This window comes from Ochotona curzoniae, unplaced genomic scaffold (genome assembly GCF_017591425.1).
Source record: "Ochotona curzoniae isolate NIBS_2020 unplaced genomic scaffold, NIBS_Ocur_1.0 contig_908, whole genome shotgun sequence".
NCBI lineage: Eukaryota > Metazoa > Chordata > Mammalia > Lagomorpha > Ochotonidae > Ochotona > Ochotona curzoniae.
In genome coordinates this window covers 10,942,621-11,186,413 of record NW_024466607.1, presented here as the reverse complement: position 1 = coordinate 11,186,413, position 243,793 = coordinate 10,942,621, and the positions used below count along the sequence as shown (strand labels likewise).

The 243,793-nt window shown below is 43.8% G+C and overlaps 1 long non-coding RNA gene and 1 pseudogene across 1 annotated transcript; both read right to left on the bottom strand.

The window, feature by feature from the left end:
* Positions 1 to 897: 897 nt before the first annotated feature.
* LOC121165613 lies at positions 898 to 158,377 on the bottom strand. Its single transcript, XR_005885301.1, has 7 exons — positions 158,202 to 158,377; positions 119,737 to 119,897; positions 119,273 to 119,364; positions 105,512 to 105,677; positions 16,216 to 16,277; positions 1,597 to 2,335; positions 898 to 908 (listed from the first exon to the last, which is right to left on the bottom strand). It is a non-coding gene; the product is annotated as an uncharacterized LOC121165613 (long non-coding RNA).
* LOC121165612 lies at positions 86,184 to 86,498 on the bottom strand (annotated as a pseudogene).
* Positions 158,378 to 243,793: the final 85,416 nt, after the last annotated feature.

Genomic DNA, 243,793 nt, shown 5'->3' with positions numbered 1-243,793 from the left:
TAATCAACAACTTTCAAGGCATTTACGTTGTGTTAGGCACCACTGGCCATCTAGAGAGGGTTTAAAGCCTCAGGGAAGACATCCACTGGAGAGACAAAAATACTATGTCATTTGGTAGATGGGACACGAGCGCCTGTGGACTTGGGGAACTACAGAAGTTTTTGACTCAATTCCCATGGTGGGGGGGAGGGTCACTAGTTGGAAGCGGCTTTCTCAGATGTGTAGCTGTGACTGCTCACTACTTTTTGAGGTCTGCTCGCTAGCAGATGCCAAGGTGAAGGTGGGGAGGCAGGTCCCAGGGGTGGCGCATGTTAGCTAGAAGCTGCTCATCTTATTCTCTCCTTATTCTCTTATTGCTGAGGCAGGGCAGGGTCACAACCACCTTGTCTGGTTTCCTTGAAGACCATTCTCTGGGAAATCACACTGGCCCACCCACTCACAGTAGCCCATTACAATTCTTTCTTGAATAACTATGTTAGAGGGATACTAGCGCCAGCTAAAATGGTGCCTTTTTACCCTATTCTACACGGGGTATAGGTGGGGATGCTGAGGCTCCATTAGGATTCCTTGCTGGATGTGATTTGGGAGCAACATGGAGAGGCTTCTGAAGGGAGTTTCCATCACCCTCAGTCCACTGAAGAACGTGGAGATGTAGGAGAGCAGGGCTTGGCCGGCCAGGTGGCTCATCCTGCTGTCTCTCCCTAAAACTTGGGGCTCCTTCCCTCCCATGGCTTGCTCTCTGAAAGGGAGACAGTGGCAGCCAGGCTCCCATGCACTTGGCAATCTGTCAATTCGTTCTTTGGGGAAGCAGAGCCAAGAAGGCTGGGCAGGGCCAAAGTGCTGCAGAGTCAGCAAGTTGCATCTCTGCAGCAGTAGCCAGCCTAGCATGCGTTCCTCAGTTAACACACCTGCGGGTACGTGGTACCTCAAGCTCAGAATCCATAAAGTCAAGGCAATTTCCTTAACATGCCATCAATAAAAGATTATGGAAGGGGGAGGGTTTTCTTTAGAAGCTAATGCCTTACTAAAGTTCAAATGAAGCAATATATAGTAAAATAAATTCAATCTCTATTTTCACTCCTTGCAATTTTAGTGGAGGCTAAATGAAATGGAACTGTGTTGTTCCTAACCCGTTCAATATATCTTCACTTCCTAAGAGCCAAGGTCATCTCTACCTTCATTGGAAAGGAGGCAAAATATAAAATATCCACCCATACTAAACAGAAAAGCGTTTGCGAGTTTTTGAAAGCCAGGTAGATGACTGATATAATATGTCATTCATTTCATGGTGCAGCCGAACGTGGTTTATAGATAGCGTTTAACTTTGCCAATTCTGCGACGATATAATCCCCCTTCTGAGGATAAAAATCATACATTTCACATAAAAGGAGAGATTGTGGAAAGAAAAGCAGCAAAATGAGTTCTGTACAATGGATAACAGAAAGTTGCTTGCCCAGAGATGATCAGAGCAAGTTTGTGCAGGTGCACCTTACTGACCAACACTCATCAGGTGAGACAGTGACTACTGGGGTGACTGGGACAGGGTGCTGCTGAATGATACCAAGTACCTGGTTTCCTGTGTGTACTGGTACACACAGTATCTCGTTAAATCCTCTATGTAACTATGAATGTCAATGGTGTACTCACTTGTTTCATAAAGGAGAAAAACAGAGTTGCCTGGAGTCTACTAGCATAGCTGAAGGTTACTCCACTGGACGAAGATTACACAGCGCAGATCAAACCCAGCTCCACTATGAGGCCAAAGCACACGAGTGTACGGAACACCCCTCCACCCACTTGAAATTCAGGTTTGGACAGAACATGTTTATTTCTGCACTTCTTTAAGACCTTGAATAGGACATGTCTAAAACCAAATTCCTCTTTCCATCTCCCCGCTTCACGCCAAGATTCCCTACTTTCTAAGAACACTGTTTCCTTGAGCATCCACGTGGAAGTCTACGAGCCACGTTGGGTTCCAGGTTCCCCATCCTAAATCCCCAAACTGCTACTATCCCCTCACCAGGCTGAAAGTTCCTTTGTACAAACATGTACTTCAGGTCTTGGGGTTGCTTTTCCTGTTCCCGGATGCCAAGCACAGCCACCTGTATCACAGTTCCTTTCCACAGGTCCCCATTGTCCACCATTTCTTCTGGAATTCATTACACTGTCACCTACCTGCTCTCATCTGTCTGCCGTTGTATTTACCTGTTCATGTGCCACCAGAGCAGTGTAGAGCATCCAAAATGATCTTTCATGGTAGCCTTCCTATTTGCTTGAGCCTTAGAATCCATTGTAGTCTTTTGTTTCCCCCAACTTAGGTTCCTGACCAGTGCATCTGAAACAAAGATGAGAATTTGCCTTTTTAATAAGCACCTTTGGGCTTCTTGAACATGTGGCCTCTGCCTTACCCTGGGAAACACTGGTCTGGTATAAATGTTCATTCACAGCTGGAGGAGGAATTAGGGAGAACTGCCTGCAGTACGCAGAAGTTCCAGCTGGCACGTGGCCCTCCTGCCTCCCTTGTGCCCTGCTTTCACTTCCTCTGATGCTTTCTATTAAGAGCTTAGCAATGGGTGATGGAATGAATGCATTACAGAATGAGTCTGAAACCTGTCTTCCTGATATCTTGGAGTTATTCTCTGGTTATAAATTTGTGATTCCTGTGATGCTGCCTGAATTCTCCCTGCTACTAGGGCATCTTGGGTCAAAAGTACTACAGCCGAAGGCAACTGTCTGAAATACTTAACCAGAACTCCTTCCAAATGCTGAGGTCACCCAAAACAAGGTAAATCTGAGAAACTGTCATGGTCATCAAGACACTTGAGGAGATGCAACTAAACATAACATGGTAATTCTAGACAGAATTCTGGGATAGAAGAAAATGGTCACAGGTCAAAAACCCAGAAAATATGAACTTTAATTAAAATTAACTGAAGAAGTGATGGGGCAAGAATCTAAACTACCTTCCCTTTAGCACAATCTTACATCCTAGCCTTTTCAGAGAGTTGATCCTAGAGTGTTTGTGAAGATTAGTGCTAATCCAAAAGAGTGTTCTGCCTTCCGTTTAGCACAAGGGAAGGCTTGGGGACATCTGGCCAACATGCCAGGAGCTACATCTTAGCCTTTTCAGAGAGTTGATCTTGGAAGTGTTTGTGAAGATTGGTGCTAATCCAAAAGACTGTTTTGTCCCCTCTCCATGTCCATCTGCTAGGACAAAGAACTGACTGGTCTGAAGCTCTGGATGGGGCACTTACAGTATCACTTAGAGTAAGGCCTTGGCATTGGGCCAAGGACAACATACTTATTTCCAAGGATCTGGCGTGACACCCAGCTCAGATACCCACCTGCTGGTGACTTGGCATGTGTTATTGGCCTTCCCATTTGATGAATGCAGATGAGAGCACCCTCCTTACAAAGCTACTGTAAGTGTAGAGTCAGCTGGTTCTAACATAATACCTGGAAGACAGCATCTCACCGAAGGTGCCCTGGTTGGACACTGGGAGTTTCAGAATGGCTCAAGGTGACAATTTTGAAACTTGCACAACTTCTGCTCCCAATTCATTTTCAACCTTGGGCTCTATTCCATAAGTGCCCCTCTCTGGCCACACTTGGCTGGAACAATCCCAATTATAACTCAAATTTCTAGTTCTGTAGAAATGAAACCATCATTTGACTTGGTCCCAGATGTCATTTTTATTGGTGTCTAAAAATAAAACTGACAGTAATTTCCTAAACAGTTTATAGCTTCAGCATAGGCAGCTAGATTCTTCCCCTGGGCGTGCCATGAAAAGCCACGCACACCACGTCTGGATTGCAAACCTCTGACCCATGCCAGCCTGTAGTGTCAGCACAGCCCCCAGGAGGATGACACAGGCCAGCAGTCCAAGGAAGAAGTGACCAGCCTGTGCCCAGCTTCATCTCAGAACTTGGGAGCTTTCCCTTCTTTGGTCTGCCCCTCTGACATTGGCTGAGGACACCCAGAGAAGGGGGAGAGTGTAAAAGGAGAAATGGGGAGAGAGAGGGAGAGAGAGAGAGAGAGAGAGAAAGAGAGAGAGACCCAAACCCTGACTGCATAAATGTAAAAAAGGTGGCTCTCTAGCAGATAGGTCATATTGTATGAACTATCCATGCAGTTGATTAGATCTAGCATTGTCTAGAACATTCTCTGAAGCACTAAATGACATATGAAGGAAGATTTACAAGTGTAGTTCTCGGAGACGCTGTGCTGGGGAGTTATGGTGTCTCTGCCCAGTGTCACCGGGGGAGGCCAGGAAAGTAGTTTACAATTAAATCCATCCCATAGATCTTTCTGGACACCTTCTGGATAAATCACTGTAGTTGTTGGCTATTGCAATGAGGCAAGGAAGGAAGGCGGGAACTTTGCAAGATGCAGCACTTCTATATGGTCTTCTACTTGGGTCCCCCAACTCAAGCAGGCAGGTTTGGGATCCTCCTTGGATCAACATAGTCATGGCTCCAGAGACCTGGATCCCCAGAGACCAGTGTGCTTTTACAAGTTTTTAGCTACATAAGTCATACTGGAATGTTTTCTTCTTATAGAAAGGAAATCAAAGCAACACAGACCATTTAAAGCCCTGCTTAGGCCTTACCACCACACTTACCACTGCCACCTTTTGCACGAGATTTGCCCAGTACTTTTTGACACATACATGTATATGTGTGAATGTAAGAAAAACATGTTCATGTGTGTGTGAAGTTTGCTTCTTCCCTTTCCTCTCTTCCTCCTTCTTCTCCCACTTCCTCTCTGCTTTCCTTTCTTTTTCCACATTTAAAAAGTACTTAATCATGTAGATTTTCAGTTGCCTTTGCAATGGTCTCTCTATAATATATATCTGGTGCTGTAATTTGTTGTTTTCATCATCAAGGGCTGTTCCAGGTTGGGGGTCATGTGGAAGGCACAGGAGGTAGCAGCATAGTTAGCTCCTGGGGGTGAGGCCAAGGAAAGACAGAGGGGAGGCAGCAGGCATGAGCTGGGAGACAGAACTGTGTGCAACAGACCTGACCAGCTCTGCCAATCCTGTGGGGAGCTCAGTGTTAACACTGTGCCTTGAAGGAGCAGCTTACTATGCAGAAATCGCCAGGCTTTAATACCTGAACCATGCTTAGCACTGGATGGGGGACTCCCTGGAAGAGCATGGCCTCAATTCAACTGCTGTAAAGGGGCTGAACCTGGAGGGAGTCAGTTTGCTGCAAGAGTCAAGTTCTTTGGAGAGCAACTGAAGGGCAAAGCTTCCTCTTAGATAGATCTGGGGTTCTTTTCGTGTAAGGTATGCTATTTGGTTGTTGTTGTTGGAGTATATTCCTCAGTATGGGTTTATCACACTTATTTGTTCTCAAGGAACACTCAAGCTATTTTGCTATCATGAATAATGTGGCATTTCACACCCTTGAAAAGAACTTCTGGTCAACCTTCCATAGCCAGAGCTGATAAGGTAAATACGGAGAGGAGAAATTGCTGACTCTAAAGATACCTGTTAAGAATTCATAGATTCTTGGTAAAATGTCCTCTCAAAGGATGGTATACCATGGCTCTTACTCTGTAGGATAGGAGAGCCTGTATTTCCTACCCACCCTGACAGGTCTTGGATGGATAAGGAATTTCAGCCCTGGAGGTCAACCTTTCTGTTGGACCTCTGACCCTGTTCGTTCAAAGGCTCCTGACACCTGTACCACAATGCTTTACCTAAACCATTGTTTGCATTGCTGGCAGTTAGCCAGATGTTTACAGACTCTGGAAACAAACTATGGGGCTCAGTCCCAGAACCTCTTATTGCTAATTGTGACACAGACTCATTACTGAACCTCTCTTTGTTCCTCAGTTTCCCCGTGTGCATAATGAGGACAACAATAGCACATACCTCCTAGTATAGAGTTGATAGATGCTTAGTTCTTGGGACCCCGTGTGGTACACAGGAAAGCCAACTCAGTGAGCATTCACTGATGTCAATATCTGACCACCTTGCTTGGACCATCATGCTCTGCTTTCATGAAGCCACATTTCTGATACTGCTTCTCAAGCTCCAAGTGTCTCCCTCCCCAGTTTCCCCAGGCAAGACTATTTCCAGTCTGGAGTTGTCCCTTTCCTGGAATCCACTCTGGCTCTCACACTCTGCATATCCTCCCAGCCACGTAGGTGTGTCCCCTGCCATGCTTTTAGGGTGACTTAGTTGAATAAAAAACATATGATTCTCAGCCTTTTTTCAGACCTTAGTTTGCATCGACTACATTAATTCTCCAAAACACAAAAAGGACTTAATTGTTCCAATTGTAGCTTTATAACTTGTGATGTGTCTTAACAGTGCTACTGTGAGGTTTAACGGATTAGCACATGTGAAGAAGGTAGAGCTGTGGACCTAGGGATAACGCCTCTTTTTAATGCTATTCACCTGTACCTCCTGGTTAACTAAAATTCAGTGTTTCCATGCTCATTGAAAGCCAATCTGGCTTATGTTTAGTTGAGTTAGGTACCTGATAATGGGACCTGGTATAAAGACATGAAGAAATTCTGAAAGAGACAGAGATGGCAAAAGTAAAGAAAGAGAACTGCTGGGCTGGGTGCTAGGGTAAAAAGCACGGTTTGGGATGCCCACATCCCATACTGGAGGCCTTCGTTCAAGTCCTTATTCATCCAGCTTCCTGCTAATACACCTTGGAGGCAGCAGATGGATGGCTCAAGTACTTAGGTGCCTGCCACCCATGCTTTGAGCGCCTGACTTTGGCCTGGTCCAGTTCTAGATATTGTGGGCATCTGAAGAGTGAGCCAGTGTATGGAATATCTCCCTTTGTATGTGTTTAGGCACAATCTCATTGTTACACACTGAAAAGTCAGATGGAATAGAATATCTCTATGATTGTTCCTTGTCTCTCTGCTCTTTCAAATAAAAGGAAAGTAAGTAAACAACTGAGAAAAGAAGACAGAACATCAACAGGAGGGACGGCTTATCAGCTCTAGTGACACAGAGTTCATCAAGACATCAGCATAGGCAAAGGTGACACAGAGCAATGAGCTCTGGGTTGAAGGAGCCCATTGTTTGCTAATATTTTTAGCATCTTGAGCCCAACACTCTCAAGAGATTTTCAGGAAAATAAAACAAAGCAAAGCAAAGCAAGAAACACGGATGTCAAAGTTCATAGGTGAAGCCTGCCAATCTCAGGATCCTGTCAACCTACTCCAATGAACCCACCCAGCCATTTAGTGCTTCAGACTTAGGGCATTCTGCAGTTTGTAACCTGCTAGGTCACTTCAACACTGCTGGAGCCTTTCTCAAGCACACTGTAGTTTTACGGGTTGGTAACATAGAGGCTGGCACTTCGGAATGCCAATGGCCTGCATTAAACATTTCCTTTTTCAGTTTCCCCAGGTTTGTTTCTCCCGGGGTCACCTTTGATTTCAGTTCACTGTGGCCTGCCTACCCCCTTTTTGTGAGGGCAGGTGATCGGTGGGCTTCCTGGCCCATGGTATTTGTTGAACAATCCCCATTAGGAATCTAAGGACTTCCTTCACCCAGCAACCCTCTCAGGTTATGTCTTCCTTCTTGGAGTGAAATTAAAACTATTTTTTCAGCAACCTGTTCAACCAGATGGAGAGCCAGTCTTCTCTGGCACCATGAATCTCCCTGCGGTCCTCTTTTATCACTGAGGCTTTATTTTTCACTTGCAAGGGCTCTATTAACCAACTGCCAAATCTCCCCTTCTCCCTGCCTCTGTCCCTTTGTATGTGTTTGGGTGCGATCTCATTGTTACACACTGAAAAATCAACTGTGTTTAGTGTATATTTTTTCTTTTGTTACACACTGAAAAAATCAAGCATGTTTCATATGTATTTTTTCTTAGCACCTCCCACATCATTCAGTGGGAATGTAGCTGGGGCTGTTGAGGGCTCCGAAGCTCTAGCTTTGAGGAAGTACAAGAACAGGAGGAGGGTGCTCATCAACGGTTATTATGAATGCTGTCCTGGTATAGGGGTGATGGTCTCTCCAAAGGGTCACCATGACCAATTAGCATCTTGAGTTAGTCTACCCACCTTGGAGGGGATAAAGCACTATCAGAGGGGGCAGGCATTTGACTCAGTGGTTACGACACAGCCTAGGTTGCCTTCATCCCACACAGCTGACTGCCTGGGTTTAAGCCCAGATCCCATTCTGATCCCAGCTTCTTGATAGAGTGCATGCTGGGATGCAGTAGGTAATGGCTCAAGCATTTGGGCCCTGCCACCCACAAGTGAGACCCACAGACTGTATCTCCATCACTCTCTCTCTTTGTCTCTCTACCTTTCAAACAAAATTAAAAAGAAAGCAAATAGATAAAAGTGTAACAGAGAAAGAGCTGGGCCCACATTGTGGTTTAGTCAGTTAAGCCATGGCCTGTGACACCCGAATCCCATGTGGGTGCAGTTTCTGTCCCTATTAATGAGCCCAGAAAAGCAGCGGAAGATGCCCTAAGTGTTTGAGCCCCACCACCAAGGGGAGGGACCTGAATGGAGTTCCTGATTCAAGGTTTTAGCCTGGCCTACCCCTGGCTTTTGTAGCCACTTGGGGAGGAAACCAGTGAATGGAAGCTCTCTCTCTTTCTTACTCTCTTTTTCTCTCTCTGTTTGTCCCTTCCCCACCCCCTAAACTATACCTCTTGAATAAATAAATAAGCACTTTTCAAAAAAGAAAGCCCTTGTAGCATGGTTTGCCAACTTATTAGCTGGCAAAGACTTTGATGATCTGACATTGATCCTGGAAGAGCAACAGCTAAACAAAGGAAGCGGTGTAGCTCTCCGTGGAGGTCCTGGCATGCTGAGCCTCTCCTCTGCCCCCTCCCCGCTGGAGGGTTCTCCAGATGCCAAGGTCTCATGGAGGGAACTGGTTCACACCCAGATGGTTGCCATGATGGCTCCTTTGCTTTGTAGACATTGATTTGTAACTGGTGTGAACTTTGTGCTGTGCCCCAATCCATTCAGATCCCTTACCAGATCTGTATGCCTCTCCCTAGCTGTACTGCCTTTCAGTTCTTGAAAGCCTTGAAAAGCTGGAAAGGCCACAGAACTGACCTCCTCCGAGGGCAGCTAGTGACTGCTGATAAGCTAAGGAAGGGTTACCAGACCCCAGCCCCTGTCCCTTAGAGACAACCTTGAGCTCCAGCCTAGACTTCAGAGTTTCCCTGCAGGATTGGGATAAAAGGGACTCTGCCTATGTGGGTCTTGCTTGGGACAGTCCTAAGTCATCAGGCACAAATGAACCCACTCACCAGGGCCTTTTGGGTTCCAGGCAACCGGGTGGTTGGGCCTGCAGCCATTTTCTCTGCTTCGAGGAAGCCAATATTTGACTCATCAGATTCGTTGTTGTCTTGGAAACTTGCAGCTAGGAGCCTGGGGACACAGGCAGGCCCTCTCCTGAGGAGTAGAGGGGCAGCTTCCTGGGGGGCTCTGTCAGCTTGGGGCGCTCATGTTCCTCTCCTTTCATGTGGCCATGTCCCCTGCTCAAAATTGGATGCTCATTAGAACTTTGGGAATATGCCTTTCAAGCTTTTGATGAATAGGCTGCTTGATGAATCCAAATTAAGGCCAGCACTCTCTCCACATCTCTCCTTATGCCAAAGAGCATGGCAGGAAATGGCTTTTCCTTAAAGCCTTATGTCTTTCTTCGTTTTTATGAGGTTAACTTCTCACATGCACTTCTCTCTGGATTAGGCAGAGAGACAGAGACACAGTGTGTGTGTGTGTGTGTGTGTGTGTGTGTGTGTGTGTGTGTGTGTGTGTGTGACAGAGAGACAGAGAGAGAGAGAGAGAGAGAGAGGAGCAAGAGAGGCAGCAAACATTACCTTTGAGTGCCAAAAGTCTTTCTTGGCCCCTAACCAAGATTGGGTAAGAGCCCCTTCTGGATGCTTCCACAGCCTCCTGCTATATCACTTCATATACCGTCTGACATCACCTATTTACTTGTCTGCTTATTGAGCTTGAAGGAAAACAGATCAGAAGAATTTGAAGTCACTGAATAAGGCTGTTCGAAAACAATCACTGCGCTGTCATCAAATGGTATGCTTGTACTCACTGGCTGTGCCCACTTGGCCACAGGGGAGCAGCCCTGGAGCGAACATGAGACTGCAATTTGGAGACTGAATAAAATAGGCCACTCTTCATATTCACAGACTGCAATTTTTTTTTTTACATCAAGAAGTGAGGCTACAAAATACCATTCGTGTTGGTGGTCCCCATGAAGGGAATAACTCTAAATCCGGAATGGATTGCTCTTGTTGGTAAGTGGGCTTATATCCAAGCTCTCCTACCTCAGCCGTGGTGATGGGGACTGGATCTCTCTGGGAGCTGACAGGTAGTTGTCCTAACACCCTACAGCTTCTTGGCCTACTTGGTTCTCTTTTCTATGCTGGGGGCTCCTCTGATGTTATCAGCCTCAGCACTGCTCTGGACTCCGGATCTGCTACTCTGAGCTTGCCCACCCAGGCTGTTATTTCCCAACTTCCACCACATCTATTCTGTGACTTCTTTGTGCTCTCATGTGCGTGTGTCGTCTCTATCTGCCAGTCTCCCCCTTGGCTTTGCTTCTCCCTTTGTCTTAGGAGACAACATGTCATCTTGTCTTTAGTCAGTACCCTCATTTAACTGCACCCCAGTCCGTAGTTCCTGCTCCGCAAAATGGGCCCATCTTCTCCATTCTTGTCCAGCTTCAGGGTGCTCTGAGGCATCCCAGCATCATCACCTGAGTCCTGGATGCTCCTCAGTGTGTGTATGTGTGTGTCTCATTTTTTTTGTTCCTTCATTGTAGCTGTTCCAAATCATATATAAGCATCAGAAGTCCCCGGCAGATTCCTCCACTTTTTAATCTCACTTATTACAAACTTCATTGTATATCATCTCCCCTCGTTCCTCATTTACTAACTTACAGCCTTTCCCCTGCCTAGGGGAACCAGGTGTAAGGCTGGAAATCACTTCTTCTAGAAAGTCTGCCCCCAAACCCTTGTAGCTTATCCAGCAAACACCATGCTAGGATCCCCCTCTGGGTTTCCTGACAACTTTAAACTCTGTCCCATCACACTGGACTGTGGTGTGATGTCCTGTGCACCTCTTCTAGGCCGTGAGCTCCTATGGACATTGACAGTGCTTTTCTCACTCTCTTTTCCATTTCTTAACACCTAGCAGAGTGCCCAGCACAGAGGCAGTGTTTGATGCATGTTGTGGAATGAATGACTACAGTCAGTCCACTGACCTGCGTTCTGCGTCCCTTCCCTTCCTTTCTAGCCTTTCCTGCGTCATTAGTTCTTCCTTATTCAGGTTGTGTCAGCAACCTGCCTTCCTCTGGTGTTTTGCATTCAACCATTATTGCCATTATCAAGAATATCATTTTTATAGCCATCTTTACTGGGAACTCACTACATTCCAGGCACTTTGCTGAACATTTTACATTCATGTGCTAGTTTAGTCCTTATGATAGTCCTATGAGGGTAGTATCATTATTCCCTTTCCTGGTGTCATTTAAACATAATTATGCCTCCTTTATTTAAAGCACGGCTCTCTCTAGACCATATGCCCCTCTACTTCATGTCATATGCCTCCCATTATGTCTACACCACGATTCCAGCATATTATCTCCAGCAGCTGTCTCTCCATTTTGACCTCCCTCTTAACTCTTATCTCCCTGCACCCTGAGCCCTATCTGACTCTGGAAGCTCCCACTGACGTCACAGAGGGTGACCTCCAGACAGCAAACACAGTGACTGTTTCAGGCTTATCTTCCTGGCTTCGCAGCAGCAGATGACACCGATGGCCACTGCCTCCCTGTGGTCCTCTTACCTTTCCAGCTCGCATTTCCTCTGGCCTCATTAGGTGTTTATGTTCCCTGGAGCTCTGTGTCTGATGCTTTTCTTCCTTGCTCCCTGCCCTCTCAACAAGCACTCTCTACCTCAGCTTAACTACCAATCCCACTGTCACTCCAGGACCTTCCAACCAAGGTGTCTGTTTCCATGTTGATCATTCCTCCAGTGAGCCAGTCAGGGCTCATCCTTCACCATCCTCATTCCAGCGAGTTCTTCTGCTTTCTGCACTTTGCCACTTGCCCAATCATCAACATTTCAGGTTCCCTCCTTTCTTTCGCTCTTTATATCTAATAAGCATTATATCTTATGCAAGGCTTCTCTTTCATTTTCTTCCTTTCCATCTTTATTGTGATTGTCTTAGTTTAGACAGTCATCATTTTCTAATCTCATGGATGCCTTGCATTCATCCATTGAGTGGTATGGATATATTTCCTATAAAAGCAATGATATATTTTTGCTTATCTTCAATTCCTCAATATCTCCCTAATTTCATTCCCTTTTTAAAAAACATATTTTTAATTTATTAGTAAGACAGGCAGACAGCCAGAGACCACCTATCTGATGACTCACTCCCTAAATCCATTGGGTAGATGGAATCTGGGGGGAAAAAAGGCAGGCATGATCTGTCAATGGGCAGATCTGCATTTGTTCCATCCAGCATCTTAAACCCTGCGGACTTTTGGACTTAGCTGAGTGGAGGCCATCAGCTCTGAATGGTAATGTCAAGTCTTTGTGTTGAAAAGCTCTTTGCTGTTGAAAAGCTCACATTTTGGGCTCTGTTGCTGCCATCACTTTCCAAGGAAACCTGATCCGGAACATTCTCAGAGATAAGATGCTTGGTCCAGCACAGGTGAGTAACTGGAGTTTTAACCTCTGTCATGCCAACAGGACACATTGGAGCACCATTGCCTGAGACTGCACTAAAGTCATTTTCTGATTGCTCCAAGTTCTCCTGTCTCCCCCGAGGAGACAGAATCCTGACTGGAGTCTGGGCGTGATGAGATTGGAGCAGAAGATTACAGATGAGTCAGAACACTGCAATCCTCAGAAGGTGGAAAATCTCTGCAAACTATATATTTCCGTTAAGATGTTTACCTGAAAGCTACACTGCAAAGTGTTTTTTTTTTTCTTTGTCTTAACTTGACCATTTAATGCTTAGAAATGGTCTGTCAACTGTCTTGTGCAGGTGCCACCACTACGTGATCATGGATGAAGGATATGGGTCCCAAACACCTTGTCGCCCAGCTAATAGCAAGTCTACCCTGTGGAGAAGGGCTTCTGGAATGACTTGCATTGTCTGCAGACCCAGGAGGGGGACCAGCTGAGCCTGCTCTGAATAGATGCCCCCTAGAAAGAAGAGCTAAGTAGCTGTTACTTTTACACCACAAAGTTTGGGGAGGGCTGCTTTGAAGTCAAAGCCAGTGACTGATATCTGTGCTCCTAATTTTTCTGCCACGGCTCAGCACACAGAGATAGAAGCAGCACATGAAAACCCCCATGCAACAGGGAGTGAAGCCAGGTGTTGCCCACATAGGTCACCCTGCTGGAGAGACGGAAGGAGTGAAGTAAATGGGGGCTCCCCAGGAAAGCCCCAGGTCTGTCTCCTTTCCCTTCAGGGGCAGGGCAGGCAGATCCTTTTGGCCTATTCTAGACAAAACAGCAAACAGGATTTTGATTTGCAGCCAGAAAGGAATTTAGCCTCTCACAAGGCAGGGCTGAGTCTTATTACAGCAGTGTTTCAAGTGTGCAGTTTAAGGGGTCAGATGGGAACAACAAGACGAGGAAGGTGTCTTCTGAGTGAACCCACTCAGGGGTGCTGTTTGCCTTCCAGCTCTGAAGGACAAAGAAGGGAAAGCTATTATTGGCTCTGACTTAGCTCAGGGGGCAGAGTGTTAACTAAGTGTTCACCTTGCAGCGCTCTGGTGTGGAAGCCTTTCTGGCTGGTGTACATGAGAATTTCAGATCTGGAATGGGTCTTCAAGATTTTCTTGTGGGAACTCTTACCTTCACTTAAGTGCTTCCATTTATTTTTATAGTTACTGTTTTGATCACGCAGGTAATGCCTGGATGTCTCCTCGGTGTGAAGTAGAAGGCAGACACTTGCCCTCTTGGTGCCAGGGGGCCTTGCCCTCCAGTGCATAAGCAGGTAGTGGTCGGAGGCAGCGGGCATCCTTCCAGCTTCCCTCCTACTTATTATTCACATTGAGTTGGACAGAAACAGTTGTGTTTCCATCGTTCTATGTTCGGATCACACTGAGTATCTTGTTCTTAAATTTTCTTGCCGGGAACGATCTTAGAGAGATCTTTTTGGGTCTACTCAGAGAATTCAGATCCATCAGGTTGCAGACTATTTCATTCATGGGAATAGCAATGCTCTATTAACTATTCCATTCAAGACTGTCATTTGAAAGGTAAGGGAACAGACAGGCACATGCTCACTGCTTACAGCACTTGGTACTGGGTCATTCGGAAGCCCTGGGATTCAACCCAAGTCTCCCAGGTGGGTTGGCAATGACCTAGGTACTTATGCCCCCACCTGCTGTCTTCCTCCAATAACAGGAAGTGGGACTCAGGGAGCAGAGTTAGGGCCCCCATCGGACACTCTGAAGTGGAATGAGGGCATCCTGAGCGGCATCACTGCCACTATACCAAACGCCTGTGCCAAGACAGTCTCCTCTTCAGGGGAGATAAAGATGGCTTCCATTTCTTTGCCTTTTATACATCTTGGAGCAAGAAGCATGCTGGTGATAACTCTTTGAACATCATGATGTCTTTATAGCTAGATTCCTGGAAACAGTATTCCTAAAATAAAGGGCATATGTATTTCTAAGTCTTGACACAATTTGCTTTAAATCATCTCCACTTCGTGTCTGCCATAGGAAAGTATTTAACTGCCTTTTTTATTTTTGGCAGTTGATGGTCTACTCAAATTTTGCTTACCTAACTGACTTACAAATTTTAATTTTCTTTCCCAGGAAATCACTCATGATCTATAGATTTTCACACTTGCTGATAATTATATTTTAAATAATGTATTTTAGTTTATAAAAATACCTTGGATTCATGTTCCAGTTTTGTTATTAATATTTGTATCTTTTACATTTTTCTTGAGCTCTATATATCTACAGATCTTTTTTTATAAACAGATTTATTGATTATTCTGTTTTAACTTAATAATGGCTTTTATTATTATTCTATTTTCCTATTTCTTTGGGGATATATTAAGATTTTTTTTATGTAATTTTTCTGGATATAGCTTAGTTCATTTAGTCTTATTAGTGTCTTTTTTTCTTTTTTATTTAGTATCTTTTTTGTAAAGATTTATTTATTTTTATTGGAAAGTCAGATATATAGAGAGGAAGAGAAACAGAGAAAGAGCTTTCATCCGTTGATTCACTCCCCAAGCAGCCACAACAGCCTGAGCTGAGCCAATCAGAAGCCAGGAGCCAGGAGCTTCTTCTAGGTCTCCCACATGGGTGCAGGGTCCCAAGGCTTTGGGCCATTCTCAACTGCTTTCCCAGGCCACAAGCAGGGAGCTGGATGGGAAGTGGAGCTGCCACAACTAGAACCGCTGCCTATATGGGATCCTGGTGCATGCAAGGTAAGGACTTTAGCCACCAGGCCACCACACCAAGCCCTAGTATTTTTAAAGCATTAATATAAAGTTATATCTTTTCCTTTAAGAACTGATTTTGATGTACAGTATCCTCATGTTTCCTGAGTCTTAATAACTCCCATGTTAAATTGACTCCAAATTTTATATATAAAACTGCTTTGTATATAAGTAAATGTATATATATGTGTGTGTGTGTGTATATATATATATATAATGACAGATTTGGGGGGATAAGGGATATCCTTTTAATGTGGATTCTCTGATCATGGCTGATAAAATTTTTACTCTGGAAAAAACTTTTTGTGATTTGTGTATGACTGCAGTATGTGCACGTATATATCTGTGTAAGTGGCTTAACACAAGAAAACTTCATGAGTGTTTGAAAAGAGAGCTTATTTTGTTTCTCTTTCACACTAAGTGGGTTCTTACAGCATTCAAATTCTCCATGTGTAAGGTCTTTCCTAACCTTTGAGCAAGATAAGCAAAATACTTTGGTGTGTTTGTAGATTTCCTATCCCCTAGAATCTCTGTCATCTTCCTCCCTGCCCGTCACATTGTAAGTATAAAGGTTTCTGGCAGTCTGAGCCTTTTATCACTACCAACTACTTCCCGTTTGGTAGCTTTCCCTTCACTTTTACTTACGTGTCATTTCTATGATTTTTGATTACAATTTTCTTGGATTATCTTTTCTGTTCATTCATTGTAAACATCTCTATGTAGGTAAAGCAATACTAAGCCAATGGTTGGGGTTCAGAGCTTACCTGTGTCACCATCCGTCTCTGAAATCTTCAACAAGTAACGTGATCCCTCTGCACCTCAGTTTCTGGAAAATGAGAATTCATGTTAAGCCTGTTTCATGAACTTACTGTAGGAATTGAACAGCACAGAATAAATGATGAATGGACATTAGAAATAACTATTGTCCTTTTATGTGTTTCATCTGAAACAATTAGAAAAATTTGTGGGAAAAGTATTTAAAAGGTAAATTTGTGGGCAAGTGTTTGCCCTGGTGTCTATGACTAGGCAGGGATCCTCTGGTTACGATGCCCTTGTCCCACATCAAAGCGCGTGAGGCTGCTTCCTTATGTCAGCTTCTGATTCCAGGACCCTGCACCTGTGCACCCCAGGAGGAAGCCATCATGGCCTACGGCATCAGGTTCCTCACACCCACACGGGACACCTGGATTGAAATTCCAACTCCCGGCTCAGGACACCAGTCTGAAAAAGTGAACCAGAGCATGAGAGCTCTCCCTGCTCCATTTCTCTCTGTGTCTCTCACATTAAAAAATAAATAAATAAATAAATAAGTAAGATAATTTTGGTAGGAAAAAAGTTTATGGTTAGTTTTTTTTTATAATATGCATTTACACAAACTCTTTGAAGACCCCACATATAGATGGACGCTTAAAAATAAATCTGAGTATTGAATACGTGTAAGAGATAGGTTTAGCACATACATATTTCCAGTGTTTTAAACAGTTTAAAAATTCATTCACTTCAAGTTCACTTCAAAGCAATTAATTGCTTTTCAGCAAATGTATAGTTGTGCAATTTCTTCATCTTATTCCTACTGTAGAACATTTTCATCACTGCCAAAATAATCTTGTTCCCACTGTGAGTACTTTCCCACTTGGAGGCAACTGATGCACTATCTGTCTCTACAGATTTGCTTTTTCTGGAAATCTCTCAGAAAGGAATCATATAATATACAAGCTTTTGCGCAGGAGTTGTTTTACTTAGCATAATGTTTTTGAGGTTCATTCAAAGTGGATTATTTACACTTTTTTGATGTCACAAATGTTTGAATATAAACATGCATGGGATCAGGTGTTTAATTTTGTGTAGATTTTCTGGGACTGCTATTGCTGGGTTATAGAGTGTAGTTTATATTTGACTTTTTAAGAAACTATCAAAATTTTTCCCAGTTTTTTCCTACTGTTTCATACCCAGCTTCTCACATTCTTGCCAACATTTAGTATGCTAATCTTCTTAATAATTCAATTAAGACTAGGTAGAATAGTTTAATTTTTGCTTTAACAAAGACTATATTTAAATAGCCAATACACATTCATATAAAGATGTTATTATGGAGGTACTAATGAAAATCACAATGAAATCCTATTTTGTCTTCACAGAATGGCAACGGTAAAATATTTGGTCATTTTAAAATGAGGTTGAACACTTTATAACTTCTTCTATGAGGCCAGTGTTACCCTGGGATCTAAACTGTAGATCCATCTCTCAATCAAACTATCAATCGATATCTCTGAATCACATAGACCCAAGGAGCCTCAGTGAATCCTCAGCAAGCTGAATCTAGCAGTATACATGAAAAGATTACACACTGTGATCAAGTAGGGTTTATCCTGGAAACACAAGATTGTCTTAACGTCTGAAAATGTACTCATGCAATGTACTATGTCAATGGCCTATAAGTCAAAAACCATATGATCACCTCAACAGATACAATAAAGGTAATAAAAAAATTCAGTGTCTTTTTGTGATTAACAACAGCATCAAACACACAAAAATGGCTACATGGAAGTAGGAATGGAAGGGAATTCCCTTAACCTGCTAGAAGACAACTGTGAAAACTCACGACTGAAAGCATTTTATATGAAAGGGTGAAAATGTGTCCTGTAAAACCAGCAGCACGACACGGATATATTGTGGCCTAGCGGGGCAGTCGTGGAATAAAGAAGGGAAGGCATCCAGACTGGAATGAAAGGAACAGAATTATCTTTGTGAGTAAACCCCAGGGACTTGATTCTAACCACAAATGATGATATACAAATGTATACTCAAGAAACTACGAGCACTGATGAGCAAATTTGAGAAGGTTGCAGGATGCAAGATCTATTAAAAAGATCAGGGTTTATGGTGTGGGATAACAGTCCAAAAGCATCCTTCTGCATGTGAATATCAAATTATCTGAGAAACACATGTTTAAAAACATCACCCACTGAGCTGCCTCAAAACATTTCTTCCATATCCGCTAGCCATAAATGTAAGGACTCATTTTTGGATGCCCAATTGTGTCTACTCTTACGCTTGTATTTTACTATTTTGGTTACTTTAGTGTTATAGTAAGTTTTGAAATCAGAACATGCAAGTCTTTACTTTTACTCTTACTCAAAATCTTTTGGGTTATTCTGAGTCATTGATATGTCTATAAAATACTCAGATTCAATTTAATCATTTCCTCCCAAAAAGCTTTTATGGGAGATTTTGATGAATGTTGTATTATCTATAGATTTGGTGAACAATTGATATCAATTTTTTTTAATGGTGAAAACCATATATTTAGAATTAGGCAGCTGGATTCAGATTAGATGTTCCGTGTTGTTGGCGACATCCAGAGCCTCATCATCAGGAGCCAGCCGCACATGTACCTTCTTTCCTCCATCAGGCCTGGTCAGGGCGTGGACTTGGGCCACATCCATGAGCGTGTTGTTGTCTTCTGTCTTCTTGCTAGCCGCCTCTGTGATGGGGGAGCTTGATGACGGCATAGTGCTCAAGCTTGTTCCTCCTGGGGGCGCTCTTCACAGGGCATCTGGGTCGCAGGTGCTGCGTCTTGGGCCATGGGGTGGTGGATGATGTGCAGATCTTCTTGTGGCTGTGGTGCCTTTCAGCACCGCCTTCTTGGCCTTCAGAGCCTTCCTTGGGCTTTGGCTCCGTGAGGGGCAGGAGCTTCCATCTCTGCCTTGGGCGCCATCTTGGTGAAAAGGGTTTCTCAGGGCTCCTCCCATGGGCTTATCGATATTTTCTTTAAAAGTTTCTTTGGGATTAGCTAGTGAATCCATATATCTGGTCCTGTACCTTTTTTTTTTTTTAAATTTTGGGCGAGAAAATTGTCAATTACTAACTTGATCTCTCTGTTCTTTAAAACCCATTCATATTTTCTATTCCTTCTTCAACCCTTTTAAATTTATTTGACAATCATCAATTTATTGTGTAGTCAACCTCCATAGTCTTTAATTGATCGCTTACTACAATTTTGTTCCATTTTATTGTCCTCTTCGACTAAAGAATTTTCCAAGCTCCTTCCTCCTCTCATATTTACATTTATTGAATGGAATTATTTGTTTTAACTGTAAATTTTATTTTTTATTATGTTTTCATGTTCTTCTTCCCTCATGCTTTCCTTTTAGTGAAGCAATTGCATTTTCTTTTATCCTGTTCCTTCTTAATGATTGGAGAAGTTACATACTACATTTTGCTTTCTAGTGGCAGCCTTTTACACTTAAATACTTCTAGGCAATTTTCTTTCAGTGTCCTAAATTTTCTTACTTACTTATTTGAAAGGCAGACCGACAGAGAGAGGGATAGAGAAAGAGTGAGGAGAGAGTAAAGAAAATATTTTCCATCTAATTGTTCACTCCCCAAATGCCCACAAAAGCTGGGATGAGGAGTCAGGAATCCATGTGAGTGTCCCAGACGGGCGGGAGCAAGCCAAGGCCATCACCTTCTGCCTCCCAGCATGTGCGTTAGCAGGAAGCTGGACGAGAAGCAGAGGCGGGCCTTAATCCTGGGCACCCTGATAGGGAACACAGGCCTCCCAAGCAGTGGCTTCATCGATTGTGCCACAACATCTGATCCCATTTTATCTTCAATGACTAACTTTTTAGTATATACCTTTTTGTGCTGTGAATCACGTTGATTTCCTTGTCATCACGCTTCCTGAGCTGCAGACACCCACCATGTGAGGTCATTTTCTGGTCTAGACTTCCTCATCTGTAACAAATGAATTGTGACCTAGTTTTCCACTGCAAGGACCCCACTCGATGGCTGCCTTTCCATCTAGCTCACTACTCTGGCTCTCTCCGTATGCCTTACTTAGCACAATCCTTGTCTATTTGTTTCTTTCCCTGCTCTCTTTAGCCAAGGACAACACAGTCTAGTTATCCCCTTATAACAACATACTTTGACTCTTCTCACCTTCCATTCTTTCTAAATCCAATTTTCTGTTTCTGCCATTTTTAGCCATGAAGCTGAGTACTACCGCAGGAAAATTACATAATTTACTTTGAATTTATGAACTTGGATTTCAAACGGACATTCAATCCTCTGGATATTCCTACTATTCTTCCCCCAGTATGTTTACTTTCCTGCCTTCCCAAGGAGCTATTTTACATATTCTTTCCCCAAGACTCCGCTGGATACTCATTTCTCAATGTCAACTTCATAGGGAAAATTAACAATGAGATGAGAAATTATTTTATCTATCAAGTTTCTGATGTGTGTCTTAGTCTTTGTGATATTGTAAAGGATACTTGAGGTTAAGTAACTTACAGAGAAGAGAAATTTATACTTATTACATATTTAAATGAGCAGAAATCCAAGATCCAGACCCTAATATGACTGGTGTCTGGTGAGGGACTCTGGCTTGCTTGGATCTCTTCCTCTAGAGAATTCTATATCCTCACATTGCAGAACACGGAAGAGCCAAGGAGAGGAAAACTGACTCATCTAACTCTTTTCTAAAAGACACTGATCCCGTTCAGCAGGAACCCTCATATGATCAGTCAGTCCCAAAGGCCATGTTGCCCAACGCACTTACACTGGGGACTGGGCCACCAAAATACAGATTTGAAGGGGCGAGATGGTAGCAGTCTAACCCTCTGCCCAGATTTGTCCTATGAAGTTACAGGGGAAGGTATGGGTTACCTTCTTCTGGGGCCTACAGTTTACCCTGGTTCCATTCCTTCTCTGAGCACACGTGTCCTATTGCACTTACACTCTTCCTGTTCTGAACTACATACTTTCTTCCTTTAGATTATTCTCATTAAACACACACCTAAGTCTTCAACTTCAATGAAAGTTGTTTCCTTGTCCTGACATTGCCTTACATAGCTCCTTGCCTTCCCCACCAACACATTTTTCTGTTCCTGTTCACAGCAAATCCCACTAAAGTATTTGAACATAAATTTTCATATGGCACTTCTTTCAATTTGGCAAAACTGAACTAAGTAACTAAATGGACACATCCCAGAAAAACAGTAAGAGTTTCATATAGATCCCTTGTATGGTTGCAATACTAAACCCTATTGTTTAATAAATCTTAAAAAATTGTCTATTTGGGGGCTTGGTGTGATGGTTCAATGGCTAATCCTCACCTTGCAAGTGCCATGATCCCATATGGGTGCCAATTCCTGTCCTGATTGCTCTGCTTCCCACCCAGCTCTCTATTTGTGGCCTGGCAAAGCAGTCTAGGATGGCTCAAAGTCCTGGAACCTTGTACCCAAATGAGAAAACCAGAAGAAGCTCCTAACTCCTGATTTGGATCAGCTGAGTTCCAGCAGCCATTTGGGGAGTGAATCAGCAGATAGATCTTCCAGCTGTGTTCTGCCGGTACACCCTGAGGATGCTCTGTGTCCAATCTCTTCCCAGAAAGTGTCCAGCCCAGTACCTGGGAGGTTAGGAAGAAGATGGCAAAACAGCTGGACTGGACTGCGTCCCCAGAAGTTAGAAAAGAGAAGTGACCACTTGGTTGGCCCCACTACCTCCTCTTGGAGTTGGGCAGGATTGGCCCTGGGGCCTGCTGTGAACTGGAATTTGTTCCAGCAGGAGCTAGGTATCTTAGCTTTTAATTTGGATCTGTGAGAAGGTTGGAGTGATTGATGTCCAGGAAGTGGAGCTTGAGGAGCAAGGCAGACACCCAGGTGTGCTGTTTCTTTCATCTTCACATCAAATGCTACCTGGTGAGTTACAGAGCACAGACTTTGGGGGAGGGGCAATGCGGGGAGGGAGAGGGAGCCCAGGGGTAGGCAGCTGCTGCTCCAAAGCAGAGGTAGGCCACAGGCAGATCTTGGCTTTCTGTCAAACAGTTGGCTGGGAATAACGGACTGCAATTTCCTGGGAGGGGCAGACAGGTAAAAGTTTCTTAGTAGATAAAAGAGCCTAAGTTGATGAGATACATGATGGAATTAAACCAATTAATTTGGCTCATTATTCATGTGCTTAATTATTTATCCGTTGGTTAGGTAACCAGCTTCTGCAGCTTTACTCTTCCACCTCTATAGCTCATGGACCAGTGACATGAGTGCCACTGGGAAGAACTTGTCAGAGAGCAGAACCCGAGGCCTACCCCAGGCCTGCTGAGTCACGGCCTGCAGTTCAACAAAACTGCCAGAGGATTCTTAGCCATGTAGCAGTTGGAAGCCCTGGTCCTTGGGAGAGCTGTGGCATCCACTACTGGGTAGGACCCTCCAGGGATGATGGGGGAGTGGATGTTGCACCTGGCAAACATCACCTCCCCTCCACCATACTCAGTGTGAGGTGCTTGGAGGAGGGGGGCCCAGGTGCATGTCCTGCAGGCTTTACTTCTGAGAAGGCACATTCCACAACTGGTTTGTTCCTTGCCAAGTTCATGTAACATCTGCTTACTTCAATAGGGTAGCAGCACACAGCACAATGTTCCAATGCAACATAGCATTAGAGGGATAAGGGTCTCTTCTTGTTAGCACTTGAAACAAGGCCACCCAAGACCCCCAGTCATTTTGCGGACCCTCTTCTCGCCCCCACTGAAATTCCCACCAAGCACACCTCGCCCCTACTTTGCTCCTTTTGGTCTGATTCTACCCACTATCCCAGGGACACGTCTGTGTGAATGTAAATCAATGACAATTTGCATTTCTATATTCTCAGAGGACTCTGAGCTGTGCCAGAATGCAGGGATCCCTGGGACAGGCCTTGGTGGGCAAGGAAGTCACACATTTCGGATTAGCTCTGCCAATCTCTACTGCTGGCCCCCAAGACAACGTTTTCAACATAGAAACACACACACACCCTTTACAGTGTATAAAATGCTTTCCATAGACACCTATTTAATAGGTGAAGAGACTCAAGTTCAAAGAGGCTTGCCCAGAGTCACATAACTAGCAAGTGCTGAGATAGATTTTTTAACTTAGCTCTTCTACCAGAAATTCCATTTTCTTTGCACCTATGGGCTGGTTCACATTAGGAGGGCTAAAGCCCAAAGTCCTTCATTCCTTTCCCCCATTTAACTAATTCATGCACAAGGAGAACTGATGGAGTAAGGGAAGAGAATAGGAGCAAGGAGTGTGTGTACGCGCGTGCACGCACAATTTTCCCTGCGTGTGCATCTCTATCTCTCACTCTCCTCACCCAAGGAAACTCATCACTACCAAAGGAGTAAAAGGTCTTCCTAAGACAGCTTGGATTACCCTCCCACAATGTCTTTTGGTAGTCACTAATCTTGGTTTTAGCACCCATATTCTTGGCCCTGTGAAGCCTGATTCTCAGAGCTCATCCCCACTTGGGGCTCTTCCCTATCGGTTCCCGAATCGAGCGCACTAGCATTTTGTTCTGCATCGGTGGACACATGCACGGAACTGAGCTCCTGTCCCACAGTGCAGGAAAAAAAGCCCAGTGCCAAGCTTGCTGTTCATGGCTCCCTGTCTTGCTGCAGCACCATCAGTGAGTGGCGGTTCGACTCGTCCCCACCCTGGGAAACTCCACTTCTTCTTTGTTGAGACATGCAATTCGACCTGAAGTTAAAACCACATGTATCACAGTGCTCAGAACAAAAATGCAAAGAAAAAAAAAAAAAAGAGGACTCTGTGGTATGAGAACTTTAGGCCACTACTGGCAGTTTATCTTTTGACAGACTGCTGTGCTGACATGTAATGTACACCTGCAGAGGGAGCATACTCTGATGGTCTCACAGGAGGAGCACAGCTGTATCACCCAGTCGCCAGACTGAGAAAGCCTTGAACAACATCCCACAGCCTCCGGCCTCAGGAGACAGGTGCTCATTTTACTAGAACGCGTTTCTTCCTATTGTCAAAAGCAATGAGAGAAGCATCCAGAATGTCACCGTGGGGGTGGGAGCAGAGATTTTGCCTGAACACAAAAGAGAATTGTGTCTGGCTTAGGGGAGCAAAGCTTTGGAACTGGGTCGTGCAGATGGATGGCATGAGGTCCAACAGAAGGGGAGTGAACAGGTGAGGGAGTGTGTAGGGCTGGCAGGGACAGAGGTGCATGGGGTGTTCCAGAGGTCGACATGGAACCCGGTTTGGCTTCTCTGTCTTGGTGTGTAAGGCAGAGGGCTGAAGACTGGAGAAGTGATAGGTGGGACCACAGAGAAGGATGCGAAATGCAGTCTAGGTGTTACCCCGGGCTGCTGTGCAATAGGCAATTTAGTTATTAATTGTAGCCTAGCTATTTTGTCATTGTTGCAACTGACAAGGAAAAAAATGCAGATTTGTTTAAACAAAAAAAGAAAACAACAAAGAGTAATAAATGGCCTCAGGTATTACTGAATCAGGGTTCAAGTGATGACTAAGATGAGGTCTTTTTTATAGAGTTATTTTGTATCTGTCCTTGGAGTTATCACCTTTTTAATCTGGGTTTTTCCCAAAGCACAGCCCAAGGCAAAGATTTGGCTGAGATTTGGGAAATGCCGGAAGCATCTTTGGAATGTGGGGCAGTGAAGCAGGAAAGGGAAAACACCAAAAACCACATTATCTCTCTAGGTGCCTGGGGCTCAACCCTGAGAGGAGCTCCGGGGAGCCAGGTTACCCCACTGCAGGAGTGTGCAAGCTGGGGTCACAGCTCTCATGGTAGGCTCGGGCTGTTCTGTGGAGCACTAATTCCTTGGGAGTTGTCAGCTGTCACCCTCTCAGAGAAAGTAGCCTTTCATGAATTTCCAGAAAGCACAGATATAGAGATTGGGTGGGAAGTGGTTGGAGGCCATGGCTAATGGCAGGGTCTTAACCACGCTAACATTGAAAAAGTGGGTGGAAACTGCCAGGGTTTTCCCTTGGTGAAGATGCAGAGGCACTGCTCAAGCAGACAGATCCCTAATGCAGCAGGTGCCACCTGCCCCAGATGGAAAAGCACCCCCTGGTGCCCCAGCACTCATGGCCAGCACCCACAGCCAGCCTCATGCTCTGCTCTGCCTTCTCTGTTTGGGTCAGGGTGACTTGCTCTGAGAGCTGCCTTCCCTTTGTGTCCCTTAAATCTCCATGTGGCAAAATGGAAATTGTTCAGTTCCCCTCCTTTGGCCCTCTCCTGGGCACTTGACCCAACAGCTGCAGGTCAGGACACATGTTTGACTATTCTACGCACCTACAGAATACATGAAGAAGCCAACCAGAGTCCCTGCAGGGAGAGCCTGTCCACTAATTTGAGAGAAAGATCTTCTGTCCTTGGAGAAAGCCGCTCCAAGGACACCAAAATCTGCCAAGGAAATGAAGACTCGACACAACCCATCTGGTGCATTCCACTCCTCACTTTTGATGCTAAGAGAATGCAACAGTTCTGTCAGTTCTGTGCACGATCTGGTATGAAATAAGGTAGGGGAATAAATGAAGAAATACTTCACAGTGTCCGTTATGTATTGGCTCTCCTCAGTGCTTATAGAGGGAGTATGTTTTCAGAGCAGTTTGTAAGTAATTCATCTTCAGGGACTCACTGTATGCGGTACACATGTTTGTTAGGATCGCTCTGTAATGGGATTTACTGAAGAGTGGAGAAAAGATTGGAGCGGTCCCCAGAAGAAGTATTAGAGGAAATGATAGTATACTTTCACACCACACTATACACAAAAATATCCCTGTGAGGATTAAGAAGTTAAATCTAACAACAAAAATGCAAGGATATTGCATTGAAACACAGAAGTGTCTTAGTAAGACAACGTTTGGAGGATGGGGTTGTAGTGCAGCTGGCAAAGCCACTGCTTGTGAAGGTGGCAGCCCACATGGGCCCTGGTTTGAGCCCTAGCTGCTCCACTTTTGATCCAGTTCCATGCTAATGCACCTGAGAAAGCAACAGAGGATGGCCCAAGTGCTTGGGCCCCTATAAACACGTGGGAGACCTGGAAGAAGCGCCTGGCTTCTGGTTTCAGCCTGGCATAGCCCCGAGTGTTGCAATCACTTGAGAAAGGAATCGGCAGATGTAAACTAGCGTGTGCTCTCGTTCTCTCTCTCTGTTCCTCCCTCCCTCTCTCCCTATTTCTCTCCTTCTTTGCCCTCTGACTTTCAAATAACCAATAGTTTTTCAAAAAGTTGAATGAGGAGGGCTTTTTAATATTGCAGGATACCAATGCAGTGCACCAAATTTAATCATCAGGACCAGGGTTTGGCTGCTCCCCACAATGCTGGCATCTCATATGGATGCCAATACAAATCCAGGCTGCTTTGCTTTTGATCCAGTTCCCTGTGGATGGCCTCAGAAAATCAGCAAAAGATGCCCTAGTATTTGAGCTCCTGCCACACATGGGAGAACTGGATGAAGCTCCTGGCTGTTAAATTCCACCTGGCCTAAGGGTGGCTCTTTTGGCTATTCAGGGAGTGAATCAGTAAATGGAAGCTATCCTTCTCCGTAACTTGGACATTAAAAATAAATATGGTGTTGGGGGGAATCCCAGCCTATACGAAATTTCACCACATAATTCAAAATTCAAAATAAAAAATATATTTAAAAATAATAAGTAAATAAATATGGTGGCCCAGTGGATAAATGCTTGCCTTGAACACGCTGGGATCCTATATGGGTGCCAGTTCGTGTCCTGGCTGCTCCACTTCCCATCCAGCTCTCTATTTTTAGCCTGAGGAAACAACAGAAGATGGCCCAAAGCCTTGATACACAGCACCCATGTGGAAGACCTGGAAGAGGCTCCTAGCTCTTGGCTTTGGATTGGCTTAGTTCTGGCTTTTGCAGGCTTTTGCAGGCATTTGGGGAGTGAATCAGTGGATGATCTGTCTCTATCTCCTTCTCCGTAAATCTGCCTCTCCAATTAAACTAAATAAGTCTTTAATAAATAAATAACTCCTCACTCTTGAAAAAAATCAATCTTACTGCTTCTTAGTTTGATGTGGTTCCATTTGTTTATTATGACTTTAACTGCCTGTGCTTTTGGTGTTTTTTCTAAGTCTTTGTCTACACCTATTCCTTGTAGGGTGTTCCCGATAAGTCTGCGCATAAGTTTACATCCTCGATCCATAAGGAGGTGATTTTTACATAAGGTGAGAGGTAGGGGTCTTGCTTCTTCTGCAGAGATCTAATTTTCCACAGCATTTGTTGAAGAGACCATCACTTCTGCCCTGAGTGTTTTCAATTCTCTGGTTGAAGATTGGGCTCATTTCTGAGGTTTCTTTTGAGCTTCCCTGCTTTTGTAACAATACCAGTCCATTTTGATTACCACCCTGTAGTATGTCTTGAAATCGGTTATTGTGACTTCTCCAGCTTTGTTTTTAATTTTTAAGATTGTTTTTGGCTATTTGGGGTCTCTTGTGTTTCCTTATGTATTTCTGCATCATCTTTTTTTAGCTCTGAGAAGAATGCCACTGGACATTTGATTGGGATCACATTGAATTTGTATATTACTTTTGGTAATATGGAAATTTTGATGATGTTAATTCTACTGGTCCATGAACACATCAAGCCTCTTCCAAACCTGCCCTACAAATGATACTTCAAGATATTCTCTTGACAGAGAAGAGGAATAGCACCAAACAAAACCAAAGGCAAATGGGAAGAACATCCCAGTAAAATGACAACAGAAGACTAAACCAATGAACAACTCATTCCTAAAATGACAGGACCAAAGTACCACCCATATATATTAACCCTGAATGTAAAACCCTGAATGTTTGATTGGCTTAAGCTCATTCAAACGGCATAGATTAGTAGACTGGATTAAAAAACAAAATCCATCTATTTGTTGTCTAGAAGACACACATTTCACCAACAAAAATCAGTGGAAAATATATCACATGGGTTTTGATGTTTTTTGTTAGTGTTTTGAAGAGATGGACCTTTCTTCTGATTAAATTATTCAATGACTCATAGATCATAGAATAGCATCATTTTCTGCAAGAAGGCTCTTGATTTTCATTTCTTCAGCTACACATTAGTCTTAGTAGCATGTTGTTTAGCTTCATGGTGTTGTTAATTTCTTTTTCTTCCTGATGTTGATTTTGTTCTGTGGCTTTTCATTCAAGGGGATGTATAGTAGCTGTGTAATGGAGACTGTCATATCTAATAACATGTTATATAACTTCATGGCATTGTAAATTTCTATTTTTCTTTCTATTGTTGATTTTGTATCATGACTTTTCATTTAAGGGGATGTTCAGTAGCTGTGAAATGGAGACTAACATCCAGATATGAGGATGCAGTGTAGCATGCATTTCTGCTTCCAGACAAAGATGGACTTACAATGAAACTGTTTACTATATCTTGGCAATAGGATGCTGGACTCTCTGCCATTGTTCATGCCTGCGATGATGGACATATGACTGTGTATGAAGAACTATAGTAATGATACGGAGGAACTAGGTGGTGGGAGGAAATTGAGGCTGGGATAAGGGAAATACCAGGAGCCTATGGAACTGTATCATAAAATGATAATAATAATAATTAATAATTTAAAAAATATTTTAAAAGCATCAAATATAAAAGACTTAGACACAAACTTTATCAAATATTGCAGGATAGATGTGTATAAAACTAGAGAGCATTAATCAAAGAAATGAAAGATAGCTTAAATAAACAGAAATACTTTTTGGTCATGAATTTGGAAGACAGTATAGGATTTTATATGCCAAGTATATCTAAGCTGATCTATACATATGGTGTAATTCTAATAAAAGTTTCAGCAGGCATCTTGGTAGGCAATAATACAATAACTTTACATGATGGCATATAAAAACAGCCATGGGAAATGGAATTTTAAAGAATGTGTGTTTTCTATTAACTTTTCAGAGACTTGTCATTTATAGAAATGTATACAAAGTGAAAGAACCACAAATTTGAAATATAATGAGTTTGGAGGGACTCACACTCCCAAGTTTCAGACTTACTAGAAAACCACAGTGATAGAGTTGTGTGTGTGTGTGTGTGTGTGTGTGTGAGCTCAATGAAATGGAAAGTCCAGACATAGATTTACATTTATATGCTTGATTGATTTCAAAAAAAATAATTGCAAAGGCAATTTAATAGGCTAAGTCTAGTTTTTTTTTTCAACAAATGTATAAACATACACAAACAAAAATTGTCCCATAATTGCAACCGCAAAGTAACTAAAAACTGATCACAAATCCACATGTAAAGCCTAAAGCTGTAAGACTTCAAAAATAAAATGCAGGATGAAAACTTTATGAGGATTAAGAAATATTTCATAACTACAATATCAGAAACAACACCCACAAAAGAAAAAATAATGCCTCCACAGAATTAAGAACTTCTACTTTTTGAAAAATATTATATCAGAGAATGAAAAGACAAACTGTATGCTTGGAGAAAATATTTGCAAATTACCTATCTGATATAGTAGGGCACTTCCAAAAGTTCATGAAAAATTGAATTAGAAGATGTTTATTTTGGTTCAAAATTTTTTCAGAATTCAAGCATTTTTCACAACACTCATTTTTAAAAACTTTTGGAAAACTGCGATAATTTTGAATATTTTTGCACCATAATAAACTTCTTTAAATTTTAATTTCTGCAAACCTTTTAAAGTATCTTAACTATGTATTATAAACTCTCAAACTCTTAAAACAAGTAAAAATTGAACAGATGCTTTATCCAAAAGATGTACAGATTGTAAGTGCAGTACATAGTTAGGCACGCGAGACATGCAAATAAACAGCATAACTTCTCCCTATAAACAGAGTGGCTGAGAAAAACAAAAACAAAACAAATACACCAAGTAGTAGTGAGTCTGGGGGATAATGGAAACTCTGGTATTTTTGTGAGTTTGCAAAATGATGACAGCCACTTTGGGAAACAGTTTGGTAGTTTCTTATGGAGTAAAATACACTGATCGTAGGCATCAACAATATCATTTACTCAAATGAAATGAAAACTAGGTCAACACAAAAGACCACACGCAGATGCTCCTTCATGGTTATTAAAAAGTGGAAGGAATGTGCATGTTCTTCAGTGAATAAACTATCATCCTTCAAATTAGTAATAAAAATGAGTGGGCTATTGATACACCAGCAATGAATGAACCTCAAGTGGCATTATGCCACATTTGGGAAACCATACTTGAATGCTTAAAAGCTCACAGAATGGCTCTAAAGTGAATGAATCCCATCATTCACATGTAACAATAACAACAACAACAACAAAAGAAAAGCTGAAGACTATAGAATAACAAACCTCTTTGTATAAGAAAACACCAGTATCATCCCAAACAAGGAAAAGGGAATTCAGACACAGGGTCAGCCGGAGCATCAGTTGGTGGGACGTTCTTAAAGTTGGCAATTCTAAGAATGACTTTTACAGACATCCTCATCCATGTGCATCTGGTATAGGAAGACTTCCAGGTCAGTACAATTTCCCTCAGCCTGGGGACAGCGGATGTGTCCTCCCTGCTGTGGGTGTTGGTGAGGCAGGCACCCAGGCACCCCACTCACACCCTCTGGGCTTTAGTACTGCAGAGCACCCCCTGCAGCCTTTGGGCTGCCAGGGGCTGTCTCTGAACTCATTCTGTGGCCACTTCTCTCAGACACATTCACTGGCTTTGCAGATGCTTGGTGGCTTTCCCCGGCCTGAATGAAGACTCTGCCCCCAGCAGGTCTCAAATCATGTCTGATGGCGGTTGCAGGGCAAGAGCTCTGAGAGCAACGCTGAGACGTGCCTTCCCACGAAGTCCTTTATGGATATGAAGCCCAGCCACCAAAGATGACGATATGCTTAACACACTATTTGCTTCCTTCATGTTCCAAGTTGATTCTCTCTTCTCACAATAATATCTTCAGGAAAAAAAATCTTTCTTGAATCCTGGTCTTGAGGTCTGCTTCCATGGAAACTGAACTAAAACAAGTGAGTTGGAAGAAAGGCAATGGTGGGTACTGTGCTGAAGTGACTTCCTCATTCATGAACAAAAAATCCCATGGGGCCAGAGAAGAGGACAAGATGACTTGCTTTGCACACATGGGCCTCTTGCAGTTTGTAGGAGCAGCAGTGAGCGGGATTAGCAGGAGGCATAAGCTTGTGCTACTGAGATGGAAATTGGTGCTACCAGTGGGACCCCACTTTGTTTATCTTGCTGGCCGGTGGGACACAGACGCATGCCATGTTGAAGTTACCCACAGTCTTGCTCCAAGAAGATGAAGACAGCTGACTGTGTGGGATTCCTGAAGATGTACTTTGCCCAAGCACCATCCATCACTGTGCAGAGACTTAAATCCAATGGAATCTGCAGCCTACGAACTACAGCTGTTTAAGTTGGGTATTAATAATTTGTGCCCCTTCTACTACTCAAAAAGAGATTTGAGAAATTGCTGCTTAGGTTGTGAATTTTAAAATATCCTGGGTCAATTCATCTTGTAAAGTTACCTGGCCAAAGAAGAATTTATTCATAATACCACAGTTAAAATTTCTTCACTGTCCTTAGAGGACCAGATCCAAACATGAGACATTTTAAAGCCCATTGATTGATAGCGCTCTTTCACAGGTGGCAATGGTTACTGGATCGGTTCAATACCAACTGGACTCAGCGAAAAGGTCATTTTTTATGGAAAGTGATACAGGGTTATTGCGGCCCTGGAAGACATTTTGTAATCTTTGCAAGCTTGCTGAGTTTTGACCATTGGCTGAAAGGCATATTAGAGCTCATGTAGTTCTGGCTCAATCAGATGATGCTGACCCACCTGCTGTGCTCATCTTACATCACATTGGGCTGGTTTCTCTAAGATACAGCTAAAGGATGGCCAGTGTGGCTTAACACTGCCGACTTTGTCAATCATCAAGCCCCTTTGTAAGGGTAGGTGGGTGCAAGAAATGAAACATGTGTCAGCAGTTTGGCTTTTTAGTAAGCTGTACAAATGACTTGTCTTCCCTTGAAAACATTTAAAGGAGAATTCCATACTTGCTCATCTAATTCCAGGGCATCAGGGCTAGATTCTGATTTTAACCTAACTAATCTAACGATTTGGATGAGAAACCCACAGAAGTTCCTGCAGAGTGGACGCAAGGGAAGAATCTCTTGATATCGATGCATGTGCACTGACCACTGTTATGGTTTGAATGTGTCCCCCGCATGTAAGTACTGGAAATTCAATCCCCACGGCAGCAATGTTGGGGGCCAGCACCTTAAGGTGGAGATTTGGTCAACTGTTGGCTGAAGGGTTATCATCACAGAGTATATCTGTTGTATAAACGATTTCTGTCTTCTCTTCCTTTTTCGCCCTTCCACCTTCTGCTGTGGAATGACACAGCAAGAAGGCTCTTGTCAGATGCAGTTCCTGGATCTTAGACCTGCAAGCTTCCAGATGGTAAGCCCATAGTTTATAAATGGTCCAGTAGCACAAAATGGACTAAGGCATATGAGCTTACACTGAGAAAGGATATAGGTTTTTGTTAATAGCTGGGTCAAGTAAATATTAGAATTATAAGGTACAGAGATATGCAGGGCCTCTGCGTTAAATAAACCTAAACTTGGGAAAGGTTTTGGGCTTCAAGAAAGGTCACAGTGGCTGGGTCTGCTGGGATAGAATGCAACAAGCACTTGCCCAATACTAGTAACTCTCCTTTGAAAAACAACCTTTTGTTCCCCCTGGCTGCTAATTACAAGTTTCTTTGCTTATGAAAAGAAATCTAGGAGTGATCTCATCCCTTTATAGCATCTAGCCCAGACACAGAGCAGGGTGAGAGTGGCAGGTGTCCTTTGTAAAACTTTAGATGAACTTGGGACGAGATGCATGAAAACCTCAAAAACATAGGCTTGCTGGAGAAGAAAGTCAAGAGTCAGGACTGAGCTAAAGGACAGAGCCCTAGGGCAGGGACCTTCCAGGTGACCCAGACTTGGCATGGAAAACAAGTGACATGCAGAAGCAGTAGCTGGTACTCAAAACGTAAGTGTTGAGTTCACTTTGCAGAACCCATTGGTCGGGCTAGCTGGCCACTTCCAAGTTCTTAGCAGATGGGGAAATCTGGCTCCTCTCCAGAACAAAGGTGCCATGGACACTCAGCAGGTCCAGGGCTTAAAAAACGTGAAACCACGCTTATAAACAACAGAGCACAGGGCACTGCCTCCACCCAATGGAAACCCTTTAATGAAAAGCTGAGGCAGAGGGCCCTTTGGTGGTCAGGGGACCAATCAGAGTGCACAACAGGCATGTCCCTGACTGGCCACACCATGAGCCACACATCTGAAACGACATGGTCTGCTCCCCAGAAGCCCCAGGTACACACATGGGGTTGCCTGTTGAAGCTGGCACAAGCTATGGTGACCCTGAGAATCCCCACTGCCTGCTCTGCCCCTCTGATTTTCCTCCCTCAACTGCCCCCACACCTTCTTCTGCTCAGCACACAGACGCTTGCTCAGCCAATCCCCTTACCTTACTCCCGTTCCTACTCTAACAAACCTTCGAAGAAAGGTCTTTCTAGATCATTTTTACTAAAACAGCACCTTATATTTCTCTGGCTTCTCCATCAATTTTCTTTTTTTCTTTTTTTTTTCCCTTCACATCAGTGTTCATTGGTATTCCATCATCTACTTGAATAGAACTAGACTTGCCATCATGTCTTCAATGTGTAGAACCAGGCTTGGGGCAAAGAGATGCTCAGAAAAAAATTCGCTGAGTGAATCAATAAACAAAGAAATGGACAAACTATAGAATTATTTTATAAATTTCAAGGTAAATTTCAAACTCTTTATCATAACCAATACTTACCAAACAAAAATACCACCAACACCAAAAACAAAAAAACTACAAAAACCTTAAAACAACAAACAAATCCTTCATCCAAACCCCCCCTCTTTTTCTCCCCCTATTTCAACAAAACCACTTAATAACCACACCCCATTACACCCATAATTATAATCTCCTACATCAGTCCTCTCCCTTATACAACCTTACACACCCTATCTATCCTTCTTACCCCCTAATTTACACCAACATCATCAACCCCCAAACCACTATCATCCTCTCCTCTTCTCCTCCCCACTAATTCCACCTATCAACTCTTTTCATTCATCTTCAAACTATTCAACCCCATCCCATTTTCCTAACACATCCCAATACACAATCCCAAAAATCATACAACAAAAAAAAAAAAAAACCCCCCCCCCCCCCCCCCCCCCCCCCCCCCCCCCACCCCCCCCCCCCCCCCCCAAAAAAAAAAAAAAAAAAAAAATATATCCCCCCCCCCCCCCCCCCCCCCCCCCCCCCCCCCTTATTTTCCCCCCCCCCCCCCCCACCCCCCCCCCCCCCCCCCCCACACTAGAGTTTCAAGATTTGTCTGCACCAAAATAAACTTCATTTTTAATATTTACTTCCATGAGCTGTCTGATGCATCTTCTTTGCAAAAAATTTAAATTATTTTCTTTTAAAATTACATATTTCCAAATTGATTTTTTTTTTTTTAATGTTTGAGGCAGAAACACAAAGAGAGATAGGAGGTCAATCCCCAGATGTTCACAATGGCGAGTTCTGGGTTAGACTGAAGCCAGGATCAGAAATGCAATTCAGGTCTCCCAGGTGGATGATAGGGACCCAATTCCTTGACCCATCATCACTGCTGCGTCCCAGGGTCTGCATTAGCATGAGCCTGGAACTAGAAGCAATTTGTGACACACACTCAATAACTCCAATGTAGGATGTATGTGTCCCAAACTGAGATCTTAGCTGCTAGGCCAAATTCCATTCCTGAAGTCCATTCTTTGCATCTTTATGTGTGCTGAGCAGTCACCGTGGTAACCATCAGCTCTCATGTGGCTTGGCCAACACAGGGAATGAACAAGGTTTGCCTGGAATTGCCAGTGGCACTAAGACAATTCTAAAAAAACTCCATAAAACTTGGGGTTGCTCAGCATGAGAAGTTTCTAGCTCACCAGAAGTCACTCTCTTGTGTGGTTTTTTCTCCCCCTGGTTTAGCCATCTCTGAGGGACAGCGGTGGCCTTGGCTGACACTAGAAGTTCCATGTCTGTGGCAGGGACTAGATTCTGGCCACTTCTAGGACAAGTTACAACATTGGGGGCAGCCTGGAAGTTATCTCTCAGGAAACAAAACCCTCTAATTGGTATTCTTACTAAGACTCAGTAAAAGTGGTCACTGAGCTGATGAAATAAATGTGAGATTAGGATAGATTGCCTTCTGATGAAAAACATGAATTCCTCAATTTAGAAAACCATTCTGGACGGTATGAATAGTGCTGTGAATAAGGTAGAAAAGGACTCATTGATTCTGAAGGATAATTTGATAAATTGCCTGATAATTCAGAAATACAAAAAGATAGCCTATAGTGTAAGAAGAGTGAGATCATGAGTAGAAGATAAAGAGTCATACAGAGAGGATTCAGGTGGGGTAGTAAAAGCCATTTGCCCAGTCTTTTTAAAGAATGCAATCTTCAGATTAAAAGAGCTTTCCAAGACTCAGAGAAATTAATATCCTCTAATATCCTGTCAAATTTAATGTAGTTTAGGGAATATAGAAAAAAATGATAAGTAACCATGTACACATCATAAATAAAATAATCAAACCAACAATCGTATAATTCTTTTTTTTTAAGATTTATTTATTTTTATTGCAAAGTCAGATATATAGAGAGGAGGAGAGACAGAGAGAAAGATACTCCATCTGTTGATTCACTCCCCAAGTGGCCACAATGGCCAGAGCTGAGCTAATCCAAAGCCAGGAGGTGAGAGCCTCTTCAGGTCTCCCATGCAGGTGCAGGGTCGCAAGGCATTGGGCCATCCTCCACTGCTTTCCCAGGCCACAGAAGGGGGCTGTATGCAAAGCAGGGCTGCCGGGATTAGAACCAGTGTCCATATGGGATCCCGGGATTAGAACTGGTATGCCCAAGTTGAGAAACCTAGCCACAAGGCTACCATGCAGGGCCCAGTCCTACAATTCTAAAATCAGAGGAAGGGGTATGAGTTTGGCTTAGTGATTAAGATCCTGGTGAAGCCACCAGCATTCCTGACTCCAGATCTTGACGGCTGTCTGCCAGTGTGGCCCTGGGAGGCAGCAGGTCAAGTGGTAGGGCTCTTGCCACCCATGTCAGAAACCTGGATATTAAACACCTGGCTCCCAGCTAAGGCCTCTTGCTTGTTGATGTCATTTGGAGAGTAAACCTGCAAATGAAAGCTTTTGTGCTTTCTCTCTTTCTCTCTTTCTTCCTCTCTTATAAACTGATTAAACATATAAGGGCCCAGCGCCATGGCTTAGTGGAAAAATCCTCAGCTTGTATGCACTGAGATCCCCTATGGGTGTTAGTTCATGTCCTGGCAGCTCCACTTCCCATCCAGCTTCCTGTTTGTGGCCTGGGAAAGCAGTGGAGAATGACTCAAAGCCTTGGGACCCTGTACCCATGTGGGAGATCCAGAAGAAGCTCCTGCCTCCTGGTTTTGGATTGGCCTAGCTCTGGCCATTGCACCTACTTGGGGAGCGAACCAGAGGCAAAACCTTTTCCTATCTCTCTTCTCTATATACCTGCCTTTCCAATAAAAAAAAAATCTAAAAACATATAAAACCTGAGGAAAATGGAACAATATTACAAATGGCACCAGAACAATTCTGAGGAAAGCAAAGAGGGGAGACCTTCACAACAGAACAGGACTATAAAAGGATGTAACTCACCTTCCTTTCTTAATTCCATTTAATATCACAATATAGAACTCAAGAATGAGGAAATGTGATATAAGAGAAATGGGGTAAACAAGGCTGTACCTTAGAATTATCATGTCAGCAGTTTTGCCTCATTGAGTAAGGAAATGATGCCATGTAAAAATAATCATGGACAGAAAAAGATTCACAATGTGAAAATATTATTCGCTTGCATTGAAAACTGAAGATCATACTGGAAAATCTTGAGGAACAGGAGCTGGACATAAGCGGGAAAGAACTGAAATGTGTCTGCATCTTTCATTTCCCACAGAAAGTGTCAGCAAATCCTGTATTAAAGAATAGAAGATCAAATATATTTTGAAGCATAAAGGTCACTGTTAGCCCAATAAAAATGGAATACACAACTTGCAAATCACTTGGGTGAAGGGAACAAATAAAACAAAGATACCTGGCAAAAGATAGGAAGAAAAGAAAGCAAGAGGCCAAGGAAACAAATAATGCATAAACTATGCAGAGTAAGATCAAATGTGTCAATCTTCACAACAGATGTGATAATGAGTAAGATAAAAGCATAGATTCTCAGAATGGATCCAAACACAGATGGTTTATAAAATCCCTATCTAAAACAATGGCAAAAGAATTAAGTGTGTTGGGTAAGCAAATAAACAAATAAGGAAGTGTTTAAGTATACCAGGGTGGGTACATTCACACATACATGAAGACACAAATATGTATTCCTTTAAAAAAGAAAGAAAGAAAGAAAGAAAGAAAGAAAGAAAGAAAGAAAGAAAGAAAGAAAGAAAGAAAGAAAGAAAGAAAGAAAGAAAGAAAGAAAGAAAGAGACAGTCATTCCCACCATGGCTCTCAGCAAGAACACTCTGTGCGGAGGAAACATTAACTCTTGGGTTAATGATGGAAATCCAAGGGGAGTTGTAAGCCCAAGAAGATGCTTTTTAATCTGTTGCATGAGACCTAGATCTCCAGAGAAAAGCAGATACAGAAGACACGGAGTCAGCAAGATGCTGGCTGGCCACGCCCTGCGCCCTGCAACTTAAGCTGGGTCAGCACAAACCCTGCCAACCCTGGACACCAGTGGGTTTTTTGCGGGTATGCGTGAAGGAGCCTGATTTCATGCTCAATTTGATGGAGGGTACAATATTTAAAGCCAACCCCAGATGCAGAGGGGACCTAAGGAAGCTCCCAAAAATTGCTGCAATCCTAAGGAGGCCTTTATGATGTTTCCTAGGGCATGGATCTGAGGATTTGCCATGTATTTGCTGAAGCTGGGTTATCCTAGTGAATGTGCTCTACTGGGGACTGGGGAGACACACAAACCAGACTAGGGCACAAATTGAGGCCTGGAATGTAACAAATGCAGGCTGTAGGCTAGCAAAACCAAGATTCATACTAGGGCACGGTGGGGTAAAAAACCACAGATTAAAAAAATTGGCAGCTGTGCTGGGGACATGTAGGGACACTCCATAAATGGCTGGTGTTGAGGCTGGAACCACCTTCTGTAGAAGACATGTCTTTTATCCAACCAGATCCACTCAGATCCTCCAAAAATTAAGCATGCATTTGTGTTTGCTCCCTGTTTTTGTACACTTTCACTCCTGTGTTAGCTTGTTGCTATTATTTTTTTTAAAGATTTATTAATTTTTTTTATTACAAAGTCAGATATACAGAGAGGAGGAGAGACAGAGAGGAAGATCATCCATACGATAATTCACTCCCCAAGTGACTGCAGCGGCCGGTGCTGCGCCAATCCGAAGCCAGGTACCAGAAACTTCTTTCCAGGTCTCTCACGTGGGTGCAGGGTCCCAAAGCTCTGGGTTGTCCTCGACTGCTTTCCCAGGCCACAAGCAGGGAGCTGGATGGGAAGTGGAGCTGCCGGGATTAGAATCGGCACCCACATGGGATACTGGCGTGTTCAAGGCGAGGACTTTAACCACTAGGCCACGCTGCCGGGCCCAGCTTGTTGATATTGTAATGAAATACTTAAAGGAACTGAGTATTTCAAAACTTTTTTTTTGTTTTTCGGTTGGGGTGGAAACTCATAATTTAGGGGGTTGTTTATAGGCCAGGTCAGGGCACACACCATCGACTGGTGCAGCCTCTGGTGCTGGTTGTGCTTCTGTCAGAGTTCCAAGGCAGAGTGGAGCATCACATGGCAAGAATTCATGTGTCTATGCCCGTGGGGTCACTGATGAAGTCTCCAGGATTGAGTCATGGAGGCCCTACCCTGACAACTCAATCCGATCACCTACCAAAGGCACACCCTCAGATACCAGGATTGCATTACATTTATGCTCTGCTAGTATTATTCACACCAGACTTTGGGGACCAAATATTTGAAACGTGGACCTTTTGATGGACACCCAATATCCAAACTAATATGCAAACCCTAGCATTGTCCAGCAGCTGGAGCCTGTGGTATTTGCATGGAGAATCCCCTCCCCTTGCAATGCTGGAGCCCACCTGTAGGCAAGGCTGGAGGTTCCTGGGAACTTACTCCTCCTCCACAGCAATGACACATGGGAGAGGGAAATTCTGGTGCACTGTATCTTCTGGGGTGTCATTATGTCCCCAAGTTCTCTGTGGGAGAAAAGACAGGCTCAGACTGTCTTTTGTGGGACCTTGTCCGGGATGGCTCCTTTCTCTGTCTTCTACTCCATTATCAGATTCTCATTTTAGCTTCTACTTCTGCGGAACAGTCTCATGTTAACATTCTGCTTCTGGGGCACCTGCTAATGAGCATTGCCACTCAGCTGTGTGAAAACCTGTGAAGCTACAGTAAAGCTTTTTAGACACTGGAGTTCTTCACTTAAATAAAGGTCCTTCTCAACTATGCAAGTGTCATCAAAAGTAAAATAAAAATTTTAAAAGAAATAAATAAAGGTCCTTCTTCCTGGGATTCATGTTCATTTTAGAATATTTAGGAGCATCCCTGGCCTTGACTCAATGGATGCCAGTAGTGTTTCCACTGTCCTCTCGAGTTGTGATAATCAAATATGTTTTCAGACAGTGGCAGATGTCCTCTGGGACAAAACTCACCCCTGGTTGAAAACCACTGATCTGGCCTGGTCACCAGGGCTTTGACTGGTTCTTCTATTAACTCCTCCTTTCACTCCAGAGTGAAGACACTTCCCACTTGTCTTTGATGATCACATCTATTATTAGTGGCATGAGGTAGTGTGTGTGTGTGTAAGTTTTAACGTATTTACTGACAGAAGAAAGAGGGAGAGAAAAGAGAGAGAGCTCTCACTAACTAGAGTTTATTCCTCAGGTTCCCACAGTGACTGAAGCTAGAAGGCAAGGATTGAGGGCTGTAATCCACGTCCCCCAGGTTGGGAACTGGTGCCCAGCCAGTTGAAGCATCACTGCTGTGTGCCAGACTCTGCACTGAAGGAACACTGGGATCAGTAGCAGAGAAACTCAAATCCTAGCACACAAACGTGGGACAAGGGTTTTCACCACTAGGCTAAGTGTCCACCCCAAGGAAGGGTTGCTTCGATGTGAAAACACAGATGATCTCAAAGCCTGGACCTGTGAGCCAGCCTATCAACCTTTTTTTACACTCAGTTACGTCTGATTTCAGGTGCTCTCGCTTATCTTCTGACCAAGATTCAAAATGTTCTCCCCAGGGTCAGGTGTAGTAGCCTAGTGGCTAAATTTCTCAACTTGCACACACCGGGATGCCATATGGGCACCGGTTCGTATCCTGGATGCCCCATTTCCCATCCAGCTCCCTGCTTGTGGTCCCTGGGAAAGCAGTCAAGGATGACCCAAAGCCTTGGGACCCTGCACCCACATGGGAGACCATAAGAAGCTCCAGGCTCCTGGCTCAGATCAGCTGAATTCAGGCCGTAGCAACCACTTAGGGAGTGAATCAGTGGACAGAAGATCTTCCTCTCTGTGTGCATCTGACTTTCCAATAAAAAGCAAATAAATCTTTTTTAAAAATGTTCTCCCTAATGAGTGACCATGCTCTGAATCGAGTCTCAGATTTTTCTTTACCTTTTTCTTGGTACCAAGGGGAGTAATTTCCCAATGGCGACCTATAGTATTGAGGACCAACCACCGGGATGATCAGAATTGACTTTTGATTTTTTTGCAAGTGGATTCCAGCTCTACTCATTTAATGTAGCCATCTCTAGCCAAGAATGAGACCCTTCCCCACAGAGGAACAAAAATTAGAAATAGGAGGGAATTTCCTCCATGAGTCAGACTGATCACATATCTGGCAAAAAATATTGTCTACACCAGTGTCATTGTCATTTCCATAGGAAATACTTTAGAAGTTCTGCACCACTCCCCAAAGCCATCAGGATTTGCAGAAAGCACTGGGGATTTCAAAGAACTAGAAGCTGTGTGATTTTGGAGATGTCTCAACTTTTCCGAGTCTCTTAACTGAAGTTCAAAGTGGTAGCTCAAATCTTTGGAAGTGAGATGTGAATCCAGCAGGATACACGGTATATCTGTAGTATTCTAATTTCAAGAATCAGGACTGCTGTTATTCTAGAACTTAGGTCCAGAACATCGGAGGTACAGGGGAGAAGACAGGTTCACTTTTCTCAAAATAAGATTATCTTATCAACTAGAGCTGTACCTAGGGGAGCATGACTCCCTTAGGTTAGGGAACACATTTCTGTTGTAGAAATTCAAGAATCACTGAATAAATAACCATATGACACTGCTTTACCAGACTGGAAATGTGCCAGGAACATCACATTTTAGACTCTGGAAAACATCAGACATATGGAATACAGTCTGTGTAAGAAAAAGCATCCTAAGTATAAAAGTAGGTTATATCTGGAAAAGATAACAGGGTTGAATTTAAATGAATCATGAGAAGAACCATTTTTAATATAAGGAAATCCAGGCTAAATAGATGGAAATGCACACAGGCAGGACAGGAGCTGAGGTAAGCATCGAGACATTCAAGACCTTGGGAGGCCCGTGTGTGCAAGGTGCATTTCCAACACAGGAGATCAATGTAGACACATGGGTCTCCATTCATTCTCCTAGGATAGGCAGGAGTCAGATCCCAGTTGATGTGTCAAACTAGGATACTCAAGATTTGTATTTCAGGCAAAGAGTAGCCACATAATGACTGTAAATAAGTTGCCTCATGGTGACGAATTTAGTGAGTGATGAGTGATGTGGCCAGCTTATAACTACGTATCTCACAGAGAGGCTTCACTATTTCTGGCCAGATAATGATGCTTAACAGGCTGCTCCCTGGACTATTACCTGATACTCCATTGACTCATCAGTCATCGGCCAGACTGGATTTGTCCCAGCCATTCCACTGACCTGTTGTTGTTGAGCTCATTAGTGGGTTTCATTCCGCCATACTGTAGGTGATTTCCTGTCCAGACCCTCCTTAGCTCCGCAGTTTTTCAAGTGTTGATCCTATGACTTCCATGACACCGTAAGTGTCTAGATTCTTTTCTCTTTACATTAAAATATTTCACACATGAAAAATACGCCTCATTTCTTCCTTCAGGATTATATTTTTCTTTAACCTATAAAAGATCCTTAGCTCATGCAAGAAAAAAACCTTCAGGGAGGAGATTCTCCCCATTTTTTTTTTTTTTTGGTCTGAAAATTTCTTTATTTTGCTGTATTGTTGAATGATATCTAGCTGAGTAAAGAATTTTAGATGAACAGTGAATTTTTGCTTGGTTAGTCCATCACAGCACACCAATCTCTTGCTGTTCTTACAAAGTCCATTGCCTGGATAAAATTCTCTGGGAAAATGCTTTGGTTGCTGTTCTTTGTTTTTGGTGTTATATAGTTTTACAACAAACTGGTACGTGTGGATTTATTTATCCTGTGTGGAAACTTCTGAGAATTCATGTCTTAAATTGTTCTTAATTGTATTTCCATCAGTCTCCTAATTTTCTCTTTGGAATTTCTTTGAGATAAACTTTTAATGTTCTAATCTTGTCCTCAGAATCTTTTAGCACTCCTTCATATTGTCAATATTTTTATATTTCTGCGCTACAGGTGAGTATTTGCCTTACATCCATCTTCCAGACAACTAATACTCTAGCCAGCAATTTATCATCTGATCTTTAATATATCTTTTGGGTTTTTATTTCAATTGTGCTACTTTTTAATTTAAAAATTCCATGTGAATACTGGACTTCTGTTTCTACTTCAAATAAAGGAGCAGAGACCAGATTTGCCTGTCTGACAGAATAAACCAAAACACATATACAGACAAAATTTATGAAAACCAGACATTGTAAGAACTCGGACATGAGGTAATGATGGGCAATGATCCAAGAGGGGCAGAAAATGAAGGAGGTAAGACCCTGTTTTGTATCTGGAGAGAGTTTCTTCAGGGCAGAGAGAGGAGGCAAGAGGGAACCTGGCATTTCCTTGAATTGAGGAGCTGAAGCTGAGCCCAAATAGATTAAAGTGTCTGCAGTAGGCAAGATAGAGGACTGAGGAGAGGTGAGATACGCACAAAAAGAAAACCCTAAGAGATCTTCGGGGTTGCCTGTGCCCTTCCCCAAGGTTTCTCCCTTCCCCCCGCCCCATTAATTTCCCCTCTAGGATTATAATGGATGTCCTTCATGAACAGTCACAAGTCCATCTTGCTGTTATTGAAGTATTTCCTGACAATGTAGGCACAGACATGGTAAGAGAGTCGACCATCTTACTGTTAGGATGTTCTCAATTCCTTCACTGGAAGGTCCCTGTTGAATGTTCAGTAGACTATCAGTCAGTGCTTTAATGCGGGGAAAAGATACCCTAATCCATGGTTGGTAGGTATGTGAACACAACCATGATGAACGACAGTTTGGAGATTCCTCAGAGATTTGAAAAATAGATCTACCATATGACCTAGGCATCCCACTATTGGGGCTATCCAAAAGTGAAATGAAATCAGCATATGAAAGAGTTATCTGTATTCCCATGTTTATTGCAGCTCACACAAAAGTTAAGATATGGTATCAAACCAGATGTCCATCAACAGGTAAATGGGAAAAGAAAATGTGATGCGCGCGCACACACACACACACACACACACACACACACTATGGAAAACTACTTAGCCATAAAAAAAAAAATGAAATCCTGTCTTTTGCAACAAAATGAACGCAACTGGAAACCACAATGCTTAGTGAAATAAGTCGAATCTGAAAAAGACAAATAGCAAGTTTTCTCTGTTCTGTGGTTCCTAAAACACAGAGCACAAAACAGGCCATCTTTGCAAGCAAGACTGACATTTGGAGATTGGGTCATGTTTACAGCCTTTGTCTATAGTCTCGAGGAACAGTATGTTTTGGTTTGTTTTATGTTGCGTTGCTTTGCCACCTACTAGCTGTTGAATTCCTTACCTAATGGAGTGTTAAATATTTTACTGCAAAGTGATCCGAAAGTATGCCATTGTAAAAACCAACTAAAAAAATAAGGAAGGGGGAGGGTGGGAAGGGAACGTGAGAATGAGGGAGGGTAGGTTACTCCTAATTTTTATTGTGACATACATGACATTTGTTCACTTTACATAAATAAAGTAAGTTAAGATTTTAAAAGTGTGAGGGACATAACCAAGGCTGAGAGGACAAATACTTGGAAAGAGACAAAACGTTCTCTAGACTCACTTGGGTTGAGTTTAGTGCCTATGCTTACCAGCAACGCTGGAAAATGCAGGACAACACTGGCATCAAGGCTGGCAGCAGAGAAACTGAAGCAAACTATGATGAAGTCCTATGACTTGACGTTTGACCATAATAACTGACAGAAGTAAAGCATAGACACCAAAAATGAAATAAAGTGAGAACACTAAAAAAAAAAAAAAATTAAAAAAAAAGACCAAAAGAAAATTAAAGAAGGGGAACAAATAAAAAATAGGATAAAGAGAAAACGATAAGATGACTAATTTAAAATCAATGATAATGGCAACCAAATAAAGTAAATGGCCCAAATAATTCCACTAGATTGTCATAGTGGATAAAAAGAACAAAATACAGCTAAATGCTTCTTCAAATAAATGCATTTAAAATGCAAAGGTATGTACAAATAGCCTCTAGTCCAGTTTCTTGCTGTTGCTTCTCTCTGTCTCTCTTTCAAATAAAATGGAGACAAATTAGTGCTTTAAAGGGAAGGAAATAAGTGAAAATAAAAGGCTAAAGTGAGCATATTAAATATTACACAAAGTGACTTTAGAACAAAGGATATATCATAATGATAAAGTGGTCATTTATGATGGTCATCTACCAATCTAAATGTTTGGAAACCTTAGGACTGTGAACATATAAAACAAACACAGAATTTCAAGGATATTAAGGATAAAATCTACAATAATAGTTGAAGATTTCAGTAAATGTCAATAATAGATAAACAAACAAAATTACTAGGGATATTGAGACTTAAACTGCACAATGAAATCAATCAGTGTTTAAAGAACATGACATTCAATAATAGAAGATGTGTATTTTTCCCAGTGCACTGGGATTATTAATATGGACAACAACACAGGTGAGTTTCATTAAATTCAAAAGGTTTCAAAACATATAAACTGTCTTCTGAATCATACCTAAACTTGAAACTAGAAATCAAAAAGGCAGATATTTGTAAAATTCACAAATATTTGGAAATTAAGTAACTCACTTTTTTAACAACTCTTACAGCAAAAAAAAAAATCAAAAAGAAGAGTTAATATTTTTATTTCAATGAAAAACTAACTAGCTGCTGCACGATGCACAATGGCACGGTAGTTAGATTCTCACCTTGCATGTGCAGGGATCCCACATGGGCACCAGTTCATGCCCCAGATGCTCCACATCCCATTCAGCTCCCTGCCTCTCGCCTGGGAAAGCAGTTGAGGACGTCCCAAGGCCTTGGAGGCCTTGGGACCCTGCATCCATGTAGAAGATCAGGAAGATACTCATGGGTCCTTAGCTCCAGTCACTGTGGCTACTTGGGAATTAAGTCAGCAGATAGAAGATCTTTCTCTCTGTACCTCCTTCTCTATATAAATCTGCCTTTCCAATAAAAGTTGTGCTCAGAAACACATTTGAACACCCAATGCCTAAATTTAAATAGAAGAAAGGACTTAACTGATCATCTTAGCATCCACCTTATAAAACTAGAAATATAAAAGAAAACTGAACCCAAAATAAGCAGAATAAAGAATAACTGACTTTAAGTCAATAAATGTGGCAACTTAAATGAACTGAACAAATCCCTCTAAAGATAAAAACTGCTCAAGAAGAAACAACATAACCTTAATAGCTCAACGTATTTTTAAAGACTGTTTTGTAGGATCCTTGTACAATGGCCTAGCAGCTAAAGTCCTTGCCTTGCATGTGCCAGTATCCCATGTGGGCGCCAGTTCTAATCTTGGCAGCCCCGTCTCCCATCCAGTTCCCTGCTTGTGGCCTGGGAAAGCAGTTGAGGACAGCCCAAAGTCTTGGGACCCTGCACCCACTAGGGAGACCTGGAAAGAAGCTCGTGGCTTCAGGTTGGCTCAGCTCCAGCCACTGCAGCCACCTGGAGAATGAATCTTCTCTGTTTCTCCTCCTTTCTGTATATCTCATTTTCCAATGAAAATAAGTAAATCTTTTTAAAAAATGGTTTTGTAGCTAACAAGTTTCCACAAAGAAAATTCCTGGCTCTGATGATTCACCAATCATTCTCTGACCCAGGCAAGGAAGAAATAGCACCATTCTACACAAATGCAAAACTTACGATAATGCAAGAATTCACAACTTCTTTTATCAAGTCAACCTTAGCCAGAAACCAAAGTGAGACAAAAACTTTCAAGCAAAGTAAACCACAGACCAATATCTCTCATGAACACAGAAGCAAAAAAATCTTTAACAGAATACTAGCAAAATGATTCCAGCAACATACAAAACAAACATAAAACCAACCAAGAGATATTTATTTTGCTCCTGGTTATTACACAAAACCATTTATCAATAGCAAAAACCAAATAATATAACTTCTCACATTGACAGGTTAAAGATAATCCTCCCAGTAGATACAGTAAAAAAAAAAAATGCATTCAACAATATTCAATATTGATTTGCAATTTAAAAAAAACAGCTCTCAGCAAACTATAAAACTTGAAGGTGACATCATAGTTAATGCAAAGAAATAAATCCATTTCCCCAAATAGGATTAAGGCAAGAACGTCTGTCCTTACCACTTGTATTTAGCAGTGTGCCAGAGATATCAGTTAACGCAAAAAGCCAGAAGGAAGAATGAAAGATATGTGAATTAGAAAGGAAGAAATAAGATTATCTTCATGCACAGACTGTATGCTTGTCTGCATACAATCTCCAAAAATACCCACTGACACCAGTGATTGGGGTTTATCACATTGACATGGTGCAATATTAATATATGAAATCAATTACAAGTCCTTACACTAGCAAGAAATAAATGGAAATTCAAATTAAAAACATTGTTTACAATACTGTCAAAAAGTTAAAAAAAAAAAAAAAAAAAGGAAGAATAAACGAAGAAAGAAGGGGGAGTTCTTCCGGATTGCCTAGTGGTGAAGGATGGGGAGTAGGTAGCAAGTTTCAGGGGGGTGTTGGGTCAGTTCATTATCTTGAATATGGGGATTGTTTTACTGGTGCATAAATATAACAAAAACAGTAGATTGTAATTTATTTGCATATGGTTTGTTGTGTGTCAATTTTATCTCAAAAGAATTGTTTTTAAAACTCTTCACCTTTTCTTTCAAATGTTTGCGTTCTTTGTATCACTGTGTCTTAACCTCAGAGTTTCACATTATCCTTTTATAAGTCTCATAATCTTAACATACATGTGCATTATTTCCTTCCAGAATAGAGTTTTATTGCCTGAACTTGGGGAGGGCTGTAATCCTTGTGTTGTGTGTTACCTCTTGCTAGTGCAAGCTTTTCTCCCAAGCGCTCTCTTAGGATTCCTTCTGCGGCAGTGATTTGGGACCAGTACAAAGGTAAGAGTTCAGATGTCAGCTCTTCTGCCTGCTAATGGTGTCACCTAGGATAATGATGCTGGCCTACCTAATCCTCAGGTGCTCCTTTTGAGGCTGGTATAATAATTTCCCTAACCAAAATGTTGCTTTTTTTTTTTTTTAACTTGAAAGGCATACTTAAAGAGCGGGAAGGAGGAAGAGAGAGAGAGAAAGAGAGAGAGACTATCTCTCATCCACAAGTTTACTACCCAAAAGACCACAATGGCTGGGGCTGGGTCAGACCTAAGCCAAGAGTCCACACCTGTATTTCCAGATGTCCCACTTGATTGGCAACGGCCCAAGCACTTGTCCCATCCTCCACTGCTTTCCCGAGTGCATTAGCAGGGAGCTGGATGGGAAGTGGACTGGACTGGAACTCACATTGAATACCAGAGTTTCAGACAGAAACATAACTTTATGCATCACAATACTGTACTCCTTCTGCCCCCAACCAAAGCATTAGGGCTTCCTGTTGCATGTACACTATCAAAACCTAGTAGATACTTACACTTGTTAGAATCCTTTTCTCTCTTTCCCTGCAGAACTTTTGAGTTCTTAGACTTAAACCCTTGGCATTCATTGGAAAAGCTGTCTTGTGTACACCTTTTAAAAGGTCTTCTAATTTCTGATGACTAAATTTGGAGTCACCAACCCCAAATTTCAAGCCCCCAAACCATTCTGCCCATTCCTGTACAGTAGGTGAGGGAAATTTCAGACAGGAAGCAGACAAACTTCCCAGTGTGAGGCATTCATAAACAACTGATCAAATGCCCATCACATGGTAGAGACCAAAAGAATGTCATTTCCCCCTCTCTTCCTTCCAGAACAAGAATCTGGATAAACCGCATGTAAATCAAGTTGCCTGCCACACTGAGCTTTCAGCTCTACAGTGCAAACCAGCATGAGATTTGCTCCCTGCAACTGCTCACATGTCTTTCTTGGACGGGTAACCATGCCCACAAGTGCTGTTTGGGTTCTGATGGAATGATGAGGAACAGTTTCAGCCAAGGGGAATTTCATCTCATTACCACTAGCTGATGACCCTGCTGTAGGACTGTAAACCCTATCAACAAGATAAGGTGCATCATTTTGAGGGAAATGTATGATGGCTACTACAAAAGTATTTTTAGAAAGTTGATTTTCCTACCCAGAACATTCACCTGCAAACAGCTCTGAATGCTGTGAAGGCGGAACCTGGCAGAGTCCTCAACTGAAAGCTCAAGCCTGAAGATTCATGGGCAGATTTTAGCTCTCATTCTGAATTTCATATTGATACAAAACATACTTATAACAAGTTACAGCTCTAAGAAACTTGAGAATACGATCCAAATGCAATTTACCCCTGACCTTTTATCTAGGAAGACTCTAACTCTTCTATTCCTGGAGACAGGGGGTTAGGGGAACAATTTTTGCTTGCTCCCCTTCATGATGATACTGAACCATTTCATTGCATATTTGTAACTTGTTTCCTGTTTCCCCTTGCCAATACAGTCCTCATTTTGTTCAAGTCCTAAGTGGTGTGAGCCACAGTTGCTTCTGCTTATGATTGATCTAGGGTGGGCATGAGGGCAGGGCTGAGCAAGAAGATGGAAAGGGAATGTTCTAAGATTTCTTAGGGTATACACAAAAAAACAGCATCACAAACACAACAGCTCCTCCACCACCTCTTCCATCCACTTTCAAAGCATAGCATGAAGATGCAATTCCGGAAGCCACAGCATCCAAATTATCACGAAAGACTAAAGGAAGTAGAAATGAAGCCAGCACATTGAAAAATCAGAGTGGATGCTTTGGTCCTTCATGACATGATGCCCTACTCAGTCTGTCTGTTTCTGGACTTCTTTATAATTAAAGAATAAAAATCTTAGTGCTAAAACACATTGAAGACTGGGATTTTACTATCTGTTTAAAAACTAAAAACAATCCTTAGGGTTAAATATCCAGTGGTTTCCCTCAACATCTATTTTCCTAATCTTTCTTAGCAAAGAGACAAAGGACCAGTGGGTCAATGTTTTGTTTCTCAGATGTTTTTACAACATGTGTTTATGCAACCCATTAACAGGTGTGCCATGTGGCAACTACTGGGAACAATCCTGAAGAGCAGTTGGTGCAGACCCATGGCCCCTGTCCTTCCTCTTTTCATTAATACACATACCTAGATTGTGAAGGTCATGGCTGGCACTTCAAGTGCAATCTTGGATGTGGAGATGAAGGCTTCAACCTATGGAGGAAGAGTGGCAAAATGAAGGACCCCAGCACTAGGCTATGTGTAGTGGGGGGTGAGGGGGTCCCACCTCCTGAGTCAAATGAGAGAAAAATAAGCTTCTCCCATGCTTAACCTATTATTTTGATTTTCTGTTTATGTAGTCGAACTTGTTCCTGACTGACATGCGAATGAACAGCTGCTAAGAGGATCATGACCCTAGTGGCCATTATATTCTGGAATGTCCAGAGGTCAACAGCTTGTCACCAGCAGCAATCAGGATGGATGAGGAAGAAAAACTGAAAGAGAAAATGGCAGAGACTTGTTGGCTAAAGAAAGGAGAGCTGGAAAGGCAAAGTCAGCAAGAAGACTTTACAAAGAAGTGACATGCTACAAATGCAAAGCTCACGGCTTTCTTCTTCTGTTTCCTCCCTCTTCTCAAAAAAAAAAAAATTATTCGGAAGATTTTACAGTGAGAGAAGGAGAGATAAAGAGAGATATACTTCTTCCATCTGCTGGTTCACTCCCCAAATGGCTACCATGCCCAGAACTGAGTCAATCTGAGGCCAGGAGTTTCCTCTAGGTCTCTTGTGTGGGTGCCATCCTCCGCTGCTCTCCCAGGCTACAAGCAGGAAGCTACATTGGAAGTGGAGCACTTGGATCTAGAACAGATATCCATATGGGATGCCAGTGCATGCCACAGGCACAGGAGTAGCTTGTCATGCACCAGTCCCTTCTTGTCCTTTTTTTATAAAGCTCTGAGATCTGAGCTGTGGGGATCCAGGAGATCCCATGGTAATCACCTACTATGTGCCCAGGGCTGAGTACAAACTCCAAGAACCCTTGCCCAAAGATGATGAAAAAGACCCACATCAACAGCCAGAAAGGTGTGTGAGGGGCAGCTGTGATTTGGGATGAGATGGCTGCCAAGAATTATGGCATTCACAGGTGACTACTACTCTGTGCCTCACAGAAGGACAATGGGGTAGATGCCACTCAAGCAGAAGCAGCATTCATTAAGCATCAATGATATAGCAGGTGTTTATAAAGTACGGTTTAGGTCAGACATCAGAAAGTATTCCCTGAAAGAGAAGCGACAGTAAATACATTAGACATTTTGGGCTTCGTGGGCTCTGTTGCAGCTTCTCACTTCTACAACCACACAGAGAATGTAAACAAATGCTCATGGCTAGGTCTTGATAAAACTTTATTCATTGAAAACACAGGCTGATCTGGATTTGGCCTGCTGGTCAGATGTAGTTTGCTAATCCCTGTTTTTAGATGCAAGCACTCCGTTAGATACTCTAAAAATTAGTGTGCTTATCAGGCACCTACAATACACCTGGCATGGTCCTAATGAGAATCCTGCAAGCTTTTGTGGATGAGGATACTGACATCTGGAGACAATGCTAACATGGCTCTGGGCACACAGCCAGGAACAGGGCTGGGATGTGGACCTACATCTGCAACTCAAAAATCTGTGCCTGCATGAATACACCATTCTCATAGTATTTTCCGCTAATGCGATTCCTTGTCCGCTAACCGTTCCCCATGCCTGCGAGGCTGCCAGCAGGCCCACCTGGTCACCTTTCACACACCCCCCAAGCACCACAAGAGAGGCACAGGCCAACAGAGCTCCCAGAATGAGGCACCAACACAAGCGGGGCCTCATTTAACACATTTCCTGCAGACAGAATAGTCAGCTTCAAATCGTGGGTGGGGAAGGAAGAGAGAGACAATTGGAGGAAAAAAGAGAGGCATGGACTCTGAGGAATTCCACAGCAGAATAGCCTAATTATAGTGTCTAACTCCCCGGCCTGAGAATCCAGTGGGCAGGAAGTTAAAAACACCCACTGGGTAACAGTGGCCCGTCATGGGCTGACCCCCATGGTCAGGGCTTCCTTTCTGTGATCTTATTTAATCCTTACAAAATCTCCCTGGTGTTGGTGCCGCGACCCCCACGTTCTTGCGGGGTGGGGGGCGCAGCAGAGGCTCAGAGAACAGAATAGACTGCACAAGATCGCTGGCTGACAAGGGACAACGCTGAGAAGTGACGGACGTCTGAATTACTCTGATTTCCTAGCCCTCTCTTGCTCCCTGGCTTTCCAGAGCCACTGTCAAGGTGGAAGAGTTTACAGAACAGAGGCCACGCCCACACTGGTCATGGCACGTGTGTGGACAGGGTCTGCTTCCCCTGGGTCCTTTCTTATCTGGGTGGAGCAACAAAACACGCAGGAACAGGGTAAGCAATGGCCTCGGAGGAAGGGGTCCACAGCAAAGCCACAGAAAGGAGAACAAAGACCCACCTCCCATGCTTTTTTTGTGGGAAAGGAAACACTTGGCATGGTACTTGGCTCCTAGGTTGGAATTGCACAGTGGTGGGCTCAGTCTTACAGTCTACGGAACAGCAGTGGATGTTCAGGAAACATCGTGACCCACTGGCTGAAACTTGAGCCTCAGAGCATCAACCAGATGCTGTTGCTGTATTCGTTACTAACATTTTACCTAGCAAAAAGTCACCCAACCCATCAAGGCTTCATTTTATTTCCTGCAAAAAACAAAACACATACTTGCAATCACACCCTTGGGTTCTATTAGAAGATTAAAAGAGAAAAATCTCAACAGGGCACTCCCAGCAATTAACATGCCCACATTCTACATCAGAGCACCTGGATTTTAGATCTGCCTCTGGGTACTGACTTCAGCCTCCTGGTAATCCACAGTGGCGGCTCAGGTAACTGGGTGTTTGCCACCAATGTGGGAGACCTGGAATGAGTTCCTAGCTCCTGACGTTAGCTCTGACCACACCTTGGCCATCTGTAAGCATTGGGAATGAACCAGTGGATGTGAGCTCCGACTCTCCCTTCTCCCAGGGGTGGCGGGAGACTGCTGAATAAAGCGCAGTAACGGGAAGGACTGTGGCTCGTGGTTCAAGGGAGGCATTTGGCTTGCTTCTCTCTGAACTTCCTGACTATACCCTGTCCTGACACAGCATTGAGTTGGAAGGGCTGCTCAGAGTCAGTGGTGGACAGACAAGAATTGGAGATGGGAGGGTGGGGAGGAAGGCAGGCTAGGTTCTCTTGAGAGAAATCACAAACTAGCTTGCTTTGCTTTTAAAATTGGTTTGTTCGGGCCCGACACGGTGGCCCAGTGACTAAAGTCCTTTCCTTGAATGTGCCAGGATCCCATATGGGAGCTGGTTCTAATCCCGGCAGCTCCACTTCCCATCCAGCTCCCTGCTTGTGGCCTGGGAAAGCGGTCAAGGATGGCCCAAAGCCATGGGACCCTGCACCCATGTGGGAGACCTGGAAGAAGCTCCTGGCTCCTGGCTTCAGCGGAACACCAACCATTGTGGTCACCTGGGGAGTGAATCATTGTACAGAAGATCTTCCTCTCTGTTTCTCCTCCTCTCTGTATATCTGACTTTGCAATAAAAATAAATAAATAAATCAATGTTTTTAAAAATTCTCTTGTTCATTTAAAATTTATGTATCCTCTCATCCGGCAGCTGCTTATTGACCATTCAAGGCCCTTCATCTGTTGCTTCCTGCTCCAGATGCCTTCAAACAATTCCTAGGAAACAGAATTAAAAAGATGTGTACATTGGTCTAAGATTTTTTTGAAATATAGGCACACCGGGGGGGTCTTCTTTAAACATCATGGGACATTGATATTACAGAAAACCTGTATGGCTGTATGCATGGCTACTTTGCAGGGGTTTGCTGGCGCTATGAGATTCTATTCTGAAGCCACTGAAGGAGCTTGGGGCCAAGGGTTGATGAGCTGTATTATGCTCTGTGCAAGGTCGTATAGGTTCTCTTGTACTGAGGAGTCTGTTATGGATGTGAGTCCAATGGTGTAAGATGGAAGTGGAGGGAGCTATGACTAGGAAGATGGCCTTGGAGAGAAAAAGTGGATGGATGTGGTCATGGTCTGAATGTGGGTGTGAGAAGGAGAGAGACTTGGGTAAAACCTTTAAGTCTGGCTTAAGTAACCTGTGGATATTGGATGAGAGGAGTGGGTTGCCGTATTCCATGTGACACATAAGCGTGAGACTTTGTGACAATTCCAGGAGTGGGATATGACCTCATGAGCCTTGAGCTAGGAAGTGAGGTCTATGCTGGACCCACACCTCTGAGAGTGGTCAGCCTCTGCACTGTGTCTAAAAATCAAAGGAACAGCGCAGTGGCCAGGCCTCTACTAAACCCCCATCCCTAATCTTTCTTTTTTTGGGTCAATCTCCCTAGAATCTTGACAGTGTCTCATAGCAAGCCCTGCCTCTGTGTGACTGCCCTGTGGCCCCTTGGAGTGTAACAGGCATCCTTTTCTCTGCAGCTGTCTTGTGTTGGCAGGGGCACTCCAGTGAGAGTGGCACCAGAGCACTGTGCTAGAAAGGCCCTGGTTCTGAGTGCAGTCCATGAGAGCTGGAGACAGGGTAAAGAACCAGGCCTGTCAGGACTGTGTTGCCAGGGTAGCACACCAGGCTCTCTGTGTGTGTTCTCTTCTGTTTCTGATTCTGAGACCCTGTGGCTCGGCTCCTGGGCTCTTGCACCTGGGAGCTCCTTAGTGCCCCTCGCTGAACTCCCAGTTTGTGCACTGCATGCTCAATGACCTTTGGCAAATACTCAACTCCCAAAACATGTCCAATTCACCTCACCTGTTCACTGTCTTTCTTTGAGAAGTTACTTAAAGTTAGCAGAATCAGGCTCGCTTTGGGGGATGTGGCTGAAATATTATGGTTTGTAAGATGTAGTATCCTACTGTAGTCACGGGCATGCTGCGAATACCTGGCTCAGGTGAGGGAAAGATGCTGCAGTTGGGCAGTTGTTCTCCGCTGTGGGGGAAGACTGCTGCTGGGGCCATGAAGTCAAGCCCCAACAACTCCAGTTCAACACCAGGCTTCAGCATGGCATTAGCTGTGTGACTCAGGGCATACCGCTAACCCTCTGTGTACTTCAGTTTCTATAAATAGTAATCATTTCAGGATTGTTGTTAGCTTACAGGCAATATATGGGGAAAGTGCTTTGTATACAGTGTGAGTAAAATCATAATCACAACACATCATTTCCTGTGCACAACACTAGGCAATTTGGGTAATTGGAGTCTCTTACAATGCTATTTCCCCTGGTCACTTTAGATCACAAATGTCCCAAGGCTTAGGGCAACTGTTGGGAGGTACAGGGTTATAGTTTCTGTGCAAAAAATGCCTTGTACTCTTATGTTGTTATGTATTGTAAGCTTTTCTTTTTCTTTCTCCTGATTCATGGGAAGATGAGGGGCTGTGGGTGTGTATTAAATGTAACAGGCAGAAGTTAGACTTGTGAAGATGTCAGGAGTGAAAGGCATGCGTGCTCGCCTCTTGTTTGGCCTCTTTTTGCCCAAACAAACAAATAAGAAAAGCAGTCTATTTTTTTTTTTCTTCCTTGCCTAACCTTCCTGCTCCTCCCTGGGCCAGGAATCACTGGAGGAGGAAGCAGCATTAAGTGTAGGGCATCTGCTAGCATTCTCCCCACCTGCCCCATTCCAGAGATGGTGCGTGGCTGCATCATGCACTTGGGAAAGACTGCCAGGAAGTTCATGGTTCATCTGTGCCTAGGCCTGAGAGAGCTGGCCGGAAGCCCTCACGACGTCTGAGGAGACTGGATTTCTCTCACCCGTTTCCTGTTCACCTCTGTCCTCAGCTGTCTGGGAGACCTGACTCAGAGGAAAACACAGCCAAGTCACCTGGTGGTCTGAGACACTGACCCTTGGAAGATCTCTTTCTTAAACAATGAGAAAGACAAAAAGTAGGTGACTAAGTAAGTATAGCATTTTGCAATAGGTTTCAGCAAAGTATTGCTTTAATGGGTTAGTGCAGGGAATTTGTTCCTTGTGCCAGATGACTTATCTTTGGCAACTGTGATAGAAACAAATCATTTCATTTCCTAGCAACCAGCTTTCCTCCCCCTTGACACGATCTCTCCCTCCTTTGTTTCTTTTTTTTTAATTTTTATTTTTAATTTTGAATTTTATGATACATTTTCGCTGTTTCTACCAGCATTTGCAGAGAACTCACTGTGCCCCAGGTACAACATGGAATCCTGGGCATGGAAATGAGACAAGGATTGGTGTTTAGCAGGTTCCTGATGCAGGCAGAGCACTGGCCAGTAAACATATCTAAGAAAGTCTGACAAGTTGGGTTCAGAAGATGTATGTGAGTGAGCCAGGCAAGGTGGGCAGGGGAGCTGACTAGGCAGGATCATACGATTCTCAGCCACTTTCCACTGTGGCCAGTTGAAATACTTTCTTAAATGCCAGTTTCCCTGGGACCAGTTGAGGTTCCAGAACTCTTCTCAGGCACGGGAATGCTCAGAAGTGAGAGCGTGTGGGTTAAAGGGTGTGTCAGAGGAAGATGAAGGAAGGAGGGCTTTTGCCCAGAGCCTGAATGCCAATCAGAGGAAGCTAACTGCTGCGACTTCCAATTCCGGGTGTTGCAGAACAGACTGTCAACAGCTGGATGGCCCACTGGCTGGGGAGTGTCCCATAGAAACAGTGGGGAAGAGCAGGTTCAGAAGGGACACTGTGTTTGCAGCCAGTGGTTTTGGTACTGACATAACCCCTTGGCCCATCTATGATTTCTGCCATAGATCTCATAGAAAATTCAGTGCAGCTTCATACAACGTCCTGCTTGAGCATAAAGCAAATCTTCCAGTTTTTCTACTTTAGCACTGTTTCTGAAGGGGGCCACCCCTTACCCTCAGGCAAGTCAACTTGGAAATACATCAAGGTGACTCCTTAGGAGCTATCTTGAACCAGTACTGTATGAGAGCCAGTAGACAAGTGCCTAGCTTCTCATACTCTGGATAGAGCATTCTAGAAGACATAGTCCAAAGGTCATGACAAAATGGAGTCCCTGCTGCCTGCAGCGGTGATTGTCATGGCTCATGTTTGGAGTGCATTTTCCTCCTTCTTGGTCCCATACTCCCTCTTCCCCTTCATCCCGACTTCCTTGGGTCTCCTTCCAAATGAACCACCTTAGTCAGGCTCTTGCCTCAGGCTGTTTCTGAGGGATCCCAAGCCAAGACAGGAATATGATTAGCACCGAAAGGTATTTGAAGGTCTGCTATCAGCCTCTCTTACCTTTTGGAACTGCCATTTATACCTGAACTAGAGGAAAGTTCCAGGCATGGTTTTGAAAGTCCTCTGCCCCCCACAGGAATAAGGCTATCACAGATTCAAGCTGCACAAAGAGCTAAGCATTATGGAAAGCTCAGGGGGCCTGATCAGGTCCTGTTGGGGTGACTCAATTTAGCATGTGAAAAAGCATTCTAGTCTAACTCAGGGGAAAGCTACTGGACATTAGTCTTCCCCTGGCAATGTCATTATCCTTTTTTTTTTTTAAGGCCTTAGTATTAGGAAGCTTAATGACTGAAAAAAGACTGGAGATGTATAGAGACCTAAAATATTTTTACATCCACAAAGCACATGAAAAAAAAAATGGAGCTTTAAACCTCAAACTTGAAAATACAAGCTAATGGACGATGCTTTTTTGTCTTCAGTTTCAATATCATGTCTAATGATAGGTGATATAGGAAGGAAAAAGCTGGCCACGAAGGGCCATTCTCAAGGCCCCTGGGCCCTCTGAGCAATTTTTAAAAGAAAGTAAATACACCACAAGGGAGAGAGACTCCTGTACTGGGGAAGATGAGACAATTCCTTGGACACTCCTGCTTTCTATTTACTTCAACTCTTCTCGTTGTGGAGCCAGCTAACATGCTGAGCATGCCCTGTGTGCTGGGAACAAAGGCTGGTACTTTGTAGGTACTTTATAGGTACTCATGCATTCTTCACCCCATTTCTATACAATACTTCTGTAAGGTTGGTAAGATTGTCCATGGCTCAGGCCTGCCGTGGTAGCCTAGCAGTTCAAGTCCTTGCTTCTCGTGTGCCAGAATCCCATGAGGGTGCCAGTTTGTGTCCCAGCAGCCCCACCTCCCATCCAGCTCCCTACTTGTGGCCTGGGAAAGCAGTCAAGGACAGCACAAAGCCTTGAGACCCTACACCTGCATGAGAGACTCAGATGAAGCTTCTGGCTCCTGGTTTCAGATCAGCTCAGCTTCAGCTGTTGTGGCTGCTTGGGGAGTAAATCAGTGGATGGAAGATTCTCTTTTCTGTATATCTGACTTTTCAATAAAAATAAACAAATCTTTAAAAAAATTATCCATGGCTCTATAGAAGAAACTGAAGCTTGATGAGCATGCAGTACAATCTGATTTAATTCTAAAGCCTTGGAAAGCAGTGTATGGATTTTTCATACACTGAAAAAAAATGTGTACAGCAACATAATGTTTTTCCATTAAGTAAGATGATCATTTTAAAAGATTGGGGCAAATGCAGTTCAAAATTGACTGAAGTCAAATTTGTATTTGCTAAGTAAGATTTATTCTCAGGTTAGCAAATATTGGGTTTTTTTTTTTTAATAAAACGTTTTAATAGACTTTTCGGTTACAAGTAAGATTTCTAGACCTTCTTAGGGCAAAATGAAAGAAACTACACTGCTTAGACAAATTTTTATTGAGAGAGTCTGGATTTGCCCCCCCTGCGCTCCACAGTTAATTGCTAAGATGCACCCATGGCGAAGATGATCAGTTTCATTGCTTTTTGTGTTATGTAAGTAACTCCCCTCCTGACACTCAGACCTTCAGAACCCCATTACTCATTCAGCACTGTATTAGTGGTGCGCTGGGAAATAGGACGATTGAGGGGGAGGAGGCAACTATGTTAATATTGGAGGCAAAGTAGTGCTGAGAGAATACAATTTAACTACCAGAAGCAGAAATGACATTATCAGGAGTTATTGACAAAATATTGAAAACCATTTAGAGCAGGAAGACACGTCTGAAAATCTCCACCTTCAGAAATGTTCAAACCAGGAGCGCTAGTAGGGGACGGGCGAGCAGTGCAATGGTTCAACTGCCTAACCCTTCATCTACAAGCACTAGTATCCCATATGGGTATGCTGGTTCATAACCCAGCTGCTCCACTTCCCAACCAGTTCCCTGATTGTGGCCTGGGAAAGCAGTAGGGACTCTGCACTCATGTGGGAGACCCAGAAGGAGTTCCTGGCCCCTGGCTTCAGATCAGTTCAGCTCTGGCTGTTGAGGCCACTTGGGGAGTGAACCAGGAAACAGATCTTTCTCTCTGTATCTCCTTTTCAATCTATCTTTCCAAATTTCCAAATCTGTCATTCCAATAAAAATGAATAAATCTTATATTTTATTTATCCCATATGGGATCCCAGTACATACATGGCAAGGATTTAGCCACTGAGCCATTGTGCTGGGCCAAAAGTAAATAAATCTCAAAAAAAAGAGAGAAATGTTCAAGGCGTCAACATTATGATTAAGCCACCTCTTACAGCGCTGACATTCCATATAGGTACTGCGTCAGGTCCTGGCTGCTCCACTTCCAATCCAGCTCCCTGCTAATGCACCTGAAGCATGGAGTGGAACATGGCCCAATTGGGCCCTGGAACCCACATGGGAGACACAGATGACGCTCTAGGCTCCTGGCTCTGGCTCTGGCTTGCTCAGCTCCAGCCACTGCAGCCATCTGGGAAGTGAATTAGTTGATGAAGAACTTTCTTTCTGTGCCTTTCACTCTCTTTGCAATTCTACCTTTCAATAAATAAATTGATCTTTACAGACAATGTTTCAAACAAATGAAAATAAATAATAAATAATTTTTTAAATACAAAAGAAATGTTGGTGAGGATATGGAAAATAGGAAAGCTTTGCATAATGTTACCAGGAGAGTAAATCTGTAAAGCTATTATGAAAATTATTATGAAGGATTCTACACAATGTTTTAAGTATTGTAATTCTTATAATATCTAGTCATTTCACTTCTGAATGTACATCCAAAGGAGATGAAATCAGTTGAAGGAAATATCTACTTGAGCTCCCATGTTCATTGTAGCATTATTCACAAAAGCTAAGCTATGAAAATAATCTAATTGCTTATGAATGGATGAATAAAATGGGATTTTATGTAATAGGCATTACAAATCATATAATAAGCTCTAGAATATGTGAAGCAATATGTATAGAACTAAAGGGAAAATAGACAACTCTACAATTACTCTTGGAGAATTCAATATTCTGAATGTTGATGCAATAAGTACACAGAAAATCAGCAAAGACACGGGACTCAACATTCCCGCCAATTTGCACGATTTGTTGACATGCATGAAACACTCTGCCCAGAAACAACTGAATGTGCACTCTAAGCAAGTGCACAGAGTGCATGTACCAAAAGGCATCACACGATGGGTCACAAACATGTACCAGAAACATCACATCACGGGCCAAAACATTTTTCAATCTCAAAATATATAACTTATTTTCTGACCTCAATGAAACAAATTTCCTATCAACTGCATAAGATAACAAGGAAATTCTCCAAACACTTGAAAATCAAACAAAATAATCTCTAATGTGTAGGTTGAAAAAGAAGCCAAAAGAAAAAGTTTGTTTGCAGGTAAGACTGTGAAAGAAGGGAATTTACAGCCCTAAATGCCAAGATTAAACATAACTGCAATCAATAATTTAAGCTCTCACATCAAGAAACAAAGAACTAAGTGAAAACAAAAGTGGAAGGAAATATGACCCAAAATCAATGAAGTTGTAATCAGAAAAGCAATAAACAATATCAAAGAAAACAAATTCTACTTCCTTGAAAGTATTAGTATAACAGACAAGCTTCCTGAAACAGGAATTATACACCATGACTAGGTGTTTATTTCATGGATGATGGGCTGGCTGAATGTTAGAAAATCATTCAGTATAACCCTTGATATAAGAAGGTTATATTAATTGCTACAGAAAAGAAATTTGATCATAATTAACAACTATTACAAAAAAAACTCCAGAAACTTAGAAATAATGAGGAAATGTCCTCAACTTAACAACATCTACTCAACTACAGCCCAACATCTTATTAATCAAATACTTAAAGCTCTTCTTCTGAGGTCATGTATGTGACAGAGATCACCACACTCACCATGGCTGTTCAGCATAGAATTGGAAGTTCAACTCAGCATAGTAAGGAATGAAAACTAATGGGCCAGTGCTATGGTGTAGTAAGGTAAGCCTTGACCTGCAGTGCCCGTATCCCCTATGGCTGCTGCTTTCTGTCCTGGCTGCTCCACCTCCCTGCTCATGGCCTGGGAAAGCAGCAGAGAATGGCTGAAGGCCTTGGGCCCCTGCACCCTTGTGACAGACTTGACTGAAGCTCCTGGATTCTGGGTGCAGACGGGCCCAGCTCCAGCCATGGCAGCCATCTGGGAATGGATCTAAATAAATGAACCAGTGGATGGAAGATCTCTCTGTCTCTCCTTCTCTCCGTAACTCTGCCTTTCAAACAAACAAACAAAATTTTTTTTTTTAAATGAGCAAATGAGAAAGGAGGAAATCAGACTGTTCTTATTTGTGGAAAACATGATTATCTACAAAGATACTTCCAAGGAATTTATAAGACAACTCTGCGCTGGAAGTGAATTTAGTAAATCCTCAAGATACAAGAAGATGATGTAAAAATCAACTATATTTTTGCTACACTAGTAAGGAATTCATAGAAACCAAAATTAAAAATTCAATATTATTTACATTACTCAAAACACTGAAATATCTCACTACAAATCTGCTAAACCACAAAAGAATTCTTTGTTACAATTACCAAATAATGGTAAAAGGAAACTAGAATCTAAATAAATGAGACATGACACATTCATTAGAAATCTCAACACAATAAAGACACACAATTTTCCACAAACAATATACAGGTTTATCTATCAAACTGTTAACAAGATTTTTTTTCCTGGCTACAAATAAGAATATGCTAAAGTTTACATGGAATAATGAAAGAACTAGAATTTGGGGGGTGGTTTGAGTAAAATAGAATGAATCACTCTATCAGTTCCCAGATTCACTGTCTAACCACTCAGTGCTATCGATGAAATGATGACATGTGAATCAATGGAGCTGAAAACGAAGCCTAGAAATAGTCCCACGCAAGTAGGGGAAACGGAGTTTGGATCAGGGCAAAATGAGCTCAATGGAGGAAAAGCCATTCATTCTGACAAATGGCATTGTATCAATTACTCATCCAGAGACAAGCATGCATCTTGCTTTAACTTCACGCTGTGGCAAAAAGTGACTCCAGATCAATCATACATGAAGCTGTAAGACAGGAAAGCATGGAACTTTCTGATGATAAAATAAGTAAAACTTGTGAGACCCAGGTCTTAGTGAAGAATTATTAGAGAAATCACCAAAAGCATTGAGCTAGCTATAAGAGAAAAGAAAATTGGTTAATTGGGCTATATAAAGCTCAAAAACTCTTGCTCTAGGAGGCGCCAGGGAAGAGGATGAGAAGCTGAGCCGCAGACGGGGAGCATGCATTTGTGAACTGCTGATTTGACAGAGGCTTCTTAACTAAACTATGTGAGATCGGTCTATCAGTCATGAAACACAATCCAATTGAAAATGGACCAAAGACATGAAGAGATATTTCATCAGAGTGTCTGGTGGCAAATAACCACATGAAAAGTGTTCAAATCTCTAATTATTAGAGAAATGTATATTAGAACATGATGCCGAGATTAAAACAACTAAAATAGAAAAGTAAGGACGATTCAAATGCTAGCCAAGATGTGGAGAAATCAGATCGCATACATTGCTTATGGGGATGTAAAACAGCATTGTCACCTCTGGCAGACAGTTTAAGAGTGTCTTATGAAAACTACACATATGTTTACAGTAGGATGCAAGAACTACACTCCTAGGGAGATGGAAACCCACAGCCACACACTGACTCCCCAGAACAGCTTATTCACAGTAACTTCACACAGAAACAAAATGTCCTTGAACAAGTGAGTACATAAACTGTGGTACCTCATCATAATAAACTCATCCACCAATGGGAAGGAATAAAATATTAATTCATACAAAAGTGTGATGAATATCAAGAGTATTATGCTCAGTGGGGGGGAAAAAAACACCAATCTCAAAACATTACATCCTGCATGATATTACATCCTCCATGATCCCATTTAAGTAGTATTGTTTGGAGGAAAGAACATCCTAAAGATGGAAACCAGGTTAGCTGTTTCCAGGGGTTAGTGAGGGTATAAGGAGGGACTGGTTGTGAGCATAAATGCAGGGCTTGTTTGATGCAGCGCCTCACAGACAGGGAACGGTCCTCAACTGGGATTGTGCTGGTGGCTCCTGGGCCCTACACAGGATGAAGACACATTGAACTTGGCACACCCCTGGTTACCAACACTACCTTCCTGGGTTGGGGGCTGTACTGCAATCACGGAAGATGGAGCTAAAGCGAAAACGAGCAGAGTTGGCCCAGCACCTCTTTGTACTCTCTTTGTGAGTTTAAAAAGAAAATGAAAGAAAAACTCCATCCAAATTTAATAGGAGATGAAACTGAAAAAAAAAAAAGAACTAAAGTGACTGGTGCTCACGAGCTTTCCTGCATGTTTGTTGCCTCTTCTGTCCTGAGTGGAAAAACGGAGTGGGGTAACTGGGTGGCATTTTTCTAACTTGAGTAAGGATTGTCAGGGCCTCAAGATTAAATGCATTTGTTTGAATTCCTTGGTCTCCAACAGCTTTGAAGTGTTTGGTCTCTTGGGGGGTGCCAAGTTCAGCATTCTGTGGCCTAACAGTGCCACCCCTGTCAGCACGCGCACACACACACGCACACACACACGTTGCCTGCTGGCCTCTTGCGAACTCACCTTGCCACACTGTCAGGGAATGTGACCAGGACATTTAGGAAATCCCCCTTGTAAGAGGACAGTTTCCAGTTGAGTGAGAACTAAAGGGAGTGAAGGTATGATTGCAGCTTCATTGAACAGGAAACAAGGCACTGCTGTCTAGCTCTTGGCCGCATTCCACATCCTGTTCTCAGGAATTCTATTGAAGGTGCACATTGTTCAGATAGAAACCCTGCCAGTGTTTCTCCTCTGGCCCCTGCAAGCCACACTTCAGAGCGTCACACCCACTAAACTGGGGAGTTTTGTGGCCTTGATGAGTAATCAGTTGGCTGAGCCATATTGGTGAAAGGGCATGTTATCCCTTAAGATCTTGAAGTGTCAGGAACAAAAGCTTGAGTTTTGTTTAGCCTGGTTCTCTTGAGATCTAAGTTATTCAGCTCTACTCAGTACCCACACTGGCAGGCCTTGTGCTGGACGCTGGAGGCACAGCAGTGAATAAGGCACTTGTTCCTGCCTTCCCAGAGTTTGGTGGAGAAAACAGAGATTGAGCAAATAAACAGAGAAATATGTAGCAGCCCAGGCCTTCCAGAACTCACTGCCAAGAGACCAGTAGCAGAAAAAAAGCAAGGGAAGTGCCAAGAAGGTTAGGGCAAGCTGCTCTGAGATGTCCCTCAGCCAAGGGACATGGGGTAGGGGCAGAAGGACAGAAATGAAGCCTTGAATGCAAGACCAATGTGGTTGAAACGTGAAGGCGAGGAGGAGCTTGGAGCTTTCCATGCTGGGAAATGAACTGCTCTGCCTGGAGAGAAGGGGGCCGTGGGCGGTGGTGAGGTTGCTTCTTTGGGAAGGCAGCAGTCTGCTGCTTCCAATGAGCAGGCATCCACTGAGAGCCCATGGGCTGAGCTGTGCTTTGTCAGGTGCAGAACGACGTCGGGGCTCTGCCCTTAAGGAATGTACAAGCTCCAAATGCAAAGTATACTTCAAGGGGTGTGTTTGCTGCTTCTAGTCTACAAAAGGGTGAGCTGGCATTGGCAGACAAAATACCCTTGAAATGACTGACCAGTGAGTGCAGCTGTTACACATTACTTGGGGTCCAAAGGTCTGGCCTTGAACGTCCTTATTTTTTTTTTCTCTCCCAATATCCTTGCTTTAAAGTAGAAAAAAAAAGGCAACTTAAAAACAGTCTTGTTTACTTTATCCAAGATTAAAGAGCTTGAACTGACTTGGACAGTCTAAATGGATTTTTAAGTGGTTCACAGACAAGCCTACCTAATTGTTAAAATGCTGGGCTGGGCTTCTGTGACTCCGGGCAGTGCCTGGGCTATCTGACTTCACTTATGTACTCTCTTTGTCAGAGGTCAAAAGCTAAGTTTCAGATGAGAAGGGTTTAATTTCTGAAGCTATAGATTGGAACAAACTTGCTAAGGCCATGTCACATCATGAGCAGCGGCTTCAATAATTTTTTTTTTTTTTGCCCTTGAATAGGCCAGTCCAAGGGCATATCTGATCCCATGTTTCCCAGATGTGAAATGGGAAGACTCCCTGGAGCTCCCAACTTCAAGCATGAACACAGAACAAGAGTGTAGGAGAGGGCAAAGTGAGGGTCGCTTGGCCTCTGCTTCTCTTCTTGGCCAGGGGTTGGAAGCTCCCTGGGTTGTGGAGGCTCAGATTCCGAGTGCTAATCTTGTCACCCTCAAGGACAGGGAGAATCGCAGAAAGCTCCTTCATTGAAGATAAGGACCAGACTTCTGGCTTCCAAAGGAAGCCTATCAGAAGAGGATAGTAACAAATCAACTTAATGAAAGATGGGCATGGTGGCTCTTTTACCCCAGAGCTGGAGTTTGTACCTTTGCTTTAAATAAATCTGACTTCTCTGCTCATTTTTATTTTATTATTAGTTTAAAAAAATTACAGTGTCAGAGCAGAAACACAGAGGGACTCAAAGGTCAGAAGCCCAGTCATCCTAAGAATTCAGGCAATCAATGAGTGCGCCAAATGAAAACCAAGCGAGCTCAGAAATCTGAAGATTAGAAATAGCAGTGAGTACAATCCATTTCATTCACAAAGTAGCCTCTGGACGGATGGGATTCCAGGTGTGTGAGTCACACATTTACCACCACTCTGTCCTGTGACCCAGGAGACTTCTAGAAAAGAAAAAACCCTCAAGGTCAGAGAGAAGAGATAGCAACAACCAAGAAGAGTTCAATACGTGTTGGGAAATGCCAAGAGTGAGAGGAGCCTGGCAGGGCGTCTTCACGCCAGAGAACATGATGCAAAAGCACCTGATGCACACAGGGCCAGGCGGCGTGTGGAGCCAATGGAATACAGGGACAGCGCCACCCACTCCTTCATCCTGCACTGCTGGGCACCTGCCTCATCACAGCGGGAGGCCTGGCAGATGGTCCTTAGAAGGCAGAGGGCACCAGACCCAGTCAAGGGGATAGCAGGTGATGACGCAGGCCTGTTATAGAATGATTAAGTGAAAAACCTGGCCTTCCCAACCCTCTGCCACAAAAGCTTACGGCCAGGCTGCACACCCCAGAAAAATACTAACCGTAGTGCTAACCTCTAAAGGGGATAAACATCCCCAGATGGAAAGATACAGGGGACCTTGTTATCACCTGGGTATTAGCAACACATGCATTGCACCAGTTCAGAATACAGAAATTAGCATCTAATCAAGTTCTAAGGTGTTATTTGACACTTCGTCAAGAAAAGAAGAAAGTAAGATAGCATTCTGAAAATGACCTTCATAAAGATAGTTCAAATTCACTCTAATGCCATCTTTTTGGTTTGGTTTAAAGATTTATTTTTTTATTTGAGGGCCCAGCACAATAGCCTAGTGGCTAAATTCTCTCCTTGCATGTGGCCAGATCCCATGTGGGCACTGGTTCGTATCCTGGCTGCTCTACTTCCCATAAAGCTCCCTGTTTGTATTCTGGGAAAGCAGTAGAGGACAGTCCAGAACCTTGGGAGCCTACACCTTTGTGGGAGACCCAGAAGAAGCTCATGACTCCTGGGTTTGGATTGGCTCAGCTCTAGCCATTGCAGCCACTTGGGGAATGAATCAGCAGATAGATTTCTCCGTCTCTCCTTCTCTCTGTATATCTGCCATTCCAATAAAAATAAATAAATCTGTATACAAATATTTACTTATTTATTTGAAAGGCAAAATAGAGACAGGGACAGGAGAAAGAGAAAGAGATCTTTCACCAACTGGTTCACTCCCCACATGGCCACCAATAGCCAGGTCCGGGCTGGAACAACACCAGGAATCAGGAACTCAATTCACATTCCCCCAACGCAGTTTCAGAGGCCCAAGTTACTGCACCATCTTCTGCACCTCCATGGGCTCATCAGCAACAAGCTAGATCAGAACCAAAGCAGCTGGGACTCAAACGGGCACTCTGATATTGGATCCTGTGGGTTGCAAGTGGTAGTTTAACCTACTGCATCACAAAATTGGTCCCTCTTATGTCATTTAGAAACTTATTAAGAACTCTGGGGTCTAGAAATCAGATAATGAAGGCTTTGAGTATACAATACTTGTGCCTACTGTGTGTTTTGTGCAACCAACAATAAAGTGTCTTCATTATGAACCAAGATTTGAAAATTCTTTGCGCTATAAAAATGTCCATTTTAAATCATTCAACTGCTAAAAAGAGGCTCAGCATGTCAGGGAAGGTGGAGGGAAGAAAATCATTCTGTGTTTCTGTGGCTTAGGTCTCACCTCTTTGGAACATCTCTAACAGGAAGCCAAATTCACCTTCTTTTGTGGATAGGCATGTTTAAATCACAGGGAGATTTAGAATGTTTTTATTTAAAACATTTATGTATTTGAAAGTCAAAGTGAGAGAGAAAGAAGCACAGAGAATTGCCATTTGCCATTCATTTCCCAAATGGTTGCAAAGCCTGGGGCTGGGTCAGGCTGCGGCCTGGGTGAGGAACGCAGCCTAGGTCTTCCACATGGGCCCCAGGGGCCCAAGTGCCCTGGGCCAGCACCTGCTGCTCCGCCGGGTGCATGAGCAGGGAGCTGGATCAGAAGCAGAGCAGCCAGGCCGTAAACCAGTGCTCTGATATGGGAAACAAGTGAGCAAGCAGTAGTGTGCCAGTCCCATCATTTAGAATTAAGGATAGAAAGACATAAGAAAACAAGATCAACACATTAATATATTTTTGATAATATTTGAGATTTTTAGATGTTTACGATGCTAGCATTTAGCTATTAATGAAAACTTTAATTTCAAATTTAAGGGGTGTTTATTCAGTATTCACTGTAGACAGCAATTCTGGACGGAATGAGAAGATTTAAGATAACTTCAGATGATTTGTGTTGTTTACATGTTGTTTATATTTTGATATATTATTCATACTGGCCATTCATAGTGTATATTATTCATATATGTAAATATTTGTGAATATTCAACATGGTTACTACTTATTTTAGCCACATAAGAATTACTTATGTGCTCAAGGAGTATCTGCTCTCACAGTACTGGTTTGGGTCCTCGCTCCTACACGTCCCATCCATCCTCCTTCTAATGGACCTAATAAGGTGACGGAAGGTGGCCTAAATACTTGAGTCCCTGCCACCCACGTGGAAGACCAGGACAGAGTTCTGGGCTCCTGGCTTTGGTCACTGACCATATGTAAGGACTGAAATTAACAGGGGCGGGCTGGGTGGGGGTGGGGAGATCTCTTTCACTCAGCCTTTGCATACACACACCTTTTAAAAACATGAAAAAAAAAAAAAAAAACCTGCAAACAACGTTTCCTGTGACTAGGACCCACCCTTGAGGGTACTACAAATCAGGCAGCGGCTTGCAGACCTTCTGCAGACGCTGTCAGAACCGCCAAATCTCCAGCTCATCTTTCAGAGAAATCCTCCAGCTGACAACTGCTGCACCCAGGAACAACCAGACACCCAGTGTCTTGTTTTGCTACATTTGCCGACAGCAAATGATCTCGGGACAATGCCGGGTGCCGACATTTATTCTCCTGTCTTTCATGTGGGAACAGCACTTGTGCTGTCTGGGCTGCAAGGGACCCCGGCTCCTCTCCAAAGGCATTGTTGTTGGCAAGGGCATTCTCTTAGGAGTGTAAAAGAAAATTTCTGCGCCCTTGTAGGGCTTTCAGAAAAGCTTTATTGGAAGTACAGATTCAACCGCATGTACATTTTGTCCTGCACGCTTTCCTCCCCGCCCCTCCCCCTTCCTTGCTGTAACGTGCATGCGTGGAGAGAAGCAGCCGCCTTAGCGCCTTCAGACAAAAAGCCTATGAAGTGCAGCTGGTAGTCAGAAGGGGTCTGGAGTGTGATGTCTTCCTGGTGAGGATGCAAGGCCTTCAGCCGTTCTGTGTGGGAGAGGCACACACTCTGTGATTGAATCACTCCAGGTTGCTTCCTGAGGCTTCGCCCAGACCCAAATGGAAGGAGCTCAACTTTGTACAAGAGGAACGACATCAGACAAAACTCCCAAAGAACAGAACCTGGAGTTCCAAAATAATAGAAAGGGAAGAATTTTATTTAAGTAGTATTTATAGAGTGTCCTTTAAGTGCCTATTATAAAAGCTAGACAAGAGAGGAGATGAAAGAAAATGTGACATCTATAACAGGAATGGAACATTATGAAGAGATGAGAAAAATTTTTGGAAAAGGATAAAAGACCTTAGGAATAAATTTAAGATTTTGATAGCAAAATGAAAATGAGAAGATGGTTGAAAGCAAATGTTAAAAAATTGAAAGTACACATTTCTTCCTTAAAAAGACCAAAAGAAGGATTTGATATAATAAATTAACAATTTTCCTCTCTAACAAGAAACCACAAGATTTCAGAGCATTAGAGACCAATTTCTAAATCCTTCTCAAAAGAAAGAAAATAGGAAGATTAAAAATAGGTGGTATGGGAAGATCTTTCTTAGACCAATATTGGATGGTAGGAGACAAAGGAAAGAATCACTTGAAATTTTTGAAGAGAAAAAGTGCAACCTAGAATTCTAGCAGCATTATAGAATTATTTAAGTGTAAAGTAGGAGTAAAGTATTGAGAATGTATAAGGCATCCTTTCATGAGAAAGATATTGTTAGACGCACAGCAGCAAGTTAAGGAAGTAAACCAAGAGAGGGGGCAATACAGGGTCCAGGAGATGGTTCCCGACAGAGAAAAGCAGAGGAAAACTCTGGCTGAGCCTGGAGCAGCAACAACGAGCCAACCCCAGCAAGACTGGAGAGAAAGGAAAGCTCCAAAAGAGACTGAACAGCAATCAAGCGGAGCTGTTTGTTCACAGCTTACCTGATATGATGGAGAGTTCCGGCAGAAAGCACAGATAGGCACATGGTGGGATTAGATGCAACGAGTAGCAAAAACTATAGGTACCTAAAACAAGTGAATGAGTCACCCAAGAGGCCATTAATTTCAGGAAAATTAAAACCATGTAGGAAAAAATATATATATATAATTATCTCTTTTCCACTGCAAAGAACACTGTTTAAAAACTGCAATGCTGTAAAAAAAAAAAATGGTTTGTATTGAACAACAACTAGTACATGAAAATGTTCAGGAATATGAGAACAGGGAATGGAGTCTTGATGGTATTGAAACAAAATCTTTGCATTATTTTAACAAGAACTGAATAGATTTCAAAGTTGGTGATATGAGACATATTTAGAAATATGTAGGTTAACATCAGAAGAAAATAGTTCTGAGAGGCACACCGCTGGCAGCAGGTGTGGGGACCAGGAGTGTTGGAGAAGGGGTGCATTCTTTAAACTTTTTTTTTCTTAGTAAACATTTGTATTTACTTAAAAAAAAAGACAGATAGGCAGACAGAGACAGAGATTCCATGTGTTGGTTCTGGTTCACTCCCCAAATGCCTGCAACAGTTAGAGATGGGTCAGGACAAAGCCGGGGACCAGAAACTTCTTCTGTATCTTTCATGGGGGTGTCAGGTCCCCCAAATTTTTGAGCCGTTACCTGCTGAACCCCAGAATTTGCATTGGTGGGGAAGCTGAAGAAGAGAGTGCAGCAGGATTCAGGTCCTGGCATCTTGGTATGAGAACCGTGCATTCCAAAAGGCAGTTTAACCACTAGGTTAGACACCCACCCGTCTAAATCTTCAACACTGCTTTATTGCCAGCACCTTGCAGCAAGCGCCCTCTGTGCCCACTTCTGCAAGTCTCTGCTTCCTTTGTGTGGTTAGAACTTGAGCAGTGGTAACCAGTTCTACACAAGAGTTAACCAGCTTCAAGGGCCTGGCGCGGTGGCGCAAGTGGTTAAAGGTCCTCGCCTTGCACGCCCGGGATCCCATATGGGCGCCGGTTCTAATCCCGGCAGCGGCACTTCCCTTCCAGCTCCCTGCTTGTGGCCTGGGAAAGCAGTCGAGGACGGCCCAAAGCTTTGGGAACCTGCACCCGCGTGGGATACCTGGAAGAGGCTCCTGGCTTCGGATCGGCGTAGTATCGACCCGTTGCGCTCACTTGGGGAGTGAATCATCGGATGGAAGATCTTCCTCTCTGTCTCTCCTCTCTGTATATCCGCCTTTCCAATGAAAAAATTAAAAAAAAAAAAAGAGTTAACCAGCTTCCCGCAGGTGCAGCCTGTCAGGATCTTGCCTCGGGCATGAGCCCTGTGCTTCTTACTTCCTGCCCCTGGGCTGCTCTGCTCTGTGCCACGGTAGGAATCTGCTCATTTCACCAGTACATGTAAGTCCTGAAAGTGCATGGATGTGGGCACTTTCTAAGGCAAACCTTTGACCAATGGGGGTCTTGAGCTGATGGATAATTCGAGACAGGATTCACAGCTGACTTTAGGACAGAGTGACCTCCACCTGCAGCTGTGATGGCCCAGCCATAATGTGCCTTGCATTAGTTGCTTCTCTGCCTCACTCTCCTGACCCCGGGTCATGTCCCCAAGGAGGCCTTGGTCTCAGGCTGAAAATCCAAGGCAAGACTGAAATTCCAAAAATGTTTAGACAAATCAGAAAGAAAATTAATTAACCTACTTGAGAAAAATATCTAAGCAGAAGTTGATACTATAGCAAGGAAGTACAAGGTGTAAAGGTAGAATTTTTCAAGTACTTGGGGAGGAAAACTAATGATTTATAATTTACAATTATAGGAAACTACAGCAAAACTGGATGTTGAAGGAACAAGAAAATAACAAGCAGAGAATTTTTATTTTCTTGTTCCTTTTCAGTGACAGGCGAAGAAGAGTGTACTGCTTAAATGTCTCATTGGGAAAAGTAGAAGTACTATTTAATTTCTCATATCAGTGAGAAGGATATGCTAAAATATGATTTAAAAACTATTGGAAAGTATTCACCAGCAAAATATAGAGTAATAACAGGTACAAGTTAATGCAGGTGGTTAACACACACACACACACACACAATCTTGGGAAAACCACATGCCAGAAGAAACTATGAATCAGGGCAACACAAACACAAACAGAAAACATGAATAAAAGAAAGGAACTAAAAATAAATCTATCTAATCCAATAATCATAGATGAGTTGAATTCCCCTTTTAAAGTATGCAATATACAGGTTATAATAACCAAACAAAGGTTACATCTACACAAACCTTGTAATAAGTATAGCTATAAGTAAATAATGAATAAACAGTGATTTGGATGTTGACTTTTAATGACCAAATATAAACCAGCTACTGTAACCAATATGGAGAAAAAAGGAATATGATATTTCACTATTTAAATAGTTTCATTTAAGGTCTGAACCATGAAATGAAGAAAAAGAAACTAAATTGTTTGGGATTTAAAAAAAAAAGCAATCTTGAGGAAGAGAAAAACAGCTCTACACTTTCCCATCGGAAAACATAAAAATCAAAATTCATAGGAGAAAAACCTCTAGGGTTTTTTTATAAATAAATAAATAAATAAATAATCTCTTTTGTTATTTGGTATATTAAGAAGTTAAACATAAGCAACGCAGAAAGGAACTGACAATACACTACTTGAAATGGGAAGAGGCCTAGGAAATTGTTCTAGATGTACCACCACTGCTTTTTTCTTTAATAAAGTTTGGGAAATCATGGGGCGGGGGGCAGGGAGGAAGCTCTAGATGATTTTCCACCCTCAACACAGATTTAAAAATTATCATCTGCTTGACCACAAAGAAAACTTAAATACCTTCTTCCCATAAGAGCTTTTACAGGCCATATTTTTAGACCACATCCCTCACAAATTGCCTTGGTTCCTCTCCTATTTCCCCACTCTGAGGGAGGAATTCATTAAGCCTTGGTATAGTAAAGGGAAGGAGAACCAGCAGTGGGGAAAGGGGAACCATTGTCACCTACTGTTGTTCTGGAAGCTTCCATGCGCCGTTACATATAATTCCAAGCCCAATCCTGTATAGGGGAACTACCGATCCATTTTGCATCTGGATGATTGGATCCCTGGAAGGAAGAGCTGCATCCTCTGCTCTCAGATGCCAGCTGCTTCCCCATTTCTCTCCTTTGTGACGGTGGTAAAATGGGGGCTGTCACAGTGACCCACTTCCCAGCAGGGCTGAGAGATGCACCGATGAATCACAAAGGCTAATAAAATATTTACTGAGCTTACAGCACACTTTGGGAGTGCAAGGGCTTACTTAATAAAAATAATGACAGTGCAAGATAAACGCTGCTCAGTGTCTACCACCACTCTCAAGAAAAATAAACAACATGCCAGGGTAATTTCAAACTCTATTACATGCTTGCAACAAATATCACTGTTATCCAAGGGAAGAAAAAAATCTACCATGCAGGAAATCTTGACTGAAGGCTATAGCCCAGCCGTGCACCACAATGTGGTTTGATTGAAATGAGCAGTGACCTTTTTGTGCAAGTGTCTACCTCTCTGGGCTTTTTCAGGATTTAATAAGGTAGAAATGAGTTGGCATCATACAACCTTGGACTCAAGCTCTGGGGCCTTGCTTTCTAGAAATCCCAAGTCCAGATGGCTCTGGGTTTCCCAGGCCTATGAAGAAGATGAGATTTCCTGTTTGCAAGTGTAAGGTGTGTTTGGGATCTTGACAAAGAAAAACAGAAGTGCAAAGAAGCCTGGCCCATTTAAGTAACAGAGGAGAGCCGGTGTATCATCAGGAAGACAGAATCCATGCCAAGGGTTTGGTGCAGCCGACTAGAGAGGTAGTAGAAAATCTGACACGGGACACAGATCAGCAAAGGCTGGGACGGATGGAGGAATAAGGTGTATGTAATACCAGCGGGGCTCAGAAGATAGAAGCTAGGTCTGTGAAGGTGCCACCTCTGCCTGAGTCAGACACAGAAAAAGAGAAAAATGGTTTCTCCCCTCTTTCTTTCTACTCTGTGATCTCCTATTCATGTCTTTACTTCACCCAACCCAAGCAGAAATCCAAAGACAAAAACAACTAGAAAGTGTTTTTGTGTCTGTTTTGGTTTTGGTGTGGGGTGGGGGTGGAGAGTGGCATCTCTGGCAAGGAGTGGAGCACAGGTGGACTCTGAGGGTCACAAGCTGATACCCAGCATGGAACAGGGGCACGAGAACATGGGGCTGAGTGAAGTTGGCTCAGATGGGTGATGCAATGCTAGACTCTCCAAGAACAGTAGGGGCATACTTTCCAAGAACAACGTGGGGGGTGGTGGGAGGGAAATAACTGTCTTAATGTCACAGGCTAGGTACACACCGGGATGAAGACAGGGAGAGTATAGGCTCTGGCCTGCTAACTCCAAGTCTAGTCAATGGTCCATCACTGGGTGATGCTGGTGCTGGCTGTATTTACTCCTTGTGAGAACAAGCCTCATGGTCAAGGGATATGATTCTTAAAACCCAATGCAGGGTATGAAAATCCTAATGCTGCGACCCCAAGGAAATAGGCATTTGGACCTTCTTTGGACTTGTGTTTCAGCCTTTCACTGCTTCAAAGCCCTGTGTGATGGTCAACCTAATCCTTAATGGTGACCCAGAATGTGCCTAGGAGTGTGATTCCAGTTTCAAAGTCACTTCACTTTCACCACAAACAGGGCAAAATATGTAAGACGTCAGAGTATGCCAATCAGTTGGGTCATCCCAGAAAGCAATTTGGAGAAATCCAGACAAGCCTGCCTTTAAATTTCCTCCCCAAGAATGGTGTTTGAAATTGTAAACTGTCTTAGATTTCAAGCAAGCAGAGTTCAGTTCATGGGGTGTTAATTTAAGGGTTCATTTGGGGCTTTGACTAAGTTCATTCTTGTGACAGGGTGATAATGTTGGAAACTCCAAATTGGGAAGCAAAAATGAATTCCCTTCTACTCACTGCTTGTCCACAGCACTGACTTGTGCTGCAGTGACCCTATATGCCAGTGGCATTCAACAAGTGGAAATCTGAACTCCACCAGTGGCCAGAACTCCACCAGCAACCAGGTAGGAAGGGAAGTTCACTGGGAACGAAGGAGCTGAACCCAGACAAAGAACTGCCTGTCCTGCTAGTTTGATTTAACCAGGAGCAAAGACAGAGCAGCAGATCCCAAACAGGTAGTATGGGAATAGGGTGGGTTTCACTGTCCAAACCCCCACTACAGCTGAATTGGGCACCATTTTGTGTAGGGAAGCAATGGCTATGGAACAGGACTGTGCATGCCCTAAGCTGGAAGCGAACTCATTTCGGACTCAGTGAATTGCAGTGACATAGCATCCTTCAGGTTTCACCCAAAATAGGTCCAGGTAGCCCCCAGTTAGCAGATCAAGAACTCCACAAGTTTCACATCAGGCGCCATTTTGTACAGTGTGGCAAAAGCTTTGACACTGCAGGGATAACAGTGAGCTGCACATGCGGTATCATTCCGGGAATGTACGAACCAGAGCTGGGAGAAATGTCATACAAACAACAGTGCATTCATAGCACAGGAACACAGGAAGTGGAGTTTTGAGCCAGGAGCTGGGCTATGCAGACCATGGTGGATGTCTAACATAAGAGCCCAGATCTGAAACTCGATGGAGGGAGTGGCACAAATGACTGCAAACAAAGAATCATGTACCAACCACTATAAGTAAAATCGAACTTTAGGCCTGTGGGTGACACAGCTTGGAAACCAACCCTAAGGAGAAGAATCTGATAACCAGAAGTACAATGACTAAGAGCAAAAGAAGAGACAAAGGCACAATGAATATTACTGAAGACTCCCCTGCAAAGGAGCAAAACCCTTTGCCAACCTCAGAGTTAACTGAGGAATACACTGAGAAAATGGGGAATACAGAATTCAAAGCACTTGTTATAAAGCTTCTTATCAGCAATGAGAAACACGTAAAGCAGATATTCAAGGAATTTAAGAAATATATCACACAGGAAATGAATCAAATGAAAGCTGATATATCAGAAATGAAGAATACAGTGGAACAAATTAAAAGTTCAGTGGAGTGGCTCCAAAATAGAATGAAGGAAGCAGAAGAAAGAATCTCAGAATTGGAAGATATTTCCAGGGAGAAACAAACAAAAAACTGGAAGCAGAGCTAAAAAAAAAAAAAAAGTATTAAAAGGCCAAATATAAGAGTTATGAGAATTCCAGAGGGTGCAGAGAGAGAAGCTGGGATTAAAAAGGTATTTAATGAAATAATAAAGGAAAACTTCCCTAATCTGGAGAAAGAATTGGGAAACAACATCCAGGAGAAGCACAGAACTCCCAACAGGAAAAGAAAAAAAAGAAGAGAAAAAATAGTGGCTTCATCTGATGCACCAAAATGCTGGTCCTTCTCAGGGACTTTTTGATGATCCCTTGTGTTCATGTATTTCAAATTTTTATTTGAAAATAAGCATCTTTTCATTCCATTTGCCTGTGAACTTCTGAGTGTCCTTGCAGATAAGTGGGCCAGGAATGAATTAAAAAGTGTGGTCTTACAGCAGTCTGCTTAAGCTATTTTTCCTGCTGGCCAGATTTTCTTCCTTTATCTCAAACCCTGGTGAGAGCTATCCTTTGAAAACGTGTATTACAGGTAGAAATTCTGCCTTCAGTGCTGTCTGTCTGAACCATGGCCAAATGCTTAGGAACCGCAAGCTTCAGATTTCTCTTGGAGAAAGGGAGAGGAAAAAGACTTATCTTAAAAAGTTGACTGGGAGGGTGTGCATGTGGCACCATGATTGAGATGGTGCTTGGAGTGATTAGTCTCAGCTCAGAGTGCCTAGGTTCTAGTCCTGGCTCCACTGAGAACTCTAGCTTCCTGCTAAGATGTACCCTGGGTGGTAGCAGGTGACGCTTCAGTAGTTGGGGCCCTGATACCCATGTGGAAGACCTAGATTGTATCTTTTCCTGTTTTTGGTCTTGGCCCAGCCCGAACCATTACAGGACTTTGGGGAATGAACCACTGGACGGGAGCTCTATCTCTGCCTCTCTGTTTTTCTTCCTCCTTCCATGTCTATGTCTTTCAAAAAGATAATTTTTCAAAATTTAAGCTGATCTGAACATTAAACTAGATAAAACATATAAAGCTTTTAGCTAAGTAATGGTATCTAACACATGCTAAGTAAAAACAATATCACTTGGTCTCCTGATCTTAGTTAATTGTATTTCACGAATACCAAAAGCAAGGCAACCATTCATACATACATCCATGAACTGAATAAACATATATACAGTACTGAATCGGGCCCAGAGTGTGTAGTGATAAAAAACTTAATGAATCTTTTCCTCATACAGTCTGGTGGGAGAGGCACTCCCAGAGATACACACAAAGAAATATTTAATTATATGTGCTTTAGGAAGAAAAAAAAAATATGTCCCATACGAGGATAACACAGAAGTTGACAGGTTGCATACGGAAGAGGTCAGGGATCAGGTGTCAGATGGCATGTGCAGGAGGTCGGTCAGGGTCAGTTGGTGTGTTGCACACAGAAGCGGTGAAGGATCAGGTACCAGGGGCTGTATGTGGAGCAGGTCAGGAGAAGCATCTCTAATGAGGATCTGTTTAAGTTAGAAAGAAGGAATTATTCAGAGATAGCCCAGAAGAACCAGATGAGTGGAGGCCGGCAAAGAACCTTGGAGTACAAGATGAAGCTGTGTGAAGGTCCCAAGGCATGGAGAGAGCCTAGTCGGCTCTAGAAATAGATAGGTTGGTTGGGTGGCTGGACGGTTTCACAGGAGCTAAAGTGAGATCCTGTGGGAAATAGAGTTGCCCACTCAGAGTGAGAGATACTTCCAGTGTCCTCGCATGATGTGGAATGGTTAGGACAGATCATACACGGCCTTCAGTACCACATGTTGTAGAGATAATTGGCTCCTACCCGAAATCAGGCGAGCTGCTTCTGAGAAGTAGCTTTCTGGCCTGGCGTAGCAGCTAAAGTCCTCACCTTGCATACGCCGGGATCCCATATGGGCACCAGTTCATAACCCAGCCACCCTGCTTCCTATCCAGTTCCATGATTGTAGCCTGGGAAAGTAGTCAGGGACAGCCCAAAGCCTTGGGACCCTGCACCTGCACGGGAGACCTGGAAGAGGCTCCTGGCTTCAGATTGGCCCAGCTCAGGCTATAGGCGACTGCTTGGGGAGTGAATCATCGCATGGAAGATTTTCCTCTCTGTATCTCCTCCTTTCTATATATCTGACGTTCCAGTAAAAATAAATAAATCTTAAAAAAAAAAAAAAAGACAAAGTAGTTTTCCAATCAGGGGCCAAATTCCCATCCTTTTTGCTTTTTTTTTTTTTATGTAGTTGCTATGTAGTAACTGAAAGAATACACGTTGTTTTAAGGCCAGAATTTTTAAGAAACAGATTTATATTCTCATGAGCTCTTTCCCACTCTTCCAGCCCAAAGACGGTTAAGTTGAAGGATCCAGGGGGCTTTGGTTCCTTCCTAAGCTCAGGTTTGGACCCCCTTGCTGATTATGCCCACTCACCCCCAACAGTCATATTACCAGGAAATAGTATCCTGCTGTGCTTCAGCCTCTATACATTTTTGTTCTGTTTGTTACAGCAGCTAACATTACTCTCACTATAACATTGTGTTGTCTTGATGTTCTCAAAATGTTCAGTTCTATTTTACTCTGAGTGTAATAAGAAGTCGCTGAAGGAGTTTAAGCCAGGAAATGACATGGCCTGATTTTGTATGGACTGTTATGCTGACTAAACAAACTGGTGGAAGATTGGGAGGTTCACAATTCTAAATGAGACAAGAGATGGAACTGACTGTGAATGAATATGAGAGACGTTCTGGTGTGGGAGATCACTAGGACTCAGTGGTGATCAACAAGGGAGGGAGACAGACAGAGCGTTAACTCTCAGGATCTCACTTGAGCACCCAGGTAACAAGACAGAGCATTCTGGGGAGAGCCTGGAGTAGACAGGTGGCAGCGGGGATGAAGAATGAGTGGTGTAGAATAAAAGAGACTTCAGTGGAATACCAGCTCCTGTTTCCACCAGTCTTTGCTATAGAGTTCATCTTCATGAAATCCTGCAGTGATCCAAGTTACCAGATGGAGTCTGGGTCTGGTTAGCCCAGGGCAACTTGTTATACTAAGTAGCCATTCTTTTGTTTATTTATTCATTCAACTAGGACCCGGGATGGGGATTGGGAGGTTGGTGCAGTCTTGCTCTTGAAAACCTTATAGTCCTAATAGTTGCAACCTTTAATTGCTCAGACAACCCTGTCATGGTTGGAATCTTTAGCCAGGATATATGGCCAAGAGTACTAGACAATGAATAGAAATATTGGTCCTGGTATGGAAGAAAAGAGGAAGAGAGGCCAGTGTTGTGATGTAGTTGGTAAAGCTGCTGCCTGGAACATTACACATCCCATATGGGAGCCAGTTCATGCTCTGGAGGCTCAACTTGGGATCCAACTACCTGCTAATGTGCTGGGAAAAGCAGTAGAAGATGACTCAAGTGTTTGGCCCCTGTTACCCATGTGGGAGACCCAGATAGCTCCTAGCTCTTGGCTTCTGCCTGGCTCAGCTCTAGCCATCGCAGTCATCTCAGGTGTGAGCAAGCAGATCAAAGCATGCTCCCTGTCTCATCTTTAAAAAAGAAAAGAAGAAAAATTTAAGGGACAAGGGTGGAGAGGAAACAGGCAGAAAAAGGACAGTGAAGAATTATTTCACTTAAAAATTTACAAACTGGGATCTTTGTTTTTCCTTCCCTCTGTAAATATCTACCTTTCCAATAAAAATAAAATAAATCTCTTTAAAATTTTTGCAAATTTGGATATTTAAACCAAGATGGGAGGGGGCCGTTGAACCTGGGGTCCGATGGTACTCTTCTCCCTCCACCAGGATATTACAGTTGGAAGTCTTATGGCTCACAGCCCATTCTTGCTCCAGTGCATTCTCCCACAATGCCTCCCTGCCTGTGTTCAAAGAACAATGGCTGGAGGTGGTGAGCCAGGAGAGGCTGCAGCGATAGAGGGTGGAGTCCCACCCTTTCACCGGGACAGGTGCTGTGGCCTGTCTGGCCATCTATATCCACACTGGGTGGGTCCCAGCAATTGGAACTGGTTCAGTCAGGTTGCAGCAGGCAGCCAGAGGGTGACTGCAGGCTGTGTCTCCTGGAGCCCTGAGGGCTAAATGTTCTTTCCAATTCAGGGAGGAGAGTGTTGGGCTGGAAATGAGGACATGCTGAGAAGGTCAGCATGTGGTCAGGTGAACACATTGCTGAGGGCTTGTACAGATCCAGTCAGAAACAAGGCCATTTCCTCAGCGTCAAGAATGCTTAGGAAGATAGCCCTTTGAGTGTAAGTATGTGGTGGCATGTTGACAAGGCTGGGCACATATGCTCACAATCTATACACACTGACAAGTTCAGATCATGTCCTTTGCTATGGGGAGGTTGCAGTAGGTGTTGGGAATGGGGAGTCCACTTACAAGGCAGCTGGGACAGTTGGCTGGGAAAGCATGTGTTTCTTCCCTCCCTGGCTCTCTCTGCAGTGCTGGGACTTTGAGCTGTATTCCCAAGATGCAGCTCTTCCCCTCCCTGTTCCTACTTGCACTCCAGGGGATTTGCTGACAACCTGATACTGCTTCTAGCTCTTGGCAAGATGCTCGGCTCCCTGGAAGCACTTGCTACAAAGAGGACTTGGAGCCAGAGCAGCCCAGGTGCTAACAGCAGACACTCAGATTCCCTCTGCTAAACCCCAGTGTGTCAACGCACACGAATGTGCACCTGCACACCAGGAGAGCTCAGCAGATGTATTCAAGTACTCCCGTGTTCAGTTTGGGAATTGTGGCCTCTATCTCAGCTTATAATGAGAATGGATTCTTTGAGCATTAAGTTTGCCTAATGCTGAAACACCTCCCATGTAGCAGACAATGGAGAAATGCTCTCATCCTTTTCAGTATTGTTCCCATTTCACAGATGAGAACACACAGGGGTCCCATGAGGTCAGACACTTTGCCCAAGGTCACAGAGCAGGGAAACAGTACAGACAGGATTGGAACCCAGGCTGTGGGCTGCAGAGACCCTGCCTGATTGCATCAGGTAGTTAATAAGCTACCTCTGGCCCGATAGGCTCTGGGAGGCAGGAGCTGTTCCTCGTTTGTCCTCATCCCTTCTGCTGGAATGGAAACACACAAGAACAGAACAGGAAGGCTGTGATGCGTGTGCTGCTGGGACTGGGAAGGCTTGCCAAGGCAAGCTGCTCCATTCTCTCGCATCTGCCTCCATTGACGGTATTCAGTACACAGCCACCTTGCCCTCCCCTCCTTACTCTCATGTTGGTTTTCCCTTCTAAATAATCCCTCTGACAGGCTGAGGCCTAGTTCACATTATGGGCATCCGTCATTTCTATACAGGGCCAACAGGAAATGTGCCCACAGTGCTGAACAGTAAATAATTTGGAACCAGGCACAGGCCCCATTTTTTTCTGGGCTGGGCACCAAAGCAGGCCATGGATGCTTGTTACTTCCATAGCAGAAATCCCCACAGTTTCAACAGTGATTTATCCAGTGAGCTCACTGCCAATTTCACTGTGTTGCTTCAAACCATCCTCTTGTTGCAGAGGCAATGTCGGTAAAAACCCACTGGTGAGGCACAACAGCACATTATTACAGTTACTGGGTTGGAGGCAGCTGCTTCCTTTCATGGGAAAGAAATATTCTGTGCTGCTCGGGTTCCCTCCAGAAACTGCCCTGACACCTAATGAAAATGAGAAAAGTAGCTTCACCTTCTCCATTTCGCTGGTAGACTTGGAGAGGAAGGGGAATCGATGATGAGATCTAACAACATATTCGTGATGGTCTCTCAACTCAGAAAAAAACTCCCAGACGAAAGGGGCGAGGAGAGTGAAATGACTGAGTTCCTACTACATGTCACAGGTTCATCCGAAAGTCTCTGTATCTTATGAAGTATCTGAGGAGACTTGCCCAAGGTGGCATGGTTAGAGGGTCACAGGATTCGAATCTGAACCAAGGTCTGTGGGACCACAGAGTTCATGCCGTTCCCATCACCTGGTGCTGCCACAGGCCTTTGCTTTACTGAGCAACATGCAAAGAATGATTTTCTGAACTGCTGCAATAGATGCCCCCTAACCTTTAAAAACACCACGAGCATATAAATAAAATACTTCTATTTCAGACATTTAACATCTGCTCACAGATTTATGTAATAAATAGTATGGCAGTAAATAGTATGGCATTTTTGAAATATCATGTTTTTAAAAAGCTATCCTGACCTAACTTGACAGAAATAAACCACATCAAGTAAAAGAGAAGAAAGACAAAGATTAACACACTTCCACATTCTGTGTTTCAGAATTTTCTTTCTGACCAAAGCCCACAAGCTGCATAGTTCAACAGAGAGACAGAGTTAACCATTAACATGGAGGTGAAAAGTCAACAGTGAACACATTTTTTGTACTACCCTACCTGCACTCCAGCAAATATTAACACACATGAGCAAGGACACTTTCCCGTAACTATACAAGTATGTTGTATATACTCACAATTGCAAAACATTGGCTAATGCTATTTCCCTCTTACAGAGACCCAAACCCAGAAAAGTGACTTGTTTGAAATTCATCTGGCTGGTTAGATGTGGGATCCCAGAGAAGATGGTCTTGTGTCCCTACCATCATGCGATGATTTGGAGACAGAATTGCAATACATGATATGACAACTTTGATTTACAAAACCATGATGAGCTCACCATAAGCTTTAATCTAACATTATACCCAAAACAAAAGCCAAGTCCTCATGGGCCTGCTCGGTGCTTTTGTTTCTGAGTAGTACAGTTTGGAGGGCAATGGGCAGATAGCTGTTGATGCCATTACTTTCCAGGCTTGAGTTCGCAACACGGCTTTTTTTTATTTATTTATTTATTTATTTTTTATTTTAGAAGCAGCAGAGTGTGCCAGAGACAAAATGGGATTGGCATCAGACTGAACTTAGTCTACAACCTAACTCTTCCAGTTGACTGGCAGGGCAGTTGAGTGACAAGGTGTGTTCCTTCCCTTCCGGGCCTCAACTTTCCTTTGGTGAAATGGCAGCCATGAATTTAACCATTCCTACTTACAGTAGAATGAATATCTTATTCATTCTCTTGCTTCGTGTCTACCCAGAACCTCAGAACTTGAGCTTATGAGGAAAGAGTATCTTTGCAAACACAGTGGATTGATGGTCCTGATGAGATCTCACTAGATTAAGGTGGATCCTAAATCTAGTGACCAATGTACGTACAAGAAGAGAGGACATGGAGAAGATTCCATCAAGACAGATGGCAAACTGAACTTAGGTTCCACACACTACAAGGTTATAAAACCCCCAGAAGCTGAAAGAAGTGAAGAAGGGGTCCACCCCCAAAACCTTCAGCAAAAAAAAAAAAAAAGACAACCTTGCTAACATCTGGATTTTGAACTTCTCCAGAACCGAGCAAGAATGTGATATGGTGTTTCAAGCCATCACATTTGTGATAACTTGTTACAGTAGTTCCAGGAGACGAATGTACCACGTAAAGAGCTCAGCAGGTTGCTTACCATATGGGAAGTCGCTGATGAACACCTCCAATAATTATAACATATACTTCCTAATGCTCAACCAGCAGTTAGGGTCTGAAATCAGAAAACCCCAAAGTCTACATGGGTAAGGCTACAATCACTGGCTTTACTGAAGGGCTGGGCTGCACAGTATGGCAAGAGCACAAGTTTCATTTCATATGTGAAAGTCTGAAAAAAGCCTTTCTAGGGTGTGCATTTGGTGCGGCATTTAAGGCACCACGTGGGATGTCTACATCCCATTTGTAGTACTGGTTCAAGTCCCAGCTCCTCCCACCCGAACAAGCTTCCTGCTAATGGGCAATACTGGGAGGCAGCAGAGCATGGTTTGAGTACATGCACGTGAGAGATCTGGAGGGAGTTTCTGGTTTCTGGCTTCAGTCTGGCCCAGCCCTGGTTATAGCAGGCATTTTGAGGAAGTAATGAATGAAAGATTCTCTCTCTCCTTCAAATAAGATGAAGTCAAGTAAAATAATTAAAGTCCATCTGAACTTGATAGTGATTGCTAGAGTCTGAGAAGGGTGGGAAGAGGGAAGTTGGATAACCAATAACAGAACAGAAGAAATAGGTTTTAGTGTTCCACAGCACAGTAGGCTGACTGTAGTTCACAAGCCAGTATTCTGCAATGTATGCAGAAATGGAAGAAAAGAGCTCTCAGACTGCAAACAAAGCCAACAAATAAGGAAATGGAAGTGCTAATTGCTTAATTTGATCAATTCAAGCTATAAATGCTTGTCAAAATATTGCATTGTATCCCATAAAATAAGTATTACATGTTAATCAAAAAAACTTTAAAAAAAAACTAGAAAAGTCCATCTCAGAGTTAAGGGTCCTTCCATATGAGTGTGATACAGGCTCCTGCTGAATGGCTGCAGATGAGTTCAGTGGCTTGGCCAAGTCACATTAAAGGTAGACACTTTGCTGGTTCAAAACTCCACACTTCCACAGATCTGAGTTCTAGGAGGTTTAATCTCAATCTTCTTGGGGCTGATGGTTCCCCTATTTCTTGGAGTCCCTGTTCTACCTTAGTATTGTTCCAGCATATCCTCAGAATGTATCAGTTAATGGCTCCTATAGTTTGTACTATTCCCATAGCCGTGCCCTTTCGGTCACATACAATGTGAACAGTATGGGCAGCTGTCCATAGTCAGGCAAGGCCTGTGCCTGCAGGGAGAACTGGTAAATAAGCTAGGAAATGCATTGGCTGAGTGTCTATAATGAAGTGGAGAAGGTGGGGTTGTCTTAGCAACTGGCATAAAATTTCAGATAACACATTGGTTGTACATCGGTAATGAGGTGGGCAATGTAGAATTAGCCTAGTAACTGGCACAAAACTCCTCTTGAGAACTGACTATCTAAAAACATATTTTAATGCATTTCTAAAATTATAAACCTTCATAAGAACATATGGTAAAATTTCCCAAGCTCCTGATATCCCCAGGCACTGAAAAAATTATAAATATTGATAAAAGGTGGCTGGGATGAGGGAGAGAAGATATCAGTGCTGTGTCTGAATTCTGTAGCAAGGGACATAAGAGCTCCTTCTTGAAAGCTCCCCTCCCTCAACTGTGAGCAAAATTCACCAAGTTTATACATGCTGCATGTGATCTTTGGTTGAGTTTCTCATTGGGATTAATGTGCTGTAAAGCACTCATGGATAGAACCAACAGAGTAGCAGAACTCAGACAACATAACTGCCCGTGCCTTGTGCCTTGGCAGAAGTGCGTGAGTTCGTCTGACTTCTGTGGCCATTGACTTGGATTGGGAAGGGATAGGGATGAAGACCATTCCCAAACCATCACCCCTAGATATTAAGGAGTGAGGCAGAGTCCAGATGTCAGCTGAGACTATAATGATTACATGGCTGATCATGGTGGGAAGGATCAAGGATTAAGGAAATGTGGGTGAAAATGTTGTTTCTAAATTTGCTATTTGTTCTTCTTGTTTCTGGGGGAAGAGCTAAAATGTCACACACCCAGCCTCCCAAATGTCCTAATACCCAGGAATGGGGTCCTGATGTGTGCATGTTCTAAGGGTTCTGCCCAAGAATGTTGGAAAATTCTGCAATGCTGTCAATTTCACCGATTCGGGGCGGATGCAGCCCTCTCAATGCCCATTGCATAACCTAGCCAACCTCAAGTCTCCATTCACCCAGATTTTTGCTGTCATCACTTGGCACTTTTTTTTTTGTAAATAAATATTCTACAACATTTACTATCTTCTTGCAATCTCATAGGGTAATCAGAACAATATGAACACATTTTTAAGAAGTATACTTCCAATAAAAGGACACCCAAAAGGCAAACCAAAAGATATTGTATTACCTTCTCAATAGTTTCTCACTTTGTTGATCATTTATGGTTGGGGACATTTGGTAGCAAAGTAATATTCTCTCCTTTTAGCATAACCCAACCCAGTTGTTGTCTTACCTTTTTTTCAGAATGAATCTCTATTGCATCATCTAATTACAAGGTTCACATATTCATCAAAACAAATGATACAGCCCTCTACATTCGTGTATTCAACTGTGCACAGAGCCACACCTGGATGCCAGACCTATTTTGCAAGTGTTTGAAGACGAGGCTGATGGGCTGCACCCTAACCTTCTGTATTTTTTTGGCCCTGATCACAGTATGCCATGGTGAGGTCTCCAGCTGAGACTCCTGTGGAAATAACACAAATGCAAATCGTGTTTCTCAAAGTAGGTGGAAATATCCTATATCCTATGAGCTCATCATTTATCTTGTAGCCTCTGCTGAGAAAAAAAAAATCTCCTACAGGAATAAAAATCTTCTGTCCATATAGTGGGTAAATCTCAAGGTAAAGAAAAGGTCAACCCTTACACACCTCTGAGAAATGAAAGCAAACATGAATCAGCTAAACATAGAAGGAAATTCTGGCTCTTCCTGTGGCATTTAGCAATGAGCTGGCTGTGTGGCCTCACTGAAGTGACAAGCATAAGACTGAGATTTAGACTTTGCCTTTAAATAGAAACAAGCTGCTGAGAGAAATTGCGGTGGATGCCTCTGGTGGTCCATGCCACACTACCAGGACACTTCTCCAGTGATAAAGCTCTGAACAAGCTCAGACTCACTTGAGCCAACAGCATCTTGACTCAGCTCAGACCTCTCCAAGCCAGGCTCCATGTCTCCCTGGAATGTCTGGTTATCCCGTCAAGGGCAAACCACAGTAGGTAAGAAGCTGGTGGCTAAACAACCAAGTTCTGCCCTTTGGTTGGATAGTTTGAGGGGGTACTCTTTCATGACTCCAAGGAGGGCTGAGTGGAGTGGAACCCTAACTGCAAGGGTCTCTCACTCTGAGATGTGCTCCTCCCCCCCATTGACTTTTCTTCCTCCCCTACCTCCCTTTCCCCTTGTTGTCACTTCTGCTTTCTAGGTGCTCACCTCCCAAACAAACCATGTGCTCCATAATCCCGGCTGCAGAAAACTCTGGCTAAGACAGAAACAATGTGGTGCTGGGGCTGAGATGGGAGGCAAGTGTCTTTGATTCTTTTATTCAATGAAGAAGTAAAACCTCAAATGTTCTGATGACAAATAAAAATGCCAGGTCAAACATGTCCCAGGGATCCTGAAAATTGGAGGCCTTGACTTTTGAACTCCATCTATACAACCAATTCTAAGGTTACTTCCAACACTGACAGACATCTTAGGGGCCACCTTGTCATTGCAACTGTTATCTGAATAGGCCTCTATGCATTTCAGTATAGTCAGTGCTTGTTTGAGGAGTAAAAGGGGTCTCTGGTAGTAGAAGGGGAGGGGTGACTGAGAAATCTATGGACTAGAGAAGCAGAGAAAGGCACTGTATACATTTGGATTTGCAATCATTATAAACATTGGGAGGTTTTAGATCATCTGCTTGCTTTTGCTATCACTTAAAGCCTTAACTGCCACCCCTCATGCAGGCATTGGAGAAAGCTGGTTCTGACCTTCAACAATGTCACCCAAGAGGAGAACCTGGGAGAAGCAGCTCTGGGACCCTGGGTGCTTCCAAGAGCATCCTGAGAACCAAAGGAGATACCAGGCATGGAATCGAGCGATGGGAGAGTTTATCTCACATGGTGTTCACCAACCTCAGGTTGGCCCCCACAGAGCTTCACCCCGTGGTATGGGTGCCCTTGTATATTCCCTCCCCATACTGCATGACCAACAACAGGTGATGAGAAAAGTGACACCTGTGCCTTCTGAAGCAGAGGCACTGCAGCTTCTGCCTTGGGAGTATGGGGAGGCTGTCTCCCAATCCCGCCCCCCGCCCCCATGTTGTAGAGATGGCCCATGAAACCTGTAGTCTATTGTGTCAGGGTTGCCAGATTTAGCCAAGAAAAAAATAGAGTTGGACATAGCTGATACAGAAAGTATTCTTCCTGGTTCATCTGAAATCCAAGTTTAACTGAGTGTCCTCATATCACTCTGGCAATCCTTACCACATGGAAATTAAAATCAGCCCTGCTGCTGAAAGCCAGCCACACCATCTCACACCACAGGTGTGTGAGTGAATCATCCCGGAAGCGCCTCCTCCAGCCTCAGACCAGCCTCCAGGCGATGTGCTGCTGTGACTGACAGCTTGACCAAACCCTGCCTCTCCAAGGACTGCCAGGTTAGAACCATTGAGCCAAGCCACTTCCACATCCCCAGGAGGGGATGGTGAGAGATGATGAGTTATTGCTGCTATGTAGGCCCCGACCTCTTTGGAGTCATTTGTTATGCAGTGCTGTGTAACCAAGACACTCCATCAAGCCTTGTTTCATGATCCTTGCTCCATGCCAGGTCCACAAGGATGACAAAGGCTGAGTTCTGGTAGCTCAGAGTAGGTAGGGAAGACAAGTGGGGACAAGCCTTGTTTATGCTGAAAAGTGACAAAGGCACAGTGGCAACCTACAGGAAAGGGTGAGTCATTCTCTCAGGGTTATCAGGAGGTTCCTAAAAGAGGTGAAGCTTTGAGGTAAATTTTAAACAAATTCTAGTTGTCTAGGCAGGTAAGAGCGGGGTGCAGAGGCTGAAAGGTTACTGTAGGTGGAGAAACTGGGAAAAATGCAAGTGGTTTTAGGTGGGCACTGGTACTGTGTGAACCCAAAAGGAGGCCCTGGCAACGATGCTCAGACGCAAGAAACCAGGCAACTCTGCAAAGGCCACTGGGTGGAGTGAGGCAGTGACCTTTCAGGGTGCTGTTGTCACAGACAATAAGAGGCAATGATGTGCTGGGCTTGGAGGGTAGCCACAAGGCTGCTAGGCAGACAGGAGAGAATGACAGGGCTCATTTGTTTGGTGCTACTCCACTGAGTGTTTGTTGAGCAAGTGATGGATGGATGTGCGTAGGCTGAGTCCAGTAGGGCTGTCTCCATGGGCTGGCGGCATGGACTGCCATGAGAGACCTGGGCTGGGGATTTCCTGAAATAGGAGTTGAGGTGGATGCTGACATTATGCATATATAATCCAAGAGGTAGGTTCTAATAACTGCAGTTCCTGGGGTTTGGAACTCATCTTCCACCCAGAAGGTGTTGCCTGTGACCCAATGTTTTCCACTGGGACTCGTCAGAGACAGCCTGTAGGAACTCCACAGGGCAGCAGCCTAGCAGGGAGTGACTCGTCCTTTGGCAGTTCAAGTGCTGGGCAGAAAGGTTCAGGGTCCAATTAGAGAGCACGGTCCTAGGCAGAATGGGGGGGTGGGGGACACCAAAATGCTAAGATTTCACTGACAGTCCTCATGACAGTTGCTAGAACCTGCACTGCTGCTGGAAGAGGCAAATCCTCTTCTGACCAGATTGGGGGGCAGGGTGTGTGGGTGTCATTTTGGGCAGAGCAGAGCTGGCCAAAGAGAATAACAAGTTAATCTTTGATTTAGAAGACTGGCAATTGATTCTGCGCAGAGGTGAAATCAAATATGATAAAAAGCACAATCAGAAAAGGAGAAAGAGATTTCATGGAGCTATTCTTCACACAGCAGGAAAACAAGCTGCATTAAATATCTCCCAGGAGCAACACCAGACTGATCTCACGTATTCCTTCTAGTGATCCCAGAGTGAGGAATAACTATTCCCATTCCACAGATCTTCAAGTCTCAAGGCCATCAAAGGTGGATATTGATAGAGGTAGGACTCCAATCCAGGCCACCCTTATCTCTGGAGCCTCTGACCGTCACAAACTACCTCAAGGATGGGCCCTAGACAGGTTTAGGATCCCCTTCCTTCTTCTACCTATGGCCTGAGTCAGGGAAGCAAACAAACAAACAAACAAAAAAACACCTACTTATTTCCCAGTCATTTGGATGATCAGGTGGAAACACAATGAAAGCCAGACAGGTGGAGCAGGGCAGAATTGGAGCATCTCCACCCCCAAAATACCCTTCCTTTCTCTTTCCCAGGACACAAGGTAGCAGCTTCCAGGAGACTGACACCCTTGAGAGCTATTGTAGAGCTTCTTTCCTGTACCAGCCACAATGGGTGCCTCAGAATTCAACAAGTGTAAGAAGCAGCTGCTCTTGGCTAGCCTAAGAAAAACAGGACATGTGCACCCTTGCTCTTAAGCCCTGGAAACCACACCCTTTAGTCCTCCTGATTTACAAAACCTTCAACACAGCCCAAAAGGGTTGGGGTGGGGCAAGATGCCCAGGACCCCCTCACAACCTGGATTTGTGCCCGCTTCAGCATGACCCCAGCACCCAAGCTCTCCAGCCTGGGCTCTGCCGCCTGTGGAGGAAAAGAAGACTAGCCGGTTCTTTCTTGGATAGGGCAGACCTGTTTCTAATTCCCTTCTCGGAAAGCTCTCTGGGGAGATGGCAGATCCAGGACACCTGAGTAAGAGTGCCAACTGTTTGCTGGGAGAAAGAAGGGAATTGGCTCTCCCACATTCCCCTGCCTGCATGGCTTGGCCAGAACAGCAGGACAACCTCGACCCACCTCTGTCCAACAGCTTTCCTCTCTGAGCCCTGTGGTTGGGACTGGCCTTTGCTGGCTGGGCATTTCTGCAGAGGTGTGTATGTGTGAGTGTGAGTATGTGTGAGCATGTGTGTGTGTGCAGTACTTGTGTCCCCTGTCCCTTGTGCCAGCTGCCCACTACTTTTGGCATGGTGAGATTCCTAGAACCTTTGCAAACAGGCAGTCACATGGCCCACTGCCTTTCCCTTTCCTTCTTAGTTTTCACGGAACTGTGCTGAGACCTGAGAAATCTCAGGGGCTGAGGGAGGTGACAAGTTTGTTCAAGGTCATGGAGCATGGCTGTAGCAGCCTGGGAACCAGACTCCTCCCTTTCCTATCCCTGAGTGAACCAGCAGCCCTGTGCCTCCTTGCACTGGAGACCACTCACTCAGGGCACACAAGGCTGGGCCAGAGAGGAAGGCAGGCATGAAAAGCCAGTCTCTGGCAGTTTGCATCAATCTCTCTGCAGCTGCTGCCGCAGGGAGCAGGTCTTAGATCTGTTTTTCAGTCCTTCATTGAGCCCTCTACAAGGCCAGGCTTTCCTAGGAGCTTGCTAAGGCAGATCTTTCCCGAGGGAATCTAGGGGAAAGCTGGGTGGAGTTGGCCAGGGATAATGGCAACCACTACTAGGGGGCTTTCCTTTGGGACCTTGAGGCTCACCTGTTCCCCCTCCACATGTCCAAGGAATGTAGAGCGGCAGCCCTGGGCCTATCATGGCTAGCATCTTAGACTTGATTTTTCAGTGACCCCGGATCCAGCTAATCCACATGTCATAGTATGAAGGATGGTTGTCCAGTAACCATCATGAAAGCTCTTTGAGCCAGAGGGAATCCTTCCATGACCAGAGCTGTAGGGAGCTAGAGCAGACCCTGCTGACAGAGGAAGACACAGGGGCCACAGCTTTCCCACCTGCCATGCATCAGCCGTCTGAAGTGTCTGCACTCCTTCTTCCACTCTCCTTTCTCTCCCTCCATTCCGGTTTCTCCTTTCTCTCCCTCCATTCCGGTTTCTGTTTGTTTGTGTGTAAAGAGAATGGAGGTGAAATCACCTCTTGGCCCCAGGGCTATATTTAATCTGTGTTCACTTCCTGCTTGCAGGCTGTACTGGGTTGGTAGCCTAGAGAATTTGGGGCTAGCTCCAGAAGACCCATTTGCAACAGCTGCTGTAGGTGTTCTGCTGGAGATCTCTGTGTGCTTCCTGAATTCGCTGGAACTGCCACAGACTAGCTGCCTGAACCAGGGCTTGTCAAGGTGTCGGGGATGCACTGCTCTCAGGCTTCCAGAGGACCACCCACCTGCCTGGAAATCATCAGCTTTTCTGCCTGGTGCAGAGGGGAGCTGCGGTGGAAGCAGACCTCCAGTGTGCTGTGAACAGCTCACAAATCACAACAGGAAATGCATTACACTGTTGGGAATCATTGTCGTGGACATTTTCTTGACAAAATAAAGGAGAACACTACATCCTGCCTGACATTTGTACCAAATGGTTAGATGTGGAAATAATTATCTAATTGCTTTTCGTCTTGGGTTTCATGTTCATTTCCCTTTTATTCTAATGGGATTCTCTGTAGTGCAATGATGTGGTGTATCTATAAATGGGTCACAGAGCCTGTGGTTGGGAAGAGCCACCACTTGGCTGTTCTTTTATTCTGCAACCAGGAAGCAGGGACATATCCAACCCTGCCTTATGCCTGCTTGGTTTCCTCTCCAGAATTTCTCCCTGCCCCTCAATGCTAGGAGGATATGAGCCGCCCTCAGCTTCCTGGGGGGATCCTCTTGATTTTTTGTTTTTGTTTTTGTTTATGTTTTTGTTTTTAGTACTTATTTGTTCCACTTAATTGAAAAGGCAGAGAGACACAGAAAAAGACTAAGAGAGATCTTGAATCTGTTGGTTCATTCTTCAAATGTCTGGGCCAGGAGCCGGAAATTGCATCCAAGTCTCCTACTTGGAGGCAGGAGCCCAGCTACTTTAGCCATCACTGCTGCCTCCCAGGGTGCACATGAGCAAGTAATCACTTGAGAAGCAGGGGATAACTCAGATCTCAGAGCACCAAGTGACATCCTCACGAGGGTGCCAAATGTCCATCTCTCCCACAGGGACCTCCCTGGACCCTCCTTATTCCATTTTCACAACCAAACATGATGGATTTAACAATGCTGTGTTGCTTGGCACTTTCTAAGATGGGGCCAAAAAAACAAAAAGCTGGTTGTTAACTTTCTTAATTAATTTTTGTTTGTCCCTTGGTTTATTTTTTAAATAAATTTTATATTTTAAATAATGATTACATGGTTGATCAAGGTGGGAAGGTGGGCTCATTGCTTCCAAATTTGCTATTTCTTCTTGTTGTTCCTGGGCAAAGGGGAGAGATAAAGGGGGAAAACAACTGATGACTTTCCACACATCCCAGGACCCGGGACGAGCAACCACCACCTCTTACTTTACAGAATCAGAAGCAACGAAGTTGGTGCAGGTAGCCATTTGAAAAGGAAACTCCAAGGAACAGAAGTGAAGAACAAGGGAGACTGAGACAAGAAAAAAAAAATAATTTCAATAAGGGTGAGTTACAGAAGCAAATCATAGCAGGCATATAGAGTGTTCCTCAAAATTGTCCTCCTGGCATATAGGGCACTGGGAATTTATATACTTCTGCCCACCCCTCTTTGATGCAGGGTCTCCCTTGGGGACATATTTCCTCATCCACCATTCAAAGCTATATTTATGTGGACTGAGCAAGCCTTGGGAGATTTTGGACAAGCTCTGAGACAGAAAAATGGAAAGAAGGTTGAAATTGAGATGCTATCATATGCATTAGTCACAAGGTGAAGTTGGAGGGTCATCTGCCACAAGTTTCTGTGTTGAAAAAAAAAGGGGGGGGAGAGTAAGAAAAAAAGAGTCGTAGTGGTATACACTACAATATAAGAGATGAAAGATGTCAAGAAATTGGGCAACAGGAAGGAGAAAAGAGTAGAACAAAATTTCCCCCCAGGACCTCCTAGCAGCCAACTGGAAGAGGAAAACCAATTAGTACAACTCAATGTCCAAGAAACAAAAGCAAAGCTGTTGCTCAGGCAAACACAGTCTTTCCCCATAGACCTCAGAACAAAGGCCTTGTGTGCCCTGGTAACACTGACCTCCCAGTGGGTGGCGGCTGCTTTTCTCTCCACATAGTCTGACAACTGAAGCAAACAACACAACATAATACACTGTATTCTGAAATCTATTACCTGGATAAAACTTCTCAAGTAAGTGGCAGGAACCCAACCCACACTAACCTTAGCAAATAGAATCATTGTGTGTGCTAAAAATTAGGAGTGGACTAACTTCAGACAAATCCGGTGCCAGCCAGTCATAAGTTTTCACCAGGATACAGTCCTTGGCCCTATTTTCCTCCTAGTGACTTCTTTCTTTTGAATGCAAGGCCTCAGACTTCAAAGTTGTCATTATTTATGCTGTGCTGCTGGCACAAGACACCTGAAGCTGGATCATGTATGAAAAGATATTTACTTGGTTCAGGAGTCTGGTGGCTAGAAAGCCCAAACAGTACGGTGCCAGCCTGGCTGCCTCACAACATGGCTGAAGACAGTAAGACAGGAAAGCACAGCTGAGGTGAGCAGAGTTTGGAAAGTGATCCCAAGAGAACAACGAGACCAAAGATGGGCCAGATTTACCTTTGGATAACAGCCTGCTCTCACAGAGACAAACTCGCTCTATGAGACCAGCCTTCAACCCTTCCTGAGGGTGGTCATCACCCAAACACGTTCCTCTAGGATCTGCCTCTTAAAGGCTCCACCACTTTTCAGCATTGGGACCAAGCTTTCAGCATATATACCTTCAGGAACCAAGCCATATGCAAGTCAGAGTAGTGATTCCAGAGACATTTGTAACCCCAGCATCCACACATAAGGTCTCACGGAAGGACTACAAATGGCCCTGCTTTGACACATGTACCTGCGCCATGAAGTAACGCTATAAAGAGAACTGTGATGGGCCTGGGACAGACCACGTAGCTACTCCTGAAGCCAGAAGACAAGAAAATCTCCCCCATCAGAATTACAGAGGCTTGGATGAAGAGGCTGAGCTGGCCGACATGGCAGAAGTCCACTGTGTACCCACTGCAACAGGATTACTCCTAAACTCTACGAGAGGGAAAGATAGGCTATGACTATCACTGTGTAGCACCACTGGGAGAGATTTTTAAATAATCATTCTGGTGATATAAAAACCAAGCTCCTGTTTACTTGAGGAAATAGATGAAATTCTGGTCCAGCAAAAAGCAGGAAGAGGGGGTGTGACCTCCAAAACTGTTGGCACCATACCTATGACTCCTGGGTGGTGTCATTCCTGTGTGCTGACGACACTGGCATATCTTCTGAGGGCTGCCTCTCACCACACAGTTATGTTTGGCTTGCTCATGGGATAGGCCAGAAATATGGGTTTTCTATGTCCTCGGGAACACCCATCAGCCAATAACCCTGGGGAGTTAGACCATCAGTGCCCCAGCTCCCTCATCCTACCAACATGGAAGCATACACAGTCCCAAGTGTCTCCCAGGGGAGCCTCACAGCACAGCAGCATCAGGCACCCTGGCAGGAGAGTGTGCAGAGGGGAGCAGCTGCTTCCCTCCCTTCTCTCACTTCTCACCTCAAGCTGGGTGTCCAGGAATCACTTCCCACATAACCTACTAGAACTAAAAATTTTCTCGTTGGGGTCTGTTTCCAGAAGAACACAAGCTGGGGGTACTCTTAATAACTCTTCGCATTTTCATGAACATTCATTTCACCCCCTGCCTCTCATGTTTCTGGGATTTCACCCCATGCCTCTCGCATTTCTGGCAGGCATGTATGCTGTTTGCTTGAGATGAATGGGATCTCCCAGAGACAGAGAGAGAACAGTATGCTTCCTCTGAGTTTTGGAAATATTTGGCCACAACAGACTACTGAGAGGCCAAAGGGAACTCCCCTTTAATAATCATACTTCCCTTTACAGCTCAAGGTCTGCTTTCTCTGCTCAGTGACCAATAGCAACAAGACTTACTGAGAAGGGTAGACATGGTGGCATAACACAGGTTAAACCACCACTTGAGATGCCCACATCACATACTGGAGCACTGGTTTGAGTCCCAGCTATGCAGCTTTCCAATCAAGCTTTCTGCTAATGCGCACACCGTGTAATCCACATGAGGACTGGACAGAATTCCAGGCTCCTGGCTCCAACCCACTTGAGCCTTAGCTTCTGGGGACATTTGGAGAGTGAGTCCATGCACAGAACAGTCTCTTTTTTCTTTTCTCACTCTCTTCCCCACCCTTTGCCACTCTGCCTTTCAAATAAATACGATATTTTAAAAAGAGAAAAATTATCATTTAAAGATCTATTTATTTTTACTTGAAAGGCATACATACAGAATGAGAAGGAGAGACCAAGACAGCTGTTCTATCCACTGGTTCATTTCCCAAATGGCCACATGGACAGAGTTGAGCTGATCCCAAGCCGGGAGCCAGGAGAAGCCAGAAGCTTCCTCTGGGCCTTCCATGTGGATATAGGAGCAAAAAGGATTTGAGCCATTCCTTCGCTTTTTTCTCATGCCATACCTAAGCAGGGAGCTGGATCTGAAATGCAGCAGCCATGGCTTGAACTGGAGGCCACATGGGATGCTGGTGACACAAGGTGGAAGATTAGACTTAAATGACATCACACCTATTCCAATGAGAGGAAATATTTTAAAAAGACATTTGCTTAACTTTAAACTGCTATTTCCTGTTTCAGATATAGCTCAGCCCAAGAAAGAAGTCAGCCATCAGCAAAAGTTTTGCAACTGAATTCCTTGCTAAGAGGTCAAATCAGCACTCTTTTGCTGGAGGCACAGGGAACTCTGGATTCGTAATCATTTTCAATGGAGTCCAGACAGGTTATGTTACGAGAATGAAGATAACTCCCCTGCCTGAAATATATGGATTTATTTCTAGGCATCCCTCTGTCTGGTTGAAGTAGGACTTTCATTTAAATGCAAATGTAGGTTTGGAGTGTGCTCTTGAAGAAAGAAAAATACTGAAGCCAGGGCCTGGGGGAACATACCAAGGGCCGTTTATATGAACTGCAAGAGGAGGTGGGGAAGGTGCACCGGGGGCAGAGATGGGAAACAGAAGTACAGTGACAGAGAAAAGATCTGAACTGAAGATTGGAAAATAGAATGATTTGGGGCTTGTATTAGGTACAGTAGGTTAAGCCGCCATTCGTGATGCCAGAGTCCCCTTTGAGCACAGGGTCGAGCCCCAACTGCTCTGCTTCCAATTCCAGCTTCTGCTACTGCTGGGACGACAGTGAGCTCACTGCCATTTAACTGGTGGCCTGGATGGAATTCCTGGCTCCTGGTTTTGGCTTGGCTGAACCCCAGGCGCTGTGCCCATTTGGGGAATGAACCAGCAGGTGGAAATATGTGTGTGCACGCACGCTCTCTCTCTCTCTTTCAAATAAATAAATAAATATTTAAGAAAAAAACAGATGAAAGAAAACAGAATTATCTCCTCTTGGGCTGTGGTGGCTACAGAGAGCTAAGTAAGAAAAGGAGCTAATAAATTGACCTTAACCACATTATCAACTGCACTTCCCGCAGAGGAAATGTGCTCTGGGAAGTTCACAAGTGGTTATCAAGCACTTGCACTGCGCTATCAGGGAACACAGTTTTTCTTGCTCATTAATTTTAAATTGAAGTAGCCATGTGCAGTTAGAAGCAACACTGAGCAAGGCCTATCAGCTGGGGAGGCCTGGAAACACATCACCTGTCTTGGTGTGCAGTGTGTACTGTTGCTCTGGGATGCAGCTTTACCTTCGGTGGCAGGAGAACCCTGCCCAGCTCTGCAGTGAGCCCGTGTCCTCTGTGGACAGTGTGTGCCCCCAGGAGGTGGTGCAGCACCAGCAGGAGTTGAGAACTTCTGGCTCACGGGCAGCAAAATATTAGCTGTCCTACTCTGCCCTGTCCCACATGGCTTGGGGGAGGAGTCATCCCACATAGCGTTCTCAGCCTTGATCTTCTGATTCATTAAAGAACCATTCCAGTTTTTGCCAAGGCAGGTGCAGAAGATGTATCTATTTATCTTGTCTATGGGGAAGGCTCAGTGTGTGTTGAACTCTGTGCTAAGCACAGGGCATGTCATGAATGTAGGGGAAGGATGGAGGATGGCCAAGTGAGCCCTATGTCCCTGGCCACTCATTTGTAACCTGAGCGACACATTGAATGCCAATGACCCCATATACAATTTCTCAGTTTTTTGCTGTTGTAAAAGCAATGGGAATCAGGTAGAAATCAATCTTCAGGCTTTGAATTTTGATTTTTTTTTCCCGCCAGCCAGTGATATGTGATAGTGCTCCGGTCCTCTCTCAAGATGCACGGCAGCAGCAGCCCAGCTTTACATCACAAGAAAACACAACGGCTGCTCTACAGACTCCTCCGCTACCAAGCCAGGGTGTTACTAAGTTAGGCAGATTATGTATTTCTGATCTAAGATTTTTTAAGATAAAATTGATTTATTAAGATGTACTCATTGGAGTCAGCATTATGCTGCAGAGGTTAAGCTGCCATCTGCAATGCCAGCATCCCATATGAGCAATAGTTGGAGTCCTGGTTACTCACTTTTGACTTAGCTCCCTGCTAATGTGCCTGAGAACGCAGTGGAGGAGGGCCCGTGCTGAGGATCCTTGCCATGCAAGTGGGAATCTCCAATGGGGTTCTAGGCTCCTGACTTTTGTTTGGTCCAGTCCTCACCGTTAGAGCCATTTTTGTGGTAAACCAGTGGATGGAAGATCCATCCCTCTTGCTCTGTAACTCTGCCTTTTAAGTAAATACAAAAACTTTTTTTCAAAAAAGAAAAAACATCAGCATAAGTTGAAGAGCATTTGTGTATGATTATCTTATGGCTCAACAGTATACAAATTCAACTTATTTCTAAATTCAGGGGTTCTCTTGGGAATTGCACAGCCCCATTTCCTTTTTATTTTGCACGAGCATAATTTGGCGAATATACACACTAAAATGACATCAGAATAGTTGTGAATTTGGGGTAGGTGTTTGTTCAATCTTGCTCCCTGCAGTTGGCTTTGCCCAAGTTGGCAAGGCCCCACCTGGTGGGCCTGCACTGGGATCTTGGATAACTGAACTGATCCGGCCTCACGTTTTCCTCATCTCACAGGCTCTCCTGGGCTTGTGCCATGAGGCAGAAGGCTGGATCCCGGAGTGACTGAAGCATACAAGGCTTTCCCGGGATGACACTTGGAACTCCCACATTATTAGTTCTGCCACATCTTACTAGCACAAGGAAGGCATGTGGCCAGATTCGACTGTGGGAGTGGGAAAAATCCTTCCACTTACTGATGGGAAGAGCAATGGAATCGCAGTGAAGAGGGGGTGTGGATAGAGAGAAAAAAATAATTTGTACCTTTTAGCCAAAACATCTAGGCACAGGTTAACTAGGGGTATTAAGTGATGTGGAAGAATGATTGAGGTTTAAACAGGTAGAGTGAGAAACACTTTTGGGTGAAAAAGCAGAGAAGCAGGTACAATTAGCAAAAAGTGGCCTACATTAACCCGATTGCCATCATAAAAACACACAATGAAAGCTTTCTTGAGGCAAGTGAAAGTCTAACTTGTCTCTTCTGAGCATTAAAGAAAAATGGATTTTGCAGGTCAGGTAGCTATGGTTTGACTTTTCTAGACCACTGAAACAGAGAGAAGCCTATATGGGAGTTAAAGTTCACCAAGGTTCTGCTGACCTAGTTCTGACTTAGTTCCTCTAGTTTTACTCTCGTTTTTGGTTCATTGGTACTACATTATTAAGCCATGGATAAATAAACCAGGGCAATATTAACAAAGTCAAGGTGCGGTAAAGTAAAGCAATGGGGCCTGCAAGGTTGGATAGGAGGGCTGATGCCTTATTCGGTAAGCAACAGGGAGCTGTGTGTGCTCAGTATGGTCAGTGGTCAGTATCTGTGATGTCAGGCACACGGCAGTGCTCTGTCATCTCTGGCTGCCTGAGCCAGCCATAGATCAGCTGGCCCCTGACTAGCTGGCCCATGTGTCCTGGCTCTTGAATGTATTACAAATAAAGCATCTAAAGCGCGAAGCTCTCTCAGTAAGGTTCCTAAAAAAACAGCAGCTGGGAGGGAGGGGATGGAGAGTGGAAGGGGGTGGGGGCTGGGAGGGTGCCAGGGTGGGAACGCCCTGAGTGATCACTGAGTTTTTGAATGGCATCAACACTACCCAGATTACCCTGGGAAATAGCAGAACCATTTCCTCAGGGGATTTTTAGGGAATTTGTTTAGACAGATCCAGGAAATACGATTTGATAACTCTGGGGTTTATCTCACCTTCCACTGTCAAATTGGAACAGTTCCTAGAGTGAGAAGTGCCATCAGGAGCTGCAGTGCAAGCTAGCGCGGCTACACAGCTGCTTTGGAAGGAATCTCATTGCTCAGCGGCCCTCGGGGAGCAGACGTGCTGAGGCTGGTGGAGAAGGGTAGAGGAAGAGCAGAGGGACGGGGAGCCCCTCTGCAGTCCCCTCACACGGTCTTTGGGGTCCAAGCTTATACCGGGTGACCCTCTTTCTCTACTGAAGTTTATTAAACTGTTCTGCTCTCTTTGCTTTTAAGGGTAGCCTGTGCAGTACATCATTAGCCTCAGCTGGAAGGGTGTCAGGCACACAGACCTCGCACCTCCTCATTTGAAACCTGCTTTTGAACAAGATGCTCAGATGATGAGGGTGAACCTGAGAGCTTGACAGGCCCTGGGCCCTAAGAAATCTTTGGCTAAGTAGTGGCAGAACTCATTCCTGATAAGGGTTGAATCACAATATCATCCATCACTCACTCCATAACTTTGTATGCCTTTCTATGTCCCCCACTCTGTGCCATTCAGTGGGATCCCTATTCTAGCAAAATAAGCAGAAACAAAACAGCCAAACAAGGGACAAGTGTGGTGGCACAATGGGTTAAGCCATTTCTTGGGATGCCCACATCCAGTATCAGAGTGCCAGTCTGAGTCCTGATTACTTGGAACTTGTGATCCCGATTCCTGCTAGGGTGCCTGGGAGTAAAGGGTAACAGCTCACCTGGTTGACCCTGCCGCCCACAGAGGAGATCTGGATAAAGGTTTTGACTCCTGGCTCCTGGCTTCAGCCTGGCATAGCTCAACTGTTACGGGCATTTGGAAAATGAAACAGTGGATGGAAAACATCTCTTCTCTACCCCTCCCTTCTTTCTATCATTCTATCCAGCTTTCAAATAAAGCAAATAGATTTTAAAACAACCTTTTTAATTAGAGCAAGTTAATGGACCAGTGGAAATCAGTACCATCAAGTCTAAGGTAAGAGAAAATGTCAAATGTTGCAGAAACACAAACTGAGGCTTGCAAGCTGATCTTCAGAGCTAAGATAGTGTTCTCGCACAAGACCTCAACAGTGGGATACGGATTTTCAGTTAAGGAGCATGGTAGGCAATGGCAGTGGAAATGGTGCATGTTCGGCAATGTGACCAGGACAGAGGTTGCTTAGCCTGGCTGGAGGAATGAGGCGAAGTGAGGAAGTGGAGGACACAGAGTGACAAGCTTTTTCAGAGTCAGGGACAGGGGATTGGCTGGAGACAGTGTGGGCTGAGACAGGTTTTATTTTACTTTATTTTTTCACAGGGTAGAGATCTAGTATGCTTTTGATACTGGTGGGAAGGAACCAGCAGAACAAAGTGGCAGGTAACTGAGAAGAGAGGCTCCCTTGGAAGGTGGGAGAAGAGCTGCTCCTTCATTTTACAAGGAAGAAGGAGAAAGGGAGGGAACAGAAGCAGGCAGATTTGTGATTTGAGGAGTAGAGCATTTCTGGCTTTAAAGTAGTATTCTCAGGAGTGTGCATCCAGTCCTTAGCCAAATGGGTTAGTGTATGAAGGAATAGGAGAAGCCAAGGACCAGAAATTCCCCTGAGGTAGAACCACAGAGAAGCTGGAACCCCGGGTTCCTCTTTCTTCTTATGCAACCTGCCAGTCCAGGACATCTGTGGATGTGCACGTGCCGCTGGCTCTTTATCAACACCCCCTCCTTTTTTTTTTTTTTTTTAACAACAATAGCAGCAATAAAAAGAGCTTCTGTTTTAGAAGAGGGTCAACCAGTGATACAGTTTTGAAATAAAGAATGTCTCTGGTTCCAACATCATACCAAACAGAGTTAGTCACTCTTCATCCCTTTGTGTTAAGTGCCATTCAGCTTTTTGGCACCAACATACCAGCCTTGATATAGTCTCCATGAGGTCCTACAGTGGCTAAAAGGGATCCTCTTTGCCCTGCAAAGCATTGTCTGCATGGAAGGGGCCGCAGATTGGCCGGGAGCATTCAGCAGTACCTCTCAAGTCACAGGCAGAAGTAGAGCAGCTCACAACCCCCCAGTCTAGGCCTTTGGGGTTGTGCGCCATCCGCAGCACTTCCTTGGCGCCCATATCCCTCAAAGCATCACCATCTATGCTATGTATTTTTCTAGCTGCTGGAACACATCCTGGCTGCCTGGCTATTCTGTAAGCTCTTTGGGCACAGGACCACATCTGTGCCATCATCGCATCTCTTGTACTGAGTTAACAACAGATTGCTTGGAGTTTTCGCCAACAGACATGTCCTATCCCCAGCTGTAGGACAGGGAATAGGTTTTCTGTTTTTTAGCAGAGACTATAACAGCTGTCTGAATCCGACTCCCTGCCTCCCCTTACCCCAGTTTGTGCTCTCTCCTCCGTTTAATGCAATCTCTCTCGAGCCTCGAAGAATATTCTGGAAGAGACACTGGCCTCCTCGTTGTGCTCTGAACAAATGAGGCTTCTTCACCGTTAACAAGTGGTGACTTTGTCAATTTTGGTTGGAAATCGTGACAAGAAGGCAGAAGTGAGCTCCTGGGGCTGCTCTGAGTGGGGTAACCGCTGTCCAGTGTCGCTCGGCCCCTGGTTGAGAGGATTATTGGTGTAGCCGGAATGAGAAGGGTGTGGCCCAGGCAACTCAGACTTACTGAATTGGCTTGTTAGGCAACAAACTGCTCAGATTTCAAGTTCAGTGAGCAACTGCTGATCCCCGTTATTCCCTAAGCATCCAATGGGATCTGGGGTAGACACAAGGGGCCACAGGGCATTAGTGTAATGGAATGTTGGCTACTGGGGTGACACTGAACTCCCCTGATTCCCCAGTCTGTGAGATCACATAAGGCTGCACTGGTGTCCCTCTGAGATAGCCACAAAGGAAAGGCTTGCTAACAAAACAATCAGAACAAACAAAAATGCTAGTAGCAGATTCCGGGAACTTAAGGGGTCATTTTCAATGCTTTGAGCAAAGACTGATGTAAATTCACAACGGGTTAGAGGATTTACCAAAGAAGCTGTTTTGTTTGTTTAACTTTGAGTGTGTGTATATATTTTTTAGACAGGGATATTTTTTTTTCCTTTTTACTAAGTCCTTTTCATAACTCTAATAACTGTAGCCAACAAAAGGGGAGTTCTTTGAGGTGCGATGGGGGTGGGAACCTATAGGCTTCTGTGTCCCATTACCATTCCACTCCTCTTCTGCCACCAGTGGCAGCCCCTCAAGGACTTCTGTGAGACTTGAGATGTCAAGGATGCCAGATTCAAAGCCATCAACTTGACCTGTGTATGTGTGAAACTGTTTAATGAACAGTTAGAGGAAGAGTGCATGCAGCACAGAGACGAGATTGTTTCAGAACAAAACATTCCCTAATGATGCCTTTCCGTTCACCAGAGACTTGCTCTTATTCAAATATCCTTTTTCAATTAGTCCAAACAACTGTTTGGAATTCCCTAAATAAAGCAACTGTGGAGGAGGATGGGAGAGATTGTGACAGAATGTTCCCAGAGAAGAGCAGCAAAGTGGATAGACTGTTGTGTGGGAAGGAAACGGTGGAGCATGGAATTGAGATGTGTGAAACCACTGTCCCAGGACCCAACGTACTCTGTGCTCAAACAGCCTGAGCCAACCAGAAAGGTGGGGGCAATGCTGCCAGCATTCCTTGCCATGTGCCACCTGGAGGTGGTGGTCCTAGGAGACATGGCCTCAGGGCTGGGGAACCAAGTCAGCAGAAAAGTGCCTGCAGCGAGGAGGCATGGCTCCTGCATACCCATGCTCGGATCGGGTACCCTTGCTGCACTGCTAGGCAGCAAAGAAGAGGCTGGCTGCTCTGATCCTAGTTGAAGGATCAGCGAACCCTGACAGGCACTCAAAAGCATCCACCTGTGACCAAATTCATCAGACCATTGAAGACTGGTGTGTGACTGTCATGATTTAGCAATGATTACCTGCCCTGGGAAGCCTGATTGTAGGATCCAGAATGCTTAGCGGCGAGGTAGTATTATGATGCAGTGAGCTAAGCCATTTGACACTAACATCCTATATTAGACTGTCAGTTCACATCCCAGCTGCTCTGCTTCTGCTCTAGCTCCATGCTAGAGCACCTGGGAGAGCAGCAGAGGATGGCCTGCATTGTGGCCATTTGGAAAATGAACCCAGCAGACAGAAAATCAGAGAGACAGAATCTCTCTGTCTCTGTCTCTTTTCCTCCTCCATCATTTTCCTTTCAAATAAATAGATAACTCTTGTTTAAATAAAAAAAAAAAAGAATGCCTCAGGTGTGAGAGTGTAACTCACTTGTCTATTCTCTGTGTACTTATAGTGGACTCACCTCAAGAGTGGGACACTGGTTTTTCCTTCTGTTTCCCAAAGAAGCAACATGTTGGGTGGTCAGCATAGGTGTGAGGATGGATGGAAGACAGGTGAGAGCTGAGACAGGAGGATGAGCGTAGTAGGCACAGCTGTGATGGTTCTATGCTCAAAGTACTGACTAGCCTGTGTAAAGTACTGACCGAGTACTGACCAAGGCCAGAATCTTCCAGGCCAGCATTCCCCCTCCCCAGGCTCTGTGTTTGTACCCTGCGACCTGGAACAACTCCTCCCCCCCACAAAGGAAGTAGGTGGCACATTTTGAAGATTTCCTTGTCTGAAAGGCTGTGCCTCACAGCAGCCTCACAGAACCAACCATATTCTGGAAATTTGTGTCATTCACAAAAGCAGAGAAAACTGTATTGAAATCTCACTGATATCTCACCTAAACATCAATGCTTTACTAGTCTTTTTTCCTTTTAACCAACATATCACTTTCCTCACTAAAATATTTAAAAAGCAAATATCAGCAATTGATTTCTGTATAAAGATAGGAATTTTATCTTTAAAATATTCATAACATAATATCTCTTAAGACCATCCAATATCTTGCCTTTGTTCAAACTCCTCAGATCATCTAAAAAGAGTTTTTCAGAAATGGGCTGACTGATTTAGGTTTCAAATGAGTTTTTGTTCCTGAAGATGTATCTAAGAAGTTGCTGTTAATTGATAAGTTTCTTCTCACCAATGTTTTCAATGTCATTTATATACTGAAAGGAGCAAGCCTTCTAGCCCACAGAAGTGGCTTCTTTCTTTCATATAATATCACAGAGCATATTCCTCTGTTTCCTACGTTTCCAATAAACTGGTCACTAGGTATATAAGCCTAAGTCCAGATCTAATTATTTCTGGCAAGAATCTTTCTCAGTGAATGTTCTAGATCATGCCCATAGCAACATCTCAGCTCACAACCTTAGTAAATGCTTGCTGTTGTCTTTCTTAGTATGCTTGCATTGAATCACAGCCGGGCTCTTGCCATTTAGCTTACCTTTTAGTCCAGGAATGTCATGCGAGGCCTACTAATCCAAGCGGCAAACTCCTCTTGGAAATCTGCAGGTTCAGGGCAGGAGACTACTCCTGAAGTCTCATCCATTGTCCCAATATATCTTTACACCAGGTTGCTGACCTTTAGCCTCTTGAGCAGAGATGAAGTTCTGTTTGGAATGAAATAGACAGCAAAGTCTGCAACCTCCTGCTTGCATTCTCAGAGCTCCAGGTGTGACTTACAAACAAAACAACCAGTTCACAACTGTTAACTAAGAAACCAATAAACTCTCTTGGCTACGTCTAAACAAGTTTGCCTTGAACAGACTGCAATTCCCAACTGCAATGATATTTCATTACTGTCTGGGAACTCACAGAGACAGTTTTAGGAATCAGATCTGGAAAAAAGGTTCTCCATTCTGCTGACTCTTAACTTTGGTGAAGTTTAGGCAGTCTCAAAGCCTTGTGCTTCCATAATTGAAAGAACAAAGCAAATATGAGGTAATTATGTCTGTTTGCCTTCTTTCTTCCCACCCAACAGTGGGGGGGGTGGGCAGTGGGGTGTTGGAATTTTCAATAATTTTGGAAACACTAACTCAAACTCACATTAAATGGATGAAGCTGTTACTATCAGGGACTCAGAATCCACCTGCAACCTGAAATGGCCTATTGTCCAAACTTGTCCCACAGAAGCCTGATGCAGCCACGAGGAAAGGGGTGATGGCCTGTTCCAAGGGCGATGGCCTGTTCCAAGGACGATGGCCTGTTCCAAGTATAATTTTGAGTCTTAGGAAGATCTCCATGGTAATCCAAAGCCATGAAAGGCGATGTTTCAAAGACGGACTCCCAATGAAACTGCTCGACATACCTAGACAGGATGCTGGACTGTCTGTCACTGTCTGTACCAGCCATGTCGGGGCACACTTAATAGACTGATGAAATTATGACTCCTTTTGAAGGACTATACTATTGTAATAATATGGGGTAAATCAGTCAGGAGTGGGAATTGGGTGGCAGTGGAATTCCAGACCCTATGGAATTGTACCATAAAATCCAAATAAAAGGAGAGAGAGAGAGAGAGAGAGAGAGAAAGGCAATGTTTGCCAATTGCATCAAAGTTGAATGATCCTTGTAGAAGAAATTTGTGTTGTTTTCTGTCCTCGCAAAGTCATATCTGATCGGAAGTCTGGGCCTTGCTTTGGATGAATGAGCTGCTGGGATGGGAGGTTCAATCCAGAGCAGACTTCTAGAAGAGGATCCTATCATCACCATTGATAGCTTGGGCAGATCAAAAGTGACTCCACCACTCTGCCAGAGTCAAGCCAACACTTCCATCCAGAAATGTTCGCAATGCTAAATCACCCTAACTTTGTCTCTGCACAGAAGGTCAGCATGCGCCATGATGAGTATCCCAGGCTATATGTCACAGACACGAGCCAACCGAGGAGCTGCTGTCTTCTCCCACCCCCTACAACTAAGACTATAAAAGCCCAGTGCTGTATATGCTGAGCAGCCATTTTTCTCATGTGGTCAGTTAGCCATGGGGAAGAGGTCCGGGGTCACCTCCCGCCAGGGAGCAGTTCCTCAGGCTGTCTCTTACTCTGTGCCTGAACCGAAGGCCTCTCTGAATCGTAATCACCTCCAAACCTAACAGCCATCACCTGATTAACACCACACCTGCTCCAGGCAGTGGGGAGGGTTATCTTTTGCATCTGAATTTTTCCAAAAATGATTGGAGAGCAAGGAGAGAGTGTTTGTTTACCAACATGTTGCTCACAAGTCTTGGAGCCCTGAAACCAATCCCCCCCACCCCGCCTACTTTAAAAAAAAAAGTTTTGTTTACCTTTCCATGATGGGAAGACATGGACCCCTAAGGGCAGCTCTCTGCTTCAGGCAGGCAAAGGGAGACAGCTAGGGAAACTAGATTGGCAGCAGCAAACCAACATCTTTGAGGGAAGGGAGGCTGGCCTGTGCAGTGGCTAATGGGGCTGCTTGGTGGAATTTTTCTCTTTTTCAACCAGACGAAGCCTTGCTCCTTTCTGGCAGGCAGACAGGCTCACCCTTCCAAGCACGCAGAGAAGTTCTCTTTTGACAAGCGCACACATTCTTTTTCACAAAGCCACAGGGGCAAACGCCTTTGTTGCAAACCGGACCAACTCCCTTCCAGGCCGGGGGAGGGGAGGGTGTGTGGGGGAGTGAAACTCATCATGAGCCACAGAATGGATTCAACATTGTGCTTGCTTGTGCACCCCCATCCCCAACCGAAAGCACATAACTTCCATTATGTGGCTTCCACATACAGAATTTACTTCCCCCGCTCACAAATCCGCACTTTGGCAGGGCTGTTTGTCCCGCACTGGGATTGGCAAGGAGCAGGAGGTTGGCAGGACTCATGAGGCATTTTTCTGCTGGGCTTTGGTTTCCTGGCCAGTTGAACCCAGTCCAATTATTGTCCCAATGTTCTGCCAGATAAAACAAGGAGGGAGCTTTCTAGATGCCTGGCCTTGTGACTAAGAGACATGGGGCGGGAGGACAGGCATAAGCTGAGGTGGAAGGGGACCCCTCCCCACAAGCTCCAGCCAAGGTCGATGCATAGGAGTCCCTGTCCCAGGCAAGAGCCCCGAGTTGGCTTGGTGGAATGAATGTTCACTCGGCAGGTGGCCACCAGAGACCTTGCCCCTCACACTAATTCCTGGCTTGCAGGCCCTTCTCACCTTGGCATCAGGCCTCTTCATAGCATCCTTTGTGATTGAAAGTCAAATTCTCTGGAATACGGGGTTAGCATTCTCAGCAAACTAATCCCATCTACAATCTGCAGGAGGCTGCACAGACTGAGCCTTCCATGGCTGCAGCCTTGAGCTGGCAGCAAGAGCAGTGGAGGGCACTACCATCTCCCCAGGTCTCTTTCCAAAATGCCCCTTTGCTGTGCTCGAATTTCTTTTTCTTCCTTTTTAAAGACTGATTTATTTATTTGAAAGTCAGAATGACAGAGACAGTGGCAGAAACAGAGAGATCACCAACCTGCTGGGTCACTCTCCAAATGGCCACAAAGAGCAGAGCTGGGCCAGGAGCAGGAACTCCATTTGGGCTTCCCACGTGAGTGGCAGGAGAACACGTAACGGGGCTGTCATCTGCTGCCTTCCTAGGCATATTGCCACACAGAGCAGCCAGGACTTGAACTAGCACTCTAACAATAACATATCAGGTCTCAATAGCATTTTGACCTGCTGTGCCACAATGTGGGCCCTGTGCTTGAATTTCTTAACTATCAACGCTCTGGTTAAATGCATATATTAAGTTCACAATTACATCCTGGTTAATGCACAGATGAATGTAAATGGCTGACAAAATATCTACACAGGTATAACCCCCAGGGTGTAGTGGCTACTTGCATCTTTCCTTCCTAATGAGAGGCTGCCTTGTCTTGACAGGGAGGCTAAGCATAGACATCTGCTCCAAGACCTTTCCTTCTGTTGTCCCGGTCTCATCCTCGTCTCATAGCCTGAATGGTCCATGAAGCCAGACGAAGCCACCTTGAGTTGAGCATTTGCTGCTGCCTGAGCTATAATGCCAATTGCCAAAACTGTTGGATGCCCAGTATGGAGAGTTTCTCTCTCCTGGTTATAATTCAGTAATTTTATTTCAGCTGCTATGTTATTTTTGGTCCCAAAGTATGATTGCGTAGATGTGTGAAAATTCAGGAAGAGCTCATTTCCCTGAAACCCAAGGGGAAGTCAAAGGGTTCTTGGGAGCAGGCATTTGGCATAGCAAGTAAGACACCAATTAGAATGCCTGGGTTTGAGTTCTGACTCCATTGCTGATTCCTATTTCCTGCTAAAGTGCATCCTGCAAGGCAGTGGGTTTGGGCTCAAGCAGTTGTATCCCTAACTCCAACGTGGGAGACCAGACTTGAGTACTTGCCCAGTCCTGGCTGTTGTGGGTGTGGGAGGAGTGAACCAAAGGATGAAAGGTGTCTCTCTCTCTCTCTCTTTTTCTGCCTCTCCCCTCCTTTTCTGTTACTCTGCCTTTCACCTAAGTAAAATACAATAACTTCAAAGTTCTAGGGAAAATGGAACTAAGATATAAGTTTATTCTGATGCATAAACTTTTAAAATTCAAGCATTGTTTTTGTATAGTATACATTTTCTATGACTATCTTGGAGATCTGTTATCTGCAAGGACTTCAAACATTTTTGCACCAAAATATACTTAGTTTTTAATTAATTCCATTCTTTTCTGCACACTAAATGAATTGTGGTTCTGCTTCTCACAAAAAAAATGTCCTTCAAGTCCTGCTACCAAGTCCCCACAGAGGTTGGAGTGGGAGAAAGGGCCTGGGTCTCGTTTCTGATGAACAAGACAAGGGATGTCACCCAGGTCACCCATTGCCAAAGGGGTTTTGATCACTCAAGGCCCTTCCCCCTCTGAGATGCTACAGGTCTCCACTCTCTGATTCCAACAACTCGTCTCTAACCATCAAGTATAACTTTGCTAGCACCTGACGTCTAATTATCTCAATTCCATCAAGTCTAGGTCACACATATGGTCTTGATGTCTCATTTCCTTAAACCCAACCTAGGGGAGTATTGGAGACATAAGGCTTGGATCAATGAATAGGGCAAGGCCCAGGATCTTAGACCATTCCTACTTTGTGATAAATATATAACAGAATTCTAAAAAGAAAACCACTTATTAACTGGAATATAAAAAATCTCTCATTTACCAGGAAGCTTAAGACTTTTCATTGATTTTTTACTTCTTTTTAAAGATTTTTATTTATTTTTATTGTAAAGTCAGATATACAGAAAGGAGAAGAGATAGGAAGATCTTAGGAAATTCACTCCCCAAGTGAATCTCTCTAAGCCGGAGCTGAGCCAGTCCAAAGTCAGGAGCCAGGAGCCTCCTCCAGATCTCCCATGAGGGTGCAGGGTCCCAAGGCTTTGGACCATCCTCAACTGCTTTCTCAGGCCACAAGCAGGGAGCTGGATGAGAAGTGGGGCCACCAGGATTAGAACCGGTGTTCATATGGGATGCCATGCAAGGCAACGACCCTAGCCGCTAGGCTACCCTGCCAGGCCCATGAGTTTTCGCTTTTATTTTTAAGATGAAGGAAAGTGGAGAAGGCAGGGCTATGAAGTATGCCAAAGGAAGGAAACCAAAGGGAATGGAGTGTCAGGGTAGGCCAGGACCACCGAGCTAGTGATCTGGCATATCAACTGGAAGTCATCGGTGCCAGAGTCCAGCGTGAGCGTCTGAGCCCTGGTGGACTGTGCTGGCAGCTCCAATCAGGCCAGGGATGAACTCAAGAAGTGACCAACTTAAAGCCTTATGGTGTGGGCACAAGTCTCAGGGACAGGAGAAGAGGCCAAAATGACAGAGACACGGGCTAGGGGCTTGAAAGCTGGAGTAAAACCTAATGAAAAGGATCTCAGCAACAGACATCAGCAGTTGCTCGCAGAGGGATGGCAAGATGCTGGGAGAGACAGGGTGAGGCACATAAGAGGGCTTCAGATAATGTCTGTGAATGACTAAACAGTCAAAGCTTAACATTTTGGCCCTTCATGAGTTTTTTTTTAAGGATGTACATTCTCGTCTTGTGCAGCCCTACTTGACTCAGACCTGTTTCTAAATCACATGGCACTGGCTGCAAGTGTGACAGGCAAACAAAAATAACAGTAAATTATACCATCTGTGATCAGAGCCTTGAGCACCAAATAAATAAAATAAATAAATATATAAAGCTATGAGACAGAAAAAAGGGGAATATCTCGTTCAGATAAACAGTCCAGAAATCGCTCTCTGTAAAGATACGCTTAGTGGCTGGCGCTGTGGTTTAGTAGGCTAAACCTATGCCTTGGACACTAGATGCTGGCTTCCCATATGGATGCCAGCTTGTGTCCCAGCTGCTCCACTTCTCATTCAACTCCCTGTTTATAGCCTGGGAAAGCAGGAGAGGATGGCTCAAGTGCTTGGAGACCCTGCACCCATGTGGGAGACCTGGGAGTAGCTCCTGGCCTCTGGCATCACACTGGTCCAGCTATGGCCATCCTGACATTGGGGGAGTGAACCAATGAATGAAAGATGGCTCTCTTTCTCTCTCTTACTTTCTCTCTTTAATTTTCAAGTAAAAATAAATAAATCCTTAAAAAGAGAGGAGAGAGAAAAGAGAGTACTAACTCCTTATTTTTTGCATAAGTTATCTATGGTTCACAATAATGCTATATCACACACAGCCTCATAATATAGTGGCTTAACATAATAAGAATGTCTTCCTGGGTCAAAGTACTGGTGATTTAGGCAGAACTGGCTTGGCAGTGCTCATCTCAGCTCTCCCTCCCTTCTCTGGTCACTGACTATCGGCTTAGATGACTTTGGTAGTTCTACTCCCTGTCATGTATCCTCGCCGCCAACAGGCTAGACTGTACGTGTTGTCATGGTGAGGACAGATGGCAACAGCAGAAATGCAAACATCGGTTTGTGTCTCCTTTGCTAACATCCCACTGGCTAAAGCAGCCCATGGGGCTGGATGCAAAGAGGATGCGAGGTCAGAGTGGAATGCCCAACTCCCAAAGGGATGAGAAATCAGGTCACGGGTGTGACTGCTCTACCACACCGATATTCTTCCTTTGCTTCTGGCGTAAAAGAGGAGAGCCCACTTGATGGAGAGTTTTGCTCGGTTAACACTGATGAATCACTGACAACTTTTCCCTTTATTCTTAAAAGTTACAAGGAGAGGGCCTGGCATGGTGGTGTAGTGGTTAAGGTCCTCGCCTTGCACGCCCGGGATCCCATATGGGCACTGGTTCTAATCCCGGCAGCCCCGCTTCCCATCCAGCTCCCTGCCTGTGGCCCGGGAAGGCAGTCGAAGATGGCCCAAAGCTTTGGGACCCTGCACCCGTGCTAGAGACCCGGAAGAGGCTCCTGGCTTCGGACTGGCATAGCATCGGCCATTGCGCTCACTTAGGGAGTGAATCATCGGACGGAAGATCTTCTTCTCTGTCTCTCCTCTCTGTATATCCATCTTTCCAATAAAAATAAAATAAATCTTTTTAAAAAAAAAGTTACAAGGAGAAAATTTTGCTTTTGGTGGTGCACAGTTCTGTACGTGCATACATCTTTGTAATTAGCACCACTGAAGCAAGCAACAGTGTAGTTCCATCACTTTCTGAACTCTTTCAGGTTCCCGATATTTGAGAGCTCATGTCTAGATGTTATTCCCAAACACAGCAGATAGTGCTTGATAAAAACAATACCTCTGGAGGATTTGATAGCCTAACAATGAGGTTTTGATGAGTAAAATGATAGAGCCCAAGAATAAGCCCTCGGAGGGAACGCCTTATTGTAGACTTCGGTAATAAGAAATTTAAAAGGCTTCAAGCTGTGAAAGAGTTCGTAGCTTTAAGAAATCCTTACCCTGGCATTTCACACAAGAAATGAAATCTACGGGGACAAACATTGTGGCACAGTGAGTTAAGCTGTCTTCTGTGATGTCAGGATCCCATATGGATGCTTATTTAAGCTCCAGTTGATTTCTGACTTAACTCCCTGCTAATGTGTCATGCAAAGCAGTGGAAGATGACTCAACTACTTGAAGCCCTGCTGTCGGCACTGGAGAGAGACCAGGAGAAGTTCTAGGCTCCTGACTTTGGCCTGGCCCAGCCTTCATTGTTGTTTCAGTCTGGTCCCGCTCTGGCTGCTGCAGCCATTTGGGGTGTAAACTAGCAGGTGGACAGTTTCTCTCAGTCTCTCCTGATCTCTCTAAATCTGCCTTTGAAATAATAAAATAAACCCAAGAGAAAGAAAGACTTAAGGAAGTAAGGAAGGAAGGAAGGCAGACAAGCAGCGGGGCGGGGGAGGGGGAGCGAATGAGAAAGAAAAGAAGGAAGAAAGGAAGGAAGAAAAGAACTAAATTGGCCAAAACCTAAAGATAAGAAAAAAATCCAGAGGGATTAAAATTCATTTGCAAATGGGAAAGAGGAGATGGAAGGAGGGGTCCAATGTCAGTCAGGTGTGTTTCTTCCTTCGGGCACTCAAGTTTCTCTGGCTCTTGGTCCCTTCTCTCCTTTAACAATGCTCATCTCTGCTCTTTTCACTTTCCCATCATCACATTTAGTGAGCATGGACTGTAGGCTTCTGTTATCTCAGGACCCTAAGAGAGGCAGAAGGTGTTGTTTTTCTCCAAGGAACCCCATTTGCTGCTGGCTGACTTCAGGTGCCTCCCTTCTCTGTGTGGAGGGGAGCACACAGGTGGTTTTAGCACCTAGAGAATTTAATACACAATTGGATCTGTGCTGCTCTGCCTAGCTCCCCCTGAGCCTGCCTGTCCTTATCTCACTGCTCTCCCAGCTGCCAGGTAATTTGATCTGAATTTGTCTTATCAGTCCTAGGCCAGCAAGCAGGTGAGGAATGAGGGACTGGGGAGACAGCTGTCTCTTCCTTCAGGATGCCAGTATTTTTGGAAGGCTGCATATGTGGCAGATGCTGGCAACTGGAGGTAAAACTCCCTCCCACATCCCTTAGAGGTGCCTCTTTCCTTCCACAGTGTTCTTGACGTTCATGTCGCTTTACGGTGGCCTGGTCACTGTGGCTGTCTGCCCAGAGCACAGCCTTTCTCTGGCATGACCTTGGTGGATCTGAAAACAGTGCCTCAAAAAGAGTCTTGAACCGAACTAAAATATGAAATGGCGCAGCAGACAGCTTATTCGACTGTCTGCACTAGAAGCCCTGATAGTCCCAGGCCGGTGTTGCCCTGGGTAGCCTGGAAGGGTCTTGTGCTTCAGATGTGAGATTAAAGGATCAAGGAGAAGCTGCTGAGTCATGGCATCTGACCCACTTAAATCCGTTAGACTCTCTTCCAGAACCTGATGTATCCTTTGAGAGGGATCACCTCTGAGCTATGTCTCTTGTGCATGGCTCCGAGGTAAAGCCTTCTATTGCTACTGGAATACAAAAGCAAATAGGAAAAATGAAATCTAGGCCAATGCACATCCAGACCCAGTTGGGCAAAGCCCTGTGACGTGGAAGCAGCCCGTCTTGTCTGACACTGTGGCCACCAGCGCCCAGTGGACATGTCCCTAGGCAACCTACAGAGTCACTGTCACCTCAGCATCCCACCGAGGGAAGAAGACCTGTGCCTTGGGGGCCTGAGGTCACAAAACAAGTCAACTGACAGGGGAAGTGTCTCAAGGTCCCCTCTCTGCTCCCCATCTCCTGCTGTCAGCATCCAAATTAGTGCAAGGCCCCAATCCAAGCAAGCATCAACTGGATTGTCAACCCAATAAATGACCCACCCTGGGGACCTACTGGTTAAAGCTCTGCCTCAGCTGTCACCATCCTGTAGCTTTCCACTTTCCCCAAGCATGCAGAGCTGCCAAAAAAAAAAAACCAAAAAAAAAAAAAAACTAGTCAGCTCTCCCAGAGAAAAAAAGGCTGTGTGCAAGGTCAGGTAAACACGGATGGGGCCAGAGAAAGCTCTCCCCTCCCCCTTCCCATGCGGGAGTATTATCCTCGCCCCAAGCTAAGGACCTCTAAATCCGGCCACAATAGCAACCCTGGGAAGGCAGGAAAATGTCCAGCGTGGAAGCCACATCCTCTGTGCAGTGCCGCAGCCAATGCCACTGAAGGACACGGAGTGAAATTGAGAAGGAATTTGAATGACAAAGTGACATGATGTCCATCTCCCTAATGATGGGACAAGTTGGTCGTCTGTCACTGGCAAGGCAAAACTGCCAGGCCCAGATCTGTCTTTAAAAGCTATTTCTCATGGTTTTGAGTCACCAGCCCAGCTCAATAGCTAAAACAAAGAGAATGAATTATGGAACAGCACGAGGGGAGCTTGTTAATTTTCCCACTGATGCACTGTGAAATGAAAGCTTTATTCTAAGAATGGTATATCCTCGGGGCTCTCTCTAGAGAGTCCATGACAAATCCAAATGTCCTTATGCTTTCTTTGCCCCTTACTTTACGGCTTTTCCCATATATACATTTACAAAATATGTATATTTCATGGTATGTTTGTACCTATAGGGCGCGGGGAGTTCAAGTGTGTGATCCTCTTTGAGTCTTCCCTGACACTGAAAAGCACTTAAGTAGTGCCACTGATGAACACACACATGCATCCATCTGCATTAGAACTTGTGTATAGCCTGTCCATTCGTATTACGGAAACCTTCACACAGGCTGCTAGCTATTGTCCACACTGGGGAGATAGAGCCCACCTCCAATTGGAACCCAATGAAATAATCATGATAATTTTACCTTCATGTCTCACCTTTCATCAGGGAGGATAAAAGGACTTCACAAACCCTAGGTCCCTCTTTGATCTGGGCTCCTATCTGGTGCACCAATCTCCATTGTGTATTCTGCCCTCACCCTGCAGATGGGCCTCCCAATGCCAGTAATTGAGCTTCCATATGCAGAGCAGCCAAGAGGCAGGCCTGACCTGAGAGCCTGCGGCAGGCTGCCAGAAGGCAGAGGGCTGTTTCCTGAAAGGGCTTGGGTAACCGTTTGGTACGTGCATTGGGACAGTGGGTATCAAGGCAAGGAAACAGGGGAGTGGTTCTGTAGCTGCAACTTTAGCTTTGTGGGAGGGGGTCCTTCGTGGGAGCTGGAGGAGCATCCTAGGCAAGGTGATAAACTCAATCTCCAGAGAGGAGGCGTTGCCTAAGGCTCTGCGCTGAGCTGACTTCTCATCCACACCCGGGACTTCATGGGAAGGACTCTGAAATACACATCCCAGGCTCAAAGTCTCCCTTGGGTCTAACCAGACCTCTCCAGCTGTCTCCCGAGCATTCCATCCACATATCTCATTGGATCATCAAACTCAACTCCCACCAAACACAGCACATGATTCTGCCTCCTCCTTCACTCGCCAACAGCTCTCTTTGCTGTCTTTCCTGTCGCAGTCGCTGGAGTGACAGCCCAGAATAAGTCCACCGAGATCTATTGTTCTCATGGAGCTTGCCTTGCAGAGGTGGAGTTGGGTGGGAGAAAGTCCTAAACAAGTCACAGATGAGGAAGGGATGGGTTTGCTGATGACGGGTCAGGGCTGTGAACACCCTTGAGCAGAGTGAGCACTGCAGGCTTCTGCAGGAGGGTGACCAACAGGAAAACATTTTCCAGTGCAGGGAACAGAAACCTGGTTTCTTGCTGGGCTGCTGGAGTGCTCTAAGAGAGCAACTGAGCAGAGATGAGGTGGGAGAGGACAAGAGAAGGTGAGGCTTTGCAGATGAAATGCAGGGCTTGCATCTTGCTTGTTTTTAAGTTTTATTGATTTGTTTCTTTGAAAGACAGAGGGAGATAGAGAAGGAGACAGAGAGAGAGAGAGAGTTCTTTTACTTGTTGCCCTCCTTCCCAACTGAATGCAATCCTGGCTGAACTCTGTCTGGGTCTCCTATGTGGGAGGCAGAGGCAGAGGCTCAAGCGCTTGGACCATCTTCTGCGTCCTTCCCAGGTGTATCAGCAGGGAGTTGGTTTGGAAGCAGAGCAGCCAGGACTTGAACTAGTGATCCACAATGGGATGCCTGCATTGTAAGTAGCAGCTTAATCCTCTGTGCCAATATGCCAGCCCCCAAGGTTTGTGTTTCAATGTAGACGTAATCCAAATCCGGGCATCTCTTAGCTGAGATCATAAGTGCCTTTGATTCCTTTGTGTCACACACTTCCCACTTCCCATAGGGGTGAGTCTAACAGGCAACAAGGGCAAGGTTTGGGTAACCCTCCAATTCCCTGCTTCCCCACCCCCGGGGTCCCGAGAGCCCTCTATGTTCAAAAGGACCAGCAGCCAAATGGAAAACAAAGCACACATTCTGTGATCACTGGAAAGCACCAGCTACCCTAAGGCCATGAACGTGGCTCAGGCTAGCAGACCCAATCTTGGCTTCCGCAATGTCTTGGAGTTAACATCCTAGGAGACCATCTGTTCAGGCTTGCCCTGTTGGGGCAACAGTAAGAGTGGGTGGTCTAACGGAGCCTGGTTGCTACACTCACCCCCTAGTGGTTGAGAGTGTTGGTTGCCCTCCCTACCCAAGGCAATAGGCGGCCCATGAGGCCCCTTGCCTCCAGGTGAGGCAACTGGTGCCACCCATGCTCCAGATTTCAATCTCCCCTATTGTTATTGCCAGTGGAGAAAATAATTTAGAGATAGGGTCAGCTTCATAGGCATGTGACCTGTGCAGTTACACACGGATTCCACACTTAGAAGGGTCCCATGTTTGCTTTAGTGTTGCATCCTCTCTTGAAAATCTTAACAAATTCTACATGAGGATCTTTGCCTTTTCATCTTGCCTTACATCGCAAAATTATGGAGCTTGTCCTCTTTGGGGTCATGCACCAAGAATGACTCAGGGGTGGGAATTTGGGGCAGTGGTGACATCAGCATTTGGGATGCACACTTCCCACAGCAGCGTGCCTAATTTCAGAACGAGCTGCTCCCCGTCCAATCTCGCATTCTGCTAATGGGCACCCTAGCAGGCATTAGATGATGGTTCAAGTACTTGGCCTCTCTCCTGGCTTTCAATCTGACCCAGCCCTGGCTGTTACAAGCACCAGGGGTATGAAACAATGACTGGAATATTCTCTTTCTTTCTTGCTCACTCTCTCCCTCTCAAACTTTCAAAATAAAGTGAAAATAAATTTTAAGTTTAGAAAAAGCGCCCGGCGTGGTAGCCTCGTGGCTAAAGTCCTTGCCTTGTATGTACCAGGATCCCATATGGGTGCTGGTTCTAATCCCAGCAGCTCTGCTTCCCTTCCAGCTCCCTGCTTGTGGCCTGGGAAAGCAGCAGATAACGGCCCAAAGTCTTGGGACCCTGCACCTGCGTGGAAGACTCAGAATGGGCTCATGGCCCCTGGCTCCTGGCTTTGAATTGGCTCAGCTCCAGCTGTTGTAGCCACTTGGGGAGTAAACCAGCGGTTGGAAGATTTTTCTCTATATCTCTCTTCCTCTCTGTATATCTGACTTTCTAATAAAAATAAATAAATATTTTTTAAAAAGAAAAAAAAAACAGAAATTATTCAGGATTGCCAAGAAGTGAAGGAGGAAGTGACATTTCCTTGGGGTCTCTTTGACTCTGGATTCCGGTGAATTCTCTGGACACCACAGCACCTGTCTGTACTTCGTTTCTCTGGAAAGTGTGTATTTGCAGAAATCCAAGATGACCCCACTGTTCCGCAGGGCCATCTCCATTTACTCTGCTCCTGGATGTCCTGGGCCATTTTGTCACTATCGGCTGTGCAGCCAGACCCCCATCTTGCCTTCCACACTCCCACATGCAGGCCACACAGCTCACAGCCTCTTCAGTGGACCTTGGAAACCTCCGTGGCGAATCAGGAAAAGGTCGCACAGCCTACTCCCCTTCTCTCTAGATGGAGTCAGAAATCTCATGGAATGGCATCAGCACTCTCTTAAAATTTTTTTTCTCTCTCATCCACTTTTGTATTCTCAGAGTGAGCGAAAAGGGAGTCAGGAGTTATGAAACAAGTTCTTAATCATTTTCCCTGTCATTTTTATGTGAGGGAATCTGGCTTTGGAATTTCACAGCATCGTGTCTCACTGTCTTTGCAAACTTCATTAATGAACATCTGTGGCAGGTGCCAGGCCCTAGGTGAAGCACTGTTAAGTTGTATAAGGTTTTATGTACACAGCCCTGTGAAGCGTATGAAACCACACCTGTGCTGCCTCACTGCGCTCTCCTCAGCACCTCAACACATTACTTTGTTCTCGTTTTACAGGGGTCTCTACTGAGATTCAAGAGGTAACGAGACTCACCCTTGTCATTCAACTCCTCAACGAGGAGACGTGCAGAGACCTGCTCCTGGGCCTTCTCAGTGTGCACTGCCTGCTCTGCCTGGCAGCTCTCCCTGGGGAACAAAGACATTGGTGACTATCACATAGAGTGGCCAGTGGTTAGTGCCGTAAGTGTAAAGGCCATGGACACAAAACCCTCACAAACTGTGAAGCAAACTGTGAAGAGACTCCGGCTAAGATGGCTGTTGGCTAAGAACAAGAAACAAAAGGATCAGTTGATCCAACAGTACGTACGTTAGAGTTTAGAACAATGCAGTACACTTAATCATATATTATTTAGTATACTATTTAGGATGGAATATATACAGTATACATAGTGCATGTTAGTCATTTTTATCATCTTTGTATCGTAATACTAAGCTCATCGATTAACAAAGTAGGTTTAATTATTCATATGCGACCACCAGGGTGAAGAAGGTTGATACCAGTCCGAGGCCATATGGAGGAGGTTGAGCTAGGATTTGAAATCAAGCATTTCTGAGTTTGCACTTCATGCTCTTGATCGTTGTGCTGTTGGTGATCTGACCTCTCAGAGACACTGCAGAGGAAACTTAGAGATGTATCCATGTGGGTCAAACCAGGAAATCTATTTTAAAAATAAAGAACAAGACACATTTGTTCCAAAGTTCCACTGATGAATTCTCTAGATTTCTTCTCTCCCAGGGTTCCCAAGCACTCTCTGCCTTGGATCATAAAATACATAATGACTTTTCACTTGAAGTTCTTTGTAGGCTAAAGTGTCTTTAAAAGAACTCTGAGAGTGTTATAGAAAAGTGATTTTCCAAAAATATACATTGCTTTAAACTTTTCATTCTGAAGGTCAGTCATGAGTCCTATTGCTTCCTTTGCCAAATCTACCACATTAAAGCAAATGAAAACATAACTCAGATGATTAATATGAATTAGTCTTTCCATAAGCATTTAATATTGTCCAAGCACTTTGCCCTGTTGCTGGTGGTTCGTGTGAATTAAGTGGTTCCATCAACAAAAACACCAAGAAGAAAGATTTCACCTAGCTTTGACGAAATTAAAGAGTCCATCATTCTTCGGCCGGTACTTAAGGTTTCATTGGAAATCGAAACAGGAGAAAATGCCCAGGTTAAGAAAGTCTGACAACCAGCAAAAGCTCTGGAATAACATTCTCACAATGGTGAGCCAAGAAAATATCGTAGGCCGGACCGCCCCCTCTCCACGAGGTAGCTTCTCTGTAAGGAATCATTAGGGATTTTGTTCTTCATCTCTCCGCAGAGTGAAAGCGCTATGTTGTAAAGGTTGGTGTTTAGGGAGTTCTGCCTCCTCATCCATCGGGCCAGTCTGATGCAGAGTATCTCAGTTTAGGGCTCTCCCAGCATCAGACTCTGAGACAAAGATTTGAGTGCAGGTAGCTTAGCTGGCAGCAGAGAGTAGGAAACACTGATATGGGAGTGGGTAAGGGAAACCCAGTGACAGGGATCTAATACAAAGTGAATTATCAAGCAAGGTACCACTTTAGGGGACTGCATGTCAACCCTACTCAGATCCTCTGAGACTCAGCGGCGTTCCTGGGAAGTGGATGGTGAAGAGCTGGGACACTTACACAGTTCCCATTACATAGTGTCGGTTAGCCCAGTGGAGAAATGGAGTCAGTCCTAGCAAAGTGCTGGCAGTATTATCACTTGGAAGATGGGCAAGGGGATAATAGATGCTAACACAAGCTGCAAATCTTCTTCTTGGTTGCTGGCCCTTTCCGTCCCTTGAGACGATTCACACTGGTCTGAACCACCCCTCCCCCTGTTCCCTATTTCCTTGCTTTTTTCTCTCTCTTCTGCTTGCTGGCTCCTGTGTCTCTCTTGCTCTATTGCTCTTTTTCCTTTTAGAATGGACATCTGCTATTTTTGTCTGCTCAGCATCCATTCCCGAGCGTTTTCACAACAGCCTCTGAACTGGATTTGGAGGAAGCAGTCCTCCTCGCTGCGTGCAGTCTGCCTCTGGCCGGGAGGCGGGCGCTTCACACAAGTCCAGATGCTTGTTCCCGGGGATTTGACTTCTGCACAGGACTAATTGAAAGCGGTTGTTCTACTTCCCAGATCCATGGAGTGGCTCAGCTCCTATTCTCTTCGAAACCTTCCTGCTCAGCTCTGCCATCCATTTGGTGATCATCTTGAGCTTCTGTTACGCAGAGGTGCGCGCCTGCTGCTTGCAGCCACACCATCGATTATGCCTGCATATGTGTGCACGTGAATCTGTGAATCAACTCAGCTTGACAATTCTAGATAGCCAGGTTTTATTCAACTCAGGTAATTACAAAAAGGAAGCAAAATAATTTGAAAAAAAAATGGAGGAAAGAAATAATATCTCCCCCAAAATACAATAAACATATGAAATAATATATGAAAGACAAAAATCAACAAGGCCAACGAAGTTGGTCCTTGGTAAAGACTAATCAAATTGATAAAGCTCTGTTAAAATTGATTAGAAAAAATCCACACAGATAAATAATATAACCAGATTTCATAGACATTAAAATGATAATAAAAGAGCATTATTAAAAACATTTCAGGCCCAGCAGCTAAAGTCTTCATCTTGCATGCACTGGGATCCCATTTGGGCACTAGTTCTAATCCTGGAGGCCCCACTTCCCATTCAATTCCCTGCTTGTGGCCTGAGAAAGCAGCCAAGGATGGCGTAAAGCCTTGGGGCTCTGCACCCACGTGGGAGACCTGGAAGAGGTTCCTGGTTTCAGATCGGCTCAGCTCTGGCCGTTGTGGCCACTTGGGGAGTGAACTGATGGACAGAGATCTTCCTTTCTGTCTCTCCTCTTCTCTTTACCTGGCTTTCCAATAATGATAAATAAATCTTCAAAAAAATGTCAATAACTTTGAAAATTAAATGCATTGAGTGACATGGACAAAATAAAATTTACAAAAAGTGACACAAGGAGACATTTTTAGGCACTTAAATAGCTATAAATATTGAACATGTAATCTATAACGAAAAATAAAATCCATATAAAAACAACCACAGGTCCCATGGTGTCATAGTTCAACTGTAACAAAATTTACGAAAGAAATCATTCCAGCCTTAAACTCTTTTAGAAAACAGAAAATTGCAGAACAAGTTTCAATTCCTCTTAAGATGCTAGTATAACTTATTACCAAAACCTAACAAGACCAAAACAAGAGATGAAAAAAGTCAATTTTACCATGATTTTACATGAAATTTCTCCCTGAAAGCAAACATAATCCAGTCATACACATACAAAACAACGACTTCATAAACTGTAGACTTAGTACAGAAATATAAAACAGGGCGTGGTGTTGTGGCATAGCAGATTAAGTTGTGGCCTGTGACACCAGTGTCCCCAATGAGTACCGATTTTATTTCTAGCTGCTCCATTTCTAATCCAGCTCTCTGCTAATGTGCCTGGGAAAACAGTGGAAGACAATCCAAGTGCTTGGATCCCTGCACCTACGTGGGAGCACTGGATGAAGTTCCAAATTCTTGTCCTTGGCCTGGCCCAGCCCTAGCTGCAAATACAAGGTGTGTTGATCAGCTTTTTGATACTACAATGGAATGTCTGAGACAACTAACTTTATAAAGAGAAAAGGTTTATTTGGCTCACCATTCTATAGGTTCTGGTCCAAGGTTGGGAGACCTCCTACTGGTGTAGCATCAGGTGGGGATGGAGGATGGCAATGGCGGAGCAAGTGTGTGAAAGAAGGGCCACACTCCAAGGCAGGAAGCAGAGAGAGCTGGGCCCAAACTAAGACTTCTACACCCTCTCCTACGCACTAGCCCCACATGACCTAAGGACTTCCTACTAGGGTCTGCCTTATGGACTCCATGCCCCAGGAGGGTAACAGGAACCCAGGCGCATCAGCAGGAAGCTGGATTCAAAGTGCAGAACAGCCAGGACTCAACAAGCTGGCACTCCCTGAGAGGATGCAGACACCCCAGATAGTGGCCTAACTTGCTGCTCTACAATGTCTCCCTCTACCCCCTGATTTTTCTCTTTAAAATTATTAGTATTTTTCCAAAATTATTATGTAAATACAAAGAACCAAGAATAATCAAGACATTCTTAAACAAGACGACGAAGCATAGTGCTTTGTTCTTTCAGACAACAAAAACTATCACAAAGCTCTATAATTAGTGTGTAGATACCATGCTAAAAATGTAGCAAATACACTAAAGATACAGAACAGATGTCAGGAAGCACACCTCTGTAATCATTGATTATTGATTTATGATAGGGACAGCATTGCAGAGGGTTCAGAAAACTACTTCTAATAAATGTTGCTCAAACAATGTGCTATCACTGAGGAAAAAAGTAAATTAACTGAACCACTATTTCGCACCATGCACAAAATCAATCCCAAGGGAATTTTAAATGTAAATGTGGACAACAAAACAATAAATTCCCTATAAAGTAATACAGGAAAATACCTTCATTATGATGAGTTAAATAAACAAGGGGCAAAACACCCTGACCAAGTGAAACAATTATTCAAAATCGGACCCAAAATCAAGAATTTCTGCTCATCAAAATCACTTTTAAGAAAGCAAATCCTATATCAAGCAATGGACCTTGGAAGGATTTCCTCAATCTTGGATTGGTGAGATTAACAGCATTTCAGAATCATTGGAATCACTTGAGCAGAACCCTTGGAGCATGCGCCACATCAGGGACCCCCGGTTGAAATCAGGTGGCCATTCCCCATCCCTTGGGTAGTGAGGCGGTTGGAGGCTGGGTATGGCTGTTCCACTTGTCTATCCTCCTTCTCCCAAATACAGGAGAAAGAAAAAGAAAATTTGGAAACAATGGTCTCAACCACTTTCCCTTAATCCTTGATCCTTCCCATCCTAACACCTATGTGAATATCCTCAAAATAAATAAATAAATAAAAGAATGCAAGTCACTGAGTGGGAGAAAATATTTGTGACATACAACTAATGAAGATTTGTATCTGGAATACAGAGAATGACAAATTAACAAGAGCGGGGCAGGCTAAAATGCCTATACGGGCATGTCACATCAGAGACCTCCAGCTCTCGTGTCCAGATCCCTGCTAAGGCATATCTGTGGAGGCAACAGTTGATAGGTCAAGTGGGTTAAGTCGCTGCCATCCATACTGAGACCAGGAGGAAGTCCTTGGCCCCCAACTTCAACCCGGCCCAGGCGTAGGCATTATGGACATTTGGGGAGTGAACCAGTGGATGGAAGCTCTTTCCATCTGCTTGGCTGTGTTTCAAATTAAAACAATAGCAATAATAATAATAATAATAATAATAATAATAAGGAAAGAAAAATCACATAGGACCTAATGAGATAAATGCAAGGTCAGAGAACATCCAGATGGCATCAAAGAAGAACAAGAAAAGCTGATTTATGTCACTGGTAATGAGGACAACACAAATTGTCATCACAACTGTACCCAGTGGATGTGTGAGGACGGAGACCAAGGGCCTCTGAGAAGAAGACGAAATTTACTTTTTATTTTGTACCATTTTGCCTTTTATATCATTTTACGATCTCCTGGATTCATCCTGGCCCAGCTCCATTGCCCTCCCCTCCAACTCCCCCGGCATCATCATCCTGGGAAGATCGCTTTCTCTGCTATCTCCCCCACCTCTCTTTCAAATCAATAATCTTCTTAAAAGCCCTGACAGCCTTCTGACTATTTATTTATTTTTCTAGATTATTTCTCTAGATTTTGAGCTTCAGGAAGGTAGGAGATACGTCTGTTTTGTTCACTGCTACATCACTATTATCTGGCACAATGCCTGGCACGTGACAGACACTGCATTAGTTAATGACTGAACGGAGCATCAAAGCCAAGAATTTGACCCCACTCTCCTATAAAACTCCAGTGACAACATCCATTTCAGAAGGGTTTCATTTGAAATCAGCCAGCTACCATCACTTGAGCCTCTATACGCTAAAGACAACCACATGGTCCTACTGAACCACTCTGCGACTGATACAGAAAGTCATCTGGAGCTGAATGAGTTGTTGGACTGCTTCATTTGTTGATGTCTCAGCCACTAGGTTATGTTTGTGGAGTCGTCAGAGCTGAAGAACATCCATCAGCCAGACTGTCACTGAGCCACGAGCAAGGAGCTGGGCCTGTCCTGTCACTTTTGTTCTTGCTCCATTGTTCTCCTTCGTTTGGTGTCATTTGATTTCCTTTTTTAAATTTAATAAACTGTGAAGATTATGTAAAATGAATTCAAGGCAATGAGAATATCTGTAAGAAGAATATATGAGCAGGTGCAGAAGGCCTGAGGTGGGTTTATGTGTCCAGACTGACTGTACTTGAGCTAACATCATTCCCTGGGCTTGGACATGATGTGCCTGTGCTGTTTCCTTTGAACAGGTAATGCCACAAATCACAGAGTTAGTACCTATTGTTTGTCTCAGTGCACCTTCCAGACAAGCCTGTGCATGCTAGACTGGCAGCAGATGCCAGCAACCTGCTATAAAAGAAGAGAGCCTCCCTGGCGTTGGAGCCATGTCGCTTACACTCAAAGTGACTAACAAGGTAACTTCTTCTGGTACAAAAGCCAATGTATGGGGATTATCTGACTAGCTCTGCAATGTCTCCAAATAAAGAAGGTGTCACTAAAATAAACATCTTTTAAGTCTACTTCTTTATAGATATTCTGAAACCTCTAGGATTCATTTGGAGTTTTGGATGTGATATTTTTGTTATCTGGAGTTTCTGGATTCTCCTGGCTACAGAGCATGGCAGTTGGACCCAGCATGTGAGCACACGTGGAGATGCTGAGTTCATGCTGGTGGGGCTTTACCTGAGGCTGTCCTGGATAGCTTAGATTGGACAGGAAAAATCCACCCTGTTTTAGTTCTGCCTCTTTCTCCATGCCTCCAAAGATGTTACTGAGGATTATTCTCTGTTTCTTTTTGGGGTCTCCTGAGAGAAACAGGAAAAGGAACCACAAGGTAACCTCAGGATCTCTACAAGGTAACCTCAGGAGACCCTATCATTTGGACAAGGTGTTGAGAGAGACTCAAGCTTGTCAGCCATGGGCCTTTAATAGTGAGTGGACTTCTTTGTTCTATCGCTGGCCAAGTTTCTCAAGAGAAATAAGAGCATGTGTGTGTCTCCTTCACACATATTTTAAAAATTAAATTTCATAAGTATCGAAACTTCACTAGTCAGACATCAGCAGAGTAAGACTGCAGGCTAAAGAACTCAGGGAAGAGCTGAAATTAGAGTCAAAAGGCCATCTGCTGGCCGGATTCCCTCTTCTTCCAAGATCAACTCTGCCCCTTCTAACATTACCAGTTGGTTGACAAGGCCAATTCCCATTATGGAGTGTAATCCACTTTACTCAAAGTCTGTTGGTGGAAATAATAGTCCCATACAAAAACACAAGCAATTAAATAAAAACACTTCATAAAAGCCTCTAGAATAATGTCTGACCAAGTATCTTGGCACCATGGCCAAGCCAAGTTGATGCAGGAAGTTACCATTAGATCCTTTCAGCAAGTGTGGGATATCTGAGAATCCTAACTTAATGCAAAGATCTACCTTTTTGCCTTTTACAGGCCTTAACATTTCATCTCTCTTACTCTGCATGGAATTAAGTCTATTTTTAGGCCTAAGTTTCTGAGTTCCATTTAGGATGACCTAATTCTCAGAACCCGAATTTTCATTTGGAAGCCTATTATCGCTGTTATTAAATCACTCTTCTCACTTGATATTCGTGAGAAAACAGGCTCTTTCATGATGTGTAGGGATTGTGACAGCGTGTTCCATTGGCCTGAAGATCTCAAATGGAATGATTTGGTAATGGATTTTAACACCTGCAATTCACACAGTCTTCACTTGATGTATTAAGGGAAACTTGAGCTAAAATGTTGTCAGCTTGGAGAGTAATTATGATCTGAGCCCAGTTGACTCAGTCATTATGTGAGCACTGACTTTTGTAAAAAAAATCATAGACTGATCTACAGATTGTGTATCCCAGAGTTATTAAAGAGGCCAATGGATTAGTACTAATGATGATGGTGAAACCATCAGGCGCTCTGGTTAGTATTTTACATATGTTATTTCCTTTGAAAATCATGCAGCCAGGATGTACAGAGGTAAGTACAAGTATTCTCCTTTTACAGGTGGAAAACAACCATCTAGCTAGATTTTTATTATAATATTGTACAATGAACAACCTCCAAAATTAAATTATAAGCATTTATCTGGTACTCATGTAAATCAGGTGCAATTTGAAGGCTCAGCTCCAGGTACTAGCATTCATGTTGTTCACTTGGTTCCCCACTAGACAGCCCAACCATTTCCTTAGAAGAACCCTTCCCAGTACAAAGAGAAAGATTCCTACATGAGAGATAAACAGTAGATGATTCCTCTTCACGCTCCAGCTCCAAATTCACACCATGCCACTGCCCACGTTCCTTGAGCTGAGGCAAGTCCCACAACCAGACCCAGCATCAATGTGAGAGGAAGTAAATGCCACTCACAAAAGAACCACAGAGAGATATAAAAATTATAGGCAAATAATACTATCTATGCTACAAACCAATTTTTTGGTTTTGTTACTAATTATTTCATGAGATTTTTCCTAAGAAATATTAACCATTACACATGTGCCTATTCTAGTGCCTTGCCTAGTATGCAGTCCTTTCTCAAGTTGGATTTTTTCCCCAAAGAATAGAAATATTGAGCAAAATTCTCATTGAGATGTCCTACCATGCTTGTGAGCAGATCCACCAAATTCAGGCGTGTTCTCTCGTCTCCTTTTCACCTACCATCACTGTCACATACTCAGGGCCAAACCCATAGTGGGCATCTAATAAACAAGTGATAAATGAACAAAGGATACTAAAAACAAAGAAGCCTGTGAGTTCCATGCAAAATTGTTGAGGATACAAAAGGACTTTTACTTAACAGTTTAGAAACACTCACATTTCTGGGTGCCAGGCACCATTTCCAGTGATCTGCAGAGATGAAGCTATTGGTTCGATGTAAACCAATTCCTGGAGCCAAGGGCATGCATGTTCAGGAGGTCTCCTAAGCCTGCTCTGTTGTGAGGGCATAAGAAAGGAGAAGCGTTTGATCCATATATGAGAGTCAGCTTACCTAAAAATAAGGGATGCATTGCTTTGCCAATTGATAGAAAAAGGTACTAGAGGTTCACACTTGATGATTAATCCATTAGTTTTCACTTATCAATCCATACCTGGAAGGGCAAAAATAGCAACCCTAGTAGCTTGATGGGGAGTGAAGTAGGATGGATAATGATACAAGTGGTCAACTACAAAATATTCAGATACAGGATTTCCCTTTCCCCCAAAATCCTGGAGGTTTATCAACCCATTTGACCACATAAAGCAGAAAGCAGGTGACACTCCTGAACTATTTACAATTGCACTTACAAAATCAGAAACAAGCTCCTACCCTAACATTTTTATTAAACTGTGCAGTGGCAAACAGGATCAAAGATAAAAAGATACACAGATCCAGAGTTGATGAAGATGCTCTGCTGCAAATCCTGGAGTGAGAAGTTTGATAAAATATACTACAGAAGATCTTTAGTCAGCGCTTCAACAATCGGGCCTGCTATGGGAAGTGATAAACCAGTGTGAGCCACAGGAAAGGAATAAAAGTCAACAGAAGCATACACAGGGAAGAGAAGGCAAATACCTCCGAGAAGTCTCCTGATCCTTCTGCACTGATGGCTTCTCTAGTGACTCATGGAAGGAAGTGGGGAATTACCATGTAAATCCCTGTGATTGGCTCTACATGTTATTTATAGGTTTTCTTCTGGTACTGTTCTGGTCATTTACTTCTCTGGTCTTCAATCCTGCTCTTCCTCTTTGCCCTATATGACACATATCCCTTGAAACAGAAGCTATTGTCCTCTGATTTTGTTAGGTTCCCAGCTAAAGGAATAAATCAATGGGAAAGAGAGAGCAGGTGGAACTGTATCCAGCTTGCAATTCTCTCCTGGCAGTCTCCCCAATATTCCAACTCCCAGGCTGAATCTACCTAGGCAATCTAGCGCTTAGATTCTGGCCTTTGTTCCTCCGGTGCTATAGGTGGTTAAATCCTTATCATCTTTAGTTGGCACATCTGCCCCATTTTCAGCTCTTTCAACACCTCTGTAACTAGGCCTCCTTTTAAAGTTAGCTTGATTGAAATACTTGGCATGGGTTGTATTTTCTGGACTCCTAAGATTATGGTTTTCTGTTTAGCATACTGTATATGTTTCAAATTAAAGCGTGAATTCAATTCTTATGAATTAACTCCTTTTGAATTCCAATTATCCTAATCCGGTTCTCTAGAAGCAGAGCCTGAGATGGAGGTTCTTGTGGAAGTGATTTTATTGGAATATGGCTCTTAGGAGAAGAGTGAAGGAAGCAGGGTAGGCAAGAGATGGAATTAATTTAAAAAAATGTGGGTTCAGCTGGAACCTGATTTGATTGAACTCAAAAGGAGCTCTGGAACATGAACTGAACCCCAGATCTGACCCCACCTGGTGGCAAAGGTTCTGGGCTTTCTAACCTCTGGTCAATCAGATAATGGCAAAAGTTTCCTAGGGTAACTGAATGGAAGATTCACAGGCCAATGCTTACCGGCATTAAGGCGAATGAATGGGGGTATGTGTGGGCTGCTAACAGCCAATACTTACTACAGCTGCAGGCTGAATATGTCAGACTGATGAGGATGATCTGAGTGACACACTGACACTGCCCTTTATACCACAGCAAGAGAATTCTTTGGAAGCTCAATGGCCATTGGTATAGTTTAATGTAAGATTAGAGTCTAATATCTGGGGTAGTCAGACTACGCTGGCTGAACATAGACTTCAAAACTGTCTTTCTTTTATCTCAGACCAAGTCCTCAAAGTCCATTTAAAAGCTTGGCTAACATGATTGGTTTCCATAACAAATGGGTGCCTTGGAAGGAGTTTGCTTAGGAAGCTCTGCGAAGCCCAAGAGCTCAACTCCATAAGTCAGGTCATAGCTCCTCCCCTCCTGTACTACATTATCTTCCTCTCATTCGGGAAGTGGGGGGATGGAGAAGACAGTGAGACAACACCTTTGTAAAGTCAGCCTGCTTTGGCTCCAAGAACTGAAGGCAAGAAGATCAGAGCAAGTCTATATTCCAAGTCTTCAATGGACCATGTCCTTTGAACATGAAAGCCCTAACTTAGGCTCCCCAAGGCATGGAATCACTTAAGTGATGGTCAACCTGGGCCCAAGTCCAGCTGAGAATAAAGTTAAAGATTCCAAGGCTCAAATCTTTGTAAGAATGGGACATTTAACCACACCACACATTTCCAAAAATATGCTGTAGACTAGAAGTGGGAAGAAGCCTACTGGCTTTGGTCTTCCTCCAGCTGCCAACCAGGGCTATATCTAGAGGGCTCTGCCTTCTCATCCTTGTTGTCCACCCTAGGAGTATGTAATCTATGTCACTCCATTATAAAAGGGCTCTAGCTCTTATATCATCCTGTCATTATTTTTTAATGTTAAAAACAAAACGATGTGTTTTGGAAGAAAAGTGTTTTAGAAATATTTATGCAACAATTCAGTTGACTTCTTGCCTCCTCTCCTTTCCTTCTGGATAAAACAGAATCTGGGTTCCCTAAGTCAGAGAAGAGCAGGACCCCTCAGCCTTCTCACACTTGGCAGTGGTGGAAGGTACTTACTGTGCCCCTCTCCTCCAAACTCTGAGACCGATCCTTCCTGCATGCTAAGATCACCAATGGGATTCAAGGCCAGGAATTCTTCTGAACTCCCTCAGGGTTTATGTTCATCTCTTATACCAGGCCTTCTACGGAAACATCCTTTGTGGTTATATATATTTTAGTTTTTTGGAAGCATACTGCTATTCTGTTCTCTATTTCTGGCAGGTTGGCTTTGGCTTTCTTTCTCCACCAGCCTTGGTTACTACAGGGATGTGTGGACTCTTACCCATCCACTTCTATCTTTCTGACATTCCCAAACTTTTTTGTCTCTCCCTTTCAGCCACCTGCCAAGACATCTTGTCAATCATTCAGACTTTACCTGGATCATCTGTCCTTCTAGGTCTTGTCCAAACAAAAAGGATACTTGACAAAGTACACGAGGAAAAACAACTCTTCTTCCTTATAAAGACGAAACCACAACCACTGCCATGTGAGAATCACCCCCCAAGGGACTGAAGCCCCCCACATCCCTCCTCTGCTCCGCCTTTCATACTTAGGACTGGTGATTATGTGAGCCCTCCCATGTCATCTCCTTACAGATGAGGGAACTGAAATCAACCTTGACCTTGAGACAGACCATAAACAACCAGGGTTCTTAAAAGAGTAGTGGAGCTGACTCCACCAAAGCAGGCTTTCCTCCACATTTACCTTGAGAGTTTTTTGTCAGACAACTGGGGCCACCTCATTTTCATCTATCTTATTTGCACTTAAAATGACCCTGTAAGATAGGCAAGGCAGGAATCCAGCTAGTTCTTCTGATTCTCATTTTGCAGATTTCAAGACTGAGATTTAGGGAAATTAACCAACTTGCCAAACTCACACTCCTTCTCCCAATCCTATTTCTGTGTTTGCTTCTGCACATCATCACTTTGATCTCAGAGTGCACGCCTGCCTGTCCGGCCGTATGCCTGAGCCTTGTTTAGCCCTGAGGACCAGAGAACCTTTTCAGACAGATTCACAGATCACTGTCATGGACTACGGGGGATACAAGAAACACAATCAAGATGTGGCATTATATACGGTCAAGGGGCCGGGAGTCCGGGATCCAATCCTCCTGGTGGCAATGATAGATTACTCTGTAGCTATGAAAGTATTGTTACTCATTTGTTCATAAAGCTCTGGTTGGCTAAAGCTTCCAGAGGCACTTCTGAGTTGGGGAGAAGGTGTTAGGAGTGGTGCTTATTGCTGCTCTGCTTTAAACAAAATTGCAAAAATCAGATGCTTGGATTTTCCTACTTCCTTGATCATTTGATCAGTATATGTGCAGGGCTTAATACGATCTTTCTTTTCCCTTTCCTACTTTGTAATAGGAGAATCAGTCTAGAAGTGGACCAGAGGCTTCAATTGTTTTGCAAAAGAACAGGGCCAGGAGGCAAGCAGGCACTTAACTTGGGGTGCCCACGTCCCATACTGGAGTATCTTGGTTCAGGCCCTGTCGTTGTCTCCTGACTCCAACTTCTTGGGAATGCACAACTTGGGATTCAGTAGGAGACAGCCCAAGAAGCTGAATTCTTGCAATTAATGTCAGAGATCAAGACTGAGTTCTAATTCCTGGCTTTGACCCTGGCTCAGCCACAAAAATTACAATTTGGAGAGTGAAGTCGGTGGATAGGAGAGTTTCTTTCACTCTCTCTCTTATTTCTTATGCCTTCACCTTTTAAAGAAAAAGAAATTGTATATATAAAAAAGATAGACATCCAGCCACGTGTCCAGTCCTAAACCTAACCCCTCACATGTGCATGCTTTTCCTAATACCTAACAAGATAGATAGTCCTTACGTAAAGTTCCCACAAGCTCACAGACACACCCATGGACTGCTCCTTCCAATCTTTAAGAGCTGTAAGCAATGGCATGTCCTTTTCACATGACAATCTGCCGGCAGGGAGACTCCTTTTCTTAGAATGCAGCAGACTGGAGGGCTGCTCAAGAATCCCTGTTGCACACTCCTTGTTGCTCCAAGAAACTCAAGACCAGAAGGCACTCAGGCCCTGAACAAGGGCAGATACAGGCTGGGGGTGGCTGTTCACACTTCCCCTCCCAAGGCAAGCCCACCAAGGGAGCATGGAGAGCAGAGCCTCTGCACCTGCTACTGGTTTGGGTAAAAGAGAACATTCCAAAGATGCCTGCTTCACTCATGTGCTGGGGACACCAAGGAGGAGATGGAATGCTAGAGCAAAATAGACATCCAACCCTAAGTTGGTCCCACAGTCTTCATTCTGAGAGAAGTCAGGACACAAAATGTGCCCTATCCAGACTGACCCCTAAACTAGAAAATCCAGAGGAAAGTAGGACAGTGCTTGGCTTGCTGATGGAGGCTTGTCAGGTGTACAGAAGAGCATGAATGCATGTGTACATACCTATATGTGTGTTTGTGCATGAATTCACAAAGGTAGACTGCCCAACATGTGGGCTACTGAGCTAAGCTTCCTTAAGTGAACGGAAATAACCCCAGCTGCACAGAACCATAGGAGTTTGGGATGTAGTAGGAGGCTCTGGAATATTTGCGATTGAACCTCAAGAGGACTACAATGCATGCAGGGCAATTTTTAGAGACTGTCTGACCATCTTAAAGCAGTCTAAAGTTCTTTAGAAACCTGTGACAGCGGCTTGTGGCCTCTGCTCTCCATGACTGCAACAGAGAAATGCATCCTGCATCCTTCTGTGTAAGCACAGAGCCTTGGGACCCTAGTGCTGGGCTCAGTCCAGCATCTAATGTCAAGCCCTCCGCAGCATTCCAAGGAACCAAATACTTGGTTACCTCAGGAAGCTGTGTTCAGGAGCTTTTTCTGTTTTGTTTTGCATTTCCATGGAGATTTCCATTTTAATTAAGTCCCATTTGTGCTTCTTTGAAATATGTTGCTGCTTTACCTCTCTTTTTATCCCCAGGTTGGCTTTAAGTTTTGGCAAAATTAGGACATTGAGAAATAAGACTTAAGAACTCAGGGGAGGGTATTTAGCACAGTGGTTAAGGCGCAGCTTGGGATGCCAGCATCCCATATCAGAGGGCTAATGTGCACCCTGGGAAAAAGCGGTAATGGCTCAAGCACTTGGGTATCTGCCACCTATGTGGGAGATAGATGCAGTTGTGAGCTTCTTGCCTCAAATGGGTGCAATCCCAGGTGTTATGGGCATATGGGAAGTGAACCAGTAGATGCAAAATCTCTCTCACTCAATGTTTCAAAGATACAAAGATAAATAAACTTCAATTTTAAAAAGACTTAAAACTCCTTACCTCCAATGTTAAAAATCTCAAAAGGATATGTTTGGAATAAGCCAAAGGCTTTGGTTTTAATTTGGTCAGAAGGAGTGCTGAATTTAGAACAGGACAGGCCTGACCTCAAACCTCACCTTTTGCTATTCCTTTGAGGTGACTTTGGGCGAGTTCCTTGGCTCTCTGCCTCTCAGTGTTTGTAGCAGCAATGCCACAGTAATTGGGCTGCCTGGGGGTGAAGCAGTCCTGAGGCAGGGCAAGCAGCACAGGGCAGTTATTCCACAAATGCTCCTTCCCTTCCCAGCTGTCCTCTTGTCCTCTGTGCTCCCACAGCAGCTGTCATTCCCACGCACAGTTCACACAGCCACTGATCATCCTTATTAAATACCTGACGTTGGGGGGCTTCCTTCAGGGACACATGAGGGAAGGGGTGGTCAGCAGCTCTCAGGCTCTGCTCATTCAAGTTTTCTAACAGATTTTCTTTGAACAAAGGGGCACCATGGTCCTAGGCCATGACCAGGGCCGTCTTTACTCCCTGTGGAGAGGCGTGAGCATTAGTTTAGTTAAGTGAGGAGGTTTGGGAATAGGGAAGACTGCAAGCTCTTGGCACATCATGCAGTTCTTAAGATGTCTACTTCCTCATTTGTGACATGGGGGTGACTCATACTTCACAGGGTTGGTTGTTACACATATTAAATAATAGGTAATAGGCACTGTTTGGGATATCTACTACCACAAAACAAACTATCCTAAGACTTGATGACTTAAAACAATCATTTATGACTTCTCCAACTGCTGGACTCTAGGTTGGGCTAAGCTGGGTAGCTCTTCTCTTCTGTGTGGTATCCACTGGAGTTAAGATATCCACAATGACGTATTCACCCACGTGTCTCACATCTCACTTAGGATGTGTAGGACCACTAGGGTTTCTCTCTCTCACTTCTTTCCCTCCATTTAGTAAGTTGGGCTTTCTTCTTCCTTTTTTAAGATTTATTTATTTCTCTTACAAAGTCAGATATACATACAGGAGGAGAGACAGAAGGAAAGATTCTCCATCCGATGATTCACTCCCCAAGTGACTGCAATGGCCGATGCTATGCCAACCTGAAGCCAGGAGCCAGGAACTTCCTCCAGGTCTCCTACACGGATGTGGGGTCCCAAGGCTTTGGGTTGTCCCCGACCACTTTCCCAGGCCACAAGCAGGGAGCTGGATGGGAAGTGGAGCTGCTGGGATTAGAACCGGTGCCCATATGGGACCTTGGCACATGTAAGGCAAGGACTTTAGCCACCGTACCAGGCCCTCCACAAACTTTTAAAAATATTTTTGTGTACTGGTAAAAACTTTAGGGGCACAACCTGATAATTTGGTCCAGAAAATAGTTTGTCAAATAATTTATATAAAAACAATGACTTTTTTCTTGACCACTCTTTTGGGCTTTGAGCATAGACACCAAGTCCTTTGCTTATTTATCATTCATTTCATTAATTGAGAAGAATATTCTACAATTTTATCAGTATTGGGTGGAGGTGGAGCTGGGATAAGAAAACAGATTTTTTTTTAAAAGACTGTTTACTTGAAAGGTAAAGTGACAGAGAAAGAGAGAGAGAAAGAGAAAGAGAGATATCTTCATCTGCTGGCTCATTCCCCAAATGACTGCAATAATTAGGTCTGGGGCAAGCAGAAGTCATGAACCAGTAACCCCATCCTGGCTTCCCACAGAAATAACAGGGCCTAAGTCTTTGCACCATCTTCTTTTGCTTTCCCAGACACATTAGCAGGAAGCTGAATTGAAGTTGAGCAGCTTGTCCTTGAACCAGCACTCTGATACTGATATGGATAGAGTTGCAAGCAGTGGCTACTATAATACAATGTCAGCCCCTGAAACTGCAGGTCTGAACTCAGAATTAAGCGGCTCTTTCTGTGCCATTTATTGTGAAGTTTGAGTCAGGAACACATATGTGCTCTGACATGGTGCACAACCATCACTGACACACAGGATGGTAGACACAGAGTCATTCTTGAGAGCAGCAGAAATCACTCACCCAGATGACTCGTGTGTGTGTGTGTGTGTGTGTGTGTGTGTGTGTGTGTGTGTGTGTGTGTGATTCCCAATGCACCTCTGGGCATCAGGTTTCTTTCAGAGAATCACCTGTTCTCAAACTTCTCTAAGTTTGCATTCACCCCATGACAAACAGGGTCTCAGCACAGCTACGGCTGTTGCGGTCACATGGGGAGTGAATCATCAGATGGAAGATCTTCCCCTCTGTCTCTCCTCCTCTCTGTATATCTGATTTTGCAATAAAAATAAATCTTTTTTTAAAAAAAGTTTGTGGAAAAATAAAATGAAAAGATGAGTTTATGTTGATGCAAAAATTTTAAAATTCAGGTATAATTTTTCAGACCGTGCTTTTTTAAAAAACTTAGATACTTTGTATGCATGTATCTTTTCACCAAAATTCACATGCATGCTTTAATTCCATTTTTCATGAATTTTTTTCTTTTGTTTTAACTTGTCATTATTATTATTTTCCATGATACAGTTTTGTATGTATAGGGATTCCTCCGTCCCCATTTTCCCCCATATTATCACAGTAGTAGAGTTCTTCTAGTAATAGTTACAAGTCTAAGTTTCTACTGTTAAAGTGTTTCATGACGTGGTAGGTATAGCCAAAGGTAGAACATCAAGTACCATGCTGCCAAGGTTATGTTTCATCGGGAGTCCTTTTACTCAGGGGCAGAGATGCATACTGCAATGTATCTTCACTTACTGGTATGCTAGTCTCCATTATACAGTTCACCTATGAGAATATACGTATATACTTGATTACCTACATACCTCTTTATTTTTAGGATATTTGTTCTTTTGGGACTGCCTGATTTCACTAAGGATAATGGTCTCCTGATGTGGGACCATCTAGTTACAAATGGTAGGACTTCATTCTTTTTGATTGTGTAGTATTTCATAGAGTAGACATGCCACAGTTTCTTTACCCTTAACTTTTTGAAGTTACTTGATATTTAGTTACAGGATGGAATAAAGCATCAAGATAATATAAGCACCCACTTCAGAAAGCAATTAGAAAGCAATTTTGCAGTCGGTATGAGAAATGAGCAGAGACTGAATTTGTGTTACATACTCTGCATTTGGACAGGATTAAATGTGTTGAGCCCCAGGACTAAGTTAGGGCAAAGCTGTGAAACAACCTGCTCCCAGGCTCATCCTCTTCCTTCATCTTTCAACCTGGCTTTGAATTGAACTTTCTTTGACCTGACCCTTAAGGCTAGTGCTCTCATGACACAAGGCCTCTTCTGCCCTATCAAAACCATTTATTCTAGAAAAGTCAAAAAGTGTTCTTAAAATATGCTGAGGAAGGGACTTCTTCAGGCAGGAAATTATCTTTGTTTAGGGCAATACCTTGATGAGTTTCTGCAGAGAGGGAAGGAGCTCGCAAGGATAAGTACAGAATGAAAGTGGGAAAGAAGCACAAGGGATGGGTGACTGACGTACTGTGCCCTAGAAACACGCAGGACAAGGGGAACAGCGTCACTGTGGAGAAGAGGAAACAGAATGCCAAGCCCTGTGGCACAGGGATAGGACCCAAGATGGCAGAATGAGTCAGTGACTTTTTTCAACAGTATTCATTACAGGCACCGTGGTTCTTGAAGTTTTACTGGTTCATGGTACCCTCAGTGTCTGGAGCTCCTTCACAGCACTCCCTGAGCTAAAAGAAATACCTGGCAGCTCTTCTATTCAACAGCGAGCCAAGTTAGCAACAGCTGAAAGTTAATATAAATTTACTAATCCTTTACTAATCACATGGATGTCTCTTAGATGTATATGTCTCTCAACCTTGAAAGAAGACAGGATGCTGCCGTCCTTATTTCCTAATCCATACTGACTGTCAGTTGGTGCTGGGTTTTTTATCTCAGCGATCCTGAACATCTGTGTTCATGAAGACAGCATTGAAAGTATGGAAGGCAATCTACTGCTGAAACAGTGAACTACTTTGAAACAGCAAAACATACAGTGTTTGACATATATTAAATGTTACTTTGTTTCCCTTTAAAATTTATATATATTCCATAGGTATGCTATAATTTTGCTACAGTACACCAGGATGTCTTGGTACACAATCTGGGAACCACAGTTATATACAGCCATCACCTATAAGTTGTTGCTGTTGACAGCATGTCAAGTCCTGCTGTCTTACCTTTTAGCTAATTCTACTGAACCTGAAAAGCCCTCATCTGAGTGTCGAAAAGTGAATGATACGAAGGATCACTTAATAATGAGCCAGGATGAGTTGAACATACACAGGTGGGAAAAGGAGCTGTCGACAGAGACAGTTCAAGAGGCAGGAGTTCAGAGACGGGGCTAGCCCCATGGACATAACCTCTGCAGTCGCAGTAGAAATATCAGGGTTGGGACGGTGTTTGGTGAAGCGGCCAAGTCACTGTGTGGGTTGCCTACCACTTCACGTCTTTGAGGGCCCAGCCATGTCACTCACAACCACCCTGATTTACTATTGCAGCACTAAAACAGCCACTAAATGCATAAAAGAATGAACATATCTGTTTTCCAATGAGATTTTGTTAGAAGTATAAGTGAGCCACTGTAGACCCATGGGCAATAATTTGCACACCTGTGGTTCAGTAAGTGACAATTTGTGATGGAATGTATGTGCTATAGTTCAACAACCACTATAATTAATTACACTGCTGCAGTGAGCTTTCCAAACTCAATGTTAAGGATACAAACATACTCCCACAAGAATTATAACTGCCCCCAATTCAGACACCAGCTCAAAGTTGGGAAGTCCTCAATCCACCTGCAATTCTGACAAACTGGCTACAAATTTGAGGGTTCCCATAGTTTGATAACTTCTAGAAAGGCATGAAGAACTTAAGAATGTGTCATAATTATGATTATAGTTTTACTATCACAAAAAGACACAAATCAAAATAAACCAAAGAAAAAGACAACATAGAGAACTGGGGAGGTTCCAAGCAGAATTTTTTATCTTCCCCATGACGTCCTTAATGATGCCATCTCCTCCCAGCTGTCACTTGTGAAAATACTCAAGTGCATGGCACACCAGAACCTGTGAGAACCGCCATGTGAGCTCCACCTGGCAAAACCAGGAGCTCTGGTGGTCCAACCCCTACCCCAGTGTGAGACACTGAATCAAAAAAGATTATTCTGGAGGCTTAAGAGGGAAAGTTTAATCTATTGGGTTTTGGATTTGATCTGACTCTGTTCTTCCTTTCTTCTCGCCCATTTCTCTCTTTAAAATTTATCCTAGAGTTTATCCTGTGCCAGTTCCCCTGTTGTATAAGGTAGTATCTAATTTGGTTCCACAGGCTGGGAGCTGGAGACGCTTTCCTTAAGGGTAGGTCACACATCCGTGCCCGATTTAGATGAGACTCTGAGGTTTAGACTTTGGAGTTGATGCTGAATAAGTCGAGATCTACAAGGCTATTGGGATGGGATGAATACAGTTTGCACATTAAGAAGGACACGGATTTGGAGGTCAGTGATGAACTTATATGGTCCTCCTTCCCAGATTCCCAGATTCTTATATTGGTACCTAATATTTAATGTGCTTGTGTCAACAGGTGGAGTCTTGGGGGAATAACCTGATGGAGTTCTCCTGGATGAGAAAGAGGCCAATCTACCATCTGAGGCCACGGCCATGAGGCGTGTGAAGCAGAATGAGATGCTCTCTAGATGCCAAATACACCGCTGACCTGACCCTGGACTCCCAGCCTCCAGAACCACAGACAGTACATTTCTACTGCTTCTAAATTACCCAGCCTGAGGCCCTTCATCACATCAGTAGGAACAACTAAGTTGCACTAAGGTACAGCGCATTTTCTTTCCCATTACACTGAGGACCTTGAGATTGCTTCCACTTCTCAACGACTGTCAGCAGTGCTAGCCTGGAGTGTGTTTTATCACTGAACAGCCTGTTCCATCATTAATTATTTACTCGGGAGAATGGAGGCTCCACAGGGGGTAGGAACATTCATCCTGTTTCTTCCCTGTTCTATCTCAAACTCTATCTCAGGTAGAGCAGGATCTGGTGTCTGATAAACAGCCACTTAGAGCTGGCTTAGCGGTAGCCTCCTATTGCAGATCAGGTCCTCAGTTCTTCAGCTTATCTTCTCTTCTTCCTGTGACTCCCCTTGAGTAACACGAATGATGTTACATCCATGTTCTGACTTGAACTGAGATCCTTGTGGGGTCCATGTGAGATGCTGGCATCACAGGCAGCAGATTAACCAATTAGACCACAATGTCACTGCCCGTATTTGTTTCTTTTCACCTCTGAAATGTGACTATTGGAAGATTCAAAAATATTCTCATGGTTTGCATTCTATTTCTGCAGGACACAGCAGCACAGTTGCTCATTGTTTTGGGCATCTCTAAGAAAATGATCCTAAAACTTACACTTCCTAATAATATAGCTACCATATTCGTACATCTATTGACATATTTCTTCAAAGAACATTGCTATAAATATCCTTAAACTCATATGTTTGCCTATATAAGTGACTATTTAAGAGACTCAATTTCCCTAAGTAGAATATTTTAGGGCTCTTGTTATTTGGTAGCTTATAATTTAAAAGGAATTGTCACTCTAAAATATGTGATCTTAGTTTAAACTTCATCAGCAAAGTACACCTGGCTTTACAGTAGCTTTCTTTGTTGATTTTTGGCTAGATTTAAAAATTTAAAAAGCTCATTGTTTTCCTTTTACTTGTTTCTGTTACATGTAAAAGGAAAGTTTTTCACGTTTTAATTAGCACTTTGTAATTCATCTTTTGCACACTTTTTGTCCCCAACCATAGCTCATTTGTCTACTGGAGAATTCATCTCTTGTTATTAATTGATATATTCTACAGATTAATTGTATTAATTCTTGGCACAAATGTTTCATATATTTTTCCTTTTTTATTTGCCTTTAAATCTTTTGTACTACCTTTTGATATTCAGAAGTTTTTAACCCTTACATAATTTTCTTTTATGATAACTGCCCTTGAGCTTATATTACGGAATTCTTTTCATACTTTAAAATTATGTTGTTATCCAAGTACAGTGTCTTTTAGCATGTTCCTGCTGAAACTTCTTAAAATGATTTGCTTGCACCATATGGATTTTATTTTTGCATGCAGAAATTGCAAGGCTTAACTTCTGGATGTTTAGCTAGGCATCCCAACTCCTTTTCATTAATAATCTTCCTTTTCTGCATTAGTTTAACAATGAACCAACGTGGCAGTATCAAGCACATACTCAGACAAGACAATGGAAACAAAGTGGCATTCTCTTGTGCAGTGGATCCTCAGATCCTCACAGGCATGAATCCAGGTACATTGGGCGAGAAGATCAAAGAGGACTTGGGCTCCCAATCTCTGCTCTCTTTCCAAAATGGGTGAACTTCATTGGACGATAGCTTTTTTTTTTTTACGCTGCTCAGAATCATGCATTTTAAAATGTTTGAGTAACATGGGACATTTGGTGAGGGGTGAAGATGCCATCTGGGATACCAGCATCCCACATGGTGTCTGGGTTCACGTTCTGGCTCTGCTCTCATTTCCAGCTTCCTGCTGAATGCAGCCTGGAAGGCAGCAGGACAGGTAGTTGAGCTCCTGTCACACACAGGACATGGGAAACCTGGATTGAGTTCCCCACTCCCAGCTTCAGCCTGATATTGGATAATGCACCTGTGTATGGAAGATTCTCTCTCTCTCTCTCTCTCTCCTCTCTCTCTCTCTCTCTCTTCCACTCTCATTTTCCATTTCAAATAAAAGAAAGAAATAAAACTTAAGAAATAATAAAATTCTGAGTGAAGATGTCGTGTGCTAGAAAAAAAAATGTTCAAATACATCCAACCTTTGACATAACTGTGTGAGGATTGCAGACTTGTCTGCATCTGTCCAGTGGAGCTATGAGATATGAACCTGAAATGAGTATCTCCACCCTGAAAGGTGGGAAAAGGAAATCACAAAGAGATACGTCTTCTTTCAGGTCCAGGTAGGCACCATTCCCCTCTTTATGACGTCACACGGGGATCCTCGCCATGCCCTGAACGCTGACTGCATGTCTCCACATCAGACCTCTGCCCCTGCAAACATCACGTCTGAATTCCAGCTTCTGCCACAACACGTACTGCTGGGTCTCTTTCCAATCTCGACTTCACTCTATTAAGTACTTTTGTCTCCATGCGTGTTCAGTGAATAACCCACACTTTTGTTCACTTACACAGGTTGGTTGCAAAAATTATCAGTGTGATTGTCCACGCTCTTGTGTTGCCCACCTCACACTGTCCCTGGTGAGGCCAATGGGACGATAACAAATGGTTATAAAAGCAGATAATTGACAAGTATTTGGGCATTGGGACTTGTCCTCTCTTGCTACTCTCAGGACACCTGATACTGCCACCATGTAGAAAAGCCTAGGTTAGCCTGCTGAACGATGAGACCAAATTGGGCTAATGCCAACTTTCCTGACAGGCCATCTTAGCCCCTAGGCAGCCTGAACACTGACCACAGGAGCCTGAGTCCCACAAGATGGGCAGAAAGCCCACCCAGCTGAAGCCAACCCAAGTTATCTAGTAACTGACTCAAGAGCTAAATAAAAGTTTATATTGAAAATTTTTAAAGATTTATTTTAATTTTATCAGAAAATCAGATATACAGAGAAAAGGAGAGACAGAGAGTAAGATCTTCTGTCCATTGATTCATTGCCCAAATGGCTGCCAATCCAAAGCCAGGAGCCAGGAGCTTCTTTCAGGTTTCCCATACAGGTGCAGGGTCCCAAGGTTTTGGGGTGTCCTTGACTGCTTTCCCAGGCCACAAGCAGGGAGCTGGATGGGAAGCAGGACGGCCGGGATTAGAACTGACACCTATATGGGATCCCAGAGTGTGCAAGGCAAGGACTTTAGCCACTAGACCATCACGCCAGGCCCTATATTGAACTTTTAAATTCAGGGACAAGTTACTATGTATTCAGTGCTAATCTGCAGTGTTGCAGAACTTTTAATGATGTGTCTTAGTCAACCATGGACCACATATAATGGGGCTGGAAAATTCCTCTTGTCTAATGACATCACAGACATCCTAACATTCCGATACAATGAATCATACGCACATTTCGTACACAAGTTGCACGAAAGTATAATGCATGTGATTATGCACAGCACAGAGTGCTTCAGAGTGGTAAGAAATGACTATCTTACATGCACATGTATTGACTGAACTCTAACATAATTATCCCTGTCACGCCAAAGCAGCCACAGAGTTCATATTCATGGTATTTTGATAGCATCAATTAATGGATCTATACCACTTGGGTTTGTATGAGAACATTCAGCGATGCTCATACTACCAAAAAAAAATCACCTAATGGCCAAATTCTCAAATTATATCCCTTTCATAAAGTAATTATGCTGCTACATAAGGTAGAAATATAATAGACATAAAATCTATTTAGTAGGATTTCTAGATGCCAACTGAGATTAATGAAATAATGCTGGATTTTGAAGACCTTCAGGATGATTCTAATACAACCTGGACAACATTGAGAAGCATTGGTCTGGAGCAAAGATCAAAAGATTTGGAGCCCTCTATGTTGAGCCAGTTTCTTCTACTCACTAATTGCGTCATCTTAGGCAATTTTTACAGAAGCTCTTTTTATTTTCAATTTTGAGATATTTTAAATGTATGTGGTGGTCAAAGGTTAAACACATCACTAAACAAAAAGCTCAATGCTCTTATAAGAAGCAAAAAAAAAAATGACTATAGATGTCTTTCATTCACAGACAGTAAACTTTGAAATAACCTTTGATCATTAAAACTATAGTTGTATATTATTCTTGAAAAATTGTTGAACAGATTTAAAAGCTTGATTAGACACTATTTGCAGAAAAACTGATACACATGGGAATTTTTTTTTTTAATTTTACCTTCTACTATAAGGGAAAGACATGAGGTATTTATCTTCCTGTGTCTGCCTTATTCTACTCAGCATGTTGCAGCCATTTTGCTGCAGCATTTTCTTTTTGTAGCTGAGTGATATTCTAGTGTGTATATACTTACACCCGCACTCCTTTTCTTAATCCGGCCATCTGATGGTGGACACCGTGGTGAGCCCACATTTCGGCTATGGTGTGTGGTGGTTCGGGTCTCTTGGATACGGCATGTGTATGCCTTTTGAGCCTATACCCAGTAGTGGGATTGCCAGATCATATGGCATTCTCTGGAATCTCCGCCCTTTTCCACAGTGGCTGCACTCAGGTTCCCAGCAGCAGCACAAAGGCACCGCCCTGTCTCTGTAGCCTCCCTGGGCCTGTGCGACTGCCTTCTCACAGGGACTGTGATCTGCATTTCCCTGATGGCTAGAGAGAATTTTTGGTATATATTTTTTGGTCAGTTGCCTTGCTTCTTTTCAGGACTGTCTGTTGGGGTCCTTTACCCATTTCTTAATGAGATTTTAAAAATACATATATTTTTTTTCTGAGCTTTAATTTTATCCTCAATAAAATACAAGGAAGTTGTTACGGAGATGAAATGAGCTTGTGTATGCCAAGTGCTGGGCACCATCCATGAAATGTCTCCCCCTCTCCTTGTCTATGAACTCCTGTGGTCTGTCACAGAGGAGGCCAATTTACTGTGTAATTCCAGAGAGCCTGCCGGGTGGTAGGAGTGTATTTTTGGATGCCTGTTGTTCTTTCTGTCTTTAATAAAGCACAGAACACAGAGAGAGGAAGGTGGAAAGCAACCCTCAGAAGGGCTTCATTTCCCTCATTTGTCAGTGACTTTAATAACAATGTTATAGTGTGAAATTAGAAATGTCCAGGGAAGAATGGAACAGCCCATAAGGGGAAAATAGGGTGCTGTTGTTTTTTCTCCCAGAGTCATGATTTTGAAGAAATTATCAGGAAAATCTCAACGAGGGGAACAGAAGTTCCCAATGAGTGTGCAAGAAATCTTAGAGGCAAGGCAAATAGCGCAACAGCTGCCTGAGAATGTAAAATCCCATCTTTTTTTTTTTTTTGCTTAGACTACAGAGTGAAATAGGACAACTGGGAATAGTTTTGTGGCTTTCTTGGGGGTCACGTCACCTCTCCAGGACCCCGGTTTCCTATCTGTAAAATAATAGGCTTGAATCAATTGATCTCCTGCAGTTCTTTTAAATATAACATTCTGCTAATTTATAACAGCTTTTCCCCCCTCTATATCTGACTATATCATGTTTTCCAATGTTTCATTTTGAAAAGAGTCTGGGCAGCCATTCAAAGAGAAACAACTATCTCTTGGAGTTGACCTGATGTCCTATTTTCATTGTTTCCATCTAAAGAGAAAGATAAGCAAGTTGGAGGCCAGATCCTCTGTGTTTCTTGTTATCATTTTTCCCAACAGTTCATTTCATTATCTAAAGAAATCTAGAAGTATTGCCTCAGGTGATCAGCATTTGTGAGAGCAAAAACCAAGAAACAAGTGTAGTTACTGACCACTCCTGTTTATAAATGCCTGGTTATTCACAATGGCCAAAAAACATTGGCATGTATTCAGAAATTCACTTTTACGGTTTTATAAATTGCATCGTCCTTCCATACAAGGGAAAGAGATATACTCTAGATTCCTAACATCCAGATTCCCAGACTTTAACTGGGATTTTTATTACCCAAGTAGGCTCTGCCTGAGGTGATGTTCAGGCGCAGCAAGCAATGGGGGAGCAGTTACCACGTTAAAGATCTGTGATCGCAAATTATCAGATGGGCTTGACCTGTTCTCCACTCAGAAAACAATCCTTGAAACAAGAAACTGGCTTAAATCTACTTAAATAATCCTACCAAAGACATTGACGATAGTAAAAGTTAGAGTGAACATTTTAATACTGAGATTTGAGCATCACCAAACCATCCTGGAAAACACAGACACGGAGCTACCAGGAAGAGTTGAAAACCTCCAGGAGATGAGTGATCCGGATTAGGCACCATGGTAAAGGACACTCTCCATTAATGGAGTTCACTGGCTGCAAATCCCAAGCTAAAGGCGGAGGTTAGGTATCTGTCCACCAGGACATTATCAGTCAGGCCAGCAGAAACCCCATTTTGCATGAAAAGGGGATGACCATTTGCCCGTGTTAATTAGGACCTTGCAATTCCAACTGCAGTCCTGTAAACTAGTTAGAACAGCATTGCCCGAGTGCTTGTTGGAGATTCAGACCCTCGGGCCCCAGCACAGCCCTCTGGATCAGAATCTGCACTGTAACCAACTCCTCAGGTGATTCACCCACATGGTAAAGGCTGGAGAACACTGGGATTGAGCACATGGTTTGTCCAGATGGGATTCTTTTCATAAAAGGCTGTAAGAGAGGGTCACAGATTTCTCCCACTTCCTTTTTAATGTCCTTTTGCTGCCTCATTAAGTGGAGTCTTTTAGAGTCTTTTTCTTGAACTTGACTGCTGTATGTCTTCTTTGAATGACAAACTGCAGCAGAAGGTTGGAGTTGAAGTTCCAAGTCTGGAACTGAAGTGGCTGCAATAGCTTATGCTCTCACTCTCTGGGAACCCTTACAATGCCAACTCAGGCCAGTCTGGCTTCAGGATGAAGGTGTCTGCAAGAAGTGAGGCCCAGGACAGGGTCATGACCCCACAGCCAGACCCAGGAGGAAGTTGTGACAGAACATCCACTGTGGTGCAGCTGCCAGATGGTAGCAATGACACTGTTACTGGAAGACTAGCAGAACAACCCAGCTGATTTCAGCCCAAACTGGTGACCCACAGCATTATGAAGAAAACAGTTACTATATTAATCCATCTTTTTCCATGATTGTTAGGGCTTCAACAGACAAATGGTGCATTCGTGAAAACTTGGGCGTTATTTGGATTTTTTTTTTTTTAAGGAACAGGTAAGTCTGTCTTGGTAGAAGAAATCACCCTCACTGCTGTGAGAGTAAAAGTTGGATAAATTCATTCCTGAGGAAGCCCATTTGCTGACAGCCTGTGTGTGATAATGAAACAGTAGATATTCATGCTGGAAGATGGACACAGATGGAAGAATCCAGGAATTCTCTTCCACAATCCCTAGATCAATGCTGTGACAAACAAAACAAACCATGATCAGACTTCTCTGATCTCTGGCTTCCAGATCTATGCAGAAACCTCTGACCTCACTCTGCATACTTCTTACACCAGGCTTTGACCCAGACTTCTGACAGTCTCTGCTCAAATCCAAACACCACCCGAGGCGGTGGCCCTTGAGTCTTTGATGACCCGTGTTGAACTGGATGGAGTCTAAGCTTTGGGGTCACCTTGCACTGAATTTCAACCATGCTCCCCTCCGCCCCCCACTTTCTAGCCAGGTGATTGGGCAAATCACCTAACTTTTCTGGAACTTGGGTTTCTTTTCTGCCAGTCAGAACTAGGCGCCTCTATTTATTAAGATTATGTATAGGAAAGATGATGGAATACAATGGATGGTCTCTCTTTGGGTATTTTACATCAATGAGGCTAAGGGTGGAAGTTATAAAATCCTCAAATAATGTAATTCTTGAAGAAGAGACACATCAACCCATCGATTCTCTTCCACACTGCCCCACTCCGGCACTTGGGAGCACTTGTAGCGTGGGCTACAGCCTGGCTCTGTTTGTCGTACTGCCTGCTTGGCAGCCATTCTGCTCATTGCCACTTGGCAGGAAGGAGGAGAAGAGGGTGATTAGCATTCATCTCTGGGTCACCAGGTCAAGTGGGTACTAATCAGGAAAAATGTTTGGCGATTAAATGCTCCATTGAGTCCTTTAAATATCACCTGATATGTCATAAATTTGGATTAGCCATGGAAAATCAATCTTCGCCATATGCAAATGAAAGACGAAACGAGAGTCTCCTTGTGAGCTGTTACTGTCCCTCAGCCCACCAGTCACTCTAATTTCATTAAACCGCGTGGAATTTCTCTGCCATTTGCTTCACTTTTGTAACTTGAAGCTCACTTATTAACCCTTCAACAGTTTATGGTCAGAGAGCTTGTGTGTTAACGATGACTTCTGAGGAAATCTGCAGGTGCTTGGCGGTGAGCTTGGTGTGCTAGGGTCCCTTGAGCAGTCTCAGGCTGTCACTGGAAATGAACCTGGAGGTGCTGGCCCTGACCCCAGGCCCATCTCCCTGTGACTGAATGGGATCCTGCCAACAATGCTCATCATGCATGAGTCTGTGTTCCAATGAGTGAAAACATGTGCTCTACCAAGACATTTAGGAAGTTGTATTTTCTATTAAAAAAATTAGACTGCACATTTATTAGTCATTCTTCCTGATTCCTTCAGAGCAGTTAGGTCTTGAGATCAGACTTCTTACAGTTAAGCTGGATCAGCTCCAGGAGAGAGAAATAAGGCCAATTTCTAGCATTCCCCAAGAAGCTCTGTTCCTGCTTATACAAACCTATATAGTTACAGGTTCCATGGAGCGAAAACATTGGCAAATTCCCCAGGGGACAAAACCCTAGCATTAGGTTCCTACCATGGGATTGAATGGCATGGATCACAGTGGGATGAGATGGAATGAGCACAGATAACACTGTAGACCACTTCACAGCTTGCTCAGTGCCCCCAGTGACCAGATGAGGTTGGTGCTATTATTGTCTCATTTTATAATCTGGACACTGAGATGCAAAGGGGTCAAGTCAACCTATGAAAAAAAAGTGTGCCTTCTAAACCAGTAATTCTATTTCTAGAAATCTATGCTGAAAAAATATGTGAGAATTTTTTTGTTGAACACAAAGAACCTATATCTACATTATAGTGAAAACTGTAAACAACCTACATGTCCAAAAATAAGAAACCATGTGGCTAAGCTATAATAATTCAATGTAAGAGAACATTTAATAATCCTAGGTTCTTGCATGTCATGTAAGAACTTGAAAATAGGGCCCGGCACGGTGGCGCAAGTGGTTAAAGGTCCTCGCCTTGCACGCCCGGGATCCCATATGGGCGCCGGTTCTAATCCCGGCAGCCCCGCTTCCCTTCCAGCTCCCTGCCTGTGGCCTGGGAAAGCAGCAGAGGACGGCCCAAAGCTTTGGGAACCTGCACCCGCGTGGGAGACCCGGAAGAGGCTCCTGGCTTCGGATCGGCATAGTATCGGCCGTTGCGCTCACTTGGGGAGTGAATCACCGGATGGAAGATCTTCCTCTCTGTCTCTCCTCTCTGTATATCCGCCTTTCCAATGAAAAAATAATAAAAATAAATCTTTAAAAAAAAAAAAGAACTTGAAAATAAACTTGCAATTTTTAAAGAAGGTAAAATTCTGTATACAGCATAATTCTACTTTTGCTGTATCTCTGCATACACAGAGAAAACAAGATGAAATAGTTTTTCTAAAATGTTAGTAAGGTTTTATCTGTTCTGTGAGATTCGCATCAGTCTTCCCTCTCTTTTCTCTTTCCTCCATTTTATTAAGTCTCTATACTACACAGGTATCATAATCAAAAAGTGAAGTACAAGCAATTCTTACAATACTAGTAATATAAAAAGATTTTTAATGTTATTTGCTCATGACAAGCTGGTGTAAAAACAGAATATTAAAACAAGAAATACCTGGAGTACTTTGGAAGGTCACAGTAAACATATACCCAACACATGTATTTTTATCAACACCATTTTGCGCATTTCTAACTAATTTAGCTTGAGCAAGATAAACAGGATTTTGCGAAGGCCTGGTAATGTGCCATCTGTGAAATCACTGGTGATGTTTGCTTCATCCCTGTAATTTTCTGTACTTATCTTACTTATCTTCACAAAGCACCGGTGGTGTGTGTTTGGGAAAATTATTTTGTGAGACTTGGTAAATTGCTAGGTAAAATATTTCCTTGGATAATGGTATGGCTGACTCCTTAAACATCTGAGAACTCTCAAAGTTATTAGCTCTCAGGTAGAGGGGTCAGGCAATGTTTCCGGAGATGGCTCCTAGGAGCGGAGCTTTGGGCGTTGTAGAATAGGAGGCCAAGGGAAGTGGGGGGAAGAGGGTTGGCTGCCATGGCAGAATTCTAAACAGATATTGAGAAAGGATTTCCAAACACAAGCCATAGCCCTTACTTACCAGAGGGAAGCAGATTGATTCTGTAAGGAAAAGCCTAGCTTTCATGAGCAGACTTCTAATAGTACCCAGATTCCATTTATCAAAAACATTTTTTTCTCTTGCTTAAATTGCATCTGGTTATAAATTCACATTGTTTGGTTCAGGTACATTTAAATGGTAATATGTGGGGTTTTTCATCATTAAGGCTATTTAGGATATAACAATAGATTTTACATAAAAATTTTCAATTTACCTGCAATATAGTTTCTCTTTCATATGTAAAATCTTTGATTAAGCCTAAAGTGAATATTAATGATTTTATTAATAATCAGCCCCACTACTGTTCATCAGCGCTTGCTACATGCCCAGAATTGTGCTGAAGCCTTTTACATACATTAGCATACATCCCTTGCCTCACCCCTCAGAGCACCATGCAATTCTGGGATCTGAGCCTTAGAGAGGTCGAGCAAGGGCACAGCCCATTAATGGTGACTTTCTGATTTCCAAACAGTCTCTTCCCTTTAATACCCTGCCACGATGCTGTTTCTAAAAGACCAAAGTATCACATCAGCACCATCTGTTTCTGTAGTTTTTGTTTGACTGTTGATCTGCTTATCCAGCCTTGCATCATACTGGACAACTGATAGGACAAAGCTCCTTGGTGATACTCCACAGGCACAATTCGCCTCACTCAAAATTCATCTCAACTATTCTTACTTCTATAGTCCTCTGGAAGATTTTGAAAATAGTGTTCATGTTTTCATAAGCCAAATAAAATATATGCATTACAGTATATACATTATTGATTTAGAAAAATGCACATAAACAAGAACCAAAAAAATGTAAAACACTCATGAATCTACCTATCCAGACATGATCACTGGGTTAGCTTTGTCATCTGAATCTCACTCACTTACGATAGCTCTCCCTTCATTAGAACGCATTCGCTGTTCAGTGTTTGTCTCTTTTGATCGCGTTGTGTCCCAGGATGTAAGGAGTAGATGACATGGTTCTGTGCTCTGATCGCACATTCAAGATGGATACACCTGTTCCTGCCTGAGGTGCTGGCTCACTAAGAAGTCCTTCCCTAGGAATGGCCTCTGACCCATGGTTCCATTACTTCCAAATGGGTAGCTCACATTCAGTGACCTGCAAGCTTGGGGGTACCAAGTCTCAGTCCCCACTTACCCCAACTTGGTCCAACCCCAAAGGGCCATTCCCACTCTAGAGCTATCTGTGGGATTGACTGAGGGCTACAACCTTCTGCTTTCCTACCCTGCCCTCCTGCTGGTGTTATCCCTGAGACCACTCCCAGTAAGCCTCTCATCACAGGGCACATAACATAGAACAATGTAAAATAGTGTCTGACACATGGTCACAGCCATACTATTGGCCGAATGAATATATGCAAGATTCAATGGGGGCTCTTCCATCATGCTTAATGCCTCAACTCTTCAACAATGAAGTAGAAGTTCCACTGAGCCCCCATAAAGTCAGAAGGAATCATCCACTCATGCGCAACCACCAACACTAATGCAACATCTAATTCTTGCTGTCATATCCACTGTTTCTTCTGGCCAAGATACAAAGCTCTGGGTGCCTATGGATTCTACCTCCACTCATTTCCACATATTCTAAACCTTACTGTGACTACTTACTGGATTTAGAGACTTCACAGTAATACCAATCCTACTGAGGCTGCATTCACTGGTCTCTGCCCACGCTTCATGGGTAAGTCTTGGAGAGCTACAGAAGATGTTTGCTCTCATGTCAGTATTTTGTTTAGAGGATAGGAATCTCATAGGAAAAGAGGACCTGATGTTTCAACATCAGATCTCAGGCTCATACCAACAGGACCTGACATGAGGATAACCATGTTGGATTAGCATTGGGACATGTCTGGAACATAATGCAAGCCCCAGTTGTTGGTCAGTTCTTTACATATGTCTACTAGTGAAATCTCTGTTTGGCTCTGAGGTCAAGAAAACCTAGGGGAGCCTGAGAAGCCTGAAATTAAGTTTTCGTGATTAGTTAGTTTACTGGAGAGTGCTCTCAGGAGAATGTAGTAAGAGAAACGAGGAAGGCACTGGAAGGAGCTAAACCAGCATGTGGGCTCTATGGGAGTCAGTGGAAGTCTCTGGAACGTGACCTGGCATCATAGGGCTGTCCCAATTAGAGACAAAGGGACCCAGCCTTGGATACTTCCTGCCAGCTAGTCATTGGCTGTGGGAGGAACAGGCAGTATAACCTTTTAGGTGAAGCAACTTCTGGTCACTCAAGGGCAATCTTCTGTCCAATGGGCAGCTTGTGAGCCACGAGAAGCCAGTGGTCTCGGCAACCAGGCATAGATAAACCCACAGGGTTCACTATGGGTATCTTTCTCTCTTTTCTAACAGGTGACTCCTGAAATCAGTTGTAGTAACTGTCCTAGAAAACGGAAAGTGCTGGTTCTCTATCATATGCCCCACACACAGCCCTTCTATGCCTGTGCATATTGAAAGCCTGGGATAATGATGCAGATGGAGGCTCTCTCTGCCCACCTGTCCTTCCATCCCCTTTCACCCCTTCCAGTAAACAAACTGCAAACACTCATGGCACATCTGCTTACACAGCTGGGGCTCATAACAAGGGAGAGCTGGTAAATGTTTAACGGTCTGTTCCCCAAAGAGAAAAGCCCTAACCTGTATCATTCGCCACTTTCTGTGGTTTGAACACTTCTACATAACCAACTTCAGGCCACCAACGTGATGTCACTGAACACAAAGTGTACTATATGCAATAGCAGACATTCATGTAGCAGTCTCATCATAAGATACAATACACACAAATCACCTCGGAGCATAGAAAATGTAAGTAAAACAATGAAAGGTGATTAATTTTTTACTATATGTTACCCCTTTCCTTTTTATTTGTTTAGAATTATATATTATAATCCTGACAAATTTTATGAATTTTAACACATACACTGGTTTGTGTAACCATCACTACAAACAAGATTCAGAAAACTGGTATGACCCAGCTCCTAGCTGACACTACCTATGCCCCCAATTCGCTGAAAACTGTCCTGTAAGATTGGTATATGCTGCCGCAAAATATGATTCATTGATTCAACAATATGTTGTGTAATAGAGTACAATATTCTGTCGAGTGCACAAAAAATTAACTTTGGGTCAGCACTGTGCCATATCAGGTAAAGCTCCTACCTGCAGCACTGGCATCCCATAGGGCTGTTCTACCTCCGATCCAGCTACCTATTAATGACCTGGGAAAGCATTGGAAGAAGGTCCAAGGACTTGGGCCCCTGCATCCACATGAGAGATGTGAAAAAAAAAAAAAAAAAAAGTTCCTGGGTCCTCTTTTTGGCAATTGTGGCCATTTAAGGAGTGACTCCGCAGATGGAAGACCTCAATCTCTCAATCTCTCTCCCTTTTTCTAACTCTGCCTTTCAAATAAAATAAATAAGTAAAGTTAACCTCAACCTTTATTAAAATAGGCATTAATCATATGAGTATAATTACATGAATAAACATAGAATTAAAAACAAAGGGGGAGGCATTTGGCACAATGATTGAGATTCAACTTTGCGTTTCAATCCTGCAACAGAGCTCCTGGTTTGAATTCTGGCTCCTCTGCTTCCAATCCAGCTTCTTATTAGTACACAACGTGAAGTACTTTGGTCCCTGCCACTCACCTAAAAGACTGCAACTGAGTTCCTAACTTCTGACTTCAGCCTGGCCCAGCCCTAAGTACTAATTTGGAGAATGAACCAGCAGATAGAAGATCTCTCTTTCTCTCTCTCTCTCCTCATTAAAAAAAGAAGAAGAAGAAGAAAAGAAAATAAATTAAAAAGTTTTAAAAGATTTTTTAAAAAAATAGGCAAAGCAGGCTGGTGCAGTGGCTCAACAGGCTAATCATCCACCTGCAATTGCCAGCATCCCACATGGGCACAGTTCGTGTCCTGGCTACTCCTGTTTCAACCCAGCGCTCTGTTTATGGCCTGGGAAGGCAGTCAGGATGACCAAAATCCTTGGGACCCTAAACCCACATGAGAGATCCAGAAGAAGCTCCTGTTTGATGGCTTCAGATCAGCTCAGTTCTGATCATTGTGGCCATGTAGGGAGTATACCAGCAGATGAAAGAGCTTTCCTCCTGTCTTTCTTTCTCTCTGTAAATCAGCATTTCCAATAAAAATAAATATTAAAGAGAAAAGAGAAGCAAGAGGAGCACTATGAAGGACAGAAGAGAAAAAGAGTCCTGACAGTGGAATTACTGAATCAAAAGAGTATGCATCATTGCAAGCTAATCGACCTATGGTGCCCAAATGCTTTCCAGGAAAAGCATTCCGGTTTTCATTTCTGCCAACATTGCAGAAACGATATGCGTTTCTCTTGCCTTTGCTCAGGCTGCATAGTATCCTTGTTTTCAGACTTTTTCTGGTAAGTTAGAAACATATGGTGTTTATTTTGTGTTCTAATTCCATCTTTACCTTCCTTTCTTAGCTAATCTTTTTAGAAATTTTGTATTCAATTATTTGCCAGTATCTCATAGAATATGAAGAGCCTTGGATAAGTTGAGTGCTCTTTTACCAACTGGTTGTATAAAAGGCTTTTGAAGAAATTAGATACATTTCTTTCATACAGTAGCAAGTCATACAAAGTGTGCAGGACCTGTAGGATTTGAGGCACTGAGCCTACCAGTGCAACCTTACTCTCTCTGGCCCCGTGTTCTTCACTGCCCTGACCTCAGCCATGCTGGCTGGCCGCCTTCTGGTTTCTCAGTAGCCCCATGTTTCTAACTGGTAAGAACCGGCTCTGCCTGGCTGCTGCCTATGCCTTGGATCTCGGACAACTGTCTTGAAAGAAGTGCATAGACTTCTCTGTTTCATCCAAACATTTTTCTTCCTTCATTCAAGAATATGCTGCGTGCTAGATATGCTTGGTAAGAAGCACAAAAGACAAACTTCTCTGGGTAATTTAACTTTAGCCTTTGCTTTTTCATCTTCTTTTTGTTTGGACTGATTCTGGTAAGAAAAACACATGGATTGGAGATATTCTGATGATTTCATTCACCTAATGAAGATACCCCTGGGCTCACAGAAGATGCTTTCCTGATGAAATTCACGAATCACTTGGGGGAGGGTGGGGTTGGAAGGGACTCAAGAAACATGTTCCAGAAGTTTCTGACACTTACCACTGAAGAGCTGAGGCCTCGTAGAAATCTGCTGTTTTTCTACATGACCTCTGGTGGGATTCTTATTTTACACTTTTAATTTACAGAGTATAATAAATTGTATGCATCTGGCTACTGTAGTTCTCTTTATCAACTTTGATAACAGTTACTTTAAAGTTTTATTGGAGGTCTTTCTCCAACTGACTCAGTTTTCTTATCATTAATTATTGTTTTGTTCTGCTCAATATTGTTTGCCCAAATTTGCAATACATACCTATTTGTGTATTTGCTTCTCTAATATTTGCCTAGTTAGACACACACTTATAGGAACAAAGCAATCACGTGCCATGTTCAGCACAGTCTGTGCTACACTTTGCACGGTGCATAGCACATGGCATATTAGTCAATAAAGAAATGCTAAAGAGATGACTGAACTAACAGTTTTATTCCATTGTCCTTATGTTTTCTTCAAGGAAACTAATAATTTTTATGTACATCATTCTAAGTTTTTGAATGTAATTTTTTGGGGTTTTTTTTTGGTGTCACCTTTTAATTCCTTTCTCTTATGTTACTAATTATATATCTCTGGACATAATTTCTTTATTCATAACTTGCAATTTCAGTCTCCATTGTAAATGACAAGACATGCGTTCAACTACCTGATATAGATCTGTTTTCACTGAGAACCGAAACAAGATTGTTACTGAGATTTTGGTTTTCATATAATACTTACTTTTCATCTATTTCTCTTTATTTTCTTCCTTTCCTGATGCCTTGTCACATTAGCCTTTTCTTTCTTTATGACTTTGATCTATCAATTTCTAAAGACTCCATACTTGGCAGTCAAGGAGCAGCTATATCATTCCTCAGTATTTTTTTATTCTGGGCCTTCTGTCGTTTTTGGAGAAGTGACGTCCTCTGAACCTTCTAAGTTTCATCAGGTTATTTTCTGTTATCTACACAGCTGATGGAGTTTCACTGGTGGGCATTGCTACCTTGAAGATGATGACATCATTTCCATATGAGCTTCATCACCGTCACCATCAACACAATCGCCATAGCCATCACCATCAACACTACATTCAGCTTTTCACAGGCAGTTAGTATCAGAGGTTTGCACTCCCTGCCTGCATGAAGCAAGAGGGAGTACAAATCTTTGGAAGATTAAGATGCAAAAAAAAAATAATAAAAAAATAAGACAATTCTCTCTCTTTATAAGAAAGCACTCAAGGAAGCCACAGGGCAATGAATGGCCGGCCCCATGATTCTGGTATATTCCCTACTAAGTGTTTACTTACTTATTCATTATCGGGCTGCCTCTATTTCATGAGAAAAGCTGGGAGAGACTAACTTACAGCACTGAAGTCCTGAAAGATTTCTTAAATAAAAGCCACACTACCTCCACCCCTTTATGTACACAGAGAGAAACCCCATATGCCAGAAAACAGATGATAAATGTTTTTGTTACTTAAAGAACAAAACTTTTATACACTCATAATTACCAACATTAAGATATAAATACAAGTTGGGCCCGGCGGCGTGGCCTAGCGGCTAAAGATATAAATACAAGTCACAGACTGGGCAAAGATATTTGCAATCCACCAATCACTTCTGAATGACACTGGGGAAGAAATCATCAGCACAAGAGAAATGGGCAAAACATATGAGCAGGCAACTTAGAGAAAGAAAAAACTAAAGGTCTAGGGTTGCTGAGTGACTTTATCAGAGAAATGCAAATAAAACAAGTGCAACTTCCCACATTAAATTCCTCAATAACAACTGTTTGCAAGACTCCAGGTGATTGAGAATCCTATTGCAGAGCTGATACACATGTAAATTGGCATAACCCTTAGGTAGATCGGGAGCAGGTGCTCAGACTCCTGTGCCTCACATCAGAGTACATAGATTGATTCCCAAAGCTGCTACTGACTTGAGTTTTCTGCTGGTGCACATCCTTAGAAGCAGAAGAAATGGCTCAAGTTATTTAATTTCTGCCACCAATGTGGGAGACCTGGGTTTGTATTCCCAGCTCCTGGCTCTGATGCTGGTCCAGCCTCAGTCATTGCCACCATTTAGCGAAGGATCCAGTGGATGGCAGCCCTCTTTCTCTCTCTTTCTGTCTCTTTTTCAAAATAAATAAACACTATACTGGCTATATCCTAAAAACCAGTTGCACTTGATTGTTTAGTTCACAATCCCACATCTGAGTTTTGACGCCAGAGTAATAATTCATAAACTGGAACAGACACCAGGCTCACCTTTAATGCTGGTTAACATGAGGCCTGGGCCTCAACCAGAGTTTCTAAGTCAGTAACCTGTGCTGGGGCCTGACAACTTACATTGTTCACACAGTTCCCAGGTTAATGTCGATCATCCACGGACCACACTTTGAGAATCAATGCTCATGAAGAACTCTTACACATGTATACAAGATGTGTGTGCAACAATTCTCATTGTGATATTATTTGTAGTAGTAAAAACCACAGGGAAAAAATCTAAAAACCCATGAACAGAACAGATAAATCCATTGCAACCTGTTCACATGCTGGGAAAGAATTCTAACATTTCCATGAATAAATAGATTTAAATGTGGATTTAGAGTCACAAATTTTCTAACTAGCTTTGGGATCATTTTTATTTGGAAATAATCCCTGGGCAGACATTGTGACCCAGTGTGTTAAGCTGCTATTTGCAAAACTGTGTATCAGTACCTGCTTTGAGTCTCACCTCTGCTTTTGATCCAGCGTCACCTTAGTGTGACTTCGCTGATGTCCTTATGTTCCCATCGCTACACAGAAGACTTTGGTGGAGTTTCTGGCTCCCAGCGTTGTCCTGATGCAATCTCAGCTGTTTCCGGCGCTGCAGAGTGAACAAACGATCTCTCTGTGTCTCCATCTCTGTCACTCTACTGTTCAAACAAATAAATAAATATTAAAAATGTATTCATTTATAATTTCATAAGTTTGTGTTCTCTTCTTAAATCATTTACAGTGCTAAGTCATTTACACTGTTACAATGTTTTCGCTGCTCCCCCAGCCCCCTTGGAACTAGGCTTAAAAGTATTTATCAGTTATACGACTTTCCAATGAATTAATTTCTATACTTTATCATCATGAATTTCTTTTCTTCATTTGATGTTCTTCATAGAATTTACTGAAAAGAATCAGGCATTCATTTATTTTCGTTTTGTCTATTAATCAGAGAATTTAGGAGTAGTGATTTCTCATTTGATAAAGTACGGGGCCCATTCCATAAATGTGGTCACATCATCCAATTAGTCTTTTCATTTTAATTATAGTATGCATTCTTTTCCTTTGGATTTCATTTTTAAAAGTTCCTTTCTTTAGAGGTTTTTGTTATTACTTTTAAGTTGTGAGCAAACAGTATGAAACAGTTGCATCATATCAATATTTTTTAAATATGAGAACTAGAGAACTAAGAGATACTATTTACTCATTTTTTTAAAAAAAAGCTATAATAATTTGCTGTTTAACTTTTCTGTATCATTATTAGGGTTACCTAATCTTTCAAAGACTGCCCAAGGTGCCTACTGCCTATAGGTGCCATTGAAAATCACTGGTATGGAATGAATTGTGTTCCCTCCAAATGTGTATGTTGAAGCCCCAGTCTCTAGTGTGAGTGTATTTGGAGCTGTTGATCTCAAGGGAGTAATTGAGGTAAAGGACAGGGTGGATTCCAACAGGGCAATGACATTTTGAGAGGAGACCTGAGAGCTCTCTCTATACACGGACAGGAGAAAAGCCAGGAGAGGACACACTGAGAAGGCGGCCATTTGAAAGCCAAGGAAGGAAGCCTCCGGAGAAACTGATGGTGCCAGCACCTTGATCTTGAACTTCCAGCCTTCAGAACTGTGAGAAAATAAACTTCTATTGGCTAAACCATTTAGTGTACCAACAGAGCTAACACAGTCACACTAACATCTATAATTAATAAGGGAACAAATTACTGCCCCAATCCATCAGCACTTGATTGCAGCTATTTATCAAAGACCTCTTTCCCCCTCTAAAGACCCACGAGGGGGTTTCCTGACTCTCTCACTTTAGAGATGAAGACAATGGGGCGCGCAGCAGAACAGCTTGCCCAAGACCAGACGGACTAAGAGTAGAGAAGCCATGCTGTCCCCATGCTGTCTGCTCCAAAACCACTGCAGCCGCCTCTTCCGGGCAGAGCCAGAGTTTGAATGACCACCTCGTGACTAGAATCCCTGTGCTTTCCTATTTTCTCATATGGGCACTTTGTAGAAAAAAAAAAAAAGACAACGTGAACAAAGCACAGAAGTGAGAGGAAAGAAATATCATGATGCTTTTAGAATAATATCTACAGATCATATTGGATCTGTTCAAAACTAATGAAAACTAAAATTTAAAATGTTATCTATTTTAACAAGAGAATGTGTGAGTCAGTTCCAGGCTGAGAACAGAGCAAGCGCAAAAGCGGGGATGGATCTACGGGATTGCGTCGTAGGAAGAGTGTGAGGAAGAATGCACCTGAAGGACAAAGATTGAGTAACCAAAGGCAGTGGGGCTCTGGTTCCTGCACTGTGGGAGAGGAATAAGCCAGGAGCAGCAACACGTTTGCATGTTTATAGAAGCAAAGGAAGATGTTGCTGGTTGTCACACAGATTGGAGAGATTAAAAAGAAGACCCCAAGACTGCCCGTCACCTGAGCTCTCCAGCTCTGTGAAGGCTACCACCCCACCTGTGGCCAGTCAGAAACATGAGATGCAGTCGTCTCATGCTTTCCTTTCATTCCTTTATCAATTCCATTTTAAACATTTGCTTGAAACTGTTTCTTGCGTGAGTCTGTTTTCTCCAAAATACAGACATCACGGTGAGATGGAACAGGCAAGAATTTTTCATTTCTCAGATGCCCACAGCAGCAAGGGCTGTAGCAGCTGGCAGTCAGGAGCCCGGCACTTCATCCAGGTTTCCAAGCACATGAGTGGAAGCACTCAAGTACTTGAGCTGTCACCTCCTGCCTCCCAGTATGCACATCAGTAGGAAACTGGATTAGAAAGGGAGTAGTGAGGCTTAAACCGGGTATTCCAATATGAGATGTGGAAGTGTTATGTAAGCAACTCATGACTGCACCAAATGCCCACTCCAGGAGTATTTATTAAGGGAAAATACCTAAGAGAGAAAATAGAAGGGAAAGCAGGGAAGGCTGTGGACACTATCAGATCCTGCTGCGTTGACCTCTAGTGAAGATACAAGAGAGGGACTTGGGACTGTGGTGCTCCACCCCATGGTCAGTGGGTTAGTGGGTTGCCCAGCAACATTCCCGTCTTTGTGTTACTGCCGTCCTCAGTAATCAGTCGGCTGATGGCAGTGCATGGAGAGCACCATTTCAACTGAAATGTGATGCCAGATCTTAGAGCAGCACCACAGAGTCCTTGGTCAATTATTCTCCCTGAAACTTGAGATCTGTGAGTTCAGATTCATGGCCACCACTCTACGAGGTCAGAGCCCTTGGCGCCTCACCAATGCCTGGCCCAGTTGAGATCTTCCATTCTCTGGACAGGTGCAATAGGCCCCCAGATGGTCTCTAGGCTGTTAATCATCATTGCTACAACCTTGTTCTATCACACCCTCAGAAAGATCTTCCTGCAACACTTCAGTCCTCCATGTAAAGCCTCCCATGATGATTTTACCAAGCACCCTGAAATCAATCAATGGAGCTCTTGCTTTGAAAAAGAGACTGAACATTTAATCAAACAAAATGTTCTGGCACTAGTAACATACATACACTATTCAAATACTCTGGCCTTCAACCAGACTCATGTATTACCTTCACTGACAATCATGGAATTTCTTGTTGATCTTGTTTTGGGGAATTAAAATTTAGTAGCAAATTATTAACATGACATGATAGCCCATACCATGTATTCTATTTTTCATGAGGAATATATTGACTGTGGGATTTTCTGACACTCTAGGGATACCTTACTATCCAGGGGTCAGGGTGATACCCTCCCCAGAAACACTGTAAATTGATCCCATCTCGTCAAGAAGTGAACAGGCAATCTACTCACAGCAAGAACGCATGAAGTTTTTGTTACATAATACAGAAGGACAGTATAGTTCCCAGTTTTCCCTCATGGGTAAGGCAGTGGAGATCTGTGCTCTCATCTGAGCAGGTAAAAAGATGTGTGATCCTTGGAACAACCAGACCCACACATGCAATGTTGATCATAAGCTTTTTTTCTATAGATGAGACTATAGGGACCAGCCTTTGGTCTGACACATGGGACTCCAGCATTCTTTATCAGGTACCCTGGTTCAAAGTTCTGCTCTTGTTCATTCCTGCTAATGTTCATGCTGCGAGGCGATTCATGTGCTGGTGTCCCTAATATAATCTGGAAGACCCAACACTAAGCTTCCAGCTCCCTCCTTGGACCTGCTAGCCCAGCCCAGCTGCTGCACACATTTGAGGAGTGAGCCAGAGAAGGGGAGATCTCTTTCCTTGTCTCTCTTCTTTATGAATGAATAAGTAAGGAAATACATTTTTTAAAATTGAAGATGAGATTACAATTTTTATTTTTTGCTCTCATGTATCCAATGCTAAAACTTTTTTACTTAGCAACAGACCTACGGGAACAATACTTAAGATGAAAATTAGAATAATACAGCAGATCCCCAATTTAGACGTTCTTAAGATGATTGCATGTACTGTTAAGAGTATAGAATCCATAGAAATAGCCTATTATTTCCTGCTTGAGTGTGTCAGTCCATTTCTACCCAAGAAGCCTCACTATTCCTCCAGAAGACACTCATCCTATTACATTAGTGAACATACAGCAGTCCTACAGCAGTTCTTCTAAGAACTGTTCACATGAAAGCTTGAAGAAATCCCAAGCCTAATGGCCCATTATTAATCTCCATATTGCAAGCACTCACAAGCAAGATACCATGGGCTAATAGAATTATTATTTTTGGCTTTGAATATTTTTCACGACCAAAAACTCATATCAACCAAACCAGTTAAGGCACTTCTTGATTGTGAAAGATCCTTATTCAAAATCCCTCTGATCTGATTCCTTAAAATAGGAAGAAATGAACAGGATTCCTGATCTTTCCCACTCCCAATGCCCAGTGCTCAGCACCTGCTGGTACCTAATGCAAGTTCCTTGGGCATGGCCAGGGTGTGGAAAATGAAAAGTTCTTATTATTTTGGTTCCCTAATCATTGTAGAATGAATCCAACATTAGTGGCTCAGCTGTAGGGTGATAACGACAATCTTGTGTTACTGGCTAAGGGATATGACGATTATATGTCACTTCAGCCTGGGCAACAGCACTCACATATTTGGTTAAACAATATTTTGTCTGTTTCAGAAAAGATGTCTTTAGATGAGAGTAACACTTGAATCCGTGGAACCAAGTAAAGCAGATGACCCTCCATGCTTCTGCAGGACCTGCAGAAGCGACAGCTTGAATAGAATGGAAGACTCACTTCTCCTGAACAAGACACCTGCAGCCCTGAACTTCAGCATCAGTTCTTTTTCAGCTTCCAGCTGCAGCCCGCCCTGTTGACTTTGAACTTGCCAGCCTCCTCACATCCATGTACCCTGTTGGTTCTGCCCCTCCAGAGACTACTGACTGAGAGGAATAGACTTCAGAAAGTCTGTGGAAAAACTGACTTCAAAAGGTAGTTTATTTTGGTGCAATAAAATTTTTGAAATTCAAAAAAAACACTTTTTTTTTGAAATTCATTGCATTGGTGGGGTCTTCAAAAAGTTCAAGACAACATGTATCATGAAAAAGGAATGCATGAATTTCAGATTTTTTCACAACAAAATGAAGGCCTTTCAATTCCACTTCTGCATATATTTATTGAAGTACCCTTGTACATCCACCAAGAGGCTTTCTCATTTTCAGAGTTACATTATTTATTTGAAAGGCCAACTGAGAGACAGATAGAGAAAAGGATAATATTTCACCTGCTGCTTCCCCAGATGATTGTAAAAACAAGTGCTAAGCTAGGCTAAAGCCAGGATCCAGGAACTCCTTCATGTTCTATGGGTGATAGGAACCCAAACACTTGGGCCATCTTTTGCTGCTTTCCCAGTAACATTATAAGGGACATAGACTGGAAATAGAGCAACTCAAGCAAGCACTCCCATATGGGATGCCAGTATCATAATTCATGGCTTAGCCCATTGCACCAAAATACAGGACTCCCAGAGAAGTTTTCTAAACTTTCATTCAGTACTACACCTGAGAGAAGAAAGGAAAGGTCAACTCAAGAAAAGAGAACCTTGGAAGAGGCAATTTCCCTCTTACTGGTGCTACTGCACACCTGGCCTCAGTTTATCCACTGGACCCATTCCAAGCAGGCACGGGACAGAGAAGTGTCTGCCCCGCAGACTGCTGTGGCCTAACTGCACTAGATCCACATCATCTAAAGGCCCAGAGCCACTAAGGTGTCTGGTGCTGGACATTTTCCATTTGCCTCTTTAGAGCCAGTCTTCACTTGTCTCCTCAAGCCTACAGCCCCAGGCAGCCGCTCTCATTCACCGCATCTGTGGGTTCTCCCGCCTCAAGGTGAGTTGAGTTCCTTCTCTCACCCCGAAGTCACTGTCCAGTTGTTTCTGAAGCTCCCTGCCAGTGGCTCCTAGGAACTCCTTTCCCTTTTTGTCCCCTTCTGGGGAGTAACTGTACTTTTCTACTCCTAACTCCAAGAACTATATCTTCCCCTATAGCTTCTTCTGATTTTCCTCAACTTTGCCCACAATTTTCTTTTCTGGAACCCTCTTCAAAAGATCCAATTTAGATGTCAACTCTTTTTCTGGCAAGAACCTGGCTGATTCACAACCCCTATTGCTATTCCCAGATGTCACCAAACAAATACAAGGATGCCCAGTGAAAACTACATTTCAGATAAACAACACTTTTTTGAAAATATAAACAAGCATCATTAACCATGGTTTTATCTGTTAACTCTAGCCTCACCACCAATGAAAATACCTTGGAAATCTTTGTGAACTTCAGCTAATTTCTGAAATAAATAAGGTTAATAGGATGTATATATAGTGCTAATTTGTAGAATTGTTCTTTGAATTGTGTGTGTGTGAGTGTGTGTGCGTGATGTTTAGAATAAAGAAGTAAATGAGGAAAAGTGAGGATAAGAGAAAAAAGTGGGAGATAAGTTTAGAAAGGAGGTGGGGGCTGGTTCATCAAGAATCTTAGATCCAGGGATCAAACAGTAACCTTGTCCACTCACAGCTGTGAGCCTCCCTGCAGTGTTTACAATGTCTCCACGATGGTTCTGGAGAATTTGACTCTCCAAGGTTGTTTTGTCTTACAGAAACAGAAATCTCCTGAGGTTTGTGTCAAAGCATAAAATGGGACCTTGGGAATCTTTCTAGTCCTACTAGTTGTAAAACACATTAGGATATCATTTCCTGACCAATTCGTAAAATACTCTTGATAGTAAAGAAAGATTAAAAGGTTCAATTTAATTCTCTCCTTTTTTTTTCTTGCAAAGACAAGAAAGAAGGGAGGGAAAAAAGGAGGAGGAAGAAGCAACGAAATCTGAAAACATATAGAGTGAGTTTTGATCAAATTGAGTGTGTGGAAAAATTGTGGATTTTGAAATCTAAATTTAAAAAGAATCTAAACATATAATCACCAAAATCAGCTCATAGTTTTTTTTTCCCCCCAGCCTCCAGCTAGTCTAATTTCACTGGATACTCAATAAGCAGTTGTTCTGGGAGATACTCCAAATCTTTCCCTGAGATTTTTCCAAAGGAAAGTTGCCACAGGTCTGGGAAGTGTCTGAAGAAGTACTTGCGCTTGCCCTTGCTGTCTCAGACCTGGGGAGGCACTCGTGTGGGTCTCTGCACAGAGGGCAGGCGAGCTGTCACACAGGCAATGAGCATAAACCACTCTGTCCCTTTTGAGCGAGAGCTGAAAAGAGAATCACTTGGTTTTCCTGAGAAGATCCTGTCGGAGGCTTTGTCATTTTCAGCAGCAGTCATTAAGCAATGGCCTCTGATTTCAGTGACTAGCCAAACACCATACGCTGCCCTGCCTAAGCCAAATCCTGGAAACGATAGAAAATATAAAAAGAATATGTGACATATTCACATGCACCTTTACAAACAGCATAAGCTCTGTCCATAGACCCGCAAATGGGAAAGATTCAGGGGCTTCACAAAGCAGCTTACACTGAAAAGGAGGGCGAGGGCAGGCGTGGGCAAGGCGGGGTGGCCACAGCAGTGGACACACAGCGAGGTCCGGCTGGTGCAATCCAGGCGCATGAGGGGACAAGGATTAGCCTTCTTAGATGGGGCCCTGCAGGGAAGGCCCCGTACTGCAGGCCTGCCTTGTTACAGTCAGGCCAAAGAGACCCAGTCAGTGTGGGAGCTCCAAGCACTGGGTTCTGTAATCCTGTCACCTCATGTGAGATTGGGGATGACCCAGACTCCCACCACACATCACCCCAGGAAGCTGCCCAGAAGGTGCCTCAGCCTGTGCATGAATCTCAGTTTACCCTTGCCTAGGAAATCTAATTTTTTGAAATAATTCCGAGTCTTCACCATTAAAATTCCTTCTCTGTGTTTCCTGGGTTTTGGCAAAACACATTAAGATCAATCATAAAAAGCTAGCCCACACCAAGCCAGAGGCAGAGCACACTGGAAATTGATCGGAATCCATCTTTCAGGGCAAAGCAGAGGCAGGAATCGGCAGCTCTCAGAATGGTGGCTGGACCAGCTCAAGTTCTTCTCACTGGTAAATAGTTTTTTGTTTGACTCACTCTCTGATGAGTCACTCAGATTCCACTTCCTCTTCCTATCTGACAGAACTGTAATGAAGATCAAATAGAAAAATATGGTTTTTGGTGTAATGATTGGAATATAGCAGTACGATATATATCCACTCGTGATGATTATTTTCAGTATATGAATAGTCAAGGGTTCCGTGAAGCCCTACTAACCCTTGCTGTATTTTCATCATAATCCTGACTTCCTGACTGTGCCCTGTCCTTCTGTCTTATCTGTCCCCTAGAGCAAAATATTAGAATGCAGACACATTTCTCTCTGCAAGTGCTTTAGTCTCAGATTGCAACGATTTCACAGCTACTCTCCATCCTTTCTTGTGGCAGAACACCATTCAGATCCTCTGGTCATCTTGTGTACACATCTTACTTCTGAAGTGCAGGACCCCTTTAACTTGGGTTATGGAACACAGGGTAGGATGGTCACTTCATGCCAAGCTTTGACTTCTTTCATTTCACCCACAGGTTTTTCCTGGCTGTTAGGATCAATCCAAAATCATTTTTCTCCTCTCAACAATGTTCTGCCTTGATGGAAGTTGAAGCTGCCAGCAGGGTACTTTGGAAACACGCTCCCTTGCTGCAGAGGGGCTGGTGCAGAAGCGTGGAGAGCTAACACTCCAGCCCCTAACCATCACTAAATCCCTACCGCAGAACCAATAGTTTTTCTACCTTTTAGCCCACTGGAGTATTCTGCACTATGTTTTTCCAGTTGAATCCATGAGTTTCTGCACCATCTTCTATACAGTGAATGCTTTTGCTATTCATTTGAACACAATGCCTCCCTAGCTGTGTTTCTGATAAGTTATTTAATATACTTGCATGTAACCTTGTGAAACTCCTGTTCTCTTTTTTGCTTGCTCTGATTTCCCCCTGGGATTTTTTCCCCTTCCTTCTTCCCCTCCTCCCTCCATCCATCCCTCTGTCAAAACCCAGTCTAACTCCCTCTTGGTAGAGCAAGCAATTGCTCACCATCTGTCTTTCTCCTTTCTTTCACAATTCTGTTTCTTCTGTCAGCCCAATCAGGACCCTCCTCTGCCATCAAAGGCTAAAGTTTAGTTTTAAAAACTTCCTTTTCCTCATTGGTTGCTAGAACCAGTTGTTTTTAATCTGCAGCATCCAGTTATTCCTTAGGTCTGATGAGCAAAAGAAGAACCAAAACTGTTGAGCCTCCAATCCCACGGTATGATTCACATTGACTCTGAAAGGACCCCATGACCCTAAGGAATGGAAGCAGCCTATCTTGTGGAGGGCAGAGCCTCCAATGAAATAAGCTCTAAGGAATGCTAGTGGATGCACCATATTGCCCTAACACACACACTATTCTCTTGCAGTCTGAGCACCTGCGACTCTTGGCTTGAGGACTTGGATCAGTTCATGTGGGAACAGTCTAGACATTCTGGGAGCTCCCCAGGGCAAACATCAGTTAATAACAGACTTTAATCCCATCTTCCCTGCCGTTCAAGTAGAACACTTCCTGGGCCAATTCCACAGCTTCCCAAAGATCTCCAAACAGACTCATCTCCAAGTCTACAGTGATAATTTGCTCACATTTTTTCTACCTCCCTGCCTTGCTTGTTTATTTCTCTAAAAAAAAAAAACAAAAAAAAAACTTGCCCTCTAATCTGTTCCAGGATCTGCTTGTCAAAAACCCAACCAAAGAATCACATCCATATGCGACATTTGCTTATGACAGCTCTAGGTATGGACCAAGCAAGCTGAACTATGTCATATATTGCACTGGTTTCCATAATGGCCCATGGATTTATTGGCTTAAAAACAAATGCAAATATATTATCTTATAGATTCATAGATCAGAGGTCTTCCTGGGCTAAACTGAAGACACAAGCAAGTTGTGCTCCTGCTGGAGGCTTGATTGAGAATCTGTTTCCTTGCCTCTAATTGCTTCTTAAGGCTGCCTACATAATGCAGTGCTTGGGCCCTTCCCCTATCTTAAAACCCCTAGTGCTGCATATTCACATCTCTCTCTGTCTCTCTCTCTCCCTCTCCCTCTCTCTCTCCTTCTTTTTCTCTCTCTTTCTCTCCTCATTCCCTCTATGTCTCTCTCTGACACAGTGTCAGAGAGAGTGCATTGGATGATTAGCCTTATGACTGCACTGGATCCATCCAGATAATTCAAGATAATTGCCCCATCTCAAGATTCTCAACTTAATCCCAGTTGCAAAGTCTTTTTTTTTTTTTTTGCCATACGAGGTGACATATTTGCAGATGTAGAGGATTATTATGTGAACGTCTCTAGGGAGCCATTATTTTGCCCATCTCAAATATTCAAAGATCCAAATTCTAACTTGAGTGAGGAACCATCACCATAACTGACCTTGTAAAGTCTAAGTGATACATTCGACTTTGAATGATTTTGAGGAAGACCTTCCTAGGAAGATGAGAAAAAATTAAAACAAGCCAACAACAACAACAAAAAAAGTAAAACAATCCCTTATCTCTAATAATTTTAAGGGATGAAGGGAAGACTGATGGTTAAATGCAAACACTGGGTTTCAATAATGAGTTCTCAAGATGCCAATCAGTTACTTCCAGATCTGGAAGGACAGCCCAGACCTCCTGTGGGCTACAATTCCCTGGGCACGTGCATGTTACTAGGGAAGCTCCAGTGCCCGGTACAGATGCCTTCCCAGCTTTCCATGAGGCAAACTAGGTGGAACAATACCCTCCTGCCCTTCCCAGCTGCCTGACAGAGCCTCTGTCAAGGCATTAAGGCCTTTGGGGTGGGGGGGGGGGGGGGGGAGAATCCAAGGCCTTGCTCTGTGCCTTTCAGAGAATTGAGGCAGAGGAGCTATAGAAGTCAGTCTGGGAGCAATATTTATCCAGAGCTCACAGCCATTCCTGGTGTGAGCTAACACCTCCTTAGGCCCTAAACAGAGAGGACGAGCATGGGGACAGTGGGACTGGGACAGGGGTGGCAATATAGTCTCAACAGTGGAAACGAGGTGGGAACAAAATCCTTTTCAGGTCCCTACCAATTCAAATCCTCCTATCCTCAGAAGCCAGCAGTGTTCCATCCTATGTTATAGTTTGAGGAGCCCCCTAGCACTCACGGCCACTTTATTACTCCCCAGTAAAGGACACAAAGGCCTTTGTCTCTTGTCTCTAGGAATAGCCACTGGCATCAAAGGCAGCAAGGCAGGGAGAAAGGCAGGGTATCCTCAGCCCATAACAGATGGCACAAGGAACCCCACTTCCCAGCCTCTGCAGCACAGCCCTTGCCACAGTTCATGTCCAACCGAATCACACACATCTGTGTGAATAAGGTCCCTGGGTCTCCTCCAGGGCTCCTCCTCAAACTCCTCCACACACAGTAGGTAGACACTAGCATCCAGCTGGCCCAGAATGAGGCTGACCTTCCTGTTTTAGAGTAAGTGAGTTGATTATTTCATTCTTCTGGGTGGTCAATCCCCCTCCCCACTCCTAACAAAATGGAAACAATGCAATCTGTCCTGCAGGGTTGTAAAAAACTTTAAATGGGATAATGTAGTTAAAATTGCTTAAGAAATTATTTTTGGCTCTTGAGGTTATGTTTATTTTGACTAGTTCTGCACTTATTATATAAAGGTGGGGGAAAAAATTAAGTGTGTCCACTATGGCTTCAATGAGCTGTTTAGGCTTTAGGGATATTGAAATCTCCTATATAATCACGTTTTCTGTTTTGCAGCTGCCTCTTGAAAAGACTGAAAAACAACTCTATTCCTTGACAGGTGATTCCCTGTCTCTTAGCTTCATTATCTGAACCAGGACCTCAGCACTGACAACATGTGTGAGCAGCCAGTCACATGGCAAGGAACAGGTTCATTCAGGCTCTTGGGGCTCATGAGGAAAGCCTACCAAGCAGATATCAAAGCTTGCTCCTCATCAGCATCTCTGCATGGCACGGGGCATGCAAGCACCACTGCCTCTGTCCCAAGGCACAGATCTGGGACCCACAGATCTGGGTGAAAATGGCAGAAAGGAAAGCTTGGGTTCAGTCTGATTGTTAGCATATAGAAATGTCTTACAATGAAACGCCGCCTTTAAGAAGTCAAGGCTAACCACCCACATTGCCAAAACTGTTCATTCAGTGGGTGGTGGGAACACCCAAGCTTGGCCTGCCCACTCACAACTTTTTCTAAGGGATGCCATCCTCCCAACTATACTGTTTTGGCTGATAGTTTAACCAGAGATGTTCCTGTCTTATTTGATGCATGGCACATGCTAACTGATGGTTTCCTAACCCTCATTTCAGCAACAAATCGATGCCACAATCCCTGTCTGTGCTAAGATCTAAGCAATTTGAACCCTAATTATATCCATTTCTAAGCAATCCAGTCGTCTACAATTTGAGTCCACCTCATTACATCCTTGTCTTTCTCAACCTGGGCCTGATCTGACTTCACCCTCTATGCAGCCTGGTCCTGCACTCTCTTGAAAGCATTGCTCAAAATACTTCAGAATGCCATCCCATAGCCTGCTACCTGTGAACCAGCTCCCTCTCTTGATCAACCCAAGCACCCATGCTGTGTGCCGCTACACAGCTACGAGCATACTTACTGGAGTTACGACAAAACCAGCTTCCAATGTAAACATCATTTCTCAATTTTTATATCTTTCTGTCCCTCCAGCCATTATGTTCCTCTCTCAGAAGAACACATTCTTTTCTATTTGAGGCAAAGAGAAAAAACAAAGCAAGAAACAGAGAGAGAGAACAAGAGAGAGAGAGAACCCATCTCACTGATTCACTACCCAAATGCCAACAAAGGATAAGACTGAGTCAGGATGAAGCTGGAAACAAGAAACTCAATCCAGGTTCCTTGCATGAGCAGCAGGAACACAACCAGTCGAACCATTACCACTGCCTCCCAGAAGCGGAAATCAAAAGCCATACCTAGAAACTGAATTCAAGCACTCCACTATAGGATGGGCAATCTCAGTCAACATTTTAATCGTGAGACCAAACACCCACTAAATGTTTGCTTTGGTTTTAATGGTAGTCTTGAAACTATCTCATTTTAACCACCTCAACTTTCCTCACTCACAACCTAGGAATGACCTTGTCTCTAAGAACCTTTGGACTACGAGGAAGGTATTCTCTTCTACTAGGGATAATCCCTACACATGGGCCCTTGCAAAAACATAACCTTTATTGTGCTTCTTCCTAATTACAAAAGAAATCGTACAGCTGTAACTCTCTTCGGTTTAACAAAAGAATGGAATTCATGCACATTTGTCTCAAAAAGAAAATTATTCTCAACGTTTGCAGATTTTAGTTAAAGTTAACCTTAACATGGCCTGGCACTGTGGCGCAGTGGTTAAGGTCCTCGCCTTGCACGCCCGGGATCCCATATGGGTGCCAGTTCTAATCCCGGCAGCCCCGCTTCCCTTCCAGCTCCCTGCCTGTGGCCCAAGAAAGCAGTTGAGGACAGCCCAAAGCTTTGGGACCCTGCACCCGCGTGGGAGACCCAGAAGAGGCTCCTGGCTTCAGATCGGCATAGCATCGGCCCGTTGTGCTCACTTGGGGAGTGAATCATCGGACGGAAGATCTTCCTCTCTATCTCTCCTCTCTGTATATCCGCCTTTCCAATAAAAAAATAATAAAAATAAATCTTTAAAGTTAACCTTAATAGATTATCCATGACACTACATAAGTGACTGTGACACCTGAGTTCTAACAAGACCTGGAAGATTCATCTTTTATATATGTCCACCTCATGTTTCAGTGTAGTAACCATGCATCTGTTGGTGGTGGGTCTGGGCACACAAGTCCTGCAATATACACATACTGCCTCCCTTAGTCTCAGGGCCCTGCTTTTAGCAATGTCTTCCATGGAGAACGCCAGATATGCACAAAAGTTAATCCAAGAACACTCTCCAGAGGCTTAGTCACAAACATGACAAATGAGACATGAACTGCATGCCCGTCAACCAGGGCTTATATAACAGCAATAATAATAGTAATGGATAACTGCTGGGGTTAAACTAGTTCCCACTGATAAGAAGTTAGAACTTAAAGAGTTTATTCATAAAATGGTGTATACATATATATGTATAGACTGCTTATTGTCTAGTATATATATGTATGTATATGCATATATATATATATGCAAAAAATAAACTCACTATTCCCCGAACAATAGTAACTTTGAGTTTTTCATCCTTCATTTGTTTCATCTCTAGGTGGCTAGTGGCAAATTACACAGAAAACGGGGACGTTCCAGTCTTGGTTTCATTTATTCTATCCTATTGTCAATGGTAACCTTTCCAACACAGACCGAAGGTAAGGGTAGAGAGAGTCGTGACTGACAAACTTCACTGACAAAGAACATTTAGTACAGAAGAGTGAGCACTAAAAAGTGAACAATTAAAAAAATAATAAAAAAAATAACCTGAATTCCTACTGTTTAGCAATTACTGATGCCACACTTTCTTTACAGTCTCATTTAATTCCCACAAAAATTATTATTTCTGTTTTACAGATGAGAATATAAGGGCCAGAAGGATCGTATCAACTGTTCTAGAGCTGGTAAGAACTTGAGGAGTCTGACTCCAGAGTCCATATATTTTGGTAAGGATAATAAATAAGATGGAGGCATTTAACACCTTATGAGAAAATGATATAAGCACTAGACAATAAACAGTATGTGTGATTTTCACTTTATTTAAGGATATGTGTGTGTCATATACATATATACACACGTATATGTGATAGCTCAAGTGTGCTGATGTAGGGCCTATATGTGGGTATGTGTATGTTTGCATCACCACATGCATAGAAAATAGTTAAACACAAAGGACAGAAAAAACTTACGTGCAAAAGGCTAGCAATGGCTTCTTTCCAGACACACATAGAAGGCATTCATAATTTCAAATGACTCCTTGGTTGGACCTCCCAGCACACCTCTTTGCTAGGCACCCGTGCCCGAGGCTGGAGTATATTCCTGAAGGCATGATGCCCAGCAACTCCAGATCTTACAACAGGGTCAGAAAAGGTTGTACCCAATACCTGCCAAGGTAGAAGCCAGGCAGTATGGTCTTAAAGAGAGGAATGAGAAACCAACTATGGCAAACAGAATTCTAAGATCTTCTGGATTTCCACCCATGCTATATACTCCTTTGTCAAGATGAGATTTCACCCTCTGTTTAGGTTGTATTGTGTCACAGCTCAGAAAGAAAAATTATTCAAGTGAGCCTGACCTAAGGGAATGAGCCCTTTAACTCGGAGTCTGGAGATCAGAGGTAGGGAAGTGAGAGACTCATGCAGAGTCTCCAGTGCTGACTTGAAGTGGGGGATAGGAGGGTCCCTCTGGTGTGTAGAGGAGGTGGCCTGTAGGAGCTGGAGAAAATCCTCCTCCAGAGCCAGTGAGAATCACAGCCACAGTGAATGGAATTCTGCCCACAACTTCAATAGGCTTGGCCTTGTTCCCGGGAACCTCCAGATAAGAACACCTTGCATGGGAGACCCTGAGAAGCAGACACAAGCAACATGCACCGAGACTTCTGACCTACAGAAAAGCAATATAACATGTGCTATTCTGTTTTATTTTCATTTCATTTGAAGAACATAGAGGCAGTGAAGGAAGGAAAGACAGGCAGACACAGAGAGATCTAACCACTGGTTTACTTTTCCAGTGCTTGCAGCAGTCAGAGCTGAGCCAGCCCAAAGCTAGGAAACAAAAACTCAATCCAGGTCTCCCATGTGCATGGCAGGGACCAAGCAGTACTTCACCCAACACCTGCTGCCTCTCAAAACTCACATTAGCAGGAAGCTGGAGTTAGAAGCAGAGCCAGGTGACCGCCATGATGACTCAACTGGATTACACATCCCCTTGCAAGTACTGGGATGACATACTAGCAATGGCTCATGTCCTGGCTGTTCCACTTCCCACCCAGCTCCCTGCTTATGGCCTGGGAAAGCAGAGGAGGACGGTCCAAGTCTTTGGGACCCTGCACACATGTGGGAGACCCAGAAGACGTTCCTGCCTCTTGGCTTCTGGCTTCAGATTGACTCAGCTAAGGCTGTTGTGGCCACTTAGGGAGTGAACCAGTGGATGAAAATCTCTCCTTCTTTTCTGTAAATCTGCCTTTCCAATAAAAATAATAAATCTTTAGAAATCTTTAAGAAAAGAAAAAGAAGAAGAGCCAGACCTTGAATTTCAAGACTCTGATTTGGGTCTTAACAGAGCCCATGGTGTATGCAGGTGTTTCAGGCAGCAACTCTACCCACTACATGACAGCACTGGCCCCATTATTTTAAACACCTCAATTTGTAGTAATTTGTTATGCAGCCATGGAAACTGAAGTCATCCCATAAAACAATTCTAGACCCTCTTGATATTTGTTCTTGCCAATAGTTGGTCTTCAATAACAATCATGGAGTAGCCATTGCCACATGGAGAGAACAGAATAACTAAGAGCTTAGGTATGAAGCAGGCTTAGTGGATTGAAATGAAGAGGAAGTACACAGCTACACTGGCCAACTGGACCAAACATCTGGACAAACAGGGGACTGTGCAGAACCCAAAGCAGTCTTGGCCACTACAGCCTGACAGACAGAATCCAGAACAGTGGCGTCTTTCTTAAGGACTACACTGAAATCACTGGAGGATAACTGTTGGTAAAGAAAAGAACTCCAATACCCTAAAAACTCATCATGGTTATAAAAGGAGGCCAACGGAAGTCATGTGGGATTTCACTAACATTTACAAATTGGATGAATTGACACTGAAGGGTATTCATATAAGGATATCTGTAATTAAGAGGCAATCATGGAAAATGTTATGCAAGATTCTGTTCGGTTTTATTTGTATGGTTGGCAGAAGATATGAGTCTGGGATCCTTAGATTGCCGCTTTGGTAAAATGGTTTAAATTTATTGCCATTTCCAGATGACAATTAACCAGTTTCTGAATTGGAAAAAAAAAAAAAAAAACGGTGTGTCTGTGAATTGTATAGGAATGGTGGAATGTGTCTAAGGAACTCAATGGCTTAATGCGTTTTGCTATGGAGATTATAACTCTTGTGGCACAGGGACAGGGCTGGCTAGAGAAAAGGCGAGTGTTCATTGGACATTCTGCTCAGGCAGACCTCCTTTATCCAGTAGGCGGATGATCCAGTTTGAGGATTTTTCATGCCTCTGGCTTCTCCTCCCTTCTACTGTCTGCCCTTTGGCCACATTACAGATGAAATTAGCATGTCTTTGAGAGGATAGAGGGGAAGGGACAGGTGGAATTCAAATTGGTCAATTTTGTAGCTTGTTCACTACTCTAATACTCAAGATCAAAACCAAAGGCTAAGGGGGGAGAGGGCTGGATTATCAATGGATTATATTTAATCTATAGCAGACCTTCCCCACATTACCACAGAAATCGGAGTCCGATGGGGACTGTCCGTATATGAACGTCAGCACTCAACACACAGACGCTTGCCCAGAATCTCAGGCACATGGGTTAGAGGTTTAGAACTGGAAGGGTTTGCCTTACCAGACTTGGAAAATTGAGGTTCAGTGTTCTGAAGCAGAATACCCGAAGTCACCACAAAAGATCCCAAAAGATGATTGTCAATGTCTTAGTGGACTCCTTAAGAGAGGACCCAGAACCAATTAACCTTAAAATGATGTAATTGTGGCAGATTGACATGTGAAATGGTAATTAAATCCTCTTCCCTGAGAGACTGCAAACTAAAATGAAGGTTGCACCCTACAGCAGGGATGCCCCAGCATGAACAGCCAAGACCTCTGACCTCAATGCTGCTGAAGAGGACAGTTCCAAGCGGGAAATGGCACAGACCTGATGTGAAGAGGTGCCATACATCCAAACCAGACCTTCCCTTGGCCTGAACGGAGGAAAGCAGACTAGAAACGTCAAGGGCAAACAGTCATGCATTCCACTTTAGCCACACAGAAGGTGATAACATCATCATCCACCAGAGGGAGGAGCACAAAATAAGGATTCTTCATGAGATTTGAGAAGAACTATCAGGCAAGAGCAAGGCCTTTTCTTCTGGAAGTTTCAGATTACAGTAGTTTCATCTGGGTGGCGAGGCGCTGGCAAGGTAGATGGGTAGTAGATTGTTCCAGCCATGTAGTGGTATGGAGGAGACTACAAGTCCTACATCCACTATTAACAGTGAACACATACTAGGAAGCATCCATTTACTGGTTCACTCCCTAAGTAGCTGCAGCAGCTGGGACTGGGTCAGGCTAAAGCTAGGAACTAAGGCTAGAAGCCAGGAGCACTATCCTGCTCTCCCATTTGAATTTCAGGGGCCCAAACACTTAGGTTATCTTCTACTGCCTTCCTAGGCACTTGGGCATGGAGCTAGATTGGAAGCAGAGTAGCAAGGAATCAAAATGGAGCTCTAATATAGGATGCCAATGCCACAGGCAGGTGGCTTAGCCTGCTGTGCCCCAATGCTGGTCCCATCAGTGAGCATGTGTCATGTCCCCACCCACCCTTCAGTAAGCATCTTCACCAACCTTATCTCCATAGGACATGTCTGTAAGAAGGGGGATCTCACCCTCCCATTAGGAAAACACATCCAGTGTACTAGCAGTTGCCTGGGGGGTTACATTTGGATCTCTGCATGGGGATTTACATCCTGGTCTTGGTGATGCCAAAGTCCTTTCCTCTCCTGCCAAACTGCCTCAAGGCAGAATTGATTAGAAAGCCTTTGAAACATCCTCAGCCTGACCTCCTTCTTTCTCTCCACACCCACCTCGGGTGCTTTAAAAGCAAGCATTTCAGTAGCTGAGCACACAAACGCTTGGTTTGGGAACTGGGAACCTGAGGGGAGGCAGCGGTGGCCTTTGGTGGGGTCAGTGACAAGTGTGTAATCAGGCAAGTGCCTTGTCCAATTGGAAGCCCACCCTCCCTTTGAACTGTGCACACAATCCCTCTCCCCTGTGCCCCCGGAGGGCCTGGATTGAGTTTTTTGTTTTGTTTTATTTTGTTTTTTTCCCTTGGCAAATCACACTATCCTGTGGAGAGAGGGGCTCGCTGAGCTTGGCAACATTGACATAGCAGTCCCTGGACACGTTCCGGGAAAGCAGGCTGGAGCATGTGAGACAAATTTTCTCTGAACTGTGTGGTTTCCAACGTGTCAGAAAAACAAACTTGGAAAAGTCTGTCAGCTCATGGACATGTGTAGACCCTCCCCCAACCCCTTCCGGAATGGAAAATGCTATTGGTCTTCATAACAGTTGCCTTAAAAAAAAAAAAAAGTGCTCCCAGTATCATGTTCCCTGAAACCTAAGGCTGGAATGGACAATGGGAGCTCTTTCAACTCACAGCCCCAGAGGCCACGTGACAGTGTCTTTGTGCCAGGAGCAGAGGCTATGCAGGCTGCCCAGCCGAGATGGGGGCCACTGCAGCATTGCTGGCCCTGCCCTCTACTCCGCCTGCCTAAAGGCCCTTGGCTACCCAAACATCTGAGTTCCTGTTCCCAAAATAACTGCCCACAGGAAACCGCCTTAAGGAGGGGCCTCCACAATGGATGAATTCCCAGTGCCCCTACAGGGATGCCAGGGGGTGGCCAGGCCCCTGGAAGGGAGCAGGAAGAGGACCACCCATAATCGCTGTACCAGTGCAACCATGCACTGCCCATCACAGCTGTAGGATGCCAGGAAGGTCAGCAACACCCCTCCTTGTGCTTCATCTGCCCTGACACTTCTTGTTTTCCCATAAGAGTAAGGCCGGGCAGCAGCCCAAGTCTAACTCTTTTATATGGTTTTTCCATCCTTCAGGAAAGGTACTCAAATGCCTTTGACCTTCAGATGAACTGGCTACCCAGCCTTGAGGCAATGAAAGCACTTCAACCGGAAATTCTTGCTCCCCCAGCTCTTGTCTTATAAAATGAGGGCAAATAAGCCCCTTTTGATACAAAAAAGAGGTCTCTGTTTCCTTGTGCCAGAAAGCAAGGATGAGGGAATGGCTCCTGAGTGCTGGGGAGACAGTCAGCTCCAGCGTGCTGAGTGGACACTCACCACTGTCACTCCTCCAATCAGAGTAGCCACAGTGGGAATCAGCTAATTCCCTAAACCAGTGGTTCTCATCTTCAGCTACACACTGGGATCACCCTGGGGTCTTGAGTGCTCCTTTACCCAAGTCACCTCCAGACCAAGAAAGTAGAATCTCCAGGAGGTAGGGTCAGATGCTGGTAGATACATATATAAAGCTCCCCAGATGGTTCCAGTGTACAGCCACATTTGGAAACCATGCCTTAACTACACTTCTCAAACTCTGATATGAGATCTTGTTAGTAAGTAAATAAACAGATAAAAGTAAGCCCTGACTCAGCAGATCTGAGCAGCACCTGACATCTAGAAGCCTAACAAGGAGTGCTGATCCCATGGGACTAGGGCCTACACTTTGGAACACCATAGAAACCACAAAATCCTTCAGTTTGACCCTGACGAGGCAACTACAGGTGGAACTTCAACAGGGATGAAGGCCAACAGCATTTTGCACCTGCAAGCTGATTTTTAAGTTGATTATTTTGGATGGCCCACAAATGATGTTATAAATATCCAAATGGTCCTTGACAGAAGTGTCCCCATCCCTGCTAGGGGACCTTAAGTTAGTGACACCGTAGGGCCTGGCGCGGTGGTTAAGGTCCTCGCCTTGCACGCCCGGGATCCCATATGGGCGCCAGTTCTAATCCCGGCAGCCCCGCTTCCCTTCCAACTCCTTGCCTGTGGCCCAGGAGGGCAGTCGAGGACGGCCCAAAGCTTTGGGACCCTGCACCCGCGTGGGAGACCCAGAAGAGGCTCCTGGCTTCAGATCGGCATAGTATCGGCCGTTGCGCTCACTTGGGGAGTGAATCATCGGACGGAAGATCTTCCTCTCTATCTCTCCTCTCTGTATATCCGCCTTTCCAATAAAAAAATAATAAAAATAAATCTTTAAAAAAAAAAAGAGTTAGTGACACCCTGTACCTCTTCTCCCCAGTTGAACAAACATAGTCATGGAATGCAGTGGGAGAGTCTATAAAGTTTGCATGCTTCTCAGCCTTAAAAGAACTGCCAGGATGGAAGCCACATCCACGCATTACAAAATGTCTTCAGGGTGCAGAGCTCTGCTGGTCAGAGTTCCTGGTTCTAGAACTGTGGAAATGACACCCCTGGCTGCCCTGCTTTCAGCCTTTGGAGCTGGACAGGAGTTACAGGGCTGATTTTTCCTGGGCTTCTAACCTACAGACAGCAGATTGTGAAACTTCACAGCCTCCAAAATTGCACAATGACTCTTTTTAAAAAAAAAAAAAAAAAAGCTCATTTGGAATATCAATATGCAAAATATATTCTGTATATCCATGCATACCAGGAGTCTTTACCAAGCTGTTGAAAAATGCATATCATGAAAAAATGTGCATTGATTCAAACAATTTTTGATCAAAATAAACTCATCGTTTGATTCCATTTCTCCGTCGATGTTCTGAAGCATCTTCATTTATCCTCTTGATTTTGTGCCTCTGGAGAACCCCAATACACCTTCTGAAAGGCAGGCAACACTTGACCTTGTTATGAGGAGGAAGTGCTGGTGAGCACAGTGTGGGGGCTGTCTGGGATCTGCCCCACCGAAGCCCACGGATTCCCGCACATCCTGGAAGGCAGGCTGCAGTGACTGGAAGTGGAAGCAGAAGGTCTGGTGAACAGTGACTAGGGAGGCCCAGGAGCGGGGGCAGTGCAGTTCCCATTCTTCTTGGTCTCTCCTTGGGCTGAGTGCAGAGACACCTCCTTCTCCATGTTGCCACAGGCCGTTAGGCATTCTCTGGCCATGATGGTGGTTATAGAACAACGTGGAACCAAAACCTGAGAGAGCCAGCAAAGACCAACAGGTCTGACCTTATCTAGGACAGGCCACAGTGACCAGTAGGAGGGAAAGATGCAGAGACTTTCCATGCACAAGTGCAAGCACTAAAAGTGAGAGCAGTGACTCACAGAAGTCCCAACAACTCATGAAAGGGACAGATGAAAGTGCCCCGCAAAGGCAGCACAGAGGTCAGCGTAAGAGGCAGAGGTGTGTGGGGAGCCATGGAGCAGCCGAGTGGACCTGGGTTTTTGCTGCCAAAGGACCTGCAGGAATCTAACTTGCAATGACTCTTCACCAAGAGTTGAGCTGCTGCCAGGGCTGGTGGTGTTCAAGCTATTACATGAACTAAATCGAAAAGACACAAATAATGCTGGAATATTTCTTGGTATTCCAGTATCATTTGGAGGAAAACTGCCTTTTGCAAACACTCACCCCTCTGCTTTCCCTCTCCTCCTCTCTCCCTCTTCCTTTAGCTCTCTGGTTCCTGTCTATGTCCACCTTTGTCTCCATCCCTCCATCTCCACGTTTGTCTCTCTCTGCCTTCTTCGCCCTATCTCCTTTCCCCCTCAGAGTACCTGACTCATGGAAGGCATCCAACAAACTTTTTCTTTAACTTCTTATTATGGAGTGTTTCAAACAAACACACAAGTTGTGGGATCATATGAGGAAGCTTCACATGTCCATCACCCAGCTTAAGTCTTCTTCCAACAAGCTTCCCACCCCTTCCTCCCCTGCGCTATTTCTAAAGTAAACCTAGATGCCGTATCAGTTCACTCATAAATAGTTCAGAAGGTGTCTCTGCAAGATAAGGCTCTATAACACCATAATCACAATCCCATTAACACACTCAGAAGTGAGAAATATTTCCTTAGTGCTATCAAGCCAGTGTTCAAACTTCCTTGATTGAGCCCATGATCTGATCCTGTAGCTTCAATAATCACTACCCGCACAGCCCCACACATCATGTCCTGTTAATACACCTCTGGGCTCTGACGGGGGCCTTTTACGTCAAGGCTGATAAATTATCTTTAGGCTGACCACCTCTCTTCGTTCTCTCTTTCTGTTTTTCTATTTCCCCCTCTAACTGCATCTATCATCATGGCCACAGATTTTATTCATGTCTGTTTCTCTCAAACTCTCTATGGATGTTTTTCTGTCTCTCAGTGCCTTTGTCTGTACTTCTCTCTCTCTCTCTCTCTCTCTCTCTCTCTCTCTCTCTCTCTCTCTCACACACACACACACACACACACACACACACACACACACAAATACCCTCCACCCCAGGAGAGTTGCTGTAGGAGTTATGCATACACACACAGCTGACAGTACGTGCCTTTGGATCTGGAGGACGTACAAGGTCCCTGCTTTAAACGCTGGTGCAGCTTCACCTAAGCACCTCTGCTTTTCTGTGTTATGCGCATTATGCAGGCTTTTCGGACGCTCTCTGTTCAGCTTACACACTGAGGACAAGAAGAACTGAGGCAAATGAATGAATGCAAAGGCTGAAAAATGTTGCATCGTTCATGCATGGTGTCTGTGACTTTATCTGCTGCTACAGTTTCCAAAGGTTCACCCACTGGTGAATTTCCAAAACAGCGTCTATAAAGAAAGCTGTAGGATGCTTGTCAGCCAAGTGCTTCTTTCTATCAATCATAACGATGGTGCTTGGTTTTGAAAGAAATCTTTTACAAAGTCTTAAATTATTTGTTAGAGCTGGAGGCAACAACAAACCCGGTGTTTTTCCGTTCTTATCAGCAGTGGGATTCTTTTTTGAATAAAGTCTCACATAAAACCCAGATACATTAAGTGAAGAGAAACAGAATTTTGTGTGTCAGGGTTGGAGGGGAGGGAGAGAAATGCTATAGAAAATAATTTACCAAACACACACACACACACACAACAAATCCTGACATGACTTTTTCTGCAAAGGCATAAACAGCATGCCAGAGTTGATGAAGGGACCCGTGTAAGGTTTGGAGAATGTAAGTCACAGAACCAAGGGCAAAATCCAGCTTGCCAGCAAATGCCTCTTAGCTTGCTCCTGACAACAAAGTACAGGGTTTCATGGAGACTCTAGGTCATGGAACCCTTTGGAAAATTTTACCAAGTTGAGTAGTGATTTCAGAGGTTTCAAGGCCCTTGTGACTCTTCTGTTTCCTAGGAAACAGGGAAGACACTATTGGTGAACTCTGGAGGGATAGGGGAAACGGCAGAATGACTTTAGAAAGTGATTTTCGAGTTTGGTATGTAAGTCACCTGTGCATCTGGGAAACTGAACCCTAGGGATCTAGATAACAGAACTGGAAACTCAAAGATGGGAGTGGTGACTGTCGTAATAGAGAAATGTTGCAATGGATCTGACTGGAGTAGAAAAGTTGAAGAATGGGCAGGAAGGAGACTTCTGGATGAAAAGCTCCAAGACAGACCTGGAACCCAGAGGACCCACAGGGAGCATCACTGTGAACCAAGAACAAAGTCAAAGTGCATCTCCAGGGAGGCAGCTGTTGGTTGATGCCCACTGAAGGGTGACTGCATGTACCATCAACAGGAATCTAGTTTGTGCAGCCAGGAGGTTTGAGTAAAGCATTTCAGCCCAATCAGATTCATTCGCACAGGTCATCAAGGTGTACTAGAAAACATATGACCTTCAGGTCCAAAAAGGCTGATCATGTATCCCAGCTCCATGAGGGATGCTGGGAATATGACCTAAGCTGCTAAGCTGCAATTTCCTCAGCTGTTAATCTAAATGAGGACACCTGCTAAGTTTTCATAGCTGGCTCTCAGCAACCCTGCCACGCTGGGACTGTGATGCTCATTTAAACACTGAAAGTGCTGGGGACCCAAGAACTACCTGCCCAACTCCACTCACCCAGGCAGAGTCCCCACTGAGCATGTCTTCACCTGGCCCCTGGTCCACATTTTTTTCACCATTTGATGTTCTGTCTTGTCTGATCCCTAATTAGATGAATGAGAAAACACAGCTTGAAAAGTACTGCATTAAAAAGTATCCAAAATTCAGGTTTTTAGAAGAAGTAGACGAGCGGTTTCTAGGACTTGGGGATCAAATGTGAATTGTTACAGGGGATCTTACTGGAGATGAAAATGCTGTAAATTGTGGTTTGTAGCAATTGCTGTATAACTCTATACATTTACTAAAAAGCATTGAATTGTATGTTTGAATCAATTAATTTACGATACATAAAAACATCTGACAAAATTGTTTTTAAAAGACATGATTAGTAAAAATTTATTTTCTTGGGATGAATTGTTCAGTTTACTCATAATCCTTGAGAACATTTATTGATTTACTTGTTTTAAGAGGTGTACATTGCACTGACTTGGAAAAAGAGGGTCCACTTCCCCCACAGTAACCATTAGCAATGCGGTCACTATCAGCTTCGTTTGTCATCCCCACTTGTGAGACCACTGGCATCTGTGAGACCCCATGTAAGCAGCTGACACAGAGAGGGCTACCTCACAGGCCCTTACCCATGGCAAGATAAGACATCCGGAAACTCCCAGAGACCTGAGAACTAGTGGCTAGCACTCTACGAGGCTGTTGAGACTGCCGGCAATATCACAAGAGGCACCTACCATCCTGCCAGGCTCTCACTGAATTGAAACAATCAGCCTTTTACACCTAACAGCGGCTACGAAGTCTACCGCCCTCATGGAGCAGAAATCCTCACCTCAGCCCCCATGTTCCCAGTCCAGCCAGACAAATCCAAGCTTCTTAGAAGGTTGAGCTCATCAGTGGCTTACATATGGGGAGTGCTCTGCCTCTAGTTCTTGTCTGAGTGGCAAGACAGGGAAGGTCAGTAATGCTGTGTTTTAAGAAAGGGTGATGCTTCGGGCCTGGTGCGATAGCATAGTGGCTAAAGTCCTCGCCTTGAACGCGCCAGGATACCATATGGACACTTGTTCTAATCCCGGCAGCTCCACTTCCCATTCACCTCCCTGTTTGTGGCCTGGGAAAGCAGTCAGGGATGGCCCAAAGTCCTGGGACCCTGCACCCGCGTGGGAAACCTGGAGGAGGATCTGGGCTCCTGGCTTCTGATTGGCTCTGCTCCAGCCATCGCGGTCACTTGGGGAGTGAACCATCGGACAGAAGATCTTCCTGTCTGTCTCTCCTCCTCTCTGTGTATCTGCCTTTCCAATAAAAATAAATAAATCTTAAAAAAAAAAAGGGGGGGGTGATGCTTGCAGGGCTGCAAATGTGGAGTCTCTGCTTTGTGGCACCTGATTCAACTCTTCCATATGATTGGCAAGGGCAAACTGAAGGAGAATCTCTGTCGTTCTTGCCTAAAGGAAGCAATGGGTGTGGTTTGGTGGCCCCGGTGCATTTTTTAGTGGCTGGTTGGCACTTCGGTGGGGATCAGCAGATTCACGCTGGTGTATGGGCGAGAATCGTGGATGTATCTGCAGCGGCGCAAGGGCCATGATGCTTGAGGACCTACAGGCACTTCATCTTCTTGGTTTTGACAGCGATGTCCATTGACCTAACACCAGGAATCTTATTTCTCCATAGCAAACTGATACCACAATTGAAATGCAAAGTTCTGGGTCTAACGTCCCAGATACACACTTCAGAGTAGCCTCTCATATCCCAGTCTCTGTGAACAGAGCATACAAAGCTGACCACAGAGGACCTGGTAGACGGACCAAAAGCTCAGACTCTGCTCATGGGAATTCTCTAAACTCCTAAATCCATGTCTGGGACATTCTTTCTCCTCCCTGCATTCATGTGGCTGCCTCTCTGCCACTGCCGGGGTCACCGCTGACGTATTTTAAGGAGCCCCTGCTAAAGAGCTCCCCTGGGTTTTTACGTTTTGTTTGAGTGTCCACTCTGTGCACCTGCACTGTTTCTAGCATGCTCAGTTTCCACAACAGTCGATGAGGGTTGCATGTCTTCCCGACTACTGCAGATAGCATAGTGCCTGGCATATCAAAACACAGGTACAAATGTGTGTATATGTGAATACATATGAGCATATATATAACATATACATAAATATTGTAGATTGTCACAACTTAATCCGCTTATTAGCTGAAAGTCTCATCAATTTTCCTCCAAACTACAGATTCAGTCCTTATTGTTTTTGTCCCTGCCATCACTGGGTGGCAGAAGCTTTAGCTAACACTGAGCTTGGTAACTGCCAGCTCCTCACGTTCTCACTGCCCTCTGGCTCTAGGTCCTTCAGTGGCTGCCCCAGCCCTGCCATCACTGCTGAGTTGCCCACAGCTGGAAGCTCAGGCGCAGGCTTCCTGTGATGTGGAACTGGAGGCTTGTCCCACTGTGCTGCCTGAGGCGCGAGTGGCCCGCTTTTGCAAAGGACTGTTTGGCTGGTTGTGTGTCCTCTAGGAGGTGGACCTAGGTGTACACTGTCCCTGCAGCCAATCCTCTTCCGGAAGTCCTTACAAAGAATCCAGCTCATGTGACAGAGATCCCCGCCCTCAGAGGGCCGGCTGCGCCCTCCTGCACTTACTTTCTCATAATTCTCCTTTGAAACATGATGATGAGTGACAACTCGTTCCTTTCCTCTGAGCCAGTTCATGGTTTCTGGGAAACTGAGGGGTGCAGAAACACATTAGGGAGGGGGTTTGCCTGCTTCTCTGGCATCATTCAGGTTCCAGACACTAATGGATGCACCGAGGGAAAGCAAACACTACTCACTGCTCACACACATCCTCTCACTCCTGAGCCCAGAGAATTCAGCTCTGCGGTTAGAAAGCTAAGCCTGGAAGAGCCCAAAGTGTTTGCCATGACTCTATATCATCCCACTTTGTTCTCAGAACCACCTGCAGTTACAAAAAGGAAAAGAAAAACCTCAAGTACGTTTGGGGGTCCTTCATACACAGAGGAGGTACTCGAGGGCAACCACTTTAGTTGGGAGATGATCTCAGCAGGCATTGTTAGAGGAGGCACCAAACAGGACACAGCAGTGAGCAGGTCACCACGTAAGCACCCAAGGCACAGTGGAAGTTCTTGGAGGCTGCGAGGAACAGCTTCTCTAGTTACGAGTTATGTGTGTACATCAGAATCCCCTGGAAGGCAAATTCCACCCCGGACTGCAGAGGCCCGAGCCTCAGAGTTTCAGATTCGTTGTGTCCACAGTGGATGGATCCTACATTTTTGCCAATTTCTCATGGGCTGCTACTGCTAATCCTGGAGCCACACTTTGAAAACAGCAGTGATGGACATTCTTCCTAGTGGTCTCACTGAGGAAAGAAGAGTTGGATATCCATCTTATAATTCTTGTCTCTCATTGGCTGGAGACTGCTCTAGGGGGTGGTAACTATCCAGGAGTTTGTGCACCTGTCTCACACGGTACACAGAGAATGCTTTCAGTATCAGGTGCTAACTAAAAGAGGCCACACAGCACAGGGAAACAGAGGGTGCTGTGGGGGTGGAGAGGAACCCAGAGAGCCAAACCCTTCTCTTATATTCACCAGTTTTTCAACACTACCATTAAATGCCTGAATAATACTTAATGTTATAAGAGAGAAAGCTTATTTAGCTCAACATTTTGGAGGTTCAAGTCTAAGATGACATCCCCACTCGTTTGTGTGTATTGAGGGGGATGGCATCGTGATAAAGAGAAGAGCTAAATTAAAGGAAGGATTTCATGGTGAGCCAGAAAACAGAAAAAGCAGGCCCCCTAACCAACTCACCCTCAGAACTACCCTTCGACGGCACCTTCAATGATCTATACACCTCCCACCAGGCCCACTCCCTAGACACCAACAATGGATTGAATTTCTGCCTTCTCAGCACCAGTAGTTTGGAACTCAGGGGTTTCCATTTCTGCCTGAGTTAGGGAGCTGAATCCTGTTCATAGCATAGCAAAACCCAAGGAACTCTGTACCTCTGTGGAAAGTCACAATGTCTTTTGATTGAGAGGTGGAAAGAACAACGGAATACCAAGGCACAAAAAACACCTAGGGTCCCAGAGGCTCTTGCATTCACAGCCGGGTGAATTCTGCCATTCCTGCATCTCCCAACTGACACATTTCCAACAGCTCACCTGTGTTGAAAATCCCCTAGCTCTTTATCCAGAAAAGCTCTGCAATCTCACTGTTAAGTCCAAGTTACCCACATTCAATCGCAGCCAGTGAAACTGTTCAGTGCTGAGCCAGATTCTAAAAAAGCATGATGACATTTGTGGCTCCTGCCCAGTCCTTCTCTGCAAGAAGGCTCCTGCCCCCAGAGTGCCAGGCAGTGTGCATTGAATGCCCCCAGGGTCTCCAGGATGGACATTCTAAATGAGGCCCGCAGGCCACTGGTCCGCAGGCACCAGGCTTACTGCTTTCCTTTGTTTCCTTGGCAGGTGTATCAAGCATTAATGAGGCACTTAGTCTCAATCAAAGGGACCTATAAGACTAAGCATTTTCTTTTAATGGGTTATGCAGTTAAAATAATAAGCTGTTTAATCTTTTCATTTGGGGTAGAATGATGTATTAGGGCAGACTCAATTGTTCTAACTCCCACCCTTTTTCTGAATGGGCTGGCAATGACCACTCTCTGCTAGTTGAGCTTTTTGAGAATCTTCGCATAAAAGGCAAGCTGGGGTTGGATTCCCCAGGGTACAAAGAAGGGCATTCTGGGATTTCAGGTATGAAGGAAGCAGAAGTTTCTGCAGCTAATGTCAGGGGATCAGCTTCAAAAAAACTGATATGGAGGGAATCTACCAGTTCTTTTGCAGACAGACCCCCACTGGGCAGACATACTTTCCATTTTCCTTGGAAACTCCATGTCTTCCCATTCTGTTTACCAATGATTTGGGATACCAAGGTCCACCTGGTCCCAGATGAGTCTAATTTGATCACACTGGTATAGTGATCAGGTCAGAGATAAGCACACCATGCGAAACATCCAACCAGAGTTTATCCAGGGACATTTGTTAAGGCAACCAGGAAAGAGCAACTTTCTTCATGGTGAGCTTGGAGGTGGCAGGATAAAAGTCTGAAGCTTCCCGAGATCACCATGAAGGAGGGCCTGTCTAAGAGTTAAGGCAGAGCTCTCCTTTGGCAGTTGGCAGCTTCCTAGAGATGTCATCCAAGTGCCTGGATCCACTTGTACTTGGTAATCATTCTTCATTCTAGACTTTTCAGGACTGTAGGCCAACAAAATCCCTTCATCCTCTGCTGCCTTTCTGTGTCGTGTTTTTCAAAGAACTGGTTCTAGTGCATCTATGATCATGTCACCCCTCGTTTCTGCTGCTGTTGGCTGTAAAATCTCAACACCCATGGCCCCAGGACGTGTACTCCTATGTAATGCTCAGGGCTCCCTTCCAGTGGTGACACTCTGTACTTGGAACCCCAGTGCAATGGCACTTAACAGAAAAGCCAGGACCAAGGTTCTGAATCTGTAGCAATCGGTTGGCATAGCCCTTGTCCCTGTAAAGGTTATGCCATTATTGTGCTTACTCAGTGAAAGCTCAAGGTGCTTTATGTAATCGTGTGACACTCTTAAGATTTCCCTTACATGAAATTGTATGCTGCCGTGCATACCTTTTGTCTCACTTCTTTTCATATCACGGTGTGGAGGGCCAGGGTGCTAGCACATCCTCAAAATACATTTCAATGAAGTGTGGGAGGGCCAAACCTTCCTCAGTCAGCACTGCAAGAGAAGGACAAGGGATCTGAACCATCATTCCTACTCACCCACTCAACAATAACCTCTCTCATTGACCTGGGACCAATGCTGGGAGCCAGGAATTCAACCCAAGCCTCCCACGTGGGAGGCTATCTCTTAAGGTCTGTATTGACAGGAAGCTAGTATCCAGAGCCAGAATAAGGAATTAAATGCAGTTAACTCCCATGTAGGATAAGACGGAGGCCATAACTGGTGCCCTAACCACTAGTCTAGATACCTATGCTGGATACCAAGTTTGTTCACATTCTTCAATCCAAGTGCTGATTGAATTCATGCCTTAATCTTTAAAGACTCACTAATATATATAAATTTGGGGATCCTTAAAATCACTTTTCCCTGTTTTATATCTTAGGTCTTCTTCAATTTTTTTCCTTTGACTTTTCTTCATTTTTTTCCCCTTGAGAAGAGTTAATACGTTCACGTTAATTATTTAACCTTATTAAGTAACTGTTGGTTCTTTTCACTTTTGAGGAGAGGAGCTTCTAATTATCCCATTATTTATTTAGGGTCTTCTTCATTGATTTTGCCTCTAACCACAGTACACACTCAACAAACCATGTAGTAGTGCCCAGCTAGCTGGGTTAATCCAGGTCACTTCAGACACTGAATTGGAAATTTGTGACCCAAAGTAGAGGTGGAAAGAACGTTTCCTTCTGATGATGATGGGAATGGTATCCAGAACCCAGAGGTCATTTAACAGTAGCAGGGGCATCCCTCTTAGTTAGCTTTTGTGATATGAGGCTGGCTATAGTTCCCCTTGATGAGTTCTTTTGCCTAATTATCTCACCAAGAGCCAAGACCTGCCATATAAAACAAACAAACAAACCAAAAAAACCAAGATGGAACATGCTGCTTGCTCTCTCTTCCAATCTCCTGTCCATTGAAGGCACAGCCCCTGATCATCTGAGCCATCCCTCCTACCGCAGCTCGTACATCCTCAGCTCCCCCTCTGAAATACCTTGATAGCTCTTACATCACACTGCTTTCAAAGTACTTGCCTGGTTCTCTGCCCTAAGTACTGCCTACACAGATTTCTGATAGAAAAGATGAAGCCTCTTTCTCCTTGTTGACCCACAAGCTCAACCTGCTGTGCAAGACTTTCACTGTGGGATTGGCTTAGGGGCAGCTGGGCATTTGTATCAAGACCCAAGGAATCATCTGTACAGCAACCTCAAAAGAAGCAGTGATGGCTCAGCTCACAGACCTGGGAACTCTGCCCAGATCCCTTACATTTTGAAACAGGTCCAGCTTACTCACAACCCAGCAGTACTCAAGTCAAAACGGTCCCAAGAGACCCTCCCATTACACGTTTTTGGGCAGAGGGAAGCCTACATGGAAAGTGGCTTGCTCTGGGTCACATATCAAGTTAGCAACTGCTAATGTTCAAGCGCTGATAGCTCTCTGGCCAACTATTCAAGCATTTCCAACACCACTCTATCAGTCTATTAAAATCCTTTTCTTTTATCTTAATCCTTTTTTTTTTCTCCATGAAAATAGACCTGCTGATGAAGCTCATTTGTTCCCAGGAACCAAACATATCTCTCTTCAAAAAATAAAGTTTAAACTAGACAAACACGTGCCTTGGTTGATTACGTGTGCTTTTTTGTTTGGTTTTGGTTTTGGGGGGAGGTTAATTTTTGTTTGTTTGTTTGTTTGTTTGTTTCTGTCAGCCTTTGCTTATTTTTCTAGGGTCTGATCTAAATCTTTACCTTTTGAATATAAGAAGCAAGAACGGTCTCCAAACTCAACTGTCTTGGTATTAGGAAAAGCAGACAACAGCACGAGTGGGTGAGAAGTGAGGGGAGACTTAACACAGAAGTTCAGGTGCTCTGCTGATTCATAAACTTCACCCAACCAGAGACCTGGCAAGTGCTTCGTTCATGTGAACCAAGTGAGCAGATAGTTCTGCCTATTCAAGCCAAGAACTACCCTCTCTGGGGCCAGAACTCAAGGGCAATAACTGCTTCTGAATCTTGAGTGCAATTGCAGGAGGAGCCCATGGATACGGAAGAGGACAAGAACGAAGTAGAAAAGGACAAGAAGCAGGCTGAAAACTGTGTGGCTCATTAACTGGTCAAACTTTACACCATAGCATTCTGCAAGGTAAGAGCAGGGATATAAACGAGACCCAGAGGTGAGGCTGGCTGGCATTTCTAAAAGCTTCTCTTCTATACACATCCATCCTGTCAATGAGAACTACCACTCTGGGGGATTGCCCATATCCAAGAGTCAAAATTGTGCCTGCTATTTCTGAGCTACAGACAAACCCAGTAAAGGGTGCCCAAGGCTGCAAGCCAATCTGCTCCCTAGGAACTGGCTCACATCCCACTCTACTTTGCAGTTGTTTTGAATATCTTGAATCAGGAAAAAAAGGACAAAATTAATTATTAACTTATAGTTTGTGTCCCACCTACTGCCACAAAAAACATGAAAGAACTTACAGTAAAAGCACATACAGTTGTTAGTGAAGACTGCAATAAAGATAAGAAAGAGAGTGAGCATTGTATAGTCAAAAAAAGAAAATCATTGTTTCACTTACTAAGAAAAGGAGTTAGTGGAATTGGGTAATAATATAGCTTTGGGCTTCCTGTTATTCTGGGTAAAAAAGGAAATCGATGGGTTTTTTACAGACTTAACGGTCAAACAATTTTTTATCAAAGGAGATAAGCTTTAAAGGATCAATAAATATAGATATGATCGACTCATCCAAATAGAATATTCCATAGCATAGATGTGCCACAATTAATTTCAACTTGTCACCTGTTGATGACTTCTAGTTTACTTCAAGTTTTTATCTTATTTTTTCTTTTTGTTCACTATTAAATATACCTCAATATCAAAGCATTTTCAAGAAGGGCTAGAAGCAGAGACATTACTGACTCCATTTTTAAAACAGTGGACAACAAAACCTCACGTATAAATGTGTGTTTGTGCAGTTTACACGGTCTGGAGAAATACATGGAAGGAAATACATAGTCGGCAATTTTATTATCAGGTAGAGTAAGTCGGGGTGCAAGTAACGGAGGTTACAACTTCAATATGGAGGAGGCTCATTTCTCCATATGGTTACTCCATAAAGTCATTAGAGATACAAGCTCCCCAGTCATCATTTCCACTGACCTATGAAATGGCTCTTCCTCCTCTATTCTGGACTCTGTTCTCAAGGTCTGGCCCAGGTCTTCTGGGTCCAAGATAACTGCTTGTTCATGGGCTGTTTAAGGAGGCAAGAGGACGTAAAGAAAAGGATGGATGTTTAAAAGAGGCTGTCGAAAAGTCCCCTATGACAGACAATTCCATTGGCCAGAATTCAGAAGGAAAGACACACAGAGTTGCCTGGAAGCTGAGAAATATACTAGGTTTGTTTGTTTGTTTGTTTGTTTGTTTTCTGGGAAGCAGGTCACTAGTTAAAACATGGAGTTTGCTACACTGCGATGAAGCTCACATAAGGTAGCAGTGAGGAAGTGAGGTTATTATGCAAGGGAGAGATGGGGAGCAAGCAGGTAGAAATGAGAATAAGAATGCCTCTGTCACTTGACATTACTTCCTTAGTTGGAGCAAGTAAAATTTTTACAAATCATCTTGGAAAAGTTTTAAATCAATTTCAACAAGCATACTATGCGATAAGTCTTTACATAAAATTCAAGGAGCAGGGAGAGGTCAAAAGGAGGGGTTGTGGCAGGCAGTGTGGGGTCCCTGTAGGTTCTTTCATTGAGGCACAAATGCAAGCTAGCTGGAGAGGCTGGCTGCTCATACAGGGAGCTGAAGTCCATAACAAAACACAAAGTGGGGGAAAAGGAATGGGTACTCAGAAACCAAACTCAAGGCTTCTCGGGACCTGTCTGATTTTTCTCGCTTACAAATCCCATCAGCCCTAACCAGGACCGGAGCTGTTTAAGATAGACCAGAAAATATGGGGTTTAGGGGAGTATCCCTGTTAGGCCTAGGAAAGTAATAACATCAGGTTCAGAGTCCGGAGTGAAACAAGCCCAGAAGGAACAAGGTAGACAAGCATGCCTCATCCAATCCCCATTTTATAAATGAGAAGGGCGAACCAGAGAGTGAAGGGTTTTGCCCAAAGTCTCTTAACTGGGGGTAGTACAGCCCAGATTTACAGCTCAAAAACAGCATTCTATCACTGCTTTTCTCCTCCACAATCACAATAAAACCAAGAACACTCCCATGGGGAGAAGTGAGATCTAGATTCATTCTTAGGTTCTCATTCTGAAAAGTCTACATCACATTTGGCTTGCCAGGAATTCATGGTAGAACCAATGGCTAATGGATTTTTCTACTGTCAGTTCGCTAACGTAAATGGTCTTGATTCTCTATGGGCTAACAGGACACATGGACACCTGGAACTTTCTGGAGTTCCAGAAAGCCCTGATGTAACTTCCTACAGCTGCTGTAACAAAGTACTGGGTTGGAAACCAGCATTCTCATGGCTCTGCAAATGCTGCTCCCACCAGTCCCCAGGCTCTGGTAGTGTTTCTGGCATCCCTTCATAGGCAGCTGTATCCCAGCTCTCTGCCTTCTCCCTGCCTGTCTCTGCCTCTCTCTTGCAAGGATACCAGTCACCCTGGATTAACACTCTGCCTGACTTCAGTACACCTATGACCTCATCTTCACTGACATCTGAATTACATCTGCAAAGGCCCTCTACCCAGATAGAGTCATGGTCACAGGTCCCGTGGTGAAGAGTGCCCCATTCCTTTTGAAGGGACATAGAGCGACTTTGTTTCAGCCGCTTCTGCATTTGCCCTGGAAGATTTCAGAGCCTGCAACACTTTAGGCTAGACTGGGGCACTCAAGGGCACCACCCTGGAAAGGAGGCCACGGTGGGCGCTGATGACAACAACACTTAGACTCGGAAATCAGATTTGACTGATGAGGGAGAAAGGAAGGTAGAGGACTCCCAGATGCCCCTCAGTCTCCAGCATGAAGCCGCAGGGCTGTCAGCCCCATGACGGCCCTGGCTCCTTCCTTGAGGTTATAACAGAAGTAGCAACAGCCCTGTTGGTGGGCATACGGTGCTGACTGCAGTGGCACTTCACTCTGAACAGGGTCCCTCTGGCTGTCTTGTACAGAAGTTGGAGCCTCCTGGGCCTAACAAGGGGATGAGGTCAGATCAAGGGGGTGGATGGATTCCCTGGAGCCCTGAGTCCCAAGGTATGAGTTTCAGGGCCTGAGTGAGAACTCCCATGCCCCAACTCCCAGACAATGTCCAAGTACACACAGTCAGTCCAGGCCCATGTCCCTCCCCAAACCTGGGCCTCAGTTTCCTCTTTGAGCTCCAAAGCCCCTTCCCAGCTCAATGCTTTTGAGTTCAGGGTGAGAGCAGGAGTTTCTTGGAAGGGCGGATTCAGTGGGTTTTCCTAGACGCAGGGCCTGAGAGGGGCTCCCAAGGATGCACATGAGGGAGGCAAGTGGTGCAAGAAAGGGGAGGGGCCAAACATATCTGGTCTCAAGCAAATCCAGCCTTGGCTAGAGTCTACGTCACACCATCCTGGCCTGAAAGAGCTCTGCTTCCCTTCAGCAGCAAGCCCACCCCCAAGTGCTGCCATGAGGGAGTGGAGAGGGCAGTGCTTCCTGGTGGGGGGTGGGGTTCCCATAGCAGTTCTGCAAAGAAGACAGAGATTCTGGGAGCTAAAGGAGCGCCCCCGCAACCCCACAGCAGTGGCAAGCGTGGTGATACTCCTTGACCTCCACATGGAGCAGACTTGCTAAGAACAGAAGATTCTATGAAGCTCTCTCCACTCATTCAAATTCTATTCACAACCACCTGCTGCCTTCCCAGCGCTGTCCTGGGTTTCACAATATGGTACTTGGTTTCCTCCAAAATGCTGCCAATTGTCTGGTTATGGAGACTCTCTCAAGGACACCTGTATCTCCACTCCAAGGAAACACTGCCTAGGGGAGCACTAACAATATCCCCACCCCCATGCCTGTGCCAAAAGCATCTGCCTCGCAGGCAGGAGTCAAGGCCTGGGGAGGCTTGCACACACTAGACTGGGAGATGCCTGCGGCACACTCAAGCTGTCATTCGGTAGTCAAACTGGCACAATTTGAACGCCAGTCTGGCCTCCTTGCCAGGAGTTTCTGGCCATGAAGCAGGCCACACAGCGAACTGCAGCCTCCATATGTTTGAGCAAACCTCGCTTGGCAGGTGGAGAGGGAACATTTGCTGGGTGGACTGTCCTGTGCTTCAAAGCTGCAAGCGCCTGCCTTCTCACCTTTGAAATTAACTCTTCTGCTCGTCTCTGCAGCCCATACATCCTTGTCACCCTTTCCATTAAGCATGGGGGCCAGCCCAGCTCCTGTTCCCCCCCCCCACCACTACACAATATAAATAAATATATATTTATGTGTGTGTGTGTGTGTGTGTGTGTGTAGCCTTTGTCTTTTGAGGAATGGTAGGGTTCCCCCCCCCCACTAGCTAGTTACTAAATTCTTTACCTAATGGAGTGTTAAACCCATGATTGTGTGGTGAACTGAAAGTATGCCACTGTAAAAATGGAAAAAAAAAAAAAAAAGGAAAGGAGGAGGAGGGTAGGTAGGGCATGGGTATGGGAAATATCAATATGTTCCTAAATATGTATTGCAAATTAAAGGAAATGTATTCACTTTGCATAAGTAAGTTAAATATTTACTCAATGCATGTTTAGAGTATATGTCTATACATGAGGATATTGTGACAATTTCATGGAGGACGCATGTGATAAAAAAACATATTCATAGATCCCCAAATTTTTGACACCAACATAAACATCTTTTAATTCCATTTGTTCCATCAACTCTTTGAAATATTGTTGTGCATTGTGTGTGTGCATGTTTCTCTAAAATAAGGCCCAGGTCATTTTCTTTGAGGATCCTTGTGTCATCACAGGGGAAGATAAAGGATGAAAGAGAAAATGAGCACATTCTTGATGGAAATCCAAGGCTTACTGAGCACCTTGTATATTGCAGGCGCTGTGGCAAGTCCTTTTCTTGCATGGTCTGATTACCCATGCCTCCTTGTTACCAGTGTCTCCTTTTTTTCTAAGTGCAGGATCCCAGGGAAGAGAGACGACCCATCCAGCATCACATGGCTACATCACGTGCACCCAGTTCCTAGCCACTTCACTGTCAGCGTAGCTCGCCCTCCCCACAAATGTCTTCTAGAGACAGGGGAGAGAGCTATTTCCACAAGGGAAGTCCAGGAACAGATAGAAGAGAAGGACTTGAGACACAGAGAGAAGATACTAGTACAGAAAAATGAAGCCATGGTGAGACATGGTGCCTTGGCCCCAAGCCTTCTTGGGAACCAAAACAGAGATGATCAGAGGGTGGCCTGGCTCTCACCCAAGAAGAGAAAGTTTGTCCACTTAGTTAGAAGAGAGACTTACCCAGTCCTTCAAGAGGATTTGCCCTGGAGGCTCTCTTACTTAAGGAACACGGCTAGGAACCAACTTCACTCAGGAGTGGGGAATGACACTGCTGCTGTTAGGGGATGGTCCCATCAAGGACAGCAGATGGGTGACCGTGGCTCAAACAGCAAACATTTACTTCCTGCAGTTTGGGAGGCCTTGAAGTTAAAAATCAAGGCACCTGCATCTGGTGAGGGCCCCGGCCTGGTTCGCCTATGGCTGTCTTCTCAATGAGTCCTCACAGGGCAAACAGACCAGCTCTGAGAGCACAGTGTTGATGTGGGCTGAGGTTTTTCAGCCCACAGTGCTGCATGTAAGCCTTCAGGTGATTGCTTCCAGAGGCAATAATAAGCTATGCCAAGTTATCTGTTCATTCTAGCCACCCCCACCACACACACCCCTCCTTGTTTCCTCTGAAGCCATCTCAGGTCTCTTCTGAAAAAGGACTTTATCTAGCAAGGCTCTGGGACCCAGCATCTCAGCCTTTTTGTTCTATTCACATTCAAATGATAATTTAGCTCTTCATAAACTCTGCAGCTCTGGCTCCATTGTCCTCCTGAATTCCAGGGAGTAGGTGAGAGGGCCCATTTGTCTATTTAAAGCTCATGCTCTCGCAGGGACCTGCTTTCTGTCTCTAGAAACTTCTAGTCTTTGATGTATTTAAAATGTCAGTCTAATGTGTCTAGAAGGGTGTGTGCGTGCGTGTGTGTCCACAGACAGGAGCATTCTCTGTCAAGTAAATACATAAATCTTTTTTTCAACCAACACTTGTGACTTGCACACTGTTTTCTCCAACACTCCCCAGCCCTCTTTCTAATTCTTTCTGTAAAATGAGTAGCTTGAATGTCCCTCTCACCAATTCATTCTGTCGCTCAGTCCCCAACATTGTCCAACCAATCTGTCCAATGCTTTAACAATCATCCTTTTCATATCTATTACCTCTAATTCACTTCCTTCGTGGCTATTTATTCCTACTTCCTGATCTCCCTGAGATTTCGTTCCTGCTGATTTTAAATGGTTCTGTGTGTTACATTCATTCTACTCCTGCTTGTGTCACCTCTCTCATTGGGGCTCTTAACAGATGTCCTACAGTACTTCCCTGTAAACACCCCCACTCCTGCCCCCTGGTGGTTGGCGACTGGCACGGCTGTGACTGTCCATGGACTGTCCACGCAGGAAGAATCAGAGAGCTTTCATTCCCGGTCCCCTCTTAGCTACAGAGTTCCTAGCCTGGGCTCTGGACTCAGCCCCTTAGGCAAGCATACCCTCCCCAGAGGGACCATCGTCCACTGAGACTGACAGTCCTCAGGTCAGATGGGAGGGGAAGAGGACTGAGCATGCTGTCCACTGCTGCTCTGAGGTCACTCTGGAGCCTTGCTCTGGCAGAACTGCCTCCAGCATCAGGCAAGACAAGACCTGCTGTGCAATCCCTCCCCCAGCAGTGTGGTGAAGATGCAGCAGAGAGGAGGCTGCTGTGGCTTCTGCCCCTGCTCCAGTCACACTCCATTTTGGGATGCTGCTAGGGTTTTCACCTCGCAACTGAACTTGTTCCTGCGATGCAGCCCACCTCTTTCTTGCCCCAATGGTATTCCTGCTTTGGGCACAAATTAACAGCAGCCCATGGTGGTGGCCACTGTGTTGATAAGTGTCCTTCCATTTCTGAGTCGTCCAGGCCCTTCTTGGGGAGCATCGCCTCCACCTGCTAGCTCTACTGAGAACCTCTGCCCGGAACCTTTAGAACAAGAGGCTTTCAGGGATGCAAACCAGACTTTCTCCAGGGCTTCAGACCGCTCTGAGCAGAGCTCGGCCACCAGAGGGCTGACCTTGTTTCCACTGTCTTATGTTCTGTCCCCAGTAACAGTGGAAGCCTTTCTAGAATCTCTAAGAAATTTCTTTTACAGCCAAGTTCTAACATCTCTACTTCTCTGAGAAACAGATATGTTGTGCTCTTGATGGTACTAAGCAATTATGATGGACTCCTTTTCCTTACTACTCTGCAAAACTCAGATCGGAGGAACAAGTCCAGCACCTAAGTGGAGAGCTTTGTCATTAGCATTGTTTGGACTCATTTCCCTCACATACCTAAGTGCTTCTTACCAGGTCTTGGTAACCTTTCCACTTACTTCAATACTCTCGTGATCCAAAAGTATATGTTGAAGCTTACTTTTGGAGATCACAAACCAGGAAAGAAAATAAAGAGATGGTAATTATATTCCTTAGACCTGAATTTTTATCCTGGGCAATGTTTTACCATCTTACTCTGTATGCCTCTGTTGTACACAGACTCTACTGTGGGATGAGGCTCAGGATCTAAATACACACACAACACAGGAACATATGGCATATGTGCACATGTCCTGGTGAGTGAGGCTATTGCAGCTCTAAAGAATGGCAAGGTCTACAACCAGAAGAATTACCCTGACTTGAAGTAGATTACTCAGCTTCCTTTAAGCACTAATGAGACCCATTCCGGCCAGCTCTAGTGCTAGAGCAGATTCGGTTTCCAGGATAGAAGGTGGCATTATTCACAAAGTCTATTCCTACCCCAAAACTAGCCCCTTATTCAATGGGAAGCAACCAAGCCTCCATGAACAAGGTGCACGCTGGTGAGGGGATTTCCAGTGAGCCTTCCCAGTGTTTCTAGCACTTCTGGCTGCCTGGAGCACAGCAAGCCAATGAGGATATAAACCGACTCTCAGGGAGCAGCTTGTGTGCCACACAATCATTCCAGGTACCAGTTGTAGTCCTGCAATGCTCCCAGGCATGAAATCCATCAGAATTCTTGGCTGGTCCACACCAGGCCCCTGAAGGTTTGATTTTTCCTGTAGGTAAGCATGGAAAGTGCCAATGGGCTGCCTGGGAGCAAGCTTTATCCTGGTTTCTCATCACGGCTGTCTGGAATTGCCAGTAGCTGGAAGATGTGTGGAGCCAGGCAAGAAACAAATGCCCTGTGGGAACCAGGAAAATCACTTCTTGAGGAGCTTAATAGGAGTAGGCAGCTGTTCTACGTGGCCGTGCAGACTCTCCAGGAACCTTTCCAAATGAGGCATCTTCCTGTGCAACACTTGGCTCAGGGATGGCAGGCAGCAGAGCCCACAGGTGCTCAGGCAGAGCCCAGGTTTGCTTGTGTTCACTGCCATCAGCTGAGTCGACTCTCTGCACTTCCCTTTCTCCCATCTGTGAAATGGGGCGGGGGATCTGCAGGGGAGGTTTGAAGACATGGTGAAGGGTTCTATGCTTCTCAAAGGAGAGCCCTAACTGTGAATCATTCTCATGGCTCTCGGTAAGTGAGAGAACTGAGAGAAATGAGGTCCCACAGAAACAGTCAGTACTCAGTCTGCAGGGCAGCAAACTCTCCGTTGATGGGGACTGCTGCACACATTGGGGCCTCCTTTGGAAAGACAATCATCCCCTCTTTTTCAATCTGTTAGGCAGGTTATGACTTGGCCCTCAGCTTCTGCTTGAAGATGGGGAGATGGGTCATATGCTATGTGAGGACTTAGCCTGAAGGGTTTGGCAGAAACACTGCCTGCTGCAGGTCTGTGTATGTCAGTGTTTAAATGGGTCTAAGCTCAAACCCCAGTTGCATCTCTTTCTAGCTAAGCCTTGGTTCTCATTTCTGTAAAAGCAAGATAATATCCACCACAGAGGGTTGTTATGAGGATTAAGGGGAATAATGCCAGACAAGCCCTCCAGACGGTCTCAGGTCCATAATTAATGCTCTGCAAATGAGAGCAATAAATATTACTGTTAGAGCAGGAAGGCCCCACCACTTCTCTCTCTCTCTTTCTTCCTCTCACCACCCCCATTCCCTCCTTACATATACATATCAAATGGGAAAACTGAGCGATTTCAGGTATCTGAATCTCCCCTATGCTACACCGTCCCCCTGCTTCTCTCATATTTTATGTTCCCAGCTCCAAGTGTGGCGGCTCAGAGAGAGGCAAAATCAGGTGATATGAATGCACGCCTGCAACCACACCAAACGTGGTAGAGGAGAAAGTGGGCAGTCTCCTGTGTACCTGGAAGGCCTTAGCTCACCTGAAATCTCCCACTGTCTGCGAACAGTGCCGTACTTTCTTTGGAAACTGATCCCATTGCAGCTGGAGCAGGAGTGGGGCGAGATAGGGCAAACTGACAGGGCCTTTGGGTCAGTCACACAAGGGCCATTTTCATTGGTTCCACTGGTTGTTCAACAGTTCGATATCAATCTGCAGAGTTTTCTGACACCCACAGCCAAAGGGCTTTCCCTCCCTGTATGAGGTCATGCAGTCAGACTCAGCAGGCGAAGCCTTAGCGCCTCTGTTCTGCAGGCATGAACCACCATGCCCCATCTCCAGTGCTCACGTCATTTCCTCTCTGGGAGTGGTCATCCATTGATCACCCTTTTGAAAAGCCAACATCCTGGGATTCATGGAGACACCAGTGACCTTTCCTTGCTTCTCCAATTCAGCTCAGTGCAGAGCACCTGGGGTTTATCACCGGCTCCACAGTGAACATTGGTGCTCAGCCATTTGCTGGTAGCATCAAGCTCAGCTCTGCTGCCTTTAAGTCAACCAACCACAACTTCCTCCAGACCAAACCGAGACTATCCAGGCCCTGGCTAGGTTGCCTGAAAACATACTGATCTCCAGGCACACACACAGGTGCACTCCCCCTTGGCAACTTTTTTTTTTCTACAACATGAGCCCTGATTTAAGACTCTGGCTAGGTTTGTTTGTTATTTCTAAAGTAAATGCCTTCTTTGGCTCCCACCACAAACCAGCCATGAAATAAAGACTTGGGTGAAAGCAGTTTATTTGGGAATTAATCAGTGGGAACACATAGAGAAGGAATACAGAAAAGAAGCAAGAAAGAGGAAAAGCATAAAATGGGTGACCAAAAGAGCAGGTTGACACTTAGGTACCTGGAATTGAATTCAGCCAGGAGCCTCTGAGAAACAGTACAGAACACAACCCTCCATACTGAGCCGCCAAGGAGTGGCATGGCTGGGATGTCCACCCACTAGCTCCAAACTTGCACACGCTGAGGACCAGTCTTGGAAAATTCCCTCCCCTAGCACCTCTACTTTCTCTGGGTGTTTGGGCCAGCAATGTCTGTGGCCAAGCCAGCTCTCAGATGGAGAGAGGAAAAGGGCCAGAGGGCAGGGAAGCATCAGGATGTCAGGGACCACCAGGGAAGCCGAGGCTGCCCTTCAGGCTCAAAGGAGTGACATGGCTTCAGGACTGGAAGCATCTGTTACCATGAGCAAACTTCCTGGAGCTTAGACTGAGACCAAGCTCTGCCTGACGCTGCTTGGGATCACACCTTTCTCGCCCTCCCCTGCTGGTCTGGCTGACTCCTCCGCGTCTTTAGAAGTATCTCCAGGGAGCAGTCTCTTCATTTCTCACTGGCAACCACACTTCTCCATTTCAGGGCCTCTTTGCGGAATCCAGCCCAAGGAAGGCAGGGGCCTGACTTGTAAAAGTAGAGCTGCTGTGACCCAGTTGTTTTTTTTTTTTTTCCCCTGGGCCAGGACGAGCACTTTCTACTCTGAACCTTAACAAAGCTCACTTCCCCTGCCCCCACCCTGGCTGACTTCCGCTCCACCACCATGGCCTTGATTTTCATGTCTAGAAGAGAAAGTGAGAAGCTGAGAAAGGAGAATATAAGACACCCAGACACAATAGGAGCCTGCAAACTTCTTTCCCACACTCAATTTGTGGCATCTCCACCTTTTTTTATGTCAGACCCCCGTCTTGGGCTGGGTTCCCCAGCAGGAACCCTGAAACGGAAAAGTGTGGATGCCAGGAAGATACGAAGGAAACGTTCCCACAGCAGAGACTCACAAGGAAGCTTGGGAAGTCAAGGACGGCCAGTCCCTAGCAGAAACCCTCAGAGGCTGGCCTTGAACTCATCTCCGGGGAGCCCTGGAGTGTGGGTCACACCTTGGAGCTGCCCCAGCCAGAGCTGGGCTAAGGTTCACTCCGGAAGAGCACAAAGCCCCAGCCCTTGCAGCTTCCAGATGAGGTACGAAAGGCGCATACCAGTAGGTGCTGGTCAGAGCTCCAGGGTATCAGCAGGGTTTCCAACATTATCCGCCCATAGATAAACTGTTATTTCCACCATACAGTCTGGTCTGATCTATCCAGTCCGGATGCCATTGCAGTCAATGATTTCTGAGAGCCTTTTACTTGTTTCTTGTTTAACTCATGACACTGAAAATCTGCAATTCTTCAACATAGAACTGCAGAGCACATGGTGCGGGTGACCAGGTGCTAGATGTTAAATTATCCCATTAGGACTCGAAATAGTTTCTAAACCACATCCTAAGAGTACCTGAAACAAAAGCCCAAACATAGGTGGTAGCAGCAATTTTCAGCACAGAAACATCTAATGGCAAAAATATAAGAGTTACTGCATTCACCCAACAAAGACAACATAGCGAGGCACTATAACTGTCCCACTGCCACCCGCCCTCGTTCCTTCCCCTCTGCAGGGTGTGGCTAATGACAGAGATTGAGTAGAAGCTAATTTCTAAGTTGCAAATTGTTCTTCATTGATGGTGTACAATTTTCCTTCATTTCCATCCAATAATTGTTTGAAATAAACCTTAAGATACATAAAAACAAGAAAGGAAGATGAAATTGGGTGATTCTTACAGTATGTTGGGAAAGATATTGCTGATTCTTCCTTACTCTGAGTACAAGTTCAAGGCCAGGGTGAAGTTTTTTGATTCTTAAAAAGGTAAGAAGGATATATGGAAGGCTGCCCTGAACCCGCAAAATATCTATCTACAGGGTAAGAATTTAGCCTAATGGTTAAGAGGCCCAGTTCCCACCTGGAGTACCTGGGTTCAATACCCAGCTTCAGTTCCTGACTCCAACTTCCAACTGACGTAGACTCTGGCAGGCAGCAGTGACGGCTCCAGTGGTCAGTAACCTGCAACTCACAGGGCAGACCTGGACTGGGTTCCATGTACTTAGCTTTGCTCTGTCACAGCTCCAGCCACTGCAGGAGTCTGAGGATTGAACCAGTAGAAGTAAACTCTGCCTCTCTTTCTCTCTCTCTCAAATAAATTAGAAATTAAATTTTAAATATTTAGTGAGTTCATCATTTCTTGCATGTTCCTTCTTAAGTTTTACAGTCCTATTTCCTTTGAAAAAAAGAAAGACTTCAGGGTCTGCATTGGAAATCCTGATTTTAACTTTCCAGAATCAGTTCATTGCCAGCAAATGGAATGATGTAAGATGAATTTGTTGACATTGCTTGCGCATAAAAAAGGAAAAACCTGTTCTTTCTTAATTACTCTTAGGAGAAAATACAAGAAACAACTAATGGAATGTCAAAACAAATTAGATTCTTGCTCCCGCTTATAAGCATTCTGCATAAGCAACTGCTGAACTTCACAGAAAGTTGGATCTTGGTGATTCTATGTCCACTCATCCGTCCCATGAGCAATAACTCAGAGCGCCTGCGCCACTCTTGCCCTGGGTGTCGGGGACACGGCCGCGAGCAGCTTCCCAAGAGGCCTTCAAGCGTTGAGATATTAATCACATCATTTTTCTAAATCTGGCATACATCTTGGAAAGATGTTTCCATTTTTAAAGCTCTGTCTGCTGCTCTGATAAATAATGTTCCCCAAAGAAGAATTAATTTGGCGAAACAAATCAGTTGCTGTTTCGTTTATTGTTATGGTAATGCAGAAATTGGGTTTTTAATTAAGGCTGCGGAGGAATGGAAGAGTAGTAGGCAAACAAACGCCCACGTGGTTTGATACAGAAGGGGAGTAATAAGTCCTGTTGTTTGCTGTGGTGTCTAACATCCCCTGCATCACAGCAGCCTTCTGGTCCAGACTTCTTAATCCAAGACCTCAGTGACACCTCCTGCAGTGCAAAGATGAGGAGTCACCAAACAGTTCATGAAAAATACAGATTATTTAAAAAGTATGAATAGATTTCGAAATATTTTGCAACAAACCAATTTTATCTTTTAATTCCATTTTATGAGCTCTTTGAAAGAGTTTTGTCACCAACCTAGCAAGAACAGGTTTTATCTACTTATTTTTGGTTTGATTTAAGTCATGGCTGCAGAGAAGGCAGAGAGAATACAGAGAGAGAGAGAGAGAGAGAGAGAAGGCTGCATCTGTTGATTCATTCCTGCAATGGTCATTCACCTGGGGTTGGCCGGGGTGAAACCAGGAACCTGAACTGCTAGCAAGATCTCTCACGTGGGTGCCAGGGACTCAAGCACTTGGGCCATCGCCTGCTGCTTTTCCAGGTGCATTAGCAGGGAACTGGATGAGAGTGGAGCAGCAAGACTCCAACCAGCGCTCATATGAAATGTTTGTATCAGTGGTGGTGGCTTAACGCACTGCTCCACAACCCCAGCCCCATGAACAAGGTTTTAATGTCAGCCACTTTTAGAGAGGTATGTTGCAGCTGTCATTGGTTTGCAAATAAGTAAAGCTCCAGGAGGATTACACACACTCCTCCCAGACTGCACGAGAGTGACATGGGGCCGGCATTCAGGATCCTCTGAATCTTCAGCTTGCATTAACGTTTGATGCCTATGCAAGGACCCAAGGGACCATCTTTACTCTTTGTAATCATTACAGTATTTTAAATTGCACATGGAACACAAACTGGTTGGAATTAGAAGACAAGATGCAAGAGGAAGACAAGAAATACAAAGAAAAGCAAGCAAAATACAAAAGAAGGGCAGAAATCTGATAAATTTTCATTGGGACTGATAAAAATGGGTTTGTATGTGGATTAAAAAAACTTGGTTTTTTTTTATACAAAGCACAGATAATCATGCAGTACACCAAAAGATATCCAGCATATACCTGTGCTAAAAACTGAGGAGTTAAATTGCTGTGTGGGAAGAGCCTTCCACCCAGCTCTTTTCATTATCTATAAAGGATATGGATATAGATGAGTAGATTTTTTGGTGGTTCTTGGAGCAGATTTTTAAATGCAGATTGTAAGTATATTCTTTGCCTTTTATGTCAATAAACATCCCTAACAAGAATATTTTATGTTACTTGCAAATTATTTTGCATACAGTATCTCATTTTATTCTTTCAGTAACTGTGTGAAGGATAGGCATTTTTATTATAATATCCATTTTACAATGGAAGGAACTGAGGTTTTAAGAAGTAAATTAACTTGGTCAAAAGTCTCTTGGCTGGTATTCATTCTAGAGAGAAGATATGCAACTTATTTTTTACTCTTTGGATTGATCTTGCTATTTTTCCATTCTCTTGAACAGAAGGCTTGCTTCATCTATTTTTTAGTGTTCTGATAAATGCGATATATTAAGGCTTCAGCGCAAAGTTTGTATGGCTCCTCTGTCAAATATGCCCAAGACCTTCCTTGTCCTTGCCAACATGTTCACAGGTTCAGATAAGAAGCTGCTGTGGGAAAGGACTTTGTGAAACTAACAGAGCTCTCCTTGTCACCCTTGGAGTGAGGATGACTCTTTTCTTGGAAGATGTTGATGATCCACCCTTCCTAAGTGGGTTTCTAACCCCTCCCTTCATCTTGACATCAGCAAGCCTTGGGCATGATCTCCCAGATAGATTTTGTGCCCATCCCCTCTGAGCATCTAATTCACACAATGGATGTAGAGGGAATTCACGGCAGAATATTGGTTTAAATCAACAACAGGCAACTGGCAGCAAATAGCCCTGGAGACAAAATGATGACAAGAAACTATTGCTGCCATGAATCTTACTAGAGACTTTTTGTTTCATTTTGTTTGAAATGAATAGATGAAAACTTTCCATTCAGCTCATGTTCCACAGAAACCACACAGCAGAAAGCATCCCTGATGGCAGGTGGGCATCTGGGTTCAAGCACCTGGGGCTCTGCCCAGGGCCATGCCCACCTCTTGGATCCCCCTAGAGGACCTCCACATGGAATTTGTCCCTTTGCTGATAAGTCATTCCCAAAGACAGGTGTCCCAAAGTCAGTCAGTCTGGTCTCTTCTGAGTGTCCTCCCAACTTCCCCTAACTTTAGGCCACTCTTTGATCCATCTCAGACCATACAAAAGCACAAGAGAAGAGCCTGGTGTTGTGTGAGACTTGATCAGTTGGGCACTTGGGCATGAGAATTACTATGGCAACCAAAACAGATATATGAGATTGGGGCGGAAAAGAATGGCATTGCTATTAAGGGCAGCATGGACACTCTACATAAACCCTGGGGATTGTCCTATAAGCCACATCTCTCCTTCCCAGTTGAGTGCACACTAGACTCAACTGTAATTGCAATTTCAAGTCAGCGTGAATCCATTCCTTTTAAAGTCACCTAGATGAATGTTGTGCTCGCGGAAATCTCCTGAAAGTGTGTTTCCACTAAGTCTCATTGGGTGAACATTTCCCCATAATTTCTCAAACCATTGGCCCTGTACATGGCCGCACATGGTTGGGTACTGGGTTTTTTAACATGGACATAGTCGGGGTGCTGAAAGGTGACTTGCAACTGCTTCTAAGAATCAGATTGTATCTTTGACTTCACTTAAGTTTAGAATTTCTACAAGATGTGCCAAGTATCATTTACAGATTTTGGATTTCAATGTGGTACACTCAAAGCTTTTAAGAAATGCCACATTCTGGAAGTTTCTTTGTGTAATTAAAGAGTTTTTTTTAATACAATTAATAGTATTTACTCATACATTAAACTCAAATGTAAAAGGTATGAATTGTACATGATTGAAAAGATGTGGAAGAAATGGTAGACAGTGGGGATTACAATAATAAGTAAAGAAATGACCAGAGAATTAAAATGTCTGGATCCCACATCAGAGGGCCTGGGTTAATTTCCTGGCTCTGGCTCTGGCTCCTGCCACACAGTTCCTGCTAATGCACATATAGAGGGCCTAGCACAATGGCTCAATGGCTAAATCCTCATCTTACAAGTGGCAGGATCCCATATGGGTGCCAGTTCCTGTCCCAGCTGCTCCACTTCCTGTCCAGCACCCTGTTTATGGTCTGAGAAATCAGTAGTAGATGGCCCAAAGCTTTGTGACTCTGTACCCATTTAAGCTAAAAGGAAAAAGCTCCTGGCTCCTGGCTTCATGTCGGCTCAGGTCCCACCATTGTGGCCATTTGTGGAATGAATCAACGGATAAAAGATCTTTCTCTATGTCTCTCCTCTCTGCAAATCTGACCTGCCTTTTCAATAAAAATAAATCTCTAATACACATGCTGGGAGGAAGCAGTGATGGCTCAAGTGATTGGGCATGCTGCCTCTAGTGTGGGAGACCCGGATCTGGTCCAGCCCCAGACATTATGGGAATCTGAGGAGTGAATCTGCAGATGTAATCTCTCTCTCTCTCTCTCTCTCTCTTTCCCCCAACCCCCGCTCTTTCTCTGCCTCTCAAGTTAAAAAAAAAAAATGAGTAAAGACAAAATGAAAGCCTGTATCAATTTTTCTCCTATTAGATATCAATAATAGAATTTGCTAGGTGCTATATTCCAGTCTCTGCTGTAAGCATTTTTCACATCTTTTTTTTAAGATTTATTTATATTTTTATTACAAGTCAGATATACAGAGAGGAGGAGAGACAGAGAGGAAGATCTTCCATCCAATGATTCACTCCCCAAGTGGCCACAGTGGCCAGAGCTGTGCCTATCCGAAGCCAGGAGCCAGGAGGTTCTTCTGGGTCTCCCATGCAGGGTGCAAGATCCCAGGGCTTTGGGCCGTCCTCCACTGCTTTAACAGACCACAAGCTGAATGGGAAGCAGGACCACCAAGATTAGAACCAGCGACTATATGGAATCCCGGCATGTGCAAGGCAAAGACTTAGCCACTAGGCTACCACACCAGGCCCTTTTCACATCTTCTTATAAAAACAACAAAATTTATTATTATTATTATTATCTCCATCTTAAAGTTTAGCAAGTGCAGAAACAGACAAATTGCCCAGTCGCAGGTAAAAATCAAGATTCAAAACAAATGCTCCGCCCCCCCATGCTCCCCAGACCAGCAGCATACACAGAGCTCACCGCACACTTCTCTCTAGCGCCTGACTCTTCTGCACTCGCTCTCCTCCTACAGCTCTTACGAAGCTCGCTGCCTCCTGCAATTACTATTTACACTTCTGCTATGCAAATAATCTAGAATTTCCAAAGTTATCTCTTGCAAAGTCATTGTCTTCACCAGAATCATCAAAATTCAAAACCGAGGACTGGCTTGTTTCAATCTCCACATGACACATACCCCCCAGGAAGATATGCCTTGGTCTCCTGGGCCAACGCTACTAGAGCAATTGATTGTAGAGTCAAATGAAGTAGCAAGAATAAAAAAAAAACTTCAGCTAAAATTTCAAATATTATTCCTCTATGCATTGTGACTGAAAACAGTGAAATTTCTCATTGCCTGTTTGAGAAGCATTGGAACAAATAAATGGAAGGGGTTAATATTTTCTTCAGATGCGCTGTGTGGCCTCCTGTCATTCAAAGTCAAGCCAGAGGCTCTATCGGCCCTTTGTGCCCCAGTGCTGCTCTCAGCAGCACCCTGAAGCTCCAGACACCCTTGGTCTCACAGCACGGCCTATGTTAGCCAATGACGTCCCCTGGTTTAAGCTGGTTCCAGATGGGATTAGGCTGACCTGCATCCAGACTGGAGTGAACAAACAATCCATCAGCCTACTATCATCAGGTTGCTGGGTGGACCTGCCAGCTGCCTGATCAGGAACCACAATGCTTCCATGACGCTGCTACAGGTAAGTACAACCACTTCGGAAAACCAATGGTTTCTAATGAATTTAAACCCACACCTATCCTATAGACCACATTCCTGGGCATGAACCCTATGAAGGAAAGGTGGCATTTTGTCCCCCAAAAGACAGCTGCTTCGATTAAAATAGACAAAGCACTGGAAATTATCCAAACAGCCACCAACAAAATAATGAAAAAGATACACCAAAATATTTCTTTTAATGAAATACCACTCAGTCACAAAAAAAAATAAATAAACTACTCATATAACATGAAAGACTCTTAAAACACAACGTTGGGCAGAAGTCAAACAGAAAAGAATGCATCCTACAGGATTCCTTTTTATGAAGTTCAGACAAAGGCATACTAGCCTCCAGGGATACAGTTAGGATCATTGCCTGGGACTGGTGGTGCAGCACAGCTGATTCACTCGTTGCTTGGGGCGCCTGCATCCCTGTCAGAGCACCAGCTGGAACCTTGGATGCTCTGTGTCTAATCCAGTGTCTGCTAGTATGTTTAGGAGGGTGGCAGGTGAAGATCAAAATACTTGGGCCTCAGATGGAGTTCCTGGCCCAGCTATTGCAGACATTTGGAGAGTCAACCAGCAGATGGACACTCTGTCTCTTGCTTACTCTCTTTCTCTCTCCTCTCTGCTTTTCAAATAAGTAAATGAATCTTAAAAAAAAAAAAAAAGGAATAGTTGCTGCCCCTGCAGGACACATTGTCTGGAAGAAGGCATAAAGCTAAGAGACATGGAATGATTGATGACCATTGAGATTAATCAGGTGGCAGTAAGTAGCAAGTGTCAAAATTCATGAACGTGTAGACCTTTAATTACATCTCTGTTTTAAAGAAATAAGAGTATCAACAACAAAGTGGGCCATCATAGGAAATAGAGCAAACCATTTGAGGGGTCATTTCCACCAGCCACAGACACAACACTGAATCAGGACGGGAGCAGTGGTCGCAGTCCTTGGCATGTGGCACACTTTGCTGTGGACATCTGGTGGGTTTACAGCTCCCTGTGAGCCACCCACACACCCCACCTGTCTCTCCGGCTTTGCTGCTCAGGCCACTACCCCCAGCTACCAGACAGCTGAGGGGTTGGGCTGAGCTGGCATACTGATTGCCCACAGCTCTAGCCAGACAGACCCACTTCCCCACCCTGGCCTCACCTGTCACTCCATGTGCACAGGATGATGACAGCCCCATTGCTGGGTCATTTTGGGGATTCTGGATATCGGGAGACCGAATCTGACATCATCTCAAGAGGCTGCATATGTGACAGCTGCTTTAGTACGAGTGGTGATGACTGGGTCCTGCAGCCTGGGGTGAGGAGGGCGGGGGAGGAGCTCAGATTTCTCTGTCAGCAAGCTAAGTCCTTGAAGATGATATCCCCAGATAAAGGAAAAACTCTGCAGCAGAATTTGCTTCCAAGAATTACAGGGTAATTTGGGAAGGAGATTTGGGTTGGAAGCCTCATTTACACCTTCCTGCAAAGGCCATTTCTCCTCCTCCTTCCCGTCTAAGAAGGTATTGCCGGAAGCCCAGTGGGAATGGGGAGAAGCAGAGGAGGTTGGAGGAAGTGGGGACTTACGTTGGGATGTCAGGTAGGAGGGACCAAAGGGAAAAGGAAAGCTCTAGAGACAGGTTCTTCAAGGAGAAGACAAGGCAGTCATGAGGAAGCTCCCTGTGCAGCTGTGTTAAGACCCTGCTCGCAGTGGAGGCTGTGACCATGCTGTGACCACATTCCATGGCATAACAAACACTTGCCTTGCAAACGCTGAACCCTGGCACTTCTTTGGCTACTGTGATGGAAGAGGGCCACTTTGGAAAATGAAATTTAAAAAATATTTATTTGGAAGCAAGACATCTTGAAATCCATACAGTCTTACCATAACCCCTCATGTGCATCGATTTTGAAAGTTTTTTGTACCAAAATAAAATATTTTAATCCCACCTTCCACAAACTGCTAGAGTCTCTTGCTATTATTTCAATCAACTCAAGCATAAACTGAAAATTTAAAGCAAGGTAAAAGTATTTTTTTAATATCTTTACGTATTTTATATTATTAAAGTTGGTTAAAACTGGTTCCACCGGCTATGCTGTATGTGTGTGGCTACTGGAAACTGAACATTATGAGCAAGCACATATCATTATCGATCGGCGCGGCCTGAAGCTGCTGATTCTGTCCTGCTCCTGTGTCCGAGGCTCACGTGCTAAAGTGAGCAACCGGACGGTCCTTCTCGCACAGGCATCAACACTAACCCTGTGAATTCAAGCTCCGCTCTTAGTTTCCTCAGCTAACAAAGTCATGCCATGAGAAGCCTGCGGAAACAGATACACAAGCACACGGAGGAAGCAGCACTGATGTGGGGAGAAGTGGCATCTGCAGTGGCCACTCCCTAAGGGAACCAGGACTCAGTCTCAACATTTTCTGGGATGCAGGGGGCCCAATCTGCAGTGAAAACTGTTCCTGAGGCCATGCTGGAAGCATGGGCTGATGTAAATGAAGGTGGGAAGGTCTCAGCAGCAGTTGCTAGGTGGTGATTGCTCTACGCCTACCTAGAGGACAATTTTGCATCAAACAAAAATCAAGTAATTGGAAAGCAACCATAACTGAAACGTCATCTTCTCTCAGCTGGGGGGGTGGGGTGGGGAGGGACTTTTTCTAGCAACTTTTTTGAAAAAGGTAGTGTGTCTGATATCCCATGCAGTATCTCTACCATCTTGTATGCTCCACATGCCCATTGGTTACTTCTGGCACCAGTCCCAAGGCTGGCCTGCGCAAGTCCCAACAGAGGAAAATGGAAGTGGTCTACGTCCATCAGTTCGTAACTCAGCTCCTAACTGCTGTGCTTGCACCAGTGCCGCAGTGACCAAGCACATCTTCGCCCAGTCTTTGCTTTCTTGGGGGAAGCCTCGTGGACAGTTCATTTCACAGGGATTCACTGATGGCAAGGTAGACAGCCGGACAGCAGTGCACACGGCTCCGGCTCCACCCCATACTGGGAGACAAGAGAGGGGTTCTCACAGTATAACTGTTTCTATGATAGAAAAAACTGGTGCGAATTCCTTTTAGCCATTCCAGCACTGCTCAGTTAGAGGTTCTCAAATAGAGTGCGCACAGGAAGCACACCTGGGATGTTTCAAAAGATGCACGTCCCTAAGAAATGGTTGGTAAAGTCCAAAAGAACCAGCTAAACATAATGATGTTGCCGGAAGTAGAGTCGTTTTAGGAATGATTTTTGAAGAGGTAATACATCTTGATGTCTGGAAAGAACCAGATGTGGGAGGGGTAACCATTCCCCATCTGGCTTAACTGGTTTAATTAGTTTTGGTCTGTTTGTGCAGGCTTAACCGGTTTGAATGGCTCTGTAAATGCATATCCCAGCTCTACTTTCTCTGATTCATTACCAGAATAGCCAGAAAAGGTCAGTACATCCCCCCAGAGGTTTTCCCATCCACCCAAACTGGATTGGCCAAGAATCCAGGGGTTTAACGGGTCACGTAGGAGTCAGCCGTCTCTAATGCTGCATACAAGGTATTAGACAGGGTCCCAGGACACAGTTTCTCTTTGCTGCAGACTGTGACCCCTTGCACAGGCATCCACAAGGATAACTCCTGTGACGCTTGGTAGGATACAACTCTGGGGCAACAAGGACTCAAGCAGGATGCTGGTGTTGCAGGAGGCACTTTAAGCTGCTGCACAATTCCAGCCTCTGTCTGAACATTTTTTTTTTAATATAAAGTCTTGGGACCTGTGCGGTAGCCTAATGGCTAAAGTCCTCGCTTTTCATGCACAGAGATCCCATATGGGCACTGGTTCATATTCCAGCTGTTCCACTTCCCATCCAGCTCACTGCCTGTGGCCTGGGAAGGCAGCAGAGGACTGCCCAAGGGCTTGGCACTCAGCACCCTTGTGGGAGACCCAGAAGCTCCTGGCTCCCGGCTTCTGGCTTCAGATTAGCTCATCTCTAATGTTGCGTCCACTTAGGGAATGAATCAGCAAATGGAAGATCTTCCTCTCTGACCCTCCTCCTCTCTGTATATCTGACTTTTCCAATAAGAATAAATAAATCTGGGCTCAGCACAGCAGCCCAGAAAAGTCCTCGCCTTGTATGCACCAGGAACCCATATGGGTGCTGGTTCTAATCCCGGAAGCCCTGCTTCCCATCCAGCTCCGTCCTTGTGACCTGGAAAAGCAGTCAAGATGACCCAAGGCTTTGGGACCCTGCACCCATGTGGGAAACCTGGAGAGATCTCTGGGCTCCTTCAGATCGGCTCAGCTCTGGCCATTGTGGCTGCTTGGGGAGTGAATCATCAGATGGAAGATCTTCCTCTCTGTCTCTCCTCCTCTCTGTATATATGACTTTGCAATAAAAATAAATAAATCTTTAAATATATATATATATATATAAAATCTTGATAAAAAGAATGTCAAGTTACTTCTCAATGGAGAAGAAGATTCTTATGAATAAACACAAGATTACAGTTAAAAAGATTTAACTACACGAAATTAAAAATATTTATCAGACCCAACAATAACAAAAGAGGAAATTGTAAATTGGAAAGAAATATGAAAACAAATGTTAAAACAAGGGTTGCCATTTAAGTCATGTAAAACTCATAAATTTATCTTAAAACATTATCACACCAACAGAAAAAGAGCAAAGGAAATATAGAATTAAATCATAGAAGAATGAATACAAATGATCACTATAAGCATTTAGAAAAATATATCCAACTCCACTGAAGCAAAGGTACAGGAAACAAAACCATAATGAGATCATCATTTCCCAATTACAAAGCTGACAGTCTTTAAAATGAGAAAATAGGCCAAGCTGCATTGAATAATCTCCCTCAAGCACCTGCATCCCAAGTGGGTGCTGCTTTGTGTCCTAGCTGCTCTACTTCCCATCCAGCTCCCTGCTTGTGGCCTGGTACAACAGCAGAGGACAGCCCAAAGCCTTGGGACCCTGCCACCAGCATGAGACCCGGAATCAGCTGCTGGATCCTGGCCTCAGACCCTCAGCTAGGCCGTTGAGGCCACTTGGAGAGTGAACTAGCGGATGGAGGATCTTTCTCTCTGGCTCTCCTCCTCTCTGTGAATGTGACTTCCCAATAAAATAAATAAATCTTTTTTTAAAAAGTTTATTTTTGCTGTGAGAAGCTTTCCATATCTGCAAAAGTTAAAGCGAAGTTTCCATACCACGAGGGCTGTGCCAGAGAGAACAGGTGGCTGCAGAGAGGGAGAGGTACCAGCCACCAGAGTCTGCCACCCTGCGGCTTCCGTGACTTCCAGGGCTCTGTCTCCGGGCTGGATTTCCACAAAGTTCACATGACAGTAGACTTTCCAGAAAAACACATTCTCCTGCCCCTCACTTTCTACACTTTCTTATGTTAATGACTTGCATGCTAATAGGTAGAAACCTATTCACAGCCCAGGACTCACTGGTGCAGGGTACACTCACACACACACACACACACACACACACACACACACACACACACACACACACATCTGTCTGTGTTCTCTCTGCCCAGCCCTTCTGTGAGTGACAGTTAGTGCATGCACCCAATGGGGAACTCTCCGCAAAGGGCCCAGCCGGTCTGGCTTGGTGTGAGGCAGCTGCTAGCATTTCCCAAGAAAGCAGACTCAGTGAGCAGCAGCAATTGCAGCAAACTACTCACCAGTAACCAACAGATTCACTGCATGAAACAGTGATCCAGGAACAAAAGTTAAAGAGAAGCTTTGGGCAGTGGCTCAACTGGCCAATCCTCTGCTTGCAAGCACCAGCATCCCCTATAGATACCAGTTTGTGTCCTGGTTGCTCCATTTCCCATCCTTCCTTCCTCCATTTCTAGATCAACTCACTCTTCGGTGACATCTAAAAACTATCATTTTAAGTGTTCTAGGAATTAGCTGTCATTGTTATGGGCTGGTCACTGCAGAATTTCCCCCTAGAGGCAGGGCACATTATTCTTTGAGTTCCATGATGAGCTCAGACTCAACAGTGCTGAAGGCTTCAACGGGTAAGTGAATGCTGTGATTACCCTTGAGCACCAGGGACCTTGGCTTGGGTTTGTCTCACATACTCAGCCTCCAGCTTCACTTGCACTCAGAGATGTCAAGGACCAGAGTCCAGGAGCCCCACACAACACAATCTGAAGTGCTACTTAACTTCTCACTAAAATTAAAACCTAATTAAGACTTTTAGAAGCTCTAAGGTCCAACACTGCTAACATGTCTCATCAGTACGTATCTCAACTAAAAATACTGAATAATAAAGCACATGTTAAAACTTTGTTAAGTTCTGATTTTCCAGGTAAATTCTATTTTTCTTAAAAAAAGACTTTATTTTAGTAAACTTGTCTATTAAATCATTGCTTTTATTCAATTCTCCAGGTACTGTTGGGCTAGACTCTACTTGGATGTGTCAGTTTTTCTATCAGTATGTTCTTCGATTTCTTTAGGAAGTCTTTGGATGAGTAAAAATGAAATTGAATGGTGATTTTTTTTTGTGCAACCTTGTAGGGACTGGTATCGATACTGTACTTACTTTGTGAAAATAATATAGAAGATTTTTCTCCTTTTTCTAGGCCTGCAAATAGTTTTAATGGCAATGAAAGGCTTTCTTCTGGAAATGCTTGGGATATTCTCACTTGAAATCATCTGAACTTGTTGCATTTTAGAAGGCAGTTCTTTGACAAATTTCTCCATTTCTTTTTTCAAATTTATGAAGATCTTGTCTTTTCTCAAATTAATCCTGGCAAAGCATATTTTCTTAGAACATTAAAAATTTCACCTGGGCCCATTGTGATGGCTCAGTGGCTAAATCCTCACCTTACATTGTGCCAGGATTCCATATGGATACAGGTTCCTGTCCCAGCTGCTACACTTTCCTTCCAGCTCCCTGCTTGTGGCTTGGGAAGGCAGTACAGGACGGCCCAAAGCCTTGGGACCCTGTGCCCATGTGGGAGATTCAGAAGAAGCTCCTGGCTCCTGATTTCAGATCAGTTCAGCTCCAGCCGTTGCAGCCACTTGGGGAGTGAACCAGCAGACAGGAGATCTTTCTTTTTCTATCTCCTTCTCTAAATCTGCCTTTCCAATAAAAAAATAAACAAATCTTAAATTTTCTTCTTCTAAGTGAACAGATACCTTTCATTAGAATTGAGCAAAGTCATCTCTTGTGATTTTAAAAAATGTCCTGTTTTATTTTCCCTCTAACATGTTCTACTTGGTGTATTTTTTGCATTTCCAATTTATTTCTGGACTAAGAGACAAAAGGGGACATGGTGGCATGGTTTGGTGACTCTAAACATTTTTATATTTCAAAACACTATTTTAATAAAATATAGACAATATCCATGTAAGTTTAACCATAAAGTCTGTTCAAAGGAATGAAAAACTAAAGAGATTCCATGTGTGGATAAAGGCTAAATACTGACCAGATGCCACTTCTGTTCAACTTGTCTCATAGCTACAATTTAATCCCAAAAGGGTATTTTGTGGATATTGATAAACTGTTAAATTTATATGAATATGCCCCAAAAACCTCAAAACAAAGAACAGAATAACCATAATATCCGAATTCGAGACCCTGTACCCTCGTGGGAGACCTGGAAGAAGCTCCTGCCTCCTGGCTTTGGAATGGCTCAGCTCTGGCCATTGCGGCCACTTGGGGAGTGAATCAGTGGACAGAAGATATTTGTCTCTATATCTTCTTCTCTCTGTATACCTGCCTTTCCAATTAAAATAATAATAATAAAATAAGTCTTTAAAAAAAGATTTACCATAAACGCACAGTTGTGCTGTACTCCCAAGGCCTTGGACCGTCCTCAACTGCTTTCCAAGGCCACAAGCAGGGAGCTGGGTAGGAGGTGGAGCAGCTGGGAAACGAACTGGCGCCCATATGGGATCTTGGTGGATGCAAGGAGAGGATTTTAGCCACTAGGCTACTGCACCGGGTCTTATGGTAAATCTCTGCCATTGGCCATTGTAGCTATTTGGAGAGTGAACCAGGGAATAGAAGACCTCTCTCTATGTCTCTCCCTCTCTCTCTCACTGTAAAATCTGCCTTTCAAATAAAATAGATAATTAAATATTTTTTAATTAAGTACTCTATTTTAAAAACCAGTTTATCAATACATAATATATAAACCTTTAGTCCTTTTTCTATTATACAGCTCCCTGCAAATAGCCTGCGAAGAGTGCCAGAAGATGGTCCCAAAGCTGGGGTATTTGGGTGAAGGCCCAACATGGCTGTTGCAATAATCTGGTGCATAAGCCAATGGATAGGAGATTCTCTCCTCTCCTCTCTCAATCTCTCTCCTCCTTCTCTAACTTCGACTTTCAAAATAAATAAGTAAATCCTTTTTTTACATTTTATTATTATTATTATTGTTTTATGATATAGTTCCAATGGCTCCTGGTATTTCCCTTATCCCAGCCCCAACCTCCCCCCCCCACCTAGTTCCTCTACATCATTCCTAAAGCATAGTTCTTCATACACAGTCATATGTCCATCATAATGGGCATGGACAATGGCAGAGAGTCCAACATCCTATTGTCAAGATATAATAAACAGTTTCATTGTAAGTCTATCTTTGTCTGGAAGTAGAAATGCATACTGCATTCTATCCTCACATCTGGATGTTAGTCTCTGTTTCACAGCTACTATACATTCCCTCAAATGAAAAGTCATAATACAAAATCAACAATAGAAAGAAAAATAGAAATTTACAATGCCGTAAAGTTATATAACATGTTACTAGATATGACAGTCTCCATTACACAGCTCTATGCATCCCCTTAAATGAAAAGCCACAAAACAAAATCAACGTCAGGAAGAAAAAAGAAATTAACAACACCAAGAAGTTAAATAACATGCTACTAAATGACTAACGTTTAGCTGAAGAACTGAAAATCAAGAACCTTCTTGCAGAAAATTATGCTACTCTATGATCTATGAGTCATTGAATTATTTATTCAGAAGAAAGTGTTTTGAAGAGATGAAACTAACCAAAAACATCAAATCCCATGAGATACAATTTCTGTTGATTTTTGTTGGTGAAGTGTGTCTCTTATAGACAAGAAATAGATGAGTTTCGTTTTTTAATCCAATCTACTAATCTATAACATTTGATTGAGTTTAAGCCATTTACACTCAGGGTTAACATGTATGGGTGGTATTTTGGTCCTTTCATTTTAGGAATGGGATGTTCACTGGTTTAGTTTTCTGTTGTCATTTTACTGGGATGTTCTTCCCATTTGCCTTTGGTTTTGTTTGGTGCTATTCCTCTTCTCTGTCAAGAGAACAACTCTCCTCACTGCTTGGAAATAGATTTCACAATAGAGAACCTCAACTTACTGAATGACAGGATAAGCACTCACTTAACCTTAGCACCTGCCACCATGTTCTATTCCGGGCAGGCTACAGTCTTTGGGGTCACAGGCGCAGTGATCCTTAGCTCCTGTTCCAGCTCTAATGACCTTCCGGCTTTGCACCCCACGTGTGTACACAGAGAGCAGCAAGCTCCAGAGCAAGGACAGGATCCAATTTCCACATGCACTCCTATGCACGTCCCTGGAACATCACTGACAAGTGAAAATAAATTCTCCTGGTTCATAAAATAATGTTGAAATTTCTTGGAATAAAATTGGTTTAGGATTCTGGAAAGATATCCTAGAGCATAGTGGCTGGCAAGAGGGGGTCTCAGCCCAGTTTGACCAGCACAGCCATGCACCTGTCACCCATATGCCAGGAACCAATATGAGCCTGGACAGGAACATTCCAGATTTCCTCCAGTAAAATGGAGTGTTGAAGGACCAATTGTGGAAAACAACCCTTCAGGGTTCTGGGAGACTCTGCTTTTATAATTAGAGGCCAAGAGGAATTTCCTTTCACTTGTCAAGAATGTTTCTGCTCCCACTGAGAATTTTATCTGGGTCCTTCTTAGAAGAAAAGCACTGAAAATGCAGTTCCTGCTGCCTCAGGCCGCCAGGATCAGACTTATGTGCACAGAAAGCCAGGATCCCCCAAATGTTGACCTTGGATGAGTTACGTAGCCAAATAACTGAAGAAAAACCAACTAAATAAAAGTGGTGGAGGTGGGAAGATTATCTAAAGAAACTGGAGAAGTGCACTCCAAAGAACCAGACCCGGGTAGAGGCTTGGGGAGGGGGGAGGAGTACGGTAATGCAATGAATTCTAAACAGAGGAGACATTAAATAACCCATGATGAAAGGGAGGTGATGTTAATTCCAAAAAACAGTGATGGAGAAAATCAGAACCAATAAGCAAAATGCTAAAGGTGTAAGTACAACTTCTGAGGATTACAGAGTACCAGGTGGTGAGCTGAAGGGTAAGGGGAGACATGGCATGTGGCCCAGTGGAGATGCCTGAGTCCCATATCACAGCACCTGAATTCACATTCTGACTCCCACTTCCCACCAACACAGACCCTGCTGCTGCAATGGTGATGCCTCAAGTGACTGGGTCCCTGGCACCCAACACAGGAGACCTGCTCTGAGTGCCTGGCTCCCAGGCTTGGCATGCTCTAGCTGTGGTGGTTGTGGGCATCTGGGAAATGAATCTCTCTCTCTCTCTACCTGTTAAGTGAATAAAATATTTCAAAATTTGAGTAAACAAATAAAGCTACTACACAATTAACTGCCCCCCCCAAGATAACAAAATGAAGTCAAATTATGAAACCAAAAGCTTGATCATCTCTTTATGACTCTGTTGGAAATATTTTGATGTTTTCAATTTGGTTTAAAAAATAATGTTGACAAAATATCAAATATGTCATATAAACTCTGAAGATGGAGCAGTTGAAGAAAGACCAAGGGACTCTGGTAGAGGGGAGAGGAGAAAGGAAAAGAGTCAGAATAGACACGTTTTTTTTCCCAAAACATTTAGGGTCAAAGCTTGTGTCTGAGCCCAGGGAAAGGCTAACCAGGTCACAGGAGAGTATTGCAATGCAGTGTATATTAAGAGATCCGTGGCAGTATACAAGAAAATGATAGTTCCTCCACTTCCTATTAGCATATTAAACCATCAGGGTATATCAAGGCATATTAACATTTCAAACTACTTAGTTTATAGATGGACACTGGGGCCCTTCCTCATCATGATGTCCAGGAAGCATAGGTCCCTGAGGGTCTAATGCTCAGATTCCTACACAGCGAGTACCCTTGATTTACCCTGCTCTGCAGTGTGACCAAGTCATATAGCTACAAAACAGGCAGGTGACACAGAGACATTCATGCAAAGAACACTTACTGAAGTTGATTCTAAGTGAGGTTAAGACTAGTGAACCAGGAAGTGGACAGGGTGATACATTCTCCTGAGCTGGCCTGGGGGACAGCCAGCCGCCAGCCAAGCATTCTACCATGCACTTGAAATGTGGCTGCAGCAACTGAGGAGTTCAAGGTTCCATTTCATTCCCTTGTAATTAATTTAAATTCATATTTAAAAAGCAAGACTCTGACTCATTACTGGAAACTTTTTAAGCATATTTGGAACCACCTGAATATATGAGTCTATTCTGGCAACCATAGTTTGTGAAAACCAACCTACATGTCAAAATTTTCAAATGATGATTTTTAGCTTGGAATTGAAATATGCTATCAAGTGTGAAATACACACACTTTAGCTCAAGGACTTAGTATTTAAAAATATAAAAAATCTCATTAATAATTTTTATGTTGGTCATGTGTTGAAATAGTAATATTTTTCATATATGACAGTTAAAACTGTATGCTTTAATTTTTAATGTTTTTCCATTTAGTCACAAGAAAATTTAAAACACATATGTAGTTCACATTCTGTTCTTATTGGACAGCACTGATAGAAAGATGAATTGTTTTCCCAAGCCAGATTACTCATCCTGGATGGTCCTGGAGGGTCTTGGAAAATATACACCCTTGTCTGCCTAAATTGGAGTTCTGTGTGTCACAGTAAGTTCACCAGACAAAGCAAAACTTATACCCAACTTGGGAGTAAAAACTGCTGGGATCAATTTCTCCATGCCAGATGTGAGTCTGCCAATACCATCATTTCCATTGGCAGAGTCCTCCAAACTTCACATGCAATTACTTTCCCATCACCCTTCTTCCTACCTCTTGGGACTATTAAAAAGCTAAAACAAGAAATCAACTCTATGTGGAACTATTGTGACATTGGAACAAGGGAGGGCTGAAATGTCTGCCAAGTCAGCACAGTTCCTCTCCTTGAACTTTCACAACATTTGTGTGATGGACAATCTCCCTGCTTCCTGGGTGAGGAGATCATGGCTCACTTCCTTCCTTTGGTCACACAGCCCAGTATGTGACACAGCTGACATCTGGACCTCTTCGAGCTTCCAGGGCATCATGAACACAGGTGAGCAACGGATCTCATTCTGGCCCCGATTCTGAGGTTAAGAACCTGAGACAGGAGTTCTCTCTGTTCCTGTAAGCTGTACAATGGCCCTCTCCAGTCCTTTAGCAACACATTCCATGAAGGCTAGGAGAGCCATGGAAACAAAAAGTCTTTCCAGAATTTTCCACGTGGCAGGCTGGCACTTGGGAAACAAGAACTCATTCTAGAGCTGGCTCTTACACTCAGCTGTGTACCCAGGTGGCATCAGTCAGAGTAACAAACATTCATTTGCCCAAAGCCACAGTTGCTTCCCCAGAATGCTTGAACCCTAGCCATGATGCCACAGCCCTCATCTTGATACCCACATCCCTCCAGGCTCCTCATGTTACCTCCATCCCTGAATGTCTGGTTGATTTTTTTTCTCCCTTCCCAGTCATGCTCAGTGGTAGACCTGGCACAAACAGTGCAGAAGGACAATTTTCATTTCCCTGTGGTTGTGTGCAAGGCCCATCCCAAGCCTGAGATTCCAGGCCCAGCCCTCCCTTCTGAAAGGTGGTGGTTTGACTTGGAATGAGATGTGCCTGCACCTGCCAAGTTCAACACAGTGGAGACAAACACAGCTCTATCCCCAAGAGGCCCTGCCCGAGTCAATGCACAGACAGGGCAGTTCATCTGGCGAACAGGGTGGGTGGGGGCCAGGCTCCAGGGCAGCTGGACGGAGCTGAGAAGGCTGGGTGGAGGATGTGAGAAGTGCTGCAAACCGAGTTTTTCAAGAGGGACTGATGGGTCAAGTTTCCACTGCCGTCCTCCCCTTTTCCACCCAGAAAGTTTCCCTCCGGCCTGTAAATAGCCCCATAAGCTCTGACTGGTGTCTTTTGTTGTTAGCTTACTGGTCCTCCTCAGGGAAGGCTCTTAGAGAAGAAGGCAGCGTTTGGAAGAGCTGGCGGGCCTCCCACACTCACTCCCTTCCCTAGCAAGCATGGGGCAGCTCAGCCAAGTACTTCCTTCCTCCCACTATTTCTCCCATTGGGGAGTTGGGGTGGAGACACCAAGTTTCAGCAATTTCAGTGGCAGCCCAGTAGGGAGAAGAAAGCCTGGCTTAGGACGTTCACAGCTCTGAGTACTTGATCTGGAATGGAGTAAGGAGCACAGAGCAGTGTACAGGTCCCACCTCAGGTAAGTCCTGCCACAGGTCCTACCCCAGCAGGAGTATGGGTAGTTTTTCTGCCAAGGACCATTTGGATATTCATAACATTATTTTGAAGCCATACTACAGTATCAATTTAAAAAAAAACAGGCCTACTATAGATTTATTAAATTTTGAGTCCCACCTGCAGATGCCTTGGTAGGACTAAACCAAATGATCTCACATACCTTATACAGCCCATGGACTATATAAGCCCCTCCCCTACTAGGGTGTCAACAATTGAATTTTCCTTTAAGACCTTCCCATAAACTGCTAAAAGCCTTCCCATGAACCAATTTGAGATTCAGCCACTACTCTCTAATGGAAATGATCAAAGACCCCAAGTAATTACCCATCTCGAGAACAGCCACCTTGAAAACCTACAGGCTCTTAGGGGTGGTTCTGGATCTGGATGAAGTTGACTGAGGGCACTACATGACTTTGTAGTTGCAGCTGATCTTCATTAATTATTAGAGAGTTACAGGTTACACTGGTCCTGACACTTCTAACAGCAATGTAATGGTTGTTTATTATGTTATCTCCAATTACAACAGCTTAGCATATCAAAAGACTGGGCAAATAACCCCACACACATATACACACATCCACCCAGGAACCTCAGGAGAAGAAGAAGGCACAGTGTGAATTAGCTGAGCTTCAAAAATTCAAAGGTGAATAAATCAACAAACATGTTTACATGAACAAACAAAAACAGCTAAATATGTTGGAGTACAGAGCAGATTCTTAAACAATTCCCTCTGTTACATGATTTCAAATGCTATAAGGGATGAGAATTGTGGCGCAGTGTTTGAAGACACTTGAGATGCCCATATTCCATATCATAATGCTGATTCAACTCTCAGCTGCTGTGCTTGCAATCCGGCCCTTGAGAGCGTGCCTGGGGAGCAGCAAATGATGGCACAGGTCCGTGAGGTCCTGAACTCACACAGGTGGCGTTTCTGGCTCCTGGCTTTGGCAGGTCCAGCCCCTGCCAAAGCAGTTGCAGTCATCGGGAGAGTGAATTGGCAGAGCTAAAATCTTTATCTCTTTCCTTCTCACTCCCAGTCTCTCCCCACCCCACCTCTCTCTCACACACACACACAGTCATTCAAATAAATAAATCTTTAGGTACCCTCCTTCATTGTTGGAGGGAGTGTAGGCTAGTACAACCTCTAAGAAAGTCAGCATGGAGAGTGCTTAGAGAATTGCAAATAAACCTGCCATATGACCCGACTATCCCGTTCCTAGGAATATATCCAAAGGAAATGAAAACTGCATATGAGAAGGGGATCTGTAATCCTATATTTACAGCAGCACAATCTACAATAGCAAAGACATGGAAACAACCCAGAGGCCCATCCAAAGAGGAGTGGTTAAAGAAACTGGTACATCTACTCCATGGAATATTACTCAGCCATTAAAAACAATGAAATTATACCATTTGCAACTAGATGGTCCCAACTAGAGACCATTATGCTCAGTAAAATAAGTCAATCCCAAAAGGACAAATATCATGTTCTCTGATATAAGGCAGCCTTCATGCAAATTGTAAAATCAATAACTCTATCCATACTGTTTTTGCTACATCCCATGTGTTTTGATATTTTTGTTTTCATTTTTATTTCTTCCAAATAGTTTTTTTTTCTCTTGTTGAATCCATCACTGGCTCATGGATCGCACAGTGGCATCATTTTATCCAATACGCGTTTGTGTTTTCTTCACCCAGGCATTGGTTATTCAGTGGCATGCCTTTCTACTCCATGGTGCTGTAAATTGTTTCTTTTAACTTCATACCTGTAGTTGATCTTGTTTCATGGCTTCTCATTTAAAGGAATGTATAGTGATGGTATAATAGAGACTATCATATTCAGATGTGAAGATATAATGCAGTATGCATCCCTACTTCCAAATCAAAGATGGACTCCCAATGAAACTGAGAGACATATCTAGACAATAGGATGCTAAACTGTCTGACATTGTCTGTACCAGCAATGTCAGGGCACACTTAAATAACAGACTGACAGACTTATGACTCATTATGAAGGACTATATTATTGTAATAATATGGGGAAAATCAGTCAGAGAGTGGACTTTGGGGAGCAGAGTGGGGAAATTCCATACCCTATGCAATTGTACCATAAAATTCAAAATTTCAAAAACTAAAAAATAAATTAAAAAATAATGTAGGTGACAGTGTTGTGGTTTAGAGAGAGAGAATCTTCCATCTACTAGTTCACCCCCAAATGGCAGAAATAGCTACATCCGCGCCAGGCCAGGGCTGAGAACCTGGAGCTTCTTCCAACTCTGTCATGTGAGTGTCAGGGGCCAAGCACTAGGGCCATTTTCTGCTGCCCTCCCAGCAGCATCAGCAAAAAGCTGTGCTAGAAGTGGAGACCCCATATGGGAGGCCAGCACTGTAGGTAGCAACTTAACTTGCAACACCACAGCAACAGACCTCCATATAAAAGTCCTTAAAAATCTCTCTGAAGACAGAATCTTTAAACAGAGGTAGAAAATAGAAAACAAATTACATACTCATATCAGAAGACAGATCCAACATCTGAATTTGAAGAGTTATAGGAAACACAAAGAATGTTCAAAGAAATAACCCAGATCTGAAATATAAGCTAAAAATGTGAAGATCTACAAACAGTCAAGTACAATGAATGGCAAAAAAAAAAGATTCATAAAGATTCATACAGGATCACCACTGCAGAATTTCAGAATGTCAAGGATCAAGCAACATTTCAAAGCTTTTAGGGAGAGTACAAACCTGTGTATACACAGCTCATGAAAACATGGAAGACAAAGCTGGGCTATGCTTCAAACCTCTCAGGAGGAGTTATTCTCAACCCAGAATTCCACACCCATGCATATTATCAATCATGTATAAATATAAAGATTTGTTTCCTATCTACAAGGGACAGAATCACTTATATCCCATACCTTCTCTAGGAATGCTGATTCAGAGATGGTCCAGGAAATTGAGGGAGAAAATGAAGACAAAAGGAAAACATGGACTCTAATACAGAGATCCCAAAGAGGAAGGAGAGTGTTGTGCCACAGACTTAGAGAAAGACCATGCTGAGACGAAAGGCTACGTAGCACCAGCTGTTCTTCAGTCGGCTTGTTTTCCATATTTCTATCTGGAAAAATCATGTTAATACCCTCATGACTTAATGAAGCCCTTGATAATAAAACTCAGTATAGGTTTCACAAAGGTTAGTATTGAAAAAGGGAGAATTACTAATTCTGGGATGGGGTAGGGGGAATGTGATACTTTTATGTCTTCTATTTTTTTTTAAAGATTTATTTATTATTTTTATTGGAAAGTCAGATATACAGAGAGGAGGAGAGACAGAGAGGAAGATCTTCCCTCCGATGATTCACCCCCCAAGTGACCGCAATGGCCGATGCTATGCCGATCCGAAGCAGGATCCAGGAACTTCTTCTGGGTATCCCACGCGAGTGCAGGGTCCCAAGGCTCTGGGCTGTCTTCGACTGCTTTCCCAGGCCACAAGCAGGGAGCTGGATGGGAAGTGGAGCAGCCGGGATTATAACCGGAGCCCATATGGGATCCCAGGGCGTGCAAGGCAAGGACTTTAGCCTCTAGGCCACGCCTCCAGGCCCTAAGTCTTCTATTTTAAAATAGGAGAAATAAAACATGATATACTCTACTGTCCTACCAAAAAAAATCACTTTTTAAAAAGATCGGTAAATGGAGCATAGCCAGGACAAAAGGCCGGAGCTGGGTGTGGAGGCGGTGGAGAGGTGACCAGCCTGAATGGCCTGGACCAAAGCAGTGCTGATAGTTTTGAGAGATTACGTCAAGCACGTGGAATCACAGCTTTTGCCAACACGTTAGATGAAATAGATGAGGAAGAAGGAACAGGCAAAGCCAAAGTTTAAAATCTTCACTTGGAAAAATGAGTAGGTGGGATCACCATTAACTGACTGAGACAACCCAGGAGACAGGAAGGACAAAGGCACAGGTGCGGTTTGGACCTATAGGACTTTCATTCAGAATTGCGTAGGAAGCACTTACAATATTGGGGTTGATTCTACAGGATATGTGTACCCAAGGTCAGGGTTGCCAGGAGAGAGAGCCAGGAGGGCAATGCACAGACAGGACTTGAGGACCTAGACTGCTTCCCCGCTTCGTTCTGCCTCTCAGTGAACTCTTGGTAGAAAATGTCCAAGCCCCTGGAGTCAGTCCCCTGAATCTCATCCCCCAAGAAACAGCCATCAGTGACCTGAGGTGTTGTTGGTAGAAAAGCAAAGAGGCGCCAGAAGAGCCCACTGCAGGACTCACCTAATGGCTAAGGGGTCACTGACAGCTCCCTCTGAAAATAGCACCTGAAAGTCCCTCACTCACTATCTCCTTTATCCACAGCTCAAAATTGGACAAATTGCCAGAAAGATACTATCTCTCAGAGAAGTAACAGTTTTAAATTGTTTCAATGGTGAGTTTCTTTTGAAATCAAACCTCCTATGCTATTTACAAAATATCAGAAGATGCGCAAAGAAGAAAAAACATTTCTGTTCTTCTGAAGAGTGGCACAATGTGATACCCAAACTTGGCCATCAAAAATTTTTTAATGCTCCAGTATCAGTAGGTATCCACGAATGAAAACTACTTAGCCAAAATAAAGCAATAAGGTCGTTGAAAAATGATACAAAACAAGGTATCCAGTGAAGATTCTTGTAACCAACCTTTACCTAATTTCATCTTCCTCTACCCTCTGAAATGTCAGAACCTCTCCCTCCTGCCTTCTTCCTCCCTTCCCCTGCCCCGCCTTTTCTCTCCACCACCTCCACCCCGTTCCTGCCCCGCTGGAATAAACCTCCTAAGATACAAAAAAAAAAAAAAAAGAAAGAAAGAAAGAAAGAAAGAAATCGTCAGAACAAGAGACCCACGCTCTTAGACCAAGGTAAATTATCAGGTCTTAAGTAGTTGCAACACTGATGAGAAATGTGTTTGTTTCCCTTTGTTTACGTCCTAGCCTGAATCAGTGGACCAACTCAAAGCTGTTCTTGGAGACTCACTGCCAGTGACTGTCTGGTTGATCATGAAAAATTCTGTCAGCTGTCAAATGGGAATGATTATAATAATGCCTTAAAAGATTGATGCAAGATTTAGAAATAAGACATGCCAAGCACTTGGTACGCTTCCTAGCACTGTGGAAGCACTCAGCAGGTGTTAGCTACTCTTTCAATTAACAAGACCCAAAGAAAACAAGGAAATTGGAAAAACACGATGGGGAGCCCAATGAGAGTGGATCGGGGGAGACATTAACCATCTCCCCAGGACCAGGGGTCAGACACAAGATCACAAGCGATAAGAGGGCAGAGACTGGGTGATAAGAGACAGGAGGGGGCCACACAATTCAGTTTCTCCCTAAATCTTACTAGTCCATTTCATCACTCTGCTCCCAGCACTTGTTGCCTTTTAGATGCTCAGTGAGTACCTGTTCAATGACTGAACGGACAAATGAGAAATTTCCTGTTGCATTTCAAAAAGATACACACAGGCCTGGCATGACAGCCTAGTAGGTAAAATCCTCACCTTGAACACACCAGGATCCCATGTGGGTGCTGGTTCTAACTCTGGAAGCCCTGCTTCCCATCCAGCTCCCTACTTGTGACCTGGGAAAGCAGTCAAGGACAACCCAGAGCCTTGGGACCCTGCATCCACATGGGAGACCCAGGAGACCCAGGAGGCTCCTGGCTCCTGGCTCCTGACTTCAGATCGGCTCAGCTCCAGATGTTGTGGTCGCTTGGGGAGCAAATCATAAGACGGAAGATCTTCCTCTCTGTCTTTTCTCTTCTCTGTATATCTGACTTTCCAATAAAAATAAATAAATCTTTTTAAAAATGATACACACATGCTTAAAAAAAAGGCAGGAAAAACATGTTCTAAAATGTTGGTTATAGTTACAATTGGTTTACAAAAATTACAAGCAATTATTTTTTTTTCATTTATACTTCTCCATTCCTTCAAGTATTTTTATGAGCCTTTAACTGGTTTTTAATGCTTTATTTACTTATTTTATCTGAAAGGCAGAGTTATAAAGAGAAACAGAGATCCTCCATCCACTGGTTTGCCCCCCGCCCCAATGCCTACAACAGCTTGTGCTGGCCCAGGCCTAAACAAGCAGCCAGGAACTCTGGGTCTCTCCCATGGGTGGCAGCAATCCACATACTTGAGCCACCATGTGTTAGCTCCCAGGTGCCTTAGCAGGAAGCAAGACAGGAAGTAGAGTAACCAGGACTCAAAATGTCACTTCTAGCAAGAATCTGTGTGGAAAACAGATCCGAGATTTGAACCCAGAAACCCCAATATGGAATTCAGGAGTTTCAAGCGGCTCTTCATCACTCCTTCCCCAAATTTTCATCCCTGCAATGTGGATTTGTTCTACAGTTTAATGAGACTATCACCCGGGTCGTGATTTCAGGACCACGTGAGGTGAGATGATGCCAGCATTTCTTTCAGGAGGACATTTCAGGGAATGCTAGTGTGCATCACAATCACCCAGGAATACAGTTCAAACACAGATGATTTTATAGTTCAGTAGATCACAGTCAGACCACAGGGTCTGCACTTCTTTCTAAATATATAGAAAGATAAAAAATATTAAAAAGAAATATATATAATATATATAAGAAAAGAAATTATATAGATAAATATATTTTTTATTTGAAAGATTTACAGAAAGAAGGATCAACAAAAAGAAAGATCTTCCATTCACCGGTTGACCACTGACCTCCCAACCTCCCAAGTGGCCCCAACGACCAGACCTGAGCCAATCCAAAAGTGGGAGCCATGAACTTCTTCCAGGTCTCCCACGTGGGTGCAGGGTCCCAAGGATTTGGGCCATCCTTCACTGCTTTCTTTCCAAGGCTACAAGTAGGGAGCTGATGGGAAGTGGAGCAGCCAGTACACAAACCGGCACCCATATGTGATCCTGGCTCTTGAAGGTAGAGGATTAGGTGACTGAGCCATTGTACTGGGCCTCCTGTATTTCTAATAATCTCCCAACTAGTGCTGACAGTGAAAATCAAGGTTACAGGCTCATGTAAATAAGTATCATCCCAAGCATGCAAGGAAGAGAAGCAGTGCTGATGGAACACTACATGGCTTCCTGAAACCCACTCAACTTCGGGGTGTTTAATCTCTGAGCCTTGTACAGTCTTGGGGATTCTGTTTTGTTCATTAGGTTATCTTGGGGCTGTATTGTTCAAGAGAAAGGATTGGAGTCTATTAAAGTCCTCGGGGGGAGGGGTACTCATTTTATCAACCAAAGGAAGAGCTGAGGCAGGCCTAGCTTTTTTTTTTTTAACTCTGTCTCCCATTAAACACCACCATCGCTTCTGTCAGTCTAGTTCTCGTTAGATTAATGTTGCCTAAATTAATTTGGTGTTCAATAAGCCTCTATAAATATGTTTGTTCAGCAGACCAAATTGGGCTATTTGATTTAACAAAGGGTAGACGCACAGCCTCACGGTACTTATCTGCATTCACGTGTTGTTGGCCAGTCTCTTTCATTAGTCACTGTCACCAGTGGTGGCCACTGGTCCCTGCCAAGCTCCTCCAGATAATCAAATGCCGCTCCTATGGAAATATAATCCTCCCCAGAGCATGAGGCGCACACTCTAAATTGGCTGAAGAGGATTACAAAGCACCAGAGAAGAAAATAAGCAAGAGCAGAAGCAATGCTTGATTCGAAATTCTCAGATGCCACCAAATCTTCACTTTCTTTAGCCCTTCATTTACTTTAAAAAAAAAAAAAAAAAACAAAACGTATTCTTTTTCAGTTTTATTGGAAAATCAGAGAGACAGTAAGACAGGTAGATGAAGCTCTTCCACCTGCTAGCTCACTCCCTGAAGGCCCAGGGCAGCTGAGCCAGGCCAGCCAGGAACCCAGAACCCCATGTTGGTTCTCCAACACAGATGGCCGAGACCCAACCACCTGAGGCCTCCTCTGCTGCTTCCCTGGGTGGACGATCAGGAAGCTGGGGTGCAGACAGGAGGCACGACTCAAACTGAGGAATGCTATATGGTGTGCAGACATCCCAAGCAGCATCTTAACTACTGTAGCCATCATTTTCTTGTAGAATGTTTAATGCACATCCTTTTCACCACCTCCTATTCCATTCCCGCAGTTTATTCCAACCCTGCTAAATTCTGAAACTGCAGAATCTGGACACCAAGTTGTATTTTATGAACAAGTACTCCAACTCCCAAGCATGCTGTAGAACTGTGCAAGAGGGCTTCAGGTGTTGCCCAGACACCAGGGTTTCCTTTCTGACTTCAGAGAGCAGATCTGAGAGTGGACAGACAGGTGTGTTCTACGGTCATGAATGTATTCCTTGTCAATAGTTTCAACATCAAATGGTGCTTTAAAACTAATGACAGTTACATTGGTAACCTTGGATTTTTTACTATTGAATCATGGAGATTTCCAAGCATATCTGAATGTCTAGAGAATGAAGTCCAGCTTTGACATTTATCAACAGATGACCACTGCTACTTCATCTACTCCCCAACTCACTGTGCATTTTTATCCGGGCAATTGTTTTCTATACTTTTATTTTCCCCTCACCCCTCACTGGGTTTTACCTCTACATCTCCAAATAATACGCATTTGCTGTTATCTCCAGATTTATCCCCTTTAAATGTTGCCTACTTTCTGTTAAGGCAAATCTTTTTTTCCAGTCCAGCATCTTATCCACTTGTTCAGTGTCTCCAAAAGATAAGTTTCTAGGTCATTTTCAGCAATGGAATGGAAATCCAATATTTTGCTGTGTCTTCCCCAGACTCTGAAATAGCTCTTATCCTCAGAATCCTGCCACACCCTGCAGTCAAAGGCCCTCAGGGCTCCCTGTGCTGAGCCTTATCTACATTCTGCATGACAAAAAGCAAAGGCTGTGCTGGCTTGCTTGCCAGATTTTACCTCTCTCTCTCTCTCTCTCCAGGTACCCACACAGCTTTTTTTTTTTTTTTTAAGATTTATTTATTTTTATCGGAAAGGCAGATATACAGAGAGGAGGAGAGAAAGAGAGGAAGATCTTCCGTCCGATGGTTCACTCCCCAAGTGACCGCAACGGCTGGAGCTGAGCTGATCCAAAGCCAGGAGTCAGGAGCCTCCTCTGGGTCTCCCACGAGGGTGCAGAGTCCCAAGGCTTTGGGCCATCCTTAACTGCTTTCCCAGGCCACAAGCAGTGAGCTGGATGGGAAGCAGGGCCTCCGTGATTAGAACCGGCGATCATATGGGATCCTGGTGTAAGGCGAGGACTTTAACCACTACGCTATCGCGCCAGGCCCAATCACAGTTTTAAACTTTTCTACAAAACCAATTATGTTTCTTGCTGCTCTCTATGTCTTAGTCTTGATTTGTAAGGCTGCACGTGCTTCATAATTTCCTACTGCTTGTTCCCGTGTTGGTTTACTATACGTTTTTGAGAGGAGAAAGAGCAGAGGAACAGCATTATACCGTCATGCCCCAAGATTTGAATCTGGCTCCATGATGTACTAGTGATGGCTTTTTGAGAGGGAGACTCAACCTTTCTGTATCCTAACAGCACTCCTTTTCCTGTGCCCGAGACACACAGAGGAAACGTGACATCAAGGGCTGGATAATGGCTGGGACACAAGACAGTGCTGGTACAACCCAGGATGGAGAGCAGGTGCCTTGCCCTGCACCACCACATGCATTGAGCTGCATTCCCGGGTCAGCTGGTACCCAAAGACCACCTGCAGCTAGTAGCTCCCCTTTCACATCTACATGGTGACCATTCCTGTGGCCCCTACTAAAGCAACCCTACAGCCCTGGGGAAGAACTGAGAGATCCAATTTCAGCCACCCTTACAGAATCAACAATCTGAATTTCACTTTAGTGGTATTTTACGGCTCTCTATTTTTTAAGAAATAAAAAAGTATCCCAGATACCTATTTTTAAAATCACCATTTGACATTGTATCATACTTCTAGCAATCTACCTCAGAGCTACACTGGCAAAAATAATTTTTTAAAAATATGCAAGCAATTATTTGCTGCGTTACCACTTTGTGTGTGTGTGTGTGCGCGCGCACGTGCTACCACTTCTAATAGCAGGAAACTTACAAACAATCTCAATGCCATACAGTAGAAAAATCACAGAATAAATACCACCACTTTTCTGTGGCTTTTAATGAAAGTTTGTTGAGTTCAGAAAAAGTGATAGATATAAAGATATGCATGGCTATAGCATGTAGGTGCATATGACACATTTTATAGTTTTTAAATGGTTACCTAGAGATAGGAACACAAGGACAAAAAGATCATGCTTCCATGAGTAGGGCCAGTTTGAAAATTTGACTTGAAACAAACAACAAAAAAGAAAACAAATGAAAATTTGGCTTGAAACCATTCAGAAATTTACACAACCATGAAACACAAAAGTAAATTTGAAAAGATTAAAACTGAAGAGAAACACAGATGCATGCCCAATGGTAGCATAATCACCAGTGATAAAATTTTCTCTATGGCTTAACTTGCCATATAGAAAGTTAATTTAACTTGCTATATACTTACCAGTAAGATGGTCCGTAAAGACGGGAAAAACAAAATCAAAACATTCCTTCAGCTATTTTCAGTAATGATCTTGTTGACAGCATTGACATTCTTATTCTAAGTCTATTGAATGTGTATGAAGGAAGCAAAAAGGGAAGGAAGAGGAGGAGCTGGGGAGGGAGAACTGTTAGTAATGAGAATGTCATGAGAAAGGAAACACAGCATCAGCTCAGTGAGATGTGTTCCGCAATCCCAGGTTGGAACAGACAGTATCAAGGTAAACCTACAATGTATTCTACTGTTTTTCATTTTTCAGATTTTCTAGTGCAACAATTACTGATCCATAAGATTTTATAAGAAAAATCATACAGAAAGATCCTATGAACTCCTAGTCCGATTCCCCTTGAGTTACTTGCTACTTCACTATAGTATATCAAAGCCAGGCAAATGATGTCCAGATACAGTTCCTGCCCTGAATCACACATATGAATCTTTCTTTCTTTCTTTTTTTTTTTTAAAGAACTTTTTTGTTGCTGTTGTTGACATTGATATGTCCCTGAAACCTCTGTGTTTTTCATGGTCTTCTCTCTAACCACCTGTTTTTCAAGGAGTAACATTTAAAGATTTATTTTTATTATTTTTTCATTGGAAAGGCGGGATATACAGAGAGGAGAGACAGAGAGGAAGATCTTCCATCCGATGATTCACTCCCCAAGTGAGCGCAACGGGCCGATACTATGCCGATCCGAAGCCAGGAGCCTCTTCCAGGTCTCCCACATGGGTGCAGGGTCCCAAAGCTTTGGGCCGTCCTCGACTGCTTTCCCGGGCCACAGGCAGGGAGCTGGAAGGGAAGCGGGGCTGCCGGGATTAGAACCGGCGCCCATATGGGATCCCGGGCATGCAAAGCGAGGACCTTAACCACTTGCGCCACTGCGCCGGGCCCATATGAATCTTTCTTGATCACTCACAATCAAGGCATAGAATTATCCTGCCACCATAAGATCTCTCTCTGCTCACCCTTCAGAATCATGCCTACCCTGCCATGATCCCCAAACTCCTACTAACTTCCAATCTGCTCCCCATCTCTTTAATTCTGTCATTTCGAGAATATTGTATAAATGGAATCAGACAGCATGTGACCTTTTGTCATTAGCCTTTTTTCCTCAGCATAATGCTCTTGAGATCCATCAAAGTTGTGTGTCACTTTGTTCCTGTTTATTGATGGGGCATGGATGGATTGCAGTGTGTTTTAGCCACTCTCATACTGAAAGCTGTTTCAGTTGTTTCCTGGCTTTGGCCACTATGAATAAAGCTGTAATGAATATTCATGCTCTGGTTTTTACATGGGCATCGCTCTCATTTCTCTGGGGGTAAATACCCAAAAGGACAATTGATAGATCATTCTGCAATATATGTTTAGTTTTGAAGAAGCTGCCGGACTCTCTCAGTGCCGCTGTCCCAGTTTGCATTCCCATCAGCACCCCCTGCCGCAGTGTTGGGGGCAGTCACTATTGTGTTTTTTAGCTGTTCTAACAGTCATATATGATAACTCCTTGTAGCCCTCATTTGCATCTCCCTGAGGTCGGTGGTGTGGAACATCTTTCCATGTGCTTATTTGCCATCTGTATATCCCTTTCAGTGACATGTTTCCTCGTGCCTTTTGTCCGCTGTTAAATAAAACCGTTATTTCACTGCTGACTTTTCAGAGTTCTTTATACATTTTTCAGTCTTCTGTCATATTGGTAGATTGCAAATGTTTTCTCCTAGTATGTAACTTTCTTTTCTTTCTCTTAACACAGCAGAAATTTAAATCGTGACACACCGGAATTATTGGATGTTGTTCCTTTTATGGATCATACTCCATGCTATGTATCTAAGAACGCTACTCTGTGTTATATGACCCACATTTTTTCCGTTATGTTTGCTTCTAAACATTTTATTGTTTTATGTCTTACTCTTAAACAAAGGACCCATTCTGAGTTGATCATTGTTTAAAGCAGATCTTTAAATTCACAGCAAAATGAAGTGTAAGCTACAGAGGCTCACAGATTTTCTGCCCCCATACATGCATTGTGATACCAGTTCAGGTGCGTGTGCTGACGTCAGCAAGCTGTCACATCTTTAAAAGAACAGAGAAGCTGTCCTTGGCTTTCTCTCTGCTCAATCCTGCACAGCAGGTAAGGTTTGATTTCAACATAACTCACACCTAAGTGAGGCCACGTTTAAGTAAATTTTATCTTTTAGCACAGAGATTTCACACCCTGCCCTAACACTTGCACAGCCCACCCTATTACGATCTTCAGGCAGATTAGTTCATTTGGTAACAGATGACAGGCCTACACTGACACAGCATCATCACCCTAAGCTTACTGTCTGTAGTTGCGTCACTCTTGGTGTTGTACTTTCAGTGGGGTTGGGCACATGTGACTGCTATCATACAGAATATTTCTACTGCCTTAAAATTCCTCGGTGATATAACTATTCATCCTTGTGCCACGGAACATTCTGGCAACTACATTTTCTTAATCATCTTCATAGTTTTGCCTTCTCTGCAATGTTTTATGGTGTGCAACATTTCAAGTAAAATCATGGAGTATGTGGCCTTTCCAGATTGGTTTGTTTTATTGGTGATAAGCAATTATTTCTTTTGAGTCTTTTCATGGCTTGATAGCTCAGTTCTTTTTAATGCCAAATAATATTCCATTGTCTGCATGTAGCAGTTTGTCCCCTCACCTACCGAAGGACATCTTCATTGTTTCTAAGTTTGGACAATGAGAAGAAATCTTTCAATAAATAGCCAGGTGCTTTTTTGTTTGGTTTTGGTTTTTTTTGTAGACATATTTTCAACTCCTTTGGGTCAATACCAAGGATTATGATTGTGGGATTCTACGGTAAACAATGTTCAATTTTTAAGAAACTGTCAAATTTTCTCTGTACCTGTACCACTTTGCATTCCCGCAAGCAATTAATGGAAGTTCCTGTTTGTTGCTCCATATGCTCACCAGCATTTGGTATTCTCAGTGCTCTGAATTTTTGCCCATTCTAATAGTTGTGCCATAGTGTCTTATTTTTGTTTTAATTTATATTTCCCTGGTAACATATGATGTGGGCTGCCTTTTCACATTTTCATCTGACTTCTGTATTTGTTCTTTAGTGAGGTCTAAATGAGGTATTTTAGTATGATCTTTGCCTCGATTTTTTTTATTTGGAAAGCCGATTTTTACAGAGAGACAGAGAGAGGTCTTCCATCTGCTGGTTCACTCTCCAAATGGCTGAAATGGCCAGAGCTGAGCAGATTTGAAGCCAGGAGCCAGCAGCTTCTTCTGGGTCTCCCTCATGGACACAGGGTCCCAAGGATGTTTTCTTATGTTAGTTTTAAGAGTTCTTTGTTAACAGTACTTTGGACATCAATGCTTCACCAGATAAATCTTGTACAAATACTTTCGCCCAGCCTGAAATCTGTCTTTTCATTATGGCTACAGTGTCTTAAGCAGAACAGAACTTTCTGACTTTAGTGAAGTCCATCTTATCTATCTTTCTTTCATTGATCATGCCTTTGGTGTCGTATCTAAAAAGTTATCACTGAACCCATGGCCATCTCACTTGCCTCTTCTGTTCTTTTCTAGGCGTTTTATAGTTTTGTGTTCCACATTTAGGCCTGTGATCCATGAATTAATCTTTATATAAGGTCTGAGGTTTTGGGTGAAGTTGTGTTCTTGCTGTTATTTTTATTTTGTTATTATTGTTCTTGTCATTGTTGTTTTGCCTGCAGATATCCAATTTTTCTAAAATTATATTGATCTCTGGGTTTCTATACTTCTGCCAATGACATATTGCCGTAATTACTATAGTTACATAGTTTCAAAATTAGGAAAACTAATTATTCACTTTTTTAAAATTACTGAGCCATCCTGATTCCTTTGCCTTTCAAAAGAAATTTCAGAATAAATTGTTTCAACAACAACAAAACTCTTACTGGAATTTTAATAGTTGCACTGATTAAGGTCTCCCATGTACATTATCAGGGAGCTGGCTTGGAAGAGGAGCAGCCAAGTAAGTCTCAAACTGGCACCTTTTGGTACTCAAGCACTGAAGGTGGCAGCTTTACCCACTACACTACATGCTGGCCCCAAAAGACATTCACTTTTGGAATGGATATAAACAATTTCTATTTTTCCTTCTCTTGAAAATTCAAAGAAAGCTTTTCGAGCATGATAATTCACTGATACTTCAATGAGCAGTTCTACACTGAAAACAGACACTATGCTCAGATTCACAACTGATGGGTGCCCTGCTGAGTAGGATACTGCTCCTGCAAGACGGAAAGGGCTCCGACATCTGTCCCCCAGACTCAGGAGCTCAACACTGCCTTTTAGATTATCCCTAACACAAAGGAAACTCCCAAGCCAAAGACTCCCAGTCTGGGAAAGCGACTAGTGACACACGATATGGAGCACGGTGTTCTCCACATATGCAGGTCTCATAATCCAGCCCAGGGCCGCTGGATTCCTGTTCAGAAAGAAATGCTCCTACTACAATCCTCAGCTTCCTGGATTCTAATTCATCACCTGCCCCACCTGATGTGGTTACTTGCTCATGTTTCTTTTTCTCTCCATATCCAGTACTCCCTTACCAGCACCTTTCTTCTCTCCCTTTCCTGAAGGCTTTTGTATTAATTAACCAAAACAATTATGTTCAATAAGAATAATTCCATTTGATGGTTTGGATGTTTGGGATAACAGGGAGACGGCAGATTAACTCAGCACAATGATTGCCAATCAATGGACAGAAACACATGAGGCTAAAATGCTAAACACGCAGCCTTTATGATGGTCTTTGTGGTTCTGTGTGAACATGAGTGTTGGGCTAACTATAACACAGGGGTAGACGGGCTTCCCAGAGTACACAGAGGAGACAGCCCACCTTGTTTATAAAAGAGCAGAGTGCTGACCTCCACAAACATCATGCCAGATGCTTTAAGATTGGTGACTGGAGACAAAGACAGGTCTTCACGAAGTCACTGTCACACTGTCATCTCACTCCCAGCTCCCATCTCTGGCTTAAATGCTATAGCTTCCTTTCACCTAGGCAGGTGCCAAGTAGAGAGGAAGAATGAATGAGTGGGAAGTGAGTGTAACTTACTTGGAGACCCCCCCGGGAAGGCAGCAAGCTGAATCCTGGCTCATAATCTCAAGGAAGTCTTAGACGGTCTTCAAGAATGACAGGAACCCAACACAGACTTTTTGTAATCCACAAATCCATTTTTCACTGACACATAATGAAATACCTCAAAAGGTAACAGATGCCTAATTATTTTTAATCTGACTCAAGAAGATTTTATTCCAATGTCAGCTCCAGCAAGTCTTAAATTTGGATTCAATATAAGCTTTGTCTCAGCTTTCTCATCTGTAAAATGGAACTGCAACAATGCTGTGACTACTAAAGGATGGAGTTTCCATAAGTCAAGGGTACTTGATATATATCAAGTGCATTGATGCTTCGTTTAATTATTTTAATTATGAAAATACATTTAAGCTTTAAAAAAAAAGATAAAGTATCAGCTACCACTGTTACCCATTCTTTGTACCAAGCACCCAGACTTTACAGTTCTATGGAGAAGAAAGTGAGGGTCAGAGAGGACCAAACTCTGACTTCCCATAGTCATGGATGGACAGGGCTGAGAGTTCAAGTTGACAAGTTTCAAACCAAAAAACCAGACACTAAAATGCAGTGGTGGAGCCAGTGCTGTGGCGCAGACAGTTAAACCTGCACCTGCTATCCCAGCATCCCATGAGGGTAATGTTTTGGGTCCCAGCTGCCCCACTTCTGATCCAGCTCCCTGTTGATAGCCTGGCAAAGCAGTGGAAGAACAGAGCAAAGATTAGATGCCTTGGGCTCCTTGCACCATGTGGGGGATGAGTGCAACCAGAGGATGGAAAAACTTTCTCTCTGCCTCTCCTTCTCCCTCTGTAATTCTGCCTTTCAAATATAAATACATACATACATACATACATAAATCTATTAAAACACATACACACAATGGTGAGTGGCCTTTACTCCTGGACTCTGAGGTCCCAGGTATGCTTAGAGGGTCTGAGTTCAGCTTCTTTGGGGATCTTACTTGAGCAACATTTCAGATGCTGTCCAGGCCTGATGGGTTCCATTGCACATACTTTGGCGGCATTGTGGTCCCTTGTTCCCCTCCAGTGCCATTCTGATCACTCTGTCTCCATCTCCTTTTCATACACTCCTTCATCCACTCTCAGGGTGCTACTCAGGGCTGTACTCAGGACTTCTCATTTCCTGCGATATGTTCTTTTCTGTGACATGACACTCCAACAGAACAAGCTTCAAAGACCTTCCTTATGTTGACACTCCTCAGCCTTCATCCCAACCCATATTGTTACTGAAGCACAGACCCACTGATGCAACCACCTCCGAGGTGGCATCATCTCTGTATCTTCCAGCCAGTCAAACTCAGCATAACCAGACTTGAATTTAAGACCAACGGAAATGCTCCCCTTTCCAGTCCTTATCTTGGTAAACTGCACTGCCTGCTGGGGTCCATGCAGTGGGTGTGGAGGAGATAGAGGTCTGCGCAGAGCCACTCCCTCGCTGGCAAGGCCACAAATAGCTCCCCACTGCAAGGCAAGGCCCAGTGGATGTCTCTGCAACCACCTCAAGGCAGTTCCACCCCCTTCTGAAGGATACCTGACCACCACACTGAGAGTTCTGTAATCTACTGAGGCATTGTTTGCCACTGCAGAGTTGGTTTTACTGCCAATGTGAGCCTGGAAGTTGATGTTGCTGATAACACCTTGGCAAAAGGGGCTTTTACAATTCATGCTGTCTCTAGTCTCTGCTGTCCCCAATGACCATCCTTGATCTTTAGTTCCCTCCTTCTGTGATGCTTTTCCTCCCTTAACTGATTCAAGATTAAGTTGTAGAATGAGGATTGTAGTATGAATGTGTTTCTGATTGATATGCGCCATCTATTGAGAACTTCCTGACCACAAGGTCAGGATGGATAACACCCCGCTTTAAGGTGAAACAAATGGCAGAATTATCCCAGGAAACACCCACATGACCATCACATAAAAACTCTGAGCCAGAGTTTGTGTCTGCTTCTATATAAATAGAGGAGACAGCTTTCTTGCAGGGTCCATTATGATCCTGAAGTTGTAGTGGTCCATTTCTTTTCTCTTTACGCCTACTCCACTCACCCTTCTCAAGCTCTGAACTCAGCTGGAGCTGGCCTCCGGCAACTGCCATTTGCCAAGATGTCTGGAATTCTTCCTCAGCTATCCGACTCTGTACACTGTACCCTCATCAGTGTCGACACCTGTCTCTCCATCCAACCACTCTTCTCCATTTTCCGTTACCATTCCCACAGTGGAGACCAACATCTGCTCTTGTCTGTGTAATGGAAATGATTTCTCTGATCTGCTGTTAATTCCTTCCAACTCCTGCTCCACTTTTTAACCAGAGGATCCTACTAACATGCTAACCTCATCATATGAATCCTCTACTGAAGCTCCACTAGCTTCACACTGTCCCTCACGGTAAAGTTCAAATTCTCTGTTACCTGGTGCCCACCTAAGCTCCCTGGGCCTGTTCTTGCCTCTTACCCACTACATTCCTTCTCCTTATTACTCTCTCCTGTTGAACTCCTACCCAATTGCTGGATCTCAAGGTACATATCTTGTCACCCAACAAGTCTTTCCTGACCTTTACACAGGCCCAGGGACCCCATCAGATACACTGCAGGATCCTGAGCCTCCCTATCATAATATTACTGTGAGTGGTGGAAGATCCTTCAACAAAGACACAGTAGAAGCAATCACAAAGCATCTCTTCAGCACAGCGATTGACACAGTGGGTAAGCTATGTCCTGCCAAATCTGGGAAGTGGCTCCGTGTCCCTGAAGGCACTTCCTCACCACATCCACCATGAGAAATGTCACAAGTAATGAATTCCCTTAGGAACAAAGACACAAGCAAGCAGAGAGGTTTTTCCTCAGCTGAAATACAATTTTAATTTGTACAATATGCTCATTCATAAAAATATAGCTATATAGGACATGTAATAATAAGTCCCTAAAGCTAACCTAAGGCAAAATATTGAATAAAAATTAAGTTGGCTCTATTCTTAGGAATATTAGTATATTGCATTGTGGATTTTTAGTCAATATTGTGTAGAGGAGTACAGCTTGATTAATATTCCAACTAAAATCAGAATGAGACCATAGGAAATCATTAGTTTCCACAGCAGTGAATAAATAAATACCTTCCCAAAAGAAAAAGCTTCCCATTCAACTAGATGGATGAGGTTTTGTATTCTAAGAAAACTAGAACATACCTGCCCAAGAGGCCAGAAGGTCTTCAGGTGATCAAGTCTCTAAATTCTACACTCCTCTTTTTTTTTTTTTAAGATTTATTTTAATTTTATTGGAAAGGCAGATATACAGAGAGGAGAGACAGAGAGGAAGATCTTCTGTCCAATGATTCACTCCCCAAGTAAGCACTACAGCTGATGCTATGCCAATCCGAAGCCAGGAGGATCTTCCAGGTCTCCCACACGGGTGCAGGGTCCCAAAGCTTTGGGCTGTCCTCAACTGCTTTCCCGGGCCACAGGCAGGGAGCTGGAAGGGAAGCGGGGCCACCGGGATTATAACCAGCACCCTTATGGGATCCCGGGCGTGCAAGGTGAGGACCTTAACCACTTGCGCCACTGCGCCGGGCCCTACACTCCTCTTTAAAAAAAAATCATTTATTTTTATTGGAAAGTCAGCTATACACATAGGAGAGACAGAGAGGAAGATCTTCCATCATATGATTCACTCCCCAAGTGGTCACAACAGCTGGAGCTGAGCTAATCTGAAGCCAAGAGTCAGGAGCTTCTTCTGAATCTCCCTACATGGGCACAGTGTCTCACAGCTTTGACCCATCCTCTCCTGCTTTTCTAGGCCACAAGCAGGGAGCTGGATGGGGAGTGGAACAGCTAGAATATGAATCAGCACCCACATGGGGTCTTGGTGGATGCAAGGTGAGGGTTTAGCCACTGAGCTATTGCACCAGGACCCTTTGAATTCCTCTTAACTACAGCGTCAGTTTTGCTCTTTGCAGGAGTCCTATATACATGCAATCATTTTTTTGCCTTCTGTGTTCCAGCATGGAGAAACTATCCCATTCACATCCCTGAATGGTCAGTTTAACGTGCGATATAATTCTGCCTCTGGCCCCAGATGGTTGGGCAGATCTGGATACTTTTTACCAAAGTGGACCAGTTCAAAGGGTATGAGGACATGTGGGTAAAGACATTTGAGCTGGAAGGCTAAGTGGTCTGGGTGTCTGTGGAACTCAGTGGGGCAGCCACAATGGCTCACTGTGAGTTTCAGAATCTAGTATATCCAATAAAGGATGTGACAAGGATAAAAGATTATATTCATGGGGCCTGGCGCGGTGGCGCAAGCGGTTAAGGTCCTTGCCTTGCACGCCTGGGATCCCATATGGCTGCCGGTTCTAATCCCGGCAGCCCCACTTCCCTTCCAGCTCCCTGCCTGTGGCCCGGGAAAGCAGCCGAGGACGGCCCAAAGCTCCAGGACCCTGCACCCGCGTGGGAGACCCAGAAGAGGCTCCTGGCTTCGGATCGGCATAGCATCGCCCGTTGCGCTCACTTAGGGAGTGAATCATTGGACAGAAGATCTTCCTCTCTGTCTCTCTTCTCTGTATATCCGCCTTTCCAATAAAAAAATAATAAAAATAAATCTTTAAAAAAAAGATTATATTCATAATTAACGTATCCAATATACCACACTTTCAGTTATTATTTTAGAGTATACTTGTTTAGAAAAAAATAAACTTTGCTGTAAGATAATCCATTGTGTTAGGCTGGTAATGGCTGCATCTGTCTGTTCACCCTACCTTTTGATTGCAACAAGACACCATACTGAGTGACCTTTCAATCTCCTAGGTTTGTGTAAGCTCACTGCATGATGCCCACAACACAACAAAATCACTTAATTATGCATTCTTCATAATGTGTCCTTATCCTTATAGCGATGCATGACTCTACCACTGGAAACTGCTGTGGAGCAAGGAAGTGAAACGGGACTACTGCAACGACTGCAGCCTGGCCTTCGTAAGGACTCCAGAAGCCAGCTCAGGGCACCTACCTCAAAGTCCCCCTTACTAAGGAGTAAGAAATCTGGAGTCCAACAACCCCCTCAATGACCAGTTGAAGGATGCTTCCAGGGAATCAATTCTCTGGCTTGGTTTGTACTTGGGTTATGCGCTAAGGATATATATACAAAAAGTTCTCACACAGAGACTCAAAAATGTCATGAAGGTAAGCCTTTGCTTTGACAGGTAAATTCTGATAGAATGGGACAGGGCACCGATAATAAAACCGAAATTTTCCTATTTCAAAAAAAGATGAATTAACTTTTTTTTCAAAGTGTCAGAGAGAGACAGAGAAAGAACTTGCATTCACTGGTTCACTCCCCAGGTGGAAGCAATGACTAGGAGCCTTGTAACGCTTGACACATTTTACATTGCTTTTCCTAGAAGTGGAGTAGCTGGGACATGAACTGGCTTCATTATGGGGTGCTGCCATGTATATATCTCAGATTAAGAGGATGGGGGGCTGGTGTTGTGCTGTAGCAAGTAAAGCCACAGCCTGTGATGTACTTTTTGGTATTTGTGTTTTTGTAACTTTTGGTATTTTGTATTTTTCTAGCTTAGATGAAAACCCACTTTTAAATTACCCACTTATATTTCTAATTTCAATAGCAAAAGAAAGCAAGGTAGTAGACATGTGAAGTTACAGGAAGAATTTTGCT